Here is a 260,142-nt window from a genome sequence, read left to right on the forward strand (position 1 = left end):
TACATTCTATTTTAGAGGTATTTTATGAGTATACCAGAAGAGTGTTTTTTCTTTCCATTTTAAATTATCTGGCATCATTACACCGCAAATGGTTTGACTTTGGCATCTAATAAATTACTTTTTCCATTTCTAATTAAAAGTTACTCTAAAATGAGCTAATGCAATGCCCTGGTGTGACATTGTTGATTATGATTGAAGGCACCTCGTACAGTAGTTCTCATTGTATTGATTTGAGACTTTCCCATTTTCACCCTCTTCTTACCCAGATCCAAACATATGCCTGGTACAGATCTATCTTCCAAATCTATCTTTATTTTATTTCACAGACTATTTGATCCAGATGGCTCCTGTGCTGTAGTTAAATCAAACACAGAAGAATCGTGACAACTTTCCTTTAGTTTTCAGACGGATTACTCAGGGTTTGCTTGTCTTTGAACATGTGTTTATTATCGATCCTAATGCAAGTTTGGAGATGGCTGATAGGCTCTAAATATAACAGAGCACTAGACACTATTGGACCATTTTCACAGAATACAGAGGATATATTTGTGCTGTTTTTGAACTGTCTTGAGGTGGGCTCTTTTTTTGTTGTGCTTTTTTTGGTTATAAATAGTTTGAGCTGAGTAGGCAGGTATACCTTCCTCACAGATGTAAAAGATGGGTGCACACATGTAGTGTTGGAGGTACAGAGGCCATGAAAGTAGCATCATTTCTAATTAAAGGTTAGATTTGTGGAGGGGCGACCCTGCTCACAGTAAGACTCATTGTTTTTAAGGTATTTTTGAGCAATAAATAACACCTGTAGTTGAATAAGTTGAGTAAGACTTAATACCATAGTGTGGACAATTTAAACCAAAGCATTAACATCTTATAATAGATTAGAGTAGTACTGTGTCTTATCATATACAATCCCCCAGTCAGTCTGTAGTGAGATGCAGTACTTGAAAAACTTTTACAAAATACTTTTGCTCCTCCTTGAATCAAAATTTTACAGATTCAGAAATATTATTTTCAGGTAGGAGTACTCTTTATTATTTATAGGTTTGTATTCTACACTGGGTGGATATAGCAAATATGTAACACATATGAAGCACTCTCATTTCACTCTCAAACCCATATGATCCTTTAGTTGCAAAGTGCCCACTGCTTCTTAATTAGAAGAATTAATACAATTTGTATATTTAGCATTATGTATCTGTATGTTACCATAGAGTCATGTTCATGAAACAACAACACCAATCAACACCAGCCAAAAATGGGGAAAGTCAGGCTGCACTTTAATCGAAAAGATAAAACCATAAAACAACACTGTTATTGAAATATTAGGAAACATGGACAAGGCCAAAAGGAAGATGATCATGCTTGTAGTATCAAAACTTACTGTGGTAAGTGTAAAAAGCTGTCCTAAAAGCTCCTAGGCACTCAGAAATATTTCAAAAGTCCTTCATGGGTTTATCTTGTGCAATGTAATCAATCAGGGGCCTTTAAAAATATTTCACAGTAAGTTTTTATATCTGTAAACATGGTCATCTTCACTGTTTGTTGGTATTTTTTTTCCTTTGAGCACAGCATTACTCATTATTGATCATAAAATACCTCCATCATGCCATGACGACAGCTTGGATATTGTTTATATTATACCTCTTTCAAAACAGATGTGCTCTTTTCCAGTTACATGACAGTGCTGGTGAGGATCAGTCTGGAACCTATGAGCTACAATCAGACTGGATATCCCCTGTCTACCTCCTGACGCACGCACCACCATGTTTTCTGAAGATGTGGTTTGACTTTATAAAAGCGAGTCAACTCCTCCCCACTGGCCACCACAGAAGGACACTTATCTCCCAGTTAATTCTGAACATGTGCAACACGCACTGCATTTACATGCACAGAGAACTCAGAGTGCACCAAACAACCAAATTCAAATCATCTTTGCCTCAAAGCACTCTTGTTCCAGTCTACACGCATGTCAAAGAATCAAATAGATGTGAATGGGGGGCTGCAAGACGTTCAGGGTGTATAGTACATTTGCCTTGCCACTAATACTTTGCAGATACAATAGCTAAAGACAGCTATTATACATGTAACCACACCTTTGGCAGAAATAGATAAGCAAAATGTCATTCATGTTAAGCTTTTTTTTCCAGACATGCTATGAACTGTTACTCTCATTTTATTTACTCTCCAATGCACAAATATAATCCTGCACAGCAGGATGGATTCTCACGATATTTGTGAGTTCACACACACACAAGAGTGTGCCTGATGGTGTGATAAGGCCCAACAGGTGGTGGGTGACCAATCACAGAGCAGCAAGTTTGTGTGGCTACTAAGATAGCCTATTTTCAATGGGCAATATGGACTATTTAGTTTGTGAAAAACATGCATTTGTGGACAGAGAAGATGCCTGTGCTTTTCTCTCAACTGGATTTAGCTAAAGTTAGATTTTTTTGGTTTGTTCCCTTAGTTGGGACACTTTAACCAACTCGATTCAAATAGTCATCATGACTTTCTGCATTATCCAAACACTTTCAATGAGTGCCATTCCACATTGATAATGTGTAGGACTCAATTCAGAGTGACACATATATATCAATCAAAAGCACATATAAGCACACAGAAGCACACTGAGGATTTGATCACTTTAACACAGCAGTCCAAAACAAAACATGTGGTAGGTGATGGGACTCTAGTTTGTCATCACTGCTGATTTAAAATGAGTGAGTACATGTCCAAACACATGTCTAATATTAGTGTGCCTAATGTAACTCAGACTGCGCTGTTACATGCAGAGGGCATCTGTGAGATTTGAATTACAACTTCTCAATTGAAGTTCCCAAACTGCTCCAAAATGAACCAGCAATCTCCATGCAGCAAACAAAACTAAATTTCTTTTTGTTTATGTCAGGGTCCACTGGAAAATGCACAATAGTAATCCAGTTTTCGGGAATGGCTTGTCAAAAGAGTGTCTTCTTTTCATAAATCATAATTTGAGATAAAATTGGAATTTGCGTTTTCACTGCCAGAACTCTGCGGATTCCAGTGTTTTTGAGACAGTGAAATTATGGTCATTTTCTTTATGATTTATGTCAGAATTATCCAGAGCAGAGATCGTTTGAGGACAGACAGGCGTATGTGCATTCCTGGACGGTGACCACACAATATAACAGAGGCAGCAGAGAGAGGCCATGTCAGATGAGATGTACAGTACTTCAGAAACATTTGGCTATTTGATTACCCAATGTTAACGGCACCTATATTGCACTGTTTTCTGACGTGGTGTAAAGTTTCTTCCTCATCATCATAATCTGAAAAATCTAATCAAGAAATGTACCTAGGCCATATTTTTTTTTTCAGACTTCACTCCAAGCACCGAGTCCCACAGACCAGTCAAATGAAGTGTGTGGTGTGTGCCTGCAGCAGCTCGTACAGTCTGATTAGAGCCGAAGCTCTGCTCTTTTGTTGTGTGTTTCTGGGTCAGTGCGGTGATGCCTGTGGGTGCAGCCGTGTAAACAGGAGCTCTTGTCTGTTTTGATATCGACCTGTGGACCTCAGGGGGTCTGGCTCCTCTGTTCTGAGCGCTCATCCCACGTGACTGCATCATTCTCTTCTTCTGTGATTCAGGCAGCTGCAGGGAGAGGAGAGGACCAGTGTGCCCCAAAGCCAAAGATGTCTTTTGAAAGAGACCACCCGGATTCTCTGGGGCATTCTTCTGCTTCACTGTAGAGCTATTGGCTAATCATTACCACAAAAGCAACTCTGAAATGATAGTAAATCGGAAAATTTGTCAAAGTAAATACAAATTGCAACAAAAAATATGAAAAATTCTGTATGTTTTATGTCCATTTAATTTGCATGGGAACTAAAGGTGTGCTGGAGTGGCGGTGACAGTTTCACATTCATACACCGCTGGAGGAGCTTTTTGCCTGAGGACCAGAGAGCAGGGTTCAAACATCCTTCAGGTAAATGTTACTGACCTTCTGTGTATATTGAACGGTACCTTTTGAGTAGTTACATCAAAAAAGGTGTGGTGCTTTTAAGAACCGCAGGGTCTCGATCTTTCACCACTGAGACTTTCTTTATATGAAAACAATGAGGCTGACCGGGCTGCATCATTGTATGAACAGTTTGAAATCAGCTATTTGTGACTTGCAATAAATAAATAATAAATGCTTGTTGAAGCCTGTTCCCATCACATCTCAAAAGCTTAGCAAGGCCAGGCCTGGTTACTACATGGATGGGACACCACTGGGAATATCAGGTGCCACAGTGAGGCACCAGTAGCAAAAAATATCATTGTGTCATTAGGCAAGGCACTTTGTCAGCATTGCCTATTATGAATGTGGTGTGGTGTGCTGGTTGTGGTCAGAGGGGTTGGTGGTGCAAATTGGCAGCTTTCCTTTTGTCAGTTTGCCGCAGGGCAACTGTGGTTACAATAGTAGTTTACCACCACTGATTGTGGAGTGAATGAATAAGCATATCAGTAATGAGATACAGCTACTCTTTTAAGCTCCACTTTCTTTTCTCACTCTTAGACTTAGTTACTGTTATGTTCTTGCTTCTAAGGTGAACTTTTTATATGAAAACAGTTACGTATGGCAGACCAGATTGCATGGCTGTATTAAAATGGTTTCACGATGGTTGATAAAGAGGCTTTAAATATATTGAATTTGATCAATATAGACTAAAAAGAATCAGCTATTCATACTGAAAACAGACAGGTTCAACTTTTGCAACTATTCAAAGTGTGCTAGTCCCTTGTGTTAAAATGTGGTGCGTTCAGGTTATAAGTTGTATATGTGTATTTCTGTGTGAAAGCAGGAGCAGCTCACCGCTCTTTTCACTGTGACAGAGAGGAGCCCAGGGCAGGAACTCCGCCAAGTGTGCCCTTGCTGTCTCATTTACATGCAAAGATGGCATAGTATTAGCATAGTAATAGAATGGAGAAGAAGAAGGGATGGAAAAAAAAAAAAAAAACACTACGAAGAAAACTAACGGAAGATATTTGGCAGCTGATACGCACGGCCCAATTACAAGGCCGCATTCTTCCTTTACTCCTGGGTTTTCTCATCTCACAGTGCAGCGCAGTGGGCCTATCTTCAAACTGTCGGCCTGTTTAGAGCTGGAGATGGTGGCATGTAAAGAAAGACAGAAAGACTGAAAGAGAAAGAGAAACGAGAGAGAAAGAGTGTATGGAACAGACCATCAAGGCACTAATGAGGACAGGGAGCCAGCCAGGATCGTGTCTCCGTCTCCTGCCTTCTCCCAGTGCTCTTCCCCGAGGATGCATGGATGTATGAATGTAAATAAGGCTGCCACATTCTGACTCTACAGACAGGATGGAGACCTGGGAGAGGAGCCAGAAATGGGGAGAGGAGAGAAAAAAGACATGAAGGAAAGAAGCTGCTGCTTCAGGGAAAGTCAGACTCCTGCACAACCCCAAAAACAGAATGAGATGACAGGTCGGCAGAGTTATTTGGAGTTTTCAGTTGCATTGATTATGGTTTTGTGGCTTTGATATATTCACATTTTTTGAACAGGTTACAACCTTAAAGGAACCATGTTATGCTATTTTCTGATCTACGTTATGTCTCCTCATCAAAAACATACCTGGAGTTGTGTTTTGTGTCATTCACACGTGTTTAAATCACAAAACCCTGTATATTTTGTTTGTGTGTATGTCTGTGTTGTTCTCGTAAACAAAAAACACTCAAACAAAAAGTAGCTATTAACTTGAAAACTATTACTTCATGACATCACAATGTGGAACAGAGCATTTTGAGCTTTGGAGATGTAGACAAACTAATAATGCAGGATTATGCAAACATGTGCGAATGAAACGAAACATAACTGATGTTGCATAATGTAGAAACTTTAAAAACAAGTAATTTGATGAATTGCATAGCAAGAAGTTAAAAAAAAAAAAAAAAAGGTTCAAAGTCATTATCAGCTTTACATACTGCCATTGTGTCATTGTGCAAGACACATCATGAGATCATGCCTACACGAATGTCTCTATATTTCAGTTTTTATTAGAAATTGAGGCAGTTTGTAATTACTGAAATAATGCAAAGAACTGTGTGTAGGTTTTGGTGTTGCAATCACTAACAAAAAGTTGTTGATCATTCTAAATATTATAGAGTGAATAAATATGTGTTCATTAAACTAGGGCATTCAGTGTGTGCATATTGCCCTGGTTGCAGCAGACTGGTATCATTGTTTGTGTTTGTGATTGTGTAGATCTGTAGGAGCCTGCTGTGGCTGTGGGAGTCTGACACATGTTTGATGAGTCTCACAGTGAAACTATGGACTGAATCTTCACCTCCACCGACTCAGACTGACAGCACCCACAGAGCCAGAGACAACCCACCGACCGCCACAACAACACCCAGCACCTACCAACCAAACTCAAACTGATAAAGATGAAGAGGGCTGTCAGTGTATCATGTCCACATTATCCTGTTTTGGTGGAGCAGATATTGGAGAATGTGAATGCTATAAACATATGAGTGTTCAACAGATTATATACTGTATATGACTAAATGTGGGACTGGTTTTAGAATAAGATAAAAATACTTAATAAATAATCTTCTATTTACATTTTGACTGTATTTAGACTTAGACTTGAGGCTGCAACACAGTACAGTACATGCCACAGACACAAGCAGAATCTTATAAGATTTTGAATCTCCGATCGCAAAGACTCCTGCGGGATATGACTGTGTAACACAGGCAAAGGTTGTGAATGTGATCATGTCTGCTGTTTCCAAAACAGACAAAATTGTGTTATTATTTGTGAAATGTGGTGCAAAACTTCAGATATACACGCTGCATGGCTGTAAACAGACACACGTGAGGAACTACTCTCACCTTTTTACATTTAGAGAACGATTCAAACTGGATTAATAGTGATGTTTTGTTGATTGGGTGTCATTACAGGACAAATTCTATGGATAACGTGAATGAGATGTTGCTGTTTAAATTTACAACTTTACACTAGGTGAGTTAAGTAATGATTAATTTTGTTATTTCCTGAGTTTGTATATTGCGCCTCTGTGCCCACCACTCGTCTGCTCCTGTCACTGTGTTTTATTGGCTGTTACTGTAGCGTTGCTGATGTTTGGTTGTTATGATCTGACAGAGCAGCTCAGAGTCACACTGACACCACACACACGAGGAGCGCAGTAGCTACAAAATAGCACACAAAGAATCAAAGACAAGAAGCAAATCGCATTCAAAATCTAATTCTGCTGTACTGTGTGGCGGCCTTTAGACCAACAAGGGAAATGATTATTTGTATTATATTGTTATTATTTGTATTTCAATCTTTCCAGGGACTGTGAATGGGGAGTGCATTTATTTTCACTGAACAATAAAGAAATTGCAATTTTGAGAGTTTAGTCACATATAGCAGGGGTACTCAATTACAAATTCAAAACTTATGTTGTTTATGCTATCGCTATCTGAATAACTTCATATCTTACGTTAATGACCTGTTCTCTATTCTATTGTTATTACTATAACTTGCCTTTCAAGATAAAATGTGTGTTCCTGGTCTCTGATTTTATAAAATACATTTCCCCAAAAAAGTGCGACTTATAGTCCGGTGCCACATGTTTTTTCTTCTTCATTATGCATTTTTTGATAGGGAAACACATCCAAAAAGCACATGCCAATGAAATATCTGGAGTGCTATGAAAAAAAGGCTAGAAAAAGAGATTTTTGTGTCGGTCCAGATGTCATTGCGTTTAGGTCCGAATCCGGACAGGAGTCCACCAGTTGAGTACCTCTGTGATATAAACATGAGTCATTGGCCAACACTTGGTTATCGTAGCTTAGAATCTAAGAAGCTAAGCTAGCTAAGAATCCTTTATTTTGAATTATTGTAAATTACCTATATGTTTTCTATGGAAGACAATTAGTTTCATCAGATTTATTGTAATTTTAATGCTGGTGAATTTTTTAACCCTGAAAACTATATGTTGGAATTGCTTTCATTCTGAATATCAGTGGCTGAATTTTCAACATTTTCAATATGTTCTATTTTTAATCAATATTAATTTTTTAAATGTACAGTTCTCAAATTCAACTGTCTAGATTCAGAGTGTAACATTTGCAGTGCAAAAGATGTGCATTAGCTATCAATCCTAAGTTAGATCTAGTAACAAACAGGAAATGTTGTTTACCTTATCAAACTGATTTCTTCACTGCAAATCGCACCCGCAGAAGAGAAAGCCCAATGGGAAATACCCTGCGTTTATTTTTTCAAAGCAATAGGTTTTTAAGCACATTAAAATGTTAACTGCAAAATTCAGCAACTTCAGAATAAAAATAATTTATGTTCTTTCAAGGTTAAAAAAGTGAGAAATTCACCAGCATTTAAAATTCTAAATCTGATTAAACAAATATGAATTTCATGGTTTTCTTCCACTTTTCTCTTCTCTTCTGTCTCTTCTCTCTTGTTCGACACTAACTGGATATTTTACTCTTAATGCCCCACATGGAGAACCTTCTTTTCCCAATCCATGTTTTCTGTTTCTTTTGACATTGACTTCTTTGCTTTGAGATGTCTCCCTTTTCTGTCCCTATGACACAAACACAAATGTATCACAAATGGTCACTCTGAAATTATCAGTGCTGAATCGCATACAAGACGGACACACCGATAAAGCATGAATATCACTGACACGTTTGGCAGTGGCTAAGGCCACCAGCAAAACAGCCTTCCATTTCTGTCCCTGGATAGAAGCCTCCTCCTCCACTTCTCCTCTCCACAGTTCTGTCTAATTGGAAGAAAACCAGACAAATAAATGTACTGTACTTCAATACTATAAATAAAAAAAACTTACCTGTTGTGAGTTGGTCCCACGACAGTCTCACCTCAGGATCTCAGCCTCCCTCCTGACCCAGCCTGGACCTCATGGCGGACTTCTGCATACCTCGAGTTCCTCCAAATATCCAAAACAGCCACACATACTATAAGGCTCCTGTTTTCTTTTGACATTGATTTCTTTTTGGTCTTCTCTGTGTTGGAAGCTCAAAAGAAAAGGGACAAGAGACATCAGAGGCATTGGTACAGGGACAGCGCACAGGTCGTCATGGACAAACATGGAGCACACAGGCCAAGGTGCTTTGTCTTTTGAGCTGGACACATGACAGTCCCACCTCAGGACCTCAGCAGCCCTATTTTGTTTGACAACATGGCTATAAGCTTCTTCCTCCACTTCTCCTCTCCACACTCAAAAGGTCCATCTCACTGGATGAAATACAGACAAATAAATGAACTGCAAATGGGGCAAGCTCTGAGAACAGAACACCATGACCTGTGTGTACCTTGATTTCCATTGGAATCCCAAAATATCCAAAGGAACCACACATGGTGTTTTTCTTTTGACATGTTCCCCATTTCTGTCCCTATGAAAACCAAACACAAATGTACAATATAGTTGGAGGAGGGACAAATGCAATTCATAATTGTCTCCAGTGTACCTGTATTTTGTATGACAATATGGACATAAGCCTCCTCCTCCACTCCTCCTCTCCACAGTCTGCACTGTAAAGTTCCATCTCACTGGAAGAAAAACAGACAAATAAATGTACTGTACTTTAATAATTTAATACTATCAGTATAAAAACTTACCTGTACTGTATATTACGGTAGTTGTTTTTGTCACTCTGACATTTTTCACCTCCTCCTCTCTTTCTGCAGGATCACATCTGCATGGAAGAAAAGAAAACACCGAGGATTATTGTTATTATTACTATAACTTGCCTTTCAAGCTAAAATGTGTGTTCTTGGTCTCTGATTTTGTAAAATACATTTCCCCAAAAAAGTGTGACTTATAGTCCGGTGCCACTTATATGTTTTTTCTTCTTCATTATGCTTTTTTTTAGGGAAACACATCCAAAAAGCACATGCCAATAAAATATCGTGTGGATCCGGAATGCTATGAAAAAAAGGCTAGAAAGAGAGATTTTTGTCTCAGTCCGGGTGTCATTGCTTTTGGGTCCAGATCCGGACCGGAGGCAACCAGCTGAGTACCTCTGACATATAGTGTTATCTTGTGTTATGAGGTCCTTTTTGCTATATGTATTCATAATGTATAATTTCATGCCAAGGCTGTCTTTTGAAGTAGTATTATCATACTTTATACAGTTTACATAATTTCAACATCCTTGCCATTTGTTTCAGGTGTCAAATTGCCATTACTACAAATACTATTTTGTCAGTCATGTTTTAACCTTATTTCAACTGCTTCATGTTACCTTTTCGACAAGATGTGTTTTTTGTACTTTGAAATCCGAGCTCAGACACATGTCCTTTTACATTTCAAAAACATGAAATTCCAAAGTTCTAAAAATATTTCTTAAAGCCCCAGTAACACACATCATGATGATGCATGTGTACACCTTGTAGTCACCTGTCACATTACTGTCCATGAGCCTAACGTAACAAAAGCCCTAAAAATGTAACAATATTCTCTTCACAAAGCTGTCAGAGGAGACACTGAGTCCTTTTATGTCCCTGTGCATGGACACTGTTGTGCAGGTGTGAGAACATGGATCAGGTGGACAGATGTATTGTTGGCTAACAGTTGTAATGCGGTCGCTGGGATGCAGTGTCACAAAAGCTTTTTGTTGTGCCACAGAACTGTGATGGTGCGCAGTTTCCGATCTCTGGACTCACATTGTGTTTGGAAACATCCTCGGGACAGGCCAGGGGGTGCTCCCATCTCCTGCTGGGACAGAGGGGGGCAGCTGAGACAGGTTGGGGCAGGGGAAAGGGCTACGTGCTTTTTAAAGCTATAAGATTACATTGTTTTTTTTCCTCAAGAAATTAACAATAGAATACATCTACAATATGTTGTTTTTGGAATCACAATGAAAGCACAACAACTTGTTTACCTGGAACTGTCAGAATAAGAATTACTTTAATTCATCCCCAGAGTTCAGTCCGTTTATGTTACACACATGCAGCAGACCAGACTAGACCAGCAGACAAAGCTGTGGGTATCAAAATTAAAGTTAAGAAAATTACAATTAAACATCAATATGACAGTTTCACAGTAAATAATCTGCTGTTTTTCATAAAACAGTGAGATGAATTTTACAGAGTTTAGTTGTTTTTTTTTAGTAATATGCAAATGATTTGTAAGACCACATTACTATTTATTTAGTTTACTTGTGCTTTAAATGTTAATTAAGTAAAATGTTATCACCCAAACCTGTGTGCATTTGCATCAGGCTAAAGTATTGCTGACACATTAGACGCTGGAGCAGTCGGGCTGCACTGGCTCTTCGTCTTAAGTCTGTGATGACATGAGGTGTTGACAGAGCAAACAACAGCATGGAGCCATTCCCATGGTGTAAGTAGCCAGGGCCTGCAGGCTGTACACACCATACACACAGAGTTCCCATGAGCACTTGCTGCAGCTAATTGCACGTTACCTGCGTTAGGATTAGTCAAGTGAAAATAAGAGCTGTTTACTTTAGGAAATACCTGTCATTTAGACACACAGACAACATCCACCGCACGCACTGGAAGATCGTAAATATTAGCTATAACTGCAGCAGTAAAACCATAGGCCTCCTCAGCCTCTCCTCTTCATGAAAGGCTTTGGATGAATTTTCATAATTGTTCAAAATATGGGTGGTCTGTTTAACATTCTAAGCCTGTTGTAAAATCACAAATTGAATCTATGGCTTTCAAAACACGCAACATAACAATAGATTACACCAAGTAAATTCTTCCTCTCCACATATTTACCTTTTGGCAATACAAAAATAATTGTTTCAAATAATCAACAATAAATTACAATCCAAACAATTGTGTAAATGTTTTTTTTTTTTCATACTTCGCCCTAATCTCAGATCTATTCTAATCTAATCTCATCATCTGCCATCTACTGGCAAAAAATCTAAATGAGGAGCAACTTTAAAGTCTTAATAACTAACATTTTTACATGGGAATAATAAACGGGAAACTTACTTTAGAACCACAGCTCTATATAGCCTATTTCTACTCAAGTAAAAAGGGACAAGATCAAGCAAAAATTGACTCTTGTGAACATTAAGCCATGTTAGAAGGTTGTTCTAAAAAACATAAGTGGAGTTGTGTTTTCTTTTATTCACACATGTTTGAGTAATCCTTTATTATGAGTCTGTGTAACAAAGCTCAAAAGCTCAGAATGCTTACAGTATGATGTCACAAAGTGGTAGTTTTCAAGTTAACAGCTACGTTTTATCCTTTAGTTCAGTAGAGATTATTAAATTATCCAAATGATTCTAGTGAAGATTTATGGAGTTTAAAAACATAATGGAGAACTTGTTATGATCTGACTATACACAGCTCGGTCTGACTTTTTATGAAACACTTTCCATGTTACAAAATTATCAGATCAGCATATCTTTCTTTCTTTTTCAGTGAAATCGAATCAACTAACCGACACCTCCACGTTGTGTTCTTCCGCATGCTCCAACTCTCTCATACTACCAAACTACAACATAGATTTTACATTATGTTTATTCCCCAGTCTTCATGTTCCTGTACCGAGCTTGTGGAGAGATTGCGTCGGCTTGGGTGGACCCTTCCTCATATCTGGCTCATTTGAAGTGTTGATAGGAGCGCAGCCACAAAAAGCAGACTTAATAAGCAATTTAGAGCTTTAAACCCAGTCCACGATGAAACTTTAATGATATCAACACAAATTCACTGTCACATAATCTGCTCTTTTTAATCACGCTTGCTAGTCTGTATGCACACAGCTGACAAGAAAAAGCGGCCTAATCCTCCTGATTGACATCTCCTGCTAAATTGGCTGCATGGGAGACACACTGTAAAATATGTCAGGGTATTAATTAAGTGGATTTTCTCATGTGATTTGAGTCCTTTTACAGTGTCTGGTCGCACAGCGGTGTGGAGACAGAGAGGCGGGGTGCAAAGAGGTACAGGTCAGTCACTGGTCACTTGCGTAATGGGATAATGTGTGTATGTGTGACTAACCCAGGGCTATGTATGAAGGCATATTACAAGAGCCTGGAGAGGGCTGAGGGTATGTGGGATTATTATGATGCTGATGGATAGGGGCAGGTGGTACCAAGAGCCCAAGTCCAAAACAACTGTGATCACTGCTTTGTTTATACTTCAGTGACAATGGAGCTTAACAATGACCGCCCACTACTACAGATAGTAAATTCTCGTATCAAATGGCTATATTATGCTATTTTTATGTTATGATGTTGGATTCACGTCAAAAACATCCCTGGAGTTGTGTTTTGTTTCACTGACACATGTTTAACACACAAACCCTGCATATAGGCTGAGTTCTTCTCTCAAATTAAAAACTCTGTCTTCCACTTTGTGCTGTCATTTGATAATTCAGGAAGTGCTCCACTTCATGTACCTTAAATTGAATCATTTTAATAAATGTAATCCTAAAGTTTATCAACAAACATTAAAAAGTAGTAGATGTAGATGCTAAAGCCAAAACTACCACTTAAAGGGTTATTGAAACATGTGTAAATGGAACAAAACGGTTCTGGATATGTTTTGTTTTTTTTGTTTGTTTTTTTTTGATGAAGTAACAACATTATTACATGGTATGTCAATTTTGCATACTATAGGACCTTTACTGTTGGCTATAAATTTTACAAATAAATAAATAAACTCAAAATTTACTGAGAGCTAATCAGCTTTGTGGTAACTGATCACTACAAGACCTACAGATTTATCTAATAGTTGAGTTTGAAACTTTATAAGCATTTCACCAAATTTTATGTTTAAAAAATATGAATATGAGACTGAAAATTTCAAAGTTATGGACATTAGATACCATATGCCTTTCCTTTAAACTCTTAGTATTTGAATATTTTTTGTAGAAAAGAGAAAATTAATGGGAAATTTACTTCAGAAAAACACAACAGGCTTCAAAGTGCGTGAGACCGTTGAGCTCCATATAGCTTTTTTCTACCCAAAAAGAAAGAAAATAGAAACCAGACGAAAGGGACAAGGTCAAATGAAAATGTATGCTCTAAAATCCTATTAAAGTAGGTGAGAATTAAAGATGGCAAAGACATGGATCTGACATCACACAGTGGAATGTAGTTTGTTTAAAAATAGTTTTTGTTTGTCATTAAGTTCTTTTGTAAGGGATTAACTGTACAAACTTTCTTATAAATCTTCTGGGCTGAAGTCTTTTCAACTGACAGCAACCTTGTCTGTGAGACTGACTAAAGCCTCCTCTTTTCATGCTATATGAGGGGGAAAATCAGGTTAGTTTGTACAGTACTGGTAAAGACTGTGTCACTGTTTGTTTTCATTAGGCCCCAGAATCTATATTGAGCATTAGATCATAACTCTAGCAAAATAACTCAAACTAGCTCCATCTAGGTTTTATAATCACACACAGTATTGAACTTTCAGAATCTAGATGGTTTAATTAGTGTAAAGATTTGTTGAACTCCCCCACCCTCCCTGTCTTTTCAGATGGTACGCTCCGATAGAGGACAGCGGACACTATCTCTGCTGGATCTCATGAAGTGTAAAGTCTATTCTGAGCGGGTGGCACACAGCTCAGGTATGCTGTGTTCTGCTGTTGTGTTTACAGCTGCCAGAGCAACCTCGTCTTTGTGTTTGGGCATGTACAGGGACACCAGATATCTCTGCTTTGTTCGGCTGCAGTGGTTCTCAAAATGTGGAAGAACGGCTTCACAAACAATTCTATAGGCAAATATTTCAAATTATTCAAACAATTTTTTATTTATTTATTTTTTTTTATAATTGCTTCTTCTATTCTTATTATTATTATTTTACGTGCTTAGTCCCAGGTTCAGCACAGATCAATCAATATTTATTTATATTTTTTTTACTTGTTAAAAAAATCGGGTTGTAAAGTAGTAATAATATTCATTCCAACTGAGACTTGGTTTCTCCAAGTAAAATAAGAAGTCCTTCAGTTAGTCAGTCTTGAACCTCACGGCCAGTGATTTGACTACGCTACAAAGTTTATCCTGTTGCAGAGTAAGGCAACAGTGACACCCAGTGGTGAAATTATGAACTGTGCCAAGAGCTCGAAATTTCCTGGTATGTATTAAAAGGAAATAATAATTAAAAAAATAAATACAAATATAATATATTCATTTTGTGTGCATCCAAGCCATAATTATATTTTGTGGATCTTAGAGAGTTTAGCTATTTTAGGCTCATACACTAACGAATAATAACAGCAAGGGAGTCTTTATTCAATTTTTGAATACATTTTATTTCAAATCATATTTTCTGTATATAAAAACCAAAAGAAAAAAAGTGTTATATTCTATTACACTTTACTTTTATTTACTTTTTAAAATATACTTTTTTCCCCAAGGCGTTAGCTTGTACTACTTTCTAATGACCAGCAGGTGGTGACAGAGTTCTACTTTTACACACTGTTGACGTTCACGTTTTCTGCACCTGCTGAATTGAGATCACGTACTGTTTGTCCTTGTACTATTTCACAGCGGGACTCTTGGTTTCTCGCTAATCTTGCCCAGAATGTGACTGAAATAGAGAAATAGAGAGCCGCTCCTGGATCAGACTTGGGGCTCCCTCTCTGTACACGTGGGTCTCTCTGAGTGAGAGAGTGATGGACGGGGCACGGGGACAGGGGACGGGAAACTCGGCTGGATTTATGGTGGTTACCTTGAATCGGGGGCAGTTTGGAGGCAGATTGCAGGGAGCTCCACATGATGAAACACCGGCCAATGCTCTGACATGTGTGCTAAGGTCTAACGCTCTGATAGAGGAAACATCAGTGCAGTTACACGGTTGTAAATCCTTACACTTATGTTTGTGCATTAGCTTGTTAGTATGTATGCTGTGACATTTTATTAAACTAATTAATGGGCCCATATTGCACTTTCCCCCGTCATTTCCTCATCAAAAACATACCCGGAGTTGTGTTTTGTTTCATTCACACATGTTTATGCTTCTCTCAACCCAAAAACACTGTTTGACCTTGTGATGTCATTTTGTAATATAGGAAGCACTCCACTGTGTTTTTAAACTTAATACACCTTTGCTAGAATAATTTCCAATCTCTAGTGAACAAAAGGTCATAGGTACCTGTTAACCACTGCTTCATGACATTACAAAGTAGAACAGAGCATTTTGAGCTTTGGAGATAGACTAATAATAGGACCAATAAAAGGGTTACTCAGCTAAGTGTGAATAAAACAAAACAAAATAACTTGTTGTTTATATTTAGAATTGTAATCATATTGGGCAATTTAGGCAAGGTTTAACGTTAAAGGCCCCAGTGTTGTTCTAAACTATGTTATAATGTTGTTTCCTCATCAAAAACATACCTGGAGTTGTGTTTTGTTTCATTCACACACAAACCTTGCATATTTAGGCTGTTCTTTTCTTTAAAAAAAAAAAAAAAAAGAAAACATTCTGCTCCACCTTGTGATGTCATGTGGTAATACAGGAAGTGCTCCACTGTGTTTTAAAACTTCTAACACCTTCACTAGAATCATCTGGATCATTTCAGCCTGTAATTGTCAATCTCTACTGGACTAAAGATAAGAGGTAGCTGATAACTTGAAAACTACCGCTTCATGACATAACAAAGTGGAAGAGAGCATATTGATCTTAGGACATGTAGACATACTAATAATGAAGGGTAAATGAAACATGTGAATGAAACAAAACTCAACTTCAGGTATGCTTTTGAGGAGGAAACAACATTAACATAACTAAAAGGTCACAAGAGTCAATTTTACAAATTATAGGACCTTTAAAGGTGAACAATCTTTTCTGATACTTTTCTGCTTGTCACTATGAAGATGCCATTGTTTTACCTGGAATGTTCTACAGTAAGACATTATATACAATTAAGTGTAGCCTCTCAGCCAAGTTACAGTTAAGATCTGTGGAAAGGCGAATTTCCTCACAATAAAAATGCATGTTTGTCAAGAAATTTCTGACCAATAAAAACAGCTGTAAGTGAAAAATTGCAAGACAAACAAGTTTAATGCATACTATGGAGCATTTGACAAAACAATAACATCTCCACGGAGACAAGTAGATGGCAAACCCCCTCCAGAAAGGACCTACAATTCAAAATCTAATATTCAGTCCTTTAAGTATTCAAAAGCCCTCAAAATGGTGCCCTTACTGCAGAATTATTTTAGCAGGGGAACAGTGGCATATTGAGTTAAAAACTTAACCAGAAACTGAATTATTGGGTACAGTATTTCAGAGTTGCATATTATTGTTGGGTCTTTGAGCAAAACAGTTCAGCTACAGTGTACACCCCATTGTGTATTTGTTGTGAAAACAAAAATACACACTGTAATATGGTTTAAAAACTGGTTAATTTATCCCATATGCCCCCATGTAAACAGTACCTATCAGTAGTCACTAAGTTGTAAATGAATTCCACCACCGTTTCCTCTTCTCATTGAAACTGCCCCGGGGTCTCCATCAGCCAGGGCCTGTCTGATACTGTGTGCTGGAGGTTTTGTGAGCGTGTAGTTGATCTGTGTCCTCAGCCCAGGGGGAAATCTCTCTGCTCTCTGATTGGCTGCTGTTATCTCCTCCTGCTCTGTGATTGGCTGTTGCTCAGAGGTCAGTGTCTGTTGATGAGGTCAGGGTCAGACAGGTTTTGAGAAGTCTTCACCGTCAAGGTCCAAACTGTGTAAGTGTTCAATGGCTGTCCACACCTGGAGTTGTATTGATGGGAGGTATGTGGCCTAAGGCTAAAATGAACAGGGATTTACTTGATTTATGTGGTAAATTAGGAATGATTTTAGTGTTTCCCGTGGGGTACATAACTGTCTGTTCATTCTCTAGTCTCCACATGTTCTACACAGGCACATTAAAAAAGTCTGTTTGCAAAATCTGAGCTATGTGTGTCGTGCAGTTATACAGACATCAATGCAAAAGTATGGTTGAGAAAAACAATAAACATGTGGCTGTACAGCTTGTCAAAGCCTGATCCCGTTAGATCTCAGAAGCTAAGCAATACCAGGCCTAGTTAGTACTTGGATGGGAGACCGCTGGGAATATCAGGCGCCACAGTGGGACGACACAGTGGGATTGTGTCCTATGGGAAGTCACGTCACCCACATTGCCTAGCATGAAAGTGGTGTGTATGTGTGAGTGTTGGTAGTGGTAGAGGGTCTAATGGCACAGATTCGCAACTGTCAGTCTGGCCCAGGGCATCTGTGGCTACAATAAATGGCTTACCCCCACCAAGTGTGGAGTGAATAAATAATGAACTCTAAATCTATGTTTTTCTATTTTGTCCATAAATGAATTCCTATTCCTAAATTTGGAACTCACTTTCAAATTCGCCCCATGCTTGCCTTTTGAGCTTCGTTTGACGGGAGCAGAACACTATGGGTGACTTCACACTCCCTTAGACTTACGTATTAACCGATGTTGAGATTTTGTTTATGTATCCGTTTTAAAAAAGCATTTTGTCCAATATTTTTACATTATACATGTATAAATGTCTCTTTGTTGCATGAATACATTCCAGTGTGACTACACGACATGTCCACTCTTGGTCACTCAAAACTAGCCTAAAATGGATTATTAAACTATTTTTGCTTTAAATAATCTAAACATCTATTGTTAAACAATGACATCATAGGATTATATTGGATTTGAATGGCTTTGGTATCTCCTCTCTCCGCAACAGTAAACGGTTAACCTTTCAGCTGGTCGTGTGGGTGTTCAGTGGGCAGTGATTTATCTCTGGTCAGATGTAATCACATTTGGGGATATTGTGTGTGATCAGGGCTTTAATGGAAATGCTGCACTTTCATTACATCGATTAGGCGCTGATGGTTTTAGTCGAGCTGCCACAGATTCTACAGATTATGTCACGCAACCACAGCTGTATTCTCAACTGTGGGTGTATTCAGTTAATATGTGCTTTTCCCATCGCATATTTTCAACGTGTACATGAGGAATATTATTGTTTTTGAGGTAACAAGTCAAAAATGCACAGATAACAGATAATAAAACTAGTATTGACACTGGATAATCAGCAGATATGAAGCTGCAAACTTTACTTTTGTGAATTTACTTTATCGTAAACATGCCCAGAGTTGTGGTTTGTTTTATTTACACATGTTTGAGTTTCTGGCATTATTGGTCTGTGTACATCTCCATAGTTCAAAATGATCTGTTCCACCCTGTGATGTCATGTAGGGTTTTCAAGTTAACAGCTGCCTTTTACTTTGTGATCAGTAGACATGGGCAGTTCCAAAGTTGAAATTATCCAAATGATTCTACTGAAGGTGTATGGCGTTTAAAACACAGTCAGCTATAACCAGGACTGCGCTTGACTTGCAGTCCATTGTAAGACAGTATGTTTGTGGTGTAGGGGCATCCTGAAGTGACTGTCCTGTAGCATCTTTCTGCAGGTGGAGGTGATGGATGCAGCAGATAAACCTGAGCTATTTCCAGACACTGACAGAGATTAGAAGGATTAGACCATCCGACTGTGAGAACGGACAATACCTGCTACTGTAGAAATGTGAATGCAAAGAAAATATGGACAAGGAATGTTGATTATAAACTATTTTAGTATTACTGTGATTTTGGACCTATTGGTGACCTAAAGTTTAAAGGTCCTATATTATACAAAATAGACTTGAGATTTAAACTTAGAATGTTGTTACCTCATCAAAAACATACCTGGAGTTGAGTTTTGTTTCATTCACACATTTCATTTACCCTTTATTATTAGTCTGTCTACATGTCTTAAGCTCATTATGCTCTGTTTCACTTTGTGCAGAATGTTTTCTTTTTTTTTTTTTTTTTTCAAAGAAAAGAACAGCCTAAATATGCAAGGTTTGTGTATTGGAACATGTGTGAATGAAACAAAACACAACTCCAGGTATGTTTTTGATGAGGAAACAAGATTATAACATAGTTTAGAACAACATTGGGCCCTTTAATGTTAAACCTTGCCTAAATTGCCCAGTATGATTACACTTCTAAAAATAAACAACAAGTTATTTTGTTGAATGAAGATTTAAACTGCTATAAAGCTGTAGTTTCTTGTAAACTCTCTTTGCATTTTCAGGGGAATTCTAATGTTGCATAGGTAGAGGTATTCAGTTTTAGACTCACCGCTACTTCCTGTATTTTTGTGCTTTTCTTCTCAACTTTTTACCCACAGAATGCCACATGACTGATGAGAAACTGCAAAATATTTACCACATGTACATGGACAAAAACAAGTAATTATTAGAAAATCATGAACGCCTATCTTATGCACTTTAAACATTTCCAGTAATATTAAATCTATCGACACATCAAATGCTGTACAAAAAGGAAAAAGACCAAACAAACAAAAATGTTTCGATATGGACAGATCAAAAATGGATAGCGTGAATTTGGACCATCAAGATGATAAAATATGCGCAAAATACAACTGGCAACCCTGAATGGAGAGCTGTTTAACATCCTCTATTCATACCCAGTCACTGTATTTTTGGACTAATGCAATGGCCAAATGGAAGCCAATTTGTGTGTTTGGAACCTCACTTCTGTCCAGAGTTATTGCCAAACTTTAATTTGTTTGTGCTTGGCTCTGAGATAAGGATTAGCAGGTCCCACTGAGCGCTCTCCTCCGCTCTGTTTTCTGTCAACACGAGCTCCAGACTGCACTCTGTTGTATTAAATTTGAAGATGTTTGGTGATATGAATACATTACTTATGATGGTCATTGCTCCTTCACCCCCTCTTCTCTCTCTCTGTCTGTCTCTCTCTCTCTGTCTCTCTCTTTCTCTCTCTGTCTCTCTCTCTTTCTCTCTCACACAAACACTTTTCCTTTCTGTCACTCTCCCTTTGTTTACATCTGGGAAGCATTTTCATTGTTGAGCATCCTGGGCCAGAGCCAAGAACTTGCACCCATTAAAATTTTCATTCTCCTTTACAAACCTGTGGAATACAACAATATAAGTGCAGTTCATTCAACCTGCTGAAAAAATGTAGCTTTGCAATTTATCCTCTAATCCCCTATAAGCATCCAAACCATTTATATAAAAACAATTGCAGGAGTATTGTGTCCTGTACAAAAGGTGTTGAATAAATGAACCGAGCACAGGTGTAGAGAAACAGTTTGTTATTGACATGGGGCTGCCTCTGACGTCACCAGACGTGCTGGTCCAATGATTGTCAAGTTTTCTCTTACGCACACGACAAGCTCTTGTAGGCTGAAAAATAAAAGCGTGTAGCGATTGTATCTTCAGTACGTTTGCAAAATGCACAACCACACTTATTGGTGAAATACAGATGCATTATAAATAGTTATAAACATAGATTATTTTGATACATCTGCTCTGTAATGTTTTTGTTGTTGACTGACTAAACTAATAAAATCCAGTAAAATCAATGCACAGCAAACAAGTGTGTTTCACTGAGCAAATGGACTTTCCATTAGAGAAGTGCACAAAGGGAGACACAGAGAAACAGTGAAATGAGTTACTCACTCACAGTTTCACAGGAGCATTAAAAGGACAATGAGCCCATAAAATAAAAAAATAAAAAAAATAAATAAAATAAAATAAAACATATTTTACTTTTGACAGTATATTTAGTCTTGGTGTTTAATCAGTACATGTCAAATTTCTTATATTTTGTCACAATTCTCTTTAACCTGTTGTGTGTGACATTTCAGCCAAAAACTCAATGCAGTCCAGAAGAAGACAGCACAGTGATAACACATGTTTGAAGTAATGCAATATAAACACCTACAATAAAATATATGTTTTAGTTTTAGTTTATTTTTAGTCTGAATTCTTACACAGTGAGTCTGTATAATGTCTGGCTGCCAACAAAGTTGTATTTAAGAAACTAAGTGTATTTAAGAAACTATAGTTGTCTGGCTGCTTCAAGGACAAAATGCATTGGATTATTATCCTGGCTCCTTTAGTGTAAAATTGGCCTATAGAATGTTGTGATGAGGTCATCTGAAGCCCAGCTACAGTGAGGCTCAACATTTCTCTATGTAATATTTGGACTTTCTTGGGCTTATTACAGCCATATTCAGTAGGCCTTTTGAAAGCAACCAGTTTCCAAAACTGCAAACATCTTAATAATGCTGTGGTCAGGATTAGGTAAGTGTTTCAAACTTCAAGGTCACCCTCCTCATTTTAGCAGCAGTGTTGCAGTTCATTCACAAAATGCGTAATGCGTAACTTTATTGTGAAACTCCACGGCGGAAGTGCGTGTGCTGAGAGGACGCTTGTTGCTCTGAGCTCAGTGGCTGCAGCAGCTGATAAGAGCGCTCCGTGCGGGACTTTCTCCTCCATCACTTCCTCCTCGTGAGCGATGTGCAGCAGCGGGACGGGGAGCAGAGAGGAGCTGCGCCCGGGACGAGGCACGGCACAGCGGGCACACAGTGGACAGGAGTCCGGGGTCTGCACGGGACCAGCCTGCAGCGCGTGCACCCCTCACGGAATACAATGACGCCCTCCAAAGTTTCCTCGTTACTTGTGGTGACATATGGACAGGTTAACTTTGCACACGGGGACGCTTTGCTTGGTTTGCTCACACGGACGGGGCCGTGGCGCGTTTTTAAAACCAACTGCTCTCATCTACGCACTGTACATGGATGTATTATGAAAACGGATTAGGATACCGCCCCCCTTTGCCCCATCTACAGTTCGACCTGTGGACAATCGCGGTACTGCAACGCCAACGATCCCATCCAGAGCTATTACTGTTTTCCATCAGATAGTGTACTGTAATGTATGTACAACTTTTTAGAGTTTGCCTAGATAACTTTCAGAATGCTTGAATATCATACTTTCTATAATACAATATTCTGAACATGGAAGGTAATGGTGGATGAATAATTATACAATGAAACTGATAAAATGGGACAACCACAAACTTTTATAGTAATGAAAAAGTTATTTGGCTCAAAGGGCCATCATTAATTTTGGGGTGAAACATTGTTTCCCCATTTATTACATTATAACAGACTATTGGAGGTTTTGATGGGGGCCAAGCAGAGCAGCCCTACAGCCAACCCAGCTGCTAACGGCCGGACCAGGGCGTACTCGGGCTCGGACCTGCCCTCCAGCACCAATGGGGCTGGAGTGAGCAGGACCTCTACTGGAGGGATGAGGTACCATGCATACGGAGCGGCTGGGGCATCTGGAGCAACAGCAAGTACCAGCAGGAGCAGGTATGGTGGAGCTGAAGGTCAAAACTGTAACACAATAACAATACTACACAATTCAGGAGGTTAAGCAGATGTTCCCCCTAACCAGAGACGTACTGGTTCTATTTCTTTGTAGAGAAATACATTTGAGTAATATATATTGCTCTGCATCTGGGTCTTGGGTGTGCAGAAAATGTCTGTTTTCACCTACCCCCAATCCCCGCCCACTTCCAAATACTAACTTGTCATATTGCGGGTCCTACACATAGGGTTAAAAAATGTTGTGTAGCTGTTTTGACCATACAAATAAAAAAAACATAATTGAAATTCCATTGCTTTCTAGAGTGAAATGCAATGAATATCAGACCAATTTTAGACCAATTTTGTAGTTAACAATGAGAAATACCCCCCCCCGACCAACTTCTAAATCTTGAATATTGACTATATTACATGTGTCTCTGCATCGCTTCAGGTCCATGGGAGGCCCCGGTGCCCGAGCCCAATCTGGCATCAACATTCCCAGCAGCAGTGGGGTGTACAGCTCCCCTGAGTCTGCAGGCAGCTCCCCAGAGGAAGCGTCCGGGGAGAGGGAGGGAAGGTCTGGCACCGCAGGACAAGAAGGCCCCCGGCTGCTCATAGGATCTCTACCAGCACACCTCTCTCCTCATCTGTTTGGAGGTAACCCATCATTAGGCCTGTTACTTATTACTATATTGACTTATCATTTAATATTTGAAAGCTGGAACAATATTTTAGGGCTCCATATTTATCATGGGTACAGTTTCTCTGAAAAAATTGGGGAAATTTTGTCATTTTTATGTAATAAGTTAAGACTTGAACAGTAGAGGGTTGAATAAATAACTTCTGTGGCTAATTCAGTGATTTATTTGTTGCATCTTAGGTCATTTAATGATACTGTATATTTAAATCTGTAATTAACTTGCTTTGTGGTATAAAGTAGTTTCAATATTATCGTTTATTATTACATCTCTCTGTAGCGATATGTGGTACTTCAAATTGTGTTATCGTGACAGTCCTACCCATAAGGATGTGGTTTATTTATCCGGACTCTGAGCTGGTCAGTGCAGGATAGGGGCTTCGTGTTTCCACAACAAAGGAAGGCCATCTGATGTCAAGATATTGCGTCATTGCTGTTGCTTTGTTTTAAATGCATTTGATCCAAAGATGCCTGAAGTGAATTAGGCCGCGGGCTGCATTGTCTTGTGCTCATAATAGGTTTTGGACATAAAGGAAATGGCATTAGCGATAACCACCCACTGATTCCTATCTGCCCTCGAGGTTATTGATATGTCTGATAGAGCTGGAGCTTCTTGGCTATTGTATTGGATCACTTCCTCTTTATGAAATACACAGATGTTATTGTGCAGTTACCTGGGCAGCCAGAACCACACACTTTGAAAAAAAACTTTCCAAAGATGAGTGGAGCTGGAGCTGTATCCTGTCTCCATGAATTCAGACGGCTTGACTGACAGACGGATTAACCAGTCAGAAAAAAACATTCTCGTTTTTTTTAGACATTTCCCCTTTTTCATATTTGAGAGACATGCAATACAAATTAGCATCTGTGATTGGACCGGCTAATGTTAAGATGGAGGATTTTCACCCTCTATTGTCTGCTTTCATTTCCTTCTAGATTTTAGCAGAATGTTGAAGCGACTGGCTGGTCAGGCAAATTGTGCAGTGGGAAGAGAAAAGTGAGTTTAGTGATTTGCGTTCAGAAAGAATGAAGGACCAGATGATGTACAGAAGAGGGATATTAAAATGTATGGTGCGAGTAGTGCATATAAGGATGCTGAGGCTTGGGCTGCCAGACAAGAGGCCGAAGAGGAGATTTATAGACCGAGTGAAGGCTGATGGTGTGCGAGAAGATGATGCAGAGGATAGGATGATTTGCTGCAGTTTGAAGTTGTAATTTTACAGCTAGTCACTCTTTGCAAACATCAAGTAGTAGCACGGAGGCGTCCTCAAATCAACTCTCAACTGCTAGAACATATGTTTTCCATTTTGCAACTAGGGATGGGTGAGATATTGATTCAGATAGCCGCATTGGTGATATTGTTAAGTTTTTCTCAAATATCGGTATTGTCAGATGTTGGAAAATTTGCAGATATTCTGCACTGATATTTTTTTCTCTAAGATGCCATATGTGTATCAATCCCAGTTTGTCCTATAAACTAAAGGGTGAAAAATTAAAAAGATAAGAAATGAAGCTGAAAACAAAAAACTGTTTACACAATCAGGCAACAAATGAAAAAACATTTGCCATTTTACAAAAGTAACATAACATACATTAACATAAATTTGTGGGTCTCGCTATGGGCTTTAAAATAATAATAATTAATAAAAAGAGGTCATTAGCCACAGCACCAAGAGAAATCATCGATATTCTCTTAAAAAATCTATACTGGACTTGGGTTGTCAAAAGTATCAAAAATCTGAAACAAATCAATACTACAGTTAGTACTTATTTGAGAAAGTATTGATTCTAAGAAAACAGATGATCACAAGTATAAGATCACAGACGATGGTTTACACCCATGGACTATAGAACCTACCTAGACGACTAAAGATTAGTTATAAGGCCACATGGTAAAAGAAAGTACTATAATTTAATGCTGAAAATCACATTCTATTGTCTGAAGAAAGAGTGTTTTTATTATCATTGTGGCATCGGAATTGGTATTGAGTATTGAATCTACTTCAGTCATTGACATCATAAATACCTGTGGTCTTGTAAACCTTTCAGTGCGTTTAATGTGAAGTAACTTGTTCCTTTTCCTATGTAGTGTAGTCATGTTCTTGTCAGGAGTGAATGAATGATATCTGTGGAAAATTAAGTCTCTAGGTGTCCAAATAGGCCCAGATCTGCTAACAGTTAAGGGAATTGCCTGTAATTTCATACTCATTAAAGCACTGAGTGAGCCCCATGTGTCTCTGAGACAAGGGCCCTCTCATGACTGTTAGAGTAATTACAGCTGCATTCTCCTACTCTTCAACCAACTTTTGTTAAAGATCGTGACATAACTGAGCCAGCCTTCCCTCCAAGCTTAAAACAACAACCACTCACCCTGTTTTACAGTCTGTGAGGGCTGTAGTGGTGCACAATGAGGCAAAAACACACTTGCATTGCAGTATTAACACTATTTTATGGGTGACATTGCATTTAATGTGAGACACTGCGGATATATAGGAAACATTATCATGTTATGTTTTCAAATAAAAAAAATACACATTTAATGTGTAAAAACTTTTGAATCTAGAAAATTTACAGTGATGTATATGTTTAAAAGTTCCCAGTGCACATTGTAAACAACTCTAGATTAACTTTTGGGAGAAGACTGATTTGAACTGAAAATCTAATTCAAGAGTACCGTGGAGATTCAGAACATGTTTGTAAGGGCATAAACTACTGGCACAACATGATTTTTCTATAAAAGATATTTTGTTCTTTGCAGAGAACATCGTGTTGCAATTTGATAATTTGCACCAACTCAAAGTGCAATTTTGATTCAATTGTGATATATTCTGCAGCCCTACAAAAATGCCACAAAACTGGTTTAGACCCTAGCCAGTCACATTTCAGACACATATATGTTTTAATGACGGCTCTTGGACAATATTTAAAGTATTTGTCTAATATGTGGTAAAGGGGACAATATCAAAGAATATTACATCAAGAATCTAAAAGAAGATCTATAAAAATACTCAACATACTTCCCTCATATTTCTTTACACTAGCCCTAGCATGCAGGGCAGTGTGCACATGCTGGAGTGAAAGTCAAAAGGCAGAGGGCTGTTAGGACATGCACAGACGCTGTAGCTGAGAGAGTGAGATCCTGTGATACTGGCCTCCTGCCTCCTGCTGCTGCTGTCTCTTTTATGGCTTCGGAGTGTGACAGGCCTGACTCACTGTGAGGAGAGCCAGTTACTATATGCACTTATCGTTCAATATATGAAAGATGGAATGATATTTTTGGAGGGTCAGCATTTATCATTTGTAGTTTTTCTTTAGACTACTGGGATTTTTTTTTTGTTTTTCGCTATATGATGAGATTTGATCCATTACCAATGCAAACTAAATACTAAAGTGTTTCATTCTGCTATTTATTTATTACTGCTCCTGGTTTTTACAATATTGTACATTAAGAATTGTTTTTGTGGTTCAAATCTGCACTATGGTTTTTGGGTCAGTAGTTTCAATATTATTTATCGTCAATATTAACTTTACTTTACTGTCTGCATGAATGTTTCTGGTTCGTTGACCAGGCCTGTGTGATCTGTTGCCGTGGTACTCTGTCTCTGCTGCTTTAGTCCAATACAGGCCAGACTGATCGGCTAATTAGCTGTCTTCATTAGGGCGGGATGTTTTGACCTCCAATCGATACTGAGATTAATAGAGATGAATAGATGTGTGACCTAGGTTTGCTAGTATAGAGGTCTGGGTAATGGTGTGAGTGAAGGCTGAACAATTTGGGAAAAATATATGAATGTGTGTGTTTTTTTGTTTTGTTTTTGTTTTAGTTTTTTCCAAGCATGCATTTGTGATTAAGATTTATGTTCATATATTAGGATTACAATTTCAAAATAATTGATAAAAAAGACTGAGAAACACTAAAACAAGAATCACATTTCAGAACATGTTTGTGCACTAACCTACAGGATTAGCAGTTTTTCCACATAATAAGACAGGTCCCTTTATTGTTTGTGGAAGAAATGATGGTAAATTATGGTATAAAAATTGCAGCCTTTGTGATTGGCCTGTCCATTCAAATTACAATTTTGATGAGATTTTGATTCAGCTTGCAGCTCTGCGTTATACTATGTATCAGCCCGTGTTAATAAAGAGTGTTATTATATTCCTATGACGTGGTGTGTCGTGAGTAGCTCATTCTCAGTCCGTTTAACACGTAGAAGCTAATGTGATAAAGTGAATTAGATTGCACTTATCTCTTGGGCATGAACTGAAAGCATTTTACATTAAAGCAGACCTATCATGCAAAATCGACTTTTTATAATAGTTTCCCCTCACCCCCTCAAGTTGTCTTTGAAGTGATTTGTGAATGTTTGAACACTCTTTAATCGCTTATTTCAAGACGCTATATTGCCAGTCAGCATACACTCACTGCCTTGTACTTACTTTGTTCTCCAATTTTATTTTCTTAAATGGTGATACGTGTAGGATTCAGCAGCATCGTGTAGTCATTTTGGTACACTGCTTGCTTGCGTGATGTGCAGCTATCCATTGGAGGTGGTAACAGCTACACAGCTCTTTGTTGTAATGACGTATAAGTCGACTTGAAGTTTCATAACACAGAGCATCCTGATTAAGTTTTTGCTAATCATAATATGTTTTTCTTTTGATGCAATTTTTATTCTGCTTATTTGTCACATTGTTCAGACGCAGCCTTAATTGGGCCATAATTAACCCCCCACAACCTTTCCAAACAAGAGTAAAGTTTAATTGCAGTTATGGAACCACATAGTTGAGTAAAACATTATTTAGTTTCAGGGACAAATGAACATGCAGCCTCTTCTTGCTTGGTTTAAGAGCTCCATTTTACACTCAGCTGGTACTCTCTCACTGTCCCAAAAAACAAAAGCTATTTCACTCAAGTCCACACACATTTTAGTTGGAGCAGAGAAGACTGGAGAGTGTATTTTGTCGGTGTGGGTCCATCTGTGCCTCTTTGTCTGGTACAGTCTGTATGGTTATAGTCTCTCTGCACCCTGCATCCTTTCTACAACAGGCTTTGGTTCTTCTTCATAAACAAGCCCAGTGTGTACATAAACCCAACCTTCTCCATTGTAACTCTGTTTACAGTGAAGCTCTTTTCCTTGAATTATCATTGTGCACCATACTGCCTGAATGGTATGCCTGATGCTTATCTGTGTATAAACCACAGCACTGTCCACCAAGCCGGCACAGCCCCACCTAAACGGCCAGCCCTGGATCTTCAGATTTTCTAAGCTTATCTGTTCAGTTTGAAGCATTACAACTTCTGACCCTGGTATATATTTTCAATGCACACACATTTGACTAGCACTTAAACACTTACTGGCAACTTAAATTCACACAAAATTGACTCATGTGAGCTTTAAGCCATGTTATAATTACAAGGCTTGATAGTTACTTCAACAAAAATGTACTTGGAGTTTGGAGTGTTTTGGTTCATTCACACATGTTTGAGTAACATGTTATAAGTCTGTCTACATCTCTTAAGCTCAAAATGCTCTGTTCCACCTTGTGATATCATGAAGCGGTTGTTTTTAAGTTAATGGCTACCTTTTTACCTTTTGTTTAGTAAAGATGGGCAACTCCAGAGATGAAATTATGCAAATTATTCTAGTAAAGGTGTATGGAGTTTAAAAACATCACTTATGTATTACCACATGACATTAAGAGCCTAATTTTGCAGGATTTGTGTGTTAAAAATGTGTGAATGAAACAAAACTCAACTCCAGTTATGATTGTGATGAGAAAACAATATTACAACATATATCAGAAAATCAAAAAACCTAGCCGTTCTTCAATTAATTCCACATAACCCCTTGAATAACAATGTAGAGTCATCAAAATAAATAATCAGTACTCACATAATCTATACTATATGAACAAGTATTAATATTTAGAAATCCTAGTTGGTGGTACCAAGCCTTCTCCTCAGTATACAAATCATGATAACGTCACGATAACAGAATTCGCGTTTGATCAAGACGAGAATATAGGCTCTATTCATGCTTGCGTCACAAACCAGAAAGTAAACCATTGAAGTAAATATCATCAACGGTAAAATGAAGACTGCATACGTATGTGCTGTTTGGAATAATTTTGGAATGTTTGGAATTTGGTGCCCTCATCTCTTCTTATCGCATGTACCCAGTGTGTACCCATTGTGTGTCAGTGGGGAAATTATGAAAACTGAGGTATGATTGTAATTGTTGATTAGCGTAACGGAACACTACAGTGACTTGTAGATGAAGAAAACTTGGCCATTTTCTAATTTTGCCTAGAACAGAGCCCGCTGGAAGTTGGAATCTCATCTTTCCAAATGTCTTCCTGGTTTGTGACGTAAGCGTGAATAGAGCCTATTGAAACTAATTACTCACAGAGTGTTAGTCTAAAATAAAATCATCTGCAAAAAAAAAACTATTCTAAATGCACAGTATGGTTAAAAAAAAAAAAAAACCCACAAAGCAATAAATAAATAGCGGAATGAAACTTTAGCTGTTTGTATATATAATGAGTCATAGAAGTTATTTATTCAACCCTGAGCTCAAATCTTATCATAGTACAGAAAAATAGCAAACAGATTCCCTCTAATACCAAGAAAAAAATTGTGACAGGCATGCGGAACAGTAAGAAATCTGAAACCTAAATGTGACAAACGGATGTAAATATGTGAAGCTTGAATTTTCTGCACAAACACTGTTCAGATTTTAGTGAGCATTTGATGGGGGACAATAGGCCTGTTTGAGAGGAGCAGTGTGCTGATTGTAAAGCAGAGGCGTCGGGCGGAGGACGTGGAGCTGGCCCGTGTCCAGTCAGGGAGCGTAGGCAGCCATGGCGACATTTATTACAGCATCCTAATGAAATATTATCTATTAGACTGATCTGAGAGCTGTTACTGACTCATCAGCATTGGCGTGAAATGGTTCTGAATGAGGGATTAAACAGGCCACGATGCATTCCCTCTCCCACCAGCCAATCTATTTTACATCAAACTCGCCCCCAGACGCCATGGTAACAATAAGCAAGTCTCAGTTGGATTTTAGATGGAGATGAATGGTGGAAAAGGTGGTTTAAGTTTGCATCATTTCTCTATTGTACTGGATGGTAGCAGGTGTAAATCACTGAGCTGCTGTTAACAGAAACAAAGGAAAAGATCCATCATTAAGAGATTAGTCTTGGTTTCACAAGATAGACAAGAACGCAACAGACAGCGAGTGGAATAATAAAAAGGCAATTTTTCTTTGTAAATGGTATACTGTGGCAAAAAAGCTCAGTATCTTATTGGTATATAACAAATGCTTTTATCTGTTTTATGTTTGGGTTTGCAGCAGTGTTTTTTAGGAACTGAAACAAAAAAAAAGATGAGTATCAGACTTTCAGTAACCCTGTTCTCTGTCACTACATTGGAACTTTTAGTGAAAGTAAAATAAAAAGTTAACATCTGAATTTACCAGTGATTTTATTCCACTTGCAGCCTGTTAGAACCTGTTGGTGTTGTTGTATTCTTTGCCAAGATACTAAGAAAATGCAATATCAGTGTGCCTGTTGAAGAAGTTAATCTCTAGTTGTAATTTCACTAGCTAGGACCACGCCAACAACAACATAGTGCAAAGAAGTTTATTGATAATGTACGAAGTGAGGCAGAGATGACTGGGTTGAGACTATGGGTGGGGGCTCCGTCTCAAGCTGCAATTGGCCCAGCCGGAACTGGACCCCACCTTGTAGGGGTCTTATGACTGAAAGACAAAATATGGGATGGGAGGGTAGGGTCGAGTTCGCCGAGACAAACTGGGATGATGGGAAAGGCTGCTACATATGGGCTTCTGGGAAATTAGAGGCGTGGTCGAGGTGAGTTGTGGTTCGCTGGTGAGAGGAGAGGGCGGCTGAGGCGTGGTCCTGCTCCTGAATCTCAGTTAATCGTATTAACTACATTTATGCTAACAGATATTGGTGCGATTCACCTCATTCACCTGAGCCACACTTAAGTTTACGTTTTAAAGCAAACCTACTATGCAAAATCGACTTTTTAGAGCTCTTAACCATGTTCTAGCTCAGGGGTGTCTAAACTGTGGCTCGGGGGCGAAATGCAGCCATCGGTCCAATTTTTGTTGACCAAAACTAGTACTTCTTACTTCAAAACTCACTTTAAATAGCAAGCACTATAATGTGATGCAGACCAGATATTGATGTTAAATGCAACATTTTCATTCTCTTTTCTGTAGTCTGTGTCACTATGCTCTGTATAAGTTTCAATATGTGGCCCTTGGTGGAAAAAGTCTGGACATCCCTGTTATAGCTGTTTTCCCATCACCATTTACTCTCCCAAAGTTGTATTTGTAGTGATTTGTGCTTGTTTGAGCAATCTTTAACCGCTTATTTTCAAGAAGCCATGTTGCAGATCAATCTCTGTTTTCATTGCCACTGGTATGCGCCCACTGCTCTGTACTTACTTTGTTCTCCAATTTTAATTTATGACACAATAGATCTTTTTTAACAAACTGCCTATTGTGGATTAACAGATGTAAATATATCATCTTCTGGTATAATAAACACAAAATGTCGCTTGTTTGGTGTTGAAGTCCCTCAGTGCCTTTTCCCCATCTTCACAGCAGCACAGACCCAGCATTAGCTTTGCGCTGAATTATCTTAGCACTAACTCTTGAGAAAAACAATGTGTGAGCTGCTGCGCCGAAGAGCCACTGGCATCTTTTCAAATGCATCCAAAGTCCTTGTTTGCTGATTTGGTAATGTTTCCTTTGCTAGCGGCCTCACAAGTTAAGACGGTAATGATGTTTTCCTCACAGACAGATGCTATAAGGACGAATAAAGAGTACAGTTTTTGTCACACTCCAAAACACAATAAAAGCAGCTCATTCTTTTGATTAGGGAAAGCCCAGTCTCTCCCAGATGCATGAGGTAATGGTTTTGTTTTAAGAGAATTTGTACAACTCTCAGCAGCTCTCACCATATATTGTATTCATATGGCAGGTCAATATTGTATAATAGGGCAGCGAGTTGGCACAGGGTGAGTTTTATTGTTGTTACTCTTACTCAGTGATAAAATTTCATTGCAACCCTTAAATATCTGTATAAAATGAAGGAATTCACTTGTGAAGGTAGCTCTTAATACTTGACACTTAAACATCAAGAAGGAATAGTTTTAATTAAGTGAACATTATTTAAAGGTGCAATGTATAAAAGGATCTTGCTTGTCTCTGTATTATTTCTTTACCAGGAATGCTCTACAGTGTGACATTAAAGGTGCACTGTGTAACTTTTCTGAAGGATGATACGTCCCCTGCTTCTCTCCATGGAAATGTTGCCTGGAATGTTTCACAGATGTTCCAGATAATAATAACAATAATAATGCATCAGTTGCATCAATGCAATTCTCCACACTTGTAGCCACAGCTGCTCTGAGGCAGACTAACAAAAGCGAGGCTGCCGATCTGTGCCACATACCACACTCACACACTCGCACACACTACATTCGCACTAGGCAATGTGGGTGAAGTGCCTTGCCTAAGGACACACAACAGTTTTTGCCATTGTTGACCCACTGACAAAACGATAGCATCTCCAACAGAAAAGCTACACAGTGCACCTTTAAACTTATCTATGTCCATGGAGACAAACAGCTTGCCACACCAGGCCAAGCTGCAGATCAGATCTGTATAGAGGCAAGTCCACTCACACTATGAGTGCATGTTTTTAAGGTATTTTAATGCTATATTTGGGAACATTTCAGGCAAGAAAAAACCTTCATGGAGACTTGCAGATGATGGATCACCAGAAAAGTTAGATAGTGCATATTTAAAAGAACAGAACATGTACTTGCAAAAACATGTACTTGCTCATTTGACTACTGGTTGTAAACAATTGTTACAGCAAAATATTCAGTCTTTTGAGATTGAATCCATGAGAGTACTGTGAATATTTGAGTTTGCAGTCCACGTGTTGGGAGCGCTAAAACTAGTGTGACGGCGCATATACTTGTAGTCGTATAATATTCATCTCATTCCTTCATTTCCACCACGCTGCACCCACAGACGCCACATATGTGATGGTGGGGACTGTTAGCAGGTGGTGTCGCCTCTTCTCTGTCTGCACTAACAGGGCCACAGCTTTATTTAAAGACTGGATAGAAGGGCCCCCACTGTGTGAAATATAGCAGCATGCCTAGGCAAACATCTGCGGTCACTGTGTTTAGCTGCTGTTGACAGAACAGGAAGAGGCCACACTGATCTATTTCATAACCTGATGAGCAGCCGAGAAGTCCATGTAGAAGATGAGACACTGTGTAAGAGTTGGTGTGAAAGTATTGCAGGTACACTTTAGTGCTTGGAAGTATTGGAGGAAATACTTGAAGTTCCTGCTTTAATATGCAGTCTTGAATCTATTTGCAGTGACATCATGCTGAGGGTGTTCTATAATGTATTTCTACTGGTGGAATGTTCAGCAGTTTCCATGGTGACACAATGCACACATTAGCAAACACAGACAAAAAGTTTTAAGACTCAAGAAAAAAATGCATAATGGATTTAAGTACATTTTCAGGAGCCTGTGATCAATATGAGCATTCATCGTCCTGTTTAGGAGTTTGATTTTCAAAAAAGATGAACGTGACTGAAAACGTGTAACTGTAATTTTATGTGTGAGAGACAGCACAAATCATCTCACCTGTTGTAGTTTCAACCAAATCAGCTATTTCTGGTCAGATTGTCTTCAAAGCTCAAATAAAAAGTTTAACATAAGAAGTAACAGAGCTTCTAACAGAGTAGTGCTTTTAGTTAACATGTAGTGCGATCTATGTGGTCTTATACTTACAGCTCAAGGTCAGGCTATTCAGGAAAGGTTCATTTCTGTCCTGTGAATGTGACTTTTTTAGTGTCAATACTTGCACAGTATCTAGTTCCGAAACAAATTTTAGTGTCAATTACTGATCTGATCTGATTTTTAATACTTTTGACAACTCTACTGTCTTGTGTGGCTTTTCAGATTTGGACTTTATCTGCCAGTGTTGTAAGTAAACATGTTTTCAAGGTTGCCTCAACAAAGAGTCTCCCAGGAATTTGCCAAAAGATGCCCTTTCTGTTCCAATAATAATGTGGCAGGAGTAGACTTGGGTAGATATGTCTTGCCAAGGGACACAACAACAGTCTGTGGTTTGCAGCAAGAAAAACATTGAATATTGGTATTGGCTGGAACCAACCAATTTTGTTATGGATGGAGCTGGCCGGTCTTGGCTGTCTCTACTCTTCTGCAGATGCTCCTCCATCGCTCTTTGAACTGTCATGTGACAACCACTTGAGTTTTATTCTCAGATATAAATATTTTATCAGTGAAAGAATCTGGCCAGTGGCCCTTTAATCTGTTTGGTCCTTCAGAAGTGCCTGATTTCCACATGTCGGACTTGGTTGACATATCTGATGTAGACTTATTTCTCTTTAAACATGAAAGCAGGATTCTAAACTGTAGTTTTCAGCATAATGGACAATGAATTGACATTTCAAATAACCTGAACAGGCCCATATTACACTATCTTCTCATCTATGTTATAATGTTCTGTCCTCATCACAAACATACCTGGAGTTGTGATTTGTTTCATTCACATGTTTAACCCGCAATCATTTGGATAATTTCTGCCCTCTAATAGTAATAGTAGATGCTAATTTGAAAACTACCATTTAATGACATCACAAAGTAGAACAGCACATTGGAGATGACAGACTAACAATAAAGGGTTACTCAAACATGTGTGAATGAATAAAACACAACACTGAGTATGTTTTTGATGAGATAACAACATTCTAACATGGCTTCAATTTTGTGAAATATGGGACCTTTTAAAGTCTCCAATTAAGGTTTTAGTGTGGCCTTACCAAGATATTTTATACTTATGGTGTTGTTTTACTGTTTAATCTTAAGCAAATACCCAAACTCATTACAAAATGAAGGTGTATTTGGCTTGTCTGTCTTACAGTTAATTAAATTCAACTTTAAGATAAGATTGTGATGTTGTAAAATGCCATGCCCATGCCATGTTGTTACTTCAAAAAGGGCATATAAAACTTCAAGGAATTCATGGATTTAAAGCCTCCTCTTTATAAGTGACATTTTGAGGACTTTCAAATATATAAAGCAACTTGTTTTTAATTCAGTTATGGCCAAATGTTTTATCATAGTGAAACATATGCATAGATTGACATTATAAAGGGTACAGTGTAGTTAGATTGCAATTTTCTGTAATTTTCTCACTGTAGACATTTGCATACGACCTAAATCCACATTCTAACACACATATCTACTGCATCTCTGCTGTCTACATGTGTCTGATGTGGTATTGTAATAAAGAAAAATGAAACGCTGCAGTTGAAGCTCAGACTTTATCTATCCTTTATCTGACTGTCTGGAAGATATGAACAGCACCCCGCCACATCTGAAAGCCCCAAAATCCCCCAGTGCTCAGGTACAGACACCCTGAGGCTGGGTACGCCTTCAAAACCTCCGTTTAAGAGTGATGGAAAAGTGACACAGAGCCAGCAGGAGTGTGGAGTGGAGTTCCCCTGCATGGGCAAACACAGTATTTGTGCCACACTGAGATAATGCTTCAAAGATTTTTTTATGTGTTTTATTACTTTGCAGTGTTATCATTCTGGGGGTGTTCTACATGTGTCTCTATTGGCGGAATGGTTTGCAGTTACCATGATGACACAATGCTTACATTAGCAAACACTGCCAAAAAGATTTTAAGATCATTTGATCACCAGCACGAACTAGCTCACCTACAAAAAAAACCAAAACTCAGATTAAAGTCTAACATGAGTAAGAGAGCTTCTAACAGAGTAGTGCATTCAATTAGCTTTAATCCCCCATATCATAATGGAAAATATGATGAAATACGGTTTTAACTGTCTGCTTCCATGGAATCAAGAAGGTGATATGTCACCTCCAGAAAGTTACGTACTGTGCCTTAATAATTAATAATGAACCTTCATCAGTGATTCACTGGTTAAAGTTCACCAGAGAAAGCAGAAGTTTTTATTTCTGACTGTTCCTTTAATGCCATTTGAGTGTATATTCTGGGGGTCCTTCAGCCTGCCTTCACAGACTAAAGTTCAAAAAGTAGATTTGTTTCCTGGGCTCTGTGGACCTGGGCTGAGGCGCACAGATTGGATTGTGCACCTCAGAGGAGCTCAACACTTTTTATCTACAGATTTTCTACAGAACTGCTGCTCCACGGGAAAGTCATTTCACAGTTTAAAAAGAAAAATTGTGAGAGTAGTATAGATTTTTCTTGTATTATATTTTCAGTTTGAGCAATCAAAAGGTGTTACTGTATATAATTAAATAGGCTTTTACATATGAGCATATGAAGATTCTGTTCTACCTTGTGATGTCATGTGGTAATACAAGAAGTGCTCCTCTGTGTTTTTAAACACCTTCACTAGAATCATTGGATAATTTCAGACCTGAAATTGCCAATCTCTACTAAACAAAAGGTGAGAGGTAGCTGTTAACTTGAAAACTACTGCTTCATGACTTCACAAGGTGGAACAGAGCATTTTGAGCTTTGAAGATGTAGACAGACTAATGATGCAGAATTACTCAAACATGTGTGAATGAAACAAAACACAACTCCAGGTATGTTTTTAATGAGGAGGAACAACATTATAACATGGCTTAAAATTCACAAGAGTCAATTTTGTGTAATATAAGACCTTTAAGAATTAAAGTGTAACAAATTTGCTATGCAGTATATTTGAAACAAAGAGCATAATTTGATATATATGCATGTTTTTTTGGTGAATTTTTCATGCTGTCATATTTTGTGCAGTACTTCAACCCTTACAAAGATATGCATGTTTTAGCATGTCTTTGGTGGCCATAATATTGACATAATCCCAAACAATGTAAGACATTTTTGTCAATATCACCCACCCCTATGTGCAAGGATTTCCATATTCTGTTTACATTAGACTTAGATGTGTACCAACATAATCCACAAGAGAAGCGATTTGGACTCGCACAGTAGCTCACACATCACAATATATTATAACAATATAAATGGTAATAATAAAGTCTAAATAAGTCACAAAAATAACAAGAGAGTGCTGTCAAATAAGGCATAATTATATGTATATGTACAAGTCTGTCTATGCTGATTATAAATGGTAATGACAGATTCCTTCTTCATTTAACAACAACATCACAGGGCTTTCTCATGTGCACTATGTAGAGTCAGTCTCACCTCGTGTGCTCTGAACTCTGGCTCCCTCCTGTTGAACTGCTGTTTGTTGTTATCACACGTTCTGATCTAATGAGAATATCTCCTGCGGCCTCATGGGAATAAAGCTGTTTGAAAGTCAAGTCTCACGTTTTGCCTGGAGCTCAAGTCTTCACTGCCAGTTTCCATGTTTAACTCTGATCCTGGTAATGAAGGTAGAACAAAGACAATAACATTACTACCTGTCCAGATATGGTAAAACATGCAGGCTTGAAATCATCCAAATTGAGTTTCTTGTATTCAAACCAGACTGCATATGTAAATGGACATATCTAAAACGCTTATCGCCACATTCCAAATAGAAAGTGAGCATGGAAGCTCTTCCGGCTCCATCTACTCTGGCCCTAATTGACTTTACATTGGAAAATTGTCACATGTATCGCTGTAACTGCTGCAGTGAGCGTCATCATTTTGGTATTAAAATGTCCATATTAGCCTGCTCTACATGATCCTGTTTTTTTTTTTAGTTCACTATTTTGTATGTAACTAAATTCTTATTCCAAATATAGAACTTGACTCCAAATTTGCTGCTATAATTTCTAGCCTCGTGAACTTCATTTGAGAGAAGCTGAACGCTATGGGTGATGCCACACTCCCTTAGTCCACTTCTTTATGCAGTCTATGATTCAATTTGATATGTCCGGATTTGCACAGATCAGAGGACAGGGCCGTAAATAAATTGCATGTATCTATAAGCAGTCCTTGGTGAACATATTTGTTTAGAATATTGCTTACCATTTTCAGTGCATTCTCATAGAATGCATTCACATTTTTATACATGCATTCACTCACCCAGCATACTATTTACAGAGTGTTCCAATGTGTACATTGAATTTTTTTGTATTTAATTACTAATTCATAGCATACGAGCTGCTGGTAGCAAAAGGTCATGCAGACTCCACTCAATCACACAGTAGCACAGAACACTCCAGACTAGACCTGCATTCTTCAACACTGTACAATCCAATAAGACACCCTCTCCTATTATTAGGGATGGGAGATATATCAATTCCAGTATCGGAATTGACTGATATCAATACGGCTTTGTTAATCAGTTTCAGCTGATACCAATATTCAGTACCAATATTGTGTACCCTTCTTGAACAGGCTAATAGGTCAGAAATGGAGGTAGTTCTACATTTATGGCTGCATATTTACACAAACATGTATCAAATGATTTTCTGTCCCAGATAAAAATGGGGAAAAAAAGAACTTATCTGTACAAAAGTGAAAAGTTAATTTGTGATCTTTACTATAGCATACTATAATGATTTTTTACTTCCATCTATAGCAGTTGGGGGGGAAAAAAAATCTGATACCAGTATTGGCTCAAAAAAAAATCCATATCTGCCCATCCCTACCCATTATTATAATTCGTAATAATCAATACTCTTGTACAGTGCCTTCCCTCTTAGAAGCTTAATGCCGTAACAGAGAAGCAACTGATTTCTAAAGGATCTAATCAGTTCTATTTATCCTGGACCCTTTCTGTTTAGAACATCGCCAAAGGGCTGATGTAATGGTAATGTATGCCAAAGTACACTTATGACAGTCTCTCTCCATGACACAAGTTTAGAGTGTCCAGTCTGCCTTACTTTACAGTGTACCATATAAGATAACAACATGGGATTAATAATGTCTGTATAGTCTAATGCTTATATCTTCTCACCTAAACCAAACCAGCTGTCATTTCCCTCACTGCGATTTTCACAAGGTCAAAAAAAAAAAGAAAAAAAATAAGAAAAAGGAAAGTACAAGTAAATAAATAAAAATCAACAACAACAGCACTGTTCTCCTTGTGTGAATCTTAATATTTAATCAAAGTGCACTCATGGGAAAATGCACCATTATGCATTTTAAATAGGATGCTAACATGCTAATTAGCAGGCAGAGGGGGACACAAACGAAGCGGGTGGCTGAACGCAGGATGGCAAAATTGTCTTTTTAATTTAGCTGAATCATGTTTACCCCTAGTTTAAAAGCATCTAAGGTCATGGATTAAAAGGAAAACAAAAGGCAACAAATTGTAGCTCTGGTTCACACCTCAGAGGTAAATCACCAAATAAAGTTTTATGCATATTCTCATATCAATTGCTGCTGTAGTAACAATTTAAAGGCACACTGTGTAAATTTTGGTTGGGGCTCTGTCACATTCTTGTTTCTATGGATATGTTTGCTTTGGCTGGAATGTTGAACAATATGACATTAAAACAGTTCTATCTTACATTTATTAATTTACAGGTTTTATTGCTTAAAAATACCTTTAAAAAAAAGCCCATTCTGATTGTGAGCGGGGTCGTCTCTCCACAGATGTGACCTGTAACTTGGTCTGGTTTGGTTTCCGTGATGATAGAAAGGTTTAATGTCATACTGTGAACCTGACAAAGCAATAACATCTAGAGGAATAAAAGCATTTGATGGACCCTCCACCAGAAAAGTTACAATGCAACTCTACATGTAAAATCTTTTCACTGAAACTAAGAACTTAAGGCTCAATTTTGGAAAAACAACAAGTACTACAACTGTGATGATAGATGTTTAAAAAGTAGGATTCTGTTGAGTTCACATTGTAAGTAACTCCACAGCTCAATGTTTCTATAAAAGGACAGGATAATGTGCTTCTAACATTGGACATTGTATTGTTAATAGTACTGCCCAACTTGTGGCAGTTTTGATTGTGATATATTGTTGGCTGGTAAATCCAGAATGATCTCCCTCTGTCTTTTTTTATACAGCTTGATCTCAGTCTGGTCCCCACACCCTCTGTCACGCCTAAAGTCCAGTCAGACATGATCGTGCAGTCAGGTTTGTTTCTTTCAGTAACACATGTGAAACAAAGGAGCTCATTGGTCACCTGCATTTACAAACAATATTGAATTTATTTTACCTGAGATTAACAGAGTTTAGTTATTCTCTCATTGTTTCTCCAGAAATCCACCATGTTTTTCAGTCCCCTGATATATATTTTTTTCCTTTATTTTTTTCCAATACGATCATGCCACTGATTGGCAAATCCATCTGTCAGTCACCGAAATTCACTGTGACCAGACTCACATCTTCGTAAAGTATTGAAGAAGTGTCTATTCTGGATCCCAAGCAAGATATATTATTCAGAAATAATTAAGGGTGCACATTATATAGTGAAAATATTGATATTGCAATCTTGGTTGATGCAGTAATCGATATTGCTAGAAAAGATACTGTATGTACAACACAAACGTCTACATTTTACAAAAGTGTACTGTTTTTGTATAGTAAAATGGATTCAAAGGACTTTTTTCCTGATGAGACCTGGGTTAATCTAGGTTCAGTCTCTGTTAATTTTTTATCTTGACCCAGTTTGACTTGTAAATTAAGGTGTGCATAATTTATTTTTATTTTTTTATATAACTGAAGTTACTATGCCAGAAAGTTACAGGTGCATTATGTTATTTCTATGGTAGGTGTTGCTACATGCTTGTCTCCATGGGGATGTTATTTCTTTGCCTGGAATGTTCCACAGTAGGGCATTAAACACATCTCCTTTACATTAGTTCAATTAGAGGTGTTTTGGAGCTCAGAAATACCTTGAAATCATTAACACTTCCCCATAGAGCTGACCATTAACTTGCATCCATTGTGATTATCAAGTTTATTTCCATAATGTGGAATAATCAAGGCAAAAGAATAGGGCAAAACAGATGGCAGCCCCTCCATCAGAAATGTTGAACAAGTGCACTTTTAAAATATCACAATAATACCTTATCATAATCCAAAATGATCGAATTTTATATAGTTTTCTTATATCGTACAGCCCTAGGACTAAAGTGTTTACTGCTCTCCTCTGCTTTGGTGTGAAGTAAATGATTCTTTTGTGATGGGTTTCTGCTTTTGGCTTGGCACTATAAATGTTATGTTTGACTTTCTCATGACAAGTGCAGTGTGGGCTGAACCAGAAAGAGCCACAGATGGGTGTAAAAATATGATATTGATTGGTCCTTGAGACATTTTTTCAAAAGGGCCGAGCTGTGTGGTGTCTGAGAGTGATTTAAGAGAAGATCCTCTGTGAAATTGAATCCACAGTCTCTGCTAATAGCGTTGAGATTAACTGAAATCATTATAACCTTGAGAGTGTCCTGCAAACATACACTGCCACAGCACACATACTGATACCTGGTAAATAGGACAATGAGTGGTGTATAGACCATGATCCTTTGCTCCTTTTCACCAGCGTATAATATTATAAGATATCATCACATCTTTAATATTCTGTATGTGAATCAAATTTGCCAGCAATGACGGCAAAATAGTCAAACTCGCTTGCATCGAGGCACATTTACACCATTGTAAAAACGTAAAAAACAGCACTAACTCATGTTAAACAGTTTCCATTGCAAGTTATTCCTCACTTCATACATTCCAAGCATCCTAATTATTCACTGTGATGAGGTTATTGCTTCTTTACAATTCTCAGAGACCAGAGTTTTGCCGTGACGCTAAAGCTAACAACAACTAGCATGCTACCGTGCACTTCCTGGCAATAAAAAGCTTTTTAATGTGATGCAGATAACAAGCAGTGCAATTATTTTGACCTCAAGAGCTGCTTATACAGTCCCTTTATCCACAATGGAGTGAAATTGCACTGTAACTTCTCTAGACATTTGCTACCTTCTTGTTTCCATGGAGATGCAGTTGCTTTTCCTGGAATGTTCCATTGTATAGGATTAAACGTGGATGGAAGTTACAGGTCAGATCATATTAGAAGTGAGTTCGTTGTGAGAGTCAGACAAAGCTCGACCTTCACAGACGGAGAATGACAGCGCACTGATTTAACTGTGAACATACGGGGCTCATCTTCTTCGCACAGCTGGGAGCCATAGACTATGAACATAACACTGAAACATATGGGCAGAATGGATTCAGCTCACACTATCTGTATCGTTAGAAAGAGTCTAGGCCAGCTATGACATCAGCTCTTAGAATCGAACTGCGCTTACTCAAGTTTGGATGTTTAAATACAGCTCCTATTGATTTAAACCTCTGTGGTAATTCCTGGCAGACCCTAAGTCAGCTTTGTTTAGTCTTTAATTAATTGCAAAGCACTCTCCTAAAGTTTTAAAGATGTTTAATAGATACTGCAACTGTAGAAAACTAAACCCTCAACCATCCATGGAGTATAAGTAAAATACAATATAGGGTTTGGCCTAAAGGTCTTATATTACACAAAATGGACTCTTGTGAGCTTTAAATCATGTTATAATGTTGTTACACCCTGAAAAAACAAACCCGGAGTTGTGCTTTGTTTCATTCACACATGTTTGAGCAATCTTGCATTATTAGACTGTCTACATCTCTAAAGCTCAAAATGCTCCGCTACACTTTGTGATGTCATGTAGTGGTGGTTTTAGGTTTTACAGCTCCTTTTACAATTTAGTTGAGTAGTTTAGTTGAGTAGTTGGTTATTCCAGGGCTTAAATCATCCAAATTATTATTGTGAAGCTGTATGTAGTACAGTGGAGCAATTCCTTTATTACCACATCACAAGGTAGAACAGAATGTTTTCTGTTTGAGAGAAGAACTCAGCACAAATATGCAGTTTGTGTGAATAAAACAAAACAAAACTCCAGAGATCTTTTTGATGAGCATTATAACATACTGTATCAGAAAATGGTGTAATATGGGCCCTTTAAAAGTTATAATATATGTTTATTTTATAACTGAAGGGAAATAAACTGATCAGGTATGGGCTTTATACATGGATCTTGGGGCTTAACATTTGAATTGTAAATCACATAGTTTATATCTGCATTTTCAATCCTCGCATTTCATCAAACAACTTTAAATTCCATCTACTATCACCAGGGCCCTGTTAATGCACGCTTTCATATTCAAATGGTTATGAGTAGTGGCGGGTGAACGCTTAAAGACTCAAGAGGAGATGTGAAGTACACTGCCCATATTGTCTAAAACAACTACCTATAGACAATAGTATACTATATTTGAACCAGTGGCCTGCGTGAAGTATTTCTCAGGGACATGTAAATTAACCTCTCACTATGTACTACTTATACAGTGAATGCAAATATGCTAACTGGCAAGTGTGTGGGCGGTAAGGCTGTAGTCAACTAAACAAATCCATGTGAGTTCATAAGACATGCTCTATCCATTGCTTAACTGACTAAAAGGGGCGTTTCATGACACTTTAAATTTCATACATAACTATAATTGGTTAACTCCAGTTGTCACTCACTCAGAGCCTTACAGAGATAGCCAGTAGAAGAAGTGACAGGGGCAAAGTGTTTGTGTTTGAGCAGACAGCAGCAACTATGAACCTTTGGTGGAGTTGAGCCTTTTTACTATTATATTATATTACTGTATTTTCTGGTCTAATTTATAATGCTGTTTCCTCATCAATACCCTGCATATTTAGTTCTTCTCTCAAACAGAAAACACTCTGCTCTACTTTAAACTCTATACCGCTTCACTAGAATCATTTGAAAGATTTCAGCCCTGTCTACTTTTGTCTACTAGACAAAAGGTAAAAGGAGCTGTTTACTTGAAAATGTTACGTTTCCTGACATCACAAGGTGGAACAGAGCATTTTGAGCATTGGAGATGTAGACGTACAATAATAAAGTGTTACTCAAACATGTGTGAATAAAACAAAACTCAACTCCTGGTATGTTTTTGATGAGGTAACAACATTATAACATGGGTAAAAGCTCACAAGAGGCAATTTTGCATAATATAGAACCTTTAAGACTTAAAGCAGACCTTCAGCTAACTACAAATCAGCTAACTACTCCTCAATTCTGCCTTTTCATTATTCGTAATCTATTATTGAAGTATCTAGTCTGGTATTTCAAAGTCCCATCCTATAAACCGCGGCTGAAGTCTGTGCAGTGAATCAAATTTGAATCAAAATCGAGATTCAATCATGTCTAATCATCAATGATACATCTTAATAATGTCTTGATGATGACACAGCCAATCCTGTCAGTGAAAGCATGTGGTTTGGAGCAGAGTTAAGACTTTGGAGGGAGACATTGTTTTTGTAATGAAAAGCTCTGATTAAAAGTCTGTATTGTTTATGTTAATGTTCAGTCTATACTTGAAGCCAATTTTCTTTTTGAAAAGAGACATAAATCTAATCAAAATCAAGATGGATTAATATGAACAATGGTATCGGTTTGAATTTTCCATTTAAGGATGTCTACAACTATCTAGTTTAAAGGTCCCATATTACCCAGAAATGACTTTTATGATTTTTAAGCCATGTTATAATGTTGCTACCTCATCAAAAACATACCTGGAGTGACACATGAGTAATTCTTTATAATTAGTCTGTCTACATCTCCAAAGCTCACAATGCTCTGTTCCACCTTGTGATGTCATGAAGCTGTAAGTGAACAGCTACCCTCTACTTTTGTTCAGTAGAGTTTGGCAATTCTAAATGTCTAAATGATTCTAGTTGAGGTGTATGGAATATATTGTATTAGGTTAGAGAGAAGAACTCAGCCTAAATATGCAGGGTGTGGATGTATGAATGAAAACAAAAGAGAACATGAAGAGGAAACAACATTATAACATAGATCTGAAAATAGCATATTATTGCTATCTAACTTAATGGCAGATTGTGGAAGTCACTTGCCATTTGGAGGTCAGGTCTCTTCTTTCCAATTGCAGCTCTGTTTTATTCCCTGATTTGAAGCAGCAGGAGTAGAGTCTGTTCTAGGGCCAGCTGATGTGAGCCATCTGTAGCCCGCTCATCCTTTTTCTCCAGTGACAGCCCGTACCACACTGGAGCTGCACGCGCCAAAGGAGACAGTGGCAGGATTTATAAACTATCACTCAGTAATCAATTTAGTTCAGGTTTAGATGAACGTGAGGAAGAACAGTCTTACACTGATTTTCATATACATAAAATTTTGATCATTAGAACAGATTTCTGGAGTTGTCAGATTATTGAAATGTCAGTTCCATTTTGTCCATTTGGCAAAATGGGCAAATAAGCCTGTCACAATTTTTTTTTAAATGCGATATATAGCTGAAGTAAATATAGACAATAAACCAAACCATAAAGCAGAATTATCCCTCTAAATGTACAATGGTGTTAACAAAATGAACTGCAATAAATACATAACATAATGCAACGCTTTAGTAGTTGGGTTGTGTCTTTAATGAGTCATAGAAGTTCATAATTCAATTCTACAGCTCAAGTCTTATTGTAGTACAGAAAAATAACAAAAGTTTTTACACTAAAAGAAAGTTGATACAGTATTTAACATGACAGGCCAACCAATGTGGCATAGACAAAAATGGAAGATACAAGTTTAAAGGTTGAAATATTTATTTTAAATTCATTGCACTCTTTCAAATACAATTACCGTATTTTCCGGACTATAGGGCGAGCTCTTAAGCCTCCAACCCCATTAAAAAACAACTGTGCCCCACAATCCAGACAGCCCTATACACGAATCCACTAGGGTGTCCCAGCACGACTTCAGCAAACTACAAAGCTGCATCACCTGCACAAACACGCACGGAGCAGACAGCGACCGCATAACGAAAAACACCCGCAGCCACACTCATCACTCCACGCTGACGAGAAACGGAATGGAACGGAGGAACGAACCAAAAAGGGGGTACAATGTGCCACTTCTAGCCACAACTGAACAACTGAGTCACTGCAAACACGCCAACGATCCAGCGGTCCCAGACAGCACCCTTCCTACTCGCCACAATTGAACAAAGCTGAGAGTCACCGTGAACATGCCAAACAAAGTCCGACTGGGCAATCTAATTGTTGTGTCTCGTTTAAAGTCCGGTGAGGTTTATTTGTGAAAAAAGCTCGAAAATAGACCATTCTTTGACAGTGCGCGTTATAATCCAGAGCGCCTAGTAGTACGGAAAATACGGTACTCGAAAAATCTATTGGTATGTTTTTGATGATCAGATTTGTATAGTGCAAGTAAACACACCAGATGTAACTATTTGGTTATTTTATGATTCTAGTCCAATCAGATCAGTTTTGTGTGTACATGTACCTATTGTAGAAACATGACTGGGCTGGTGGTGATTGATGGAGAGGCTGAGGTGGCAAATGGTTGTGCTGCTGTGGTGGAGAGGTGGTTGAGATGGCACGAAATGGAGTGAAGAAAGAAAGCGTGATTGGTCAAGAAGCAAGGGTAGTAGGATCTGATTGGCGGACAGTAACAGACTGGCTATACACTGGAAATACAAGTCTGGTAGGTATGCTTCAATTTTATTTACCATAGAAAAACACTGTATTTAATTTATATGAGACATTATTTTCATAGGGTATCTTTACATTTTCATAATGTTATTATGAAAAGGAATTATATATGCTCAGCTTTGATTATTTGTTCTATTTCATTCATATGAGAGACAGATGATACTGATCCACATGTTTGAACTTTTCAGGCTCAGACAAAGCTATTAAAAAACAAATTAACCCAGAACGCATTATAATTCTGGGAGAATACTTTAGCGATGCTTTCACAGTATTCATTCAACTAAACCACGACGGTATTGTAAAATGATGTTCTGATGTAATCTTTGTCTGTTTGCACCATAACATTTCTCAAGGTTGACATTATCGTATTGTCTGATCTGCACTTTAGGAGCAAACCCACACCAAAGGCATGTGAGAAGAATGCATGTGTTCATTCAGTGATGGTTGTAACAGATAATTCCAACAGCATGCTAATACAGCTTCAGTGCTAAGGTGAACCATTATTTACATGTACAGCATCATTAAAAGGCATAAGCTGTAACAAATTAATAAATAGTAGAACAAACCAATAATTAACCATAGAAGTTATTTATTGTCATATCCACAGCTCAAATCTTACCTATATTACACAAAAATGGCAAAAACCTCCCTACTATTGCAAAGAAATTGTACACGATAAATACTGAGCTCCAAAATATATTGTTCTAGCTTTCATATATTGAACGAAGTTGATGTAGCACGTGTGAATTTATGTGAATTCCTGGTGAACACATGTCTGAAGTCATGACAAAATCCTGCCTTAGCTCATGTACCATTATTATAAAGTGTTACCATGTGTTTCTATCCGTTTTACATGTATATCTGTGTCCATATTGTGGATTACAGGGCTATACTGTATCCTGCTAATGGTTGCCACACATGCTCTTCGTGTGACTAGCAGATATAATCACATGTGAACTAAAGTAGTAGTAATAGTAGTAATGTAGATAGTCACATATTGAAGGCACGTTAAAGCAGTCTACTAAATGTACATAAATAATGATAACACTGAAATATAATCATTGGTAAAGAATACAGTTTTATGGATTTTCCCTGGAACGCATATAACATGTATTCACTTGAAGCAATTTTGATCTCTGCATCATTGGAAAACAATGCTAGAGCTGTAGCCTTTAGGTTGTAGTCCACTAATCATTTTGTTTAGAAAATAAGGATTTATATGGGACAACAGCTCAAAGGAGAAGTTTGTGAGCAAGTGAATAGTGAGTATTGGTATTTATGTGTAAAAAAGGCAGATTAAACTCATGACTGATGAAGTTTAATCTGTCATTATATAAATACATTGCTTCCTAGTACTTTTTCTACATAAATACATTTTTTTGCATGAACTCCCAAGCAGGTGAAATCTTGTGAGTCCTGTTTGGAGATGTGATAGTTTTAAGAGCTTTTGCCACATCCCCTTTTTAGTCAACTAACTGATCTTTATGTTATTAGGTTCTTTTTTCAGACCAATAGTTTGTTTTCATACCTGACAATTTTGACTGCTCACTAGCGGCCTTCCTCAGAGTGGTCATGTGATGTTGCTGTGTCGTGACGTGTCCGGTCAGCTGATTATACAGGTTTTGGTGCTGTATTCCTACCCGTGGAGGCAGGACGACGGTGCCAAAACCTGTATAAATCAGCTGACCTCATTGGACTATAATTGATCTTTAGTCAATCAAAGCCTAGACACTACTTTGTAAATGTACTATAAATGTTGTACACGTATAGTTAACACATTATCTTGAAATGATCTGAAACACTGGTTTGTTTCCTTCGCGTCATGTTTTGTATATCAACCAGGAAGCGAGTTTCAATCTTGTCTTGACCCAGGAGGACTGATGTAAATGTCAGTTGTAAATATCTGAGTCTGGCTGTCCACGTGTGATCTGATAATGAGAAAACACATGGAAGAGCACGGCCTGACCCGGCTACTGTGAACCCCTCTGTGTTTAGACCTGTGTGAGATCACAGAGCAGTAGGTTAAGCCACTGTGTTAGTCAGACCGGGTTAGCACAAAGCTACCCTGATGAGATGAGCTGTGGATAACCCAACCAGCTCTCACTAATCTCTGCCTCTACATCTCCTCTACATCCCTCTCTCTCCCTCTTCCCAGCTCTGTCTGTCTCTCTCTCTCTCTGTCTCCTTCTTTGTCTCTCCCTCTTTTTCTCTCTATCTCTCTCCCTCTGTATGTCCCTTTCTTTGTTCCTCACTTTATTTATTTCTCACACTCCAATGTCTCCCTCTCTCTCTCTTTTCTCACTTTCCCTCTCTCTCTTCCCCCTCTCCTTCTCTCTACCTTTCTCTACTTAAAATGCCGCTTTATTTTTTGTCAAAACATTTTGCCACGCTTGTGCTATTTACAGACACAATAAAGGTCTGTTAAAAAGCTATCTCTTTCTCTGCCATTCTATCTGGTTCTGTCTTCCTCTCTCTCTCTTTCTCTCTCCATCTTTCTTTTGCTCCAGTCTGAATACTGTTGCCTGTGCAGTTGTTGTTGTGTAGAAGCGTATAGGTATAGCAGGCGTGACGTCAGTTGCTGGGTTCTGGTTTGTGCCACTGGAGACAGGTAATTAAAATGTGGTTCAACACTATAGGAGCCAGAGGGGGAAGGAAGTTCACATCCTCCATCAACATCCTGCTCAATTATCTGATCAACAGAATAATTAATAGATTGGCCGTTAAGTGAAATTAATGGAAAAAGATTATGGGTTATCTTTCATTATTTGTATATTCTTGCTTGGGCTGTATAATTGATTACGTTTGAAACATTCTAAATCGCAATTTGAGTTGGTGCAGGTATGCAGATGATAGTATGTCCTCCTTTTTACAAAAACAGTTCCTATATTAGCTCATATTCATACATACATATCACAAATCTTCTGGAGTTCTACTTTTTAAACATAAACCAAGCATTTAATTGTAATCATAATACTTGCTAGAAAAGTTAGATCTGACAGACTCCTTGAATGGAAGGCTTATAACCATTCCTGAGAAGAAGGGTATAATACTGGTCACATATTTTTTATTTTTATTTTTTTATGTCAGAAATGTTTATTTGTAAAATTTGAGTCATTTACTATTCTGACAGATGAAAATAAACAAGTGAGAATGATGTGAATTTTTCATTTAGTTGCGTAATAATTCTGCTCATTAATAGTTGCTCAATAATTGTGTTTCTCCTATGAAAGCCAAAACTTCACTTTTACTTTCTTGAATATTCAGGTTTGAGGTTTATTAACATTTTGGATTGATCTAGAGCACAGTTAGCCTACTTCATCAGCCAGTTTCCACGAAGAGACCTCACATTAGAATTTGTTCGCTCGACAGTAGGCGGGTACTTTTTTTAATTTAACCAATCGCTGCTATTTGGTCGTAACGTATGTAATGCTCCACTAATGGGGCTAATTGGTATATTAAGCTTTTCCCAAATCCCGTAGTAAGAAGGGCAATAACGTCTTTTCCCTTGATAAAATTCACCATTCAACAACAACATTCTCTTTGTTACGGCTTTAACTCCTCGATCTTGGGAATTGTTGCCAAAACAGAATGTATGGCTCTTCGCTGATTGGTTGGTGCCCGAACGTTCTTGCAAACTGTCTAGTGTTTTCTGATTCCTGACCTAGTTGCTGGAGAACAATGAAATTGAGTGGAGGCACTAGGTGGCGCCAGCCTTGCTAGAGCACAGTAGAATTGGTTATATTTCCAACAGTCACAAAAAAACTAACTAGAATAAACATACGGCAAACCCACTGGAACAAAATCAGGGAAAAAAGCTAATGGCTAAGGTCCTGCAAACCTGGAAAAGCAAATTAAATACGCTAATTAAAATCTTTAACCTTTTCCACAGCAAACTGCCCAGTATTTAGCTAATGATAATGGTATATTAGGCCTTTATATCCAAGTGCAAATTAACTCTCACTAATGAAGTCAAATACTCCTTTCTTTCCTTTTCAAACATCTTTCATTTTAATATGTCCTCACCCCGACCCTGTAGACATTTTCTTGTCCTCACGGTTGCCCACAGTTCTTTATTTGAGCCTAATATTTGCAGAGTCGGTGATAAGAGATGCTGCCGGAATACTTTATATAGTGGAGAGTGACATTAACTGAACTGAAGAGGTCTTTTATCATTCACCTCACCACTTCTGAAAAGCACCCCCCCATAATGCCTATCCTTACGTTTTTTTTTTGCACTCTTTTTATATACCCTTTTTCCTCCTCATCCCCTCCACATTTCAAAAAGATCTCCGTGATATGAATAATTGAAGCTCATATAAATTATACATGTAACATCTCTATTTAGCCCATCAATAGGATAAGGCAGCTGTATTGTCTTGGTGATGGATCCAAGCAAGGATATAATGGGAGTGAATGAGGCCGATGGGTGAGTGAGTTTTGGTCGATTTTGTTGTTATTTGCTGCTGATGTCATCAAAATTTACTGGGGGTGTGAAGTTAACTGGAGGCACTGCTCTGTTAGAAGCTCTGTTACACAAATTAGACTTAAACTGTGCTTTGTTTTTAACACAATCCGATCAGAAAGAGGAGACTTGATTGGAACTACAACAAGTGATTTGAGTTTTCATGCCGTTAAAACATTTTTTGTCAGTTTTCGCTTATAGACATTAAGGAGATTGAGTTAAGTTGTTCACTTAATTTGAATATAAAAAAGTGGACAGCCATTGAAATCTAAAGTAAGTGTAGTGGTATAGCTGTTTGAGTTATCTTTAATTTGCTCTTTAAGGTGCCATCCATTTTACCGGGTGAGTCCAATGGCAAAGATCAATCAGGTTCAATACTTGGAGACATATGCGAATAGACAGCAGTTTATTATAGGCTGGGATTCACTAATTGAGGTATAGATTTTGCGTAGACCATGTGTGTAAATGAGAATGGTTTGCCAACATTTTAGTTAATTATAAATTAATATATATAGTTATATAGTACAGCAAATTAGGTTGTCTACTTGTCTGGTTTGTGTGTATCTGTTCTGAAATTCATTTTGAAATAATTCCAAGTGGTACCTATGGTTTTTACACTTGTCATTATTACATCAGATGTTTTATCTTGTTGGGGTTAGTTTTTAGAACTATGATTTAAAAAATCTGATATGAAATGAAAAAGACATTTGAGAATACCAAAGATAAAGGATTACTTGACAATAACTTGATGCTGGATTCTTGGAAGAAGAGAATTCACTAAATATCTGTTGAGGCATCTCTTTCAGACAAAAATAATTCAACATTATCAAAATCATCACTGTCTCTGCACATGTTTTGACCAGGCAATTGTTGACCATTTTACATCAAGAAATTAAAAATGTACTGAAAGAGATTTAATAAAGCTTCAAATGTAGCAACTGTGATACAGATTTATGTTGAATTTGTTCAGTAAAAACAGATGAATTGATCATTTTGTTCAAGCTGGTTTTATTCGTATGTTTTAGCTTGCCCAACTATGAACTTGATAAAAAATAAACCCTCAGGCTTTTCAGCAGGTCTCAAACTTTTCAGTCCTGTTCAAAAATGTAGTGGAGTAGAAAGAACAGATACAGGCGCTGAAATATAGTGAAGTAAAAGTAAAACATATCCACTGTAAAATGTACTTACCGGTAAAAAATGTATAGATACCTACAGTACAGTACAATACAGTACTACAGTACAACTTTTACTTTGTTACTGACTATAAGTACTGGCTGTAACTACTTGATTACTATTTAACCTTTGCTCTTCTTAAACAAGTTAATTTCAACGTCATGCTGACCACATTATAATAGGCTAACTATAATACGCTAACTTCCTCCTCTGTTCTGGGAAAACCTCTGTCCTCTTCACTTCCTGGTACTCTGTTATGATCTATAGTACTATCTATAATGTGTTTTAAAATGCGTGTGCGCGTGATTTCATAGGTGTTTATGTGACCGTGGGCTGCAGCACTGGCGTGGGCTGGTGATCAACGAACTGATCAATAATATGACGATTCATAAATCTAGTATAATGTCTCCCTGCGAGATATGTGCTGATGCAGAGCCGGAGTGGAGCAGTGCATATAATGAAGGCGGTGCCCTTGAATGCTCCAAACGGTAGATTAAAGCAAAGCAGTGATGGGAAAGGAATTCGGGTTAACTCAGTAGCTGAACTTAGAGCTGCTCGCCTGGAGAAGCATTAGTCAGCACAAAAATAAGTGAAAACACAATTGATTTTACGATGAACTGTGCTGTCTCGTAGTGAAAGCTGCAACCTGAAGTGAAAAGTCCAGAGCGGAAATAAAATCGATTCGTGTTTGGCTTTGGTTTTATACAAGATGTCAGCCCCATTCTGGAGATGGAGAGTTTGGCAGGAAAAATGGTACCACCAGTTGTAAACAGCAGGTGAGGGTCAAGGGGGTATATAAGGGCAATAAAGAAAGTAAAAAGGAATAAAAGAAGAGTAAAGCTAGAAAGAGAGAATACATGATCAAGAAATTGAAATGTGTAAAACCCAAAACCCAAACTCTTCCGATCTCAGAGGTTTAGCTGGATTGGGTCTGGTTCAACATAGTGATGTAACAGTAACTGAAATATCATGATATCGTATCATTGAAAGTCTCACAATAATATCGGCTGTCACAATATATCGAATTACACGTTCCTTTGCTTAAATGCATTGTTTTATTGATGCAACAGCTAGTAAACATACGGAACTACATAGAACATGATCTAATTCAGTGCAGACAACACAAAGATATATCTTTTATATCTTAATTTTTGAAATTTATGACAGTAATGATTCGCAGCAAAGTCTTGTCAGGCTACTTTTAGCTTTTACAGTACCTTATGTACAATTCTGTATTACTGCGTTAATATCATACCATGAAATCAGACCTGCCACAATAAATACTATCAACTTATCAAATCATAATTTTGGGGGTCAAAGTTTATAGTGTGTACTTTTTCTTTGTACTAGCGGGAAAATGTTGGTTATTTTTCTTTTCTATGAGATTTGAGCTGTAGAAGATTACATTATGAACTTCCATGACTCCTTTTAGATGTAAGCTAAGTACTAAAGTCTTTCATTCTGCTATTTATTTATTGCACTTATTAATATTAATGATATTATTGTATCATGAAATTTGGATATTGTTACATCCCTACTTCAGCAGTAGGAGCACTGCCTCACTCAGACCAGCGTGCCCTTAGGCAAGACACCTCACCCACCTTGTCTATGTACAGTGGTTTCTAAATGTATGCTGCATATCATGTAGGCCTGTGTTCATTAATATACACTAATCACAACAAAAAACTAATTATAATTGTCTTCTCAATTAAAAAAAATATGATTGCTATATATATGTTTTAATATGTTTTGTTACTCTCTTAGAGATCTCTCTACTCCCCTTAGCATGTTTCCCATCAATAGCTCATTCTTGTAAGGGGCTTTAACACTAACACTGCTTTATAGTCTGTTAATTTTGTCCTCTCATAGCTACAAAACATGGCACTCGATATTTCATTCTGTGTTTTATGCACTTTGATGTTGACGTTTAATGTTTTTTAAATATATATTTGTATACTTTAAATTTAAAATATGAGATATATACTTTGCACAAACAGTTTGATCTAAAGATTCCCAAAAATGTTGTAAATGTAACCCAAAACGTATTTCATGATACGACCTCAAAGCACCTCACAGTCATTCCAGCCCAGCATACAATAGACCATTCTGCTTTTGTGACACCGTGATATGAGAAGTGAAAGTGTGATTGCCATTACCCAGAATCCTTTGTGCCTGATAACGCGTTTCCCAGAATAACCCCAAACGCAGCTCTGAATAAGTTATGCTAAAGGCCTATATTTGAAGCATATTTGTCCACATTTGTCCACTGCAGTGTGTACCCAATGAGGCATGATATTGTTTGTAATGAGCTCAGTAAATTCAAGTCCAATACACTGATGGAACAATTGTTTACCTACTGTCATTATCTTTGAAATATTACATTATATTTATGTTATTACTATGCTCATTTTTGCACTTAGTTTCATAATTGAGTTTCAAATTGTTACTGGTATTTTGAGCTTTTGCAAAACAGGAACGGGGCAAAATCTAACTCAACCTAATAGAATTTTGTTAAACCATTTGAGCGAGGTCTTTTTGGATGAATGGATGACTCATTTACTCCTGAGTTTGAATATGCCAATACTGCTTTGCTTGAATTCTAGGAACATATTTATATGCATTGCGAGATAGGGCCAACTTCTTATGCTCTCTATGTAATTTCATCCATTTTACCAAAACCGAATTCAATTTGACTTCTCACCTTGCGCTTTCCCCTACTTTATTACAAACTACATCCCATCATAAAGCAAGATTACAGGTCCAGAGTTTGCTGGCAGCACTATACCACAGTCATAAAAGCATTTTGGAGTGGATTTACTTGAGTGAAGTGTTGAAAATCATTACTGTCCTTGTTATTCCAGGCACAGAGCCCATGGGCTGGTGTCTCGTAAGGACACCATTTGAATTTGCTGACATTTTTCGTCTGCTGTGGTATTTCCAAACTGTCTGATCACATGACCTACTGTCTGGGGTCAGGACAGCGGTGATGTGAGGGCACTACTACTGATGCTCGTAATGGACAGGGGCGGGGTGATCTTTAAATACTGTCGATCAATACTGTTAACATTTAAATATGCAGCTCTGATTGATTCTTGTATGGATTGTGGAATGTCAGAAGGGAGGATTCAGTTATTTAAGACAAAAGTGGGATTAGTATCAGAAAAGACTAAAGGCTACATTTGAATTGTTTTTTTCTTAAAGAAGACATATTATGTGTTTTTTTTTCCCCCCAGATATTTTGTATTAAAGTATGATAAATCGTCACATTTTTATAATGTGCTTTTTACACCTTCAAGGCACTCAATTTGCTTTATACCATAGAACCACCCTAGCCAGGCTGGTGCCACCTAGTGCCTCCACTCAATTTTATTTCTCTCCAGTGATTAGATCAGGAATCAGAATACACTAGACTGTTTGCAAGAACCCCAGAAGTTGTAGACCGGGCACCAGCCAATCAGCGAAGAGCTGTGAAACCATGATGTCAAACTCAAGCACCTGTCTGGGTCCCTTTTATGGTACAGCACAACAGTAAACAAAGCGGCCGAGGTGGATGTAGACGAAGCCATACATTCTGTGTTGGCAACGATTCCTGAGATCGAGGATTTAAAGCCGGAACAAAGAGAATGTTTAGTGAAGTTTATCAAGGGGAAAGACATTATTGCTTTTCTTCCTACAGGATTTGTTGCATTATATACGTCACCAAATAGCAGTGATTGGTTAAATAAAAAAGTACCCTCTTACTGTCGAGTGAATTAATCCTAATGCTGCGAGGTCGGACAGTTTCCATGAAGTGAAACCGGCTGATGAATGATGCTAGAACCTTTCACCCATTCACACAGACTTGTACAGTAGCAGAACAATGCAGGATTACTCATACATTCATGAATTCATCTAAATACAACTTTGTGCAATCTAATTACTTATACCATGTATGGTTAAAAGCTCATGTCGATTTGACATCATTTGCCTCATATTTTAATTATGCAATAATGACGCAGAAAGTAAATTTTGATGTATCAGCTTATAACATAAGCATCCCATAGTTTTCTGATGATAAATCAAGGTCTCACCACTAAATAAAAGTAAAAAAAATTGCGTAAAGAAAGCGGAAAACACATATTATGGTTCTGCTGATAAATATTGCCCATGGTGTTTTACAAGAAGTATTTTACAAAGCACTGTTCTATGTACTTTCATTTTCTGTCTCTTACTCATCAAAACTGGGAACATCTATTTTCTGCCACATATTTTTCACATATATGGTAAAGAAACGGTGTAGCTCAAGAGTTAATTTGAATCCACACGTGACAATGCAAATACCATGTCTACCGCTTATCCTTATTGTTTGTGTTTGTGTGTAGTAGTCAAAGACAAATACCTCCAGAGCAGTAGAAGAGACACATTAGGATTCCTGGAGAGAGCTTCCTGTCATGTTCAGTGGATGAGTCATAGCAGCCAAGCAGGGAACTCTCACTGCCACCGCCAACTACGAGAAAACGGATTTGAATACAGTCAAGATTTCTCCTCTGAACTCAACACTTTTAAACACAGCATACCCGGGCAATGTAGTAAAATATTTGATGATGATTTTGGCTATTAAATGCACAAAATATAGCCTGATTTCTTTCAAAAATAATGAATAAATTGGTATTTTATTAGAGCAACTGTCAGTAATTAATGTTTTGTTTTAATTTTTCACCATTTTAGAGAAAAGTGGTTTGTAGCTCCAGGAAAGAAATTCAAAACAAACCCTCTGTAGTCATTAAATGTTGATGGTGTTCACGTGGCAGAGAAGTTCACCTGTTTTCATAAAGGTTAGTAGTTCTATGTCTGCTGTTGTGTCCTTTGACAAGACCCACATTGCTGCTGTGAATGTGTTGAATTGACTGATTGTTAATTTTATTAATAATCTATTTTTACAGGAGGGAGATTAGGGCAGAGTTAAAAAATAACACAATTAGTTGTACAATCATAAGAAATCCAGAAAATCTTAAAACGGTAATAAAACAGTTGATTGTTGCAAGTAGCTGCAGAATTGAAGACCATTTCCAGCATGATGACACTGAGTGATTTACACTTGTGAGGTGCACTTGTAACTTTTCTGGTGGAGGATCCAGAGCTTGCTTGTCTCCATGGAGATGTTATAGCTTTGCTTGTAATGTTCCAGAGTATATTATACTTACCGATCACCATGAAGACAAACGTGTGATGCCTTTAGGCCAAATGATGGGTCAGATCTTTGAGTCAAGACTGTTTTTTTTTTAAAGGTATTTGGAGAAAAAAAAAAAAAATCAAAGAAATAACATCACCACCAGAAAAGGTATACACTGCACCTTTAAGAAAATTGCACAGATTTGAAATACTTAGAAAATTTTTTAAAATCCAAGTACAAATTTGGCGATCTGAAGTATATTATTTACTGACATAAAATAACACTCACATTTACACTTACGCTAACAACTGCCACATGTGCCTAAACCAGCCCCACATTTCCTGCCTGACTTTTAAATAGGTCACATGTTTTCTAATGGCTTCATCAGTATCTCCACGGTGACAGCTTTTGCATTAGGGAGGCCTCTCATCGACACGTTTAGCCCCTGTGCGTCACCTGGATGTGTTCGGTAGGGAGCGATGCCTCATGGGAGAGCGCAGTTGCCATGACGAAGCGGACAGTGATGTCAATGGAAGCAGCAGGGGTTGCACACAGGTCACAGGGATGATGATTAGATGAGCCTTATGTCAGGATATGGACATTGCAGTTTGGGTATCTTAAGGTTAGTTTCTATTTTGAGTTTGTAAAGCATATTTCTGTTCTTTAAAGTATAATATTAACAATAATACAACAATAACACCTATTCTAAGCTTTTCCTTCTTTTCTGCCCCATAACTTCTTCTGATTTTCCGACTGATTTGGTACAGAATTCAAACTTACAATTCCTTGTTGCTTGAACAATACTTGCAATTAGGGATGCACCGATCCGGCACTGCTATGGGATATCGGCGCCTGATATCGGCTTCCAAATATCAGTTCAGTTGATATTCTGAATGGCCATATGAATTGATGTAACACAACTGTTTACTGGTAGTAGTCGGCCCAGAAATTCTCAGAATGTCCTTTTTCTACTCTTTACAGACACTAGTAGTCCACACTAAGCTTGTTTTTACTCTTCTAGCTCAGTGATACATTGGTAACCTGGCTACAGTGAGTGCAGGTGGCGAAGTTTCAGTGTGTGAGGTAATATTAGTCTTCTGAAAAAAAAAAAAAAAGAAAAAGTTCTTGGAGATGTTGTTGTGGGAAAAAGTGCTGTGGGGGACACTTTGTTATGTGTGTATCCTGGCCAGTCGTGCTCTGCCTCTCTGAGCTGAAAATGCTCAGACAAATTCCCTTGGCAGAAATACTTCGAATAGCAACTGTGACCATGTTTCTCCCTGTGATTTTGTGTGTGTGTGTGTGTGTGTCATTACAATGCATGGTTTAATCTGTGTCATACTAATTCACCACAGATCTATACAGTGTTGTTTGGTATTGTATGCAGACAGTGTTCAATCTTTTATGTCTAGAGGTACCTGAACATTTCCCAACAGAATATTTTTCAAGTCTAAGCAGGGTCACTTGCATGGATGGTTGGTATTTTATGAGGCCATAATGTTACATTTCTGTCATATTTTAAGTTTAGGAAAATGTGAACTGTTACTTTATTTAACCCTTAAAGGTTGTATAGAGGATTTTCCAAGGAACGAGAAATCCAGCGACTGTTTGTCCTTTTTCAAATGTTGCGCATGCGTGAAACCACCCCCCCCCCCCCCACAGCTCCCTACGTAGAAACGCCTCCTTCCGCCTCATCCTTCCGCCAGAAACCGGTGCGCTGCACATGACTTGTAAACAACTAACTACAGTGTTGGTTAGGCATGGCGGAGAAGTGAGGAGCGGGGGGAGGGAGGGGGTGCGCGGATATTTTTGTGCGCGGACAAGAAGTGAGAAGCAGGGCGAAGAACGGAGCGGAGCGGGGAGTGAGGAGAGAAGAGAGGAGAGGAGAGGAGAGTGGAGCGGTGCGGTGCGTGGAGATTCCGTGAGGAGGAGCAGGGAGAAGAGCGGAACGGGCAGAGAGGGGCGCAGAGAGGGGGGCGCGGAGATTCCGTGCGAATGAACTAGCTACTACTACAACACGCAGCAGCAAGCGGACTCTTTCTTTGCCTTGAAAATTAAGTTTTCAGACATAGGATATCGCATTCGTGTCCTGAAAAACGTTTGTCTAACTCTTGGAAATAAAGTACGTTTTCATAATAAGCAGAAGTTACCTGTCCAGAAGTAATTTGGAGACCAGTGCGTCAGTCTTTAGACCCTGTGTCTGCTTCAGTCGCGCCATCGCTGAAATGAATCTTCAAGAATCACCTTAGTTTGGTTTCGCTGCTTTTCCCCTTGCCTTCTTCTTTCAGCGACCTCAAAAACGGACTTTGTTTTGGGGCTAACTGCTCGTAGATTCTTGTCTGCCATTGCAATAAACTTTGTGCTAACTGCGAGGAAGATATAGGTCAAAAAAGCCGCTAAGAACTGTTGCGTTGGTGGAGTAAACAGCGTCTGTGCGGCTTGCGTCTGTGGACTGTGTGACAGGCGTACGTAAACCACGTAACGGCAGCGCGCAGGCAAGTCAGTTACGCTAGAAACGTAGGGAGTTTGATTGACAGCCTGTCAACTAACAGATAACAAGGCAGTGTCGTTATCTATTGGCAAATGTTTAGCCCCACCATGTCCAGAGTTGATGAATTTTTATTCTCTTTTTTTTGGTCATCATAATTACAAGGCTACTGCATTTCTATCTATTGCTATCATTGACAATTTGAAACAAAAAAAAACAACAAAAAAAATCCTCCATACAACCTTTAAACATACATGTATGTTTTATGGTGAGAGGGGTTCTACCATCTGCTTTGTCTCCACTGGGATGTTATTGCTTCCATAGTATGGCAATACAATTGTATAGCTAGCATTTATGTCATTAGAGGTGGTTTTAATGCTAAAATTACATTGACATGCATTCTCACTGTAGATTCCTTTCCCAAGTCCCAGTAGATTAAACATGTAACTGGTGACGTCATCTGCTTGTCTCCATGGAGATAGGTATGCTGTACTGTGGAACAATGACATCTCTGTGGATACAAGGTGGTGTATCATCTGCCAGAAAAGTTAAAACAGATTTTAATGCATGGATATAACATGTCTTTTGATACTGTGAAACTTCCCAATACACAAAAAATATGCAAATGAGGTAACTATGGCAACAGAGTAGTCGGCTGCTTTGTGGCTACCTGACTCACACACTGAACAGTTTCTTTCCAGAGGAAATACTCAGACCTTCCAGAGGAAATATATTGAGCGAAGGGACAATTTTATCTATGACCAAAACACCAGAGCGGAGAAAGACTGAGGCCTTTCCTGGGACACTCTTGGCTCTTCCTCTCCTCAAACTGCCCTGATCCCATGGGATCTGCAGACCTTTAACAGAGGCACAAAGGCGACTGAGGTGTGCAGAGTAAATGTTGCTGCAGCAAAACTTGAATTTCCCTTGAGATCAATAAAGTATCTCTCTCTCTCTCTCTCTAACTCTACAGAGTGTAATTGGCCAAAAATGACTGGAGCAATTATGCACTCAAACTAATGACATGCAAATAGAGCTATGGCATCCTTCTCTCCATTCATTTGGATGACTGACTTTTTTTTATTCTGCCTACCAAATACTGACAGATCTTTCACTGCACAATGGAATCAAAGCACTATACCTGCTGAGATTATCTCCCCCAGGTCTCACAGATCTCACTATTTTCTGCCTCACAGTGATACAGTTACACATTTCACCAGGATAAGCCCTATACAGAGCTGCAGTATACTGTGAATCAATGCTTAAGAATCAAAATCCTTTTACTATTCTGAACATATTCCAAAAATTTAAAGCACTGTGTTTGCAGAATCATAGATGTGTAGAGCAGTCAGTAAATTATATTACTATATTGCTCAATTAGAAGTAGATGTAGTGGTCCAGGAAATTAACCAAATAAGAGTAAAACTGGATTCAGGGAAACTTCTAATCAAGTAAGAGAAACTGCAATAGCAACTGTCTTCTCTATTGTTTGAAGTCAATGTAATTTGAAGGACGAAACAACATTAAATGATGCACAAAATCAGGTATTTTCAAAACTAAATTATATCTAAACTGAGTAAATGTGCATGAGTACTAGCCTCCTCTATGCATAATGTTATTTTAGCATAATTAGATAATGGTGATATTAGCCTGGTTCCTATGGCAGTGTGGAGAACCATCTTTGCAGCAGCTTTGTGATAGTTGCCCTGCTCTGTGTGTGGGTGGTGCTTCCTGCTCAGATCGAGTTTGTGTTTCAGATCTGGTTCAAACAAACGGTCCTCAGTAAACAGCAAGCTTCTGATGACAATGTGCAGTTATGCCTGGTTTTGTCCTTTTGTTTTACTATTTTTGTTTAGGTACATTTGAAAGCTTGTTTGGATGTTTTTTGGAAAATATATGTGGGATGTGGACACTTGTGAACATATTTTTGTGGTAGTCTTGACTTAATTATGCTAAAAATACATTTGTTGTTTCAAACCAGACCACCTCATTGCTATGTGGTGATTTCTGAATACAATACAACATTTGATACACTTGATTTTTTTCCCGTAAGTGGAAAACAACAGTGGCTAAATGACAAACTACATCTCACAATAGCTGCAGTTTCCAAAATTGTGGAAACTCTGCACTGCCTCTCTTATGAACCCGATTAGAAGCACCATGTAACCAAATCCTAATTCATTTTTATTACATATGTTGATTTAATGTAGTCTATAATTACTACATCAACTATATTGTTCAATACATGACAGATGGAACTATTATTTTTGTGGGTCTATATTTATCATGGGCACTTTTTCTTTGTACTACTGTGAAACATTTTGCTTTTCTTGCTTTCAGGGTTATCATGTCCGTGGGATAATGGCATTCAGCATTATTGTTTATAGCCTGTATTTACTTCTACAATATTGTTCTTCAAAATTAGTTATGGTGACAGGCCTAATTGAATCTATAAATTGTACTTTTGCTTTTCTTTCAGGCTTCAAGTGCCCAGTCTGCTCCAAGTTTGTCTCTTCGGATGAGATGGACCTGCACCTCGTCCTGTGTCTAACAAAACCTAGAGTCACATACAATGGTAAGATTTCAGTTACTAAACATAGATCAAATGAAAGCACTGCTGTATTTCTTTTAGATCAGGAAATCACCACTTCCTTGTATTGTTAAAAAAAAAAAAAAACAAAACGGAGATCGAATGATACTGCCTTTACACGTAAAAGGCATTTTGTCGGATGTGAATGATAAGGAAGCAATTGGCAGGAACAGACAATTTTATTTTATTGGAGACATTTTTGAATGAGAGCCATGTGGATGCCTCTGATTATTCAAGACTGTTGTTTGTCATGGTTTATCATTGAAGAGGTTAAAATCTGGCAGGGCTTAAAGTTCATTCAGGTTTTTTACTCATGATGATGCTGTGTGGTAGTACAGGAGGTGCTCCACTGTGTTTTTAAACTACATACACCTTCATTAGAGTCATTTGGATAATTCTCATCCAGGAATTGCTAGTCTCTGCTGAACTAAGGGTAAAGGGTTGCTGTTAACTTGAAGCTGCCGTTTCATGACATCACAAGTTGAAACAGCATGTTGAGCTTTAGAGATGTAGACAGACTAATAATAAAGGGTTACTCAAACATATGTGAATGAAAGAAAACACAACACTTGGTATGTTTTTGATGAGGTAACTACAAGCACACAAGTCAATTTTGCGAAATATTGGACCTTAAAATTTTGACAGTGTATTTGGTGTGTTCTTTTCAAAAATATTTCATGGTTTCTTGATTTAAATTAGAAATGCGTTATAATGACATGATCAACCAACTGTTTACATCAGTCTCAAATGAAAGCAGACAAACCAAAATACTGTTTTAGCCTGATTGAACTCACAGGGTCTGCATTAGAGAGCCGGCTCCTGCCCTTGTTACGCCTGGCTCCAGAGTCAAATTCAATCTCACAAAACCACTTTACAAGACTTAATTTCCCAGGTGTGACCCAAAGTACAGCGCATATGTACTACACTTGCACTTTCTGCCTGCCACTATCCGTTTTATGCCCACAAAAACAAGCAAAATCACTCCAACTGGAGACCAACTTCTGCCATTTTGGACCACAACAATTACATAAAGGAGATATAAAACTCTCTGAGGACTTTTTTCCAGCGCCCTGGTTCTCAACATTTTATTACAGGGTGAATGAGCGGCTCTATCAGATTGGGTCCCACCTGCAGATTGGATGGTCTAGTCACACGTATTACCACATGACCTTTACTCAATCTGGACCTTTATGGCAGTTCATTACAAAAGCACTTTTATAACACTAACACATTTGCATGACCTACCGTGGCTCCAATCTCTACCTGACAAAAAATGGTTGCTGCAGTAATGGCTGATTATTAAAAATCATATATGCCTATTGTTACTATTATTTCTGTTATTATGTAACCAGATTTAAGCCTCAAATGGAGTGATATTGTCTATAATGCAGAGTTAAAAAAGAGACTTTCTGGGCCAAATACGACCAGTAAATTATACTGGGCCAACTACGAATACATGTAAATAGTCAAATTACATATATTTATATTTCCAACCAAGAAAATTTTCAGTATCAGAGCAGATATCCAATACTAGTATCGAATTAGTGCATCCTTCGTCATTTTAATCAAGTCTGTATAGGGGTTAATGATTTCATTTTGGACAAGCTCGTGGTATTTCCTGATGTGTACTTTTCACACAGCTATTTAAAATTGTCATTTATTTATTTGTATTTATTTAAAATAAGGACAATGCACATTAGTCTCAGAAAGAAAAGATGCTCTGTGCCAGATTTAGCTACAAGCTACTTTCTATCTGCAGTTCTTGGACAGGTACAAAATACAAGAAACTATTTACATTAGACCAACAGCAACATTTCATCAGTAAAAGTGACTCCTTAAAATGATCACTATCCAATTCATCATTAAACATTTAAAACTATCAAAATGTATTTATTCTAATTTCCACAAATACACAATTTCAGATCATTATTATCAGATCATATCATTATCTTCTAAAAAGACTCAAATTCATTGTCATCAATATCCTATAAAATGTACACTTACCAAATTCAGTATTATTATCCTCTAAAATACAATTCATCAACAACATGACTATCAAGCAAATGTCATACATCAAACACAGTATATTTACATCTACACAATACATCTGTAGTACAATCAGTCACAATGTTTAAACTTTTGAAGAAGCCCAGTGTTGACACGCCTACTTCTCAGAAGCCATTGTTTTAGCCCATGACAGAAAGTGTGGTAGTTGGTGCAAGTTTTTAAGATCAGCTGGAAGTGTGTTACAGTTTGTTTGTTTTTTTGTTTTTTTTGCTGCTGTATATGAGAAAGTCGACTGGCCCATGACATAATGTTTAAAGGGAATGGTCACATCAGGATTTACAGGTGAGGGAGATGAGCAAGAATACTGCTGCAACCACTCGCCCATAATCCAATTCAGATTTGATCTTTTCAATAAAATAACAACAAGCAGTCGCTGTTGAATAGCTGCTCTTAAACCCGAATTGCATTGGGTGGAGTAGAATTTCACTATTCAGATATGCCACAAGTTGTTCTGCTACTATCTTTTCAATGACTTTAGAGGCAGCAGGCCTGTAGTTGTTGACCTCTGTTTGTCCCCACTTTTATGGATTAGGATCACTATGGCTGTTATAAAGGCAGCAGGGAATATACTGTCTTTAACGACTGATTGATAATGGTGGTGATAGGATAAGTACAATAAGTAGAATTGGATTGCAGCACAAACATTTGTCCCTGCTGTTGTGTTCCAGTCATGTGAACCAGGACATTTCACTCTGCACATGTTCAGCCAAAGTGTGGATAATGTTGCTTCACTTCACTTCATGTCTTTGGAGCAGGAAAACTCTATAAAAACATGTTGTATCAACACAACAGCTTGTCTTCAGTTTCCTCTCACTATGAAAAAATAACACTTTATCTATGTATGTCAAATTAATCAAACCATCAAAATAAACCTAATGTATGTTATGATTAAAAGTCCTTGTACCCAATATTTTTTTTCTATATATATGAGTAAAATTTGCCTTGCCCCAGTACAGATATATTGTATAAGCAGTTCTTCATAATAAACCCACTGTGTGCTGCCTGAATCTGATTATAAAAGAGTTTGTCTGAGAATCAGGAAGTGTATGGTTAGCATGCTAGTTATTAGCATTACTGTGATGGCAAAACTCCACTCTGGCCTCTGATAGTTGTGAAAAGTGCTTATAAACTCATTGCGGGGAATAATTCGGAAGCACATAATACATATGGTAATTATTAGGAATAGCTTAGAACAGCTGTTAACTGTAGCAAATGAACTCCTTCTGCTTCATGTTTTTAAGTTAAAATCAGGTGCATCTCCCCTAAATACAGTTATACTCAAGAAGTGTAACAACAATTACAAAACGCCACTCAACATGTTTCTCTATAAGGGTTCTGGTTTCAGTGCAGTTTCCTCTGTCTTCCTGTACAGATGGGTCAAGTTCCTGTTTCACGTCCTATTTTAAAGTCATGTGATTGCATTAGTTATGCTACACTGTTTTGGTCCACTTAAATCAGCTCATTGTTGTGCATGCGTGTGCAAAATGAACTCAGTCAATATGAGGCAACATCTGGAGGTGGTGATGGAGCACAAAACTCTAAAAATAATGTCTTTTTAATAGGCTTGTTAAGTTTATGCTTGGTATATGCTTATAGATCTTAATACAAGTGTTTTGACTCTTTGCGAAACATTTATAAAGGTACAGTTTGGCACATTTTGAAGTGTGATATATGACAATAGAAATATTAATAGAAGCAGGAATATCAAAGACCACTTTATACACTGAAACTTAACCCCATGACAAGTACAAGTATGCACTACATGTACCCATACCGTAAGATACCATATGAACTGCACTTTCTCTGACTCATCACATTTAAAAATTATTACATTTTTACAGTCCAAAACCCTTGGTAGTACCTGTAATAAGTCATGGTTTTGTTCATTTAACCATCTATGACACATGTTGACATAATGCACTTAGGAGACATTGAACAACAGCCTGATGTTGTAATTACCGTAACAACTTTAGGCACAGTTAGAAGTTTTAAAACACATTTGTTTGTAGTCCTCTTTTAAATCCATATTTTTTAGCCTGACAGGCACATACTATGAAGTCTATGAAGCCCAATAGTTGTTTTACCCTTAGGGCAATGCATTGTAGATAAATTGTTCCTGGTCTGTAATAGCCTTTGAGCTGTTACACAACAACTTTTGAAGGTCTATTTTGCATTAAATACAAATGCATCTTTATGTTGAGAAGAGAGCTCATTGGAATTCATTTGACTAACTTATTTGTGTAATGGTAATACTGAAACATCTTTATATATTTATACTTTATAAATGGTCACATTTTTCTAGAGCGCTTTTCCACCTTCAAGGCACTCAGAGCGCTTTACAACAAGGACACACATTCATACACCAGTGTACGCAGACACTGTGGGCAAGGTGGGTGAAGTGTCTTGCCCAAGGACACAACAGCAGCATTCATCTGTGGGAGCTGGAACCACACCAGCCAACCTGTGGGTCAGTGGATCTGATCACTCAACCTGTGATGTTTTTTTTTTTTTATGTCAAGATTCGAACCACCAACCTTCAGATCAGTGGGCAAATGCTCTACCAACTGAGCTACTGCCGCCCAGGACATGTTTATTTATGTTTTGGCATGACTTCTTTTCATCGGTTATTATTATTATTATATGTGTTTGGTTTTTGTAGTAATTTGAGGTTTGCCTTTTAAAATGCACACACAGTAAAAAGCATTTTATTTGTGATAAAAGTTGACTGTAGGTGTGTGGGATTTTCCCACTTGCAGTGAAGTAAACACTGTAACAGTAAAGTTTGTTTTGGACACATTTTGCTGACATCATTTTATGGACCACATAACCTGTGTGTTAGCTAACCATTCACTACAACCTTTGCTCACAACAAACTCTCTATAAAACTACACACTTTTAAGATTAACCTTTTGAACTAACATCAGTGTATGAAATTAGATGCCATCTCTTTTGTCTCATTTATCATCTGGTAAAATAAAGATAAAATCAATGAAAATAAAATCTTCATTTGTTGATAGTCGGACCATATCTTCTTAAAGGATATGTACTTGTAGTTGTATGTATTTGAGAAAAAAAAAGAAGAAGAAGAAAAAAAAAAGGGGGTTAGAATCTGTCCACTGTGTGCTGTCTACATCTAATTATAAAGGGTGTTATTGTCCTTTAATCAGGAAGTGCACTGTGAGCATGCTAGTTGTCATTATCTTAAAAACTCTGCTCAGTTCTCCAATAGCTGTGAAAAATGCTTATAAATTCATCACAGTGAATAATTAGGATACTCTGAATGCATGAGGTAAGTGAGTAATAACTTTAAACCACTTGAAACTGTTTAAAATGATCTAGTTCTGTTTTTCACATTTTAAGATGCCTTTAATTCTTGCTCTTGCTCTTGCTCTTGGATATCAGTATGAACACAGAGATGTATTATTTGGTTCTTTGTTATAGTTTACAAATTGTTCCTAAATATCCATTGATTACATTCTTGGATGCATTTTTGGACCTCTGCTTGTACTAAAAGCTTAATAATAGACTGTATTTTATGGTTGCAGTAACTGGCAGTGAATACTGTAGCGTGTAAATAAAGCTACATTAGAGTGTGTTTGTGTGTGTGTGTGTGTATGTGTGTGTGTGCGCGCTTGTGGCTGAGTAAACACAAACTGCACAGGGCAGATATGGCAGCAATAATAACTTAAATACACAAAGGCCTGTTTCTAAAACCAAGCCAACGGGAAGTCTGCCAGATTCAGTGGGAGGAAGCCTCAGATGCTCCTGACCAATCAGAAGCCTGAGGGTGCACGCACTCAGTAGGACCTCCACAAGTGTGTTTTATCTGTAACACTTTATAATAAGTACACCCTAAAGGGCCCATATTACACTTTTTTCTGATGTCATAATGTTGTTTCTTCATCAAAAACATACCCAGATTTGTGTTTTTATTTATTCACACATGTTTAAGCCACAAATTTGGCATATTTAGGCTGAGTTTTTCTCTCAAACAGAAAACACTCCACCTTGTGATGTCATGTGGTAATACGAGAAGTGCTCCACTGTGTTTTTTACCTCCTTACACCTTCACTAGAATCATTTAGAATCAATTTCTCTCCTGGAATTTCTCTAAATATCTACTGAACTAAAGCTAAAAGGTAGTTGTTAACTTGAAAACTACAGCTTCATGACATCACAAGGGGGAACAGCATTTTGGGCTTTGGAAATGTAGACAGTCTAATAAGGAAGGATTAATCAAACATGTGTGAATGAAACAAAACACAACTCTAGGTATGTTTTTGATGAAGTAACAATGTTCTAACATGACTTAAAACTCACAAGAGTAAATTTTGCTTAATATAGGACCTTCAATTAGTCATAAGAAAGAATTGAAGCATTAAGAATCAGGTTTAGTAAATACTCTAACCCTAACCCCTTATTTAAGTATCTATGTGCCCTTGTGTTAACTGCTAAATGTTAGGAGTTGGTGTAAAGTCATGGTGTAAGCAACTCCTGATCTCATGATAATGTGTTAACTCCACTGAATGTGAGCTCCAGCTGCTCCTCTGCTCTTTCTGCCTTTATTATAATCGCATACATGGCTTTCTCTTTTTTCATTCTCTCTCTCTCCACAGGGCCTGCAGACCTATAAGCATTCTTTATCGCACATTTCATCATCTCTCATTTTCATTTTTTTCTTTATTTTTTATATCCTTCTATCCAGTGACCCTGCAGACCCGTAAGCACCCTTTGCCTCCTTCTCTCCAATTCTCTCTTTTTCTCATTCTCTCTCCCTTCTCTTCTCTTCTCTTCTCTTCTCTTCTTCTCTCTCTGCCCAGTGACCCTGCAGACCTTTAAGTACTCTTAAACCTCCCTCGCTCAAATTCTCTCTCCCTCTCTGTCCCTCTCTCTCTCCAATTCTCCAATTCTTTTTCTCTGTCCAGTGACCATGCAGACCTGTAAGCACTGCATTGCTTTCTGTCTTTTCTCTCTGTCTATCTCTACCCCTCTTTCTCTCTCTCTTTCTCTTTGCCCTCACCCTCCCTTTTTATGTCTCTCTCCCTCCCTCTGTCTCTCCAGTGACCCTGGCCAGTCACTCGGACACATTCGTATCACTGTCACGGGGAGAATGAGCGGTGACATAATACATCCATGAGCTTATATAACACACCACTACTATCACACCACAGGCCGTCTACAGTGCGTGTGTGTGTCTGTGTGCGTGTGTGTGGCCGGGGTCAGCAGAGAGATAGACACAAAAAAAAAAAAAAACTAAAATAAATAAATTTGAGAGGTGGCAATGGAAAATTTTGTTTATAAGCTAAAATGAAATAGTTCATCCATATATAATATTGTGTAAAATTTAGTGAATTGGAAAATGTTTTCTTTTTTTTTTTCTTTCAAAGATAAAGATTATAGTTAACATTGGACTTCTTAGCTCTAATTTTAAGGGTGCTCTATATAATTGTTGTGGTGGTGGGTCTGGTACTGCTTTGGAATGTTTGGGGAATGTTCCACAGTATAGCATTAAACTGCATTGATTTATTTGTTACAGCTGTTTTTATTGCTAAAATATCATTTTGAAAACATGCATTCTTAGTGTGAGCGGGCTTGTTTCTCCACAGATCTGGGGCCTCATTTATAAAAAACTGCGCAGGAGTTGTCGTAAGTTAGCGCGTACGCCTAGTAGCTACGAGAGGCATGCGAATGGTCAAATTATGAGCGCGAGTGAGAGATTCAGATGCCCTCCCCTGGAGAGGGAAAGGAGCGAAGGAGGGATACGAGGACACAAATTTTGCATGAAACACATCAGATACAGATGTTATTCTGCCAATTAAAGTCCACACGAAACATCCAAACTGCTCACCTGTGAGTGTGGGTCTGGGTCGGGACGGGCACTGGCATTATTCTGTTCTTCATACAGTCAGAGAGCAGCTCTCATGTGCAAGAGTTCCCCATTACACAAAAATGTAGGGAAGATTTTGGTTCGGGTTTTGGTTGGGGTCAGGTTCGGGCAGTAGGCTTCGTGTTGTCTGCAGACTCAGGCCAGTCTGGCGCTCGGTGCGTAAAGACTAAAGTAAAAGTGTTAAAGTTGCTTTCATTAAATCAAAGCCTGGCTCCTACTGTGTCCAAGGGAAGAGTTTTTTCTCAGGTCGGGTCATTATTTTGTCCTCTGTGTTGGGTCACAGTCTGTGTTTTGTAGAAGTCTATGGTCGCGGTGTGGACTGTGGGAGACTCTGCGCTGCACCGAGTCCGGGAACGTGGCCGCGCTCGTGCATGAGTTTCAAATGTATAATATTGTGGAGAATAATGAGTGGAATAAACAGCCCTTCTCTGTGTTTTGGTTAAACAAACACTTAAATGCGCAAATCACAAGTTAATTCTTCTGTATACGTGGATTTTCTGATCAAACACTTCCTCAAACTCTGTTCACTTCTGCTTCTCTCCACGAGTGTCGCTTTTCCCCCGTGTCTCCAGACTTTGCATAGAGCTTAAAGGAGGTCCCGAGTTGGCGTACAGTTAAGCAAAGCGCCACGCCTTAGTCGAGGTTCATAAATACCGCAGTTGGCGTAGAGAGCGCGTACGCAAGGATTTTTGCGTAAGCAAGCTTTATAAATGAGGCCCCTGACCTGTAACTGACCTGGTGGTGTCACTTGCTTTTCTATTGAGGTCGATATGTGTATGCCATTGTGGAACATTCCAGGCAAAGCAATAACATCTCCACAGATACAAAGGTGGCTGACACTCATGTTAGAAGTCTCAATAGAGCTGAAGTGAAGTAAAAACGAGTCTACTTTTTGCTTTACAAATCCAAATACTTGGCCAATGTCAGTGGAGTTCCCTGCCAAAAGAATATGAATCACTGGTGTAAAATGAGTCATTGCATCATGTAGTGCTTAATATGAAAAAGCAAAGGAGGATTTCTGAATTAATGAGCTAAATATCAAATCTATTTTACATCAAGCTGAATAGATGGTTGTACATTTAAGTGGGCAAAATGAATAGTCACTTGACAAACTGCACAACTCCAAACCCAGACACAACAGCTCAGCTAGGTGCAGTGAGGTGAGTGGTTCTTTTGTTCTTTTGTATGCACAGTGGGTAGTGCTGTCTGCTTCTCATTTTATTCAAACATTAGTGATAACACAGGCTAACTCCCATCACTTTCATGCCTTCAGTTTGAGCTGTTCGACCGGCTCCCGCAGTCCATGTGATAATCCTGATTGGAGACTTTAGCCAGCTGTCCATATGTTCACTTTGGGGTCAGTCAGAGGCAAAACTGTTTTTACTCTCAAAGATTAGATCACACTGAGGATGGGTTAATCCATGTCAACCAGGAGCAATTGTTTATTATTATGTTTGTTATTTTGCCATTGCACATATCAGGAAACACTTTGAAGGAATGGCTCATCACATCTCTACACAACCCAAACAACAGATCAGAGAGAGGCTCAGTCGAGGCTTTCCTGTTGTTTCTAGAGCTCACTGGTTCCCCCTGGAGGCTGCTGTGTTGCTGCAGAACACAGAGGACACTGAGGAGGGACACATTTGTCCTGAGGGCCACTACTCTCCTCAAATTGCCCTGGGACCGTTTCTGATGACTCTACCTGTTGAGCTGCTCTGAGCTGCAACTTTAGTTTGAGTTTTTCTGTTGTTGTTGTATTTTTATGCTGTTTTTTTTTTTTTTTTTTTTATTGATGTAGAGATTTCCATAACACTGCTCTATGCGCTTAAATTGCCCCTCTGGGACAAGTGATTTAGATTTGATTTGCATTTCAAAAGACAGAGTATAATTTGGTGTTTTTTATTTCCTCCTTTTTAAAGCTAGAATATAATTTGTCCATTTATATCTTCATTTTGTTTCCTTTGTCAAAAAATGTCAGTGGGGCAGGAAGTGGTCTACCTATTGTTATCATGAGTTATTATTATTATCATTATTATTATTATTATTATTATTTTTCCAAACCCCATTGTGCCTTTTCGTAAGACACCAGATGGGTGTCAATGCTCTATCCACTGAGCCACTGTTCCCAAACAATTTCTCCTGTACAAATGTGTAGGCGTCTTGCTCACTGCCCTTACAATGACCAGTCCAGTGATGTGTTTACAGTTTTACGAGTGAAGGTGAACCATCTTTGGCTCAGCCTTGAGAGAGTGTATTTCCACCCTGTGGCCCTGGCCTCTTGTGTCTAAATATACCTAGTGTTTTGTGCAGCTGTCTGTGTACACAACATGACAACAGGAGGGCAGGGCACAGGACTTTGGACCTAAAGCATTTGTCATTTGAAAACGGAGTTACAGTTGAGAGCAGGTCACATGGGTTTGTGTTGTGAATACAGAAGCACTGAGTCATTTTTATCTACTTTCAGCTGAATTCAAAATGCCTCTTGATCATTGTTTGACTGGTTTAGATTGAGGCTGACTTGACTGAGAAGAGACTGAAGGGGACGATAAGAGGATGAGGGTGTGCTGGGGACGAGTATTTGGAAAGAGGTGATGAATGCTGGGGAACAGGTAAACTCTGGAGAAGCAGTGATATAATTTATGCTAACTCCATAGCTCATAGTAATAGTAACAGTATTGTTTGTCTCAGCATTTTAATACATAAACTATTGAGAGTTTTTGGAACTACAGTTTCTCAAGAGGAGTAACTCACCAGCGCTTAACTCTATTTGTCTAAGCCAATGGCTCTCAAATATTTCACACCAAGAAAGAAAATATTTGGCATTCCAAGTCCCTCCAGATCTTAATCAAGTCTATAATGGGACTATTCAAGGTAAAAAAAAAATAAAATTGAACTAGGCAGACCCACATACTGAAGATCTGTCTATATACCTCAGTTTGAGTTTGAGTACCACAGGTCAAGGTAAATAGGCTGCAGTCTTTTAAACTACAGTTTAAAAGATTCAGTTTCTTTTAGAGTTACAATGATGAGACGCATCAGACAGCTCATGTGTGATGGTTAATGAGGGGGTGTGTCCAGGTCGGGCTCTACTTGGCCGCTGGGTGCTGGAGTGGGACGATACAGATATTGTAATGGAATATGTTACATTTAATGCTTTTCAGTGGATTAGTTTGACTTTTTTTTTTTTTTTTTATGATTCAGGTAATTCACTGAATGCACCACACCTACAGTTTGCTCCACTCCACTTGATATTCAGACACATCACACTACTGAAGTATTCAAACAAAGCTTCAGCCATATATTTTTCATGCATATTGAAGCAGCCGGTTGGGCCAAACAAAATATCGGCCTCTGCTAGAGATGATAGCCAGTACACTAGAAGGGCATGTATCGGCCTCTCTATTGAATATTACGTACATTACTTGAAATGATTTTACTTGAATGAAGTTTATTTATCTATGGATATAAATAAGATACTACAATTGTATTTGTTTATGTATTTATTTTTGTTAAAAACACACTTGTTTTACCAATTTGGCCATTTTTTAGGTTTAAAATTTGACTTTCTGGTTGAAAATCGTGACACTTCCTGGTTGATAATAACTGTTTTTCAACCAGACTAATTTAGGAAGATTAATTTTGAAACATGGGCCAACAGTTTCCTAATGTAAGTGAATGTAATGGCACAGTTATTTAAAAAACAAAAAACAAAAAAAACGTCAAGTGAACATTCCTCATGAGTAGTTTTCCATGAGCCTTTGTGAAATCCCGTGGGCTTTGGATGTCCCTTTGCATCTGACTGACCTCTGTCACTGTGTTAGACATGTTTTCTCTCTTCAGCTGAGCTTCTGCTATGTGCTGCAGTGGTCCATAATAACTGGCTTTTCCAGGCCTATGTGGGCTAATCCAGCGTTACATAAGCCCCAGCCTGAGCCTGCCCTAATGACTGTGCTGTTTGGCTGCAGGTAATGGTCCGTGCTGCATAGACTTCCACTTTAAACCAGACTCCTAGAGAATGTAGTGTGGGAATTAGTAGTGACCAATACCTTGTCAACATGAATCTTCAGAATGTCAATAATTTAAAGTACCAATTCATTCCTGATTTTCTTCCCAGAGCAGTTGTTTTCATGTGGTCCTCGTCCTGTTTCCACCTCGTTCTCATCAACATGTGAAGGCAATATTGCTCAACTTCTTTTCTTTTTCACAAATAGCTGGAGCTTTCTGTCATGTTATAACTTTTTTATTATGTCAGTTTTATCTCATCTATGCATGTTTGAGTAATCTTGCAATCGCTCCCTGGCTCTATTCAAGCCTTTAGCTGTATGATTCTACCCAATGTTCAGCCCACAAGCCCACGTCAGCCATGCCCCCGCACAACAGTTTTCCATAGATGTTCTGAAATGAATGGGATACTTGTATTAGTTCATCAGTTTCGATTTGAGTCTTCTCCCAATGGTGATGCTTCTGGACCGGAGTTGTTTACGATGTGCAGTCTGCACAGTAAAATAGTGATTACATTTTTTTCCCCAAATTGTCCCCTCTGTAAGCCTCTGTATTAGTATGTTTACGATGTTGATGAAGCCGTATGTCCAAAAGCATTTAGACAGAGGATGGAGAGGTGGTCCAGAAGAGAGAGGCAGGATTGGTAACACTCTAGTGAATGGTCTGAAGTGCTCTGCTTAAGCACATGGGAAATACACATTTAGAGAGTCTGAATCACACTGGCACCAGGTTACATCTGTGCTACAGGGAGATGAGATAGAAGGGAACTGGAGTATAATTTGGTGCTATACGTTAGCAGACATAATTAAAGGAGTTTGAATGGATTCTTCGGGTGCAATAGGGAAGTATCAGACAGAGTGTGTTGTGATTCCCACTGAAAATGTAAGAATACACCTACAGAGGGAATATATATGCTCTCTATATATGTGTATTAGCGTTTGCATTTTAGGATTACAAAATGGGTCAGCAGCTCTCCATGGTTTATCCATGGTGATTTTTAGGTTTTGGAAAATAACTGCACTGCACAGTGAATAAAATAGATTTGTACTTGATTGCTGAAGCGGATCATTGATTTTAAAGATCTTATATGCTTTGTTCTGATCAATGTTATAATGTTGTTTCCTCATCAAAAGCATAAAGTATCTGGATTTGTGTTTTGTTTCATGTTTAACCCTGTATATTTAGGCTGTGTTCTTTTCAAACAGAAAACATTTTACAGGTTGTGATGTCATGTGGTAATAGGGGAACTGCTCCACTGTGTTTTTGACATCAATACACTGTCACTAGAATCATTTGTATAATTTCAGCCCTGGACTTTCCAATCTCTTCTGAACTAAAGGTAAAAGGAGCTGAAACAACAACAACAAAACTCCAGGCATGTTTTTGAGGAGGTAACACCATTATAACATGATTAAAAGCTCACAAGAGTCCATTTGCAATACAATTACAAATAAATTAGATTGAAATTAAGCTTGTAGATACTTGTCAGACTCTAAAATCTCAATTTTGACTGATAGAAGATTGTTTTTATAGTCTTTCACACTCAATTTTGAGAAATATAACCTTAGCTATTATACTAAGAACATCTTTAGAGAATACACGCACTACTAAAAGGACTATTGAAGCAATAAAGGGTCACATTAGCAGAGCGCACTGAAGCGATATGAGGCTCAGAGACAGTCACGCTGCAATAAATAAATGAACATAAATGGTGCGACTCAGATCGGGTCAAGCGAGCATATCCATCTCTCACGGCTCACTTTATGACTGTTGTAAATCTGGACTGGGGCTGGTAACAACTGCAGAGCGTATATGCACACAGGAGGAAAGTGTCCCCACCATAACAATCAGTGGAAATGGACTGTGCATCCTCCAGCTCCACAGGGGAACCCTCAGCATCAGCTAAAGCCATCACAGGGGAATTCAAAGTCTGGTGGAGATTTGTGTACACCTTTTATATTGACTTGTATTAAAAGTATATGTTCGTACTTTACTTGAATTTATCACACTCACCATTGTGTCTATGCACATCTAGTCTAGATGTCTCAGTACATTCCACCTGCATGAATCATGTGTAACACTCTATTATTATTATGTCCTATGTTATGTCATGTTATAATGCTGTTACTCTCATTAAAAACATACTGAGGGTTGTGTTTTGTTTGATTCACATATGTTTGAGTAACCCTTTATTATTCGTCTGTTTACATCTCCAAAGCTCAAAATACTCTGTTCACCCTGTGATGTCATGTAGTCGTAGTGTTACCAGAAATGAACGACAAACCCTTTACTCAAATGAAGGTCACGATGCCAGTGTTTACATGAGCAACTTTGGAACCAGGGTCTATTATGAATAGGATGTTTTTAATGGACAAAATAGTGGGAAAAAATCACCCCGATGAAGGGTGGATTAATATAATAATATAATAATACAAAATTTCAAAATGACGAGGCTCACTGCAGCAGTTACAGAGAGAGAGGAACAACAATATTCCAATATAAGGCAATGGGAGCCAGGGTCAGTAGGAGCTGGAAGATCCCGCATGCAAACGTGCTATTAGGAACGCAGCAGCTAATGCGTTAGCAACATCCATTTATATATTCAGTTTATGGTTGCAACACTGGAATTTCTCCATTGTTGGACAAGTTTAGGTTATCTTAACATAGAATTACTATTTTTATACTAGGTTTAGCTGTTACCATACCAAGACTTGACAATGTATATATTCTATTGTAACTTTTTGTTTTTTTGGAACTAAACTGGTTTGAATTTCTGAAGTCCCTGTTTACGTGAGTAGCTTATTAAAGGTTGTATAGATTATTTTCCAAGGAAAGTGAAATACAGCAACTGCTTGTCCTTTTTCAAATGTTGCGCTCTCTCTTCCACAGCTCCCTAAGTAGAAACGCCTCCTCCTGCCTCCTCCTTACGCTAGAAATCATGCTTGTTTACAGCCGGTGCACGTTCAGAATTGCAGAACGAATTGCTGTTGAAGTGACCTGTCCAGAAGTAATTTAGCAACCAATGTGTCAGTCTTTAGACCTTTCGTCTGCTTCAGTGCACGCCGTCGCTGGAAGGAATCTCCAAGAATCACCTTAGTTTGGCTTCGCTCCTTTTCCCTTCTCTTCTTCTTTCAGCGACCTCAAAAACTTTCTTTTGTCAACAAACTTTGTACTAACTGCAATGAAGCTACAGTTTGAAAAAGCCTCTAAGAACCGCTGCGTTGCTTGAGTAAACCTTGTCTTGTGTATGAGGAATACGTGAGAGCCGTATGTAAACCATGTAATCCCAGCAAGTAAGTCAGTTACACTAGAAACGTAGGGAGTTTGATTGACAACATAACAGCCAATAGACAACGAGGTATCCTCTTTATTTATTTATTTATTTATTTTTTTTCCTGGTCATCCTCCTTACAACCTTTAAATGTCCCTTTTGGGCTACCTTAGATGACATACTTTGGCCCTCTGCAGATATGAGTCAGGTTCACAGTCAGGACACAGGGGCACTGAGCTGAAGGATTAGCCTGTTGTGCATGTTTAAGGTTAATGGGGGAAACCATAGTCTGCCAAGGAAACAACCAAAAACACAGGGAGACTATGGAAACACCACCATGGAACGTAATGATGGAAAAGTAGTAACGTACTGTACCTAAGTAAATTACACATAATTACATTTTTACTTAAGTAGATTTTAAAGGGGATACTTTTTACTTTTATTTCACTACATTTGAGAGCAGGTATCTGTACGTTTACTCCTCTACATTTTCTAACTGGACTGAAAAGTAAAGTATTTTTAAATATATATTATTTTATATATATTTTTTTAATATATATATTATATATATTTAAATTTTAGTCTTTTTTTCACACACATTTGAACAAACAAATATACACAAATAAAAAGATCTAGGGGGAAAAAAAACAATTCATTTGTTTCTGTTGAATAAAATTCAGCACAATAATATATCAAAATCACTACATTTGAAGCCTTATTAGATTTTATTAGAAAATTTGTGTGAAATACTTTTACTTTTTACTCTTTAAATGTGCACTGTGTAACTTTTTGGTTGGGGGTCTGTCACCTGCTTGTTTCTATGAATATGTCTTTGCTCTGCCTGGCATGTTTTACAATATGCCATTAAACAGCTCTACCTTACCTTTTTTTCAATTACATGTGTTTCTATAGCTCAAAAATACCTTACTAAACATGTATTCTGACTGTGAGCGGGATTGCTCTCCAAAAATCTGACCTGTAACTTGGTTTGGTTTGGTCTCCATGAAGATAGAAAGGCTTATTGTCATACTGTGAAAGATTGCAGTGATAGAACCACAGGACCATTGTAAACCTGCAGTCATCTTAACTGTTTCATTCATTCATGTTTTGTCTTGTGCTGTTCTTGATCCAGAGGACGTCCTGACCAAGGATGCAGGGGAGTGTGCCATCTGCCTGGAGGAGCTGACGCAGGGGGACACTATTGCACGCCTGCCCTGCCTCTGCATCTACCACAAAGGGTACGAGCCGTGTCTGGACAGGGGTGGGCAGGCAGCCGCTTATCTCAGGCATACAGTTCTGCTGCAGTGCTCCTCTATACTGCATTTAAAACACTGCAGGCTTAGGCTTTATTCCACAGTCTGGAGTTAAAGTGAACTAGATCAGAAGGGAAGATAAGAAAACTGAATATATGTACCCAAAATTCTTTTTCTTAATGCTAATTTTGAGTATCTGTATTCAAGTACAATTACTCTTTCCTTTCAAATCAAATCAAGTTTATTTATAAAACACGTTTAAAACAGCCAAAGCTTACCAAAGTGCTGAACATTTACAATAATACAACAATAGTATAAATATAAAAAAATAAAGAAATAACACACTGTAAATACAATATAATATAAACCCAAGATGTCACTCTCTAACTCGTATCAAATTTGGTAGTATTCAGAATACATTTACTTTTCTAAATTAAAAGGAATACATGGCGATAATTGATCATGCAATTTTAAATTCTAAATAGACACAAGTTAATGCAAAACAACAAATAAAGAAGTCGTTTCCTATTACATATCACGTTTTTTTTTTTTTACACTATAATTTAAATGCTACTCAAAGTAAAATTATTTTAGTATTCAGAATAATTTGATTGTCCAATCAAATTATTCTGTATGTATTGTATTAGAATACATAACAATGTACATTTTAATTTTGGTATTTAGTATTCTGTAACTAAATATATTTTCAAAGTAATCTCCGAATCATTGAGTATACATTATACATTAGTTCAAGTTCCTATTAGGGTTACACAATACTGTATATTGCATTTAGATAGAAATTACAATTTCAGTTGGCATAATCAAAACGAAAAGGCTGAAATTATTTAGATCATTGAATGTCCTCAAAAAACACAACAGACGTTTTAGAAAAGTTTCGCCAAAATTGTGTACCTGTAGTTTAGACATATTTTGGTCTTCTTTTAAATATTAATGCTCTTGGAGTTGTTTACATTGTGCAAAGTAGTGCAGCCCTAATTCCTGTATTTGCCAACTGGTTAAGTCTGAAGATAAGACTGCAAAATATACTGCAAAAAGTATGCAACTGAGTAACTGCATGCTATAAGTATTAAGTACTTGTTTAAGAAAACATGCATAGGTTAAGTTAAAAAAAAAAATGCATATAACAGACAGTTATGAACAACAGTCACCGTAGTGGTGGTGGTAATAATACACATACAGTTGTAGTAATGATAGTACTTTGCAGTAGCAGCAAGTGTAGAAGCAGTTGAGTATTAGTAAGATGTTGTTAACATCAATAACAGTTGGAGCTAAATAAATGCAGACTGGTGTTTTTATTGTTTACCTGGAATATGAAAATGACTTTATTACTTCCACATATGTTGATTAAAACTACTAAAGTACAAATTTGCAGTGCTACTTCCATCTCTGCATACCGGATCTCTTTCACTCTGCAATCCATTCAGAAAATCTAAAGTAGTCTTCCAGTGAGCCTCGTGAGTGAGTAGTGGAGTGTACTCAGTATTCTGTGTGTAACCCAACGCTGCTTTGGAGAGGTATAGTCCCCGAGGGAAGTCCCAAATATAGTGTCCCATGCAATTTGTCTAGTGTAAGGTAATGTTAGACACAAGCCCGTGGCTGATGGATCATGCACTGATTCTGCTGCAGATCAGTATGCACCACCAGAATAGTGCACGGAAACACAGAGCTGCTATCGGATGTGCTCCAGAAATTACACTGAAGTTGTCAGAAAACATAGTTAAAAGTTTAGGTATTTTTATTGATAAGGCAATGTTTTTTATCTAGATGTGTGTTTAAAGCCACAATATGCAACATTTTAGACAAAAATAGACTACAAACAATTCATTTTGGTTGTGTTTATTGCACTGAAAAAAATTTCCTTACTCTGAGCGGGCTTGCATCTCTACAAACCTTGCTCTTATCTGGCCTCCTACTTCTTTCCATGGAAATGTTGTTTCTTTAGCTATAATATTCCACAATTCCATGGGGTCATGCAGATGACGTGCCATCTCCAGAATGAAGAATGAACATTTATTTAACTGTATGTGTAAAAGCCATATACCTTGTTATCTTTTAAGTGGGGATTCAAAATTATGACACGTACAATATGATACAATTCTGTAATGGTAAGTGTCTGGGAATTAATATAAAATAACAACAAATGAAATAATTGAATTAAAAAAATAATAATTATTACTCCTATAAATGTATTCCTTTCCTGTGAAGTGCATAAACCTTGATAGCCACTAGGGGTGTTCAAAGTCTATTTCACTGGTGTGACAAGACATAAATTAATATATTCAGCTCATTATTGACCATATTCTTTTTCCATATTAGTTTTAAGTTTAATTTATGATTTTTTTTTCTATAATTCATATATTTGTCTTGTCTTGTTTGTGTTGCAGATGTATTGACGAATGGTTTGAAGTGAACAGATCATGTCCAGAGCATCCATCTGATTAAAGCTTTCTTTGCACAGGTAGTATCTTACAAAATCAATATTATTTTTTGTGAGATATATGTGAGCTTTAAGCCATGTTATAATGCTGTTACCTCATCAAAAACATACCTGGGGTTGTGCTTTGTTTCATTCACACGCTTTTCAGTCATCCTTTATTATTAGTTTGTCTGCATCTCTGTCAGGGAATTTACCCTAAGACATCAAATTACATTAAATAAGACACACCAAAACGAGACGGTTAAAAGTAATACTTGCACAAGGAGAGTTGGGGACTGCCTGCCCCTGGCTACGCTCTGGCCTACTCTGCCCCACAACTCTCCGAACACCCATTTATTCAAAATCATGACACAGATAAGGTACAATACATGACATCATATCACACAGTGTTTACATGATCACATACTAACAATCTTTTAGTCTAAACCGCCCTCCCATTTCACACTTGATTACAGGCTCCAGGTGATAAACAATTTGGCCAGTTTTCTCCCAAAAACTTATGCTAACCACATGAGGGGAAAAACCCTTAGCTGTCTTCTCATGGGCGACTCAGTAGATTAGCTTAATGAGTCAGGAGTTCTTGTACTAGGACATATGATATACATATGGAAAAACCCCAAAACGCAATTGTTGATAACTTTAATCACACACACAAATGATTATGATTTTAAATGATTCATAATATTTAAAATAACACAGAAATTCTTTCACAATCTCCAAAGCCCAAAATGCTCAGTTCCACCTTGTGATGTTGTGAAGCAGTTGCTTTCAAGTTAAAAGCTACCTTTTACCATTTGTTTACTATAGGTTGGCAATTCCAGGGCTGAAATTATCTGCATGATTCTAGTGAAGGTGTATGGAGTTTTAAAACACTTCTTGTATGACATCACAAGGTGGTACAGAGTGTTTTCTGTTGGAGAGAACTTAGTCTAAATAAGAAGGGCTTGAGTGTTGTATGTATGTATGAATGAAACAAAACACAACGCCAGGTATGTTTTTTTTGTGTGGAAATAACATTATAACAGATCATAACAAATAGTGTGATGTGGGCAATTTAAATACTGCTTATTTTCTGATATTTCTTCTTCTTTCAGGCACCACACCATAAGCATGCCCTGCCCTCCAATGTTCCAGGAGACTTTGCTGGACCACTGTGACTGTCCGTAAACCCCGCACCCTTTCCCCCCCTCCCACCAACAAAAATGTAGTACCACAGTGTGCCAAATCTCATGTTTTAAAGCAATCTTCAGGGAAACAAAGTTCAACGTCTGTCTTTGGGTTGCGCACATCCGCCAGTGTGGTCACATGATGCAGGCTGGACCAGTCACGCGGCAGGATGGGTGTGATGCGGAATGTCCCTCAACTTTTAGCATCTACCAGTGCCTTTGTTGAAATTGGGACGCTTGGATGTGGTCAGGAATGGACTCAAAATGAAAAGATTGTCGCATTTGAGAGGTGAAAAACTACAAAAAAAAGGACTCAAATAAGGAGACTAAACATTTCTTCAAAAACTGTTGCAAAAATGGTGCCAATCGACTGTGAATATTCTCAATCATCAGTGCTTTGTAATCATGAACTGAATTGTGGACATTATCAGAGAGAGAAGCCTGTAGCCAATCAAGAGAGACGTTCTACCTGAGCCCAAGAGGGACAAAATACCCAAACTCACCTGACAGCCATCATAAATATGGTGTGTTCAGGCCAAAAGGAGTCAAATAATATGCAACAACATCACAGACGGTATCAATAATGCCTCTTATTTAGCAAAATTAAGACTATTACTTCTGTTTGGGTTTTTTTTGTTTTTGTTTTTTTTTTTCTTTGCAATTACACAAATTTTCAGACTGTATCCACTTCAGGCTTACAGTTGTTGCAGTGGACCTTTGCCATGCTCTATAACAGTAGTATAAAGAGTATTTTCTACATTCTATAATTGTTTTCAAACCATCAAATCAAATTTGTATTTAGACTGATTAATCCATATTTAAAGGTGCACCATGAAACTTTTTGGATTGGGAGTCCATCATGTGCTTGTTTCTATGGGTATGCCATTCCTCTACCTGGAATGTTCCACAGTATGACATTAAACAGCTCTACTTTACGTTTACTCAATTATAAGTGGTTTTATAGCTCAAAACTACTGAGAAGAACATGCATTCAGACTGTGAGTGGAGTTGCCTCTCCACAGAGCCGACTTACTGTAATTTGGTCTGGTTTGGTCTCCATGATGATAGAAAGGTTTAATGCCATACTGTGAAACATTCCAGACAAAGCAATAACATCTCACTGGAGGAAAACATTTGACATTTGACACATTTGATTACTTCATAACAGACAAACGCCTAATATGTCTTCTTTAACTGAATGATTTTGTGAGGAAGCCCAAACTTAAAGCCATAACTAGCCATAGCATTGCAATGATTTTAAGTTTGTTTCCTTTCTCTGTTTCCTAAAAAAAAAAAACATTAACTCAAAAAGATTTCTATTCAAATGAACCACACAACACAATATTGTCTGCCACGATGTAAATGTAAATAAAATGGCACCACAAACCAAATGCACAAGACTCAACGTGTCATCTGTAGGGAAGCACAACATTTTAATATTCACACACTGCAGTTCTAAAAATATTCAGTAAAACAATTGTGTTTTAAAAATATTTTCCACACTGTGCTCAAACAGGGATACTGGCTTTCTTGTTTTGGTCTGAACACACCATGAGATGCAAAGTTTTTTTTGTTTTTTTGTTTTTTTAATCTTAAATTGTACAAATGAAATAAAATGAATATTCCCCTGCAGCTTTAGGGACCACAGGTATCAGATGTTTTTTTTTTTTATTTGTTTGTTTAATTATCATTAGGTTTTTTACATGTTTGTCTTGTTTAGCAATAAAACTGTTCTTCAAATTTGTGGAAAATATATGAAACTTGAATCCAATGTTTTTGTGTTGAATTTAAAATCAAATCATATTAATTGGATATTATGATTACAGATGTTGAAGTATCTCAATTAATTAGGTTTCAAGGTATTAAGAATTCTTCAAGAGACGATAAAAAATGATTGACCATGCTAAACAATCAGTGGCTTTTAACAGTAATTAGAAAATGAGAAAGTCTTGGTTGTGGCAGCTTTCAAAATAAACAAAAAGGGTTCTGCTTGGTTTCTAGGATTACAGTACAATAAAATAATAATTTAATATTTCAAAATTTTCTGGTAATTCATAAACATTCAAACTGCTGTAAACTACAATTATGTTTGAGATCATAAAGCTTAGGTAAAGGTGTACTGTGTCACTTTTCTGATGAATGGTTCATCATCTGCTTCTCTCTTACTGTTTTGCCAGAATCTTCAGTATTCATTTTTCATTACGCCAAGTTACAGGTCAGATCAGTGAAGAGGCAACCCAACACAATAGAATTATTTAAAGGTATTTTAAGGTATTTTTTGTGTTAAAAACACCAAAAAACACCTGTAGTTGAATAAATGCAACCACCACCTATATATATATATATATATATATATATATATATATATATATATATATATATAAGCAATTTCCATCTCTGTGAGACAGACGCTCCACCCGATGAAGCACAAAGTGCATCTTTAAGTCTGGAGCTTCTCAAGCAAATGCTATGGTAACACATAAAATATTCTCTGACATGTCTACAATGTACTGCTTAATGTACCATCTCTTTTTACTGGCCTCAAGTTTTTTTTTGTCTCTGCAAAGATGAATAAAGAATTTGAGTTCAATGTAGTTAAAACAACAAACTTAAGTAGCAGCAACTAATTGGAGCTTTAGGGCTGGGTAAAAGTTACATTGTTCTATGAGGAAATGAAGCCATGTAATACCCATTTTCACCACATGAGGGAGGTATGAGAACGTCTCATTTCACCAAGAATCAATTTCACATATTTCAAACTGTATTATCTCCTTATATTTAATTCAAATCTACTTTTCATTTCAAGATACAAGATGCTGATTGATATCTGTGTGATCTGACAGGGATTATGACTCTGGCCTTAAAAGAACTATGACACTGACCTTGGTGTTTGGATTCTTTGTGTCAGATTTTGGGGTAACAGATCAGGGAGAAAAGGCTTACAAAGCATCATTAGTCAAATAAAAGAATAGTTTGATGTTATGTTCAATGTTAAGCAGACACTCATTCAGACACGTACACAGTTGCCTTGACAGCAAAATCATTCTTGGACTTCAAGATTAAAAATTATTGAGTGCAAAATTTTAACAGAAAATATCAATAATATCATTTAAAAAAATGAAATCAAAGGAAAGTACCTGTTTCTTCAGCTTATGTTTGAAAGTCAAAATGCTGTTTGAATAGGCCAATTTTACTTTACCACTGGAAAAGACTCAAACAAATTGCTAAAATAACCTTAGAATTTGAAGGGAAATCCTAATACTACTACTACTTCTACTACTACTTGAGAGGGAAAGTGAGAACCAAATTCAGAATCAAAAAAGCAAAACAAAACTTGAATGGTGTTTCAGGAATCTGTTTTAAAATTAAAATGTGGAAATCCTCAAAATAGTTTTTCAAAAGTTTGTAAGAGAAAGTCCACTCGGGGATTTCGTAGCTTTTCCCACATCCTTAAGATGATACAAGTGTGTTGACATGAACTCAGATCTATTTGGCAACTTCTGCAGAGCGACTAACTTCCTGTTTTACTGAGGGTTAGTAGGCTACAGCACGATTTAGCCATTTTAAACAACAAAAAATTATCACTGGATCAATTCCAGAACTGAATCAGAAATGTGAGGATTAAAGAAGTCAACCAAAACACTTGCAATACAAAAATGTATTATACTTTCAGACATTGTTCCAAAGCACAACATCTTTGCCTGAGTAACAGTGACAATTAATACAACAGAATCACTCTCTAATAGCATGACTTTTCCTGAAGGAACTTTTTGCCTCTAAATAGTTTACATCCATGTACCCACATAAGACACACAATGTATCCCATATCAATCACACTTAATGATATGTGGTTTACCTTATAACAGTAGTTTTTCATCAAAAATATGGAGTAAGTGTAAAATACCAAAAAAAGGAGTAAACCCAGTAAAGAATACAAAAAACTGTGATATAAATAACTAATACATTTTTAGACCCAAAATACACTTGGCATGACATATGAAAACACATTAAATCTCAGTGGAGTCTGAAGTCCAATCTGGCAGCACCAGATTCTCTCAAATCTCAGGAGTGATGTATATGGGGGCCAGTTATCTCAAAAACATTGTATTTCTCAAAGGAGCCATTTCCATCAATCTATTTTATACTCAAAATCCTAACACAAACATAGCACATGTGCAAAAAAGCAAAAAAAAAAAAAGGAACTGAGAGTTAAAAAAACATCTCTAACCGGACTCAAAACTCACTTTTGAAACTGCACTAAGAATACCACAGTGTTGACAGCTATAGGTGGACCCATACAGCATTAAGTACATCTGACATTAAGCCTGTCACAATAATTACTATATCAACATATCGTTCAATAAATAAATATATGAAGTCTAAAACAATATATTTTGGGGTTCAATATTTATTGTGTGTTTAATTTCTTTGCAATAGTGGGAAGATTTATTTTATTTTTGTTGAACTATGAGAATATTTGGGCTGTAGAGGGTTTAAAAAATTACTTCTATGGCTAATTATATCATATTCATTCATTCATTCATTCAGATATTTGTTGCAGCTTATGTCTTTTTATGATACTGTCTATTTAAAATGGGATTATCTTGCTTAATTTTAAATCTAACAGTGTCATAAAGTAGTTTCAGTTTTATCGTGACAGGCCTGATTCACATTAATATATTTGGATGATGCAACCCATTGTAACATATGGGGATACTAACCACTGCCCCAGACTTGTAACAGTCACATTTTAACATAATTATTGAGGAAGTCATCAATTTTCAGTTCACTTCCTCATAGTTGGCATGTTTCTACAGAAAATGTACAAGTGAACAGTTGGGTGCAAAGTGAAGCTTGCAGTTCCCAGTTGGGGCTATGTAGTCATGGTAACTGCAAAGGACAATTCCCTTTCAGTGAAATCGCAGTCTTTTCTCCTCAGCAAACTGTTCCTCTTCTGCTGGAGTCAGTAGGTTTCCCTTCACACTGTCACCACAAACAACAAAACAAATTCACTTTATTTATACAGCACATTTCATAAACAAAAGCAAAAGTAAACATAAACTATTAGTACAACTGAAAAGTAATGGATATGATTAAGTGCAAGTCCATTTAAAATAATTATTTTCAGTTGGACTTGGGCAATAATATACATGTATGTATAACTCAATAACTGTGTAATACATGAGACAAGTTGAGGCCTGATGCAGTTTCAGTAGGATTATAGGAGGGCAGAGTCATTCTCACCAGATTTCTTTAAGGTGTTCATTTTCAGGAAGTGCTTCTGCCAGTTTTTGGATCCCCTCCACAGTGAACTTGTTGTTGATTAACCTAAAGACAAACACAAGTTACTGACCACACAGCATTCTTCATGTGGAAAGTGTAGATTTGATCAACAACCGCTGGATGTTTCAATAACACTATATTAATTTACAACCGCGATGTAGTTCAGCTAAAATAAACACAAATGTGAAAATCTGTAAACTAAACTAAGATGACACTAACATGACTGTGGAACAATAATGTTTTTTAAGCTAACTCAGAACCTCCAGAATTCCCTCACTGAGCTGCAGAGGCTGCACTAGCACTGACTAATGATTGGTTGCTGATGCTCGTCCATTCAAGTTTATTTTCTGCCTGATAGTTGCTAGTTTAATGATGCTGTTTATTTTAAAATGGTTTACTGGGATTATCTTGCTTTGTGTTTGTGGCATAAAGTAGTTTCAATATTATCATTTATCTCAGTATATCTGAAGCAATAGAGAATATAATGGTTGTAGAATCTGTCAACCCATAGTGACTCGTTTGGCAAATGAAAACATCAATAACTTGGCCATCATCTACAATGAATGCAATTAAGAATAAATTAACATTACTATTTGATTTAAATACGGTCACTACATATCCTACATTTATGGCACTGTACACGCAGTTTCTTCTATTGTAAGTATTAATTTTGCTAATATTGTGGTAAAAGTTAAGTCACAACATGTATTTACCAGAGGTGTTTGAGTCCAGTATTGGCACGCACCAGCTCAGCCAAGTGTGGGGCACAGTCATCTGATAAATCATTCTGCACCAGCCTATGATAACAAACACATGCACATGTACAGCGGCTCACAGTTAAAACAGTTTTACTACTGAATAATTGAATATCAAAGTCGACTCGGCGTTCAGTCATACCAGAAGATCCTGAGGGTGCTGTTGTCTTTAAGAGCTGAGGCCAGACTCTTTCCTCCCTCTGAAGAGATGCAATTGGCTGACAGACTATAACAAAGGAAGCCAAATTTAACTCAAATGCACATCTTAGTCACAGTATCAGGTGTAACAATAGCAGAAGTAGTAGTAATAGTAGTAGTAGTAGTAGTAACAGGAGAAGTATTAGTAGTGGTAGTGGTAACACTAGTAGTAGCAGCAGTAGTAGTAGTAGTAGCAGTAGTAGTAGTAGTAGCAGTAGCAGCAGCAGCAGCAGCAGCAGCAGCAGCAGTAGTAGTAGTAGTAGTAGTAGTAGTAGTAGTAGTAGTAGTAGTAGTAGTAGTAGTAGTAGTAGTAGTAGTAGTAGTAGTAGTAGTAGTAGTAGTAGTAGCAGTAGCAGTAGTAGTAGTAGTAGTAGTAGTAGTAGTAGTAGTAGTAGTAGTAGTAGTAGTAGTAGTAGTAGTAGTAGTAGTAGTAGTAGTAGTAGTAGTAGTAGTAGTAGTAGTAGTAGTAGTAGTAGTAGTAGTAGTAGTAGTAGTAGTAGTAGTAGTAGTAGTAGTAGTAGTAGTAGTAGTAGTAGTAGTAGTAGTAGTAGTAGTAGTAGTAGTAGTAGTAGTAGTAGTAGTAGTAGTAGTAGTAGTAGTAGTAGTAGTAGTAGTAGTAGTAGTAGTAGTAGTAGTAGTAGTAGTAGTAGTAGTAGTAGTAGTAGTAGTAGTAGTAGTAGTAGTAGTAGTAGTAGTAGTAGTAGTAGTAGTAGTAGTAGTAGTAGTAGTAGTAGTAGTAGTAGTAGTAGTAGTAGTAGTAGTAGTAGTAGTAGTAGTAGTAGTAGTAGTAGTAGTAGTAGTAGTAGTAGTAGTAGTAGTAGTAGCGTAGTAGTAGTAGTAGTAGTAGTAGTAGTAGTAGTAGTAGTAGTAGTAGTAGTAGTAGTAGTAGTAGTAGTAGTAGTAGTAGTAGTAGTAGTAGTAGTAGTAGTAGTAGTAGTAGTAGTAGTAGTAGTAGTAGTAGTATAGTAGTAGTAGCTAGTAGTAGTAGTAGTAGTAGTAGTAGTAGTAGTAGTAGTAGTAGTAGTAGTAGTAGTAGTAGTAGTAGTAGTAGTAGTAGTAGTAGTAGTAGTAGTAGTAGTAGTAGTAGTAGTAGTAGTAGTAGTAGTAGTAGTAGTAGTAGTAGTAGTAGTAGTAGTAGTAGTAGTAGTAGTAGTAGTAGTAGTAGTAGTAGCAGTAGTAGTAGTAGTAGTAGTAGTAGTAGTAGTAGTAGTAGTAGTAGTAGTAGTAGTAGTAGTAGTAGTAGTAGTAGTAGTAGTAGTAGTAGTAGTAGTAGTAGTAGTAGTAGTAGTAGTAGTAGTAGTAGTAGTAGTAGTAGTAGTAGTAGTAGTAGTAGTAGTAGTAGTAGTAGTAGTAGTAGTAGTAGTAGTAGTAGTAGTAGTAGTAGTAGTAGTAGTAGTAGTAGTAGTAGTAGTAGCAGTAGTAGTAGTAGTAGTAGTAGTAGTAGCAGTAGTAGTAGTAGTAGTAGTAGTAGTAGTAGTAGTAGTAGTAGTAGTAGTAGTAGTAGTAGTAGTAGTAGTAGTAGTAGTAGTAGTAGTAGTAGTAGTAGTAGTAGTAGTAGTAGTAGTAGTAGTAGTAGTAGTAGTAGTAGTAGTAGTAGTAGTAGCAGCAGCAGCAGTAGTAGTAGTAGTAGTAGTAGTAGTAGTAGTAGTAGTAGTAGTAGTAGTAGTAGTAGTAGTAGTAGTAGTAGTAGTAGTAGTAGTAGTAGTAGTAGTAGTAGTAGTAGTAGTAGTAGTAGTAGTAGTAGTAGTAGTAGTAGTAGTAGTAGTAGTAGTAGAAATTCCTGACCTAAGGTTGGTTAAACTGGGATGGTGTCTCAAAGCTTCAGCAAAGGCAAAGGCTCCTTCATCTCCAATAGTGTTTCCCCACATGCTTAAAAACAAAACAAAATACACACATATATTAACACAAAATATTTTTATGCATGAAATATAATAACTTGCTTGTAATAACTGCTAAGTCTCCCTAAAAATCATACGCCAATTAACATACAGTACAGTGCAAGGCAAAGATTTTGTGCTAGACGTCCTTTCATCTCCTTCAAATACCTAGGCCTGGTTATAGCACAAAATAATGATGACTTACCCCACATCAAATATGGATGTACTTTTCTTTATTGCATCAGCCAAATATCTCGCCCCCACTGGTGTGATCTTGTTTTTACCAGCTCTAACAAAAACACAAGGACAGTTTTACAGACTATAAAAACGATAAAAACTTTGAAGGAAATTTCACTTACTTAACAGTCCGCAGCTTGGGGCATTCCTCAATTATTCTGGCCACACGTTTTGCCCCAGCATCAGTTATGTTATTGTTATACAGTCTAAAGTAAGATACAAAAAAGACTTGATACTCAACAGTAATACCACCAAGAGCAATAACACTCACAGTAGAACAGCAGAATGTCATTTTCAACATTAAATAATAGTACTTACTTTTATTTTAACTCTGTGTAATCAGTATATGTGCTCTTATATTTGTTCTAATACAGCTCATGATTATTAGTATTTGATTTTCAATACTTTTGACATCATAGCAAAAGAGAAATCAAATTCTGTCAACTGGAAAAGACATTTCCCAGCTCATCCAAGCAGCTTCTTCAGTTCTAGTCAGATTTCTGTCGCTGCCTTATATCTGACTGAAGGGTGCAGGTATCCACACTGAAATGACACTGAAACTAACACACCTACATGTTTACGGTTTCTGTTCGTTAGCTAGGATCTATAGTTGTAGTTAAAGTAGTAGTTAGTGTAGTTAGCACCTCCCTTCAGTCAGATATAAGGCTACTTCTACTGGCAATTTGACCAGAACTGAAGAAGCAGCTTGGATGACCTTTGAAAAGTCTTCACTTAAAAACCTTTCGTCCACTTGACAGAACTGAAATGTTTTTGCTTTGGATCCTACTTGGACAACTGAGTGGTTACAGAGACATACTTCTGACAACCTTAATAAAGATACTGACCAAGAACTCCAAACTTACAATTTTTTAAAGAAACACTCACCCCAACACTTCCACAAGTTTGTGCTTGCACAGCTCCTCTGCGAGCACCTCAATGCTGCTGTCTGATAGATTATTAACACAAAATCTGAAAGAAACATCTTGTTAGGCAAAAGCAAAACAAAATATCAGTAAAAAGAAGAAGGCTGCTTTGTTACCTAACTATAGTCATCTTAGACAGAGACGGTTGGAGTTGCTTCACCCCATAGTCACTGATGTTATTATTGTCCATGTCCAAACCGAGCAGCTTGCGTCGATGTTGCAACACAAAGTTCAGAGCTGTACAGTCTCCTGAATAAACGTTACAATACCCCAGCTTGATAAACCCAGCTGTGATACCTTTGGCTGTCATTTTAGCTATGTCTTTACTCCCTGTCTCATATATGCACCTCAGCATCCACAAAAAGTTGGGCAAAACGTGAACTTTCTTCCCTTCATCAGTCTCATGAACAGGTAATCCGTGAATATGAGACTTAACACTAGTTGACAGGTAGGATTTGAGAAGAGCTTGCTTTTTCTTTAACATTTTTGGAGGTACAAGTTGCTCCATGAGGCTAGTTTTTGATTTTGACAGCAAACCGCACAGGAATAAATTTGTGAACTGTAGATGGTCATTTGTGGGGGATCCTTTGATATCTTTTGGCTTTGGGGAAAGATTATGAAAAAAGTCACAAGGAAGGCATGATGATTTTTTCTTCCTGCTACACTCTGCGAAGAATTTTAAAATAGTGTTTAGGGACGCATCTATATCGCAAACTAGTCCAAACGCAGCAAGGAAAGATTGTAAAGTCAAATGCAGGAACTCAAAAGTTGCTGGATTTTCTGTATTTTCATATTCACTAACAGATCGTAGAAACCCCAATGCCTCATCTTCCTCGGTTAACCCACAAGCCCTCAACTCCTCCTGGCTAAAATAGAAACTGCCTTTATCAAACCCTTGTAGAGCTAGTTTGGCAAATCCTGCAAGTGGTTTTAGCCCTGATATGAAAGTTTCGGCTGCGCAACGAACATTTCGTCTTTGAATGGACGAAGGCGGCGGAGCTGAACGGGTCAGAAACATCTCGCATAAAAGGAGAAAGATGTCCGTCAGTGTTACGCAAGAATCTGGTAGCTCAAAGCTATCGTGCATGGTGTGCAGATGTGTAAAGCTTTTGAAAACAATCCAGCAAAAGAGCGGCGTGGAGCAAAGACCGCACAGATGAGGGCTAGCGTCTAACTGGGTTTCAACACGCTCTTTTTGGTTTTGGTCCTTAAAATGAAGTTGAATGTAGGTTTTGAGGTGCAATGGCGAGAATCCGCGTAAAATGACTTTCTTTTTGACTACTTTCTGTTGCATTTCGATACCTGTTCTTGCTGTGAGTACCTTCTGGGAGCCTTGAAGTAGTCTGCCAGAGAGTAAACTTGTAAGCAGTTGCAATGGGTGGGCTCTTTCATCTGGGGAGGCCACTTCTGGAACAGAATAACGGTCCAGATCATCTTGAATTTCATCATATCCATCAAAAGTGAAGAGGACTTTATGAGGGAACCGTATAATATAGTCAAACACCTCATTGTCTGGGTCAACATCGGGGTAGCAGTTGTATTTGAACAACAAGTCTCTAAGGGAGATCTGTTCAGAGTCTTTAAAAGTGCTAAACATCCTACATCGAAACTTAAACAAGAAAATGGCATCTGTAACTAGCTCCTTCTTCGACCACAGGTTTTGCAGCTTTTGGAGAAGAATGGATTTGCCCACACCAGCGTCACCGACTACATAGATGGTTTCTCCTTCGGGATTGAAGACGGCGTGGTCGGTGAGGAGTTGATCTAAAGCATCTAAAAACCCCAGGCTCTCATTGGTGTCGTTAAATAGTTCCATTTGGGTGTCTGTGTAGAGCTCCTCCAGGCGAGTTTCTTCCCTTTGACCGTATGACATGATGAAGCTGGTGTCACGGCCAATCTCTCTCCTCTGTTTGCCGCTGTATCTGCTGACTGAATAAGATCAAATATTCAAAACAGTTACAATATGGTAATTACTAGGGGTGTTAAATTGTTCATCAGCAGTAAATCACCATTCTGGGCTTAATCAGTATAACTAAAAAATAATACATTGTTGCTTACTGGGCTTGAGTTCCATTTAAAATATAGCAGTATAGAAAAACAAACCAAAAAAATATTACTAATACTAAAAGGTTCCCAGCCCAATGTTTACTATACACAGATAGATCAGACCTGCAGTTTCTTATTTATAATTCAATAAGACAACATAAGACAGCTTTCACTCCTCAACCTCAACTCAACCTTTGTCAGTTCACCACTTTTTTCTACCTTTGGCCGATTTTGATATATATTTGAAAATGTGAATAGTCACTGCCAGTTAAAAGTTTGGACTCAGCCTCTCATTAATTAAATTTTTTTTTAATATATATGTTTACTACTTTCCACATTTATTATACATACAGAAGACATACATATCAAGTAAAAGGTATGGGATTAAGTAGCAAAGAAAATCATCAGTTTATCCACCTTTTTCTTTGTCAAAAAACTGAGTAGAGTTACTTAACGTTTTTTCTTTACTAAATAGTTCCTTGCATCCTACATATGATGCCTTCTGTGTGTAAACTGTAGAAAGTAGTAAGAAAAAAACATTGAATGAGATGGTATGTTTAAACTTCTGACTGGCAGTGTAAAAATAATATTATTTCATATACTGAGCTATTAGTGCATATAGTTATTATTGTGACAGGTCTAATCCAGATGTGACTGGAGCTACTCACTGGGGTCTGTATTCTCGACTCTCAGAACAGACACATCTTTACTGGGGACATAGTTGATTTCTTTGAGCCATGGCTGCAGGTCGATGTAGGCATCTCCCACTGTGTAAATGATGTTGATGAAATAGTCACAGGCCTGCTCCCCCTTGCACTGCACCAGCTCCAGGAGTTTACGCACCTGCACAAGAAAATACATGACTACATGATTAGGCTCATCAATTCAACAACCTAGACTAGACTCTCATATGCTAACATACTGCAGAAAAACAAGAAAATGACACTCACTATCATGAAAATAAAGTGGTAAAATATCATTTTTGATTAAACAAATAATGAGTCTATATAGTCATAACAGTAATAATTTGAACGATTGCAATAATTATGAATGATTGAATTTTCTTAGTAATTTTTTTCACTTTTAGTCTTTTATTTTGTATATATTTTGTAAAAAAAACAACAAAAAAAACCAAACATAAAATACTTGAAGCACACTAATGTTGTCATAATACAATACACAACTACATATACAACAAATTTAATTTTCAACAAAAAGTGATTATAGATTTTTCTAATAGTACCATCTGTTCTTTTGCTGGTTCTGATACAGATCAATACCAACCTAGAACTACTAAGGAAAGATTAATAAAAGACCTTTGAACCTTTTTGCCTAGTATTGATACATGAACAGGGAGTGTTTATTTTGATGCTAGTTCGAACCCTGACTTGACTTGATATTATTGTTATTAACCAAGAACAAGGCTTTAAGATTCAATTTTGAGGTGTAACGTTGAACACTAGTTATATGCTTGACACTTGTTGCAAACCAGTTTTCTTTCTAATGCACACACTCTTGCCTTGCACTGGTCCAGTCACTTTCACAGAACATAATCTAGGCATGTGATAAAATTCTAGTCAGCCCTCTGCTTTGGTCTTTCACTTTGTACCTGGTTGGGTTTGGTGTCTGTGAGCTGTACGGCCTCAACTTCTTCTTCACAAAGGAATTCTGAGCTGAGCAGATTGTCCAGAACACACTGGATACTCCTGAGTTTGGAGACCAGCGTCTCCCGGTGGTAGGTCAGGAGGCTGCGGCAAGACGGCTTCTCCTCTCCAAGTTGACCCATGTTTGCGGTGAGTCAGATCTGAGTCAACAACACAACTCTGAGATGTAATGTAGTACACAGAAGGAAGCCAACAAAATTCTTTGTCATGTTTTGGGAAATTTTGAGGGGGGGGGGGGTAAAAAAAAAGTTGTGTATCTGGACACAAATAAAATCCAAAACTGACAACAGAGAGACATGAGGAAATAAGGTTAATTATGTAGGCTAGATATGTGATTTACACTATTTACTGTTTGTACAGCTAGCAATAATAAGCAATGGTCCATGAGCATGCATGTGGCTTGAGAGACACACACCCAGTAATTACATTCAAGTAGTTAATGAGTCGTAACGTGGACGTGGTTCGTCCTGGTTTAATGAATAGTAGCCTATAATATCTGATCTGACCGGATAGTTTTGTGTCAAGAAGCCATTGGGATGCACTGGTTGACTACAAAGTAACAAAATAGACGATATAATAATCACGCCATCTCCTGCTAAATTTCACTTAAGATCCACCTTATAATTCACAACTGAGATTCTTTTAGGCCCAGTGGAGCCGTGTGTAATAAATCTGTAGACTACACACACTGCCAGCTGTTATGATCCCAGTTTTGTCATCATGTTTGTTTAGTATCGCTCAGCTGTATTTGTTCAGTTATCAAACTCGGAAACTCAGACTAAAGACAAGATTAGTTTTATACTGTCAAACACACAGAAGTTAATCTTACCATTGTCCCCGCGTCAAAAGTCAATACCTGTACTCGCTGACTCGTCCTCACGCGCACTCCTGCTCTAGCGGGATCGCTGTTTCAGTAGGAAGTGAAAGTAAACAGCGTGGTGACGTCAGCTCTGCTCCTAAATTTACCAATCTGCTTCGTCACAAAAAACAGCACAGTATTTGCCAAACAGACACTCTAATATTTCTAATACCAAGACTTAATAAATAAATAGCTTCGTGTTTTAGCAAATTAATTTAATGACAATAAATAGGCCTATTGTTACACTTTTGGGCGTATCTTATAAGTTATTCTACATTTGACTAAACAAATACTGCTCTCTGGTGTTAGTAAAAGGAATAGCTTTAAAAATAGAACAGAAAAGCTGATGGAGGATTGACTGTTGAAATACATATGACATATGTAAAAATTAGATGACAAAAGAATAATCCTATACTAATATTAGGAATATCTTTAAAATTAGAATAGAAATGATTAGACAAGATACTGTAGGATTTAAATCACTTTACAATGAGATTCTAAGCAGCTAGAGTGCTCTGAGCTTATATTGTGTCATATAATTATGTAAAAAAGGATGACCAAAAAAATCCTACAGTAGATTAATATTAGATATGTGGAGTCATTATTTAGAAGTCAAACACAGTTGTAAGAAAACACTTCTTTATTGTAATGACATGTACATGAAGCATAAATAAAGTCTCACAGGTGGTAAATTTATTATCATTATTGCTCAGGTGCACAAAAATTCAAGAAATCATTCACAAAACATTCAAAAAAATCTCAAAACATCACTCATTCGCAAACACACACACAATTACAATATATTTTACACATTGAACATACCATCTCACTGGTAGTGGGTAATATAGACTGGCAAACAAAATGATATGATGTCATTACCTTTTAGTGCAATTTTAATTGTCATTACCATGTATGTAAGCTACTATGAGAATAAAAAAGATAGGTAGAAATATTCAATTATATTTTTTAGCTTAAAAAACTTCACATGTTGAAAGACGAAATAAACAATATGGATTTTTTCAGGAATACAAGCATCTCTGGTATTTACAGTACAGCCCATGTAAGAATATAGCATAAAAATATGTATTAGATATTATTTCTATATCCATGTTTTTTATGTACAAAGGAGCAACAATGCATTCAGTTATGTGCAGCTAGAGGCTCAATTGTTGTTAATTAGAAGACTTGACTAAAATGAGTGCAATTTGCAATGATCATAAACATTTTATGGACATTAATGGACAGTAAGTAAAGTGAGTGATGCTGTAGTTTAGTGGTCTTTAAAATTGTATCCAAGAAGCAAATATGACAAAGTACATTTAAAAACACGTCACATGGACAATTCAAGTTCCCAGTTGGGCAAATTCATTTAAAGTCAGTGTGTTGGAGATGAAACCACCTCTTTAGTACCACATAAATCCACCACGGTAAAGACAAAAGACACTGTGACTGGACTAGATTTCGCTCTCATACGTGTGCATATAAGTCTTGAGGGAGAGGATCTCAGTGTACGGTCGGTTAGTCCGTCGGTACAAGTCCAGACCAGTGAGGAGCTCCACGTCCCTGACCCGAGCTGTGTGCATCTTCATCAGGTCCTCCACCCACCGGGACTCCTCCTCAGAGCTCTTCAGGGAAAGGAAAGAGTTACATTAACTCTTATTAAGTTTAAAGTATAAGGTGTCCTTTTGGACCCTGTGGGGTAAATAGTCCTTTGCATCTAGAAGCAGTGGGTGACTTTATTGCAGAGGCTGGGGACCCATCTAAAGTAGTCCTTAGCAAGCCTAGATCAAGATTTGGAGATTTCCTTAAACCAGTTTTAGGAAGTGCCCAAGGAGCTGGCAAATTTATGTATGCAAAAGCATCAAGTGACAGCCATACAAACCAGCTTTACACCAGTGATAACATGGACCAAAAAATAGTACAGTCACAAAATGTTCATATGTATATATTTTAACAATGAGAACATTTATTCAAAGTTATTAAATTGTATTTATTTTGTTAGAAATAACCAAAAATATATAGTATAGTTGGAAAGAGCAATTGACTTACTGACATTAAAATCTTTACAGCAGTGACTAATGATCAGATTTCGATTATCATGTAATTAGGAAGTATTTCCTTCAGATTTACATGGGGAAAATACAGTATGTTAAATGGCCATTACTCACATTGCAGGTCTCATCGTTGCTGGCCCTGTGTGGCAGGATGAAGGCAGCGCTGCTCAGTGGACCAGTGCAGGAGTCTGCAGGCTGCGTGAAGTCCAGACAGCTGCTCAGCACGATAAAGTAATGTGTGGGCACTGGGATTGTTCCAGTCATAAACCTGAATCACAAAATAAACAAACAATAACCCCATCACTTCCACTGTCATTCAAACTGCAAAGGAACATATGCAATAAACAGAGTAGTAACGTTGTACAGTTAGGATTAGCTGCATAGATTTGCTTCTATGAAAAAGTTCTTACTCTTTAATTCTTTCAGTTGAGTCCCTGACCCCATCAAAGTCATAATCAAATATTGGACCAATGAGAACGTTGACACCATTTCTCTCAGTGGCAAACTTCTTCACCAACGCTCTCTGGAAGTAACTCCATATCCCTGGAAGAAGAATCAACAACACATAATTTACCCAAAACCGCATATTGACGAGGGTGTAATGCAGTCATTTTTAATCCTACAACAGTTAAGAGTAACTTACTTTTAAACGCAGGATACATTGGTACAGTGTTAGTGATGAGGACTGCATCATATTTCTTCTCCATGTGTAAAGATAATTCTGTGGAGAAAATTATAAATTACAGATTCAGAAGTTATGTAAACATATTTCCATAATTTTAATGGACTTACGTGGTGGATAGACAAAGGCGTACGTGATTTGTTTGTCTGCTCTGTAGTTGGTGCAGGACTGGCTGTAGGCCGGGGGGACCCTCGTATCAGGCCGCACACAGTTGGATAAGGCATCAGGGAGGGGGTATAACTCGACCTGGAGAATCAGGAGTCATTGAGAATGAAAAATGCACTTTAAATTGAGCTGTTTGTTTTTGCATATTTATGCTAACAATAAACAATTTATAATGCATGACACTTTTGCCAGTAGAGGGCATTACACATCACCAAAGTGTAAGGATCATGATTAAAATCCATTATCCTGTATCACAGGGTTGCATTGTGTTTTTAAAGGAATCTTAGTTATTTGTTTGAAAAACACGGCAACTAACCTGTTTGCTAACAGTGTATGAAGTCCAAAGAGGCATAGACAAGAACTCGCTGTATCCGCTGATGTAGTCACTGTGATGGAGGATGGAGTACTTGGTTCGATACAGAACTGCAGGGCGACCAAAGGGAAGATTTCTGCTGTCTGAAATCCACACACAAAAAACAGTTAAGGAGCATTTCCTATTGGCTCAGTATCAGCAGAGCTCAAGGTAGGACACAGTAAAACATAATGGTTGGGTGACTTTTGTACTGACTCAGAGTGTAGTTTATATATTTCTATCTACAGCAGAGAGGAGACTGACCGTCCATAGCTTGCCGCAGGCGTTGGTTTAGCTCCTCCACTTTGTTCTGTAAGAGACAGAGCCAGAGTGACTCCAGGTTATAGCCTCGTACAAGGGTCACTTTCAAACCTCTCTGGCCTCTACTTTTTACACGCAACTGCAAAGAGATTGAAGATTCAAACAATCTCTTGCCAGAGATCCACATGGGAATCAGAAATACATTCAAGATGTATCAACAAAACATGGCACAGCAAAGCTGAGGTCTATTCACTTTTTGCAATTGAAAATAAACAGACAGTAAATAAAACTGTTGACAAATATTACAATTTGACAACAGGTATTGGAAACTTATTGATATGATTATGTTAAAGGTGAATAGACTCCAGCAGAAAGCAAAGACATGCCAAAGCTTTTGTGTGCATAGAAGACTGAATGAAGCAAGCCAATAAACTTAGATCCATTCACTTTAAGTGAAGTTCTGACTAGGTCACAAAACAGTGGCTGTTCATTACAAGGGTGCTCCATTTTCATTTGCAATGAAACACGGACAATACACCCAAGCAATAAGCTGTTATTGATAATGTGAGTGTGTCTCACTCATTCTAATCCAAAAGAATGTAAGGAATACATGCTTTTACCCACTTTCAAATTAAACAGGGCTGTTCTGACTATACTCTGAGTATATTGTGTGCAGTAAAATAAATTCTGTCAAAAGCCAAACTAAACCTGATGCTTAATACCCTGCTACCCCCTCATGAGTTCTTAAAGGGTGAAAGCAGAACCACATGTTAGAGCCGTGTACAGAGGAGCAGTGTGCAGAACTGGCTCACATCCAGAACTAGCACAGCTCTGTTATACTGCTGTGTCTTTGTTCCTAAGGGGCTCTGACAGGTGTCAAATAAATCCCATTTGACTGTAATTACTGTAGAGGGCGCTGTACTGAGACCAGGGCGAACTGGACTTATACAGGAAGCTGCTGGAGAATATGCTGACTAGACATTTCAACAACATTTGTAGCAAAATTGAAGCAGCCAGACACAGTACAAAATCAAAAAGCATTTTTCAGACAGACTAGATGACAGCTAACTTTCACCACCATCACACACTATACTAATACTACTACTACTACTACTACCAGTAAAACATTAAACTTTACCACAGCGCTGTTATCAACAATGGCTAACAACACACTGCATGTATAATATAACAATGCCTATAGCTGGAACTAACTGAAATTGTAAACCAACCACCAAAAATAATCTTTGAACACAAGACTTCATCCAAATAATTTTCCTGTTAAACGTTTCACCCTTGTTTAAATGCTGTATTAATAAAAATCAGAAATCCTATCTCTTATAGTTCTTAGTTAAAGTTGAGTGGAAATAAACCAGGGACACACAGATACCTTTAGTTTCTCTATAATGTCCTCATGAGCATTAGCAGAAACTAGTGTATGTGTATGGGACAGGTGCTCCCTGGACGGCCGGTCTTCAGGGCTGACCTTTTCGTCGCAGTTGCAGCCCAAATCGTCTGTCCCCCCCAGAACCAGACCAGAGGCAGTGGGCCGAGACACCTCCTCCGGGACCAGGGGCCTGAATGGGGGGCTCCGAAGCAGGTGGTTCAGGCTGCCATGGGTGCCGTTGTTTGGGGCAGGCTTTAGTCCTAGTAAATCTGAGGAAGAGCAATACGTGAAAGAAATGAAAATGTAGAAAAGAACATTGGAGTTAAAGATAGAATAGAAATGTGTTGCTTGGTTTTAATCTGGTGCAATGCTTGTTGTCTTTGTGGACTAAACTAAACAGAAACAACCACAAAGGCACCCAAATAGCGCTGTTCCTGTACACTTAGAAATCTTATATAGCTCACCATATATAATTTGCAGTTAGAACAATGGAGATTTTAAGATGCTAAACTAAACTTAGCGTCCATTCAAAAGTACTCTAACACTTAGGATGACCAGAAGTCTCTATTTACCCAGGACAGTCCCAATTTTGAGCCCTGTGTCCCCTGTCCCTGTGGATTTATTTAAAACCATTGATTTGTCCAAGTTTTAAACAAGAAATGTCACAGATGTCCATTTTTTTAACCAATCTGATCCCTGCCAACAGTAAAGAGGAGCATACATGTAAAATACAGAAAAGCTGTTTAAAAATGACCAAAACACAAAGACTATACTGACTCACATTAGTGCAGAACAATTTTCCTTAATTATGCACTCGTTTCACAGTTTTATTATTACCAACGACCACAAGTCAGGGATGTCCCAGTTTTTTATTTTGAAAATCTGGTCACCCTACCAACACTGTGGTAACAGTAGTAACTCAGCAGCTTATTATGTTGTTGTACAGCTCTTTTGTTTATTTTTTCACATTGTTTTTGATAATGTATCTCTATGGATGTAAACATCCATAAATATACAGTTTTTGACATTTGTTCCCAAGCTCTATATCAACAAACCACAAACCAAAAGAGTGGTACACTTACCACACATGACGTTGTAAAGCTCAATGTTTTCAAAAACTGGGACTTTAGTTCTGAATTTAAATGTGGGTCCATATCCCAAAAAAATTGTCTAAAAAGCAAATAATTGTATAAATAATTACTATAATTAACAAGTAACTTCAATATTGATAAACTGAAGACTTAAGAACACTCAGTACCTGCATACTGTTGATCTTGTTGTATCCATGATCACCAAAGAAACCACAGTGGCGCTTCACTTCTGGGGCTCTCCTGTAAAGACATGGTATGAAGGCATATTCAACAAATAGTCATAGTATTCTGTCTGGAACTGCAAATGGGTCAGGGCACCTTCATGTCTGATCCAAAACATGTAATTTAATTAACAGCTACAGTTAAGCAAGTTCAATCCACTACACAAATTTCACGCAGAGATATCTGAATGATTCTTATTGCATCACAGCCTCCGCCCTGAGTGGACAGTTGGCCCTCTAAACTCCAGATAAAGTGAAGTGGAGGATTCTGTCTGTGTTTACTCTACAGCTAGTGGACAACCCGCTCCTTCACTCTCCTTCAGCCACTGAGAACTAATTGAAAAACAGCCACTTTTTATTAAGTGTCCATTCAGACACTACTTCCACTGATACTTGTGGATGTGTGCCCCTCTGTCTGCACTGTGTGAGTGTACGCACGTGCAGGGGGCCAACCCGCAAGCATGTTAAAAATGTAAATTAGCTGCTCCAACTAAAGTGTTTTATTTCACTGTCCACTAGCCTAATGTAAAAGCAAGATACAGCGCAAATTTTGACACCTCTTACAGCTCTGGTGCCAACAATTATCCAGTCTGTCCATCAGAAAAGCGCACTCAAAGATGCCTTTCATTTTGAGGCCTACATGTTTGTGAACTTGAGAGACTGGCGATTGTAGCTCTCCCATGGCTTGAACAGCTAAAGCCATGTGTAGCTACATGGTTAGTGGAGTAGGTTTGTTTTGACTGTGAGTCCAGGTGACTTCATGGTTTACTTTGTCACTGAATCACTGCTGAGGACCTCTGACTGCTCTACATCAAACAGCTGTCAGCGCTAATGTTAGCATCTCATTTACACTTCAGCACGAGTGTTGGGAAAGATTTAGGGCAAAGATTTCACAACATCACGTGTGGAAGCCAGCAGTACATTTTGACCAAATCCTATATTTAGCTGAATTGATAGCATTTTTAGATTGCATTAGGTCAAATGTTATTTTAACTTCTCTCTCAGTCTAAAGCAGCAGACTCAAGTGTTTCCTTCTAACTAAGGAACAGTTAAAAAAAATATACAAGTTCAACAATAGGTGTTTGACCTCGTACTGACCAGTATATCATCTAATTACACCAATGTATAGACCAAAATGAGTCGACTGAACCAATATCGACTGACTCGATACCCCATTCATCCCAGTGTTCACTATCGGCGCCGATGTGCAATACCACTGTTATACACCAGTATCATATCTGTGCTTCTCCAAACCTTGTCGTAGTATAAGTGTCTGTTTTGGCATAAAAACATTTCTAGTATAAAAATGGATCTTTAAAATTATATTAAAATGTATTAGAGCGAACAAAGCCAGAATCCCATATGGGCACATTCTTTCAAGCCGAGCGAATAGTGGGCCTTCCATAACATTCCTTCTTAATGCCTTACCCTGGGGTCCACAATACCGCACATACATACACACATATACTGTACATGCATAGTTTTGGCTCGGTACCTGGCCACATGCCACTTCCTGTCCACCAGCAGATGAATGTCTTCTATGCGGCGGTTGTTGGCGTAGTGCAGTCTCTTAGGCAGGTGCTGCTTTAAGTAAGGCTTAAAGTGCTGCTCGGCCTTCTTACACTGCAAAAAAGCAAATGCACTTAGGATGCAGGACTTAGGATTCAAATGGGTAGAAGAATATAATAGGATGGGAACTAGATTAAAGCATTAAACTCACGGTTAGATTTGCCACAATTGCCTTGGGGTCATCTGCAGAAAAACAAAAAGGATTAACAAAAATGGCTTGCATATTTCGTCAGACCAGCCAGTCCCTTTTACATTCTGTCTGAATCCAGAAGGGACAGGAACCGGACGAAAGAGCATGAAAAACCTTCATAACTTAAGAGAGAGTCCAACTATAGCTGCTAATTTGTATCGCATGTTTCTCAAATGTGGAAGACATCTCTCCAAAATTCATATAACATTCAGGAAAAAATAAATAAAATTAAATAAATTTATTTAATTAAATTTTTTAAAATCCGTATTGTTTCTCAGTCCTCTGTATTGTTGCTGTTGTTTTTTCCCCTTTTTAAGTTTAAACTGCCATGTTTGTGTTTATGCAAACGGACCATGCTCTCTCTGATTGGTTAATCCATCTGTCAGTCCCACCCTCTGAAATCAGGGAGACAGGTACAGTTCTAGATCCACTCGTCTTTGTAAAGTTTTGTCAAAGTGTGTTCTGGCTTGTCAGGTTATTGAATATTGCTAATTTGGCCCAGTGACACTCCTTGAAATCTTGAGCTATTTTGGTCAGGAGCACTAGTGGTACTAACACTAGTAGTAGGTAGTAGTATAGTATATAGGTACTACACTGCATAACTCTATAGTCACAAGCTCAATGCATAAAAAACTATGAAATGTAAATTTTTGTACAGTCAAAGAAAGAACAGAACAAAAAGTGAGAATATATAAAGTTAAGCTGAAGGTTAATGGGTTCAAAAAAGTTAAATATGTAAAGCACAGAATTAATTAACAGTAGAAGTACTGAATTAATGGAGATGAAAAATAAGATACAAATGTTCATATGATATTGTCAAAAGAGGGTTCTTACACTTGACATTGTTGGGATGTCTGGAGCGTATACGGCCCAAAGACCCCGGGATGAGAATGATGTCATCCACGTGATTCATGTAATTACTTAGGAACTCTGTGCGATCGCAGTGGGCTTCCTCCATACCTGAGTACACGTAGGGAGAGAAAGAAAAACTTATGCAGAGATAGATTATAAAACAATCAGAGGAAAAAAATATCCTTGGAACTTCAACATTTCTTTTCTAAATGAATAAGTAGCAATGAGCAAATAATCACAAAAAGATGTACAGTTTAACATTTAGTTAGGGGGAATGTCACTATCCAGTCACATTTACCGAATCAGCAGAGCACTAGACTAGACAGACCAAAATGTGTATTCTTTTCAGATAAGACACAGTTAGTAACTCTGTACCATGGTCTCCCACCAGGATGATGTTGACGCAGCGATGCAGTTTCATCTGTTTGAGCCCATTCATGAGCTGACCCACAACTCGGTCAATCATTCTCAGAGGGTTACTCAACTGAAATAAAGACAAAAACATAATATAATGCCAGAGTACTCTTTGCAAAAAAAGAGTAACAATATTTATATATAGTAAGATTACCAAACATTTTTAAGTGTAAAATGTGATACCCACATCAGCACTCAATGGCCCCATTTTGTGTCCGTACGTGTCAGGCTGCTCAGAGTGCATGGCGTAAACATACGGCCTAAAACATGAAAACAGAAGAAAACAAGGTCATTTTATTCAGTTTATTTTCTATGAGAGTGATTATTTTCATGTATATATTTAACTGTATTATATATAATGTATGTACAAATCTACTATGGTAAATAATTCATACCCAATGTAGGAACATTTTTAATGCAGTGAGTCACGCAGTCTATGTGAGAGAAGTGAGTTTACCTTTCCCCATCAGGGAGGTGGAGCCACTGCAGCATGGTCAGAATCCTCCTCTCCAGCGGGATGCCCCTGGAAACACAGCAAATATCAAGTGAGCCAACCATGTTCATATAACTGTCTAACTGTCTAACCTAGAAGAATCGTAAACATTCAGTTTTCTAAGTAACAGTAGGACTAAACCCGGTCTAAACCAGTATCACATCCAAATAAAAACTAGACTAGACTAGAAGAAGGGATGGTCTGATGTGAATTTTTTTCTGGTTGATATGTGCCAATACAAATATTATGATTCTGAATCCACAAATTTATGCTAAGTTATACAAAAGTTCACAAATTACTTTTTTGCTGTTGTACAAATATTAACATCTGGGAATGGGATATTAAATAATTTGTTGCATGATAGTGTATACAACCATATTTTAGCCTAACTGTGATTCTTCTTCATTTTTGTTGAGTGATGTGCAAAAATATCATTGGCAAATATCAGCAACATTTTCAATACCAGACTAGACCATCTCTGTCTAACTACAAAATGCACTTGAAGAATCCCACGCACAACACTTTGAGAAGCAGTCTTACCTATTCACAAATTAGGGGGTCATTAACCAAATTGATTTTTATGAGCCTTGTAAAGTGGAATTGTGTGTACAGTAGTAACAGGTTTAAAGACGTTAAAGCCCTCTCATGGTTTTTAAGTCCTTTGGCGTCAAAAGGCTGCTTGTGCACTGCTGTTATGATCCGGCCACCAACCACGCTGCTGGCTGTCACTGGGCCCACAGCTGTCAACCATCAGACCCAGCAGCGAGGCCCCGCGGGGAGGCAGTGGGAGTCGAGGAGTTGGGGTGTGGGTCCATGTCGGCACACTGCTTATGTCCATGTTCACACTTTATGCATCATTTAACTCATTTTCAACTTTCTCCAATTTGTGAGTTGTTCAATTTGATTAGACCAAAATGTTCACAAACTGGGCAGATGGTCTGTTTTAGATCACCTTCATGCTGGGCCTGTCATGATAACACATTTTGAAGCAGGAATATTGTAATAAACAATACTACTGAAACTATTTTATGCCACTGACACACAACAGGATAGTCATATTCTGTAAATGATGGTTATTCTGCCCTCTAAACTGACTAAAACCGCTCCAATATTTCCAAGTTGTACACATGACAAATACTGAGTCCCAAAATATCTTGTTCCAGCTTTCATATATTGAACAATAAGTTGATATAGTAATTATTGTGACAGACTGAAGATCACAATAAAAAAAAAGTTTGAACTAGATTACTAGGCCAAAAGATCAGACGATGCAATGGGACCTTAATTAAATGGGTGCATCAAAAGTAGCTGAAGGTTTGATGTCATAATTTTAGAGCAGGAGGCTATATTACAGGAAATTTGCAGTTTGAAAGAACAAACTGAAAATCCACAAATGTTGACATATTTTTGTGTGCAGAATAATGTGGTTTACAGTCCTTTCAACTCTGTATTTGCCTATGTGGAATAATGCTATGACTTTTTATTATCAAAGTGAAAAAAGTCACCTCTGTTCGTTTTGGGGACTAAAAAGAACCAGTTGAAAAAGATCTGCAGTTTGACAGTGAAAGGGAAATACTGTGAGATGAAAGGGCGCTGGGTGTGCCTTCTGAATCGTAGTTATCGTGCAGGTACCAGATGCTCTTCAACAATAAAGTGAGCATTAAAAATCTTTCGTCTGGTAGTTGCTTGAATTATTCAATGCCAACGTGTTTCAAATAAAATCTGTCTTCATCAACTGGTGAGAAAATAATTATTTTTAAGTAGATCACCTGATTGAACACATGATCAAAAAACATCAGATGGTCAAACAAATCATCAAATCGGCCAGAACTGTACTCTGTGAAAAGGGACATACTGTTAGAGACGTAACTATGGGGGCTTTAACCCAACCTATTGGTATCAGCTCAAACTAACTATAAAAAGTACCTTCAGAAGTCTTTTCACAGCAGCCATATTTGCCCCTCAGACCTCTTTACATGTTATCTCATGGTGCCCAGTGCACGGTAAGCAGAGCAAACCGCACTTAGGCTGAATGCAGTGGCACGTCTGCGACCCCAGTTCACACTGGAGTCCAGGGGAGAGTAAACAGGCCCAACTGCAGAGAAAACACTACGCCACACGCTGCCGCTCAGCACACAACTGAAGCAGGCTCCATCAAAGAAAGACCCTCTGTGCTGCTGCTCTTGCCCCTGCTGCTGATAAATGTGGGTGCTCTGTGTCAGATGGGGCCAGAGGTTTCCGTGGGAACATGATCGGACTTGTTCTACTGTAAAACTTTCCACACCAGACGATTTACAGCCAGGTAGAGAGCTTTGTTTGTGCACTCATGTGGTGAATAAATTGTAGCATTAGCACATTATATTATATGTGACCAAGTGTTTATGGTGCCAAGGTATGATATTAAGTAAATTTTATTTCATTTGTGCAATTTTACATTTACATCCTTTTAAAAATCTGAGTTAATCCATTGGGCTGATCTCATCTCCATATACAAGTAAGTTATAACAAATTTCAAATACAAATAAACTATTCAAAAAAGTTAGTTTCAGTTGTGACTCTCCAAATGAAAAATACATCTTAAGAACCTAACCTGTGTGCAGATATAGACTGAAAAAGAAGTGGACTAAGGGAGTGTGATGCCACTTTTAGTGTTTGGCTGTTTTGGTCAAATGAAGCTGACATGAGTAATTTGGACCCGGTTCCATATTAGGAATAGGAATTTATTTACTTAATAGTGAAATGAAAACACCAGGATCATGTAGAGCAGGTTAATATGAACATTTTAAGATCAAAATGAGGAGCCTGACAGCATCAGTTACAGAGAGAGGAGCAACTGTGACCATTCTATGGTTGCATATGAATTATGCCACAATAATTCTATCCAGCAGAGCTTAAACCATGTTTTAGTCTACTGAAACAACAACATACTTCAATCATGATGTCTTGTCTATACTTTTATACTATATTTTACATATGTTAATTGCATTTTCTTGTAACCATGAACTCAAAATGCTAATAAGTGTTCAGAAGAGTCATTGGCACATCTGCAGGCGCTTACATTAGATCTAAAAACCAAGCATAAGGCAACTGAAGGATAAAGTGTGGTCACATATTCTGTTCACGTACTTTTACCATCAAGCAATTGTACTATATGACCGCAGACTCTCTCTAAATATGACCTAATCTTATTCCCACCATTGCAGCATATGTCAGTAAACTACCGCTCCCGTGGGTTTTGTTGATAAACTGAGAGCTTTTTGTTTCTTTGCCGGTAATTCCTCCAAAATCGAAAGAGAGATGCCAAAGTCAGCCGTTTCACACCAATCAAAACAAAGAATATAAGTGCAGCACTGTAAGCCTATGATTACCGATGATTGGATTAATAATCATTTAAACTAGGTACAAGGTTTGTGCGTTTGTACAACAGGGTGGTCCAGTCACACAGTTTCAGAACAAAATATTATTATTGTTGTCACTTCACTGGATTCTGGTCATTTTTCAAGTTAGAAATTGTGCATTTTGATTTTATAGATGTTCAACAGAGCAGAAACTTATTTTATTTACTACAGCTCAAATACACGTAAGAATTCTTAATAAAAATATCAATGTGAGACAGGTGTTTTCTCTTACGCTTGTTGATCGGCCAAAGTTACGTTCATTCTAAGAGCACACTGTTTGATACTAAGTGATCCAGCTAAGCAAGTCCATCAATCCAAGGCTGGCCACACACAGACTCAAAGACCCAAAGGAAAAGTAAGTGAAAACACCTGCCCATAGGTACAACATGGCCTTATGGGAGAATGCGCTGGACATAACTGTGGACTGAATAGCACATATTCATTCCTTGGGGGTGTGATGCTTACTGTAGGCTCTACCCTGTCTGAAGTTTTATTAGATTCTAAAGGTGCACTGCGTAGGTGTTGGTGAGTGTGACTAACTGAAAAACTGTTGGCTGATGCTACCTGGCTTGTGACTTTAATGCTATGTGAGAGATTTGTTTTACAGCACAAATCATCTTACCTGTTGCAGTTCCAGCTAAATCAGTTCTTTTCTGGTCAAAATTGTGTGCCAATGTGTGCTTTGTGTCACCATGGTAACTCCTAAACATTCCTCCATTAAAGATACACGTAGAACGTCAAAATATCAATATTGAAACATTCTAATAGTGTGCAGGGGGAAAATCCTGCTTTAGGGTTATCATGTCAGTGGCATAATGGCAATTCAATATTATCAATTGTCATCTATATCTTTTCTTTTTTATTTTTTCTAATAATATAGCATATTTCAAAATGTATTATATATTGGAAGAGAAGAACTATGGATGCAGTTAAGGGAGCATGAAGTGAGTTGGCTTGAGAAGTGGATACCCAGGATTGAGTCAAATGGAGCAGGTGGTTTTCGTATTTGATAGTATTTGTAAATCACTATTATTTTGGTTAATTTTAAATATTGTCAGTAGGAGTTCCAGCAACTCAAAGAAAGAAACTCTGACTTACACCGGCCAGAAGAAGCTCGCAGCCTTCACTCCTTGCTTGAGCGCGGTTATCCAGATCTAAAACAAAACAAAATAACTTTATCAAACACAACTCGTACAGATATACAATTGTAACTTCTCATTCTACCAAATATTACTGTAAGTGTGGGAAAGCCAGAGAGGTTGTGGAGTACAGTAAACCAGGTTTGTGTGGGTGTGTGGGAAAAGACTGGACTGGGTGAAAGACAAGCTCCAAATGAGTCGTTTTGGTTACAGCGAATGTAAATCAGCAAAAGCTCTATTTAAGTTCCCAGTTCCCACGCTAATATATTAAGCACCAGAGATGATTAATATTGAGTATTATGGGATACGTTTACAGAAAATAGATGCCCAGCCAGAATTTCTTGGTTTAAATATGAACCCAAACTTTAAGAACATACAATTACATTTAAAGGGCCCATTTTTCAATTTTTTGGATGTAGGTTATAATCATTGCTCTCGACATAAAAATTGGCATAATTGTCGCTTCCTCATCAAAAGCATAGTTGTGTTCATTCACACACGTTTAACAAGCAAACCCCACGTAGTTATTATTTATTTACTGTATATTAATCACTAGAATCATTTAGATAATTTCAGCCATAGAATTGCCATGGGTACCTTTAAAACTACAGCTTCATGACATCACAAGGTGGAGCAGAGCATTTTGAGCTTTGTGGATGAAGACAGACTAATAATAAAGGATTACTCAAATATGTGTGGATGAAACAAAACACAGCTCCAGTATGTTTTTGAGGTGATAACAATCTAACATGGCTTAAAGCTCAAGAGTCAATTTTGTGTAACATAGGACCTTTAAAAAAGACAAATTATGCTTTTGTCTGCAATATAGTTATAATCTGACAAGAGTGGATCAATATTTTAGACTGTTTATATATTTAATTAATAGTTTAAACATTTTAAATCCCAATATTGATCAAAAATGACATAAAATGAAACAATGGCTGAAAACTGCAGCACTGATTCCCACCTACACCAATGGCACCTTTAATGCTCAAGAATAACAATTACGTGACATACACATATAACTCTAAATACATCTCTAGACAAATGAGATGTATATAAAGTTAGTATATAGTACATCCTCTTTAAATAACAAAGTTGATTATTAATACTTGGTAGTAGTCTATTAACAATACCTATCAAATGTACTCACAGGCTGCCCTCCCCACCAGCGATGATTGAGCTTCTCTCGGCTCCTCAGAGTGAAAGTGGCATCAAACACAGGGTCGTACATGGAGTTACCAACTATACCGTGGGACTCTGGATACAGACCCTAGAAAGAGAAAGAACATTGTTTTAATACAACTTAAAATCAGACTATTTTATCATCTAAAGGGACTCAAATTATATATTTTTTTTCATATGAATCTTCCAAAATGTGTGCAGTGCGTTGGAGCTTCTTGATACAAAATGCATTATTAGTTGCACTGAGTGACCACTATGAATCATATGGTAGGACATTTTTGTGCTGAAGTCCTTGTTTAACCCTAGGTATTTCTCATCTATAAACAACTGAAAATATGCTGTTAATAAAATGCATTGACTTACAGTGGCTAGAGAGTAAAGGTTTGGGAAGGTCTTGGTCGGGTAAACTGGTCTCATGTAAGGGGCATGGGTTCCACAAGTCCCTGGAAAAAAACAGTGTATTTAGAGCTATTATAAATGTCAAATTAACAATAATGTCAATCTGTAATGTGTTTTTACTCAGTTTCTCGATGTTGGGTATGACGGCGCTTCCTCTCTTCATGTATGAGGCTCTGAATCCGTCCACTGACAGCATAATCAGAGGTGGACGCGCAAACCTGCTCAAATAAACGCAATTACAAACGCTCATATAAACATGTGTCATTTGTAACTTGCCAAACGTGATCGTACCCAGCTGGACATTCAGGACTCTTGATCTCTTCACAGTCATCCTGTAGCCATGATGTGTCTCCTAAAATGAAGTTGAAAGATTATCAAAACTATGGTTGGCCTACAGAGTGCAATTATGGACTATAATATAAAAAATGTTCAGAGATTGGCTACATGTATGATGACAGAACATATTATGATAAGAAAAAGTCAAACAAAGTAGTGGTAAACAAATGTGTTTGAAAAGTTTAGGACAGGAGTAAGATTTTGATGCAAACTCCTCTGCTCATGGTAGTATAAAACAAGCTTTCAGATCAGCGTTCCTTCAGTAGTGAGAACATTTTTGGATGGGGGTTAATAATTGCAACATTTACACATACCCCAACATCTAAACTGGGACTAAACTGGGATTTATACTGGCACTATGTAAATCTGGATTAAACCAGGGCTAGAACAAGACCAAACCAAGCATATTCATGGGTTTCAATTTCCTGTTTAAAGGTGACATTAAGAGCACTTTTATGATTAGTTTTCAATAGTTTAAAACCATGGAAACAGTGCAAATTTACCATTACTTTGAAATATTGGACAAAACTGGGCTCAAACCAGGACGTAACCAGCACAAGTGCGAATGCATCCTAAAGTCTTGTTGAAATTACTGTACTATAGAATGGTCATAGACACCTTTGCTACTATGGACTACCCCTGCATGAATAAAGAATTGCATAATTTTATTTTTATTTTTTAAATTATTAAGTCAACTAATTATAATATATTGTGATATATGAGCTGTGTCTGTGTCCAAGTAATTTCCCTTGTTGATCAATAAAGTTTGTCTAAGTCTAAATCTATGTCTAACTGATACCAAATAAGCTGTAATAAGTAAATGTGTATAAGTTTACTCATCTGTTAAACTAAGAGAGTAATTTATCTCTATTAAGACAGACTGATAATAAAGAAATACTCAAACATGTGTGAATGAAACAAAACACAACTCCAGGTAAGATTCTGATGAGGTTACAACATACAGCATGACATAAAGCTCAAGATTCAATTTAGCGTATAACTATATAGCACACAAAAGACAATTTATGATTTTGTGTGCTATATAGTTATAATCTATGACAACTGTGCATTATTATTTTAAATTCTGAACATTTTAAATCCCAATATTGATCTAAAATTACTTTGCATGGATACATAAGTAACCTAATTTACACATTTACAGAGACAAATATATCCAAGCAATTGCAGTTCTGTATCGATTTTTTGCAGCTGATATCTTCAACATTCTGTAGGGGTGTGATGCTAAATGTAGGTTCTGCTCTGTCTGAGGCTTTATTAGACTTTAATCTGAGCTTTATTATAATACAGTCTGACCACAAAGAACTGACTTAGCTTGAACTACAAAAGGTAAGCCGATTTGTGCTGTTAAATATTAAAGTCGCAACAGTTTTTCAGTTAGTCACTCTCACCTTTTTTGTTGAAAATCACCTAAACAGGACCATGGGCCTGGAAATGTGTTTTTGAAGCCCATTTTGTATTTTTTTTCCCCAGACAATTTTAAAGGTGCACTGTGAAACTTTTGGTTGAGGTTCACCTGCTTGTTTTCATAGATATGTCAATGCTCAGCCTAGAATGTTTCACAGTATGACATAAAACTGCTCTATCTTTCATTTATTATATTGCAGGTGGTTTTATAGCTCAAAAACACATAGAAAAACAGGCATTTTGATTGTGAGCGGGGTTGCATCTACACAGATCTGACCTGCAGTTTGGTCTGGTTTGGCCAACAGGATCATCATCTCCATGGAAAAAAGCATTTGACGGACCCTCCACCAGAAAAGTTACACAGTGCACCTTTAAAACTTGTTTTTGTTTTTGCTAACGTGTGCATTGTGTCACCATGATAACTTTACTAACTATTCGAGATGCATGTAGAGCACCCCCATAGGGATGTCACTGCAAAGTATCAATGCACAGTATTCAGATATCTTTCAAACAGTCAGTGTAATGATAAAAACTGAACAGTAGCTGACCTCTGCACAGGGCTTTGTAGTTGGTACAGCAGTCTCCTTTGGCCAAACAGTCATCTGAGCAATGGCAGGCGTGATGTTCATTACGCATCTCCCCACAGCGGTCTTTACTGCACTCGTATCCTCCCTCTGTAAAATGTCATCAAGTTCAATAAATAAATATTAACAACCACAAACATCCACAGTCAAGATGTATTGTATTCCCGAATTCATGTCAACTGGATCATTTTTCTAAGAGCACAGCCGCATGCACATAAATTAGATGTGATATTTTAATGTTAGTGGTTTGGCATCTCCAGTGGACCACTTGCTAGGCTGCACTGTGGGAATAAACGATTATATCTGGTATATGGTAAAACGTTTATTCAAAAAGGTCATTTGAGATCACTGCCCAAGATACAGTGTCAGGGTAAAACCAAATATGGATCTAACATGGTTTTTGGGGAGAGGGGAGAGAGAGTGGCAAAGCAGTGGTAAGCCATAGACCACCAGGCTCAGACCACCAACACTGGGAATAGCAGGAGGCAAGTGCTGACAGACCAACACTGGGGTACAAGGAGATGCAGTGGTGAAAATGTAGAAAAATAATAAAAAGCTTATGAAAAACAATTTTATACTGTACAAGTAGATTGAGAAGGAAACAGCATACTGTAATAATGTGTGCAGGAGCTCCAAATATATATTAAAGATTCAGGAGCTGAAATTGGATAGGAGACCACTGGGAATACCTCGTACGGCAGTAGGGCGGCAGTGGCTCTCAACATTTTCACCCCAGATACAATCAAAGAACAGATTTGGTTTTCAGAGCACCATCAGATCTAAATCAGCTCTGCAATAGGACTACTTCAGGTCTAAACTAGGGCTAAACCAGGACTAAAAGTGGACTACATCATTTTGAGTAGTTATAAACGAGATTATTAACCAACGGACAAAAAGTTGATAAAATGAATAAATTGGGCAAACCCACAAACTGAAGAGCTCTTCAAGTACAACCACTAATACACATACTACAGTTTGAGAAACACTGCTCTATGCACACTGTTGTTGTGTCCGTGAGCAAGACACCTTCCCTTCATTTTCCATGTACACTGGTGTATGACAGTGTACATATGATAAAGTCTTTGTTAGAGTGAAGGCAGGACAAAAGATCAAAATGAGCTCATAGCTGGTGGTGTTTCTCACCTGTTCTGAGGCAGAGCTGGTCAAAGTCAGAGCAGCAGCTGTGGTAGGTCTTACAGAGGTTATCACAGCGACAGTTTGGAGGGTCCAACTCCACCAGCTCAAAACAGCGGTTCTTACAGGAGCCAGAGGAGGGGTTATAGGGAGATGTGCGGGCTGTGGGACAGTTGCAATTAGAGTGAGCATTACAAAAAAGCGTGGAAATTCACACACCGTCTTTTTATGTAGATTTTTTTTTAAAGATGTTCACCTGTAATTTAGAATATAGTAGACAGTAAAAACAGTGCAAAAACTGAAACTAATTTGAAATGTATGTTTACAATGTTGCTGGCAATTCAGTTTTTATTCTAATTTCTTCAAATTAGTCGGAATTATATCTAAGGCATCCATAAAGAAACTTCTAAACAAAAATTGTCTTTCCCCAAAGAAATATAGCCACTATAAAGAGATAAGGTGAAGTGTTTTCCCAAGGACATAGTGAAGAATTGCACTACCACTGGAGACACCTCCCTCAACTAAATAACTTTCTCCCTTATAAACTGTACTAAAAGAAAAATCTTCTAGACTAAAATATGTACTATTCATAGACAAGCCCGATTTTGGCATGCCAACAAACTCCATCTGGCAATGATTACTAATCATGAACAGTACCTGTGAAGACATTGTGCCATTTCAACCATTGGGGCAATAATAATATCAAAAGTAAAAGTAGTAAATGTAGTCACTGGACTGGGTTTCTCAAAGGAAATGAAAGTATTACCCTAACCCAATGCAAAAGCAGATTGCCAACACAGTCTGGCTTTGTGGTGGGCAGATTGCACAAAACGAGAGCAATCTGATCTACAGTATGAGCCGGTGAGCTGTTAATAAGCGTAACAAACCCAAACCCAAATCTGCGGGTGGGATCTTCTCGTGCTAATGTTCACTCACCAGGGACGCTCAGGTTACACCAAAACACAACTATGGCTCTTTTGTCCCTACGGAGGAGAAGGAGACGGACACAGCCCCATTCTGGCTCAGTCCCCCAAGTGTGCGAAGGCCAGGGCCTGGCTTTAACTGAAGACATCCTGCACATCTGAGCACGAGACGGACTGAACTTTTCACTACAACACAGTCCTTGTCCAACCAACTGGCAGAAAAAAAAAAACAGCTTGAGAAAACCAGAGGATGCCAGCAGTTCCTGTGTGGACACATATGCAGGTCTATATGAAGGCACTGAGGTGTGGGCTCTTTAATATTATTTATGCTGCAAAGCCCACTGCCACAGCGGGTAGAACAGTGCGTGTCAAAACGTCACCAAGCATCAATGAGGTCTTTTGCAGAAGAGTTATAGGCCTGAGAGTCGCTCTGGGTGTGGGTTGTGATTTGCTATGAGTATCAACACAGGTTATGCAATGGGCGTGATAATTTAAACATTTAAGGAGAAATGAGCTATTAAGAAGGAGTTTAAATTGCGGTAAATAAAACATGGATCATGTTAACTTTTAAAGCAGTTCAAGTTAATTAGTAGTTTGTAAAAATATATCAAGAAGGGGTGACAGTGGCTTAGTTCGCTGAGCGTTTGTCCACTGATGCAAAGGTTTGCGGTTCAAATCCCGCTCATTGATTGAGCGGTCAGTTCCACTGATTCATAGGCTGGCGGTGAGATTCCACAGATGAATGCTGTTGTTGTGTCCTTGGGCAACACACTTAACCCACCTTGCCCCTAGTGCCCACTAGTGTATGAATGTATGTGGGGATGGGTGAGTGGTTTCTTGATGTAAAGCTCTTTGAGTGCCTTGAAGGTGGAAAAAGGCTGTATAAAAATGTGACCATTTACGAGTAACAAGCCATACTATAGTATATTATCGGGGTTTTTAGTTAATTACAAATTCAAATACAGTACATTTTCTATTCAAGTACTATTTGGAGAGCAGACAATGTAAACTGTATTTGAGGCTAGAAAACTTCAGTTTCAATTAGAAATCATATTGCTGTTTATATAATTATAAAACAGTCACTCTGTACAGATTTCACAATTTCACTTTGTACAGTACAGCAACATAGCCAGCAAAGTTGTAGGCTTTATTGACTTAATGTGAGTCATAACTTGGCATTACTATAAATGCTAACAAATATGATGACAATTTTTGATATATGTTATTCCATTAGCTGAATTCTTTCCGGAAAGAAACGCCAAATGAAAACCAATAATTTGTGGCCTACTTTAAAAGGTAGTCTGGAATAAAAAAGACTAAATATAACTATAATGTGTGAAAGCTGCTCGCATTTACAGCATGCATGTTCTCTGTGGTCCTCCTCCGCTCTCTGGCTGCAGTGATGGCTAAGTGTATTTTGGATCAGCATGGATGTATCTTGGCCAACTATGTGTAGGACATGCCTTCAGCAGTGCTCCACATCTAGCGCTCTAGCCAAAAAACAAGTGTCGATTTTTTGAGCAAATTTTAACCCCGTGTGAGCTTCAGGTGCAATCAATCACAGCGACTTCAACCAAAGAGACACGTCCAAAATCGCTGTTGAAAATTGCTCACCAAAACACAAGTTAGCTGTAATTAGATGAGATGTGAGTTTCCACATGGTTTGCTAGTGAATTTGCTAGTTTATATGCTAGGCTTATTTTCTATGTGAAGAAGCTGCCAGCGCATTTGAAATGAGTTTGAGCTAGAGGAGAAGAGGAGGGGAGGGGGGTACAACAAGTCACTGTGGCTGGGTGCTTCTGATTGGAAGAGAGACTGAATTTTCACTGCTTCTCTGCCTTGAGTCAATAATAAGACGCACTAGCACTTTCAACAGCAGAGTTAAATGTTTATTTTTTTTAATTTAGAGCAGGGATTTTGAAGAATTTTACATCACATTTTGACAATACAATTTATAAATGTATTGCTACTATTGCATACTCTTTACTGATGCAAAAGAAGCCTAATATAGATTTCTTTTTCCAGTCGTTAGAGCACAGACCACTGCCAAGGCATCTATGCAACCTTGCAAAATATAGATGCCAAGACTACCTTAAACCTGTAAGTTAAAGGTGCACTGTGTAACTTTTCTGGTGGAGGGTCTGTCAAATGCTTGTCTCCATGGAGATGTTATTGCTTTGTCTAGAATGCTTCACAGTCTAGTATTAAACCTTTCTATCAAACCAGACCAAGTTACAGGTCAGCTCTAAGGAAAGGCAACCCCAACTCACAGTCAGAATGGCTATTTGTCTAGGTATTTTTGAGCAATAAAACCACTTGTAACTGAATAAATATATATAAATATGAAGTAGAGCAGTTTAATGTCATAGTGTGGAACATTACGGGCAGAGCAATGACATATCCATCGAAACAAATTATATGCACCTTCAAAGTTCTGGTATGGTCTAACAGCTCTATAAATTTAGCTTAAAATACCATACAGAACCTTAAAATGGCCTTTATAATGGTAATGAATGTCTTGATGTGGCAGTTGGCAAATTGCTTTTGCAGTCACATCTAAGACTATTGTTTTTACACACACAGGCTGCAAAACTAAACTCACAGCACGCTTGACATCACTGATACAAGTGTGTCAAAAATGTTAAAATATGCACTTGCTGAAGAACGTGACTGACACTGGACTGTTATTGTGGTAAATTGTAAAAACACGCCTTTGTTTCCACAGTTACATGACTCCAGTGTGGATTACTGGGAAGAACCTTGTAACTAACTCACAAAAATATGGTTCAAATGTGGGGGGCTCACAATGCCAGAATAATAAATCTGTTACAAGATTGAGACAGAAAGATTGTGTGAATGTGAATAGAAGAAATGCTGTAAAAACATAGGCCTAATGTAGTTAGACAGCCCAACTGGGTTATGTTGCTTGCAATATGACATACTAGTAGCTCATAAATAATCCTGAAATACTTAAAATGAGAAAAGAAACAGAAACCAGCTCTCTAATCTTGTAAATACACCACGCTGTTACAAAATGGCAAGAACATGAAAGCCAGAAACAGCTGGAGACGCAGCTGGTTGCTAAGTGTGTTTCCAAGTACACTTTATGGCGCTAAGGTGCTTTGAGGTCAAGTTATTTGGGGACAGTTTTTTATCAGTAGCCAATTAAGTTCACTGCTGTACTCACAGTCCTCTCCTGAGCGTCTGGGCCGGTCATACACAAATCCCAATGTAACTTCAGAGCCGCAAACGACAGACAGGATCCATATGAGCTGGAAAATATCCCAAAAGGAGGAAAGATCACGTGATTATTAATAGCATAATATAGTGTATCTTAGAACGTTTATTATGGTCTATGGATGCGATAATTGTAACTTAAAGAAAGTTTTTGTCTTTGTAAATTACGTTAGTGTCGGTACATGTGTAGTTCAAAGCGACAAGAGACCACCCGCGAGCGCATAACAATCGCTGACTTTGACGAATCGTTGCAGCTTCAAATGAATCCACAATTGTTCTGCAAATGCACAGCAGCAGGGTAAGGAAGGAGGGCGGGTATATCCGGAAAATAAAGCATTACGGTTAACATTAAAACCGCCCAAGAATGAATAAGAACCAAATAAGTTACTTTTACGCATGAATTACGCACGAAAAAAATTCACACGGTCGTTAACTACAGCGTTCAAATAAAGTCTTACTGTACCCATTTTTGTAGCAACATAGTCCCAGGTCGGTTCTGTGCGAAGCCCGGTGCTGTAGGTCCGACAGTAGGTGATGCTGACTGGGACAGAAGGGGGCCCACCGCTGCGGAGGCACGAGAGAGCACAGGGGGAGGCGACTCCGAAAAGCGCACGGCGTTCTTATTGGTGTTGGCTCGGAGGAGGGATTTAGCATTCATTTTCAACGCTCACACGCTTTTGAACACAGAGAAATAAAAAGTAATGTAGAACCTGGCTTGGTTTGACACAGAAGTCCAAGGCTGGTTATTGAGCCCGTTGGTTAACCACGTCTAAAATATACAGAATTTACTGTGTAAGATACCGTATAATTTTGCTTTTATAAAGATTTATGCAAATGCAACGCCTGCAAGGACGAAATGTAGTGTATCTTGAGCAAATGCTGCATTAGTACAAATCATACCAGAAACAATGTATTTAAGTTTCCATTCTTCCTTGAGCGGGCCATGACTATCTTTGACATGCATTCAAGTTTTGTACAGTAGATAACAATTTGAATATTAGTAATGTTAATAATAATGTGCAACATTTATAAACTAATTTCAAACTGTAAAAAAATATGTATTTTATGTGATCCAAATTATTTAAATTAATAGAAGTACTGTATATTATTGACAGTCATTTGGGTTTTGATTTTATTCCTGCAGAATATATTTAGCTGGGGACCATTAAAAATTGAGGTCAGATAGTTTCAAATATGCGATCCCTTCAGCAGTGATGCCAAAGCAAACTAAGAGACTGCTGACAAAACAAATGAAAGAAAATTCAAAACGATTGTAAGTACAAAAATCTCTTTAATCAACAAATTGGCAGAGTATTAATAAAACCACATTAATATGACTCATTTGAAAAGTACAGTGATCTAAAGGGGAAGGAAATGTCTTTAGCAGAAACTCCAGGTACTGTCCAGTTCAGACAACGTTTCAAACTGCAATCCATCATTTACCTCAGACCACGGAGCTTCGGCAGGGACTATGGTTCAGGCGACGGGGGACGTGGAGTGGTATCTGCGCTGAGGGGGGCGCTATAAACCCAACCGTGTGTTTGGACAGAGGCGAGTGCGGTCAGAATGCCTCAGACAGCCTGGAAGCGGTGTTAAAAGTGCACGAAATCCAACGGGGCAAGCGTCGAGTGCATGTATGAGAGTGAGTTTTTACCTTTTTAACAGTGCAGCCTCAGTTTTAGTAGGTATTTGTGGGGCCCTGGTCAGACATGTATTACAGCGTGCTCCTGATGGCACCACAAGGGGTTGGCTGTAGTCTGCTCACACCTGCCGCTAACATGTGTCCAAACAACATCACATCTCACCTGCCACTCATTACCAAATACAGATGTTTTGGGATTGCAAACCAGTTTTTCCTTGCATGAATCTAATTTTTAGATAAGAATTTTAGTTTTTTTGTGAATGTTTAATACAGTATCCACATAAATAAGTCCTATAATGTTGTTACATTGTCTAAAACACTGTGTTTTGTTTCTTTCACACATGTTTGTGTAATTCCCACCTTGTGATGTCATATGAAGCAATTAGTTTTCATGTTAACAGCTACCTTTTACCTTTAGTTTAACAGAGACTGGCAGTTCCAGGGCTGAAATCATACAAATGATTCCAGAGAAGGTATACAGAGTTTAAAAACACAGTGGAGCACTTCCTGCATAACCATAAGACATAATAAGGTGGAACTGTGTTTTTCATTTGAGAGAACTCAGAACTTAGGCTAAATATGCATGGTTTTATGTGTTAAACATGTGTGAATGAAACAAAACACAACTGCAGTTATGTTTTTGATGAAGAAACACAACATAGATAAGAAACATAGATCAGATTGCCCTATATAAGCCCTTTAAGAAGTTTGCATATTTTTAAGAGTTAGGGTTTGCCTTGTACAAATATTCTGAGTCTCTCTTTGTTTTGTTGAATTATTGGACTTTGTTGAGTTTCTGTCCAAAGTTATTTTCCCATACCATTTTTAACCATTTTATGAGTACCTTAAAAGGTGTACATTTCAAACAACATCCAGAGGCAGCTTTGTTGTGCTATGGTGTAATTGTTGACAGAAAGACTCTTGAAATAGCAGTCTTAATTTAACATCCACTTTCCCATTCACAGTAATATAACAATTGTGGTGTCCTGAAGCCGCTAAGATGTACTGTTATTTTTATACCAAAGCTGGCCATTTGGAATCTGTTAGTCAAAGTTGGATATTGCTGGATACTAAACACTGGGAGACTGGAGGTAAAAAACTGTTATTTACACTTAACATGTCACCATTATGTTCTAAATACTCACAGCTGATTACTGGAGCCCTGACTTCCCTCTTCAGTCAGAAAGCGATGGCGATCTGAGGGAGCGTCCACTGGCAGGGCTGTTACTGTAGATGTGTGCGTTGTCTCGGTCTTTGTCCTTGTCCTTACTCTCGTGTTTGTGCTTATGTTTATGCTTATGCTTGTGTTTCTTCTTCTTCTTCTTGTGTTCGTGGTGGTGGTGGTGGTGGTGGTGCCCGTGATCGCCCCCGTGCTTCGAGGAAGAGGAGGTGGTCTCTTTGGAGAAGACTGGCGCAGGTGTAGCAGGCATCGACAGCATGGATTGTTCCACTGACGGAGGCTCTTTTCCTGGACAGGAGGTAAAATGGTAAAAATCAGTAGGCATAAGTCGGTGCTAGAGGTTTATTTTCTGTCTTTTCTATCTTAATCTCTTTTATGTACTGTGGGCAAAATATGTATAAACCAAAATCATTTGAAAATATATTGAAAAATTGTTTTGACATGTCCCATCAAATAAACTCTTTGTACACATGTTTTTTTTATTAAAGTCACAGTAACTGACTATATTACATGCATGTTGTTTTATTCATTTTGGTTGTTTTTATTGCACTGAGAAAAAAAACATAAAAAACAGTGTCTCCTCTTATTTGCTTACTTGGCTTGGAGCCCCCCCCCCCCTCCTGCCAGTTTCCATGAAAATGTTGTTCCTTCTAAAGTGTGGTTTTATATTTCCATGGAATCATGTACTAGCGGGTGACGGCCACATCTAGAAAGTTACTAGAAAGTTATACTGTACCTTTAAATAGTGAATGGATTTTTTTTACCTGGTGTAGAAGGTCTCTCCAACAGATTCAGATGATGATGAATGAAAGCCTGGCTGTCATGGACTGTCTCCATGTCAATATCTTCATCCTCCATTGCGTTGAACTAAAAAGAAATACCACAATTTGTATTTATTTTCTCATAAATTTGAGACTTATTGGAATTCTTAAGTTGAGCACACTGAAATCAACACATTTTTCCCCAAGAATCTTTTTCAATGAATACCAACAAACTGATCACACCTATCTAGAAATACAAAACACCCACTACATTGCACTCTTTTGTCATTCTGGGCTGTAGTTTGCCATGAATCTAATAAACCAAAGAAATCCAAAAACATCAAAACAAACCATAACATTGAATTTACTGTAAACATTTGGCATCGCCCAGACACGGGTTTTACCCTGATCTTGAAGCGTCCTCCTCTAGCGTCATCGTCCTGTGGCTGCAGTACCTGTCCGGGCTCGGGGGGTGAGCCTAGGGGAGTTTCTGCTTTCCTCTTCAGCCCTGGAGGAGGCTGCCCCACTCCACATACGCCCAATGACACTGGGTCAGGCTCCTCATCCACCTGGAATAGGCAAGGCAAGTTTATTGGTATAGCACAATACATAAAAATGCATAGCACACTCCGATGGCCAATGTCCAAAAGATAATTTTTCTTGAAGGCTTTTGGCCGAAACGTTATTAAAAATAAAAAAAAAGCTTTAGGACATCGGCCAGCTGAGTGTGCTATGCATTTTTTCACTTTTAAATTGCAGCTCCTTGCATTTGCTCCTTTACAAGAATTTTGGTGAGCGTTTTCTGTTTCATTTGATAACACAATGTGTACACAACGTAATTCAAAGTGCTTTGCAGTAGAGATTGACCAATATGGGTTTTGACCGATCAATTACAATGCAGTTCTGCCATTTTGGGCTGAAATTGATGATTTTCCAAAAATTCTGTCATTTAAATTAACTATAAACTTGCCCACAGACCTTTTTTTTAACCACAAAACTATAAGAAAGCTGTGTAGTCACATTTTGATCCGTTGTCTCCTTGCACTAAACCTTCATGTGTATTTTTTTAGGCAGCAGGTCGAGCAAAACTAAATATCAGCCTGTGCTAGAGATTTAAGGCCAATGGCTGATGTTAAGTGCAAATATCTGTCTATCTCTACTTTACAGAATAAGAAAGACATTAAAATCACAATACTGACAAACCAAAACATAAATAATCATCATAAAATTAACATTAAAAGAGAAGAAGAGAAGAAGAATAAAAACATTGAAGTCATATGCACAGCTAATACACACACAAACTAATGTTACTGAAAGTGTCATGTTAGCTAAGATAAAATTATGTAACTTGAAAGTTTAGTTTAGTTTAGGTACATGTATGTCCTCAAACTGAATACAAGACTATGCAAATACAACTCATTCTGACCGGTCTAATAGACAGGAGCAGGCATTGATAAAAGTTGTAAATACTAGTATACAGCTGGATAGACATACTGTACAAGAAACTCACAGCATGATCTTTCTGGCATTTTGTCCAACATTATAATCAGTGGGATGATTTTTACAGTGATGCAATGAGAAACAGGTCCAGCCAAATAGAAATGGCAACAGCGGAAAACCCAAGATTATATATCAGCGTGCCATCTACATGTTTGAATGCACAATCTAGCACCAGAAAATATAGACCACCATGCAGAGACCCCCTTACATCACCTCTGGCTCCCAAACCAATGAAACCTGAGTGCCTCTGTGATGTCATTCAAAATAATGTTTATACTACTTTTCTTATGATTTACATTTGAGCTCTGTAGGTCATGAAATTTACACTACGCTAATCTGACGGTGCAATAAACCTTTACGAGGCAAACAGTGGTGTGGCTCATGTGGACTGGCTCATGAGTGTCAATGCTAGCTTAAGACTTTTACTCAATAATAAACCCCTGAAAGTGTGGAATTGGAACTGAACTGACTGTTATTTTGTTAATACTTTAATTGTGATAACAAAACATATGCAAGTATGTGTGCTTAAATAGAAAAACAGTTTGCATTTCCTCACAAAGATATTTTTACAGTTTTGAAAAGGGGGAACTATAGATCATGATACTTTATTTGGTTCTTTTCTATTCTTTCTTCTGTTCTAATTTCTATTGATAACACAGAACGCACTATATAACATTTTGCTACGTATTAGGTGAGAGGAGTTGTTTATGTAGACAACTGACATATTGACCATTCGGGAAAATATATTACCGTATATTAAAAAGGTGCAATATTGAAAGGTGCTATAAAATTGACTCTTAAGAGCTCTGGGTCATGTTAGAATGTCGTTAGTTTCTGTAATCCTGCATTATTAGTCTGTCTACATCTCTAAAGCTCAAAATGCTCACCGTGTGATGTCAGGAAGCAATAGTTTTCAAGCTAACAGCTACCTTTTACCTATATTATTAACTAGAGATGGGCAATTCCAGGGCTGACATCATTCGCAACTGATATTACCTGTGAGCTCCTGCCATAGTTTTGCATGCCTCTCATATTTTGCCTTTTACCTTTAAGAAATGAAATCCATATTTACACTTGAAATAAGCCATTATTAAACTCACAGTGGTATAGCTCATGCCGACTCCATGGATACCGATGCTAGCGGGCGTGTCTATGACGGTGGCTCCACCCAGCTCAGGTTTGATGGTGGGGTTCAGAACGGCTTTCTTCTCCTTCAGGTTCAACACGAGGCCCAGCTCAGGGAGCGGCAGACACGAGGGGCGGGTCAGACCAAACAGCGTGTAGTAAAGGTTCACCGCATCGCAGCGCTGTCTCCAGTCATGAGAAGTACCTGGGAATGGACAAAACAACGCAACATTATCTCCATGAGTCTGACAAAAGAAAAGTGTATAATAAAAGCCATATGCAAAAACTCATGATAATGTAAAATATTATATTATATAAAACAGCATTCACTTTTTATCTTCCAAAAATCTTCCAAAAATTATATTAAAAGGTGCATTGTGTAACTTTTCTGGTTGGAAGTCCGTCAGCTTTTCTCCGTGCTGATGTTATTACTTTGTCTGGAATGTTTCACACAGTATGATATTAAACCTTTCTATTTTCACAGAGACTAAACTAGACCAAGTTACAGGTCAGATCTGTGGAGAGGAAAACCTGCTCATAGTCAGAATGCCTGTTTTTCTAGGTATTTTTAAGCAATAAAATCAACTGCAACTGACTAAAAATAATACTTAAAATTTTTAAGTATTACAATTATTTATTTTTAATGTCATACTGTGGAACATTCCAGGCAGACATATCCATAGAAACAAGCAGGTGATGAAACCCCAACCTCGTATGCATTTTTTTCCCCCCATGTATTTTAGCAAAATTTGTCTTCCCTCAGATAAATTGTATAAGCAGCCCTTCAGGTCAAAATAAGCCAAATTATGAAGCATTTATTTGTCTTATAATCTTTGTTGTTAAAATCACTTAAAAATAGGATGATATACAAGATAAGTGAGGAATAACTTTGGACCACTACAAACAATATAAAAAATAACCTAGGTCTGTTTTTAATGTCTTTAGACAATAAAAATAAGGTATAGTGCCTTTAAGTGCTAAAATTTGCCAAACTTTTTATACACACAGAAGAGAAGCCCATTTCCAGTGATTTGATAAACCACAAATGTAATGTCCAATCATGCGGTACACAGTGGACTTAATAGATTATAGGGTCTATTTCATATTCAGGCAAAAAATTCAGCTAGTCAGTGGAATCTACATTTTGTGTTGTAAAAGACACCCTCAGAATTCAATAAACACAAAGAGACATTACATTTGAATTGCTATAAACCTTAACGGTATATTCAATCAAGATACAATTTGCCAACTGTAAAAGGAATAGAGTAACATATGAACTGAAGCAGACAAAACCCAAAATGAACGGCTAGGAAAAAGCAGTTAGAGTGAGATACAATAACGCAGTAAGCCAACAACCACATATGTAGTTTTTACAATCCCTCAGCCATTGTAAGGAAGGATAAATATATGAAGATAAGCGTCTCTGTGTGCCATTGTGGTATTAAATGTCAGGTTATTTGAGTTGGTAATGACTTGGACAGTGTATGTCATTGGTCTGGGGCTAACACAGGGGGCAACAGACTGTGTGGCTTTGGCTTCATGCAAACTCTATGGATCTTAACTGCACTGACCTTGAGTCGGTTGAAACTTCATCCAGTGCATGTCTGTTTTACACATGGGGGGTTGTGGTTAGCGGAGAAATGAATATAATAACTATTTTAGCATGCTATTTAAGGCTACCACACTGGGGGCCCATATATCTAAACTGACAGACATCTACAACAATTGAGTTCAAGTTAATTAGTTTATCTTTTGTCCTTGTCAAGTCAATGCATTAAAAATATGTTGCCACAAGCGTCATTTATCCCCTAACTTTGTAAAATCGTGGATATAGTGTATTGTTGTAACCTTATTTAAATTGGCAGAGCGAATGAGAGGCCTAGAAAGACACCTAAGACCCCCAGTATAAGAAAGTGAAACATGAGTAGACAATGGGGAGCAAGACCCTGTCAATGAAAAAATCCAGGCAATAAAATGAACCTTGGTGGTTGCATATGAGGGTTGGGAAAATGCCGAAATAATTCAGTTACAGTAAAACAAATCATTTATTGTATTATAAAGAGGCAATGCACAAAACAAAATAAGCCTAGAACTCTTTAGGTAACCACATGTTTTTTTCTCTTATTATGAAAAATATTCTTTGTGAACGTTTGCATGACCTTGATCAAAAGTGAAACTAACAACACTGGTCTCTGTCAATTTTCAGTTTAATTTTCTGAAATTTTGGTAAGTAAACATCATCACACCAATGCTAACTAACGATAAATCTCCAATTTTAAAGGTCCTATTTTACACAAATTTGTGAGCTTGTGAGCTTTAAGACATAATAGAATGTTTTTAGCTCATCCAAAACATACCTGGAGTTGTGTTTTGTTTAATTCACACATGTTTAAGTAACACTTTTATTATCAGTCTGTCTACATCTCTAATCAAAACAGAACAGATCAGATCAAATGCTCTGTTCCACCTTATGATGTCAGTTTTAAAGTTCACAGCTACACTTTAACTTTAGTTTAGTAGAGATTAGCAATTCCAGGGCTGAAATTATCCAAATGATTCTAATCAAGGTGTATGGGGTTTACAGTGGGGCACTTCCTGTATTAACACATCACACGGTGGAACAGTAACTTCTTGAGTTCTTTTTAAAGACAATGCAGTAAAGTGTATTTACCTTGTTGACATGTTTCGGCTGCTAGCTGTAAGCCATCTTCAGAACTGTCACCAGTTGCAGCTAGCAGCCGAAACATGTCAACAAGGCAAATACACTTTACTGCATTGTCTTTAAAAAGAACCCAAGAAGTTAAAGTATATAAAAAGACAAAATGAACATCATTGGCTTAAGGTGGAACAGTGTTTTTCGTTTGAGAAAAGAACTCTGCCTAAATGTGCAGGTTTGTGTGTTAAACATGTGTGAATGAAACTCAACACAACTCCAAGTATGTTTCTGATGAGGAAACAATATTTTAACAGAGATCAAAAATAAAGTAATATGGGCCCTTTAAAAACTGTAATTGAATACAGACGTTTAATGCCATACTGTGAAATATTTCAGCAATAGCAACACATGGAGACAAGTAGGTGGTAGTCCCATAGCCTGTATCAGAAAAGTTACATAGTGTACCTTCAATTCAACATTCTTTGACTAACTGGAATGCATTAAAGGAAAACGCTTGTATACTTGAACGGTTCTAATCATAATCCAAACAAGATAAATTAAACTTTCAATCCAATAACACATACCACTGCCTCTACCATATGTATAGTACGCAATACATATTTAATAATGCCTATAAAAATACAAGCATTAACATTCATTCAAAAGTATTCTGTCACTGTAGTGTGATAGAAATATTTATCAGTGACCCAGTAGTGTATCAGGTCATTCAACAGCTTTTTTTGTTGAAATGACATGACCTCCACTTCGACCAAAGCCCTTTTTGCCTTTTTTGAGACCATGTTATAGAAAGTTAAAGCTCTGGAACTAGCAGAGCCCAAAGTATTATTTAATTTTACTCAAAAGTATAAAGGCCCATTTTCTGATCAATTGAATTAAGTTGAATTAAGTCTATGGTTAGAACTGTTGAACGTGCATGAAGTGACCACTATCCCTGTGTGTAACTGGGTTGCCAATTTGTGGTTGAATTCTGCACACAGCGCAGGGTATTAGTACTTTTTAATGAGCCACGAGGAAAAACAAAGCTGTAATTATGAGAGTTAAATAAACAAAGCAGACACGCATTTAGCCAAAACCTTTAGTTCATTTGTTGGGTTTTGAGCGGAGCGTGCAGCCTGCAGGAGCCACTATGACCAAACCTGGAGTATGGGGCCAAAGAGACCAGCTCTATAAAGCCAGGGCATATAACGATGTGCCACATTTGGTTTAGACTCCACTGACTACAGAAAAGAATCCTCACACATGGTTTATTTTACTGACCATAAGCAACAGCACTTTCTACAGGGAAAATACAGGTTTTTAAACAGGTCCATTACTGCTTAGTTTGCTATTCAAGTTAAAACTGTTTTTAAGGAGAGGTTCAATTCATCCATTATCCATTGTCAATAGAGCAGCTAACAAGAAATTTCATTTACACATGATTTCTTGTCATGGCACCTTAACTTTAAAATTACCTCACAATCTTGTAGTGACATCAGGCTGGGGTGTTCTACATGTATCTCTATGACTGTTACCACAGAGACATTGGCAAACACTGACAAAAAAGTTTAAAGATGGCTATGATCAACGGTCCTGTTTAGGTGTTTGCTATTTTATGTGTAAGAGACTTCTTTAAACTCACCTGTTGTAGTTTCAGCTAAACCTGAAAAAAGCTGTTTCTGGTCAGATTGTGTTAAAACACAGCTAAAATCAACATCTAATAGAGCTTCAGATTGATTATTAGTATCAGTTAGCATCACACCCCCAGGGAATGATGATGACATCAGCTGCAAAGTATCGATAAAGAATGCTGCACCAATTGATCATTATAAAACCTCCCCTTTACGATCTGGCTTTTAACTAGTGCTACTACTTTTGAAATGTCTAACCTTCTTCTTCGTTTTTAAGTGTGCTGTATAAATAAAGTGGCTTAGCTTGGCTAATACTGACCATTAAAAACGCACTTAGGTTATACTGAGAACAGAATAGATGTCAGAAGGCATAAGATAATGGTATGTCAGTGATATAAAATTAATTTAGGACTTGAGTGTCTCACCAGAGTTCATGAGTTTCCAGAGCTGGTCGACCAAAGCTTCATTACACAGGACTGAGTCTGACGTTCTTGTGAAAGGAGGATTTTTACACAGCATCCCCAAAATCCTGTGCCTGAATGAAACAGAATAGAGTTAAAACAGCAACACCACAATGATTCAGATAAGACACTGGAATGATGAGCCTACGAGCATAGTATGTTTGAGCTACAGCAGTGAAAGACAAATAATGTGTAAAACAAAAACATAGCAACGGTGATGCAATAATACGACGAGATGGGAACATGTACCAAACTTAAAAATCTACACATAATATTATACTTACTGACCTGACATAATGAACTGGATCATTTTGAACCATGTCAAGCAGCCACTGCAGCTCTGTTGCACTCTGCTCAACTAAAAGACAACACTGCAAGTCATTTCTGTAAACTATAACCATTAAAATGTTGATGTGTGTTGTTTATTATTTATTATTATTGCTGCATAGAATGTAGCCTATAGGCCCACTGAGTATCTGTTTGTCTCCATAGAGATGTTATTGCTTTGCCCAGATTGTTTCACAATATTGTATTAAACATAATTATCCCCATGGACACAAGCTTCAGCTGACGCAGGTTACAAGTTTATCTATGAAGAGGTCACCTTATTCACAGTAAAAGTTTTTTTTTTTTTTTTTCTTGGAATAAAAACACCTTTAATTGAATAAATGCCAGTAAGAGTTAATGCCATACTGTGGAACATCCCAGGCAAAGAAATAATATCTCAGTGAAGTCAAGTAGACTGTAGGCAAAAACAATTACAGTGGAAATGAGGCAGCTGTCATCAGTGTAGCAAGTCAAACCTCTTGTATAGTCTATGAGAGCATCCAGTGCAGCCACCCGGACATCCACAAAGTGTCCGTACTGAGCGTAGGACTTAAACAGAGATGGATCACTGGGAATATGACCATTTTTCTGCAGCTCACGAATCGCTCGAAGACAACTGGACAACACAACAAAAAATATTGTTAAATCCTGTTACACACAATTTCACAGCCAAATTTTATACCTGACAGTGATTGTGATACCTGACAGTGATTGTGTTTCTGAAACTGGGCAGTAGTTTTTCCATGTTGAGGAACCGTGTGATTTCCTCCAGAATGAGACGAACATCAGGATTCAGACTGACCACTGTCCGGGCCTCGTTGTTAATGCTAATGGCTGGTGTGAGCGAGTTGGTCAGAGCTTTTATCAGATCTGCTCGGTAATAGTTATCTGAAAACTGCAACAAAAGATAAAAAAAAAAAAAAAAATGTTTGAAGAGATGAAGTATTAATTTATAAATTTGCATTGTAATTCTGATCACAGAACATAACTTGACATTCTGCATGCAGTACAGTAAAATGTGTATGGCAATGTGAAAGAGGTCTTTACCTTGTTCTTTCTGTTGTCATTATACTTTATAAGGTCGAGTATGAAGTTGAGGACATCTTTAGGGCAGAGGTTCTGGACATCTCTGAGTAAAGCCATAGCAACAGGCATTGTCTGAAAACAAAAGAAAAATTATACTATTAAACAAACTCTGAGGGTTTCCCTGTGAAAGAAATGCTGTTTGCACAACAAACGTGTGGCTCTTTCATTTACATTTCCAATAAAAGTGCACTATACTCTACTTTTTAATTCATTAATTGGTTTTGCTTATAACATGCGATTAATCGCTCGAACTCATGCGATTAATCGCGATTACAATTTTTTATTTTTGCCCAGACCTAATAAATAATGATCAAATCTTTTTTTTTGGACATATCGCCTATAGGCCTTGTATAAGTCTTGTTTATTTGTTTAAATCCAAGCCATTAGATTCTACTAATTTCTCTAAAATAATGCAGAACACAACATGAAAGAAAGTGAGAAGCCACGTCGTCCAAGTGGAAAAAGCCTGCGGTATAAAGTGCCCTGTCTGCGTGTGCCAGTTCATTGGTCTGTGGGATGTACCTTTTGCAGGAAGTAGCTCTGAAAGTTGATGAAGTTGTTAGTTTTTACGATGTTCGGGCAGCTCTTGCAGCAGAACATCCTGGTAAACAAGGACTTCATCGCTGGAGGACCCTGCCACGTGCTCATCATGGAATTTGCAATCTGTAACGAGAAAAATGTATGACAAAGAAGTGTAGCCATATAGTATATGTAGTATAGTATGTAATCCATATTTCTAAAAGAGATTTAAAGAAAATAATTAATTACTATGGAAGTCTAAAATAACTAAGTCTCAGATAACAGTGATATTGCATCAAAAATAAGACATAAAACTAAATAAGTGGGATCATCTCATACAACTACTTTAATTCATAAAAGGACAGTATTCCCATACTTGATCATATGATATGATAAAGGTAATGATAAAGGATTACTTGAATATGTTCTCATCAAGTCAGAATAAAAAAAAAAAAAGATATATCAGTTTAAGCACATGCCACGAGATTAGGCTTGTCACAATAATACATTTTGAAGTGAGTATAGATGATAAAGGATAATACTGAAACCAAATCATAAAGCAGAATTATCCTAAAAAAAATATTCTAAATCTACAATAATGTAAAAAAAATTTACCACAATAAATAAAAACAGAACACAACACTGAAGTAGTTAGTTTGTATGTATAATAAGTCAAAGAAGTTTATAATTCAGCCTTCTACAGCTCATATCTCATCATAGTAATGAAAAATAACCAAACATTTCCCACTAATTCAAAGAAAAAGTACCCATGATAAATACTGTCCCTCAGAAATTATTGTTCCATCTATAAGTAAGTAGTAATTATTGTGATGGGCCTACACAAGATAAAAAACAAGTGTATAAAAACTTTTTTAATGCTCAAAATTCCTCAAAATGTAGTCAGAAGTGAAAAATGTCATGTGATTCTAATATACCAAAATATGCCTTGTTAGAAAATATGTTTTGAGCAACGCCTTTCCTATGTTTCACGATGAACACAACACCAATCACAACACCAACTTTCCACAGGTATTCAAGCAGCGGCTCCAGCGGTCTTTGGTCCTACGCAGGATATTGGAGATTTATGTAAATGTGGTAATACAGGGGCTAAGGGTCAGCGCCACAGGATGTAGTCATTTGGGAAGGTAAACAGAGGGGGGCATGCACGCCGGGATGTTTTTGCATGTGTGTGTTCATCATGACTTCTGAACATGAGTTTGATGTGTTCCTCCCTTTAGGCTATACTCCACAGTTCCTACCAATAACAAGCAAATTTAGTCTGTCCCGGCCAATCATAGCGCACGGTCCGTGAGGGTTGAAGTCATATTTCATTTTGTGGTTGGGGCAGAGTATGCAAGTCCTTGTTTATGCGAATGGAGCCTGTATGTGGAGTATATACCAAAGGCCATTACGGAGGGAGTCTGTCGAAGGCTCCGCAGCCAAACACAGCAACTCAGTGAAACAGTGAAATGCTGCCATTGCGACCAGCTCACAGTTTATCATGTTGTGAAAATATTGATTCAGGTGGAAGTTGAAATAGCGGAAATCCAGGGGGGGTTAAACCTGGAAAAGGCCAAAATCCAGACAATCACGAGAAGAGAGAAATTCTTTAAGCCCAAGAATAGTATTATTGAGGTTTCAGTACAGTAAGGGTTAACTGGTGGGCAAGCCATAAAGAATGTTTTTATACCTGGAGTTTCCTTATATAATACCTATGTTTTTGGCTTTTAGTCAGATTCATCCATGGTTGATTACTTTATTATTTTAATCTTTACAAGAATTATTTGATGGTTTAGGAGAGCATTCCTTCAGTCATGTGACTCCCCTGAATACTAGCTGTTTACATTACATTTACATTGGTTGTGAGTATGTTTTACAAGGTACTAATATGAGCATAAGAAAGTGAGTGTACAGGGGACTGCCTAACACAGGGATGCCCAAAGTTGTTGTTTTTTCATAGAGGGCTGCATATTGAAAGACAGTCCATGTGGAGAGCCACAGACTGTGAATAATACAGTGAATCAGTACCACCACAACTTCATTCACTGTCAGAAAATGTTTAGTTATTTAAATGACAATGATAGACGATTTAAAAAGTAGTAGTAAGAAGTACTTCACAGGATAAAGTGGGTCAATTTATCTGAAAGCTTGAGGGCCAAAAAACATTAGCCTGAGGGCCACAGTTGGCCCCTGGGCCATCATTTGGACAGCCCAGGCAACACATGATTTTTAAAGGTCATATTCTATCAATTGATTCAAATTCGGTTTACCTTGCACGATAATAGTCTCAGGATAATCTGTGGGAATTACTGAATTTATTTTTAAGACAAGAAATATATAAGATATTAATTACTTTTACGGAAGAATTGTATTAATTTATAAAAAAAATAAATAAAAAAATAAATAAATAAAGTAAAATAGAAATTGAGACATAGTTACAGATAATATGGTTTTATGATTGGACCACTCTGCTGATTAATATTACATTAGAGGAAGTCAATATCACAAATAAATAAGTCATACTTTTGCACAGCTGTGTGAAGTCCTCAGCTGGACTCCTCCATCTCCATCTCTCTCTCTCTCTCTCTCTCTCTCTCTCTCTCTCTCTCTCTCTCTCTCTCCATACATCATTCACCAGACCTCCCAAAACTCATACAGTCGCCCTCGGGCCTCACTTCCTCTTCCTCTACTTCCCTGCATACACTAATCCATGCAGATTACTCCCGGTACACCTTCACAGCTCCACCTGTCTGCCAAGATACAAATTCCCACTCCTGCCTTCGTATTTACCTAGTGCAAACTTTAAAATTTTAGTATTCAGATATTCACTGAGTCTTGCTGCCCTATTTCAAAACAAGTTATATGTCAGAAATATTCAGCCAAAATGCCAACAATAAAGAAAAAATAAAGATTTGTATAAACTGTTTCTAGTCCTTTCATGGAATACGGTAATTTAAAGGACACAGGTGGAAAATGGGTTGGGTCCCTGTAAACTAGTGTTGTTCCGATACATTCCGATACATACATTGGGGCATCCGATCCGATACCGATACTTGACCTTAGTGTACTCGTAGATACTGATACAAGTCTGAAACCACCTAGTATGAAAAAGTAGACTAAAGCTACTCACTATTGTTACAATACAAGAGCCTGTAAAAAGACGCTCATTCTCAGAGCACATAATTATGCAGAGGAAATAAAGTCTGAGTTAGAGCTGATGCCACTGTTATCGGGCTGCACTGTCTACAGAGCAGTTTTTCGACTAAGTTGAGCGCCCACACCAAAGGCGAAAATGGAGACATTAGAGAGGTAACACACTTTATGTTATTATTAGCATGTTTTAAGTGTCTACAAAGCCTCCACAGTCTATTTAACCAGTTCTGGGCATTAGCGGTGTAAACATCAGGCACGCTTGTTGTATTTCATTGAGGAAAATACAGTGTAGTAGGAGATCGGTGAGTACTTGCCAATACGATACCTGAAAAAATGTGCAGTATTGGAGGTTTTGCTGATACCAGTATCGGTATAGGAACAACCATACTGTAAACTTAACTACATCTAAGTGCCATATACAGATCCCTGCAGCTGCATGGCCATGAGCATACTAATAAAGGTACCTTAGACAGGCAAAAGCAGGCTTGCATGCGGACTTTGTAGAAGCACTGGTCCTGCTCCAATATGTCCGTCAAAGCCAGTCTGGAGGCAGGAGTTGGAAACTTCTCCAGCGCAACAATGGACTCAACCTAAAACAAATAGATTTTTCACTTTTACTTGTTTTATTCCACCAACTGCCAATTAAGTGACTAAAACTATTATAATAACAAGAGCAATAGCAGTACGAGTATAATAAATTGTCAACCTGTGCCACCACATCCCTCTCATATCGGAGCTGGTACTGCCACATGAAATCTGCTTGTTCAAATTCAACCTTCCTCAAAATGGACATGTCTGGATCAATGCGGATCCACAGGAGAGGGGAGTCAGCACTGAAAGGAAAAAAAAAAACTGAACATTGAACTAGTAGCTCCCTTTCCAGGAATTATTTGATTCAAAAGAAAATCAATGGCAGTGTCTTGTTCAAGAACATGACAATTAAAGATGCACCGTGTAACATTTCTAGTGGAGGGTCCACCACCTGCATGTCTCCATAGAAATGTTATAGCTTTGCCTAGAATGTCCCACAGAATAGATTAAACCTATCGATCACGAGGGAGACAAGCAGCTTACAGCGCTACACTACATTAGAAGTCAGATCTGTGGAGAGTCTCCCCTATTTATAGAAGGAATGTACGTATGTTTGAGCAATACACCTGTAATGAATAAATGCTAGATGAATATATTTAATGTCATATCATGGAAAATTCCAGGCACACATCTCCATAGAGACAAGTAGGTAGCAGACCCTCCATCAAAAAAGTTGTACAATGCACCACTAAATGAGGTTTTACCATACATTTCATTGTTTGACTTTGCAAAAACTGCTAGTACTTACTCCATAGCAGACAAATCCATGTCCACTTCTTCTCCATTCATCAGAGGAATCTTTTTCTTCTTGTTCCTGCAGAAACCAAATTCAATTGTGACATTATTTCCCTTAAATCATAACAAAAGATGTAAAGATGTACTAGTAAAGATGTAAAGTGGATGTTATGTGATTTGTATGAGTGCACCTTCTGCTCTTGGAGTGGCAGGGGATGTCATGCTTAAGGCTGTTCTCTTCTATCTGCAGAGTGTGGTTGAAGGAGCCGTCTAATTCCTGCACAGTCACCTTAATAGGACCCTATGGCAAAACAAGGCAAAACAAGGAATAACAAGAAACTGATACAAGAAAACTGATCCTCCACCAAATGTACAAAAATATTAGTAAGACAAAACAGTGCATTCTTCATAGCACTCACCACATATTTCTGAGTTCCTGACGAAGTGTAGTCCTGACGGATCTCCAGCTCCAAAACATTTCTTTTCCTGTTGAAGGCAAAACTGCCAAAGAATTTCACCACACTGCTCTGGTCCCTGAACGCCACTAAGTTAAGACAAAAATGTACAAAAACTAGACTTAAAGCCAACAGACTTAAAGCTGTACTGTGCAGTTAGTCCAGTGGAAGGTCCGTCATAGTCTCCATGGATTTGTCTGATCATCACTATTGGGGCGTTATATAAGCAATAAGCGGCCATGTTTGATAAATGCATTTTATATTCAAACATTTGAAGTTCAAAGGATACACCCATTGTTTGATGAGGGGTCCTATGTCTTTGCCTGAGACGTTGGAGATGGATTTGAGAAAAGCATGGGTGGACAGCAGCATTTGGCTCCACATGTGGCTCTGGTATTTCTGTGAGGACGCAGTACTGGCCAAACTCAAGAGCTTGTTGAAGACCTACAAGAGACAAAGTGTGAATATGCAGGCATGTCAGGACAACAAATATGGACATGCCATGTAAGAAAATAAGTATGATGATAGACAAAGAGCAGATTTAAACAAGAAAACATATTCTAAATGTACAACATTGTTAAAAAATATGAGCTGCAATAAATAAATAGCAAAATTAAAACATTTAGTTAAATAATTTGTATCAATAATGAGTCATAGAAGTTATTTATTCAAACTTCTACAGCTCAAATCATACCATAGTACAGAAAAATAACCAAAGTTTTCCCACGAGTGCAAAGAAAAAGTACCCACAATAAATACTGACCCCCAAAAATGATTCATTAAGTCAATATAGTAATTATTGTGACAGTCCTATTAATATTTCTATATCAAAATATAAAAAAATCTCACACATTCAGAAATCTCAGCAATACCTGTAACATGAACTCCATACTGATGCGGTTTTCAATTAGCCTCATCACAAGGTGGGCTTTACACTGGAACATTTTGAAGTATTCCCAGGACAGTGTGTGTGGATGTTTGATGGAGAAGTGAAGGTGAGGAGTTGGACTACAAGAGAACAAACAAGAATGTCAAAATGGTGTTTATTGTATATTGAATAAAAGTAACGTACCATGTTGTATACTTACTTGTCTTTCTCTTTCCCTCCCCCAAAGGTTGGATGCAACAGAACACCTCCCATCTTGAGCTCATATTCAACTATCCTGTCAAGCTCCTGGGAAATGCAAAAATGAATGGACTTATAGCTAGACACCATGCAGATAATAAAGGTTTTAAAATATTTTTATTTATAGTTTTATTTGAACAATTATAGTCAGTTTGACCTTTTCTTTTTGTATTTTTAGATTTTGCCTGGATGACAAGATTCCATGCAACATTATTAATACATCAAATCTTTTGATCAATGCAAAAACAAAGTATATCCCAAAATAGCATACTGAATTCAAAGTTATAAAGTAATGTTAAAAAGTAAAGTACAGTGATAACAATATCTAAGATTTCTATAAACACAGGTGTTTCAAATATGAAAGTGGAGCTGTCAAAAATATCTAAAATTAGATACTAATTAATATTAAAACTAGTATTGAAACTAGATACTCAAAAAAGCCATATTCACAGGACAGAAATTAACCTTTCCTGAACAGAATTTGAATAGAATTTTTAAAATGATCTTGAGCTGTATCAGAATAGGTATAAGATCACAGAGACTAATACATGCCCATGGACTACTATAGCATCTACCTGGATGATTGAGAGATTACAGAGACATAAGACCACATGGTAATATAAAAGAAAGTACTATGACTTAATATTGAAAATCACATTCTAATGTCAAAATAAAAGTATTTTTTATTATCATTGTGGTATCGGATTCAGTATTGAGTATAAAGTCTATTCCTTAGTATTGAAATACAGTGTGAAATATTTGTAAGGTGACAACACAATACGCAAGTTACCTGTTTGATCCAGTGCCTGTACTCATTGACTCCAAAGGTCTTCTTCAGGTAAAGGCCATAGATGTACCCGGATATGCCTTTTAACACCCACTCATCAGCCCTTCAAAACCAAGAAGCACATGACGTTAGGCAGCCCATGCTTTCATTTATGCTGCTATAAAACATGATATTGATTTATGCTTGGTTTAGTATTCAGTGCCACCCACAGTTCACAAAGGCATCAAGTCACTCAAAAATCATTGCTTGTACTGCCATGACCTTTTATACTGTGGTGAATATGTGGTTTGCTCTGTAATATTTTGTATATTTGAAGATTAAGAGAAAGATTTTGTTTGTTTTTTTCTTGAAATAAAGTTGGCAATGCATTTTAACACAGCTTTTAAAGTGATCAGGTTGTAAAATGGTGGCAGAATAATCAACATTGGTGGGTTTACAGCAGACAGCTCCCTAAATCTCCAAAAGCTTTTGTGGTTTTGCTGCTTTAACTGAGTGTGCTGTGAACACGAACTATTTTGGTTCTTTCTTGTCAACGAAGCCTTAGTTTATTTTGTCATTCAAAAACACACAAGTGAAGATTCATATACTTTTCTCAATAACATTTGAAAGACTCTGCCAGAACTATTCTAAGACCACAAACAGATATTGTGCTGACCATACAATTACTAAATTAAGGTGTCATATGTTCCAGTTGAAAAATATTAGAAATGCGTAGGTTGGTCCATGTCTTAAAAGACTTTTTTCAGCTCTACTACCACCTTGTGTTAAGCTGTATCTCTGTTCCTCCAAAATATATACTAGCAAAGTGTTCTAAATAAATGCTTAGTAGTTGCAAGTTTGATCGCAGCGTCCATAACATTCAGATCATAAGGACTGAGATGGTGTAGTTGTGTAGAAGTGTATTTATCCAGGAGTGATTCAATGTAGAGAAATTTCATCAGTGGTCATCTGGAGTCTGTTTTTGCGATCAAGTCAAGCGTTTCGGCTCCCACCCAGAAGCCATTTTCAATTGATGGTACTGGCTTGAAGCACTGGGAATTTGTCCTACTCTGAAGTCCAACCCCGAAGGAAGGAGTTTCATGAGGATTGTTCGTGATAGCAACAAAACTGTAACTTGATGGGCAAATTGCTACAGCTGTACTTTCTCAAGCAAAATAAAGTTATAATAATAATAAAGGTTGTGCTGTGAATGCAAATACAATATCACAGTGAAATCACAATTAAAAAATCGTTCAGCTTTACAACAAAACCAAAAGCTTAAAATGTACTTAAAATATTGCAGATTTTTACCACTATATAATTTTCAGCTTTTCTTGAACAACACAGCTAAACATAAAGCTGAACTGAAAGTGTGGCCCATGTATTAAGTTTGAAAAAGAGCAGAACTTCTTGGTGCTGTCGTTTATGGTCATGACACACTCCTGGCAGCAGCCTGTTTTCAATTACAGCCCCCACTCGCCTCTTTCTCTGATTAATTGCTCGCAGACAGCGCCACGCTTCCTTCAGAATCAAAGAACAGCAATGTTAGTGGGGTCTTTTCTGACACAACATTAGGCCCTCACCAAAACAAGGCCCCACATCTGAAGAGATTTTGGAGGTCAGAGAGCAGAGCAGAGGCATCTCGCTCAATTTCTCAACTGTTGTATGAGCAGCGTGAGAATGAGGTAAGGTAAACTAATGAGCTTTTTAGCGATATAATAAAAAATAGGTGGCATATCTTATCTTGGTATTTTTCTACTTTCTTTTGTCTGACAACATAATTTGAAATGTCAAAAGTGAGTTACAAACAGGTCAATACATGTTTACATGTTTAATTTTTTGTGTGTGTGTTAACAGTGTTTTGAAATGTCAAGTGGTGAAACATAAACTAGAAAAGCACTCAGAGAGCGCAGACCTCCGCCAAGGACTACCCCCATTTTTTATATAAATTGCGATAAAATCAGTCTTCTGGATCAGATCCGGATTAGCCTTTGGAATATGAAAGAGGATCCCATTGTCCATCCCTGAGTCAAATTTCATGGGGTTTGATCAATAATTAACTGAGATATTGAGAAACAAAATTTTTGGCCCCATTTACCACAATGTTAACTAAAATTTCAAAGTGATCCAGAATCCAGGATTTCTTCCAGATCACCCCCCAAAATTAAATCAGTTCTTCCTTTTCACATTTCCAACAAATCCTGAAAATTTCATCAAAATCGGTCCATAACTTTTTGAGTTATGTTGCTAACAGACAAACAAACAAACAAACAGACAAACGCCGGCAAAAACATAAGTACATTATGTAATAGGAAGGCATGCTATTACATATTTTACCTCACTAAAACAGGGGATCAGAATAAACATATTTAATGAAGTCTGGTCAGAAAATGTAATACTTTGGGCACATCTTGTCTAGAATTCTTCATTCTTCACAAATTGAAATTTTATGTACAGTTTTTCTTACAATAATGTTGAACTTAAAAGTGGTAATGTTATTGTATGTGGTGTATTAATCCAGTAGTCCAGAGTTGGACTGGCTCCTGAGTCTGACCTGACAAATGAGGTTAGCCTTGTTGTAAATCTCTCATCACCTGCTTTATACACAACAACTTCGGGCCAAATGTTACAACACCATGAAAAATTTAAGGCCATTAAAAGGAACTTCTCAAAGGCAAAATGGTTCTCTGTAACTGGTGAGCATGATTCACACCAGCAATTATTTCAATTCCAGTTCATCAACGTTTTCTCACTTGTAAAAGCAGTAGTTCCCAAACATCACATAAGTGACATTTGTGCCCAGAAAGGTTTGGTAAGGTCTGGTAATAAACAAATTATGCTAGGGCTAACTACACTTTTTACACTACACATTTTTTGTTTACCACCAGTGTGGAGTGAATGAAAAATGTATTATTAAGAGCTTTAAGCATATTCAGGTGCAAAAAAATCCAATACATTATTATTAATTATGATATCAAACTTATGGTTTTACCTGGACTTGAACTTTTGAAATAAATAGACCATTTAATAATACTGATTTAGTCATTTGTAATGAGATGAGGACTTTCCTTCACCCAGAAACATCCCAAAAGGTTATTTCACTGTCAGTCAATAGGTTGCCTGAAGTTACTTGTGTTTATTTTGACAGAACAAATTGGAGAAAAAACATACAGAAATTAGGCAATTTTCTGAGCTATTAAACCTGCTTTTAAGTTAGGAAATACTCACTGAGAAGTAAGGTATGAGTCAGGCATATTTTGGTATGAATAACCCCTAAAATAACTAGTGTTTCCAGTACTGTGGTTGGTGCAGGGCAGCAGTTACAGCTATGTAAACAATGATGTCATACAAGCACTGCTTTGTTTCTGAATGAGATATTTCTAGATTTAGGTAGCGACAGTGGCACAATGGGCAAATTGCAGAAGCAACACTGAGACCAATGATTATAAAGAAAATGTGGCCTTTGTGGATCCCATGCTTTAGCAACAGACAATGCTTAAGTAAAATATATATATATATATTTTTTTTTTTTTTTCTGCCTGAAACCTTCACCTGAAGTTTTATTGATTGAAATTAAATGTTGAGCTCACCAAGACATCCTGGAGATGAAGCAACCAAAGAACTGCTGAGCCAAAGCCTGGGCCAAACAGCGACGGGTTAGAGGGGTCTGGTCAATGATCATGGCACTGTGCAGCAAGTTGGTACTAAAACACAAACAATGAGCATTAAAGAGATTACTAACTCTGTTCATTTCAAAATCATATAATCAAGATCACATCAGTGAAGAAATTAGTAGCATGGTTCAGGATAATTCATTATGTGTTTCTTCTTTTGTGTAAATAATTCAAATGTATTGTAAAACATGAGCATATGTGTATTGTTTCTTTACCTGAAGATGCTCATTGAGGCATAGGAGGACACTTCCACATAGGCTTCATCTACAAAGACTGTCTTAAAACAGGCATATGGGTACCGACACGTCAGAATTTCTTCATAAAACTCAAAAATCTCATGAAGGTACGACATGGAGTGCTTGAGCAGAGGCAACAGCTGAGGCAGGCAAAAATGGGTCACCTGTAAGACCAGACAAGATAGAGAAGCAAATTAGTACACCTTTTCAAAATAGAACACTGTTGTATTATTTATAAAATTACTTTCATATTATTTTATGTTTGTTGTTGCTAGTTTGTTGCATTTGGTGCTTTTAGGGGTATTCAAAATCAATCTGTCTCAAACTGTTTCATTTTTGCCAAGGCTTTATGGCCACCTAGTGGCCAAAAGTCTGCTTCACCATAAACTGCTGTTGCACTTAATATGCTAGGTTAGGGTTCAGTCATGTGTATTATTATTATTGTTTTACATGTGCTGGCTAACATCATTCAAAAATGGTAGAATATCATATTGGTCATCAATACCAACCTCATGCATGTAAGGATCCACCAGAATTTCAAAAGGCCCCACAGCCAGAGAGATGTTAGGGGCTGCAGTGGGGATGGGTAGGACGTAGTGAAAAGTCTTCTTTCTCATGTCATGTGTGTAGATGGTTTCCAGCAATTCTCCACAGGAAACAGCCACCATCGAGGCATCAACAGTGAATTCAAGCTTCCAGGTACACAGCTCAGAGTAAGAGTCCACACAGGGAAACCAAAATCTGCAGATATATGACATGACTCAAATTAATGTTATAAAAGTATTTATTTGGAAAATATATAGCTAAAATGTAGCCATTTACAACTGCTCTCACAATAAAATATAGTGCACAAATCAAAATTTGTGCAATAATTTTGTTATCATTGGCTAACTTATAGAACACTGAAACACACCTGGTGGAGTTCTGGTATCCAAATGAAAATACATGAGCTGCCCTCTCAGCCATGCTGCCCTCCACATCAGGGACAACAAAGTGGAGTCCTCCTTTAGGCTGATCCAGGGAGAATTCTATGTAGACCTTTAAAACCTTCAAATCTAGAAAAACAAAATCAAGCATGTATCACTCGAAATACCTAAGCCTGTTGATTTGATGTAATACTTTGTATTCCGTGCTAGCACATTGAGATACATAAATCAGTAAATGTAACCTTCACAAGGGTAAGGTTTTACTATTTAACTTAACCTTGTTCTTTAGACACATTCGGTAACATTTAATTAAATGAAATGTTATACATGCATGTTATACAGTGTGTATATCACTAACCATCTCCTTGCTTCCAGAGCTCAGAAGGAACTTTGATGACCAGCTCCCCGTGTCCAGCATCAGGGTCCACTGCACTGACTGCTGCTGTGTAGGCACTTGAGAAGTAATTTAGGTTCCTCCTAGAAACACACAGAGGAAGATTGTAGGTTAATGTTATGGGGTAAGAGTAATAGAAAACATGCATAAAATTTAAACTCACTGCTTGGACTCATGGTGACAGACTTCGAGCGTAGGGTCATTGTAAATAAAAGGAGCCTCCAGATCATTGACTCTGACTCGGTAGATCCGGCATTGTTTGCTGTTAAGCTTGATCCTGTTGAGGTTCACCACTGTGGGAAAGATGGTCAGCTCTACATAGCCCTGCAAGACGTAAGTAAGAACATCTGAATAAAATGTAATAAAAATTATAATGGGGGATCATTCCACTACATTAAACAACTGCAACAATAGTCTGTGTGGGGATATAAGGGCTCCAATAGTGATGCACATTTTTATTATTTATACTGTTTACTTGGCATAAGATGGGCCAGTGGCAATGACATTATAATAAAAATAAAAGCACTACGTTGTACTCACAATGACAGATTTCCTCTGGAAGTTGATGTTGTTGATGCACACCGTCTGATGAGTCGTATAAAGTAATACAAAAGATATGTCACTAATTTGAAAATCCGAGCCATAAAATGTATTACAAGTAATCAAATTATGGTTTATCAAAATTATCTTGAGTCTTTTCTAAGAGTTATTCTAATCATTTTATGCAAGATTTCATTCGTTCATACATTTGCAGTGGTAATACTAATTGTTAGGGCTATACCACAGTAAGTAGCGGTTTGTTATTATTGGTTAATCAGCTGCGTTATAAGAACATATAGCCTAACATGTTAATCATTGGACATGAAGAGATAAAAATACTTATAATTTAAAGGGACGGGGGCTCTCAAATCCTTTATCCTTTTTCCTGTTCATCTTCACCGGTGTTTTGATTGAAGTTTCACAAAGCCATAACACAGCTCCGTAGACTTCTTCTCCAAAACGCTACAGGATACTCGCTTGCTCACTCCAGTAAAATGAAACAACTATCTTTATTAAAGTTGCAGAAAAATCAAAATGCAAACACTACCAAGTAAACAAATGTTGGGTAAAGAAGTTTAAAACTAGGAAATGAAGCAAGAATGAGTTGTTGTCAAAGCATCTTATTCAGCGACATTCATTCAATGCTTTCCACTGCTAACGCACGAATATTAACGTGAAGACCAATGAGGCCGCAAACTATTATGTAGAAAATGTATCCCAAAAGATCACACGTCTATAACAGGAGAACATCTAAACATAGGAGAAAACCTCCTCTCGGGCTGCTCCGAGCGATGTGACTGCAGCAACAAGGGGACTCGCCATTTTGTTTTGTAACCTTTGACCTCCCGCCTAAAGACATAGCGTTCTTCGAGATTCAATTTGAAGCAGCAATGTGTTATTATTGTCATTGGTATGATTAAAAATGACTTCAATACGCAAGAAGTAAATTTAAACGCTGTAAAATTATATAAAAATTATTTTTGTGAATGTTCAGTAATTACTTTTTGGCGACACTGCCCCCTAACGACCGGGATGAAAGCATGGAAATGAAATCAATCTATATAACTTTTGCTATGGATTCTACCTGGACGATTGAGGGATTCTACACACCATATAAGTTTTGTTAATTAAATATCTACGCACAGTAAGGGCTTCCTACATTGCAGTTGAATTTTTACATTTTATTGTGATTACAGTAGTTTGTTTATTAGAAGGCTACATACAAACATATTAAAATAAGTATTTTTCTCTATCTATCATAGCGAGACAGTTTTGTAAAAGAACTGTTAATGAAATGACCTTGAAGTGGTGATCGGATTAAACAACCCCTGCATGAGTGTAAAAGTTCATGTGGCTTTGGACCAAATGAAAATACTATGAGAACAATTATGTTCTTCACAACAGGGGCTCTGTCTTAGAGCCTACAGTATTACACAACTAGCTTACCGTATACTATTGGCTTTTTTGGGTTAGAGTCCAGATGTAGATTTGGGGTATTTCGTCAGAGCACTTTGCACTCTTTTTATTTACCCTAAGTTCAGTAAACTTTAATGGTCAGTCCTTTTGGCGTTGGCCCAGGAATTTGTGACCAAGTGACCCGTACAAGAGGGGAGGTAGAGGAGCTTATAAGGCTCCGAGGATCAAAAGAGGAACACAGTTTCCCCGACTGTGGAAACTGTCACATCAAGAGACAACTAAAGGTGAAATATTTCATTACATTATTTATACTGTTCTATTTGTTTATTTTATTATTTTAAATTTTTTTTATCAGCTAATCATTAATGCAATCATTACTTCACATTTCTATGAAGCAACTATTCTATTAGGTTATTATTTAGTGATATTGAGGAAAAGCATATTATTGTCCAATTATGTGATTAATCTGAATAGGAATCTCTTCTTCTGGATCTTTTGTTGTACTTGCCAACTCCTTTACAGTTGTTGAAACTAATCAAATCCCTGTTTTGTTACTCTCTGTATGACTGTAACTTCTTTGTCTCCAGATGGCTCTCCTCTGTGTGGCGTCCCTCTTGGTGGTCCTCTCCTGTGTTGATGCGTTCCAGTATTCAGAACTGGCGCAGTACATAGACAGCCATCAGGAAGAATATGTCAAGGTAACACAAAGCTATCAGATGCCCTTAAATGAGGTTTGAAACTGTAGGGTTTATATGTCGATTTCTGTGTTCTCATATAATATTGTTCCCAAGAATTTCAGTTGCCTGCTGCTAATGCACAAATTTGTATCAGTGTAAATAAGTGACTATAGGGATTACTTGGAAAGGGGCTTAAAATTCCATATACCAGGTGAATTAGTTACCGTCACCATTTTTGCATAGTATATTAAAGATCCATAATAATATTAAAGATCCTATATTACACAAAATTTGCTTTTGTGAGCTTTAAGCCATGTTAGAATGTTGTTATCTCCTAGAGTTGTTTTGTTTCATTCATAGATGCTTGAGTAACTCTTAATTATTATTCTGTCTGCATCTCCAAAGCTCAGAATACTCTGTTCCGTATTGTGATGTCATGAAGCTCTACTTTTCAAGTTAACAACTACATCTTACCTTTAGTTCTATAGAGATTGGCAATTTCAAGGCTGAAATTATCCACATGACTCTGTTGAAGGTATATGGAGTTTAAAAACAGTGTTTTCTCTTTCAGAGAAGAACTCATTCTAAATATGCAAGGTTTGTGTGTTAAACATGTGTGAATAAATCAAAAGACAACTCAATTTATGTTGCAGTATGAAGTATGAACAAGCATTACAAAGTATAAGATAACTGTTAGGTAAGTATTAGTAGTGATTAGAAAAAAAAGGAAAGTGCATAACTAATGTGGAAACAAAGACAACTTCAGCCAATTGTCTGATCACAGTTATTGTTGTTTAAATATATGGACTGTCTTATTATGCATACACCTAGAAAAAGAGTACTATCTTCATACTACAGATGTCATCAAGCCTTATCAAAATATACCACATGAGGGCAATGTTGATCTCTTCTCCACTTTTTCGACGCTTGAGATTCTCAAATCAAATGCAGCAGCAGTGGAGCTACAACAAAGTGTATTCCAGACAAGTCCTGAATGAACTTAACTTCAGCCATATTGGTTAAAACTGTCTGATTTATATTGGAATGTGTGTATTTGTTTTCCAGGCTCTACGGGACTGGGTAGCTATTGAGAGTGACTCCAGTAACATCCTAAAAAGGCCTGATCTCCACCGTATGATGGATGTAACTGCCGAAAAACTCAGGAACATGGGAGGCAATGTAGTGATGGTGGACATTGGAGAACAAGAAGTCAGTATTTTTACCCATGGGTGTAATTGGAACATAAATTCTTCTTTACTTACTGTAGGCTAAGGTAAAGCATACACAGGGAGGACAGCGGTGGCAACTTCAAAAAGATGGCACAGGCATACAGATTAAAGCAGGCTGCTCATTATAGACCCACATCAAAGGCATTTCCAAAATCATTAGACATGTGTGTTTTTGGGGTCAAAGAACAAGGCGCCCTCTGCAGTTTCACATCGGTAATTAGTGGATACAATACAAACACATATATCCTGAAGAGGGAAAAGTAAAAACAGCCATTTCTGACCTCATAATGTCAGAGTTAAGGTAGTTTTGTGTGTGATGATGTTTTCCTCCTGCCAAACACAGATTTCACTTCCCAAGAGTTGCTATATATATATATATATATATATATATATATATATATATATATATATATATATATATATATATATATAGTATATATATATATATATGTGATTACACTGCTCCCTTATCAGTTAGTAGTAAATTTTAGTTGTAGACATTTTTTTTCCTTATTACACTTTCATTTTGCAGAGTAGTGCAAATTATAGACAGTAATCAAGTTTGTGCTCATTTCAAATCATACCTATTGGGGTAAATTATCAAAATTTTCCCCATGTTTGGGCACCAATTATCAGCAAAGGTTATTCGCTGTTGGCTACTCTGAATTCTAAAATATTGGTATCAACCATGGGGAAAAAAAGTTTATCTATAATTTTAATTTATACCTTTGTTTCTTTAAAATTCTAAATTAACTTTGTTATAAGGGCTCAATTTCTTCATTTATTTTTTGTTCTTTTTCAAAATAACATAAGATCTGTGGTAGTTTCTCTTATCATACACACTACTGCAATGACTAAGAAATGCTTTTAATATTAATCAGATGTCTAAACTGAAAGACCTCTTGTTTACCGCAGATCTCTGGTGGTCGGACTCTGGCTCTGCCCAAAGTGGTGACAGCTCATTTTGGGAATGACTCTCAGAAACACACAGTCTGCGTCTATGGACATGTGGATGTCCAACCAGCCAAGCTCGAGGACGGCTGGAGAACTGAACCCTACAACCTCACTGAGATCGATGGTAACTCTACAACTATCATTTCACTCTGTAATATTAAAGGGCCCTCTATTATTATTATCATCTGATCTATCTTACAGTGTTGTTTTCTCCTCAAAACATACCTTTTTGCAGAGGTAATAACATTCTAACATGGCTTAAATTTTGTGTAATATAGGACTTTTAAGAACAAAACAACACAGTTACTAAATGATCTAGTTCAGTGTTTGGAAATGATGTAGTTTACTTTTAGAAGTGGTATAGTCCTTGATAAGACCTGGAATAGTCCTACTTGGTTTAGATTTAGTGGTACTTGGAAAGACAAGTATTTTTTTGGTTGCACTTGGTGTAAAAAGGGATGTAGTTACAAACAGAGGAAAACAAATAGATCAACACACTGTACCAGAAATGTATGGTAATTGTCTAGTAATATCAACAAATTGCAATTGACTGAGAAAATTATAATACTACTCTGTCCATTGCTACATGTTTGAGTAACATAGAGGGAAGATGTTAAAATGGTGATGAATCTAAAATAGCCCCATTTTCATGTCTTCTCCTGCTCCCTCACTCAATAGAGATTCCATCACTATTTGATTTATGGCAGCCATAATGGTTGTCATATTTTATATCACATTTCACATTTGAAAATGTCATGTATAAAAGTATGAGTCTCTTTTGAGATACTGCCACTAAAATATGCCTTAAGCTCAAGACCACTTTTAATGCTAAAGCTCTCTATGACATTATCCAATATGACATTATAGCGCCGGAAAAGCAAATATGGCGAAAATGGCTGCCATTTGGAACCTAAAATATTCCTATAATGTGATAAGTTTGGAAAACATTTTCAAAACCTAAATTTATTTGGCCATAAAAGCAGTGACTTAGTTTTATTAGACTCAAACATTAAATTTGCTGGTTCATTCTCTTCTGCTATAGGCCTCTGTTGTTGTCCTTGGGCAAATACACGTTACTTACTTTCTTTTTTGTTAGTATAGCAATCCACTAAATTAATGAGCAAAAAAGTGCAGCACCAAATTGTTGAGTGACTGTGTATCTAAAAAAAGGTTGCATAAATCATTATCATTTATCTTGACCTGTTTCTGCTGGTTGTAGGTAACCTGTATGGAAGAGGGGCCTCAGACAACAAAGCTCCTGTTTTGGCTTGGATTCATGCTGTGGAGGCTTACCAGGCCCTAAATATGGTGAGAAATGACAAAACTGACAAATTACAGTACACAGCATGATCTGCTGAGAAGATGAATGGCTTTATTGCATTAATTATTACTGTTACAACTAATATTCATTGCAACTATGCTACTACCTGTACAGTTGACTGGCAAATCCAGACTGGTGTCTGATGATGCAAATTTTAACATGCACACACAAATTAAATTTCCCACAAATATCTTAACATAGGCAAATATAGGTACAATATGTGACTTTCTGGAGGTGGCACATCACCTGCATGATTCTATGGAAATAAAAAGTTAAAACCATTCAGAACATTCTCCATGGAGATGCTTCATTTTTATACAATACTGTGGAAGATTATAACCATATTATAGGAATATACATTTCCTTGAAAACAAGCATGTGGAGGTCAGATAAGAGCCAGGTTTGTGGGAATGCAAGCCCATTCAGAGTAAAGACACATGTTATTTAGTGAAAAAAACCCAAAAACTAAATAAAAAAAACAATGTTTTTTGGCTAAAAATTACACACTGGGGCTTTAAATATGTTTTGCTTACCTCTTAAATAGTTATAGTTGCTTGTATACAATGACATATAATCTAATGAAATCATATTGTTTTAGGAGTTGCCAGTGAATGTGAAGTTTGTGATTGAGGGCATGGAGGAGACTGGATCCAACGGCCTAGATGCGATGATTCTCGCTCAGAGAGACACTTTCTTCAGTGACGTGGATTTCATCATCATCTCAGACTGTGGATGGCTCAGTAAAAGACCAGCCCTCACATATGGCACCAGGGGAAACTGCTACTTCTTTGCAGAGGTCTGACGAAAGAGAGAAAATAATGAATAATTTTAGTTATAAAATCAGTCTGGATGGTTCAGTGCATGGTTGTCTATGGAACAGATTGAGGGACCAAGACAGGACCTGCACTCTGGAGTCTATGGAGGAACCGTTATAGAGCCAATGACTGACCTTATTGGCATTTTAGGTAAGATTAACCATTGATTTTGTCATAAAGACTCTCCTAGTTCAACGAAAGTGAATTTGTTTTAAAATTGGGTTTTATTATTAGTCTCATTTCACCCATTGTGTGAATAAAAGAAAAAAAAAGATATTTGAATGAGGTAGTAGTAGGCCTATGACAATAATAAATTTTGAAGTGCGATATATTGCTGAAGAAATTATAGACGATAAATGATAATGTTAAAACAAATTTTCTGTCTGTGACACAATGACCCAAGAGCAGATTTATACCAGAAAAACGATTCAAAATCTACAATTTTGTTAAAAAATCATGAGCTACAATAAATAAAAAGCAAATCGCATCTGTAATGAGTCATACAAGTTGTAAATTCAACCTTTTATGTCGTAAATCTTAAATCATATAGCCATAAAATAACAAAAATTCCCAAGTACTGCAAAGAAACTGTACACACGAGAAATATTGAGCCCAAAGAATATATTGTTCCAGCTTTCCTATATCGAACGATAAGCCTAGTAGTAGTTAATATTTCAATAATAAGTAGTCTAGATATGGCAAAAAATACATTTGGAGTAGAAATGGTAGTAGCGTGAGTGATGACTGAAGAAATAGCAGATAGTGGTAGCTGTTCAATTACCCCGAGTTCAAATTTACGTGATTGACAAGTGGATTAGTGAATCAAGGACATGTATATCTCTCTGTATAAACATACAGGGAGCTGTCAGTCTGGACTTGCAGGGCAATTGTAGAAGAAATGGTAATTGCAGTCCCATTAGTTTTAATAGTACTAGTTAATGCGATAGGGTCAGCCTGAGCAATATGACAAAAATAAATAAATACATTTTTCCTCATTCAATTTCATATTTTTAAATTAAAATAAATAAAAATGTATTTCAGTATGAATTTCCTAAATATAAATCACTGCCATTTGACACAAAAATAGTCACATTTCTCTTTCCAAATCTGAACTCCAAACCATGTTTATTTTATCAATTAAAATGATTCATGATTCAAGATTATCATTGATGATTAGAACTAACTGAATTTCGATTTCAAGACAAAATTTGTATTAATGAAGAAAATGAGTCTCTCTTCAAACTCATGATAGAAAACCTTGGAAATTCTAAATCATTTTTCATTCAAAAATCCAATTTGATTTTACCCCGTATTTCAAACTTGGCACTAAAACTAGCACTAGCCCTTTATGCTTCCTAACCTAATCTGATGCGTGGCAGGGAGTCGGAGCCACTCGGAAAAGCAGAAGAATTAAATGAACACATATTAGGCCAACACTCTTACCAAACTCTTTAATAATCCTTAATCCCTTCAGCTCCACTCAGTGTAGGTGGGGGTCTTATCCAAAAAGCTATGCCCTCCTTCGCTCCAAGTTAATTTTGGAAACCTAATCTCATAAATCGAACAAATCTTAATCTTACGTTAATTATGCAAAGTACAAAAAAATGAACTGTTTTTATCCTGGCTTCCTGCTGCAGACACTTTGATCAGCCCCAGGTAAAATCCTTATTCCGGGGATAAGGGAGGCTGTGGCCCCTCTCACAGACGAGGAGTGGAGAATGTACCAGGATATCCAGTTTGACTTTGACCACTACAAGAACAAGATAGGAGTCAGTCAGCTCATGTACAACAATAAGGTGCGTATATGGGCTGAGATCTGGGCCACAACAAACTGAAATTGAATACTGTATAAATAAAATTGTGCCAGAATTACTATTATTATTGAATTACAGTTTTGAAAGCAAGATTAATGGCACAATAACCAAGAGACTTCGCCCTGTTTCAGTAATTCATCGTGATAAGAATGCTATTATCAACTTATAAATTTTCTTTAATAATGTGAGGTCATATTGAGATGTTGACTTTTATTCTGTGATAATGAAAAAGTTATTTGTGTTTTGTACTTTTCAATGGCCATGCAGTTTTGGCTGGTGTCTATACACTACAAACTAATAACAACTAAGGAAGATACAAAGACTCCCCCATTTCAAAGTATAGGTCAATTATCCCATCTGAATTTCAAATCATGTTTAAATGGTGGATAATGATTGCTTTGTTTTATTTATTTACGTGTTCTTTTAGGTAGATTTGTTGGCCCACAGGTGGCGCCACCCAACAGTCACCATCCACGGGATCGAGGGCGCCTTCTCTGACCCAGGCACAAAAACGGTCATCCCCGCTAAAGTCATTGGCAAGTTTTCAATCAGACAGGTCCCTGACATGGACCCTGCAATCGTCAAGAAACAGGTCATTTTCACACAACTTTATTTAAACAAGGAAAAACTCAAACAATAGAGAAGTTTATACATTGCATTTGACCCACAATTCAATGCCGCTGGGCCTACCTGCAGTGGGCCTTCAGATCTTGAGCTAGGCTTGATCAGAACTATCTTAGCTGGAGGATTTTACCTATTGTGCATGTTTCGAGGTTGCTGTAGAGTAGTGTTGCCATAATACTAAAATTTCAAACCCGATTTTGATACCAAGGACTAGACTCAAGACTCAATACCGATGATCATACCGCAAAGGTAATTAAAAAAAAAAAAAAATTATAGTACTTTTTTTTATATTACCATGCGGCCAGGTAGGTTCCATAGTGGTTTATGTCTGTGTGTTCTTATACTTGTTCTGATACAGCTCAAGATCATGCTAAAGCCATTCAGGAAAGGTTCATTTCTTTCCTACTGATGTGACTTTTTTAGTATCAGTACTTGCTCAAATGAGGATTAGTAGATTTTCAACTACTTTTGACAACCCTATTCTGGAGATTGTTGGAGGAAAGAGAGAGAATGCACTGATTAATATAGCGACAAATAGCCAGAAAACATCAGCCAAGATATGAAATCCAGGAATAATGATTAAATTCTTATGTCTCTCACATAAATTTCATGCTGTGATCATGTTGTAGGTGACAGACTACCTCCACTCTGTGTTTGCAAAGAGGAAGAGTCCTAACAAGCTGAAGGTCACCATGGTGATTGGAGCTAAGCCTTGGCTCGCTGACACGAAACATGCGCTGTACGAGGCTGGGAAAGCTGCAGTCAAAAGAGGTTCACATCACATGGTCTTTATGTTACAGTTTAATTACAAACATTAAACATATTTGCCACAAGGTCACAGCCGCTGAACAGTGCATGAACCCTATTATAAAAAGCTAAGCCTAAGTTGCACAGCGTGTACTAATATATTATAATATTTTGGGGGGATCTTAGTATTGAAACACAATTCCATATCATCAGTACTAAGAGCTCAGTGTTTCAGCCACTTTAAAGCCAGATTGTTTGGCTTTTCTAGAACGCAATAACAATATCCTGTAGGCTGTACCATTAAATTCTTGCTTGTCACTGCCTGATAGTGTGTGTACATATCACATCTTCTCCCCAGTTTTTAACGTAGACCCAGACCTGATCCGTGAGGGCGGAACCATCCCCATCGCCCGCACGTTCCAGGATGTGACAGGGAAGAGTATCATCATGCTGCCCATCGGAGGCTTTGACGACGGCCTTCACTCCCAGAACGAGAAGATGAGCAGGTGAAATACTTTTGTGTGTTTTATATGGACCCTGTGTCTGAAATAAGGAGATGATGATAATGGCTTACCGTAAAATTTACTCAGATCCTTTTCATTTTCACGGTTCGGCCTTCACAATAGCCCTGTAAATTCTAGCATGGAGCTATTCTGGCTCTCATTTTCTCCATTGTAGATCATGATGTTCCACTTCACTTCACTCCTAGATGCCTCTATTCTGAAATTTAGACTATATTTTTTCCGCTAAATTTTAAATGGTCTATATAGATTTCAAAAACACTTGTCACCATATCCAGTTGTTTTTGTAGTTCTTCACTTTGTTTATTTGATACAGTAAATCATTGTAAATAAATATTTTCTAAAAGGCAAATCTGTTTTTACACATTATTTACCCATTATTAAATAATTTCTCTTGATTTCAGATACAACTATATTGAGGGGACCAAGTTATTCATTGCCTACCTACATGAAGTGGCCCAGATCAAAAGGAGTGTGTGACGCTTCATGCCAGGACCCTTGACATCTCAATATATTATCTGATGAATCTGCTTCTGCTTCTGATTTTCAAAAGACTATTTCATTTCTTTTCTATACCAGGTTTTGTTTTTCAAATGTAAACAGTTATATTTAGCATAAAGTACACAATGGATGCCTGTTCTAAGATGCAGTAAATACACAACAGTGCAACAAAACACATGTGTGTCATTTGGTGAGTGTTAATAACAGGCCAAACACAAATCATTTTCAGCAATTTTATTAGAAAACAAGGGAATATATTTTGTATAAACATGCATGTATATTAGATTTATTTTATCCATTCAAACATACATATAACTGCTATAAAAATGTACAGTTGTATTGATGGTTTTCAGATGCTAGAATATCATCATCATCATCATAAATTCACAAATGTTGAACCTGATCATTTGTATTAGTGACTAGACCCAAGAACTCACTGTATTTAAACACAATATGAACATTTGAACCATATTAAGTTTAGCTGCTCCCATCTGTATAAATTAATATGTGCCTATGCCTATGATATATAGCTGGGGGTAGCTAAAATTAATGTTGTTAAAATGCAAATTGTTGTTGTGATATATTATATAGTGAGTACTGGGGTCTAGTCATGAATAGAAATGATCAGGTTGTATATTCGCGAATTTACTTTTTCTATATTTCATGCCAGTAAAGTGTAATCAACAGGAATTTGGGAGTATGACAGAATCTGAAAACCACCTAATTTCAAATACAAAATTCACATTCACATAGGTGTCCTCTGTGAGCCGTGTGTGGTGTGGAGAGACCCTGGTGTTATGAAGAAGCCGTGTGTGAATGTTCAGCGGCCTGATTCACAACACCAGCTGACCCTCCTCACCCGATCCGAGACTTTATATAATACCATATACACAATGCTAACATTACATTTGAAGAAAACTTTGCAATGCCATGATTAAACTAATGAATATATTTCTCTAAATGGTATAAAAATGGCAATACTAATTTAGGCAAAATATGTGAGTGTTGTGGATTTCCAGCTTCCACCAAAAACTTAAATTAAATTAAGGCATATATTCTTTATAAATTCCACTATATTAAGAAAAATATAATTACAGAACCAACATTGTTTTTTTAATACACCCATATGTATGCAGGCTAAAATAGTTAAAACTTATTGTCCATTTCATCAACTCAACACATTACATACCTACCCTTTGATTTAAAACAATGACATTTGTGTTGTATAGTTACACAGTACAGTTTGTGCATGCAGTTCTTGTACCATCACCCAGAGGGCAGTGTGGCCACATCAGCATCACTCAGAGCTCAGCATCAAGACGTGACACACCCTGACATAACCTGCAAAACACAAGACAGCAGAGGAACGATGCATTCAGGTTAGAAATGTCAGATACGAAGAAAATATGTCAATTACGAAATCACACAAGTTTATGAACTGTTGAGTACTGTGATAATATGCAAAAGTACTGAGGTGTGACATAGGTATAGTGTGCTCCATTTGGTTGGATATTTTGGGTTCTGGTATCGGGGACAGGGCTGTGATGGAGCGGAGAATAAGCTGAATGTACCTGAAACAGCTCACAGTGAGGAAAGTGTGTCGAGGTAAAGAGGGTTCATGTCACACTCATTCTTAGATAGTGTCTGGAGCTGTCCAAATGCATTGTGGGAGAAGAATGTGGAGGAGGAGATGAGAACGGAGACTGAGACTGAAGCTAAAAGACACATTCACTAAGTCAAGACAAAAATATGTTTGATGTAGCTACATGGATTGTAATGGGTGGAAGTCTCAGTGACAGTCAAACGTAAAACAAAACGTGTGATGGAGGTACATGTTATGAATAGTAATCCATATAATGAGAGGGAGCTAACACTTTGTCCACTTTGACTTGAGATGAAAACAGTGGTTTCAGACAAAGACACTGTTTTTAAATGGCCTGAAGTATGGTTATTAGACTGTGTGCTGGAGCCTCAGGAGGCCTCTGCTCAGGTGCTGTATCAGAGCGGAGTTAACAGTACAGAAAAGGTAGTGTATGAGAGCAGAGTTGAGCGTACAGAAAAGGCTCTTGTTGTGAAATGGGGTTTTAAGCGGGGCTTTTGACCGCTGCATTAATCACTGTTGTGTGGGGCTGTCAGCGGCTCCACGCCGGCTCAGCCTTTTCTAACACGTCCTCCACACTCACATTATATCCACAAGACATTTGTCCTAATCCCCTTTATCAGGTTCAGGGCCTTTCTGCTCAATCTAATTGCGACAAAGCCCACATAAGGGCTTTTGTGCCCAAAGAAACTTCTTTTACGCTTTCAATTAAACGGCTGGGCCGGCCCAGTGAGCCTGGCCCCACGCCAGTGTCCTTCACAAAGAATGTCAGCGGATAATGGACAGCACACGTCTGCAGCAGCACGCCCAGGAGCCAATGCTGCTCACTCTCACAACTTTAAGAATTTGGAAGAGAAAAAAAAAAACTCCCTTTCAGATGTGTGTAGGACTACGAACAAATGAATTTGGTTTGAATCAACTATTTTAAGAATTTCATTTTACTCTGAGGCACAGCATTCATCGTTTTGCTTTAGTTGGCTGTTTAACCTCTTTTTCACGGTCTCTTCAGCTTTGCCTTCACTTATAGTCTTAGACACAAATAACTAGATATATCCAGAGTCAATGGCACACACACGTCTGCATTGTCTCCCCCCTTACACTCTTCCCTCTCTCAGTGTTTCCTCTGGTTTGGGTCTAAATGTCAGAATTGATCTGACGGCTTTCCTGCAGCTTTACAAATCTCCCTGGCTCCCACACGAGGCAGCGCTGAGCCAGGTCAATCTCTGTACTCATCCTGCTTTAGACTCAGGTGAGCACTGTTACACACGATGGACGGGGAACATTTGGGGGATAACCTTCAGACTGAATTATAAACATGGATATTTTAAAACCGTCATTACCATCTTATGGTAAAGAGACTGAAGCAGGGCATCTTTATGGCTGGTAGTTGTTTGAGATTTATAAGCTTTCATAAAATCTATGATTATTAAAGGAGGGTAAACTAAAAAATAATACATTGTAAAGATTTATGTTTCATGAGATGGCTGAAACAAGTCCATATCATCAAGTTTATAATATTTTCAACATTTTAACACACACACACACACACACCACCACCCACCCACCCACACACACACACACACACACACACACACACACACACACACACACACACACACACACACACACACAATTGAACTATAGTCAAAATTTTGATTTTCTACATTATCAAAAAGTTATAATAATAGTAATATATTTTCTGATGATGATGTATGTGTAATGCAATCCCTCAGTTGTCTAGTGTTTTATTTTCTTTCTAAAGGCATTTTGCATTAAAGTCATTTAAAAAAAATAGTTTGGAGAGCTAATACGCTTGCAAAAAACAAACAAACAAACAACAAAAAAAACAGTTAACACAGGAATTTTAGTATTTTATTCATTAGATTTAGAAAAAAACAACTAAAATAAATAAATAATACAACATTTAAAAATACAAACAAAGCTCACCTCTTTGTTCTAATACACTGTAGGCCAAACTCATATGAGCGCTTGTTTGCACACATTAGCTTGAAGAAAAGTCCTTTTTTATTTCACACTTTATTACTTTAAACACAGAGAATGAGCCTGTTATTTGAGGATCGGACCAAACCGTCTGTCAGGACCCATTTAAACAATTGCATTTCCAAAAGTATTCTTAGCTCGGTTAAATATAGACGCTCCCGTTTCTGAGCTGCTGATGTTCACCTGCTGACAGCCCCATGTCTCCTGCCTGCTCCAGCCAATCTCCAAAACACAGCACCATACAGGGCCTGTCTGTCAACTCTGGATTGAAATGTATTTGAAAGAAACCAGGCTTATATCTTTGGACTTAAGTAATGCTACTCTTAATACTACTTCTTCAACACTTCTTGCACTTATACTTCATTTGTATCCCTTCCATCTCCTTGGATGGTTGCATATTGTGCAGGATACATCAGATGCCCTTCCAGATGCTTAATGTCACAGGACAATTATGAATAGATTGTACTGCTATAATTGCTATTACTACTATGATTAGCAGTGTGAGAAATTAATTAATTAACCTTAATAATACTGGACTTGACTGACATTTGATGTTTGTGTACGCAGTGTTTTGTGTGTAGTTTTGGTTTTGTGTGTGTTGAGTGTGGAGAGAGGGGTGGGGGTGTGGGAGGGTTTTGTTTTTGTTTTTGGCTATTTTTGTTTTTGTTTGCTTCAATCAAAAAAAAAAAAAAATCATTCATAAACTATTTGTTTCACTATGAGGTAAGTCTTTCTAATAGCTTTATTTAGGCTATAAAAGGTTTAGTTATTACAAAATGTCCAAATAATAACATTTACAGTATTGGAATTTAAACCCTAACAAATGCATTTAGTTTTTCCAAAGGACTACTACTACTACTTCTCTCCAACCCCGACCTCTCCCCCCTGAGCTCCATCTTTGTCCTGTGATTGAATCGTGTTTTGCGGGGAAACCAGTCTAGCCTTTGACAGTTCGGACAGCTCTGGGCCTGCTCTATCCTCTCTTCATTCATCACCATATTCTGCTTAGACCATGACTTTGGAGAGACTGCTGGGGACAGCTGGACACGTATGGTCAGGGTTTGTGCCAAAGGACAAGAACAAAGTATTCAGAAGGTAAAAAGCATGCATACTGGTTAATACAATGTGAAGAGTTTTATAAGGGGTACAAATAGCCAGGACTATGGAGACAACAGAAAATAAAGTTAGTATTTATACAGTATTCTTGAAAACTTCAGTTTCATTCTTACTGCTACTAAATGCTACTAATGTTGTCCTAATTAATTAATAATTGAGTTTGCAATCATAGTACATTTTACAGGTCTATAATTTTAGTAGAGATCGAAGTTGGTCAAAAATGGTCTTAAATGAAACTTTTTGTTAACATGCTGTAATTATGGACTTCCTGTCTGATCTGAATCCTCACTACCTAAACCCTAGTATCTGTAGCCGATCATTAGTCAGTGACTGTACAGTCTCTGCAGCTCACTGACAGAATTCTGGAGATTCGGAACTTTCACATGAGGCCTGTCCATATGCAGAAAATTTGAAAAATGTCTATGCAATTTAAAGCACTGGCATTTGTTATTCTTTTCTTAAAACTGTAAAATCGCAGTCTACAAACTGTTCCTTGAAGTTCAACACATATGTGACTGTACCAAGAAATGGACTAAGGCAGTGTGACCTCACCCATAGCTTTCAGCTCCAGTCAAATGTAGATCACATTGCTAGTGGTTATGGTACAAGTGCAAATTTAGTTAATATGAACATTTTAAGACCAAAAAAAGCAGCAATTGTTCAATGTAAAGTCAGGTTAGCTATGCCCAGAGATGGTGACTTGGACTCGAGTCAGACTTGAGTCATTATTTTTAGGACTTGAGACTTAACTTGATACAATGGACTAAGACTTGGGACTCAGCTTGGACTTGAAGGTCAGTGACTTGGCACTTCACTCGGACTTGAGGCCTGTGACTTGAAAAGACTTGAGAAGCAGTTTTAAATCAGAATTTGTTTTATTCTGACCGTAATGATTCACTCTAAGATCTTGTCAAGACAAAAAAAATAGCATTTCTATAAATACTCATATATAAACATACTATGACTTTATAAGTACAATTTATCTTAAAAGTCATAAATTGCAAAAATCTAAGCTATATATGGTACTTTGGTTTAAAGACTTCAAATGACTTCAAGCTCAAAGCAGACGACTTGGACTTGACTTGGACTTATAGGCCAGTGACTCAAGACTTGACTTGGACTTGCCTGTATTTGATTTGGGACTTGACTCAAACTTGAGGTCAAAGACTTGAGACTTACTTGAGACTTGCAAAATGATGACATTGTCCCACCTCTGGCTAAGCCTATTTACATGTACAGTCTATGGTTCAGCATTAATACAATATAATTAGTAGATTTTAATTTTGGATTGAGAATCACAGTGAATAGGAGAGGAGTCTTCATCACATTCTCCAGACTGTACTTCTGCCGCTGCTACTGCCACAACTGGTAACACTTTTGTGTAATGTAGGTCCTAAAGCAATGCATGTGTACAAAATTCAGATTGATCCTGTTATGTTGCTCTACGTATATGAAATATATGTAAAAGGCAGGTGAAAAAAGCATCTGCGTATCAAACTGCAACGGTATATAAGCAGATTTGTGTCTCTTTGGTTTAATATGGAGCAGAGTTATTCAAAAGGAGCCTGCAGCAGAGGACTGAGGCAAAGCGCACCTGTCTGCTACAGTAATATCCCTCCTCCGATCCCTGGTGGAGAAATCTAATCCCTCCTCAACAAGCTTTTATTACACTTTCTCACTAAAGCGTCTGACACCTGTGACACGACGCACAAACACTCACACTTGTATAAATGTGCAAGATCCAAAAGAGGTTCATTTACTTTGACAGAGATAATTGGCAGAGTAAATGGTTTCTAGTTTACACCGGGTATTATGGATGTAGGTAATTTCTGACATCTTTTATTTGAGAATTTTGGAGTTTGAATAAAATGTAATCCAAACTTTTTCATCAGACAGAAAAGTGGGTAAAAAAGTAGCTTAGTTTTCTGAAATTAAAATTATGCCTCATTACATAAAATGAATGAAAGAATGGCAATAACACATTTGTTCTATTAGCAAATGATTGCACTCAAAATTCTCTAAAAGATTTAATATCCCTTCATTATGAACTCAGTTTAACGGTGCATTGTGTAACCTTTCTGGTTGAATTGTATCCAAAATTTTCCACAATTTGGCATAAACTTGTCTGTTTCTATGGGCACAACCAGGAAAATTTTCAAGCAAGATCTGTGGAGCGGAGACCCTACTATGAAGGATTGCATGTTTTTCAAGGTATTTTTGAGCAATAAAATACATGCAAGTGAATAAGTGCATGTTAGATAAGTTTAACTTTATACAGTGGACAATTATGGACAATGCAATTAATATCTCAATAGTGGCAGACCCTCCACTGGAAATGTTACAGTGCACTTTATATTTGGCTGGATTTCAGTGTATAAATTTGTACAAGAAATGACAGCATGATTTTTTTTTGCCCAAATGTGTACTCACTGTATTGACAAATTGCGCAGAGGAGACTTAAAGGGCATCTGATGTATATTTTTAATAAAAACAACCCAAATTCACATGTACATCTGAGCACAATATTGAAAATGAACAAATAAATTGGTTGAAAGATTAACAGAGAAAGTTTAGAGAGTTTATTTCCTGGTCCCTCTTCAGAAACTCTTGCTATTTAAAACCTTACATTTCATCCATCTCTCTTCTGTTGACTGCCAGACTTCCCAGCCAGACCACACCCAGTTTCCTCCTCTCTCTCCTGGGCTCACCCGCTCCGACTACCCACTTACCCTCCACACAACCTCCTACCCTCTCTCACCGTCCCACTGGAGCTGTCCATCCCTCAGTCCTGACAGACTGCTGACTCTGCACACTGTCCCAGGCCCACGGAGAGAGGAAAGCCCTGGTGATGATGGGGGTGTGGGGGTTGCGGGGGCATCTGTGAGTGTTTTTTTTTTTTTTTTCTAATGAGGGCAGCTCATTTTATTTACATCAATCAGAGCCACGCTGCCTCACTCCGACTGAATCGATTCTCCATCACTCATGTGGTAAAGAGAAATACAGGACATGTGGAGATGGAGAAACAAGGCTACACTTTTACGAGACACTGTTGGACCAGCATGTTGTTCAGTAACTAGGCAATGTTTGGCATATTTATCAGAATATAACCAACCATTGGGATTATTTTGTATATATTTACACTGAAGCAAAAAAAGATCAACATTCATGAATAAAATATTTTTTTTTTCCTGAAATTCCAGTTAAAGGTTTAGACACACTCTCTCTTTCAATGTTTCTTTTCTTTACTTTTACTACTTTCTACATTTTATATACATGCAGAAGATATCAAATATATTTGAATATGGAAAAAAAAAAAAAACTATGACAAAGTTATGATTTTTAGTTTTACATTTGTCACAACTGAACTGATGGAGTTTGTTTCCTTTAATTTGTTTAAAAGATTTGTATCTTTTTGCAACAGATTATTATTATTATTATTATTATTATTATTATTATTATTAAAATGTAATAGATGCACAACTTTATTTAGAATATTTGTTTTGCATTTTTGGCACTCACACACACTAAAGGAGGTGCTTGATTTCTGAACCATCATTTCTGCACAGATTATTACAGATCCTCTTTTATCACAGCCAATGGAGATGTTGATTTTGAATTCCACTTTTCAAAATAAATTATTCAAAATCCAAATTTCCATCCGCTTACTCCGGCTCAGGCAGTGCTGTCTTTGGACTCCAATTTGAGCCGATTTCACAGGCCGCTCTGAAAAACTATATTAAAAACCCACAAAGGAGATTTACAAACAAGCTGGCCTGCCTGGTCCGACTGCAGCTGATGGACAGGGGGGGAGACTGGCTGCAGAGAGAGAGAGAGCTGTGATGGGCCCAGAGCCAGGTTTGGGACACTGTTTGGGAGTCTTATCTCAGGAAGTCCAGCCTGTTCGGAGCGGGGCAGGTAACACAAATGAAGCCTGCCAATCCGCCGTTCAAAACCAGAAGAGGAGGAGAGAGGGAGGGAGGAGAGAGAGAGGAGAAAGAGAGGGAGTATAAAGAGGAGAGCAATGAGAGGGGAGCTGTAGCGGTCAGTGCAAAGTCAAAGCAAAGAAGACATGAGTTTTCCAAAGTGAAGTTAATGGATACTGTCATGTTTTGGGCTGTGTTCCCTTGCACAAGTAAAACATATTAAGACTAAATAAGGAACAAACAGGACCAGGACTAAAACAGAACTGAACAAGACTAAACCAGGACTAGACCATGCAGGATTAGACCAGGACTAAACCAGGACTACAGCAGGCCCAAACCAAGTCTGCATTAGAACTAAACATGACTCAATCCAGGAACAAATTGGGTTCCATCTAAATTTTAAAATAAAATAAACTCTTTGTAATATAGGTATAACAAAATATATTCTGTCTGACAGTGATCAAAAAAAAAAAAAAGAAAAGAAAAGAAAAAAAGATTAGTCCAGGTTAAAATCTCTATATGCAAAAAATTTTACTGAAGATTTTCCTGAACCTCAATCATCATTAGGTAATAGTTGACCAATATAAATTTGCATGTTACAATTACTGTACACAGAATTGCTTTCAAACAACGTCCCAGTATAAAATCTTTCCTTTTGCCGCTCCGATAAAGATGTATCTCTGGGAAATTTTGGGCAGTGAACAATATAAATCAATATTTCATAAAGCATCTTTGGGAGCAGGGAATTTTGAAAGCCTGCAGTGCTCTGGGAGGTTGTGGTCTGCTGTTATGCTTCAGCTCAGTTTTATAAGGCCCCCATCAAATTCTTCATCCTCCTCATCATCCCTGTCAGTGCATTTGATGTTCTTTACAAATAAGTACAGACAGATGTAATATTTATGGTGCTGTATAATATAGAGGTTGTAGGCTATGTATCTAAAATCAGTAAGACTCAACAGACAGCTTGTATTGACTCGTCTGGCTCCTCAAGACTGTGGTTTAAAATCTTCCCATTTCTAGTTTTGTTTAGTCCAGGACTAAAGATTAAACCATATTCTGAAGCCAGTTTAGGTAAAAAAAAAACAAAAAACAAAAAAAACAAACACTGTGTAACATTTTTAGTGGAGGGTCTGTCACCTTCTTGTCTCCATGGAGATGTCTTTGTCTAGAATTTTCCACAATATAGATTAAACCGATCTATCACCAGGGAGACATGCAGATTACAGCACGACACTACATTACAATTCAGATCTGTGGAGGGTTGCTTCTATTCACAGAAGAAATTTTGGTATTTTTAAGCAATAGAAACACCCGTAATAATAAATGCTAGATGGATATGTTTAATGTCATACCATGGAACATTCCAGGCAAAGCATTAACATCTCCATGGAAACAAGTAGGCACTGGACCCTCCACCAGAAAAGATGCATAGCTTTAAGGTTTACACATTATACAAAACCATGTCTCAATCAGACATACAGTAAACCAAGTACGAACCAGACAAAGATTTACTATGAAATCTCTAAACCAAGAAATAAACTAAGGACAAAACCAGGTCTAAACATGGATTAATGCCTTACCCAGATGGTACTCAGAGCAAATGGGACTGTGGTGTCAGAGCAGTAAAAACTGAAACTAAACCAAAGCTAAACCAGGACTAAACAAGCTTTAAACCATGGCAGCCAAAAGCAACCAAAACAAACCAGGACTAAACCAGGACTTAATCATTTTACTACATTGTCTCCACGTCCAGTGGATAGCTTCAGCAAACATCTCATATTGACTCTAGGCCTGGAGCGGTGAGGCTGCTCTGAATATCTGTAAAATCAGCAGGAACGCGCTCCACATTAACTTCCCAAAGTAAAGATGACACTATCTGCCTCATCGGGTCCAGGGATAATTACACACTAAAAATAGGAGAATTTTTCCCCGTAAGTCAAGTCCGCCACAGCACCAGCCTACCACTGTTAATCCTAATGCTTTTTCAGTGGATGTCATGAAACATGAACATTCCTTGAGGTCATTTTATAGGACAGTTATCCCACCTGTAGGGCTGCAAACAAAAAAAGAAAAAAGAAAAAATAGAGTTGTCTTCCAAGTGCAATTACATTAGCAATTTAAGTTTTCAAATTTAATTAAAGAGGGGAATTTTACTTTGGGGTATTAACTGCTAACACAAAACATAACCCATTTAGATTTCCATGTTACCTTTTATTCTTCTGAAAATGCTATATTCGCCTAAAAGAACACATTAACATATTTATAAGTTTCATTTTAATTTTTGACCCCTTGAGTTTCTCTTTGCTCTCTGTCACTTCCTCTTTAGAACACTGCAACTGCACAATCAAATAAAAATTGGTATAGAAGACTTTGACGTTGCAACATAATAGAGTAGTGGTCATCGATGTAGATTTTGATTAAATAAAAAATAATAAAAATATTAAATAAAACTGATAATTGGTTTAACTGAATTGCCATTATCGGGTTACTCTATCTCCTGCTCTTGTTTTTAGGATGACATCATTGCACTCTGTGAAAAGAACCAGAGCACATCTCCCTCTCTGCTGAATTTGCTCGCTAATTTTTGACTTTATTGTGCTGGAGTAACTTTTGGTGCATAATGAGTTGATAAACTGTTTGGGGGGAGGAGGGGTGTGCGTGTGCGGGGCAGGAGCGGTGTTCCCATGGCGACCGTCGACAGTCTGCTCATTAGACAGAGCACTGGTCTGTGTCTGCCACTCTGCATGGACGCTAGCACAGTCCCCACGGTTTACAGCAGCGAGAGCAGTGAGGGGCTCCGTGGATAGGCACAGCACAAAAACTATACGGAGACGTCAAGTGTGGATGAATCTGGGCGAAAAAAAGTACTAAACTTAAACTAAATCTGGATTTAAATAGGATTAAACCAGGACTATACATAACGAAGGCTACTACAGAAATTACTATCTTTACCTTCACGGTACTACGTGATTTTTCTCGTGAGGGGTTTGTCACCTGCTTGGCTTCTTTGAGATGTTACTGCATTGCCCATAAAGCTCCACAGTATGGCATTAATCTCATTCAGCTACCTATCATGAAAGTAGGCAGCTCAATCTTACAAAACATGACTTTATACTGTGAGCATGCAGAGTTTTTCCACTGATCCGATCTGTAACTTGGCGTGGTGGTGTCACCTGCTTGTTTCTATGCTGTTCTGTGTGAAACATTCGAAGCAAAGCAATAACATTTCTGTGAAGACGAGCAGGTGCGTGCTCCTCTGACCTTTCACTAAATCTAATTGTGGGCCATATCTCCTAGTCGCCTTGTCTGATCTCAGAGGCTAAGCAGGACTGGGCCTGGTTGGTACTTGCATGGGAGACCGCAGGGAATACCAAGTCCCACAGCAGCAGAGGCTTTAGTGTCATTGTGTCCTTGGGCAAGACACTAATGAATGCGGCGTGTGCATGAGTGATTGGTGGTTGTCAGAGGGGCTGATGCCACAGAATGTCAACCATGCCTCCGTCAGTCTACCCCAGGGCAGCTGTGGCAATAATAGTATCTTACCACCACCAGTGGATTGTGCATTATTTTGTGTGTTTTTTAACAGATGACAAATAAACTAACCTAACCCTAACTGTGAAGCAACAATGCGTTCTGAAAAAGCACCATAACTAACGCTTTATCATTATTTTAATTATTAAGTGAGGTACATGTTAATATTTTAATATTTTAAATCAACACTTTTGGACTTTTAGATTAGAAAAACAAATAAACGGATGCTACAGTAAAGTCTTTTAGGGGTGCTCAGATTTAGAGTCCAAAGAAAAGTTTAGGTCCAGAACCCGAGAGTGGAACACCTGAGACCTCACTACACCAACATATATTATAAGCAGAAATAAACCTTACCCTAAACCTTAGTCATCTTCCAGGTCTGTGCCAGAATTTGATCAAGGTAAAATAAGGTCCCCAGAAAGAATAAGAATAAATTGTTAAAAATAGCTAAAGTTTGTAGCATTTTGTGATGGGTGTTTGGCAGGCATGGCGGACTGCAGCAGCTCTGAACCAACAGCGTAAACAGGCCGTATCACAGAAGAGAGGAGTGAAGAGAGGAGTAAAGAGACGAGTGAAGAGAGGAGGAGATAAAGACAGAAAAACAAATATATCTTCCGCGACAGTCTCTCCATCATCTGGTATCAGCACTAAACCAGCCCCACTAAGGGTTTAATTGTTTTAAAAGTCTCGGAGGTGTTCTGCCATATGTTGAGCTAACTTCAAATCACTTTACGAAAGGTTTACTGCAGCAAGTGACAAATGCATTGAACTGAACTGACCCCAGGAGTCCATGGCTCTGTTTGTCTACGGCAGTGCTTTATTTCACATCTGAAAACAAGCAACAAATATGTAATCCTTTTTTTCTTTTTTACAGTTATTATGCAGATTATGCAGTTTGCACATAGTGATTTATGAGAATTCAGACCTTGATTTGGTTTGAATTTTGTGAAATTACCAGCCATTTGTCTTCATCTTTCTTCTGCATTTGAGCACGGTATATTGGTCCAACTGAACAGAATTCATTAAATGTGTGAACAATAATAATTACATAATCTTTTGCTTCACTATATCAAATCACAAGTAATTTACATAATTTTGTGCATGTAAATTTTTCTTACAGCCAAGGTAGAAAAGGTTTCAAGTTGAACTTGAAATGCCTGAAACATCTCAATAAAAATAACTGGATTTTGGTTTAAAGGCCTGATTCTTAAAAACATGAGAAACAGAACTAGTTGAGGTTAGCAGATTCAAAGCTTTTCTTCACTTAACTTACTCATTCTGATCATCCTAATTATTTACCATGATGAGTTTTGTAAGCACTTTTCACAACTCTCAGAGACCAGAGCGGAGTTACTAACGGAACTACTAGCATGTAAATGTCCACTTCCTGTTTACCGGAAAATAAAATCCTTTCTAATTAGATGCAAATGGCAAGCAGCGTACTTATTTTGACCTCAAAAACTGCGTATACGATATATCTGTACACAGGACATATATATAGACAAATTCCACTCAAATACACAGAATATCAAATTTGGAAACTGTTTAGGAGCAGTTCAAAAATTCCAAGGCTGTTGTGAACTTCCCTTTTCTAAATTTGGTCTATACTCAAAAGGAAAATGATGTGCTTTTAATACTGTTTGTTGAGATACTCTTCCTTGATGGATCCAGCCTTTGAAACCTTATCAAACAGAATTGAACCCCCCTTTAAACCATTTTATATTGCATTCCAACACAGCCCCAGCATGCCTCCTCCTCTCCACTCGTCTCACTAAAAACAGTTCAAATTGAGTTGTCATTCGCTGTAGTGCCAGAGGTGCCAAATTACCAGCACCTATTAAAGACTTGCTTTAGCTAATTATCTCTTGTGTGAACTCATTGGCTTTGCGCTCCAGTGAATGAAAAAAACTACAAAAAAAAAAAAAAAAGAGAAAAACGCAGGACCATTCTATAATCCTCCTTCTAAACCCATTCAGATCTACCTTTAGGCCCAAGTCATTTCAAGGCTGCATTAAATGATAGCATCTGTAATGAGCCAGGTGAGGGGAGCGCTTGTTTTATTCATCCTAATGTAGAAATGATGGAGGAAAATGAAGTTTGATAATGAATAAAATATTGAATCCCACCAGGAGGACAGGAGTGATGTACGAGTTGCGTAACTTAAATTATATTCAAGTCTTTATGCAATTATGTCATTTGTTAAATAGAGGTATTTAAGTGTGCAGATGCAGATGGATTGGAAAGGCTCACAGCTGCAGCAGGTAGCAGGCGAGCGGAGATCAGATCGGAGAGGAACTAATTAAAACGTCTTGTGCTACTGGAGTCTTATCTGTGAGGGGACAAAGTTGTACAACATTTTGTGAAGCAATCGCAAAGACAGGCAAGAGTGGAGCAAGCAAGATTATGAAATGTTATAACAACCCTGTAATATTTTTTCTCTAGTTTTTGAAAAATAAATGTTTTCTTTTTGGCATTCAAGTTTAACATACATAGATGCTGATTTCACATTTTGTTCATAACATTTGTCCGTACTAAGCAGCATATTTTCATGTATGGTAAATGGTCACATTTTTATATAGCGCTTTTCCACTTTCAGCACTTTACAATACAAACTTTCATACACCAGTGTACATAGACACTAAGGGCTAAGGTGGGTTAAGTATCTTGCCCAAGGACACAATCGCACCACCAACCTGTGGGTTAGTGGATCTGAGAGCTCAACCAGTGATGATTCTGTCAAGAATGGGATTCGATGCACTATGAACTGAGCTACTGCCACCATGTATGTGTTTCTATTGCGACATTTCAGTCCATGAGTCTGGATAATTTGTGAATAATTGCAAGTAAATTCAGAAAAGTGGGCAGTGATAGGGAGTAGGTAAAAACTGAAATTTTCTGAGCATTCAAGCCTTCATATGCAGAACAAAACAGTATTACTCAAGCATACACAAATCAGTCAGAACACAACCAAACTTTATTTTTTGTTCCTCAGTTTTTGCGGCACTACCCTGTGAGAACAATTTTCACTAAATGTTTTCTGAGACATGAGTCAGAGGATTTTATAAGGTCACAAAGTACTGGTGACCAACAGCTGGAGCCTGGGAGAAATAGACATGGATGTTCAATAATTTAACAGTTGGATAACATCATAAAAAAATAAAAGAGCAAAAATTATGAGTCAGAATGCTGAGTTAGAAAGAAACGTTTAGCTTCATTTTTCCACATCCTAATTACTGTTTGTCTGATGGTTGGAATTGGATTATTTATCACAGTGGGGTTTTTAATCTAAAAATAAGAGTTACAAAATATAAGTATACTGATTTTAAAAAATGATACGTTGTCAAATATACTCTATGTACACAATTGCAGTGGCGATTGGAAACGTGACAATAGTGATGTATACTGCACAAACAAAGTCTAACTATACAGAGGAGCCACTACTCCCAAGGTAATTACATTTAAAGGGCCTATATCATTACGCAAAACTTACTCTTGTGAGATGTAATCATGTTATAATGTTACCTCATCACAACCATACCTGGAGTTGTGTTTTGTTTCGTTCACACATGTTTGAGTAACCCTTTATTATTAATCTGTCTATATTTCCAAAGTTCAGAATGCTTTGTTCCACCTTATGATGTCAGGAAGCAGTAGTTTTCAAGTTAACAGTGACTTTTAACATTTAGTTCAGTAGAGATTGGCAATTCTAGGTTTGAAATTATCCAATTGATTCTGGTGAAGGTGTATGGAGTTTAAAAACACAGTGGAGCATTTGCTGTATTACCCCATGACATGAGTGTTTTCAGTTTGACATATGAACTCAGCTAAAATATCCAGGATTTGTGTGATGAAAATGTGTGAATGAAACAAAACACAACTCTAGGTCTCAGCTCTAGGTAAGATCAGATCACAACAGTGTAATAGGGGCCCTTTAAGGATGGGTCCTATGTAAATGTTGGAGTTTTTATGTTTTATTTTTTTCTGTTTATATTTCAATCATTTTTTCTCAGTGATTTAAGTGACTCCAGTCTTTCCTAGTCGACTACTACTACTACTGTTACTACTACATTCTAGTTAGCAGAACCACAATGTCCCTGATCCCTTGAGACTTTTCTGTTTGAGAGAGGAGATAAAGACAGGACAGGAGCAGCAGGCTTCAGCGAGCACCGCACAGACTAACAGACACACAGACAGTAACAGAAGGACTCACATAAGGGACACAGGCACACGCGGGGCTGGTCTCAGTGGGACCGAGCACCTCAGCTGCCTGGCAAATTCAATTTCCATTTTCTATAGATGGGTCTGCATGGGAGCTGCTGGAAGCCTGCCATCTCCCTGTATGTAGGTCACAAATGTAGGATAAGTGGATTTGTGGAGATGTGCTTGTCAGGTCAGTGGAGAGAATAATTACTCATTGGACATTTTCTAAAAGTTTTTAACTCTCCAAAAAGTTATTTCTCACACTATTTGAGCTACTTTCTGCTTGGCTACATTACCTAGTTTTATGAACAGCCTTGTGGACATTATGAGTCAGTCTTTTTAAGGTCTTATATTACATAAAATTGATTCTTGTGAGCTTTTAAGCATATTATAATGTTGTTTCCTCATCAAAAACATACCCGAAGTTTTGTTTTATTTCATTCAGACATGTTTTTGTTATTAGTATGTCTACATTTCCAAAGCTTTAAATGTTCTGTTCCACCTTGTTCCACCTTGATCCACCTAGTTTTCAAGTTAAAAGCTACTTTTTACCTTTTGTTCAGCAGAGATGAGCAATTCCAGGGCGGAAAGTATCCAAATGATTCTAGTGAAGGTGTATGGAGTTTAAAAACACAGTGGAACGCTTCCTGCATTGCCACATGACATCATAAGGTGGAACAGTGTGTTTTCTGTTTGACAAAAGAACTCTAAATATGCAAGATTTGTGCGTTAAACATGTGTGAATGCAACAAAACACAACTCCAGGTATGTTTGTGATGATGAAACAACATTATAACATAGCAATGTTCTAAACGACTGACATGTCCCTTGTTTGCATTGATTCTTGTATTGCATTGGGGAAACTATGGAAGGCCAACATTGCTTTTGGATGATTCACAAACTCTAAAAATATTATTGTTTGGCAATTCAAAAATAGACAGACACGCTGTTTCCCTTGTCATGCCAAATTTGTCCACTCAATTGAACTGGAAGTAACAAAACTAAATATATGAAAGGTTTTATTACAGAGAGTTTAATGGAGCTTGACAATTGTTCTCTATTGATAATGGAATATAATGGAAATGTGGTAAAGTGTAGAGTTTACACGCTTGGGACTGGCACTAAGACCATAATATTATAGCCGATTTTTGCTGGATTTAAAACTGCAAAATAGACTGTAGAAATTCAGCTATTCTAAATTTCATCCTCTATAATTAAGCTAGTCATTTGGTCCAGTCAAACGTTTATTACTGTAGAAATGGCCAATAAGACATTGAGCTGATTGAAGGATTTTAGTAAATGACAACCCAGGGCGAAACCTAATAGGCCTACAATATAATTCTAATATGTCTCTCAATGGTGAGACTCAAGTATTCCTTTGTTATTCCAATATTACGTGACCAATTTTATGCTACAATTAAATGTGCACTACGCTTGTCTCTGTGGAGTGGATTTCACTTTGCCTGAAATATTCCAGAGTATGACGTTAAAGGGCCTATATTATGCTATCTATGTTATAATGTTGTTTTCTCATAAAAAATTGCACATATTTAACACAAAAACCCGCCATATTTAGGTTGAGATATTTACTATCATGTGGTAATACGGGAAGCGCTCCAGTGTGTCTTAATTAGAATCATTTGGGTGATTTCAGCCCTGGAACTGCCTATCTCTACTTAACAAAAGATAAAATGTAGTTAAAAACTTGAAAACTACCACTATATGACATCACCAGGTGGAACAGAACATTTAGAGAAGGAGATGTAGACAGACTAATAATAAATAGTTGCTCAAACACGTGTGAACGAAACAAAATGCAACCCTAGATATGTTTTTGAGGAGGTAACAAGTTTCCATTTTGTGTAGTACCTCTCAATTTATGTATTTTGCATTTACTCAATTACAGGTATTTTATTGCTCAAACACTTTGGTAAACATACATTCATACTGAGAGCGGGGTTGCCTCTCCACGGATCTGGCCTGTAACTTGATCTGGTGCTGGCACATGCTTGTCTCATTGGTGAATATAAAACATCTTCATGGAGACAACCAGAAAAGTTACACAGTGCCCCTTTACTGTTACTGCCCACACTTCACCCACTTACTTCTATAGAGTTTGTATTTCCCATTCCCCCTCTCTTTGTTCATATACACTTTGTCATTTCTTTTAATCATCTGACTGGAGCGGCTTCCTCATAAGGTCTAAATTTCCCCATAGTCCAGTCCTGTGTGTGGAGCCGGGCTTGTTAGCGATATTTATTGACAAAAGGGAACCATTGCAAATGTCAGAGAGCACTGAAATAGCATCTGGGCTGGTTTGAGCTGAGTCATGCAAACTGTGGTTTCCAGGAAGTGGTCAAGAGCAGCAAAAATAAATTTAGTTATCCAAAGTCTGCCCTCAAGAACACATATTATTACAGATACTGAGAGTGTTATGTTCATTACCATTACCACTGTTTCTTCCTCAGTAAGTGATCACAGGCAAAAAGCAAAACACACGAAATACACATGACAGTCACTCTGACAGTGTATTTTTACTACTACTAAGACCGCTACACTATCCTTACACTACTTAAAATAACTAATACTGCTGCTGTTACTATTACTGCTACTGCAACTACTACTACTACTATTATTACTTTTATTACTACTGCTACGACTGCTACTGCTATTACTACTACTATGACTACTTCTGCTACTGCTACTACTACTACTACTGCTGTTCCTATTACTGCTCCTACTACTACTAAAACTACTGCTACTACTGCTACTGCTGCTGCTACTACTACTACTGCTACTACTGCTACTGCTGCTGCTACTACTACTACTGCTACTACTGCTACTGCTGCTACTGCTACTACTACTACTACAAGTACTGCTGCTATTGTTACCACTACTGCTGCTGCTGTTACTACTACTGCTACTACTACTACTACTACTACTACTAGTACTAGTACTACTACAACAACTATTGCTGCTACTGCTATTGTTGCTGCTGCTGTTACTACTACTGCTCTTACTACTATTACTGCTACTACTACTTCTGCAACTACTGCTGCTGCTGCTACAACTACTGCTCTATTTACTACTACTACTACTACTACTACTACTACTACTACTACTATTACTACTACTACTACTACTACCACTTTGGTCAGGACCAAAGCCGAAGGATTTTCTGGTGCATGTTTTGGGTTGATGGGAGAAGCTCACTCAGATACAGAGAGAGATGCAAACTCTGCACAAAAAGTTAAAAACTAAACCCAGAAGGTTCTTGCTGTGAAGAGAGCCACTGTACTATAGTGTACTACTATTGTGGCCACTACTGCTATGTTATCACCACTATCACTATTATCTAAGCCAGAAGTGCTGCTGCTGTGGTTCTGACAGAGATGATGGGAGGTCTGTTGACTGTTTCATATTACACGTTGTTATGAATTTGATTTTGTCCGTGCCTGGTATTACTACATTAGCATCTGTAGTTGAGCTGCCCATGGCTTTCCAACAGCCTATACTGCAGTGCTTTGTGTCCGCTTTGCCAGATTAGCTTTTGTTTCCCAATTTCTCCAAGGTCAATTTCAAGCACTCCTGATTCACCTTCAAGGTCCGCTCTCAAGCTCTGCATATTAAATACAAACACACTATTAGGTTTATGGCTTTGTTCCAGACTTTTCAGCAATGTGCAAACTATGAGTTATTTACAAATGGTGATTTCAAAAAGGCTATCAAAATTTTAGGAACTTTGATGCTCTCCTGGTTCTGCTTTGTACATGATGCTGCTTGGAGATGGTGAAAATGTGCAGGAAATGAATCACTTGAATAAATGAATAATAACTTCTGATGTGATAAACTAGAAATAAAAAAAAACAAACAAGAAATTACAAGATGAATTATTGCTTAGTGGTCCAATCCTAGCTTCTATCTGTGTATACTGTCATATATATGTTTATGTATTAGTAGATCTATTTATGTGGTGTGTGTGATGGTTGGAGGGGCAGATTGGTCGATTCTATTTTGTCTAGTTTGTCCCAGGGCAGCTGTGGCTACAAAGAGAATTAATTAAAATGATAACTGACAATCCAAGTTCATTTTGTGTTGTATTATACTGTTCTAAAGTAGACATTTTTTTGGTCAGTTTGGTCTCTGAGCATACAAGCTTTCATGTGGAAACAGAATTGTCCCCTCTGCACTGAAAGATGTTTTAATATTTAATTGAATCAACTTGCGCCCTTAGAGTTATGTGAGACATTTTAACTTCAGAGGCAGTTCTCTGAAAATGCACTTTTCCCTCATAGGGCCATTAGATTCTGATAAAATGTACAGAAGGATTTTTTGATATCTAATTCCAAGTCTGATTTATTCAAGTTTAACTCTAAAAAAATGAGGCAAATTTTCAGTTGGATGTAGTTTACTCAGATACTAAATAAGATATCCAAAATCCTCTCATTTTATTTAGCAGTTTTTAATATGTCAGCAAAAAGAAGCAAAAAAATTTAAACATGACTCTTTTCATGTTTCTGTTTTGAATGTCCCAAAACTTGTCTTGTCTTTTGGCTGTTTTTACACATAAAATGCCTCATTTTATCAGACAACATTGCATGATGAAAAAAATTGTAATATGTTTTTTTCTTACGTTTATGTGAGTAAACTGCAGAAAAAGTTTCAAATTAATACCTCTAAATTTAAGATTTGTTCCTATTCACCTGCAGTGTCTCGCCTTAATTTATGCAAAGCTGAGAAACTATTGAAATACTGTGAAATATTTCGTGTCACTCAACTTCTAAATGAAATAAAATTAAATTACTTAAATATATTAAATCTTTCATTTCTAGAATTAAATTTGCGTGGGCGACGAAAAGACAAACAACCAATGTGTTTCAATCTGATCCAATCATCCCAAATGAAAATGACCTTTGAGTCCACACTGGAGCAGGAGACAGACTCACACGTAAACACTTTAATTTGTTCTGATTCTTACCTCGCACTCAGATCTTCAGGCTACTGCAGCTACACTCATCCTGGGCTTCTAATAAGGGCTGATGGCCAACCTGCAGAGAAATGTCAAAGTCATTAATTTGTATTGCCTTTATAATAATACGAAACCTGCAGCGAATGAGAGAGGAGATCCAAGTCTATTCACCCCTCATGGTCTACTCTAACCATGGCCACCTGCTGCAACTTTTCAGCAAAACAAAACTCAAATATTTGTGAGAATAAACATTGTTGTGGCTGCATATTCACATCAACTCACCCATCACTTATTCAAACAGCTTTCATATAGTCCTTTTGCATTCTCTCTCACATTTTCTACTTTGCTTTGTCATCCATAAAGCTTAAGAGTCACAAGTATTATTTTTATGTAAAATCATATGTATTTTACTTGTTTACAGCTTTTGTTTTACAGGCCAAACATTTTAAACAAATTCATATTTTTTTTTCTATTCATTTTGTTAGATTTTTCTTGAAGGTTGGCGCCTCAGTGAGCGAGCTATTTGACCAAAATGTCCAAAGAAAATTGAAAGAGAACTGAAATCATAATCAAGGCAAATATCTAAATCAAACACTAAAATTATAATGTACAATATGTAGCTATGGTTTTCTAAAATTGTCTGCCTTTTCATACAAATGAGTAAGATTTTTGTTTTTTATTTTATTTGACATTCAGTGTTGACAGAAAACAAAAATGTACAAAACTGTTTTTTTTTTTTTACAACTTACACTTCACACTAAAAGTAAAACTAAACATCAAACCTGAATTATTGTAGCTTCTTTTATCCCTGTCTGACCACAGCAGGCAGTAGACTACTATGTTAGAAAAAGCACCATCACCTATTGTAAGCATTGTATTGAATTCAGCGCTATAAATCAGAGGAAAATTGGCCTTTAATGCGTTTGTCTGCGATCCTACGCCCACTGCTTCCCACTTACACTTGCTTAAACCTATACATTCATTTATTATGCGCGTGGTCCCTATAGTGTATTTACATAGCAGCTTCCTATTGACTGTTCTGCCTGTTGGTTGATGAGGTCCGCGCATTGCCAATAATAAGCTCATTTATCATGCCCGGGGCTCCACTGTCCAGGCCTCAAATATGATTATCAACATCGATTGGCTGAGAGCGAAGCAGCCGCCGTCTATGGACCAATGGAGAAAAAGGTTGCTGGGGCGTGGGGGTAAGTAAGGGTATTGATTTTGGCATGAAAGGTGACTAAAATTGTTTGTCTTTAAGAAGGGGAAGTTGTGGAGAAGCAGAGGATGGATGGGTAAAATGTAGACTCGGATATGAGACTAGTGGGACATTGTAGGGAAACTGAGGATATATTTGGAATTTTGTCAAAATCAAAATGGCTTTTTAACTGCCACTTCTCCACTGTGATTTTGGAGAATAGTTTTACAAATCTGATGCTGTTTAATACTTTTTGAAAGACGTTATTTATTCTCTTTATCTTGTTAGATTTTCCTTGAAGGTTTGCGAATCTGCAAAAGGGGTATTTGACCAGAATGTAGAAAGAAAATAAAGTCAGTCTAGTCATGCACTAATTAAACTGTTTAAAGATAAGATAATATAATGTTTATTCTGCAATGAGAGAATTCAAGTGCTGTACTGCAAAGTTCAAGGACAGCAATCAAATCAAGGTAAATATCTAATAAATAACTAAAACTCTTATGTACAATAAATGGCTAAGGTTATACAATCTAAAATGGACTGCCTTTTGATACAAATAAGTTTGTTTTTTTCTTCTATTAAGCGTTCCTTTATTGCAGCCATTGAATCAACATGAATATAAATAGGTATAACAAAAAATATATTACGCAAATTTCAAAATGTCATCTTGATTTTTAGATTGGATGTTTTTTCATTGAGACTGTTTATTAACAAGTCTTTGTATGATTGGAAATACAGAGAACTGCACTTCCTTTCGTAACTGTGCATAATATGCTCGTGTGTCTATGAAAACACATGACTGACATATTGCACATACCACAGTGATTCGGCCCTGAAGTGTGGGAAACGAACAGACACTGACCTACATGTATAGATTTAAGCTCATCTGATCAAATGATTCTTGGACATATCTGTATAAAACTGTACGAAGTGAAGATGTCTCTATGTTTACTTTTGTGAATGTTCATTGTACAAAATGACTCAAAAATTGTCATTCCTTATTTTCTTTTATGAACAGAAACTGGATCCTTAAAGCTGCACTATGTAACTTTTCTGGAGGCCACCTGCTTGTCACCATGGGGATTATAATATTTGCTTTGGGAATGTTCATTGTACTATACAGTATTTGCTACTACAGTTTTGCTGTGCTTATTTGTAGCATTATGCAAAACGATTGTGCAGTTACATTGATTAAAAATATATTAGTGAAATGAAGACTGAATTGGATCGGCCTTGGTGCATTAATTGTAATTTAAATGCATAGACTCCACACAATAGCCCATTGTTAGTCTCCCGACTCTTTACATTGTGCTTAATCTAAAGTAGCCTATACTAAATGTACTTTATGTAGGAAAATGGTCCAAGAATGTTTCATGGTTTTGTCATCTCTGAAGTCATGCACACATCATCTGACTGATCAGACTTGGACTATTACCAACTCAATCTCAAGGAAAAATGAACAGTTAAACTAGCAGGATTTGGAATTTACTGACAATATTTTGTATATTTTCTAATTAAACTTTATATGTTTAGAATTAAAATATTATGCTATTTTCTGATCTGTTGTAATGTTTTTTCTTCATCAAACACATTCCTGCAGATGTGTTTTGTTTCATTCACACATGTTTAACACACAAACCCTGCATATTTAGGCTGAGTTCTTCTCTCAATCTGAAACACTCCAGCTTGTGATGCCATGTGGTAATACAAGAAGTGCTCCACTGTGTTTTTAAACTCCATAAACCTTCACTAGAATAATTTGGTTTATTTCAGCACTTAAATTGCCAATCTCTATAAAATGTGGAACAGAGCCTTTGTTTTGAGCTTGAAATGTAGATGAACTAATAAAAAAAGTGTTACTCAAACATGTGTTTTTGAAAAGGTAAAAACATTATGACATGGCTTAAAGCTCACAAGAGTCAATTTTGTGTAATATAGGACCTTTAAAGAATGCATCTTTCTAAAGGCATACATGGGCACATGAACACCAGCACCATTTAATATACCCATATTAGACCAGAAAAGTAACACAGCGCACATATACAATTTTGGATCACCCTCGGCTCTACATTGCAAGATAGGGCCAAAGCTTGAAAGCCAGTCCCCACTCTTCATTTAGTTAACACCTCCTTTAAAACCAGCTGAATACCTCACGTTTCTATCTGCTCAAATAAGCTGTAATGAAGTCAGTAATTCTCGGAGGTGCATTATATTATATTACAAGTCTCTCCACGGCACAGAATGAACCTACACCTCCTCCTCCTCCTCCTCCTCCACTGGCAGAAAGCAGGATGTAGAATTAGGGCGGCCTAAAAAGGAAGATAGAAATATGACAAGCTCCGGGGCTCGGTCAAAATTATACCTCTGAGTGACTGCTGCACAAATGGAAGCAAATGTGTCCCTTAAGCAGGCTCAAAGCGTATGAATTATAGTCCCACACACACACACACACACACACACACCCACACACACATACACACACGCACATACACATAGACATACAGAGAGAGAGATAGGGACATGAATGGCACTTTACATTATATTCATGCTCTGAAGTGACAGCATCATTTGGGCTGATTAGCAGGCCGATTAGTGACTGGGAATCACAGAGTTCCTCAGGATTTGGTACAATATATGATACATTCCATTTATATTATCACGATATGGCGATACATGTGATAATTGATATATTACACATGATACTAGCAACAGTATTTGGAACACCAAATGTAGTATCGAGATTATATTGATATTTCAATATTTAGTGGGAGTTGGAAATGGTAGATTTAGCAGCACATATGGATGCAATGTATTTTTTATTGTGATTTTACAATGTTACTGATTTCTGATTAATCCACTGAAACTACAATGTATTATGTTCTATGTATCAGTCAGAGTTGGAGTGGATGCATCAGGAAGGGCATCTGTGGCCAGGCTGGTGTCACTTAGTGCCTCAATTTAATTTCTCTTCAGCGACTAGGTCAAAAATCGGAATACACTAGGTGGTTTGCAAGAACCCCAAAATTTGTAGACCATGCACCAGCCAGTCAGCGAAGAGCTGTGGAGCCATGACTGGGTCCCTTTTTGTGGAACAACACAACAGTAAACAAAGCGGTCAAGATGGATGTAGATGAAGCCATATATTCTGTGTTGACAACGATTCCCAAGATCAAGAATTTAAAGCTGGCACAAAGAGAATGTTTGGTGAATTAAACGTTATTGCCTTTCTTACTACGGGATTTGAGAAAAAAAAAAAAAATACCAGTTAGCCCTGTTAGCAGCACATTACATACGTCATGACCAATTAGCAGCAATTGGTTAAATTAAAAAAGTACCCGCCTACTGTTGAGTGAACTAATTCTAATTCTGCAAGGTCAAATGGTTTCCACGAAGTGAATACAACTGATGAATCAGGGTAGTGCATCTGGCCTTAAAAAGTTGAATCAGTAAAATATACAATAAGAGGCAGAGGGTTCAACCTTTGCCTCTGTACCTGCTGCTCTGAGCACCTGTCTCGATGCCCTTGGTACTTAGTGAACTTACATATTTAAGAGTGTTATAATGAATAATTAAACAAATGTTCAGTTTTATAATCAAAAAGTCATTTTAAGGGCATAGGTATGTGGACAATACAAATTCAACAAAAGAGCACCATGCTTATTATTTAGTAGCTATTTCAGTTTCCCAGTGAGATCTTCTACAAACCAATACCATGTAATCTTAGTAATCTGCAAGATTATAATGTTTGTTTTGTTATGTGAGTCATGTGGAAAAATCTTTTTAAAATATATCTTTTTATTTATTTAGATTTACTTTTTATTGTGTGAGATGCTTACACTGTATTTTTAAGATCATTTTGGAGCAACAGTAAGTTTGTCACTGTTTTGTTGTATAAAGTTTTATTTGAATTGCAAAAATAAATAAATTTTAAAGAAAAACAGATTTAAATGTTTGTTATATGTTAAAATGCTTAGTTAAAATATATTTTTTTAAGTAACATATCAGAGAATTTTCAAAAAAGGTTTTTTAAAATTCATTTTCAATAACAGCCAAGAACCATAAAAAGGAAGCTTGCTATTGATTCATTGTACTGCCAAATCGTATATAAAAATACTATTCCATCAAATCCACTAAAAGCTCTTTTCATCGATCGGCTCTGTATACGATGGTAACAAAAAGTGATACGTTTTTAAATAAACTTCCCATATTTTCCCCTCGGCCCTCCAGGCTCTCTCTTTGGGCATCTCTTCACACCGAGTTTATGCTGATGTAATCTCACACCTGCATCACCTCACTTCACCCCAAAGCCAAGAGCCCAACTAAGCACAAGCTAAACAAGAAAGGAGCCGTCCAAAAGTAGGACTGTCTATGGAAAAGCTGTGCGGAGAGAAGCGCCATTCTAATCCTCAGTATGCAGCCCCCTGTACAGAATGAGAATATAGAGCAGAGCGTGCTGTCAGTCAATTAGCGTGAGCTTTTATCTGCAGTTAACATACCTGCCAAACTCAGCTGGAATTACGCACTCACCTCTTTCATTCAGCCACAAACATTCACGCTTTTTTTCTTTTTTTTTTTTGTACTAAATACCAAGCGGAGAGAGGGATTATTCGCTGCAACTTTCATGCTAAAAAATGCAAGACTGGCACTGTGCACAAAGCCATAGGTAGGGAGAAAGTGAGTGTATATGCCTATATTTTATGAGTAAAGTACACTTCAAACTGTGGTTTTATGGCACTATACCTGGTCTGACTCAAAGATTAATTTGTTGTTGAAATAAATAACAACTGACACTTAAAGGCCTGTACCTGATTTTGTCACACGAGCCAAATTTGTCTCGCCTCAGTGCGGATGTATTATATATACGCAGAACTTGAGGTCAAAATATGTCCCCTGTCTGCGTCTAATAATAAAACATTGTATAGTCAGATCATCAGGAAGTGCACGTTAGCATACTAGTCACTGTTGGCTTTCCCATGAAGCCAAACCAAAACCTTCTGCCAATTTTAAATGGATTCAAAAGCTTTAAATTACAATGATGTCCTTGTTTTATATTATTTAAAATACTAAAGTTTTACAAAGTTTTATTGATGATCAGAAATAAAACACAAATCTTAGTTTTGTCTTTTCTTTATTTTTTCTTTTCTTTATTTAATGTTTTTTATTTTCTTTATTTAATGTATTTATTGTAATATATGTATTTAGTATTTTTATTTATTTATTAGATTTTTATACTTACATTCACTTGAAGTAATATGGATAAGGCATATGTAAAACACACCTTAATCTTGCTTGTGATTTCAAAAGTTTTATTTACAAAAAAATCCAAAATATAAATAAACACATAAACAAATATCTTTGATTTGATATAAAGTATATAAAAAATATATTCAGAACTTAGAACTTTTCCCATATTATGGATGTTTACTTGGTACTACGAGTAATCAGAGTACAGATGCACGTTCCATCATATTGACATTGTCGTTTCCTCCATGCTTATTTATACTAATCTTCAGAGTTGCATGAATGTGTTGCCAGGTTGTGCGAGCGATTGCCAGCGTACAGTTCCTACACGGTTCAAAGGCTGAAGAGGAAAGTGCTGACATGGCGCTGGTTGGTTGGTGGCACATTTTGCTCTTTTGCCCGCTAGCGCCCTAAATCCCTGTTGAGAAGAGTGTGCTGTGAAATCCATTTAGCACACTGTTTGGCACAAGGCTTGTCATCGCATTGAAAACATTCCCCAATCCGCACTGCAACCGTGAAATTTACAGCAGAAGACTCTACTGTCGCGGCCAAATCTACATATTTGGGTTCGGAAATTCTTATTGTCTCATAGTCAGATCCTGCTTAGGGTGAGTTTACAAGTGTCTGTTGTGTGGTAGTAAACAAAGATGGCAGCTATATGGCTACTAAAAACAATCATTTCTGAATGTATTATAATTATTTATTTCATGACACTGGAAAACAATTATTAATTCATACTTAAGATTGTAAGAGTAATTGTTATAAAACCATATGGATGTGTAGGTACCTAAAATGTGTTTATGATTTCTTTTAAATGTAGGGATGCATCAATCCAGTTTTTTCAGCTCCAATACCAATAGCGATACTTTGACTTTAAGTATCTGCTCATACCCAATATTAATCTAGGGACTGAGAATGAGAAAAATGGACCAGATGTGGTATGTAATTCTTATTTATTTATTGAACAGATTTGTATGAATAAAATTGTTTAAAACAGTATAAGACATTCTAGATCAAAATCAGTCTGTAAATTAAAGGCCCAACTAGGATATCGGCTGAAGTTTTCCTGGATCGGCGCTGATACCAGCATCGGTATTGGTATCAGTGCATCCTGTTTAATTTATAATTTGATTTATTTTGTTCTTATGATGTTAAGGATTTTGTAAACATACTGTAGAGGTATATTAAAGATACATTGTGTAACTTGAAGTTGTACTTGCTTTACCTGGAATGGAGACAAGCAGATAAAGTTACACGTCTATGGAGAGATGAGATGTACCTCTAACTTCTTCAACAATAAGTCCTGAACATAAAACGTGCTTTAAATTCAAGGTTCAATGACTTTATGTTTATGATTACAAGAATTAACTGTAGCCATGATAGTCTTACTACGTAATTAGTATCTTCCATTCATCCTCTACTTGATTATTTACAACGGCGCCCATGTTCTGCAGCTACAAAGGTGAAAGCCACAATACAGCGTCTCCATCTCCGGCTTCATTTCTTTGTTCTTGCTCGTTTCTTCTTCCCCTGTGTCTCCTGGCGGTAAACAAAGATGGCGGCAGCATCACGCCAGGGTTAATCTTTCATAAAAACTGTCTGGAGACTTTTTACTGAGCTTGTCCCTGAGGCTGGGCGCACAGAGGAGCAGAATGGAGCTTTATGATTTCTTTGTATTTGGCCGTGATTAGCCACTGCTGCTACTGCGCTAATGTACTGGCAAAACAGAGCGCTTCAAAGGGAAGTCAGCCTTATTAGTGCAGGCTAATCTTTTTAAACTATGAAATGGGCTGCTGCTGAATATTTTCTATGTCCTCTTCTGTGTTTCTTCCTGTAGTGGAGGGATTTCACCTGGTCCCTATCCTAGAAATTTGTTTTTATTTTTATTCATATATGAGCTACTATTTCTAACTATTTGTTATTAATTGATATGTTTTATACATATTACAGAATAGTCACAGTTTGAAGGTTCTATATTACACAGAATTGACTCTCACAGAATTGAATGTTGTTTCCTCATCAAAAAACATACCTGAGTTGTTTTGTTTTATTCACATATGTTTGAGTAATCTTTCATTATGTCTTTTTGATGTGGAAATAACATCATAACATAGATTAGAAAATAAAGTAATATAGTTTCAAGGCCATAAGTTTCAAGGACAGTTAAAAACTCACTTTAGTATTTGTAAGCTATTATCCTTGAAGACGATATCAAAAATATTGCATATCTTGAAATGATAGCTTTCAGGATTAAACTGATTTCTGCTTTAATGTGTGAACGATGGTTAATTTTTACATTCATATGCAACGGAAAAGTGTCTCACAGGCATTTGAAAATAAATAAAAGTAAATAAATGTAACGTTTGATACTGTTAATTAGTAATATCTTAAGAGAAACCTCACGCCTTGTGTAAATAAATGTACCATCATTCGTGATTTGTATTTTGTCGGTTAGTCTTAGAAGTCTAGGAAATTATGAGTTTCCACATATTCGTCTTATCTCGTCTTCTTGTCTTTGGGCTTTCTAACTGGGATCACACAGAAGGACTGTAAATCTGCCTGAATCAAGGTCTCCTTATTGGCCCACACACAAGCACACACACAAACACACACACACGCACACACACACACATATATCAGCTGATTTATGTCTATGTGGTGGAGACACAGCAAAATACTTTGACATTATTCATTTACAAGTGACTAGTCCTAACAAGAGTGAAGTTAATATCTACACTCTAAAACGTGATAATCCTCATGGGCACATGTTCCCACACTGCAAAAAAACACACTATCCTCAGTAATTAAAAGTCTAGAATAAACTAAATTTATCTATTTTAAGAAGCTTTGACTGGTTTAAATGTGTTGATTTTGTACAACTTCCTAGAAATATATGTTTTTGCTCCACTTCACATATATTTCTTTTAATACTTAATACCTTGGAATGAATCAATAGACTTAAAAGGGCCCATGTTGCGCTACTTTCTGATCTATGTTATAATGTTGTTTTCTCATCAAAAACATACCCGGAGTTGTGTTTTATTTCATTCAAACATTTTTAACACACAAATATTAGGCTGAGTTGCTCTTTGAAACAGAAAACACGCTGTTTCACCTTGTGATGTCATGTGGTAAAGCAATAAGTGCTCCACTGAGTTTTTAAATGCCATATATGATTCTAGTAAGAGTTTACTAGAATCATTTGGATGACTTTAGCCGTGGAACTGCTCTACTCTATCTCTGTTGAACTGAAGATAAAATGTAGCTGTTAACTTGAACACTACCACTACATGACATGACAAGGAGCAATAGACCATTTTGATAGTGAAGAAACCAGGATTACTCATGAGTGAATTAAACAAAACACAACTCTGGGTATGTTTTTGATGAGGTAACAAAGTTCTGACATGACTTCAAGATCACAAGAATCAATTTTGTGCAATATAGGAACCTTTAACTCCAAGAAATCCAAAATTAGATAAATGTCCTACATTAGAAGAGCTTTAAACTTGCCTCAAGATACAGTCCATTAAGTTCTGACCACTTTGAGTTCAACACATGCCGACATAAACACATCCACACACACACACACACACACACACACACACACACACACACACACACACACACACACACACGCACAGTAGCTACAGTAGATCAGCTGAGGCGCTGGATTCTGGGAAGTCATTGATCGTTGTAAAAGTGTGCGCTCAGCCTCGGGTCTTTAGTTTGTACAGGTCCAGTCAAAGTCCCGCCCAGCCCACAGGAGCAGAGGACTCACAGGGAGTGGATGGGTCAATACTTGGCTTTCTGTTTGAATAAAGGCTCAAAGATACAGCGCACAAATGTCATGTCTGTGTGATATTTGAGGTTCATGACAAGCGACAATTTGTTCGTATAGACTAAAATAAACCTTTACTCCAAATTTTCATGGTAGAGAAATCTAATTATGTTAAGTATTGTTTTAAAAAGATGCTAAACTGATCAATGTGGATCATATATTGCAAATCAAAAATGGTTTTGTCACTTCTGGAGAAACACAGATATTAAATAAGTTTTTTTTTAAAAAAGGAAATTTTAATCACAATGTTTGTTGATTTTAAGAAAGACTGGAACAGATTTTAAAGGTGCACTATGTCACTTTTTGGTTGAGGGTCCGTCCCCTGCTTGTTTCTATGGATATGTCACTGTTCTGCCTGGAATGTTCCACAGTATGATAACTGCTCTACTTTATATTTAGTCAATTACAGATAGTGTTAGAGCTCAAAAATACCTAGAAAAACATTCATTCTGCCTGTGAGCGGGTTTGCCTTTCCATAGATCTGACCTGTAACTTGGTCTTGTTTGGTCTCCGTGAAGTTAGAAAGGTAATACCATACTGTGAAACATTCCAGGAAAGCAATAATATATTCATGGAGAAAAGCATTTGAGAAACCCTCCACCAGAAAAGTTACGCAATGCACCTTTAAATATACATAACCAATATTTTGACACACATATATATATATTTTCTTTTTATATCAAGTAAAAGTAATACATATTTTTGTTTTCATTGTGAAATCTGCTGTGTCAAATGCACTATTTTTAAACAAAAAAAACTCTTAATTCCTTTAATTTACTTTTATTTAAGCAAACTAAATTCCTCACAAAGAATCACACAATAGCCTATAGCGTAGCTCACCCTGTACTCACTGCATATAAACACAATATTTCTCACAAAACAAGTCAATACACTGCTCTATCCTGGTATTTTGCTGTGAGCCAATCAGAAGTGGTCCTGATGTGAGACCCTCCACTCTCTCTCTCTCTCTGTCCCTCTCTCTCTCTTTCCATCGCTATTTCAGGTCAGGAGGACGATGGCTTTGTGTGCGCGCCTATACGTCAGACAAAGGGTCCGTGTACGCCGCACTGGGGTGGGGGTAGCATGAACTGGAGTTAGGTGGGGGTGCGGTCTGTGGGGAGCGTTCAGGCGTGTGAAAATCCCCCTCCCCTCCTCCCCCTCCTCCTCCAGCTCAGGTCTTTGTTGCTCTTTTCTATGCTTTCACTTTCGTTCACCTATAAATACTAATTGCCTATTCTTTCTTCCGTCCCTTACCTGCGCCGAACTGCTAGACGATTTTGGTCCCTGGCAAATTATGTTGGAAAGTAAGATAGAATATAGAATGATATAGAATAGCTATTTTTGCCCAGAGCTATTGCAGGTACAGTATATGCATCTATATGTAAAGGAATTTGTGGCTCCATGTGAGACTGGTGTGGGAAGACAATGAAAAATGCTTGCTTTATAAACCAGCAACAAAGGTTTTATTTAAATATATGGTGAACAAGGATTACAATAAAACAAATTAGCTGTACTTTTTTCACAATGTAATTTAAAAAAGGTTAACCACACAATTTTTGCTCACTACTTTGAGACTTCTCTAGACAGATTTTTGAGTTGCAGGATTGTTTAATTTCTTAAAATGAAGATACATACATACCGTTGAATCCAGACAATTGAGACTAGCAAATTACCATAAACCAATGCATATTCAATAATGAAACACCATATAAAAGTCTTCTATATGAAATTTGCAATTACTAACAGCTATTTAAATCTATACGTGCAAAGAAACTGAATTACAATGATTAGCAGATAAGCAGAGAAAATACATGAGCAAAATTACAATTGAGTTTTCAGAAATCACCACTTAGAAAGAAAAACATACATATAGTGTTCATACAAAACGCTATAAACCAGTGAGCATATTCAAAATCTAAGAACAGGTTTCTTAAGTCGAGCGCATGGACAAAGAGAAGTGATTGAGGATCCAGCCGTTTACACACAGAAATGTCAAACGGGAGATAGGTGGGTGAATTATGGCGTACTATTACCCACTAAGCTCTCACATATATTCAAAGCTCTTATGCGGACTAAGCGCTCCCAGCAAAGACAGTTTAGTCAGGCAATATGAACAAAGAAATATAGAGGCACGCACGCCGTATGATCAAGTACGCTAGTGGAGATTTTGGTGGTGATGGTATAGGCAGAATGCATGAATGTCAAGATGAAAAGATTGTGAGATGGTTATTTCGAAGTCCATGAACAGTTGGAGATAGAAAGATACTAAATTGATATGAAATTCAGTGGACTAATAAGGACTAGTTAGTGCAAGTTAGAAATCCCATTGACAAAAACTGAAATGGTTTAGTCAATGGATCTGAAATGCGTGGCATGAATGGTTGGACTTGGTATTTTGTAAGGTTACTTGTTGAGCTGGTATAGGAATAAAGATATATGTATAGCACATTTGGAAGGTTTGATTATGCATTTTACATAATATGACACATTAAGGTGTAAGGAACAGGTTTATAGATAATAAGTGCATTTCAAACAAGTGATTTCAAACTAATTCAGGGACTGTGAACAAAGACATAAGGTAAGGTTATTGAAATATGTTGCGTTTGGAAATATTTGGTCAATGCGTCAACCACCTACATCCATGTACAAAAGATGAACTCTGCATTTAGATGATGGGGTTAGCATATGCATTTGAACTCATCGTGATAAGTTATTGGAGTTAAAATGTAGTTGAGTCTGGAAATACGGATAAAAGATGTTCAGTTCGGTCAAATTTGGATCGATTTTGGTTTTGCTCCTGACACATGCATCAACTTAAAACATGCCAATGGTAACATAGTGATTCAAGGGTGAACAAAGTCTACAGCATCACCAAACTAAATGCTCTGCTCTTGGAGATTAGCCTCGGCAGGATTGTCAGCTGAGTTAGGGAGTCTGAACAAAGAGACGTACATACGGACCAATATGGTCGACCAAATTTGGGAAGGCTTGGTCAATGCGTCTTGCACATGCGTCAACATAAACCGTGACAAATATTGTCTGCAAGCCCAGCACTTAACGTCGAGATCGAGGTAGTTAGCAGGTTAGTGTAACTCTAAATTGAGTCAAGCAACGCAAACAAAGAACCATGCACATGATATGGTACAGTATATACAAATACGCAAAGTCTATACATTGAGTACATATGTTAAAATGCATACATTGTTATATTAGAATGTATATGGTTGGTCATTGCTTCAACGTGCACGGAAAGCCTCTGTGGAGATCTAGGTAGTTAGTAGGTCAGTAGGTCTATTAGTTGAATCAGGTGATGTGGACAAAGCATGCAACTGATCCCATTTTGTTCAACACATCTTGAACACTGGAAGCTCTATCAAACCAATTTGCTTAAATGAACAATTATCGATAGTATTTGTAAGGGTTATCCAAAGCTTTTCACCTGAAGCAAAAATGTAGTTAGTGGGTTAGTAGGGCTGCAAGTTGAGTCAGGCGATGTGAACAAAGAGACGTGCACACACCATTTATAGTTCGGCGAATTTGGAAATGTTTGGCCGATGCGTCTTGCGGCAAATTAAAACCAAAATGATAAACAGCCACTTAAGTACTATTGCTTCTGTAACTACTTCCAAATGCATCGAAAAGCTCTGAGCTCCAAGTCGAGACAGCGCTAGTTAGTAGGTTAGTAGGTCTAGCAATAGTTGAGTCAGGCGAACAAAGAAACATGAGTACAGTTAACCCCTGCTGCTGTGACAGTTCAAGTCAACCCCAAAACCTGATCAAAGACTCTCATTGGGAGAAAAGAGAAGAGATTGCGAGGACATTTGAGCGGCCGTCTGCTCTGGGAGACAAAGAAAAGAGCTTACCTTTTGAGATGCGCTGGCACATGTGGACGAGTCCAGCGCTCCTCCACAGCTCGCCACATAGGAGCAGCATCATTGTTCGCCCGTATAACCCCTCCCGCTTCTCAACCGTCTGGCTCCCTCACAACCCCGCGTCTGCCCACAAAACATGCACCATCAACAGTCTACCTTGTTGCTCCCCCCCTCCCTTTCGCCACCTCCACCACCCCTCCCTCCCTCCTCTTTTCTCTCACTGAAATTCCAGCACACACGAGCCCACCACCACCACCACCTCCTCCTCTTCCTCTCTCCTCTCTCCGCTCTCCTCTTCCTCCTCTCTCCTCTCTCTCTCTCCTCTCTCTCTCTCCCTCGCTCTCTCCCCCAGTCGCTAGACACACTCATTTATTCTGCTATATGCTGGCAGTGCACAAAGACTCCCACTCACAGGGCGTGTGATCATGTGATTTGTGTGATGTTGGAGGCGTGCATGCATGTGAGCGCATGTGGTGTCTCGCTGCCAAAGCCGCTGTGGAGCCAGAGTCCTGCCCCCCCCCACCCCCCACCCATATACACCCATATGCACCCCCACCCACTCACCAGCGTCAACCCCCCTCCCTTCTGTATAGTCTACTGTTGAGATTTACATTTGCGCTTCATAAAATGCAATGGTTTGTAATAAATAACGATAATATATGAGGATTCTTTGGTTTGACGGTGGGGGATGAATTAGTCTAATATATTGTGTTTGTTTAAGCATAGTTGATGGCTGTAGAAAGACAGCAAGAATATAAAAATAGACTGAGGATTTGCTGACAAAGAAAAAAATAAAATTGTGGTTTGAAATATATCATGGTTTGAAAAAGGGGAAGTTTTGTCTTCTGACATTTGAAATAGTTATGAGCTAAGAACATTTGGATATTTATTTATATAGTATTTGGTGAGTAATTGAAAGCCAAAGTCAATCAAACAGAATCCATAAGTGATCTAAGTGCATATTATATGCATGTTACATATTGACAAATTGTTTTTCATAATTATTTTCTACAGATTATAGTCAATGTCAGTAGTTTTTTGTTTTTGTTTTTTCAACTTTTGCTGAGGGCTTGGATCAGGGACAACTATTATACTTTGCTTTACTTTACCTTGGTTTAATAAAATAAATCATAGAAATCTTTTAAACAAAAAAGAAAATCATCATTTAACGAATCCATTCAATTCCTTACCCATGTGAAAAGGGCTGATCAAAAACATACATGGAGTTGTTTTGGTTTTCATTCACATCTCACAAACCCTGCATATTTAGGCTAAAGTATATAGTCTTAAACAGAAAACACTCCTTGTGATGTCATGTGATAATACAGAAAGTGCTCCGCTGTGTTTTAAACTCCATGCACCTTCATTAGAATCACTGGATAATTTCAACCCGGGAACTGACTAACTCTACTCAACAGAAGGTAAAAGGTAGCTGTTAACTTGAAAACTACCACTACGTGACATGAGAAGGTGGAACAGAGCATTTTGAGCTTTGGAGATGTAGACAGACTTATAATAAAGGGTTACTCAAACATCCACTCCTGGTATGTTTTTGATGAAGTAACAACATTCTAACGTGACTAAAAAGAATCAATTTCGTTTAATATAGGGCCTTTAAGATTCAGCAAATCGAAATGGAATGGGAAGATATAAAAAAAAAAAAAGATAAATGAAGCGGCAAGCCATTGGCGGCTGGACCCATGCACTGCACCATATTATTCTGCAATTCAGGACAACCTAGGACATCAATAATCCTTTGTGTCTCCAACCTCTCCCAATATAGGAACTGCTGTATTTATGTTCACTTACACACATACATTTGACATACTACATATCTGCTGAGCTCTGTACGGTTTTAGGAGTTGGCATAAGCAAACAGAGCCCCATCATCCCCCCAGAGCACAGCGTCCATGGGGGAGGAAGTGGCTCTCACGTCTCTGCATCTCTCCCTAGGGGCAGGAGGGCTACATGTACTTACCCCCGCTGTATTATTGATGGAGCGTAATGGCGCCATTACAGGAGATGGAGACAAGCCGGTGGATATTTTAACAGGGCTTTTGAGGACACCAGAGAGATACACAGAGTCATTTTCTGTGTGAGTGTGAAAACAGCGGTCAATTAAAAGACTCAAGCTCTTTGTTCCACTAACAATGAAGCAAAAAACGGCAATTTCAGCCACTTCCTGCAGCATCTGTTCCATCACTATGGCAGCAGCAGAACCATCAGTCTCCTCAGCCTCTCATCACTCTCCTCTTCTCCACCATTAAGATAAGATAAGAGAACATTTATTTGTCTTAGAATGGGGACATGTTAGAGTTGCAGCACGGAGTATAAAAACTGCAAGTGACAGATAACTATTAAAACTTACTAAAACCTAACCCCATTAGAATATACTTTTGTTAAAATTACAATGTGTAAAAATTAAAACTTCTTATCTTGTTTCTCTTGACAGGGTTGTGTCAGGGCATCTGGTGTAAAAATCCTACGTTAAACATGGCACAGTGGAAGCAGACGGTTTGCTGAAGGTCTAGCGCTTCGATAAAGAAGGTCTAGTTCTTAGAAAGTTTAGCTCTTAGATAAATTTTACAAGAATCTAGGAAATAATGTGTACAATATTGATTTTTATTACTAATATCCTCCTACTACTACTACTACCTTCATCACTGTAAAAATGTCTCACATGTTACTACTTAAAGGTGCCCTACTCAACTTTTCTCTGAAGGGTCCACTACCTACTTGTCTCCATGGAGATGTTAATGCTTTCCCCATGGTATGACATTAAACATATCATCAAGCATTTATTCATTCTGTTGCTCTAAAACGCTACACCAAAAACTCCACAGATCTGAATTGTAATGTAGAGTAGTGTTGTAACCTGCATGTCTCCTTTGTGATAAATAGGTTTAATCCACAGTATACTATGAAACACTCAGTATTTCCATGGAGACAAGCAGGTGGCGGACCCTTTACTAGAAATGTTCCACAGTGCACCTTTGACATAGTTAATAAAAAAGTACAATTTTCCTTTTAAAAATTGTACAGATCATGTATAGATGTATAGATCCTTAAGCATATGCGGTGATTTGAAGATAAAAAATGGAAGCGTAGTATATCTGGCCAATCTTGGACATTTTTGTGCTGAGTTCATCTTTCTAAATCCAGCCAACTCAACAACTTGGCCATTCAATCTGCCTTTGTTTCAGATCAGCTATAAGTAAAATATAAATCTTTAAAAGGTGCATTGTGCAACATTTTTTGTGGAGGGTCTGTCAGATGCTTTTCTTCACGGAGATGTTATTGCTTCATTTGGAACGTTTCACAGTATGGTCTTAAACCTTTCTATTTTCATGGCGGCCAAACCAGATCGAGTTACAGGATAGATCTATGGAGAGGCAACCAATCACAGTCAGAGTGCTTGTTTCTTCTAGGTATTTTTGAGCAGCAAAACCACCTGTAATTGAAGAAATGTAAGGTAGTTTAATCATTAGCCATACTGAGGAACATTCCAGACAGAGCAATGTCATACCTGCAGAAATAATCAGGTGACTGCCCCCTAACTAGAAAGTTACATAGTGCATCTTTAAACATTGCTTCATTATAGTGGCAGATGGCTGCACATACATGCACCAGAACGCATTCAGTAGCTCCTCTTTTCACTGTGAAAGCTCCTGCAGAGATTTAGCACCGAAGAAAGGAGCAACGTGCTGCAAAACCAAGGGAGTCGCAAGGTCATCGTGTTTAGTTTGAGCGAGGTTTACAGCCTGACAAGCTAATTAGTGTGTGTGCTTGGATTTGCATTACACACTGTTTTTTTTTTTTTTTTTTTTTTTTTGCATTTAACTACAAAGGAAAAAGGGAAAATCCTGATGGCAGTACTGTATGTGGCAACGTAGACACAATTAAATATAATATAGACATTTGTAATGTGTCAACAAGGTAAATACAGGAACAAAAAAAAAAAAAAAAAAGAAGTTAACAGGCATTTGTATATTTCACTTCATGTTCATTTTCATATAAGAATTTCGACATTTCGCAATACCACTTCTGCTGAATTTGGGTTGGAAGCTCTCAAATGTACAGATAGCGGGCAAATGTGGAAGTACGTGCAGACTTTTAAGTGAGTGGGTGGGACTCAGATTCGTATTTGTTTAGTGCAGCTTTTAACAATCCTATAACACCCTATTTAATTAAAGGCGCACTTTGGTCAAGGGTTCGCCCCATGTTTGTTTTCATAGCAATGTTATTTACTTGCCTGGAATGTTTCTTAATATTGCGTTTAAAAAATTAACAAGTACCTTAATTATGCGAGTACAAAAAAATAATCTAAAGAATAAGCTATAATTCTAGCTGTGAACAGGGTCGCCAAACAGATCTGACCAAACTGGCGCCGTGGCTTCACCTTCTTAAATATATTTTTCCTAGCGCAAATACTTCAGTGCTGTGTTTAAGGAGGAAGTGTGTGTGTGTGTGTGTGTGTGTGTGTGTGTGGAAAGGAGAGTTTGGACATCTCTGCGACTCAGCTTTGAATGCAGCAACAGAAAAAGGATGGATTTTATTATGTACATTTCGTGTTACATCTCGTCATTTTGAACAGAGCAGCTTTACTTCTTTGTACACGCGTTTTGTGTCTCAAGAAGTAAATTCTAAACAGTGTGTGTGTGAGCCTGTGTGCTGGTTTGTCCTGAGAATAGATGTGTTAAAGCACTCATTACAAATCTAATTAAATTTGCTGCTAACTGCTTTTGTTATCCCGTCTGTGATGTGGAACAAAGGCCCTTTCTGAGTGGCACACAGTCAAACAGCCACTTCACTGCGTATGCCTTCACTGTTTTCAATGTCCAGATAGTTAGAAAGGCTACATTCAAATTAAACTGTTTTTATTATTATTATATCTCCAGTACTCCCTCTGATCTATTAAAAGACCCAGAAGAGGAGTTATTATTTTTGATGTTTCACAGAAGCCCTCAAAATAACTGTTTCTGTTCCAAAGTGATAGAAACATGTGGTACTGAAATAAAAGTAAAATTGAAACATCTTAGAAGAGTAGTCTGGGAATTTCATTATTATCATTGCAAGATAGGGTTAGTGCCTTGGTAGAGGTCTGTGCCTTCTTTGCTTCTAGTTTCCAGTTTCATTAATTTATAGTGGATCTTTGAACTTTGACGGTATCTTTACAACATTTTAAACAGCACTATAATTGAACACAAGGACTCAACGCTGTTTTAAAATATATTAATTCAAAGATACAAATTAGGCTGTGTCTTTGTTGTTAATTAAAATCTAGAGTTCATGTTAAATGAATGTCTTTTTTGAAGTGGTAAATTGAGAACAAGCGTCTTCACTCAAGGTCCATTAGTTTCTCACTGAGGCAGAGGAAATCTGGCATTATTTCAATTTGTATTTAATTACATTATGTTTTTTTTAAATGATTAGTCATGGTTTTGGCAGACATTAAATATTATGTTCTAAGAATGATTCCAATATATGTGGTCATAAAACAAAATTCTGTGATTTTTTTTTTTTATCAGTGCGTGAATGAAAATTTATGATACTTTATGAAATATCTGTGAGTTCTGAGGTTTGTCTCATATTTATTCCCTATTTGGCAATATATGTGCTCAAGTAGACTACCACAGGATTCATGTATTTATTTTTAAAACATAAAATTCCACATTATTCTGTGCGTTGTCTATTCTATATAGTAAGAGAAGTAATTACAACAAAAATTTACAGTTTAACAATATTTATTTTAGCTTCCTCCATCTGTATTAAATATATTAAGCAGGTGGTGGACCCTCTACTACAAATGTGACACAGTGCACCTTTAACATACCTAATAAAAAAGCCCAATTTTCCTTTAAAAACTGCTCACATCATGTATAGATGTATATATCGTTAACTATATGCGGTGATTTGAAGATACAAAAGTATAGTTATTTTCATAAAATTCAGTATTATTTTGTGCATTGTCTATTCTTTATAGTAAGAGTAGTAATTACAAAAACAATGTGCAATTTAACTATATTAATTTAAGCTTCCCCCATTTGTATTAAATAGTATTTGCCTATAGAACACAGTGATGTCTCCTGAAATCTAGCTCCAACACAGGTTTGTAGAATTTTTCATGAAGTAATATATTTATTTAATTGATGCTCTCTTAGTTTGAATATCAAATTTATGCGTAAAGATTCAACTATATTAAAATAATTTCTGATTGCATGGATAACCTACATGAAATATATAAAATACATGCTTCCCTTACAAGCTGCCACACCCAAAGGCCCGATCTCTCTCTCCTTCCTTCCTTCACCCTCTCTCACTCTCTCCTTTCACTCCGGCCTGCTTCAGTAGCCATCTCCTCCCACACACACACGCAGACACACACACACACACACACGCACACACACAGAACTCCTCCTATCTATCTGTACACTATATACACGCCACTTTCCCAACCACAACAAGCGCATGTAACGTTAGCATCCTCCCCGGACATTAAACACCATGTCCCTTTTCACGTGGCGCCTCCCAGACTCTTAGCGAGCAGAGAAGGATGAGAGCGCATTCAGCAGACCACATCAGATTGAATTACTGCGTTCAAAGGGAAACTAATTGTAGCTAAGGTCCATTCTTCCACAATACATCTTTCTTGACACGTCTAAAGGTATGCTAGACGAATCTATCATCCCTCACATGGCTGTAACAGGGAGGAGAAGCCAGGAATACATGAATCCTTAACAGTGTCGCTGGTGAAAAGGTGTTATGTGGCAATGCGGAGCTCGGGAAAAAAATTGTATAGGTTTTGTATTTGCTGTTGTAAAATTCAATGTTCTGTTAATATTAAGCATCATTATTTGGATATTTTTATTGTTACAACTTTGTCAAGCATGTTCAGAAGTTGCCTGCTCCTGGTGGTGGCAAGAAGTACTGCACACGGTCAACTTTTTTTTTCTCTCTCTTTTTTCTAAATCTTAATATAATTTAATGATTATAGGAGCCATTTTGAGCAAATTTCACCTTTCAAAAGATATAATATTTTCTTATGAATTGTTAATATGGCAACTGTGCTATTTTTTCATCACTCTGAAATCTATGAACATCAAATTATAATAGTACTATATTCATCAATATACTTTTAAACTTAAAATATCTCATTGTGAAGGATAGAACTGAATACATCATTTAATAAATACAGATTACTAATAAAGAAATTCAAATGAATAAATTTAACAATATAAAGTACTTTTAATTTATCTGGTGAAATAGACATTACAGTAAATCTTTAAAAATCTCACTTGAATTTCAAAATGAATAGTCAAGAGTGGTGTTCTTTTTTTTTTTTTTTTTTCTCTTATCCACTTTAAAATTTGGTTGCACACATTAAGAAACACACACACACACACACACACACACACACACACACACACACACACACACACACACACACACACACACACACACACACACACACACACACACACACACACATCTCCTCTCAGTGTCAACGCCCTTAGCAATTATTAGCACATGAAAAGACAGCGTTACAGATGAAGTGTGGATGTAGAGATGTTGTTGGAGATAATGGAAATAAAGGGAATATTCGGCATTGGTGGAGCGGAAATTTGAGCTGTGGATTTGAGCAGTGCGGATATGAGAGATACCTGCTCCTCTCCTATGGCCCTATAATGAGCCACCACTTCCTGAGCTATTCCACGCACTCAGAGCACATCAAATATAATAGGATTTGGCCAGAGGTGAGAAATTTCCATAAGATGGGGTAAGATATTCAAATGTTTGTCCAATGCAAGGAGGGCCCAGGGGGGAAATGTGGATGTCTACAGCTGTATCGCTCCAGTGTTGTTTTTTGATAATGTAATATTAGTGTTGGGATCATTTGTTGTCATGGTTATAGCTGTACCATAGAATGCATTTTAATTAAACAAAACAAAAAAAACTTTATTTATATAGCACATTTTACAAACAAAGCAGTTTCCAAAGTTCCAGTTTGCTGCATTGAAAACATAAAAAGAAAACAACAAAAGGTTAATTGCTCAAAATTTGACCATACCAGTACTAAAACAATAAAACCACTATAAAATTATAAAATAACAATAAATTATATATATTATTGACTGAATCACTACTGCTGTCATGATATTAAAATAGGAAAGGAACAGACTCAATATTAAATACTGATTCCGATACCACAATGATAATAAAATACACTTCATAGAATGTAATTTTCACCACTGAATCGTAGTACTTTCTTTTATATTCCAATGTGGCCTTGTATCTGTGTAATCACTCAGTCATCCATGTAGGTTCGATAGTGATTCATGGGCGTATACTAGTCTATGTGCTCTTATACTTGCTCTGATACAGCTCAAAATCCTTCTAAAGCTGTTCAGGAAAAGTTCATTTCTGGCCTGTGAATGTGACTCGTTTAGTTTTGATACCTCCTCAAATGAATATCTAGTTTTTATTTTGATTAGTGTGTGATTTTCGATAATAGATAATGAGTTGACCTAAAACCTCAGTGGAATAACAGGAAGAATATAATTAAAAACAAATTACATAAGGTTTAAGGTCTATGTTCAAATTTATTGTCCAATTCAACAACAGACTGCAATTGAACTAAGTGACAATATTGAAATAACTACAAATGTTGCAGCTATTCGTCTTTGATTCCCGTTCATTTCATTTGACAGTTCTGATATAGATGGTCTTTTTCCATCATTTTGTTCTTAAATGTTTCTCCCCCCAAACAGCTTTTACTTTCTGTCAGAGTTAATGAGACAAGAGCAGAGCAGCCTTGAGCATTCGTCGGCTGCTGTTATCAATAAATGAACAGAAAACTGCCAACTCAGTCCGCCTAATGTGTTTGAGTGCACATATTAGCGGTCTTTTTGGTGCATCAAACTCAAATCAGCTTTCCTCAGATTTCAAATGCGGTTTTCCCTTTGAATTTAGGCTGCAAGATTAGCAAGACCGCAAAAGAACGGACGCAATTAGTCAAATCGCATAGGCTGCAGTTTTTTAAGTAACACCATTTCCTCCATGAATATCAAAATAAAATAAAATGAATAGAATATAAATAACTAAGATGTACAAAAATATAAAATACAAAATAAACTAAAATATAATATAAAAAATGTCTATAAAATAATGTCTAATATTCTGCTTATAACTGCAAACCCTGTAGCTTAATGTTGTATACATGCTCTGATATGTCCTTTTTGTATTCGTTTATCAGTTCATATTTCATTCTTTGTGTCAGTTTTTTATAAAAAAAATGTGAACTTTCAATGGAATCCTGTAATTAAAATATGAAGTGCAAATCTAATCGCAAAGCTTGTCAAACAAAATCCAATTAAACATTTTGCCCAAATCATTCAGCGATACTTAAAATAGATAAATAGGTGTGTGTTTATGCAATGGGCTCATTATCACTCAACTTCACTTTATTTAATTATGTGTTTCAGATGTTGGATATGGACATGCTAAAAACCACCAGCCAAGCGTATTCTAGTGTAGCTGTAAGTGATGAAATTTTAATGTCTGAATCTCACTTGACTGTCCTCACCTTATCACGGCTCATTGTCCTGTCTGAAGCCCCCCGCCACTGCTGCAGGTTTAATGGCCTCTCATGAAAGGTGAGTCCCGCTACCAGGGGTCCTCCACCTGTACCCCTCGCCCCCCCCTCCCCCTTTACCCATCAGGCCCCCTCTACCCCCGCCTCCATCTCCATGACGACCACTCTCCATGGCGACCCCTGTCACCCTCCTGTCCTCCCGGGGCCTGTAATGAAGCTAATATACTGGCTCCAGCCGCTGGCGTTGACACCCCCCAGAGACTGTGCAGGACCACCACCATTTTGTTTATCTTTGACTCTGATTCCTTCACTTCAGGGGGGTCAGCTAGCAACCAAAGCTGCAAGGACCAGGGGAAATGAAACTACTATTGTGTTGTCAAGATGCGTTAGGATCAATGTTAAGTCAATGGAACCAACTCAACTCACCTTCACATGTGTCATATACATTGTCTGAGAAAATGTTGGAGTAAGTTTTAAATTGTTTGCCCACCAGCTAAAAGATGAGTGATTTGGGGCGACAGTAGTTTAATTGATAGAGCGTTTGTCCATTGATCCAAAGGTTGGTGGTTTGAATCCTACTCTCTACATAAACATCATTGGTTGTGCATTCAGATCCACTGGTGTGACTTCAACTCCCACAGACGAATGTTGTCGTTATGTCCTTGGGCAAGACACTTAACCCACCTCGCCCCTAGTGTTTGGGCACACTGGCATAAGAATGCGTGTGTGAATGGGTGAGTTGTTCCTTGATGAAAGCGCTTTGAGTGCCTTGAAGGTGGAAAAGCGTTATATAAAAATGTGACCTTTTACCATTTGATCTCAGCTGATGTGGTTGTGTCCTTGGGCAAGACGCTTCACCTCCTTGCCTTTGTATAAATTCAGTTCAGTGTACCTTTGTATAGCTTTTGTATTTCACAATAGCAGTCACATTCAGGGCTTAACAAAATTACTGATTTAACCAACAGAAAATGTGCAAATCAAACAGTCATTGGTCAATTATGGATAGGCAGATTAACCAATAAAATGTGAATGTGGTGTGCGAGAGTGACTGGCGGTGGATGGTGCAGACTGGCAGCCTCACTTCCATTTGTCTACCCCAGGGCAGCTCTGGCTAAACAGCATACCGCAACCGAGTATGGGGAATGAAATGAAAAAAGCAATGTAAAGCACTTCGAGTGTCTTAATATAAATAGCATATAAAAATCTTTTAATACATTGCAACTCAAATGAACCAGTGCCCGTGCTCACTCCATGTTTCAGGCTGCGTTTGAAGGCCCGACCCTTGTCTTTTTTGTCCTTATTTGACGAAGCGTATTATGTCTTAGATTTGACATGGTCATATTAATTTAAACTAATTTTAGACTTACAATACCAGTAGATGCCCTTTGAAAACCCAATATACCGTCATTTTTCACTTGAGTAGCCACAGCTCTACAGGGCCACCACCCTTTTTCACTACAACTGCTCCACCTCAGCGGGCTTGAAACATATAGAATTACCAATTCTACAATATTACCAAGTCTAGATCTTAGGTTAACTCTCCCTCTGGCATGGGACACAATCAGATCAACTAACTAACAACTCCTCATAGTGCAACATCTTCTAGTCGTGAGAAAATTCCTCAAATGACTAACCTAACCTTATTTTAGGCCCATTTAGAACCTGAATGATTCTTTCCGTCTCTCTGTCTCTCAGTGGGGAAAAGGGACAATTGTGCTGGGTGAGTAAAACAGGAGGCATGCTGCGTCTTCAAGCTTCTCTTTGTCTCTAGGGGTTGTGTAATGAGTCCGTGCAGTCTGTCAGACATCAGATCAAATTGATTCCACACGGTAAAAGAGCTCCGCCATTATCCATATCCCTCGACATCTACAGACCTGATCACAGCACACTTTTGGCTTATTATCTGCTAAAACAGTTCAGCGCGTATTGGCAAAACTGAAGTGAAATAATGGGTAGGGAAAAGTCAGGATGAGAGATTTGCAAAAGGGAGATGAGGGTCTGTGTTGGCAGATACTATGAAATTAAAAATCAAATATAATATGGAAGAATTCGTATTTTCATGGTTTAATAACTTGACATATTGGCACGTCGTCAAATTGCCCAGCCCAATGAGAACACTGTATAGCGGTCATCATAGTACAATCAATGGAAAGTGTTTAAAAAAAAAATTAAGAAAATTTCAACTAAATCGATATCAAATATTTCATTGACAAGCAAATCAACAAGCTTTTTTCATAATTTTTGATTAACCTTGACAATAAAGTTTGATCCAAAAAATTCTTACCGCAATTGAGAAGGAAAAAAAAAGTATAGCCAGACATTAAAAGAAGCATTTCAAAATCAATAGTATTTCTGATCACTTTCAGGTAAAAATAAGATAACCATCACTGCATAAAACATACACATTTCAAAACAAATTTAAAATCCAAATTAAAATGATGACATTGTAAACAGATTATTTGAATCAATGCTATTTTCTTCAGTGAACATCTGCATCTGTGTAGTAAAGTAGTGTTCAACTTACCCCCAATGGCGTCCCCTGAGGGCTGAGCGATCTCTGACGGCGCCGACGCCTTTTCGCTCCCTTCAAATCTTTCATCCCTAAAATGTTCCCTATCACTCACTCTTTACTCACCATGCTTCCTAAACATGCCTCCTTCCCTACTTTCCTCTCCTTCTAAACCACTACCTAACCTACTTCTTTGTTCCACTACACTTTTCCCCCCTCTACATCCTCACTACCATCTTTACCCCAGTATGCGCTCAGTTGTCAGTCGCTTGGCACAGAGAGGAGGCAGACACATGGGAGGGCTATTTTGTAATCTTGCGGGTCATACCATCCTGCCATTGCCACGCGAGGGGGGGAGGAGAGAGGAGAGGATGCAGCAGGAAGGAGGAGAGGACCTGGCCAATCCTATAGCTCCACTCACAGTCTATACTATGACTGCATCCCTGTGTCTACAATGCCAATGGTTGAGCCCGGAGTTTTTTCCCACCGCTGTCTCCTCTCTGCATCCTCGCGGCGCTTTAGGAGTAAGTGGGAAAAGGAAGGAAGGAAGGAAAGAGGGAAGGATGCAAGGAAAGGAAACGAGGGAGTGGTGTTGAAGGGAATTAAAGGTGCATTGTGTAGCTTTTCTGGTGGAGGGTCCGTCAAATGTATTTCTTTCTGGAGATAATTGATTGAGATTGCTTTGTCTGGAATGTTTAACAGTATGATTAAACCTTTCTATCATCATGGTGAGCAAACCAGACCGAGCTACAGGTCAGATCTGTGGAGAGGCAACCCCGTCACAGTCAGAATGCTTGTTTTTCTTGGTATTTTTGAGCTATGAAACCACCTGTAATTGAATAAATGTAAGATAGAGCTGTTTAATGTCATATTGTGGAACATTCCAGGCAGTGCAATGACATTTCCAAAGAGAGCACATCCAACAAGCAGGTGACAGATCCCTAACCAAAAAGTTACACAGTGCACCTTTGAGAATCAGACATAGACAAAATAGGTTCAGTTTTGGGTCTTGAATGGGGGTGACTGGGGTCACTCCCGGGTGCGATCGATGTTAGGAAATATATTTTATCATACAGGAAATGATGTAAAATGTAATAGTAAAATGTAATATTAAGAGCCCCAGTGGTGAAATGGCGATGCAGAAATGGTATGATTGAATACGGATGGCGCCAGTGCTGCTCTGAAAGTGAAACTTAAAATCTGATTATGTTTTAGTCTTAGTGGTATGTGCCAAAAGTTACTTAAAGCTTGGATAAAAGTTAAGATAAAGATCGTGACTAGCAAGTGTAAAAACAGCTAGCATGATTCATCACATTTTCAAAAATATTACAGATTTGAAATGCTTTGAGAAAAATACTAAATTTTACAAAATTGCTTACAGCTGTAGCTTAAATAACAACAGCAGTGCCTTCGGAAGGTTTAGCAGAAAGAGGATTCGTGAAAAAATCAACAATACAATGAACATGTATGTTACTCCTGTTTGTTGTATTAAACATAACAGATAGGGAAATATATTATGATATTGTTTTGTGTTGGCCGTCATTGGCAATTTATTCTATCTCTCTAATTGAGAGGACAATAACATGATAATCAATCCAAGTCTCCACTGTTAAAGGTTCACAATGTAACTTTTCTTGTTACCTCCACCACCTGCTTGTTTCCATGGAGATATTATTGCTTTTCCTGGAATATCCAATAGTATAGAAGGTATACAGAGCTGATTTAATTTCTAGCCCAGAAACATCTCCATGGAGACAAGCAGATGCAGTCCCAGCACCAGGAAAGTTACATAGTGCTTCATAAGTGTAAAAAGAGCTTGTTGTTCTTCATCTTGTTTTTCTTTTTCCTCTCTGAGCTTGCTGGGACTGAATCTATTCTTTCTTAATCTTTAAACAGTTGAACAGAATTTCTCAAAAGCATACACTCAAAAGAACCATCCAAATGTAGATGCTACAAAATATAAAAAAAATATTCTTACTGTTTAATTAGTTACTAATTCTCTTCCAGTTCTGACATTTTCTTCACACACAAGCACTTATTCCCTATTCCATAATGATTTCTAAATGTGAAAGAGTAAAGCAGAAATCTTCTAAAAGTGTTCTGACTGTAGACTTCCAGAAGAAAATTATGATCCTTAATTCTAGTTTGTGGTACACTTTCTCTGTAAGGCAATTTGTCATTTGCATTTGACCCATCCTGGGGCAACATGTCAATACCAGCGCCTACAGGGGTCCATCTCCAGATCTTGAGATATTGATCACGAGTACTTCAGCTGGAGAATTTTATACTCTGTGCATGTTTTTAACTGCAGTTTAAATGATACATGGCACATTTTAAAAAGTATCCACAACTGTTAATCTGCTGTCACTTTGCCTGGGATGTGCAATACTTTTATTGTGTCAAGCATCTGTTAAATAATGATATTTGTTTTAAATATAGCGGCCAAACATGGAACCTCCTTGCTATGAGACGAGAGTGCTCAAGTCAGTTACTTGAAACAAATTTTAACAAATCAAACTTAATCCATTAGAATACTTCAAGGGAAAATCACAAGTGAATTAAGAAAAAAATTGCTGGTTGAAGAAAAGCCTTTTTAACAGTGCACTGGGTTTACTCTGCATTTTATTTATCTAACTCTTGTCCACCAATCAAGCCAGAGACATTTTATTGTATTTAAATTTCATTCTATCTTTAATAATGGCACAAGCTTGGGAACATGATCTGAAGATGAAGCAGAGAAATAAGCATATCTAAAAACAATATCCACTTACAGTGATACAAGATTTAAAGTACATCGAGTCTCTAGTATTTTATTATACATTGGCAAGAGGGACAGTGACTCCACAACTTCAGTATAATATCATATATCCTTCCAATTTTAAGTTTTTTTTTTAATCATTGTCCATTAATCTTCTAACAGGGGAAATAGAGGCTTGAGTTTTAGGTATATAACTCCTTTAAAGGTTCTATATTATACAGAATTCACTCTTGTGAGCTTAAAGCAATATTATAATTTTCTTACCGCTGCAAAAATATACCTGGAGTTGTGTTTTGCTTCATTTACACATGTTTGAGTAATCCTTTATTAGTCTACCTATATCTCCAAACCTCAGAATGCTCTGTACCTTGTGATATCATCTATTGGTAGTTTTCAAGTGAACAGCTTTTTTTTTTTTTTTTTACTTTGTGTTTAGCAGAGATGGGCAATTCCAGGACAGAAATTATCCATATGATTCCAGTAACAATGTAAAGAATTTAAAAACATAGTGCAGCACTTCCTGTATTACCGTGATATCACAAGTTGGAACAGAGTATTTTCTGTTTGAAGAAAACAGCTTAAATATGCAGGATTTGTGTGTTAAGCATGTGTGAACGAAACAAAACACAGCTCCAGGTATGTTTTTGATGAGGAAACAACATTATATTATAACAATGATCAAAAAATAGCATAATATGGAGCCATTACATAGCCCAATGTTAGACTAGTATGTTGTATCATTTTGCATTCCACATATTTATTTAGCAACAAGCATTTAATAATAACAATTTCTTAGCATTAGAAAGGTTGTATAGCACACTGAGCTACAAATAACTCCATGTAGTGTTAATAAATGTCGGCTAAGCACTTTTTAACCTGCTATAATTGACTGGGCTGCCTATAGTGTATGCTGAGGCTGGAGAGGCAGAGTGCGCAGAGAGGGAGTATATTTGGAGCAGGAGAAGTTGTGTGTGCGCGTGTGATTGAATGAATTATCGCTGGACCATGAAGGAAGGTGAGCCAGAGGTTTCTCCACTGTGGGCCTCCTCCTTAGTGACCGTCCTGTGTACAGACCAGTGCAATATGTTAAAGCCTTATTATCAGATGTTTAATTAAAAAAGGCATGAAAGGCGCTGTACCTGTTTTTTTCACTGTGTGAGAAACATGAAAAACGGTTTGCAGTGGTTATTTCTCACTTAACTTGCCTTCCGAGCATCCATTATTAACAGTGTTTATAAGCCCTCTTTATAACTTTTCATCACACACTTTTAAGGGTAAAACCAACAACAACTAGCATGCTAACTGTGCACTTCCTTATTCTCAGACATTAACATTTTATAATTGCATGCAGAGAGTACACGACAGACTTATTTATTTGTGATTTATGTAGGTTATTTTTTTTATTTTTTATTACCGAATATATATATAAAAAAAAAAAAAAAAAAAAGCATAAAATGTTCTCTTGACGTTACCTTGAACTGGAAGAAGTAAGCCTTTCAGAAAATGCACTGCGATTAGGCTGATTATGGACGAAAGAAAGCGAAAATGTCTTGTCTTTCCTGTCATTTAAGCAAAGTATGTAAGGTTTGCAAGAAATAACAGCATCTTACTGTCGAGGCTTATAAGATAGCCATGATGACTGCTTGTGATGTTATTGATTGTTATATTAATTCAACAGCAAGCCAATCAGAATAAAACTGAATAACTGCGGGTACTAGAATAGCTATGGGCCTTAGATATCATGACATTGAGACATTTAGAGACATAAAGACACAGACACCACTTGTACATTCATTTCCTATGGCCAATCTATCTGCATTATTTAACAGGGGAAAGAATACAGAGCAACTGCACAGAATCTCACAGAAAGGACTGTCAGTGTCCACCTCCACAGACTGTTTACAGCGGCTCCAGGAATAGAACCAGCAATCTCCATGTCATTCTGTCCCTGAGCAAACTGAAACAAGGGCCCCATACTAATCTACTGTAAGTTCTGCAGGCAAATTAGTTAAAGGAGCTGTACCTGTTTTCACTGTCTTAAAAACTGGAAAAACAGTACTAGTTTGCTCCGAAGTTATTCCTCACTTACCTTGTGCATTCCGAGCATCCTAATTATTCACCACCATGAGTTTATAGACATTTTAAGAGGAGAGTAATGTGGAGTTTAGCCATGACTGCAAAGCTGATAGCAACTTCAACTTCTCTTATTCAGAAGATTCAAAATGGCATTAGGGATTTATGATGATTGATTTAGAAAAAAAAGTCAGATTTTACATTGTCCCCTTGTGATGACAGTTATTTGGTAACATGCTTGAAACAGCTTTTTTCTGTAATATAGTGTTATTTTTCATGTAGAGCAGGGGTGGGCAATTATTTTTTCCATGGGGCCACATAAGAAACAGAAAATATTGTAGAGGGTCTGGCCAAAATGCTCAACTCAATTCTATATAATATTAATTGCATTTTCTTTATAAAAAGCAGTAAATAGCATTGTTTTGATGAGCTGGTAAAACTGGTAATAGTATATGTTATGAAAAGTGACACTGCTTTACAAAAAAGTCATTAAAAACACACCTAAAATAAAAGCAGTACAGCTTTAGTCCATGCATGAGGTAAAATGATAAAATATGTTCATTTTGTAATTCCAAATGATTTTAAATGGGCCGTCAGAGTCAACCAAAGGGCCGTATGTGACCCGGGAGCTGTACAATACCCAGGTCTGATGTAGAGGAAGCCAAAATCGATATGGCCAGGTGATTCAGTGGTAAGCATGAATTTTGTATTTTACTGAACTAAAATATAATGCACTGCGTAACTACTCCAATACACCATGGAGATGTTATGGCTTTGCCTATATTTCACAGTATGGCATTAAACTTAGCAACTGCATGGAGGCAAGCAGGTGGCACCATTAGGTAAAGATACAGGTCAGATCAGATCTGTGGAGAGGCGACCAGATCACAATAAGAATGCTTTGTCAATGTAAAAAAAAAAAAAAAAAAAACTATATAAAAGCTATAAGTTTAATGCTATTCTGAATGCAATTTAAAAACATCTCCATGGAAACAAGCAAATTACATAGTGCATCTTTAAAAAAATCTACAAAAAGCTTGGTTTATAATGTAAAAGGCGTTTTCTGGTATTTACTCATGTTTCCTGTATTGTGTTACAACTATAATTTCCACAATTGAGGCTCCTTGAATCTTGGCTGCATAATGATAAATATACCATCCTCTGGGGAGAAGAAAGAGTACATAAAGAGAGCGCCTTAAAGCATGCATTAGTGTCTGGAACCTGTGAAGACACAAATGGATGTAGGCTATGGCGGCGCCGCGATCAACACATACAATAACACTGTTTGATGTAGAGACTGCTGCTTTTGTGTCTCCAGAAAGATGGAGGGGGAAAACAAACTGTCTACACCTAAAACAGAGAAAAGTGTTGATGTATTATAGGTTGTTTCAATAATGAGTTACCAAAGCTGCTATTTCAACTTGATTCAACGAAGTCCTTCTTTCCATTGAAGTGGTTATTTTACTAGAAGAGGAAGATATGCTCCACGTTTTACTGTTGGACTGGATGTAAAAAGTACTTAGATTTAAACATAAGTCAATATTGATCCACAGGAGAAATTATTTGGACCCAATAGTTCACACGTCACAATGTAATATCACAAAGAGCAAAAATATAAATATAAATGGTAATAATAAATTCATATCTTTGTACTTACAAAGAAAGTTGTAATTCTAACGTGATTCCTTTCTTATATACAACGTATTTTCCACGATTTTAGTGGGTAAAGGTAGTGTAAAAATGAACAGCATTAAAACTACACTATTATTTATCACTATTTTGAGACTGAAAAATCTTACATCAGTGTTTTCTTTTTTCTCATTTATACTGTGCAGTTTGGAGTCTAACTTGAATAATCAAATATAGCAATGTATTTCTTTCATTTTAGGAAGGTAAATGTATTCTGAAAACTACCAAATGAAAATGTGTATTCTAAATATATTCTTTTGATACATGTACCATAACTTAATAATACTGTTCATAGCTTATAGCTCTACATGTGGCGTGGGTCCCCAGGTACTGCATGAATGTCACCGTGTTTCTGAGAATCACCGAAGGATGGGTCAAATGCAGAGGACCCATTTCTGTATGAGGACAATAAAGCATGCCTTGACCATTTGCAATAACAATAACGACATTACCATGGATGGAGTGAGGGATTTCTGCTCTTTTGGGTTTTATTCACCAGCACACATCTCCCATCACACTGTATGGATTGATGCAAATTCACTTTTTGTTGAAGTAGGTTAGCGATGTCGTTGAGATGAGCTATTGATTCTCATTTCAGCAGCACGGACTGTGAAATTAGCGCTGCTTATGCCATATGTTCTCCCATAGCCTCCAGACACACATATGCATACATTCACTGTCTCCAACATTAACCAAGAAAAGTAGGTCTTTACCTGCTCTTCTGGACCAGCGCCATGCAAGACAATACACAGGTTTGAATGGCATCACAGCATTCTGTATTAAGACTGTAGTGATGTATTGTTTATGTTTTAATGGTTTTTGTGCCAGATGCCCTCCTTTTTGTGACTCACTGTATTTAGATTGGCTTGAGTCTGGAGAACACTATTTGCTTAGATATTATAAAATGTAATGGCTGGGTTTCAAATGACCTCACATGATTCTTTAAAAGAAATGGAGGGCAGTTAAACTTAATATTGTTAATATGAAGATTTATTTGTTTCAGGGTCTAGTAACAATCACCGTCAGGGTCAACAAATTTTGATTTAATATGTGCATATTTCATCTGAAATGTAGTCAACAAACAAAACTGGCATGTGTCCTCTATCTGTGTGTCAAGTAGAATCTAAAAGCCACAAATGTTTTTTTGTTTTGTTTTGTTTATTTGTTTGTTTGTTTTTTTAGAATAGCAAACAAAAAATTGAATTTTAATTTCCACTATCAAATTACTTTAACTATAATTTATTTTATTTTATTTGTGCCATATTATGTTTTTTGTTGTTTGTGTTGTCCAGAATTCAGTTTGAAGCCCACATGAACTGGTAATACTTCTAAAACCAGTTTAAGCCTATTAATTTCATCTGTATTTAAATCAAACACTGCATACTGAAACTTTTTATTCATTAAAGGTCTACATGTCCCTTTTTAGTAGGAGTCCATCACCTGCTTGTTTCTATGAAAATGCCATTGCGCTGCTTAGAATATTCCACAGTATGACATCAACCAGATCTACCTTATATTTAGTCAACTACAGGTGGTTTTATTGCTCAAAAATACCTAGGAGAACAGACATTCTGACTGTGAGTGAGGTTCCCTTTGCAGAGCTGACCTGTAACTTGGCCTGGTTTGGTCTCCATGATGATAGAAAGGTTTAATATCATACTGAGAAACATTCCAGACAAAGCAATAACATCTCCACAGAGAAAAGCATTTGATGAACTCTCCAACAGAAAAGTTACAAAATGCGCCTTTAAAAAAACAACTTGTTACTGTCCAAGCCACAATTGCCAAAATACAAAAACAGTAAATGACCACAGAACACAATGTCTGTAATACTGTTTGCATGCAGCATGTGTCACATAAGCCCCACTGTATTTGATCTATACTTGCCGCCATAATCAGCCCTGTATGCTCGCTGCAGTGACACAAATATGATTATGCATATATGAGCTTGGCGCGCCTCCGAGCACCATACGGCGAGGCTAATGGTGCCGCCGATCGTAACCACGGCAGCCGGGTGATTGACAGCTCTCACACAAGCCCCGCAGTCAGTCTGTCTCTGCCATAACACGCCATTTACATACTACAGGCTCGGAAATCAATTTTTACCAATGTATGCTACAAGGGTGCAAATGTATTCCAAAAAGGTCTGACACTATCTGAAAAATATCCAGCACAACATTTACCTATAATAATAAAAAGTATTATTGTTACAGATATTGGCATTATACTGACACTATGATTGATAACTACTGCTGTTATTACTTTTACCACCGCTACGAAAAATGCGAAAAACACAACGAGTTCATTTTAAACAGGTTGCAGTGGTCCAAAGTTATTATCTTATGCATCCCTAGCAGTTTTGCCATAACTTTAATTCTAACCACAACCAGCATGGTTAAACACTTTATAATTAGATTAAGCCAGCACACAGCAGTGTCATTTTTTTTTTTTTTTTATATTCCATCCAGTCCTTGTATTTGCAGAGGTCGCTGGTGCTAGGCTAGAGCATGTCCACGGCCATAGTTAGCCTGCCACTAAAAACAGTCTTACCAACTCCACAAAACACTCGAGGCAAAACAATTATAACGCAAGACTGTTGATGTGCAAAGTAAAATTCTGCTGCTGCTGAGAAAATAGTCCCTCAGCATGCAACGATTCATGCGATGCAAGGTTTTATTTCAAACATTATTCTATCAACACAGACATTCATATCAATAGTCTGGCGTAATAACAGATTTGCTTTGGTTGCTTTGTGGAGTGGGTAAGACTGTTTTTAGTAACAGGCTAAATATGGCCGTTGACATGCACTAGCCTAGCACCAACGACCTCTGCAAATACAAGGACTGGATGGAATATTTTAAAAAGTGTCTCAAAAAGTGTGTCCACACGTCTCTAACACTCTGGCTAACCAGGAAATGAGGTTCTATGTCCAAAATTCCGGACTGTCCTGTTAAGCCATATTATAATGCCATCAAAAACATACCTGGAGTTGTGTTTTGTTTCATTCACACATGTTTGAATAGTCCTGTCTGTTTATGTCTCCAAAGCACAAAATGCTCTCTACTTTACAACTTGTGATGTCATACAGTGGTAGTTTTCAAGTACACATCTACCTTTTACCTTTTGTTTAGTAGAGACTGGCAATTCCAATGCTGAAACGACCCAAATGTATTTGATGAAGGTGTATGAAGTTTAGAGTGGAGTATTTCCTGTATTAACACATGACATCACAAGGTGGAGCGTTTTCTGTTTGGGAAAAGAACTCAACAGGGTGCAGGGTTTGTGTGAGAAACATGTGTGACAAAACAAAACGCAACTCCATGTCTGTGATGAGGAAACAACATAAAAACAAAGATCAGAAAATAGCGTAATGTGGGCCCTTAAACAAAACAGCTTTTACCGTGTATTTAGACCCACACTAGTCTCTGTCTCCCCAGTCATTTTCACTGTACAGGGAAAGCCTATTATACACGACTTTACTGTACATTATTACACATCTTTAGCTATTCGATCTCAAGGGGAGGCGTCCTTGATGAGACAAAGCGCCGCTAAGGCTTTGACAGTGTTAGCAGGTGGTGCATGTGAGTGTGTGGGAATTCATACAAACAGGTGTGTACATCCATATGCATTGGTCTGTATGTAAATAAGGCAGCTGTCCTCTCTCTCCTCTCCCCTACATCACGGAGAGGTTGGCTTTTTTTTTTTTTTTTTTTTTTTTTTTTTTTGTGTAGCCTTCTTTGGTCCTGGAGTGATTCAGTGCTAGACGAAACCCTCCCAGATGCAACGGGGCTCATATCAGCTTTATCTCATACTGTGTACGCTCAGATAAAATGAGATGCTTTATTGCCACGCGACTGAAATATACAACGAGATATGAGACGCGCTGTCAGAGGTGGTTTTGGGAAATAGAGCAAATATGTTGTGGAATACTAGTGCACGGTTTAAATACAGTTTTAGAGGCTAACTGATATAAAAGTGTAATGGCAAAATTTAGGGCCCATATTTCCTGATCTATGTTATAATGTTGTTTCCTCGTCAAGCATACCTGGAGTTGTGTTTTGTTTCATTCATGTTTAACACACAAACCCTGCATCTTGAGGCTGAGTTCTTCTCTCAAATAGAAAACCCTCTGTTCCACCTTGTAATGTCATATGGTAAAAGAGAAAGTGCTCCACTGTGTTTTAAACTACATACATCTTCACTAGAATCATTTGGATAATTTCAGACCTATATGGCTAATACTGAAGAAAACATAAAAGGTAGCTGTTAACTTGAAAACTACTACTACATGAAATCATAAGGTTGAGCAGAGCATTTTGAGATTTGGAAATGGAGAAAACACAACTTTAAGTCTGTTTCTGAGGAGATAACAAAATTATAACATGGCTCAAAGCTCACAAGAATCAATTATGCATAATATAGGATCATTTAAACGTATATAAAACAACACAAAATACATTTTAATCCTAGTAAACACTAATTCTGGGAAATGAGCATACCTGAATGCCATCCTAAATAAGATCTTGACTCGACACATCCAAGGTGCACTATGCAAATTTTTGGTTCGGTGTTCATCACCTTTTTTCTATGGAAATGTCATTGCTCTGCCTGGAATGTTCCACAGGATGATATTAAATCTGTCTTACATTTGTTCAACTATAGGTGATTTTATTGCTCTAAAATACCTAGAAAAACAGGCATTCTGACTGTGAGCAGAGTTGCCACTCTACAGACTTCACTTGTAGCACGGCCTGCTTTGGTCTCCATGAAGATAGAAAGGTTTAATGCCATACTGTGAAACATTCCAGACCAAGTAATACTATCTCCATGGAGAAAAAGCATTCGACTGACCCACCACCAGAGAAGTTACACAGTGCACCTTTATTGATACAAATGGATTACCTTGTGCGTACTCCGAGATTAGGGCAAACAATAAGAAATATTGTGACATAGAAAAGCTAAGAGGGAATAAAACACAATGCATACATTAACATTTACCAAATCAACAGCATTTGCTCTCTAGTACAGCTGCTGACACACCAAGATCAGGGACAAAATGTTCTAGTTCAGCAGCATAATGTGCATTCAAATGTTGCAATATAAAGAAAAAAAAATGTTATTTTTCTCTGACTATTATGTCACGCTATGTGGAGAAGTAAAATATTTTGTCCCAATTGAGATTATAATTATTTGTGGACAGAGAGAGCTAATAATGTAAGTAAATAATAAACAGCCCCACAACCCAACTATCTAAACATCAGTTACAATACAATAAGTTCCAGTGTTTATTTTTATGGTCCCCAGTGGCAAATTTACTTCCATACCACTGCACTTATGTAACAAGAGCACAACAACACACTGAGAGCACATTAGATTAGATTTTAAGTTAAAAACATCATATCAGCATTCTTTACATAAGTGCATGGTTGAGAACATAATGGCCAAAAGAATACAACATCTAATACTGAACTGTCTGACCATCACAGCCCATCCTGAAAGCAAGGGGGTGAGATGTGGAGTTAAATTAGATTCTTCATTGTTCCTGAAATTTCCCCATTGTGGGATAAATCATTCAAAACTACTGAGGTACAGGTTGGGAGTAGGGAGCTACCACAGTGAAGTGCATAATCTCCAGATCTTGAGGGTGGATCTTGGTCTGCATCATAGCTGTATAAATATAAATGGACATAGCTAACCTGTTAGTGCCACGTTCCAAATAGGAAGTGTTCATGGTGGTGCTTCTGGCTCCATTGCCTCTAATTCCACTTGAAAATTTGTCACCCCTTTCTCTGTAACTGCAGCAGTGAGCCTTGTTATTTTGGTATTAAAATGTTTGTATTAACCCAGTCTACATGATCCTGAAGGTTTTATTTCACTATTTTGTTTGTAAATAAATTCCTGTCAAATAAAACTTGACTCCAGATTCGCTTCATTTGACTGGATCCAAACGCTATGGGTGACATCACATTCCCTTAGACCACTTCTTTGTACAGTCTATATTCTCCATGCATAAAAATCTCATATGGAATCAACTGAAAAGAAACTGTCAGCCATCACCACTATAGTAGATTGACAGATATGAGTGCACGCCGTAGTGTATTGGTAATGTTATATTTGTATAGTAAATTTTTTTCTCCTCTCATGTACAGTACATTGTGGAGGAGTGACGCTTGAATAAATGTGAACATTAGTAGCTTTAACGCAGCGGGACAGCTCCTTTAAGTGTCCACATGTAATGAGCTGTTATGTCTGCCCAACACACAGACATTGATTTATACCTTTGTAAATCGGTAAAAGGCTATGATTGACAATTGGCTCTATAACATGAAAATAATCCTGTCAGACTGAGTAGCTGTATGTTTAAGCGTGTAGTCAGAGCAGTTCTTTGTGAGGGATTTATGCAGAGAGAAAGAGGTGGGAGGGGCCGCTTAACTGGCGCCATGCTTCTCCTCTTGGTGCATTATGGGCGCATCACACTTATGTCTACTGCACTTTATCGACAAAGCATATTGACAAGGATGTTTCCCAGACACTTACCATAGAGCTAATAACCTGTAACCATAACTAGCACACGCCTCAGCCTCGGCTTCTCCCCAGATGGAAACTATAGATAGAAATACATGTATTAGTGATCGCAAATACAATATAGTGCATGATAGTTAAAGGGCTCTTATGAAGCTGTTTTCTGATCTATGTTATCAGAAACAAAACAACCAAACGCCATACACCTTCACCAGAAATATTTAGATCATTTCATCTCATGGTAAAATGTAGCTGAAGATTACCACTACATGACATCACAAGGTGGAACATGACCTATTTAGCTTTAGAGATGTAGACAAACTAATAATAAAAGGTTGCTCAAACTTGTGTGAATAAAACAAAACACAAATCCGGGTATGTTTTTTGAGGAGGTAACAGCATTATAACTAACTCATTCTTAAAAAAAATACATAATAATAATGCTGGAATAGGCTCTAGGCACGCTTATGTCACAAACCAGGAAGACGTTTGGAAACATGCGATGACAAATTCTGGTGTAGTTACTGACACTGAGCTCACCGACTGACTGTGATAAAACCCAATGAAGTAAATGTGATCAGCGGTAAAATGAAGACTGCATATGTATGTACTGTCTGGAATTATCTTGAATTTGGCGCCCTCATCTTTTCTAATTGCATGTACCCACTGCGCTCGGAGTTGTGTGAAATAATGAAAACTGAAGTGTGGCTGTAATTGTTGATTAGCCGAACATAATGAAACGCTACAATGACATGTAGATGAAGAAAACTAGGCAGTTTTCTCATTTTTCCTAGATTTTTGTCAGACTTACTACCACGAACAGAGCCCGCTGGAAGCCGTCATTGCATATTTCCAAACGTCTTCCTGGTTTGTGATGTAAGTGTGAATAGAGCCTATTGTGACTGAGAATTAGAGCTTTGAGAATTTGATAACTAGCTTATGACTGTGATGTTATTTGAGAGGGACTTGTTTAACACCACAAATCATCTCACCTGTTTCAGCTAAGTCAGTTCTTTCTGGTCAGACTGCATTACAATTAAACTCACATTTAAGTCTAATTTGAGTAACAGATCTTCAGACAGAGCAGTGCCTCCAGTTAGCGCCAAACCCCCAGGGAATGTTGATGACAGCAGCTGCAAAGTATCTATAGCTGAAGTATACTGTTACACATTGTCTTCAGTGAGAACAACATTGCAAATAGCAGCTCCACTGTCAGTCTCCATTAGGGCATTATAAGTGTTATTATGACAAGACAGCAAACACGACTGGATTGAGACGACAGATTCACGATCAAATACAAGGCATTAGCGTCTGACGTGACAGTGACTTATGACATTTCTCTTCTCTGTGTATTTTAAAATGACAGTTAGCAATAGCGGCGGAGGTGAGGCTTTAGCTGAATGTGTTACAATGGGTTCAAATACAATAGTGATCTGCAGACAATGCGTTGGCAAATTCAAGCATGCTTTTAACCTTATATTACAGTCCCTTATGCGAGAACACCTAACACTTATCAGACTGGGCTACCACTAATTGAAGGTTTTTTTTAGCAATCAGCGACATGCGTGGCGAGTCAAGTCAAAAAACTTGTGTCATGGACAATATGTCTCCCATATCATGGACCAAACTGACATCTATCTGTATAAGTTGTTGTCTGTGATGACAGAAAAGACAATGAACTTTGTGTGGCTTTTGTCTCTTGTGGTCAGGCCATAAACTGTAGACAGTAGATTAAGGGAGTGTGACGTCACCCATAGCATTCATTTCCATCCAAATAAAACTCATTGAGGCAGCAGTTATAGGGGTGAATTTGGAGCAGAGTTCCCTATTTGGAAATTCAATCGCGAGTATCATAACAACCAACTAGCCAAACTGAAGTTAAAAAGGTAATGTCCCTTTCTAGCCGCACCCATAGACTGTATAAAGAAGTGGACTAAAGGAGTGTGATGTCACCCATAACGTTTGGTCAGTCAAATGAAACTCATGAAATATGTGAATAAAATGCAGAAAGCAAAGGCAGAGATAATGTCCAGATTATAATGTCAGGTCCAAAGAAGCCTTCAAATGTCTTAAGTTGTGTTTGCAGCATTAGTTTGTTTACGTTTCTTCATTTCAGCCCTTTATGATCCCACAAATTTTCAGTGATAAAGTCCATTAACAGACTGTACAGCGCTTCTCTCTGTTATGGTTACATAAGTTAGCTACCATATTAACATTTCCCACAATGCTAATGGGAAACCCAGACAAGGAAGACTTCGCTAATGCCGTAATGATGGAGCTGTAAAAGGGCCAGAGTGCTCCTCTCACACTTTTCAAATGTGGCTTTTAACTAAAAACAAGTGTGTTGGTAAATTGGCTACCTACAGTTTATCATGTTTATCTGCAGCTTCTAATACACATGAAAATCTATGGAGCCAAACATTTCATATGTAATCACTATTTTGAATTATATCAGAACCCTTTGATTGTCTTAATTCAAGCTAACTGTCATTTAAGTTCATAAAGTTTATATAATAATGAATGCATGGGATTTATAAAGCACCTTTCAAAACACCAAAACTGTATGACAGTGTATTCACATTCTATGAAGAAAAGCTCCTACTGTAACCACAGCTGCTCTGGGACAGATTGGGGGCGGTGTGGCTACTAGTGTGCACCATCAGCCCCTCTGACCACAGCAAACACTCACACACACAGCACATTCATAGGCAAAGTGGGTGAAGTGTCTTGACACAATGACAGTATGTAGTAGTGCTACTCCACTGTGTCATCTAGTATTCCCAGTGGTCTCCCATTAATTACTAACCAGAACTAACCCTGCTTAGTTTCTGAGATCAGGCTCCTTTATTATACTATTACATGTAGACTATGTTAGTTAATATTTAATTGCCTTTAGTTGCTAAATTGAACAGAATTCCAAATACCTAAATTAAAATATCAAACGTTGCCGTACTGTGGGTGACTGTGGACAAACCCATCCACTTACTCTCCAATAGACTGTGCGCTGACAGTGTCAATATTAGTCGTGCCGCAAATTAGCAAAGATATTCTGGTGGGCGGCCGTGGAGGGCAGGGAGGACCAGAGCTTCTCAGGGTTAAGTGAGCCACTCTTCTCGGCAGCGCCTGACTCATACCACACAAGAGACCAGACGAAAGCTGCTCTTAAAGATATGCCCAATGATAAGAACACTTTGCTTAAGGACAGAGAGCTGTAATATGGAGTGGACCTTTAAAATTTCATATGCCTGGTGTTACATTGCTTCTTGGAAGTGTATTTTGTAATATGGATTTTTGATGTAATAATGTATTCCATGTAAATTGTGTTGTTATTGTTATTATTTGAGTGCACATACGTTGATAAACACATTAACTGAAAAGTGAATGAAAGACAAAATTAACAAGTGCATAATGGGCCCATATTTATTGCTCAGTTCATTTTAATGTGATTATGTACAGTAGTGCCCAAAGTCACGGCTGCAATCAGTAATTCACAGCAGCCTTGTTGTAGGTTGAGCTATTATGAAGCCATTATCCTGGTGATATGTGATTTGGTCTTTTTTACACAAATTGAAAACATTAAAATAGGTTGCAAAAGTGAGAGGACATCAATCAGTATAGTGTATCCTTCACATATCATGAAGAAAATTTCTTGATAGCTAGATTTTGTGAGAGAAATTGCCAGCTATGATAAGTTTTAGTTTAATTTTATTTAATTGTATTAATTTATTTATTTACCAGGGATAATGCACATAAAATATTGAGCTACACAAAACAGTCATATGTTGGTGCTAGGTTATAGAAAAATTTGTTTCCACCAGGTTGATGTCATAAATGGCATACATGTCAATAAAATAAAATACAATGTAAAGGTACTACTATATCACACAAAATTAACTATTTTGAGCTTTAAGCCCTGTTGTGTGTTGTGTTTTATTTCAATGACATGTTTGAATAACCATTTAATATTAGTCTGTCTACATCTCCAAAGCTCAAAATGCTCTGTTCCAACTTGTGATGTCATGAAGTGGTAGTTTTCAGTTTAAAAGCTAACATTTATCTTTAGCCCAGTAGAGATTGGTAATTCCAAGGATCAAATTATCCATATGATTCTAGTGAAGGTGTAAAAAACACTGGAGCACTTCTTGTATTACCACATGACATCACAAGGTGGAACAGTATTTTCTGTTTGAGATGAGCCAGGCTAAATATGCAGGATGTGTGTGTTAAACATGTATGAATGAAAACACAACCTCAGGTATGTTTTTGATTGGGAAACAACATTATACTATACTACATGACATGTTAACAAATAAATAGTTTTGACATTTTTTTGTTGGTGGTTTGAATCCTCCTCGGACCACTGCATACTGTTGTTGTGTCCTTGGGCATGGCACTTCACCCACCCTGCCTATGAATGAATTGGGGGATTGATAGCGGTTGGAGGAGCTGATGGCGCAGATTAGCAGCCTCACTTCCTTCACTCTATTTCGAACAAGGCAGCTGTGGTTACAATATCTTACCACCAAAATAAATATGCATGAAATGATGAAGTGGCTTTGGGTGACTGGAAAAAGCGAAAGTATAATTACTAAATGTAAGTTTGCAAACTTTGTAGGCTATAATCAAACTACATCAACTAATCATTTTAACATAGTGGAGTTACAAGAACAGTACTACTTGGTGGACTGTAAAACTGTATATGCTGAGGTTTATTGCTTTGAAACCACACTATTCCATAAGGCTTCATTGGCTTCCACCTCAGCCTGTGCGCATCATTTACAAGACTCCAGGTGTGAGTCAACCTCTTCATTACATTTAAGAACATGCCCTGTAATAATGACCAATATTATTTTATAGTGACTGTATAAAGGATGACTCTGTAGCACTGCTGTATCTGGGAACAGGCAGTGACCACATCCCTGACCATAATAGCTTTGGCAGTGAGTGGTGGCCCGTTGCATCAGCTTTCCTGGCCTCAGTAAAGTGGACCCTGGACTGACCCAGCACTTAACAAGGCCTCATTAACTCCCATTAACAAAACAGCTTTTAGACGCCGCACCAGTGTTGAACTATTGACCCAAACATGTGGAGTAATGGATTACATGCAAGAGAATTATGACGCTAGAGTAGACCGCCACCATCTCAGCACAATCTGACATTGGGTCTTTAAAACATGCCCATGCAGTAAGTGTGAAGCCATCTTCATTCAATAGAAACCTAGTACTATGTCATTTTAGGAGTAAGGAATACATTTTGTTTTATTTGTCCCATTTATTTTTATTGTGTGTACCTAATTAAATATGTGCTTTTTCTGGTACTTTGTATTAAACTGTAACATAAGTAGATCACCATTTTACAATGTGTTAATTGCATTGTAAAATGACATAGAAATAGGTCCTCTGACATCCTGTTCAGAAGAGTTGAGAAACCCTGTATAATATAAATGTCTATGTAATATAATGTAACTAAATACATGGATGTGGGTGGAGATAGGGGATAGATGAAAACAAAAATATTCTGAAGCCGCTCAAGCCTCAAATGCAGGACAATGCAGGATTACTGAAACAACTAATTAACTGAAATACAACTTTGGGTAAGCTAATGACGAGGGAACACCATGTTCTATCTACTATGAGTATTCATTGTGCTGGAATGCTTTGAGCTCATACTGTCGGTGGTCCCTGCCTCCCCCTGCACAGAGCTGCAGTGGAAGCGTCCTGTACAAGTCTCCAGCGTCATTAATATGACAGCAGCAGACACCAGCTGTCCACTTGTCATCTGCTTTAGCTGCTTTACCTGCAGTGAGTCAGCTCCACTGTGTCCAGGAGACCACACTGGCACTCCAAACATGGCTTTTCTGTGCAGCTTTAGGACATTCCCCCAGAAACTATGCAACCACCACAATGTCCATGCAACCGCCACAATATCCGTTACAGCCAAATTATCTGAAACACACACCTTAAAAGCAGCTGGTCATATTCATCCCGCCAATCAGTTTGCTCATTCATCACAGCATCTGTCATTCTAGACACGTTCATGTTCTTGGCTCTTGTTGTGGTGCTGCATGGGTTTCCTACTAACTTGAAAGCTGGTGATTCTCCCCTTCTGACATTACATCCTATCCTAGCATTGTGTCACTGAGCAACACACTTCACTGCACTTGCTCATGATACGATGATATGATATGATGTTTAAGAAAAAATAATTAGAAGGTTTTAGCTTTCATGTGCTGCTTTCCTAAATTACATGAACATGCTGCAATGTTTAGGGCTCTGATGTTACTCAAGTGTGGTTGAGTGATTGTCAGTTGCCAAAACAGCAATGTGTGTTGAGATGTTTGGATGTTTTTGATTTTTGAACACTAACTTCCCCATTGAAGCTAATATATGGAACTGTATCAACCATTAGAATGCAGGTGTTCTGTTTGCAAATACTGAAAGGGTCTATAAGTGATGTAGTAATAAAAAGCCATTTGAGATACTATATCATTATTATTATTAGGAGTGAAATGTGTCTCGTTTGTCAATAGGTTCATCACTGTTGTCACTATACATCATGCCCTGTTACTCAGCATTAGATCATATTAGAGTGTGTGTAATTAAATACAAGTCCTGTCTCCTAGGAGACTGACAGGGCTGTCCAGTATCACTTGTGTCCAGATGGGTCAACAACTGCCCACCAATCCTCCTGTCATAGTGTTACTGTCAACATCTCACTGCACATTACACTGATGAGATAATGACTACATACTGACAATATGAAAGCCTTATATACTGTGCAACTGTGGATTAGCAGCTCAAGCTAACACCAGCTAATTTTGTGCACTGTGGGAGTAATGCAGTAGTAGAATAGAGATTTATCAACCTCTTATTTCTGTTAGGCATGCGACCAAATATAACTGATATTTATTTACACATATTATAGTTGCTTTTTACTTTATTCATACTTGTTTTATTAACCCTTTTTATGAGGTTGACACAAAAATCACTATCACTATTTTAATTTTACCCTGATTGTTACATCACAGATAGAAATTCCAAGGTCTTCTGCAGAGTTTTTAGGTCCATAAATGATTGGCTGAGCTTTTCAGCCATCAAATTGCATTCATAACAACTGCTCGCATATATTAGCATACCAGCCATGTTGTTTAAATTGCTAGTTTCCATGGCTGATTCCCCCTGCTGCCAGAGGAGCATGAATACTAGAACATGGGTGGATTATTCTGAGTTTCAACAGTGAAAACAACATTCACAGAACACACACAGGCAAATCCTACAGCTTTTTAGCACAGAGACAGATGTACAGTGGCAGGTATCTCGTTATAAGACATTTTCCTGCTCCTGCTACAAAATAATCTCATCATATCAGACCCCAAAGATTTAACTTGAGGTAAATTGGATACAATTCCAGATTTCCCCTTAAACGATCAACTGTTTGCACACAGACTTTGCATAATTTTGTGTCAGATGCCCATCCTAGTAGCACTTTTACTTACTTTCATTTATTTTAGAACTCCTGCCCTAACCCATTGAAATTGCAACACAGTACATAGCAATTTTGAGAAGAATATTTGGGTTATATGGGTATACAAAAATATGGGTGAAAATTCTCAAAATCCAATTTGTCACAATGATCCAAGAGTTTACTGAATAGTTACTAAACATAGTAGTATGGTGAGATCCACTCGTAGCAATGAATACATATTTGATTACATGACGGCTAATTATAGAGATAGCACTTCCTCTGTGTAATGGCTTGTAAACGTGTAGGCTAATCTCCCCCATACATAAAGCACTGCTCCTCTTCTCCGCAGACCTGAATAGACACACACCATATGTTTTCCCCGACATGTTATTTGGGCTTTAACTGCGACGTCGGCAATCAGTGTCATTCAGCGACTTGGAGCTAGTTTGCATTTCGTTCTCCCATTCTCCAAAGTGCACCGAGGAGCGCCTTGGAAACAATCAATCAAGCCAGGCAACACACAGCGCTGCAAATTAGCCTCCGCCAAACGGCATCTGTATTCTCCATGATCTCAGCTGTCACGCACCGCCTCGCCCCAGCCCGCAGCACATCTCAGCCCGCACCGGTGCATGGGTTTGGGGCGGTCAGAGAGTAGAGATGGTGGAGCGAGGGATGCAGCTTGATATGGTCCTGAAACTGCAGCAAGATTTGCCATATTGTTTCTCGTTGTTTTTGTTGATTTCTTTCGGGGTTGACGTAGCATGCAATTGAAAAGTGTGACAGGGCTTGAATAAAAGAATGAGTAATATAAAGTAAATGGTAAATGGTCAGATTTTTATGTAGCACTTTTCTGAATTTAAGTGCTTTACATAAAAAAAAAACAAAAAAAAACACTCACCTATTCACACACAATCATACACCAGTATAAGCAAACACTCGGGGCAAGGTGGGTTAAGTGTCTTGCCCATCGACACAACAAGTATTCATCTGTGGGAGCTGGAATCACATCACCAACCTGTGGGTCACTGGATCTGTCGAGAGTGGGATTCGAACTGCCAAACCATCGGATCAGTCGACAATCGCACAACATAGCACCACATTACGTTGATGATAAAATGACTGCAATTTAAAGAAGCCTTCTCAAAGTGCTGTCATTATTCATTCACTTCATGCTTTAGTACAAAAGCTGCTCTGGAGTAGACAGACGTAAGTGAGGCTGCCAACTTGCACCATTGGCCCCCTGATCACCTCCAATTAAGAAAGATGGGTGAAGTGTCTTGCCTAAGGACACAATGACAAAACTTGGTCCAACCATAATCAATTGTCTAATCTTCAGATCTTTGGAAGAGTGATCTAACCACTGAGCCACTGCCACCCTATCGTGCTCTGCTACTGTTATGACAGCCCCACAAGAAACCTTCTAATAGGATTGAATAACACAGATTTTTAATGCTAATACAAACAGTGGTGAAGAAACAGTATTTTCTTGTAAACCCTATTATGCCGAACAACCATCAATCCAATTTGGACTTGACTCATTTGGCATCTGTAAGCAAAGTAACTCAGAATCTGTGCCAAGTGGCTGTAGACAGAAAATCCTTCTCAGTTTGTGTAATATTATCACTCTTATTAAAGCGCCATGTTCTGTGTACATTTGTGTGCGGGCTCTAGCTGCTGCCTGCTCTCGTCTGGTCAGAGCTGAGAGGACACTGTGTGAATATGTGATTCTCAGACAGACACCGCTGTGTGGGTTTGACGGACTGATCCACTGGGCTGTGTCTGAGGGCAAGCACGTGACCCGTCTGGAAAATAAGTCTTTTTGTACTTAAGGTCCTACATTATGCAAAATTCACTATTGTGAGCTTTTAGACATGCTATGTTAGTATCTCATCAGAACCATACCTGGAGTTGTGTTTTGTTTCATCCACATGTTTCAGTCATTCTTTCTTACATGTCTGTCCACATCTCTAAAGCTCTAAATGCTCTGTTATTTTATGATGTCATTAAACAATAATTTTCAAGTTAACAGCTACCTTTTACCTTTGGCAATTCCAGAGATGAAATTATCCAAATGATCCTAGTGAAAGTATATGGAGTTTAAAAACACAGTGGAGTGTTTTCTGTATGACATGACATCACAAAGTGGAAGAGACTGTTTTCTGTTTGCAGATATGCAGGATTTGTGTGAATGAAACACAACAACTCCAGGTATGTTTTTGATAAAGAAACAGCATTATAAGAGAGACCAGAAATAGTGTAACATGGGCCCTTTAAAAATGACTGCATTTAGTTTTATGTATAAATTCAAGCATTAATGTAGCCTCCATATTGTGTGGTCAAATACTCTGCAAAGCAGGTGTAAATATAGGATTTCTAATATGGATTTCCATAAACTTTCCAAAGCAAATGTAGGGGTTTCTGTAACAACTTTTCCCCTAAGAGATGGTCCTGTTATTAAATCAAAGAACAATACTGGGTTATTTGTAGTTTATATTGTATTGCACACATTTTACCTTTTGGGACCCCAGAGATTTCTTAATGGACAAATGAGTTGTTGATACCAATATAGAAGTAATTTGGGTTCAATATGTACAGAACATAGTAATAAAGTCAAAAATATGACTTACAAAATGTTGTTAAATGACTGACTTCTTACAGATCCAGTTCATAATATTTAGGCATACGCAGTAAAGCATAAACAAGCCTGTGAAATCCAATACGTCTCTCTCCTATATTCTCTGTGGTCATGTTGTTACATTGGAAAAAGCAAACTCTAAACCATAACCTTTTAAATGTCATATATAGTGAGACATTATAACAGTACGACGACAGATAGCTGTACTCATTCATCAACCTCTGCCTTAAAAATCAATAAACCGATGCTGTGTAACTGCAAACAAAAGCCAACCTGCTTTGTCTCCTGTCAACAGTCATTTATCCAGATAAACAGGACCTGGATGTGACATGTGCTTTTAGTGGCAGCAGCTTTCAAATTCACTGAAAGAAGTCTGCAAAATGTAATGATTAAGCACCCTTTAGGAGATGTAATTGGTTCAAGGATACAAGTATGATCCATAGAAGTCCATGTCTACAATCAGTGTTGGCAAGTAAGTGAATACAGGTACCAAAAATACATTTTCTGAATACTAAGAGTAACCTTTCAGGTACAGTTTCTTTTCAATTGGTGTTATTCAGATTACAGTTACTTTTCTAAAAAAATAAAAGAATACATAGTGGTACTTCATTGAAAAATGTTGACTTCAAACTGCACAGTATTAATGGGATAAACAGAAAAAAACATCTCCTGTCATGACGTGTGTGATTTTTTCTTTTCTAATTAGTGATAGGAAATGCTTAACCATCAGTGTAACAAAAACAAAGCTGTTTAGAATCCTATATTGCATTTTGACACAATTTTTTTTTAATGCAACTCAGTGTAAAAGTATTCGAAACACTGATTGGACCATGTTACAGAATTCGATACAAAATACATTTTAATGGAGGTATACACAATATTCTGTAGCTTTTTCTTCCGTACCTTCTTAAAAAGGTGAAAAACTGAACTAGTCCATATTAAAGAGAGGGTGTCACACTTCTATGTGGTATTAAATGCTAACCCATAACATATTAAAATGTGTAATAAGTTTCAGTTTCACTTATGACCGTCTGTCCGCCCCACCCTTCCCTCCCCCTTCAAAGAGCTATGACGTGACAAAATCCTCTTGCTTCATGCTTCACATCAGGTTTGTGAAGTTGTGTGTTGTTCTGTATCAAGAATTTGTATAGTTATATAAAATTACTGTGCAGTAATGTAGGCTTGTGGGCTTAGCTTTTTACTGCAAACCATAACCAGTGTTTGAGTAGTTTCTGGGAGAGATCAGTTACTCAAACATGCCTAATCTCCCCCACAGCAGCAGAGCCATCAGCCACCTCACCCTTTACATCTTCTTTCTGTAAAATTCAACTTATTCAGTCTTCATCTGTCATTATTTGTTACTTCAATATCATATGTATCTGGCAATTATGAATAATCTTAAAAGAATTATATGTTGATACGATTCCATGTCAGTGATAGTGAAAGCAAATTGTAGGCAACACTTTTTGGTTCCTGGAAAGAAAAAGAACAGAATTAAACATCAGAAAGGGACTGAGGGAGACACAAAGACATGAGGGGGAGGTGCGGAGTGGAGACTATAGGCTAAACCCAAACGCGCCGCTGTCTAATTGCTGTAAAATAGGCCGTAAGCTTCTCTTCCCACCTACTCTCAAAGCGCTGTTAATATGCTGTTAGCCTCGCCTGCTTCAACTCTTCAGTCTGCCAATCCCCTGATGCACGAGCTACTTACCTGCTAATGCACACGCCAGCCCAGTGGTAATGGCATGGGCAGAAGACTGAAGACAGACAGAGAGAGAGATAGGGGGAGAGAGACTGGAGGAGGGAGAGACAGACAGACAGACAGTAAGAGAGAAAGAAAGCGAGACAGGGAGAGAGAGAGAAAAAAAGAGAGAGGCAGACAGAAAGAGAGGGAGCGAGAGAGATACAAGCATACCAGGGCAAATAATGTATTTTCATCTTTCATCAGTGAGTTTTGTATACAAAATAATTTAAAAAGCAACAAAGGTCTCAAATAGACGTGGAGTGTGCGGTCACTACAGCTTGCTGTCAGTCTGATCTATGCAATTCTGTTGTACCTCCTCACTATCTCTTCCACATCACTGTATCTACTTTCAAATATTCAAAATAAATCTGTCCGGGTCATACATATACATGCAGCCATTTATCAGACACATAAATGAAAATCTACTCCTTGCTACAGAGAAATGCCAAAATGAAGAGTGAGTGCTTCTCACTTCTGGAGTTCTGAACAGGGAGTTTCTATTATTAGGCTGACTTTAGATCAGTCTTGCAGTTTACAGTGAAGAAACTGTAACCTCCCTAAAATACACAATATTTTGTCCTTAAGTTTGCTAGAAAACCTTGAGCTCCCTGTATCCACAGATGCTTTAAAGATGTGAGCGACAGCAAACAGGCAGGAGACAGACAGAGAGACAGAGAGAGAGAGAAAGAGAGACAGAGGTGGGGCGTGGTGGGCTCGTAGGATGCACTGAGGGCTCTGACTTGAGTGGTGCACAGAGGGGGGTACAGCGAGGCTTTGACAAGTTCAGCATGCTGTCTTTGTGGTTATGCAACAGCGCTGGGAGCTGTCGGTCTGTGCACCTACAAAGATGGTGTGGGGGATATGTCTTATTTGCACTGTTTCCAAAGAGAAGGACAATAGATGGCATGACTGTACCTGGAGAAATAAAAACGTATTTGAATTGATGGGATCAACATTATGGAAACTGAAAGTCTTGGCCTGTCTGTGGAGTCTGCATGTTCTTCTTGTGTCCTCTGAGCATGTTTGACAAAGATTTTCATAATGTATTATCCAACCCTATAGAAGTGGATGATATGGCAAAAAAAAAAAAAAAAAAAAAAAAGCATATCATGATGTTGGCAGAGGGTGGACAAAAAACAACTGCATTCAACAGAAAATCAATGAATCACCATATGTCGATTTCACCAAAATAGCATATCTTCTCAGACATCAGGATTGAATTTTTATTTTAGTTCTAACTGGTTTAACTTCCCTTCAGTTGTGAAACACTGCTGAACTCCATGTCTGTAGCTCAATGTTTACTCAACCAGTGTACGAAGGTGAGACACATACATAATACTTTAATCAATGTCCCATCGACTTGTTACAGCGTGAACAATAAGCGTTCAATCTCTTTGAGCGTCAGTGTAACCGTGGCATTTATCTAAATAACCTGCTCCCCTCTGCACACGGCACGCACCTGACCCCACGTGACAGGAAGTCTATGAGCACCATTGAGTGGACAGTATCACGGGGCAACAGAGAAGTGGAGTGGTCCAAAGAAGGCTGAAGTGAAAGACAGACAGACTGCTTCGGAGCTATGGCTGCACTGGTTGTTCTTGATTAAAGCGTTCAGTATCCCGTAGTTGAGATGCAGGGAAGAGAGCGAGAGAAAGAAAAAAACGGCGATGGGGCGAGTGAAGACGAGATGTGGGTATGCGTTGGTTGTGTTATTTTGTGTTTCCAGGATTCCTCAAGATGAACAATAGATTTTTAGGGCCTGACAAAAGAGGAAAAACAAATTCAGCGGTGGGGGCGATGATCTGGCAGTATATATTTTGTACTTATGAAAATTAGGGCTGTGCAATATGATGATAAAAATGTAATTGTGTTCAAATCTGTGATGATCTGCTATTTTGATTATTTTGATTGTAGATTCACTAATTCTGTATTTAACGCTCAAACACACACACATTTCCTGCCCTGCTTCTATTATTAGTTAACCATTATCAGTCTTGGCGTGAGAGGTGGATTACAGTGATGTGTGACCTTACAGAAAAAGCAGATTGCTGTGTATATCTCTAATAGGCAATAGAAAAAAAAAATGCAAGAATCGTTATAACATCAAAATTATGCTATACATTTTTTTTTTTTTTGCCATGTCACTCATCTCTAAAATGCTAGTTTCATTGTGATCCATCCCACAAGCATAATCTTTTCACCACTGTTCTTTCTGTGACTATTGTACTGTCTTTCTGTGGAATCCTTCACTCATCCAGGTAGGATCCATAGCAAAAGAAAAATTCTGTCAACAGGCAAAGACAAAACTTTTTAAGAGTGAAGATGTTTCACTGCTCATCTAAGCAGCTTCTTCAGTTCTGGTCAGATTGCTGGTGGATTTATATCTGCCTGAAGGGATGAGCTAAATACATTGAAACTATGCTGACACTAACACACCTATTTATTTACTGTTTCTGGAACTGTTTCATAGAACTGGGTGAGTATTCATCATATTGTGGAGACCAAAAGTAGATGAATCTTTCAATACAAGAGTGAAGACATGGTTAAAAATCAAGGTAAGGTACAAAGATTGAGGTTTGAAATTAATGCAAGTCAATATAATGTCCCCACAAAGCATGGAAACACTGATGTCAATGATGGTCACGTCAGTAATAGCCCTGTATGTGTCTCTATTTGTTTTATTGAATTTCAGAACATTTGACATGTGGTTTTATATATGTCGTCAAAACTACAAATATTCTTCTAAATATTAATTTGTGAGACTGGTAGCTTCTCTGCGATTTCATATCTGTTCAAAATTCAATAATGCCTGAATGAGTAGACGAGTTACTAATAATAGAAATCAGTACTCGTTTCCATATAAATAACCTCACAGAAACTTTGGACAGACAGAGCTAACACTAACTAAAATCTGAGCGGCTGACACAGCACTGCATATCCCCCACATCACCATCATGTTATTGTTCAGCCATGACACTTCATCACCACCTAAACTACAGCATCCTCTCTGTCCGCCTCTCTTCCTCCTCTCCTCCTCCTCCTCTCCTCCTCCTCCACTTCTGTCTGAATCCTTCACTCACTCCTCGTCATTTCAAAAGCCCCTAACTCGCCTGTATTTAGCGTTACTCTCCGGGGAAAGGCCTTTAGTGGAGCTGGCTGTCTGGTCGTCTCTGCGCGGCCGGGTTGTGTAGGTGTAAAATGTGCATATATGAATATTTGAGCACATAAAAAGCCCTGCGCACATTACCTTTTGGGGATGAAGGTTAAAAAGATAAAAAGGAGGAGTAGGTTGGAAGCTTCACCCTTGTCTTTTATAAAGCTGACAGGGGTGTACCAGGGACATTAATAATAACAGTTAGATACAGAGATTTGAATATATACTTCTATAGTACTATATGTGTATTGGAAGTGTTTATTATGCAGTACATCTTTGTTTATTGATTTTACATCAGTCAGTAGATAAAGATTGCAATTCTCCATCGTTGAATGAGCACTACATACATTTACAAGACCATTAAAAATCAGATAACTAGAACAATCAGATAACCCAATAATTAGATCTGATCTTTTTGGTGTGTGTTACATGCACAAAAGAAATATCAAGCACCTGGTGACATGTGTTAGTTCAATATTTCAATAATCAATATATTTTTTAGAGTTAGGAAGACAAGGTACAATGAATTTTAAAATACTCTTTCAGTCTTTAACATTTTTACTTTTTTGCTTTTGCCACATTCACTTGCTATGTATGCATAGTTTTCCATGTTAAAACCTGCATAGTATTTTACTACCAACAAGGTATAAGTTTTATTTACCTCTTTGTGTTGATTTGGTAGGAATTTGGTAGAAATTCAAAACTCAGAATACATGTACTATTACTCAGTTTCTAGTATTTCAGAAATGTGTGCTCAGTGCTTGTTTTCTGGTTCGATGGATTTAACAGGAACACTTTACAGAAAAACTAAACATAATTATGGTAATGGCCTTGTGAAGACTGAATTACTAGGAATCACAGTATTTCCCTGGTAATCATCCTATTCCTATGGTTTTTCTGTACTGTTTTTCTCTTCTATATTACACAAAACGGATTCTTGTGAGCTTTAAGCCATGTTATAATGTTGTTACCTCATTGAAAACATACATGGAGTTTTGTTTTGTTACATTCATGTTATTCTGGTTTATTAGTCTGTCTCCATATCAAAATGCACTACTCCACCTTGTGATGTCAATGAAGAAAAGAAGAAGAAAGGTACTTATACTTATATACTTATATACTTATTATTATTTTCCTCTGCATTTGACCCATCCTTTAATGCCGCTGGGGCATCTTCTCAGGAGCAGTGGAAAGCTCAATGAGCGCCCGAGGGCCCATCTGCTTAATCTTGTTACTAAACTTGGTTAGGACTACCTTAGCTGGAAAACTGTACCTATTAAAGATTAAAGTCTAACTTGAGTAACAGAGCAGTCCTTTCTCTTAACATCACACCCCCCGGAAATGTCGATGACATCTGAGGCAAATTATCAATAATCTGACCCATTTAGAATAACCTACACTTGTCCAGGACTAGGACAGGACCAAAGATTTACACTGCAGAGATCAGGCAATGTGAATGTGAGGTGCACCTTTAAGATAAAACACGACAACCTTTCCATTATCGATCAGTCACAACAAATTGATTCTGATTGGTCTAAATGTAAACATCTAATCAAGTGCAGTTGTGGACCCTACACTATACTCTCACAGCTACACATACACTGAAGTGATAATCAATAATACTGGATGTAATTTAGATTCACCCATTCACTTACCAGAAATTCTTCCATGATTGCATTAATTTACACATTTAAAGGTCCCATATTATGCTGTTTTCTGATCTATGTTATAATGTTGTGTCTTCATCAAAAACATGTGTTCTTATAGGATTCACTGTGGCAGTTGCATGGATGACTGTAACCAAGCTGGACTCATAACTTTAGGCCGAAGCCCTATTAAGAAGTACCTTGGATCGTATGGATAATCAGGGATGACCGACCCACTCGTTACAAACTCCACAAGTACAGCGGCATATAGTATTAGCTAATCAGTCCTTCTGCACATCATGTCGACCACTCAGAGCATGACACTGAGGTCATCAACTGCAGGGTGAAAAGAGGGCGGTGGTAGAAGGTTCTCAGTTCAGTGTTCAGATGGGTCACAACAGCTGCTTCAAAAGGGCCAGTGTCTGGAGAAGGAGCGGCAGTCAGGATGACACCAGCGGAGCCATTCTCCACTTTTACATGCTTGGCTGCTGTTTTGCCAATTTTCTGTAACTTTTTAAACTGATCTCACCATCTCCAACAACAAGATTCTGCTTGATCGTTGTATGCAGCTCAAGAACCATATGATACCTGACATCTTAAGGTTCAAACATTTTAAGTATGTTTTTAACCAAACTTCTGGTTAATTTTTTTTCATTTGTAATTTTCATTAAAACATTCGTGGAAAGCAACTGAAGATGTCCAGTGATGATAAGTGAACCTCCTGCTCTTTTTGGCTGATGTTGCTTCCTGAACCTAAGGTGAAAACAGTTAAGTCAGCTGGGGCAGTTTCAGATGCAGCTTCTTCACTATCTGAAGGTGCTTTAGCCTGTTGCTGCAGTGGAGGTTCCATAAACTGTACTGAGCCATTGTTGTTCTAAAACACACTCATTGCCATCAACACAAGAATGACATCTGGACACAGCAGGTACTATGTCGCCTGCATCTACAGAGAGTGTGTCAGGCTGCAGGGTCTCAGATGGTGGTGACCTCTTGAATAACTGCTGCAAGCTTCTACTCCTTTTTTTTTTTTTTTTTTTTTTTGTGGACTCAAATAGTTGTAACCAAAGGAAGTGAGTATTTTGACTGAGACATTTATTTTTGCATCTTTTTTTGAATAGCCTGCTTCCATCACTGTTTGGTCTGCCACTTTGTTTGTCACTCTTGTAATTAGTCACAATGTAAGAGAGAGTGACTAACTGAAAAAACTATTGGCTAATGCCAGCTAGCTTGTGACTGTAATTTAATTTGTGAGAGACTTGTTTAACAGTACAAAAACATCTTACCTGTTTTATGACGCACATCCAGTCTCCAGTGTGGGGCCTTTGCAGAGTCTCAAAGTCAAAGTGTTGTGCTTAATAAATACACATCCACTCAAAGTCTGCTGTGTCCATGTAAAGCTGAACTAAACTGATAACATGAACCAAATTCCGCCGACATCCTTAGTTCTGGTAAAAGCGTAAATCCCAAATGCGGTGCATATATCCAATGAGGAGCATGTGTGCGTAAAAATGCAGCCAAACGAGACCACGTAAAGTTCTCCATAATCCCCCACCTCCGTCCATGTAACCGCTTAGTAAAAGAGTGAAGTTATTTGCCAAAACAAAAGCATGTGCTCTGCAGTGATGTCTTTTTGTATACGAAGAAAACTAAAATGAAACTTAAGACATGGAGAAATGAACAGCTACTTTTTATATTTAGTTCTGATTGGCAATTCCAGGACTGAAATCCTCCAGATGATTCTCATGAAGGTGTATGGAGTTTAAAAACACAGTGGAGCATTTCCTGTTATACCACATGACATCACAAGGTGGAACAGAGTGTTTTCTGAAAACACCTTACCTCACCTTAAATATGCAGGATTTGTGTGTTAGATGTTTGAGTGAAACAAAATACAACTCCAGGTATGTTATTTGATGACAAAACATTATAATATAGACCAGAAAATAGAATAAGATGGGTCATTTAAAGGTGATAAAATTTAACATGCAGATGAAACTATTCTCCAAAACCATAATTTGTGTGTACTGTGATAACTCTGTATATTGGCTTTCAACCTGCCAATATGCACAGTATAAAATATATCTACCAATATATACCAAATATGTCTTCTTTAAGCAGTGCTATACTATACTCACTGTTATATTCTATCTATACATGTCTAGTGTCATTAAGGGATACTAAAATGCTGATTTAATAATAGTCTATCAATACCCAACAACATAAATGTCTTTAAGACCCTGTGCATATGTCCACCCTTGTATTGTTCTGCATAATATAATGAATGTAAGAGAGAGTGTGCATTCCTACAGCTATATCAGGTTTTAGCAGCCTAATGTCCCCCAGAGCCCCCCTCTCTCCTCTTTTAAAGCCTCCACGATGCTTCCAACATACTGGGCTGTTTCCCGCTCCTGTTATGGTCACTGTAACAGCCCTAAATGTGATATAGATGCCATTAAGACGGGTTAGTATTCCCAGAGGTGAGCACAGAAACTTGACATTACAGGACCTACTTAGAGGGAAAAAGGCCCAGAATGCACTCTTCTTTGGGGCCATTACAGCTCCCAGCTTCGATGTCCGAAAAGAAACGAGGGAACTTTAGACTTTGAACTTGCACCACACTCAAGTTTGGTTGTTTTTCAGTTGTCATCACCAAAAATATCTATAGGTTACCTTTTAACAACAATAATGCCTTACCTTGCAATTGTGAATATAGGAGGATAATCATACACAAACACATTATATGTATATGAGGAGAAGTCTTACAGTTGCATATAACAATTATCTGACCATTAACTCATCTAGATAGAAACAGTGTGGATATTATATTATGGCCAATAAGACGCATTAAAAGCCAGAGTTGGTTAGAGCGAGGAAGTGGTGGTTTTGGATTCAATATTATTACTCTGAGCCTTTACAAGTCAAAAGAGGACTGTATACTGCACTCTCTGACAGGGTAATTATGCAGTGGAAATAAGTCTAGGCTGAAAAGGCGTAGGTAACTTTCCATACGCAGAGAAGTAAAGAAATTCTTATGGGTAACTTTTTCTAAAGAGCAAAATAAGCTGCTCTCAAAGGAGGACGAATCTTTTAAACAATGAAATCAGCAACTAGTCTTAAAAGTGTATAATGGCTTTTTGCTTCCTTGTGTCTGGCTAGATGCTTACCTTATCTCACCTTATCTCTGGCCAGGCCTACACATTTATTTAATTTATCATGACTTTTATAGAGAGTTCAAGATCCAATCCCAGCTAGCAGTTGGGCCCATAATACACTATTGTCTAATCTATGTTGTAATGTTTTCTCATCACAAACATACTTGGAGTTGTGTTTTGTTTTATTCACACATGTTTAACCCACAAATCCTGTGTATTTTAGTTGAGTGTGTCAATCTGTGCCGTCAGCATATCTGACCAACAATCACGCACACATCACAGCTATACAGGGGGACATGGTAGAAGTGCCTTGCCTAAGGACACATCTTGCCAGCTGTCTCCCTTCCAAGTACCCACCAGGGTTTTCTTAGCTTCTGAGCTTTTCTCTCAACTGAATGTAACTAAGGTTTGACTTTTTCGCTTGTTCTGATGTTGTGACACTTCAACCACTCAGATACAATAGTTATGGCATTCTGTGTTTTCCGATCCATTCCAGACTGATAATGTGTAGAACTCAAGCATTGACTAATGCTATAATTTATATCTGATAAATGCATAAACATAGATCATAACATTTCAAATCAATTTTGTTGCAAAGCATTTCCACTATGAATTTTAATCATGTGCCCGGACCCCCTCTATCACTACAAACTCCTCTGTTTCCCACAGATCTGCTTGACCGTGTCCGTGCAGTGATCTAAGCAGAAATAACACCAATATTTAGTTCTCTGTCAGGACCATGGGTGCACAGGGAGACTCGTGTAAGCGCTGTGGATGCTCCTGCCTTGATTTGTGCCTGTTCCACTCAGAGCACAAGACGCTGTTTGGGTGAAATTATGAGGCTATTGATTGCAAAGGGAGCAGTTTTAGAGCAGGCAGCAGAGCAGACAGGGGAGAGACAAGAGGACTCCTACTTTATTAGCGTCAGTGTGTGTGTTAGGCAGCCCAGTCGCCCTTAACTAATGGCACTAGAAGACTCATTCAAACATGTCGACTGGAGAGGGGAGCGAGGGGAAAAGAACTGTTGTGGTTAGACATAATAGAAAATGTGTGGACCATGTACAGTTTACAAAGATACATGAATGCTTGTGGTGTGTGTGGAAATATATGATCAGAGATAGTTTATGAAATCCCTGCACTTATTACACCGTAGCATTATTGTCACTATACCATACTTTTATTGCTTTTTCTTTATCAATTCATGGTGTATGCTTATATCAGGGTATAAATTGAGATGCTTAGGACAAAAATGACTAGGGTTTATGCAGTACAAAGCTGAAAACTACAATGGGTCATTCCTTTTTCCACGTTGAGGCAATAGCCATATCTGCCCTGCACATGACAATGCCAACTGCCAATCTGTGCCAACTGTCTATGCATAATTTCAAAGGGTAAACACACTCCCACACTCACTTTGAATCATTTTAAACAAATATAAGCCTTGATTCGTTTCTCTCTGTGATCAGTTTGTAGTTGAATGAGTTATAAATAAATACAAATAGAGCAAGTTTTTGAAATGACTCTTTGGAACCCGTAAAAGAGCCAAAAGTCCCATCACTATTGGAGAATCTTACCTGGTGAGGAATTTTAGATATTGTGTTGGTCTCTGCAAGTACCAATCACTCATTACATATACTGTATGGGCCACACCACAAAGCCAAGGTGGGTAAAGTGTCTTTTCAAAGAATAAAATATGCATTAATCATAACTACCACTTGAGCTACTATTTCACTTAATCACACTATCACTTGAGCTACTATTTCTAAAAGGTGTATGCTACTTTTCTAAGTGTACTATGTAACAAAATCCGCCACTTTGTCTGGAATGTTCCATACTATTGCATTAAACCTTTCTGCATGTATTTGATTACCTTACCACAACCTTACAGCTTTCCACATCAAAAGTCGTACAAGGCCACCCCACCGCGTTCTAGTTTATTTCATTACAGGTTTTTATTGATTAAAGATTCCTTGGAAAAATAAAATAATAAAAATTAATAAAAATCTGCAAAATTCAGAATCTTTTTCTGTAAATCTCCCATAGTCAGTATCAGTCAGTCAGAAAGAACATCTCTTTCTGTGTCCGACCCTGTGCATTTTTTTTTTCTGCAGCCTTCCTCTTCCCTTCATTTACTAAAGCCGCCATCTTTGCCTGGTTCCTTGAGAAGCCATTATGATTCATTTGAGCCTGGGGACATCATCTGTCTCGTCTCCCTCTCCCTCTGCTCTCACCTGCTCCTTTCTTCCTCCTCTCTTTAACTGTTGTAACTTCACAAAAGCTTTTCTTATTGGATCTAATCTCTCTTTTGTCACAAACGCACAATGCAGTGGCAAGCCTCCAGCTCCTCCACAGACTCACATCCATGAAGTGATGAAGACCTCACACTCCGCACATGTCTCTTAGAATAATAAAGGAAATATAAGCAAAATAGGTGAGTAAAAGTAAATTATAAAGCAAATAAAAGGAACATAAATAAGGATAAGTAAATAAGTAAAATACTGCATAAGGCAAATGCATCAAATTTCAATAAAATGTGGTTCAAAATGCTAATATTTGGAAGTGCAGTTATTTTCAGATTTTCAGGTCCATTAGGTGCCACACTGTTTCCTTCTGTCCAGCTATTTTTATTTAAGAGTAAAACATCATTTTCTTTTCAATCAAAGTGGACTTCTGACCTTCTCTGCTTGTTATTTGTCTTATGGCCTTGGTTAAAGCAATTAACATCACCAATCAAATAAAAAAAATATATATATATATATTTTTTAGAGATACTTTTGGTTTAAAAGACTTTTTGTGCTTTTTTTTTTTGTCTACTTTCAATACAGGAGTAGTCTGTTATTTGCAGCTGCTATTTTTTTAGCCCAATCAAAGGTTTTTTCCAGCTCCTTTAACTGTACAGTTAGTGTACAAGGTGTACAATATAAAAGGCTACCAGTGCTAAGATTGCCAACAGCTAAGATTGCCAAAGCTTAAATAAAACGGAAAGCTTAAAAAAGTGAATGACAGCACAGACACATATATTACAACAGCTTTTCATGCTCATAAGATGTCCAGTATTAATAAGCATTAATAAATATTATATAAACATAATAATGTATCTATATTTTTTGTTTATTATTTTGACGTTGTCTAGTATGTAACGCAAATAATACAAAGTATAGCACATCTCAGTTCAGTATAATGCAGTTAGATAAAAACTTATCATACTTCAGATATTTATTCTCTCTAGTCCCAACCTCATAAAAAAATTTAAAACAATGTACAAAGTTTGTTTATCAATACCTATCCATGAGCCTTTAAATTGCTGATTTGCAGTGAGACAAAATTTCCGTTTGATTCTGGAGAGTGTGAAGTTCATATTTCATGTGAAAGGCCAATGGGCCGTGTGTAATGTAAAGCAGCGTCTGTCTACATCATTTTAATGCCTCAGCTCCGTCCTCTTTACTGTCAGGTTATGGGGAGTGTGTGCCCTCTGAAACTGTCTGCCCATAGCAACAAACACACATGAAACACTTCTATTCAATAAGATACAACTTTTCACAGCAGATATTATGGGAAACTGTAGGATGATGTAAACTATTGGCTCAATATGTAGTGCATTGTGAGGCTAAAGGCAAGATCAGGGCATTTTGTACAAGGTAAACTCAGTTCAATGTGAAGAACGGCTATATTATAGACCATGTAAGTTGGCTTGGTCCTTGTAACTTTTTAAAATACAGAGTTGGGGTTGAGTCGTCATTGTACTGTAATTATTTTAATTACTAAAGAAGAAAAAAATATGTATATGCATATCAAAACATTAATGTCTTCCTGTGTGTGAATTCATTACAAACTGTGCATATTTAAGAGACAGATCAGCAAGAAAGGTTGTCAGAATGAGTTCAGTTAGTTTGATGTTTATGCTCCCTATTTTGTTTATAATGATAAGATAGACTTCAATTGCAACATTCACTTTAATTACATTAGAAACAAAACTTTTTTTTCTTTCCAACAGTGTCATGGTCAAGAGACAAGCGCAATTCACAGTCATCAAACAAACAGAGAAACCTTGGGACAATCAACTGTACATGATTACAGATCATAGAATACAATAATTAATAAAAAATAAATAAAAATAATAAAATAAATAAATAAATAACAACACAGCAACTACAACCCGAAAACTGTTCCTGCAAGACATTTGAAAGTCTTTTATACAGTGCAGGGACCAGTTTTTAAATTCTTATGGCACTGGTTCTGAACATATCCTTACTTTTTTTTTATTATTATTATTTTTATTTGCAACTTACATTTACATTACATGACATTAAAAACTATCCCAGCATTTAAATACTTGGAAATCAAACATCTTCTGTCCACAAGCACATCCAAACTTGCAAAACACCGCCTTGATACATCCATTCCAAAACAAAGAACTCCTTTTAGACTCATAACACAATCATCTTTACCCTCTCTCCCATAGTACCACCCATAGACCGCACTAAACCTATTCCTTCTAAGTGTTATTGCAATGCGAGCTCCTGCGAAGCCTTCTTATGTTACTGCTGCTCTCTAGTAATGCACCCATTTCCTGTGTCCTCCTCGTTTTAAACTGGGTGTGTCCGCTCCATCCATCTTTACGTCTACACTCTCCCAAACAAGGAGCTCCGCGTTTTCTCTCGCCGTGTCCAGCCCTCACTCCCTGCCCTCATTAAACCCCCGGCACGCTTCGCCTTTCCTGAAAATGCACTTTCAAAGCACCTTAATTGCATTGGGGAGATAACCCTCATGGGCGTGAGACAGGAAGCGTCGACCATATACGGCTGAAGATTGGTCGGGCGCGCGAGTTAGGTTAAGGGGGAGGAAAGGGGGGAACGGGGGAGGCGGAGGAGGAGACGAGGGGAAGAGAAGGGGAGAAGGGGGGTTGCTCTTTGCTCCCAAATCAATGGACCATCTAAACCTAATGTAGCTCTGGCAACTCTTCAGGAAGCATTAAGACTATTAGCGCGAGTAGAAGGCAATGCGCGCTAGGGTCTGTGAGAGGGATGGAGGATGGCATTGTTGTGCATTAGAAATATGTGAGGATACAGTTTGAACTTGGAGAGTGTCTGCGTAGTTGTGGAAAATCCTCAGATGACTTGCCCCGGTTCAGGTGAGGTGAAGAGATTCAAATGCATCGCCATACTGAGTCTACCCAAGCTTTGAACATAAACAACTTGTGTTTATGTCACAGTGATTTTGCAGAAACTGTTTTGAGGGCAAGAAAGTGTTACTTATTATGACGATTATGATGATTATGCCTGTCACGATAATTACTATACAGAGTTATGGTTCAATATATGTTAGATGGAACAATCATTTTGTGGGTCAGTATTTATAAGGGAGACTTTTTCTTTGCACTAGTGCGGAATTTTTTTTGTAATTTTTCTGTAAGATTTGAGCTGTAGAGGGTTGCTTAAATAATTGCTGACTTATTATAGATACAAAGAGACTACCAAGTGTTTTATTCTGCTGTTTAGTTTGTGTGTTTTTTTTACTATAAGGTACATTTAAAGTCATTTTTAGGAGACAGTTCTAAAGGGTTCTAATTTAGCTTCAATATTATCATTTATTGTCTAGGTCAGGGGTGTCAAACTCAAATTCACAGAGGGCCAAAATTAAAAACTGGAATGAAGTCATGGGCCAAACTAAATATTTATTGATAAATTTCAACAGAATCTGCATGTTTGCTCTTCTTTTGAGATATGTAATGTTAACCCTTTTCTTATTAAAATAAATGTTTAATAATAGTTTTGCTTAAACATTGAATCCAGGACAAGCATAATATAATATAATAGCAACATTTTAAATAAATAATGTCTCTACAGCTTATCTGTAGCCGGCGGGTCAGCTCTAATACATATTTGACATGATCTCGCAGGCCAAATATAATTATATCGCAGGCCAAATTTGACCCCCGGGCCTGAGTTTGACATGTCTGGTCTAGGTTTTCACATTTTACAGTGCATTATCGTGAGAGGTCTATTGATTATTATTAATATCATGAAGTAAATGTAAAAATTGTTACATAAAGGAACTTGAAAAAGAGTAAGTTCATTTGAAATGGTTTGGAGTGGTAAAAAGTTATTCCTTTTTTACTTTTCATGTAATCTTAATTATGTACAATGATGAGTTTATTCGTGCTTTTCACAACTTTCTGAGGCCATAGGAGAATTTTGCCAGCACAATAAAGCTAACAACAATTAACATGCTAACAAACACTTCCTGATTCTTGGACAATAAAATGCTTTATAATTCGTTTCTAATTTTGACCTCAAGAGCTGCTTATAGCCTACAGTACAGCTGTACTGGGGTAAGACGAATTTTCCTCTAATACTTGGAAAACTGTCATACAGGCCCTTTAAACTCAGTCAGACCATCAGCCACAGTCGTACTAACAAGATGTATTTCCTACAATCTTCTCTCTACAACATATTTTTGCCAAAAATCTTGCAAAACTTTTCTTCCTGATCATTTGTCTTTTTTGACTTTCAGTTGGAAGAAGAGCGTGGTTTCCTTGACGACGCTATATAGTGTGTGTGAGTATCCTGCCTCATTAGAAAGTACTTCTCTAAAACACTTTTGAAACAGCATTTGAACACATAGGTCTTTTATAGGCTTTTTAGTACGTCTAAAATGCCAGCACACAAGCATGCATTCCTCTTTAGTTTTTACTGAATTCAAAGACAGCCGCACACTCCATCGCTTTATGATTAGCTACAATACAAAGGTATTTACTGTATGTTTGAACAAGATGTTGAACAAAGGATGGAAATTCAGTCATAGCTACAATCTGGCTGCAATCTATGTTTACAGCCTATATATGCATGTTAAATAAATATAGGGTATTCGTATTTAGATGACCATGTTATCTTTTATTGTTTTGAAAATGCTACTAGTATATTCGCCAAAAACAATGCTTTCAAATGTTTAATTACTTTCTGTTAAATGTTTGCCAGTCAACACTCCCTCTGCTCCCCATACTTTCTGTGCCCCCTTCATCACACAATCAGCATGCATTCCTTCAGCACATCACATCAGATTTGTGAAGTTATATTTTATTGTTTTGTATCCTGCTTTTTGTATTCATGAAAAATGGGTTGTGTAGGCATGGCTTCAACTAGTGCCTGGGAGAGATTGCAAAATCTAAAAAACCTAAAAGCAAAAATATAAAACCACTTCAGCTGTGTTTTTGATGAGAGATCAATGGCAGAAAGCTTCAAAAAGTAAATTTAGCATCATAGGTGCTCTTTAACATGCACAAAGAAAGTTGAATTTTGCTGAAACTACTTTCATTGCTAAAATAATTACTTCATATATTAGCCCACTACTACTCAGAGATGCACCGATCCAGCTTTTTCAGTTTCGATACATATTTCAATACTATGGCTTTAAGTATCTGCCAATAACTGTTATCAACCGACTGAAACTGAAACTGAAACTGAAAACATAAATGAACATAATACAAAACTGATCCAAAGTGTAATGTAGTTTTAATGTATCTCTCAGGTAACTACGAAACAACTTTGTGTAAATACAAGCTTAAATAAGACTTTCTGGGAAACTACAACCAGTAAAGAGTCTCATTATATCAATATATGTCCAACCAAAATATTGCCTGATTTGGAATATACAATTCAGGTATTTTTTTTCGCATCAGCGTTGATATTTGTGTAGGAGTAAGTATCACATCGGTGCATCCCCACTACTACAACTACTTTTGTTGTCATTTTCTGTCCTCCATTTAAGACTGCAGCACTGTTAGCCCCATACAGATGTGGTATTGAGGACACAGCTCAGCTCTTCATGCCCAGGTCACTTCTCAGCATGCTGGCTCTGCTGGTGTAATACCTCCATCTCCAGTCAGTTCAGAGGCCTGGGGCTCGCACTGGGCTCTGCTGCTGGATATTTGGTGCTATACGCTATAAACAGCCAACTCCAGTTTTTTCCTCCCCTGCAATTAGCTGCTATTTGATGACAGACACAGTATGCTGAGAAATGTGTGTGTGAGAGAGAGAGATACAGAGAACCTAGCTAATGTTTTTCTATAGGATATTCTGTTTTATACATACAGTATATAGGATGTAAACAAGATAGGCTTATTGTCTTACATTTTTACTATGTATAGCCAGAACTATTTGAGACTGGAGTGGGAGGATGATGAAAGTGCAAATAAAGCTTTCAGCTGTTATTCGATCACAAGTTGTGGTTTAATATACATACTTCATAACTACTTCCCCTGCCACTATCACCACCACTACAGCTACAACAAATATTCAGTATACTTCATAGTGTATAGCATGAGTTCATTTTGGATTACCTGTCCCAACTGTATTTGCAGTGATCTATGTTGAAGTACTGCATTGATTGCTGATGGATTTAGTGCTGTTTTCTATATACACCTATACAAACAGTGGCTGAGCTGCTGTTAGCTCTGAGGATCAGTGTTAGTCCACGTTCCACCAGTAACGCTCATCTGCTGCACAGGTTTTCAACAAGACGCACTGAGATAACATTATTTTTTAAAGGGCTCATATTACACTATTTTCTAATCTATGTTATAACGTTGTTTCCTCAACAAAAGCATATCTGGAGTTGTCTTTTGTTTCATTTACACATGTTTAACACAAATCCTGCATATTTAGCTTGAGGTCTTTTCTCAAACAAAAACATTTTGTTCCACCTTGTGAGGTCATGTGTTAATACAGGAAGTGCTCCATTGTATTTTAAACACCATACAAGTTTAAGAACATTACAACATGTCTTAGTGCTCTCAAGAGTCAATTTTTCATGAGGAACTTTAAATTATATTCTTTCATCTGGAGTTGAACCTGTACTAACTAACTAACTAGCTTTAAAAGATGGTTTATTTAAAACATTTATATTAATTTTGCATAAAACATTTCAATGGAAAAAGGGCCACAATATATTTGAATAGAGTCAACTTTTCTATGTAATTAATAAGAGCTAAACTACAGATTATTAAATACTGCTTCAGACATAAAAGTCACATGTATTAGGTTTTTTTTTTCTGTCTTTCTGACATCTTAAATTGAAAGGAAAACTAAATGTTGAATCATATGTGTACAATAATGGTACAAGAATGGCTCTAAACCTTCTGGGCTTTGCTGAAGGAGCCACATGAAGTCGGCACTCTCATAATTGTGCAGATAAAACAGCAGCACAATTAGCTAGAGATAATCTTGAAGGATTGGAAACATCAGCACAAACTCATTCTGCAGTTAGACATTCAAAGATGAAAAGAAGCATGTCTTATCTGCTCTTTGAATACAGGTACAGTGGTTTACCTGTGATGTAATTGACTGCTGGCATGAGGACAGCAAATGGTGACTTTTTACTTTCTACTTGTTTTCATGTTTTCATGCCTCTTTACATCTGGCAAAGGGAGTGAAGTCAAATTGGCTTAAAGAGGCATGTTTAATAAATTTGATATTGACTAAAGGGACTGTTTTTTACACTATGCAATGTGTTGTAAAAGCAGCAACTTCTGGAAAGAAATGAGACCAAAGGCTATGAACTTTAAAATGGGATTTTGTTTGTATCATATTATTCTTCCATGATACAGCTCAGGAACACTCTCTTTAATGTGGACTGTTTTAAATATCTTTTCAAATAGTCAGCCAAACAAACAACAACAAAAATACATGTGCTCTATATGGTAATAGAGTTCAGCTAAAATGGTTATTGTTTACATTTAAGCAGTGAAATATTAAAGATTATGTAAAGTTATTGCCCTTAGGAAAAATCATCATATCTGAAGGTGCACTGTGTAACTTTCTGGTAGAGGATCCACCACCTGCTTGTTTCCATGGGGATGTGATTGCTTTTCCTGGAATGTTCCACAGTATTTTATAAAACTATTTTTTGTTATTCCATTACAGGTGTTTTTATTGCTTAAAAATGCCATGAAAAACAGGCATTCTTATCACTGAGACACTGAGACATCTCCAGAGATTTGACCTGTATCAAGGCCTAGTTTCAGTTTTGCTTATCTTCATTGAGATAGATGAGTTTAATGCTTTACTGTGGAACATTCTAGGCAGAGCACAGCTCCATGGATACAAGCAGTTAGAGGACCCACCACAAGAAAACACAATGCACCTTTAAATAGAAACAGTTCATACTTAAGTTTCTCCAGGGAAAGATAATTCTGTGCACTTAAGAATGTGCATGAGAGTCATCTCTTCATCTTAAAGGGACAGTTCGGAATTTTGGACCTCATTTCCTAGTTAGCCAGAGTGTTGGAGACGTGTGGAGACACTTTTTAAAATATTAAATCCAGTCCTTGTATTTGCAGAGGTCACTGGTGCTAGGCTAGTGCATATCAATGGCCATAGTTAACTTGCCACTAAAAACAGTCTTACCCACTCCACAAAGCACCTGAGGCAAAACAATTATAATACCAGACTGTCGATGTGAATGTATGTGTGTATAGAATCATTGTAGAAGTAAAACCCAGCCTTGCATTTGAAGGATTTATGTCTGAGCAGCAGCAGCGAGTTGTACTTCCTGATAGAAAGTTTGGCAGCGGCGAACTGATATATGAGAAAATAGTCCCTAAACATGTGACAATTCATGCGATGCAAGGTTAGTTCTATTTCAAACATTATTCTATCAACACAGACATTTACATTCACAGACTGGTGTTATAATAAATTTACTTCGGCCACTTTGTGGAGTGGGGAAGACTATATTTAGTGGCAGGCTAATTATGGCCATTGACATGCACTAGCCTAGCACCAGTGATCTCTACAAACACAAGGACTGGATGGACAAACACAAGGACTGGCCCTATGTCCAAAATTCCAAACTGTTCCTTTAACCTGCAAATCTGGAGGAGCAGTGGCTCTATTCCTAGCTCTACATCTAGCACAACAACATAATACAGCAATTTATTTCAGTACTACATACACTGCATTAACCACTGAAAATGCTCTCAAATACTACAACTAGTCTATAATCTTACTCCAACTCCTGCTACTACTACTACTACTACCTTCTGACCTAAAATAGTATTAAGATTATACCCATAAAAGCATTAAACCAAAGGATAACAAAATATAGTCTTTCTTTTGCTTTAAGGGCTTTATAACATCAGTTCTTATCTTGCTGCAGTGGCTCCATTGTCCTTAAATGTCACCTCTTCTAGTGCTCTCAGGCTGTGCTCAGAGAGGCCACGGTAGTATCAGATTTTCTTATTGTTTTCATTGTGTAAATGTAAGTGTTAGCCTCCCCTCTCTAACCCAGCCTGGAGCTCCAGTTTTCAGCATGAATCACGTCTAAGTCTCTGTTCACCAGTGCAGCTCCTCCTCTCTCTGTCTGCCTGCTGTGGGTGGCTGGGCTCTCTCTCTCTCTCTCTCTCTCTCTCTCTCTCTCTCTCTCTCTCTCTCTCTCTCTCTCTCTCTCTCTCTCTCTCTCTCTCTCTCTCTCTCTCTCTCTCTCTCTCTCTCTCTCTCTCTCTCTCTCTCTCTCTCTCTCTTCTTTTTTTGCACATCTTTATGTTTTTTTCCCTCTTGTTGTTGGTGGATTGTCACCTCTCCTCTGAGTCATGGCTCAGTGCAGTGTCAGGGGTTGCATTCACAGACAGAAGTGGGGAGGGGACACACAAATGGAGCTGATATTATTACTCAATAGCAGCCATCAAACATGAATAAGCAATACCTTTTGAATGTATTTATTGTTTACGGAAATATATGTTAAATTATCATCAATGACTAGATTTTTTACTTTTAAAAATTTGGCTGACTAAGACCCCGTTTACACTGAAACGAATCCGTGTATTACTGTATCGGAAACCACGGACACACACATCGTTTCTGTGTCCGCAATGTTTCCTTATCCACACAGCTTTGAGCATATGTGTTTACGTTTTACAGAAACGAAATTTAAAAACCGCATGATTAATTTGCATAAACTGAGCACTCAAAAAACAGTTTGTTATTGTGCACTGATGCAGTTCAGCTTCTGTCGGACTAAAGGACACGACTCACTGGATTATATGTGTTCTTTCTGTCACAGAGGGATGTTCTGCTAATGGTGAGTCTGTTCTGTGCTTCTGTCGCATTGGAGATGGTTCAGGTTAAACTTTTCAGAGATTATACGTCTGCAGGTCATACGCATAGACCATATATGAGAATATATGGTAACCTCCTTTTGGAGGTGAATTAGCTACTTCGCGGTGCCTACACCTATATCAGCGTTTCAGAATATTAGGGTTTTCAGGCGCCCACAAGGAGCCGGATCAGATCCGTACACAGATGAATTCATGAGAGTGATGACACCAGATCGTTCTCTGGAGCCGTTTTCAATCGGATTAGTGTGGATGAACACTGCATCCGCAACGAAAACAATTCGAATACATACTAGTGTGGACGGGGTTAGGGTTAGGGTTAGGGTTAGGCATTCAAAGTACCACCAGATCTAAACCAGGTCTATAATGGGACTATTCCAGGTCTAATCTAGGGCTAAACCAGGTCTAAAAGTGGACTACATCATTTTTACTGTTACAAGAAATTACTCAGTGGACAACAAAAATGTGAATAAAATGAACTCTAAAAGAGCCAAACCCACGAACTGAAGAGCTGTCCACGTACCACCTGAAGGAGCTTATGTACCACCAGTAGTTCATGTAACACAATTTGATTATTTTCTTCACTTTTATTTTCTTTCACACAGTTTTGCATAATTCAGGTCTTTAAAACATGAGTAAGTAAGTAAAAGTATGGTGTATCAAAACTACATTGCAAACCAATATTGTCAGTGCCACTCAATAAAACACCCATATGCTCTGACATTACAGTCTTAAAATAAAATAAATGTCATTTTTGTGTGTTTTGGGCTTTGCGGAGACAACAAACTGCTTCTGCGTTGCTTTGTTTGTCTATCCCTGCAAGGTTAATGATGCATGCACAGTTTTCAGTGCTGCCTGGCTGCGTATAGGGCAGAGCTAACAGACTGGAATAGTTAGTCAGACGTTTCCCACAGTGAAAAAGGGCTCTTGGCGAAATGAACAATAAATGAACTAAACAAGCTTGACAAACAAAATATGTGTCCAATAGACCACTGGTTACCGCAGTGCTGTGTTTTAACAGATTGAGTTAGATTCAAATCACTTGGCAAAAAGAAAAGGCGCCGGATTGTGATGAAATATGACAACACATCTCAATAAGGGGTTACTTTTGGATGTGGATCTGGACCTTGTCATTTCTTTAAGATTGCAAGATGAAGCCAAAGGTGCCATCTCCACCCCCAGGGCAGAAAATACACAAATAGGAATATAACATGTTTAGGGGGTCTGATATCTCACTCAAATCTTCTGAAAGCCATCCTAATGACATTCAAAGCTACTTTTTGTAAAACTATATCAAGACACTCCAAGGCAAAACATTAAACTGGTGATGTTTTTTTTTTTTATGTGAATAACAACATTCAGTAACAATTTGTTGTTTTCATATGGGTCTTATCCAACATAACGGCCATCAAAATGCATAACGATCCATCCATGGTGACAGTGCAAGGAGATAGCTATGGTCTTACCATACCATACCAAATACAGCAGAAAACCCAACAAGAGGATGAATAATGATTGTGATGTCTGGTCTTATGTCCTGAGGGTATTACTCTCCTCAAATCTCAAGTTATAATGTTGTTTCTTCATCACAAACATACCTTGAGTTCTGTTTTGTTTAATTCAAACATGTTTAACACAGAAATGCTGCATATTTAGTTCTTCTCTCAAATGGAAAACACTCTGTACCGCCTTGTGATATCATGTGTCAATTCAAGAAGTGCTCCACTGTGTTTTTAAAATCTATACATCTTCAATAGAATCATTTGGATAATTTCAGGCCTGGAATTGCTCATCTCTACAGAACTAAATGTAAAATGTAGCTGTTAAACTTAGCTTTGGAGATAGATAGGCTAACACTGCTATAAAGAGTTACTCAAGCATGTGGGAATGAAACAAAATGCAACTCCAGGTATGTTTTTGAGGAGGTAACAACATCGCTTACATCTTACAAGAGTGAGTTTGATGTAATATAGGACCTTCAGACTCGTGACTTTTGACTGAGACACAAAAGCGACTGAAAAGCTGAGGGAAAATGTTGCTGCACCTGAACTTGATTTTCCTATCAATAAAATATCTATCTATTACCCTTCAGCTTCACAAGAACTCTGCATTGTGTTAAGGATGTGTCTGTGAACTAGAAGAACTACAAATCAGATATGGGACCTATAATCACATAGTAGAAAGAAGGACATGGGCCACTGAGGGTTTGCATTCTCAAAGGCTATCATTTCTCTTAGGCACGTCTTTTTGCGGTCAATAGAAAAAAATGAAGACATCTTATACAACAAAATCTGACATGAGACAAGCAAACTTATCCCACGAAGGGAGATGTCAAAACAGGATGTGTTTGTTGCTGTGGTTTTGGCACCAGTAAAAGGATGAGACGGCCTGTACAGCAACATCACATTCTTTGTGGAGTGTGCAGCCTGCCAGGATGTTCACTCAAGGCTAACCTGAAAATACAACATTGAGACAGACCAAGGCATTTCGGAACGTCAAGTGTCTTTGATCATATGAAACAGACCTAACACTGGGTTTCAGATTTTCACTCCAATTTACTTACTTGACTAAAGAACAAGTAAAAGTTCTACTGCGGAACATTCTTCTGGAATGTTCCGCAGTATTACAACTGTTGATAATGCATATATCACACCAAATTAATTCTTGTGAGCTTAAAGTGAATTTTGCTACACCATCAAAAACATATTGGAGTTGTGTTTTGTTTCATTCACACATGTTTGAGTAATTCTTTATTACTGTTCTGTCTACATCTCGTAGGTCAGAATGCTCTGTTCCACCTTGTGATGTCGTGAAGTTGTAGTTTTCAACAGCTAACTTTTGTTCAGTAGAGATTGCCAATTCCACAGCTGAAATCCTCCAAATGATTCTAGTATGGAGTTTAAAAATGCAGTGGTACACTTCCTGTATTATCACATGACATCACAAGGTGGAACGGAGTGTTTTGTGCCTAAGTATGCAGAATTTGTGAGTTAAAAATGTGTGAAAAAACTCCAGTTATGTTTTTGATGAGGAAACAACATTGCAGCATAGATCAGAAATAGCTTAACATAGACCTTCAACAAATATACCAGTTATTGCAAACATGTAAATTCTCAACTGCACTGCCAGTGGTATTTGTGGATTATGAAATGATTTTATAAAATATTTCAACATTTAATATAATGAATACATTTTGAGTCGCTGACAGTAAGGACAGTGTTTTTTCAAGGTATTTTTTAACAAACACACCCCTAATGAAATAAATGCTAGTATTTTAGTCAGATGATTAGGTTAAGTGTTCTGCAGTAGGACTTTAACCAGGACTAAACTGTGGTAGAAACCTTTAACTCCAGATCAGAAAAGAAGCCATTTTAATTTTGAGCAACCAAAACACAACCGTATATCATCTTTGTTCTTATAACACTCAGCAGCGTCTGGTACAGAGTTGACGAAAAGACTAAATCCTATTTTTCTTCAGTTTAGACGGCGCTGGGCCAGGCTCCCGCTGAGGGGCAGAGGGGGGCTGTGGACTCTGCCCTTTATCTTTGCACTGGAGTTACACAGAATGTCATCAGAACATGAGAGTATCAATGATCAGAAGGTAGGATAACAAAAAAAGTTAGAAGGAAATGGTTGCAGAGGTTTCAGGGGTTTCATCTGGACAATATATTTAATAAGTTTAAAATTGAGCTGCCTTTCAGAAGCCATTATCAATCTGAAATTATTGGTTTGGAGAAGTAGACTATAAGGGGAGGAGAGCTTACATGAAGCTTACCCAAAACGTGTTTTCTGACTAGTTTCTGACAAGCCTAAAATAGTAGATGATCTCAATTTCAAACATATTGTCCAGATGACTACCTTTGAATGAGAGATTACAACAATAGTTCAATGAAAAGTAGGTCTTGTTATTGAATGGCATCCTGCTTCTCTCATTTTAAAACATATAATACATTGTTGTCTTTAGGTAACACTTTTAATCACTGAACTCATCACCCATACACCATCCTACTGGCTACCACAAAACCCCTGTGCCGAGGTGAATAACTTGTATTGTCCAGTTGGAATAAGCATTATCAGATGGCTTAACCAATAATAGAGACAAAAGGTCAGTTCAGGTCAAAACAAACAGCCAGCTTCATAGACTGTATAATCAAATAGGAAGTGAACATGAGGGTGTTTCTGACTTCATTGACTCTGTTTCCCATTGACTTTACATTGTAAAATTGTTGCCCCTCTCTCTGCTGCTGTGAGCCTCATAATTTTGGTCTTAAATATTCATATTAACCCACTCTACATGATCCTGATGTCTTTATTTTGCTATTTTGTAAAATTCCTATTCCTAATATGGAACTTGGCTCCAAATTTGCCCCAATAACTGATAGCACTGAGAGCTGACTGAGTGAGATGGGTGATGTCACACTCCCTTAGTCCCCTTTATACAGTCTGTACAGTCTATGGCCAGCTTACATGTCAAAAAGGAAAACAAATATAATGCATAGGACTTACTCAGGTAAAAGAAAAAATATATAAATTTACTTTGAAAGTTGGAGAATTTTCAATAGGATATGTCTTCCACATCTGAGAGACATATACTACAAATGAGCATGTGTTTGAACCGTACCAAGTTAGGATGGAGGATTGTCATGCTCTGTAGACCAATAGAAACAGAAACGTGGAAGGTCTGGCAACAGTAATGGCACAGATACAGCACAGCAGGTAGTCCAACAAGGTTCATTTGGTCGTCCTATCATTCATTTTTATTAGATTCTTTTTACAGACCAAGGTTTAGTTTGTTTTCATAATTGACACTATTGGTCTTCCTCAGAGTGGTCATGTGATGTTGCTGTGACATGTCTCATCAGCTGATTTAAACAGGTTCTACCTGTGGAGACAAGACTACAGCGCCATCTGCAGTGTGACTTCTTCAGATCCCAGGTGTGTGAGAGTAAAAAACCAACAATTACAACAGTTACAACAGTTCGGTGTTAATGATATGGAGTTTTATCTTCAAACACGAAACAACAGACTTTTCTATGGACTATTCTCTCACTCAAATCATAATTTAACGTTTTTCTCTCCATTTCTTCATGATCATTTTGCAGTCTCAAATTGTTCTTTCATTTCAGTTTAAACAAATCTCTAGCCCTATGAGGAGTATACTCTTCTCTGTGCGACTGTTGTCCTTGGAAAACACTTCACTTCAGCAACAAAGCCCCAACAACTAAATACATTTTGTTCCGTCAATTACGACAATGAGACTAGTAACCTCCCGTCGCCTTCATCAGCCTGTTGTCACAATTATTCTGATGTGGAGTGCCAGCAATCAGACTCCCAGCATACTTTCACATAATTGAGAAAGTTACACACAGGATTACGCTGACAAAGGCATACAGAATTTCGGCCATTTTGTCTTGTATAAAAGTGTTGTTAATTTGAATGAGGCTGGCAACAATTTAAGAGGCGTTAGCTGCAAGATGATGAGAAGTGATGGGGTTAATGTAGTGTGTGTGTTCTTGGCTTGGCTCACATGTTTCGTCATGCACACTTGGTTAAATGAGCCCCGTCATCACAAAACTGATTATGTGTAAATACTTAAATCTGGAGTAGTGCACTATATAGGTTTTGTCATTGTTTTTATAGTGATAAATTATAAAAAAATAAATAAATAAAATCTATGAACTTTGTTTGGATCATAGACTGTGTAAAGAACTGGACTAAGAAGTGTGACGTCACCTATAGTGTTCAAGTCCAGTCAAATGAAGCTCATGTGGCTTGCAGTTAGATAGAGCCAAGTAGGAACTGGAATTTATTAACAGACAAAATAGCTAAAAAAAACTAACAAAAAAAAAACCCCACCAGGATCATGTACAGTGGGTTAATAGGGACTGCAGCAGTTACAAAAAGAGGGGTGACAATTTTACAATGTGAAGTCAATGGGAAACAGAGTAGATAGAGCCGGAAGCGCCCCTATACTCACTTCCAATTTGGAAGGTGGAGGCTGGTGGGTTAGCTGTGTCCATTTATATGTACAGTCTATGATCTGGAAAGGAAATAAATTCCATATTTTCCAGACTATTGAGTGCACCTGCATATAAGCTGCATCAACTAAATTTTAACAAAATTTTTAATCGTGTATATATATATATATATATATATATATATATATATATATATATATATATATATATATATATATATATATATATATATATATATATATATATATATATATATATATATATATATAGGTCGCACCTGACCACATCTTTAAGAACATTTTCAAGTTCAGGCCAACTGCTTTTATCACCTCAGTTCACGTTGCCATCACCAAAATTTCACCATCAACTCATTGATGCCAAGCTCACGTGCAGCAGCTCTGTTTCCTTCTTCCACAGCCACATCAATCACTGTTAACTTAAAAGCTGCATTATCTGCATTCCTTTATGTATTTTCGATGAGGAGGGTGTGTGTATGAAGCGCAAAATAACTGTTCAAAACACAATCAAACAAGCATCTTGCTCGGTACATCACCCCCGTCTCCCCTCGTATGTCTCCTGCAGAAAGAGCAACTGTCCTGTTTTGTCTTCATGTCAGTGTCTTGTAGGATTTGAGCAGATTTCAGGCTTTCTCGGGAGCGGGGCTAGTTCTATCAATCAGGTATGAGTGGATGTCCGGCTACTGAAGTTTGAGACGTTTCTTCTCGTCATTTATGCAGACGGGTAAGACGTATCCCCTTCACTAATGTTAATTTAGCCTCATAACTTATTTTATCACACGGTAATACACTATTTGAGTCTGCTGACAATATCTCTAGTTAGTGTAGCAACATCATGTTAACCCTAGATCCATGTGTTAACCGCACAGACAGCAGCACTTTCTGCACTCAGGGTGCATGCATTCGGGGTGTTGCCAAACCAGAGACTGTATATGAACAATGTTCCAAACAAAGAATCCGTCCATATATTATCTGCATCGTTTTATTAGCCGCAGGGTTCAAAGGGTGAGAAAAAAGTAGCGGAACTTACGGTACATATATGGTACAAACAAATGTACAAATGAAATAGCATCATTCATCTCTATTCATCCACACTCAGATACTTTTTTTTACTTCTGCTTACTTCTTTTGAGCATTTTTTCTTAACTTTGTTTAAATAACTTTGTTTAAAATTTTTTCCCCCTCTGTGTTAGTACAATGTGTAACCAATTACGCAAATAAAAATAAACAACATGAAATGAAACCAGGAAAATTTGGTGGAAGGAAGACAACAATAGTGGCTATCCTAAAACTCTCTTGGGTTAGAAACACTAGCATTTTGCATATCATTTTTTGAATTTATTATAAGAACTCAGATCCAGCTTTTATATTATCATTACCATCACACAAGATTTACCATGTTACGCACTACTCAATCAGTGTGTCTGTTTAATTATTTTTGAATATCTTCTAAATGTCAAGCGAGGAAATCTCTAACTTAAGCCATATAACCATCTTATGCTATTTTCTGATCTGCTATAATGTTGTTTCTTTATCAAAACATACCTGAAGTTGTGTGTTGTTCCATTCACACATGTTTAACACTCAAGTCCTGACTGAAAACACTCTGTTCCACCTTGTGATGTCATGTGATGTAGTAATACAATTCCCTGTGTTTTTAAACTCCATATATGTTCACTACAATAATTTGAATGATTTCAGACATGGAATTGCCAATCCGTATTGAACTAAAGGTAAAAGGAAGCAAATAACTTGAAAACTATCACTACATGACATTACAAGGTGGAACACACACAACATTTTGAGTTTTGGAGATGAAGACAGACCAGTAATAAAGGGTTACTCAAACATTTGTGAGTGAAATGAAACAAAACACTACTCCAGGTATGTTTCTGATGAGGAACAACATTATAACAGATCACAAAATAGAGTAAAATGAGCTCTTTATGCAACCATTTAACACCAGCCAAAAGGTTTCTAACAGATCTGGCTTCCACACACCTGTCTGTCTCCCGTCCTCTGTGTCGCCGGGGACTATACCTCCGTCTCCATGGTAACGCTGCTCAAAGACGGACTCACCTGAGAGGCTCCAGACTCCACTATCACACATATAGTACGCTCCACGCACAGACACACAGCAGACAGGAGCGCAGGTGAGCACTTCCTCCTTTTCTTCATCACCATGGAGACGGGCGAGTGGGCGTGTCCCTGTGGGGTCCAGTACCTCACACCTATACAACACAACAATACACCTATCATGTATTATGGATCCTCCTTCTCTCTCTGTTGGCATTCCTCTGCTGTTGGTTTTATTCACAGAGTATTTTTAGTCTTGTATTACTGTCTGATTTCCAACCATATATACACTATACACGTAGATTTGGACTTACTTACAGTTTTTTTTTAAGAGGCTCCTGTTATACTTTTTTCTGATTTATGTTATAATGTTGTTTCCTCATCACAAACATACCTGAAGTTGTATTTTGGTTGCACACATGTTTAACACCCAGACCTGCATATTTAGGCTGAGTTCTTCTCTCAAACAGAAAACACTACTAAACTAAAGGTTAAAGAGTTAATTAAACGTATGTGAAAGAAACAAAACACAACTCCAGGTATGTTTTTGATGATGTAACAACATTATAACATCATGGCTTAAAGCTCACAAGAGTCAATTCTGCATAATATAGGAAATAAAATAAAAAGAGGCACACATATACTATAGAAAACTCTAATTCAGGATTTGCTATCTCAAAATGTAAACAACATCATGGGATACTAAATCTATATGTAGAAAAGGCTGGATACAAGTTTTTTAAAAGAAAAGAAGGGAACAAAAAGCATCTCTAGCTTGTTTAGCTAAGTGCAATGTGCTGCTTTCTAACAAGATCCCCACCACCACTTCTGTCAGCAAACACAGCAGGGGGAGACAACAGACTCTCGTGCTGCATAAAAAAACATACATGCATACTGTCACTGTGTACTTAACCCACCTTGCCGCTGTGTAAATGGGGTGTGTGAGTGATTGGTAGAGGTGGACATAAATACAGTTTTGGAGCCATGTTTTCAGGACCGTTGTGGCAGATCTGCAGCAAACTGTGAAAAGAGAAAGAATAATACATATAAGTGTAACACAATTTTGGGGTGGATAATTACACAGATAGGTGCATATTGCTGATGTGTCACTGGGCAAGACGCCTAACCCAACTTGTCACCCCCCACCATATGTCTGTGTACACTGACATTGACTGAATGTAAAGTTTTTGAGCGCCAGCATCTGGAAAAGCAGTAAGAGTAACAAATAATCAATAGTATAAAGCCACAATATGTAACTTTTTTAGACAAAAATCATGTATCTGTACTGTGAGCACACTTGCCTCACCATAAACCTGACCTGGCCTGCTTGTCTTCATGGTAATGTTATTCCTTTTGGCTATAATATTCCACAATGTGGCAAAAAATGTTTGGTTTTAACTTTCTTTTTCCATGGAATCATACAGGTGCTGTGCTACCTCCAGAAAGTTTCACAATGTACCTTTAACTCTGACCCCACTGAATAATATCTGATAATATAATAGTAATATATGTAAGATTTCCTCTCCTCTTTCTGTTCCAGACATTTTACATTGCCTCACGTCATCGCCTCTCTCCATCCTTTGGCTTCCATTGGCTCATGTATCTGCTGCCCAGGCCTACTATAACCCTCTCTCTCCCCTCCCTCTCTCTGTCTCTTTTTCTCTCGCTCTTTCCTTCGCTCTTTCTCCCTGCTTCTACCTGGCCATCTGTGGAGTCTTTCTGTGTACATGTGAACACAATGGAGCCGGCAGTATTGCAGTGTGAGGCACAAACAACATCCGCGGGGCTTTACAGACTGCATTTCTCCACAAAAAAAAAGAACGACAGAATAGATGTGGCAGTGATGGTGGGTGGGAGCGCCAACCAAATAAAACAGGCAGTGCAAATAAGCTAGGACCCCCTGGATAGTTATAAAAATACATCTCCTCATACTGGCTTTTATGCTGCACCTAATTCTTGTCCTGTTGTGAGGGAGTTATTTTGTTGTTTGGAAATATCAGTGCTTTGTGAACCAGTTGCACCCCACCCAGGATGCCCTCTGGATAATTTAGTTTCTTTCATGTGGTGGTTGTAAGAATATGAGAGAGGACGAGAAGAAGATTCAGGCTCACTCAATCCACTGCTGTTTTGAAAAACAAACAGGGCTCTTTGGTGAGATCATGTCTGGTTAAATATTTCAGCTGTGGTCAATGTTTTACAAAACTTTCAATGATTTTTTTGGAAGGTATTATAAACTAGAATGTTCCTTTATTTCCTCTTTTTTTAAATTTATCCAAACAACTTTTGCTTTTGTCAAATATGATCAGTATAGTTTCTTCACTTTATTGAGCAATGCTTTTGTCTTTATTTTTGTAAATAAAATATGCTAAGCTTATCAAAAATTGGAAATTAATTAGTGGTGAATGATGACTACAACTGTAACTAATAGTACAGATATTTTCATTAACAAATCAAAATGTGTAGTTGAAGGGTTAAGGTTTGTTTGCATCCTCAAGTAAATTTGTTGGCAGAAAGGCTCAGAACAGTCCAGGAACATCAAAAAGAAATGCACATATGTTACACAATCAGTTGGGCACACTAACTATTATCTATTATCTAACTATTATTTCTTTAGAATCAAAAAGACTATAGAGATCACTTGCACTTGTAACTTCTAAGGTGAAGGATCCATTATTTGCTTGTCTCCATAGAG

General features: G+C 37.6%; 5 protein-coding genes across 8 annotated transcripts; 2 read left to right on the plus strand and 3 right to left on the minus strand.

Moving 5' to 3' along the window:
- Positions 1-22,279: 22,279 nt before the first annotated feature.
- On the plus strand, positions 22,280-85,527 carry znrf2b (zinc and ring finger 2b). 2 transcript variants are annotated; one of them, XM_055163756.1, is made up of 7 exons: positions 22,280-22,753; positions 22,989-23,195; positions 23,644-23,849; positions 63,196-63,291; positions 79,666-79,771; positions 82,192-82,265; positions 83,339-85,527. In XM_055163756.1, the coding sequence occupies exons 2-6, from the start codon at positions 23,005-23,007 to the stop codon at positions 82,247-82,249; spliced, it is 657 nt and encodes a 218-aa protein (XP_055019731.1). In that variant the 5' UTR covers positions 22,280-22,753; positions 22,989-23,004; the 3' UTR covers positions 82,250-82,265; positions 83,339-85,527. The 2 variants fall into 2 exon arrangements, with proteins under 2 accessions (XP_055019731.1, XP_020793204.1); XM_020937545.2 differs by having other exon boundaries at positions 22,281-23,195.
- Positions 85,528-87,053: 1,526 nt separating this feature from the next.
- nod1 (nucleotide-binding oligomerization domain containing 1) lies at positions 87,054-97,307 on the minus strand. Its single transcript, XM_020937278.2, has 12 exons — positions 97,223-97,307; positions 96,339-96,533; positions 95,398-95,572; positions 92,800-94,612; positions 92,646-92,729; positions 91,883-91,966; positions 91,729-91,812; positions 91,432-91,515; positions 89,591-89,674; positions 89,407-89,490; positions 88,655-88,738; positions 87,054-88,393 (listed from the first exon to the last, which is right to left on the minus strand). Exons 2-12 carry the CDS (start codon positions 96,513-96,515, stop codon positions 88,321-88,323), a joined length of 2,826 nt encoding a protein of 941 aa, XP_020792937.2. The 5' UTR covers positions 96,516-96,533; positions 97,223-97,307; the 3' UTR covers positions 87,054-88,320.
- A 637-nt stretch (positions 97,308-97,944) lies between these two features.
- Positions 97,945-121,703, minus strand: enpp2 (ectonucleotide pyrophosphatase/phosphodiesterase 2). 3 transcript variants are annotated; one of them, XM_020937331.2, is made up of 25 exons: positions 121,204-121,703; positions 120,691-120,775; positions 116,590-116,742; positions 115,411-115,536; positions 113,393-113,453; positions 113,222-113,319; positions 113,066-113,145; positions 112,671-112,790; positions 111,477-111,532; positions 106,945-107,010; positions 106,675-106,747; positions 106,449-106,557; positions 106,056-106,181; positions 105,183-105,214; positions 104,958-105,085; positions 103,409-103,481; positions 103,233-103,320; positions 102,250-102,419; positions 100,770-100,815; positions 100,470-100,609; positions 100,099-100,234; positions 99,950-100,027; positions 99,717-99,849; positions 99,421-99,574; positions 97,945-98,877 (listed from the first exon to the last, which is right to left on the minus strand). In XM_020937331.2, exons 1-25 carry the CDS (start codon positions 121,396-121,398, stop codon positions 98,707-98,709), a joined length of 2,697 nt encoding a protein of 898 aa, XP_020792990.2. In that variant the 5' UTR covers positions 121,399-121,703; the 3' UTR covers positions 97,945-98,706. The 3 variants fall into 3 exon arrangements, with proteins under 3 accessions (XP_020792990.2, XP_020792989.2, XP_055020255.1); XM_020937330.2 differs by having other exon boundaries at positions 100,770-100,905; XM_055164280.1 differs by having other exon boundaries at positions 102,154-102,419.
- A 308-nt stretch (positions 121,704-122,011) lies between these two features.
- taf2 (TAF2 RNA polymerase II, TATA box binding protein (TBP)-associated factor) lies at positions 122,012-147,035 on the minus strand. Its single transcript, XM_055164134.1, has 27 exons — positions 146,565-147,035; positions 146,222-146,276; positions 145,845-146,005; positions 145,646-145,764; positions 145,275-145,416; positions 144,871-145,102; positions 144,341-144,525; positions 144,042-144,155; positions 140,476-140,575; positions 139,648-139,733; positions 139,432-139,567; positions 138,849-139,003; positions 138,524-138,638; positions 138,296-138,405; positions 138,118-138,183; positions 137,485-137,611; positions 137,243-137,368; positions 133,629-133,769; positions 133,068-133,178; positions 132,722-132,915; positions 132,497-132,636; positions 131,982-132,051; positions 131,658-131,767; positions 126,924-127,153; positions 124,728-124,892; positions 124,327-124,429; positions 122,012-123,850 (listed from the first exon to the last, which is right to left on the minus strand). The coding sequence occupies exons 1-27, from the start codon at positions 146,612-146,614 to the stop codon at positions 123,558-123,560; spliced, it is 3,636 nt and encodes a 1,211-aa protein (XP_055020109.1). The 5' UTR covers positions 146,615-147,035; the 3' UTR covers positions 122,012-123,557.
- A 769-nt stretch (positions 147,036-147,804) lies between these two features.
- Positions 147,805-157,031, plus strand: cndp1 (carnosine dipeptidase 1). The gene is given in 13 exon segments (XM_020937264.2): positions 147,805-147,921; positions 148,225-148,335; positions 149,380-149,523; positions 150,459-150,621; positions 151,717-151,805; positions 152,417-152,614; positions 152,699-152,783; positions 154,271-154,286; positions 154,288-154,429; positions 154,875-155,039; positions 155,701-155,842; positions 156,177-156,324; positions 156,744-157,031. Coding segments are annotated over 12 exon segments (1,479 nt in total). The 5' UTR covers positions 147,805-147,921; the 3' UTR covers positions 156,820-157,031.
- Positions 157,032-260,142: the final 103,111 nt, after the last annotated feature.

This window comes from Boleophthalmus pectinirostris, unplaced genomic scaffold (assembly GCF_026225935.1).
Source record: "Boleophthalmus pectinirostris isolate CB_2022bp ecotype Guang Dong unplaced genomic scaffold, ASM2622593v1 HiC_scaffold_6, whole genome shotgun sequence".
Lineage (NCBI taxonomy): Eukaryota > Metazoa > Chordata > Actinopteri > Gobiiformes > Gobiidae > Boleophthalmus > Boleophthalmus pectinirostris.

Excerpts from the sequence above, each read along its gene's own strand:
- taf2 (XM_055164134.1), bottom strand. The coding sequence starts at position 146,614 with ATGAACAGGAAAAAGGATAAAGGATTTGAGAGCCCCCGTCCCTTTAAA. Across the intron at positions 146,277-146,564 it reads AGCCCCCGTCCCTTTAAATT|GACTCATCAGACGGTGTGCA; the intron begins ATAAGTATTTTT and ends ATTACTTTATAC. Across the intron at positions 139,568-139,647 it reads GGAGGGAAAGAGAAAGACAA|TCCAACTCCTCACCTTCACT; the intron begins GTAAGTATACAA and ends GTTCTCTTGTAG.
- enpp2 (XM_055164280.1), bottom strand. The coding sequence starts at position 121,398 with ATGAATGCTAAATCCCTCCTCCGAGCCAACACCAATAAGAACGCCGTG. Across the intron at positions 120,776-121,203 it reads CTATGTTGCTACAAAAATGG|CTCATATGGATCCTGTCTGT; the intron begins GTACAGTAAGAC and ends GATATTTTCCAG. Across the intron at positions 99,850-99,949 it reads AATGTATCCTGCGTTTAAAA|GGATATGGAGTTACTTCCAG; the intron begins GTAAGTTACTCT and ends TTCTTCTTCCAG.
- znrf2b (XM_055163756.1), top strand. The coding sequence starts at position 23,005 with ATGGGGGCCAAGCAGAGCAGCCCTACAGCCAACCCAGCTGCTAACGGC. Across the intron at positions 23,850-63,195 it reads CTCTCCTCATCTGTTTGGAG|GCTTCAAGTGCCCAGTCTGC; the intron begins GTAACCCATCAT and ends CTTTTCTTTCAG. Across the intron at positions 79,772-82,191 it reads CTCTGCATCTACCACAAAGG|ATGTATTGACGAATGGTTTG; the intron begins GTACGAGCCGTG and ends TTTGTGTTGCAG.
- nod1 (XM_020937278.2), bottom strand. The coding sequence starts at position 96,515 with ATGGGTCAACTTGGAGAGGAGAAGCCGTCTTGCCGCAGCCTCCTGACC. Across the intron at positions 91,967-92,645 it reads AAACTTGTGGAAGTGTTGGG|ACTGTATAACAATAACATAA; the intron begins GTGAGTGTTTCT and ends ATCTTACTTTAG. Across the intron at positions 88,394-88,654 it reads GAACACCTTAAAGAAATCTG|TGTGAAGGGAAACCTACTGA; the intron begins GTGAGAATGACT and ends TTGTGGTGACAG.